General features: G+C 47.4%; 3 protein-coding genes across 19 annotated transcripts; 1 reads left to right on the top strand and 2 right to left on the bottom strand.

The window, feature by feature from the left end:
- The first annotated feature begins 3,864 nt into the window (after positions 1–3,864).
- ABHD12B (abhydrolase domain containing 12B) lies at positions 3,865–39,379 on the top strand. Its single transcript, XM_073350180.1, has 13 exons — positions 3,865–3,989; positions 18,024–18,145; positions 21,689–21,788; positions 22,745–22,864; positions 25,275–25,305; positions 25,687–25,732; positions 25,827–25,956; positions 27,664–27,704; positions 28,424–28,503; positions 30,327–30,409; positions 32,668–32,746; positions 35,489–35,613; positions 38,311–39,379. Exons 1-13 carry the CDS (start codon positions 3,865–3,867, stop codon positions 38,333–38,335), a joined length of 1,107 nt encoding a protein of 368 aa, XP_073206281.1. The 3' UTR covers positions 38,336–39,379.
- Positions 34,407–74,538, bottom strand: PYGL (glycogen phosphorylase L). Of its 2 annotated transcripts, none has more exons than XM_073350178.1 (21): positions 74,294–74,538; positions 73,227–73,485; positions 70,068–70,169; positions 67,623–67,701; positions 66,446–66,549; positions 56,504–56,635; positions 54,503–54,614; positions 54,014–54,096; positions 52,577–52,720; positions 52,200–52,292; positions 49,600–49,746; positions 46,986–47,149; positions 46,340–46,454; positions 44,534–44,635; positions 44,299–44,446; positions 44,109–44,167; positions 43,539–43,680; positions 42,309–42,516; positions 41,568–41,702; positions 40,441–40,507; positions 34,407–39,656 (listed from the first exon to the last, which is right to left on the bottom strand). In XM_073350178.1, the coding sequence occupies exons 2-21, from the start codon at positions 73,467–73,469 to the stop codon at positions 39,459–39,461; spliced, it is 2,577 nt and encodes an 858-aa protein (XP_073206279.1). In that variant the 5' UTR covers positions 73,470–73,485; positions 74,294–74,538; the 3' UTR covers positions 34,407–39,458. The 2 variants fall into 2 exon arrangements, with proteins under 2 accessions (XP_073206279.1, XP_073206280.1); XM_073350179.1 differs by lacking the exon at positions 74,294–74,538 and adding an exon at positions 73,961–74,247.
- Positions 74,539–122,224: 47,686 nt separating this feature from the next.
- On the bottom strand, positions 122,225–250,859 carry TRIM9 (tripartite motif containing 9). Of its 16 annotated transcripts, none has more exons than XM_073350161.1 (13): positions 250,043–250,859; positions 182,620–182,754; positions 179,288–179,410; positions 162,051–162,161; positions 160,341–160,494; positions 153,332–153,489; positions 146,049–146,187; positions 136,411–136,599; positions 133,209–133,250; positions 132,403–132,426; positions 130,592–130,895; positions 128,572–128,734; positions 122,225–124,404 (listed from the first exon to the last, which is right to left on the bottom strand). In XM_073350161.1, exons 1-13 carry the CDS (start codon positions 250,841–250,843, stop codon positions 124,342–124,344), a joined length of 2,406 nt encoding a protein of 801 aa, XP_073206262.1. In that variant the 5' UTR covers positions 250,844–250,859; the 3' UTR covers positions 122,225–124,341. The 16 variants fall into 16 exon arrangements, 15 of the variants coding, with proteins under 15 accessions (XP_073206262.1, XP_073206263.1, XP_073206264.1 ...); XM_073350162.1 differs by having other exon boundaries at positions 153,332–153,477; XM_073350163.1 differs by having other exon boundaries at positions 182,659–182,754.
- Positions 250,860–288,358: the final 37,499 nt, after the last annotated feature.

Genomic DNA, 288,358 nt, shown 5'->3' with positions numbered 1-288,358 from the left:
GCGTGCTTGAATGCTGGCTGGGTGCGTCCAGACAGGGAGCGACAGCAGGAGAGCATTTTAAGGCACTTGGTTACAGGACAAGTGGTGAGACAACCCCTTACTAGTCAGAATTGCACCCCAAAACAAGACAGATGGTCTAGGTGTACCTGGTCCTGCCTCAGCGCAGGGGACTGGACTTGATTATCTCTCTTCTAGCCCTACAGTTCTATGATCCTATGAACTGAGCACACCAGTATTAACAAAATCTTATTCACAGCCTTTATTTCTTACCATTAAAAGATCCATTTGTGCTTTGTCAACTTTTTATCTTTATTGGTGTATTTAATTTGCTCTAATTCCAAAACCTGTAACCATGTGTTGTACCAGAGTCAAGTAGATTTTTACAATTTCAAGTGATTTCAGTGGCTTTTACATTCTGTTTCCTGTATTTATTGCATATTTCACAGTTGGATATCCTATCTTCACCTGACCAGAATAGAATTCATGGGCTCTGATCTTACAATTCTCCATATTCAGATTACGATTTCTGACCTCATACTATTAATATACCATTACTATTGATTTTACATGAAAGTTATTCAGATCCTTCTGGACAACTGTGTTATATCCTCAAATAATAGATGCTGATTGGTATTATAACTAGAGTTGGTCACAACTATTTGTATTTGAAAGCATGTGCACGATAAGAATTTCCACTTGATCAGACCTCTGCTACTTTATGATCACTTTCTAAAGTCCAGAAGTGCTTTGCCCTGTGGTTTCTGTGATATTGCTTGAAAAGGTCTGTGGTTTCTTTCCCATCTCCATTGACTTCTACCCAAAAACTTACTTATGACACTGCTTACAACTGAAGACGTTAGCTTTTCTTTTGCCATCTGAGCATAGTTCTTCTGAGTTTTAGCTAGTGCCACTAACTAATCATCTTCCTGGAGGCCTGCCCCAAACACATGTGAAGCTGTATTGACTGAGATATTAGGCTCTTTTATGAATCCCAAAATATTTCAGTACAGACACTTCCATGGCAGCTTTTAAACTACTCAAAGCTTTTCTTCTGTCATCCCAGTACCATTATGTACTGTCCTCTAATTCTCTTTCGAGAGACTAGAGATGTTAACAGGCCCAGGAATCATTGTAAGGCCTCAATACTGGGCATGGGCAGCATGTGAATCCCCCGCCCCTTTGGGGAGACTAGCCCCTGGTTCCGGAGGCCCTGCCCCTACCCCACCCCTTCCACCCCCCCCTCGCCCGCCAGAACCCCAAGCCCCACCGTGGCTTGGCCAAAACACCCCAAGCACTGGCCCATCTGTTCCAGCTACCCTGAGCCATGGGCTGCCAGCCAGCCCATCCCAGCCACACTGGCCGCCTTGATCCCTGAACCTCCACCTGGCCCTGAGCACCGGCCTAACCCCTGGGCCACCAGCCGGCTCCGAGCACCAGCCCAACCCCTGGGCCAGCCTGAGCTGCCCCTGGCTGGCTGGCTCAAGCTGCCTCTGGCCGAGCTGCCCTGGGCTGCCCCTGGCTGCTGGCCAACTGAGCCCTGGCCCAGGCTGAGCCCCTGCCGATTTCAGGGGACAGGAGAAGTGAGGGCAGGGTCTCAGGGCAGAGTGTGGGTGGGGCCAAGGCCTGGGTTAGGAGAGGCTTAGCTTCCTCTGGCCTATGATACCCGCCGCCCATGGTATTGGGGTTTTTAATTTATTTGTCTAGTTGACTCTACTCTCTTGGTTAGGTCTGATTTGATACCTAAAATGCAAAACTCTGCACCTTCAATTCCCCTTGTATCTAGCCAGATCAGCTCAAATCCTTGGTTTCTATCAAAAACTAAAACGATTTCTCCATTGTAAAGTCTAGACATTATCTCCTCAGCTATTCAAGTGACCATTCACATATGCACGTCTTATTAAAAATCTTTTGGATTCTTAGCTTGTTTGGTTTTATTACAGTGATAGTACTGTTAAGTGACTCAGGGTATGTTGACACTGCAAGCCTGAGCTGGCTTTCATCTAGCTCAGTGGTTCTCAACCTATTTACTATTGTGGGTCGTGTATGTGTTATGTGGGCTGCATCCAATACTACCTGTATGGCCCTGAGGATGTCACAAGGGCCACAGCACTGTGCTGATTGGGCAGCAAGTGACCCATGGGCCGCAGGTTGAGGACCACTGGTCTAGCTACAGCAAAGCTAGCTCACTTCAGGTATGTCTGCCTCTGCTGCAATCACACCTCCTGATAGCTGCGTAGATGTACCCTCAGCGTCTTTACCTAGTGCATGTATTTTGGCAACATACAGGGATTTAGCTCAAGGTGATAGATTATATCTGTAATGAATCCCAGGTAATTAAACATGGTATCAAGCTGTTATAATTGCACAATGTTTGCTAGCCAAGTTATACTCCTTAGTTTCCCCACATTTCCAGAGTGCTCTTTAGCCCAAGCACACATTCAGACTGGCAGTGCCATATTTTTCATTTTGTGACTCCAGTGAAAAATCAAGCTTAATTTTTATTTTTAACCATGCTGGTCGCCCATCTATTTATAGATGCTGGTTGTGTTTACACTACCCTCTGCTCCAGTTTTGGTTGTGACACTAAAAACGAGTGATCCAAATGTCCATTACACAACCCAATCTGTTGTAAAACGTTGTGTAGCAAATGTAGCTAGAGACCCAGCTCCTTTCCCAATTGTATCATTAGCGGAGGAGCTCGGTGTGCATAAATTTTGCTTTTGCGTTTCTGTGTAACTGGCTGACTCACGCGCTTTGACGAAATACTGCTTGGGCAGACATGTCGGCCACAGGGGCACCATTTTAGATTTTGGTGGGGGAGGGGGCAACTTTAACCAGGATTCCAGGGGCTACTTAGGCATCTGAAAACTCGAGGGTTTTTTTCCCAGACAATAACTTAGAAATTAGCTGATAGAGCACTGTATCTAATTCCTATATAAAAAAAGAGGATTACATAAATATTAGACCCACTCAGCTCTAATCCTTACATGTTCTCACATCTAGTGTCAAGTCACTTGAGGGACACTGGTTAGGTTTACAATTTTAATGTATATTCTTTGTTACTAGCTCTTGAATACAACAACTGCCCTCCCCTGTCCCCCGAGGTGAAAGTAATATTAAACACTTACCGGGACGGGAGCCTGGCTCCGGGCCCCTGGAAGGGGTGGGCCTGGGGGTCAGCCTCCCTCAGCCAGTCCATCCGCGCTGCCTGGCTCACGCCGCCCGGGGCTCCTGCGGTGATTTGAAGGGCCCAGGACTCTGGCCACTGCAGCAGTGGCCAGGAGCCCTGGGCCCTCTTAAATTGTTGGCCCTGGGGTAGCTGCCCCTTTGCCCCCCTCCATCGGCCTCCTTACGGGCAGGGCCGCTGATGTGGCGAGGGGGGGGCCGGCGACGTTAGCAGCAGCGCTGTAAGGAGGGCCCTTTGCTGCGGCAGCTGGGTACGGACCGGAACCGGCTTCTTACCAGTTCGCCGCACCGGCCCACTTTCACCCCTGCCTGCCCCCCAGCTGGCGCCCCTGGTGGGGCCATTTCTCGTGACTGACCCTGCTCCCCCAGCCCGTGCTGCAGAGCGGGGGCACACAGCCCCCAGCTCGCTGCCCCAGCCGATGCAGCGGAGAGAGGACAGGGAAGGCCAGGGAGCCAGAGCCGCCCTGGCCCCGCAGCGGGGGCCCCAACCCTGCTACTCCTACACCCCCGCCCTGAGCGGCAGCCGGGGGGCGGGGCACAGGGAGGGGCGGGGCTAAGCGGGGTTTAGCCCCGCCTTCCTGGCCGGTGCTGGGGCGGAGGGGGCGGGTCCGAGCCGGCCTGGCCCCGCCCCCCCCGCAGATAAGGCAGCCGGCGCCGCTGCCCGGCGCAGAGCCGAGGATGAAGCGGCGCAGCGAGCGGGGGGTCGCGCCGCCGGCGCCGCCGCCCTTGGGGGAGGGTCCCGCGGCCCAGGCTTCGCCGGGCGGGGCTGGAGACCCCCCTGGGGGCTCCCCGCGGCCCAGGCGGTAAGTCCCGTTCCGCTGGGGGAGGGGGCGGCTCTTCTCTCCCCCCCCCCGCCGCCGCCACGTGCCCCCCTGTGGGGGTGTCTCCCTCGCGCTCCAGGGCAGGCCCCCCCCCCCGTCTGCACTGCCCCTCCCCCCCCGGGGGGTCTCCTCTGCTCCCAGCCCCGCTCCAGGTGAAGCGATGCAAGGCGGGTCGTGTCACGCTGCTCCCCGCTGGCAGGGGGGTGCCGCTTGGGGGTGCCCAGGTGCCGCCCTGCCCCCTCCCAGAGGGGGAATGGGGGGGAGCGGTGGTGTGCAGCCCCGGCTTGGGCCCCCCACTGGGGGGCTGCGAGCGGGGCAGCGAAGAGCAGCTCCGGGCGCAGCCGGGTCACTGTGCCCGGCTGGGCTGCCGAGCATCCGGAGCCGCTGCTCTCCGGTCTCCCCTTACCCTGCCCCCGTGGGGACATGAGCTGGACGCAGCGAGCCCTGATGTGGTTCCTCGCTCCCCAAGCCCGGCCTCCTTGGGGGTGTGGAGGAGCCGCGTTGGTGCGGGGGAGCCAGCAAGTCAGTTGCCTCTTGTGGGCGCAGGAGCTGAGTGTTGGGGGCTAAGAGGTCCTGATTTTATAGGGACAGTCCTGATAGTCAGGGCTTTGTTTTATTCCTCGTCCTGATTTTTCACACTTGCTATCTAGTCACCGTCTTGGGGGAGCAGGAGGGGTGAGGTGCCCCCAGGGGCAATGGAAGAGGTGCCTTGCCCATGGGGATCAGGGGTGCAAAAATACAAATTCACCCAGGGTGCTATTTCCCCTAAGCCTGGCCCTGGGTAGCTGCACCTGCTGGTGTACATGGGGGTTGCTTTATGCACAGGTATCCGCCCTTTTTAAAAGCTTGGCTCCCAGTGTATTGCGTGCTGCCCCCTCCACCCCATGCCAAGTTCAGTTTTGCTTAATAAAACACAAGCGTGCTCTCTCTCTCTACATATTTAAAAACTTTACAATGGGTACAAATTGCTCAGAGGAGCATTGCAGATTTGAAAGGCGGGTTAGAGCTTGTTGTCTGACCCCAAATAATAACCAATTGCTGATGATGTTTGCTTAAATTATGAACATAGACTATACTAGATACTTCTACTGGGAACCCTAAAGAAGGAATTAAAATTACCACTTTCTTCTGAATCCTTGGGTTAACAGATGTGAAAGAGCTTTTGCTTCTGCTTTCACAATCCTCCTTAGCATTCATCCATTTGGAGCTCAATTGGCTCTTCTCCCATCTACTACAAATTCCATCCTGTTTTTTTTTTCTAGCCTTTCTGCATAAATTAATCACCTCCCACCCTACCTTTAATTATTGTCTCATCTCTGTAGAGATCAGAATAGGTTGATAAACTCTTATCCAAAATCTAGCCACAGTAGCGCAATTGATCTCATCTAAGATAACTCTTCATAGCGTCTGTGTTGAGCAATTCTCATGACTGTTCTGAGCTCCAAGTGCATCCAATATTCTGCTTGTTTTTCTGATGTATGTTGTGCAGACCTTATTATTTTTGATTAGTAGTTGCCAAGATGTGCTTGGCACTGAAGAAACACAGTATGGTTTATGCTCCAGGGGCCCAGTCTAAGGACTGGGTCAACATAGACCAGGGAAAGGGAACGACAAGAGACATTTTCCTGCTCTGTCTTCTAGAGAACTTACTAAAACGCATTCTCACTTTCGATTTCAATGTAAATAAGTCCCCAGTTAGTCATTTTCCTGCCAGTGGTTCTACCGTCTAGATTGAATTGCCTTGGGAGTCTCTTATGTTGTAGACTTTTCAGGACAGGAATTGTCTTGGTTGTGTGGCACCAGCATGTGGAGAGCTAGGCCGTCCAATTCAGCATTCTGTGTAAAGTCTCATCGTATGACAGTACCTTCTTCAGAGTTGTTTATCTGAGAGTCTACATGGATGTCTAGGATCATAAAACCTTAAAATAGACTGAATTGCTATGATTTTGCTTGGATCAAATGCAGTGGCTTGTAATTTCTTGCCTCCTTGGTATCTAGTGCTTGTGAAAAGTGGCAAATGACAGTAAAGGAGACTTGAAGTCCCCTTGCCCAGTCACACACCAAATACCGCACAAATAGTGGTAGCATATGGGCTCCCTTGAAGTACTGAGGGTCACGACAGACCCTTTATCCCAGTACAGATCTGCTGAATAATTCAATTTTTATTAAACTCTGTGGCACATGTTTCTTTTTTCTATAAAAAGAAAAGCATTCTCAGGCTAAAACAAAGCATCATCCATATAATGCATTAAAATGTTAAAATTCAGTTCCCATCCAGCTACTTTCTTAAGCAAGTTTTCCCCCATTCCTATCTGAGAGCCATTCCTGCTCTAGATGATAAACTCCTTGGTGCCTGGTTGAATTCTGCTCTCGCACCTCTGACTTCGCAGGGAGGCTGCACAAAGTGAAGGATGGGATAAAAAGAACTTGGCTTTAATATTGTGACCCAAAATGTCATAAATGCGTTTGTAGGTTCAGACCCTAGCCAAGCATCAGCAATTACCTAATAACGACTAATACCCTCATTAGGTTAGAAATAACTGGCATCATTCAGCCTACCATGAAGCTGGTCAGAACATTTGGTCAAAAGCGTCTGTCTTGTTCAAGGGTGGTTATTGTTTCAATTTCTTCTGTAAAAACTCTTCTTCCATCCACAGCATTTACCCCACTTCTGATATCTTTCCTGCCATATTACTTTCCCAGCACTATCCCCTTCTTCCTTGGCTTTCTTCCTCTGTGTCTCCTCTTATGCACTGACACAAGCTTATGCTGTCTTGCTTTCTGGAAAATCTGCCCTGTTTTTTAGATGTACAGTGAAATTGTACCCCTTTTAACTCAACTGTCTTCTACTCTGAGCCATACCCTAGGCTGGTGTAACTGCAATGACTCCAGCTGAGCGTCTCTAGCTTACGTAAACTGAAGATGCTGGCCCTTTATACTCAAACATCTAGCTCTCTTCCTCCTTTTCCGTAGCACTCCACATCAGTGTCCTTCCTCCAACAGAGCTCTGGTTTGAAGTTAAAAACTTCCTGTGGCCTCTGAGATATTCATGCTCTGGCAATCTCAATGGACAGCAGCAACAGAGCTAGACTCACACTGGCAAATAGCTAGCTTGCTTTCTGATGAGTATCCTGTCATGTTGCTGGGGTGTCTGAACATGTTTGGACAGTGCCCTCAAAGGCTAGAGCCACATCCCAACAAGAACAGCATCTTCTGGGAAAGTTTTGCATAATTCCTGTTAGTGTATGACTGGGTGTGTGTGGGAAGTCCTTTTCCCTGACTCAACAGTTGCATCATGATCCAGCATCATTAGCTTGCAGGACTCCTCATTTCCCCAGAGATTGTGTGAACTTTCTCTCCCAGCCTGGGACTAACTCTGGAAAATCTCCTGTCGTTCTTGGTGTTTTCATCCTCTTTTGGGCATTAATACATTTCAGAGGTAGGTTAGTGCAACACAAAGCTACAACTGACAAAGCTGAAGCAATTACTAGGTGCTTCCAGGCTCTCTTCAGTGTCTGGGTGTTGCATGCATAGAGTGACTGCAGTTGCAATGGCTTGAGCAGTAATCCATGTTTTCTCACAGCATACTCAAATTCTTTCTAAAGAAGAGTGCTGCTTTTCAAATGGGACCCGCATCTCACTGTGTACTGCATAGGTGCCATTTTTGAGTAGCATGGAAGTAGTTGACCCCTGCTCCACCCCACTATTTTTCCTCCGGTGCCTATGCAAGACAGGCTGTGTTTATCCCCTTCTGAGAGATGGGGGGTGGGGCCGGGGGAAATTGAAGCATAGAGAGGGTGCATCAGCTTGGGCAAATCACTGTCTGTGCATTCCTTCTCTAGCGCATCAAACATAAGGTTTTTTTCTCTACTTCCAAGGCCCTCTGCCCAGTCTCCACCCTTCCTATAATCTGTCATTCGCTATTAAGAGGTCAGTGCTTGGCTCCGATTGGCCCATGTTGTCAGTCTGTGCTGCCCACTCATTAAGCTTTCAAGTAAGTCCCTTCCTGGTTTCTCCTTGGCTGCCCCTCAAATGTGGGAGGAGCTCCCCATGAACATCCACAAAGCTACCTCCCTAACTCCTTCAAATCCCTCTCCAAAACTCTCCTATGCTGTGAGGCCTGCAAACAACTTGACTATTAGGCTACTGGTATGTTGTGACTGCTACCTATTGCCAATGTTGTCTCACTGTTTCCTTGTACTCCCCTGTTGGTCTGTACCCATCTTCTTTTTGTCTCGTAGAATTGTAGGGCTGGAGGGGACTTAAAGAGGGCATCTAATCCAGCTCTCTGCTGTGAGGCAGGACCAGGTATACATAGACCCGTGGTTCTCTACCAGGGGTACATGTGCCCCTGGGGATACTCGGAGGACTTCCAGGGGGTACATCAACTCATCTAGATATTTGCCTAGTTTTAAACAGGCTACATAAAAAGCACTAGCGAAGTAGGTACAAACTAAAATTTTGTACAGACAATGACTTCGTTATACTGTTCTATATACTGAAATGGAAGTACACTATTTATATTCCAATTGATCTATAATTCTATGATAAAAATGCATATGTAAGCAATTTTTCAGTAATACTGTGCTGTACAACTTTTGTATTTTTTTTTGTAAGCAAGTAGTTTTTAAGTGAAGTGAAACTTGGGGGTACACAAGACCAATTAAACTCCTGAAAGGGGTACAGTAGTCTGGAAAGGTTGAAAGCCATGAACATAGACCATCCCTGACAGTTTGTCTAACCTGTTCTTCATAGCCTCCAATGATGGGGATTCCAAAACTTCCCTTGGAAGCCTGTTCAGTCCTTAACTATCCCTACAGTTAAGCCATGTCTTACATAAAGTCAACTTAACTTTATAGCGTAGTTGACATTGAGCCTCCGATTGAAGCAAATCAATCTTGTGTGTCCACGCTACACTCATTGTGTCAGAGGAGTGCATCCTCACTAGCAGGGCTTGCATCGCCGCACAGACCACTGCACTGTGGGTAGCTATCCCACAGTTCATGTAGCCAAGTGGAATTTTGGGTTGGGCTTGCAATGCTTTATGGGACCAAAACATTTGCGGGTGTGGTTATGGGAACATGGCATTAGCCTCCCATGATGCACTTCCCTCCTTCTTTCCCTCCAATCAACAGCAAACAAACAAAGCCTTTTTTTTGCACCTTTTTTTCATAAGCCCGGGTTACCCATGCAGCTGCTATAGCATGAACCCAGCTCAGCTCTACACTGTTGTTGTGAGCATTACAAACACCTCACGCCTTATCCTGCAGTATTTACACAGCCAATAAAGGAGCTGCCGTGTGGAATGATGTCACACAAGCAGCCCTGCTGGAAGACCCAGAACAGAGTAATTGGCAGTTGCTGGCAACAGTCATGCATCACCTTGACATGGTTGACTGCTACGTCTGGGCCTGGGAAACAAACACTAACTGGTGGGACTGCATCGTTATGCAGCTGTGGGATGACTAGCAGTGGTTGCAGAACTTTCGAATGCATAAGGCCACTTTCCAGGAACTGTATGACAAGCTTTCCACAGCCCTGAAGCGCAGCAATACCAAAATGAGAGCTGCTCCGACAGTTGAGAAGCGAGTGGCGTTAGCTCTGTAGAAGCTTGCAACACCAGACTGCTACCGGTCAGTGGGGCATCAATTTGGAATAGATAAATCTACCATGGGATCTGTTGTAATCCAAGTTGCCAGGGCCATTAGCAGACTTCTCCGAAGAAGGGTAGTGACTCTGGGCAATGTGCAGGACATAGTGGATGGTTTTGCTGCCGTGGGGTTTCCTAACTGCGGTAGGGCGATAGATGGAACGCATATCCATATCTTGGCACCAGACCACCTTGCCAAAGAGTACATAAACCGAAAGCGGTGCGTCTCCATGGTATTGCAAGCGCTGGTGGATCATGGGCCATTTCACCGACATCAACATGGGATGGTCAGGAAAGGTGCATGACATGTACATCTTTAGGAACACAGGTCTATTCTGAAAACTGCAAGCAGGGACTTTCTTTCCAGACTGCAAAATAACCATTAGTGATGTTGAAATGCCTGGGAGTCCCAGCCTACCCCTTGCTCCCATGGCTCATGAAGCTGTTCACAGGCAGCTTGGACAGCAGTAAGGACCGGTTCAACCATCAGCTGAGCAAGTGCAGACTGGTGGTGAAATATGCCTTTGGATGTTTAAAAGGTAGTTGGTGGTGTTTGCTTACTTGGTTAGACCTTAGTGAAAGCAATATCCCCATTGTTTATTGCTGTATGCTCCATAATATCTGTGAAACAAGGGGAGAAAAGTTTCCAGTGGTGTGGGGGGTTGAGGCAGATTGCCTGGCAACCAACTTTGAGCAGCCAGAAACTAGGGCAATGAGAAAAGCACATCAAGGGTCTCTGTCTCCATGAGGCTTTGAAAACCAGTTTCAGCAATGAGTCAGAATAATGTGACACTTATCTGTATTCCTTGCCAAACTTCCCCTCCATTGCATTTTCTCCTCTGTAAACTCCACCCCCACCAATCACCGTGTGTTGAATGAATAAAGACCTTTTCTCCTCAATCCAGTTACATTGTGTTCTATGCACACAAACAGCAAAGAAAAGTAAGATAACACTGTGAGGGGAGAAACAAGGAAAGCTTGCGTACAGCTGCACTGAAATAACAATCAAAAGGTGCAGGAATGGGTGCCTTCTGGTCCTTGTACCCTCCCCTGGTGTTGGGTGAAAGGGATACTGACACCCCCCCCCCACACACACACACACCCCACACACACCTCCCCTGGCCTCATAGGACATCTGGGAGAGGAGGATGTGGAACTTGGCAACAATGGCAGCAGGTTCAGCATAGGCTGCAGAGGGTCTCTAGCGTTCAGCTGCCTTTCTTGAACCTCAACCAGATGCCTCAACATGTCTGATTGTTCCTTCATAATCTGCAGCATCTCTTCCTGCGCGGCATGCTCTTGTTCCCTGCATGGTCTCCTGTCCTCCCGGTCCATATCCTCGGACAGCGTAATCCTCCATTTTCTGAGCTCTGTCTTCTCACTGTCGGAGGTGCGCATTAACTCATTGAACATGTCCTCCTGACTCATCTTTCCTCCTTCTAATCTGGGAAAGTCTCTGGTGTGGAAGAGGCACTGACAGACAATGTTTCAGCTCCAAGGAATACAAAGCACAAGGGTAGCATTGGTATATTTATGCTTGATCTGTAATTTTCACTCCATGCATCTGAAGTGGTTTTTTTTTTTTTTACTGACAAAAGCTTATGCCCCAATAAATGTGTTAGCCTTTAAGGTGCCACCAGACTCCTCATTGTTTTTAAGGGGGGCCTTGACTGTGCATGCAGTGTTTCTGGTGCAAGGTTAATTCTTTTTATAAAAAACACACCCCTCAATGCACTTCATTGCAAGCCACCACATAATCACAACCGCTGGCTACTGGAAGAGTTGGTTTGCTGCTCCAGCCATGGTGAGTAAAGCTACAAGGCATGGACGAGAGGTTTTGTGCTGCTGCTTTTGTGAAGACATCCTTAGGATCACTGGTTGGAACTTAAGGAAAAAACCCCTTTCCCCTCATCAGCCTGGATGGAGATTGAAGACAAGCACCAGCATAAAGTCCCCCAAATTTTTTTTACAAAAGCAGCACGGGGGAGGGAGACATAGGAAGCTGCCCCCCTTTTTTAAAATGCTGGTTGCAATACACAGTGATCCTTTCCAACCATAGCACGTTTGGGACAGCGTGGTTGTGATCCAGATTTTACCTAACGGGTAGATTACTCGTTGAATTGTTTGCAGTTTAAGGGCTAGCATTGAAAACTTCCCCCGTTTCCCCTAGGTAACCATATGCGATACCCTCAGAAAAGGGTTAACAGACGGCAAGGCAGAAGATGCTGCAAGCATCTGGGTACAGACCTGGTCCTTGTGCTGCAATGCCAGCAGAGTTAATACTGGAGTGGCGAGGGAAAGTATCCGTCCTGTGGTGGACAAAATAAGGCAGCCCTTCCCAGAAACTTTCTGCCAAGGATTGCGGAGTACCTCCATGAAAGCTTCCTGGAGCTCTCCATGGAGGATTCCTAGGCCATCACTATGCACATAAACAGTCTTTTCCAGAGAGCACCTTCTGCATAACTGGAGTGGCCATGGATACCCACTACACCTACTTTTTTGTTCAGATTAAACATAAAAAATAATAGCATGTAACCCCTACAGTTTGACCAGAAAGGTGGGCTCACCAGAGGTGCCTTCCCCGGCATAATGCTCTCCCACCAACTGGTCCTCTGAAGGGATAGGCTCCAGGGTTAAAAACCGTTCTTGGCTGTCAGGGAGAATGGATCCGCCACTTGCCTGCTTCACCACCTCCTTGTCAACAATGTCCTCCTCATTGTTGCTTGAGGTCACCCAAGGCTCCTGGGAGGTCTCCACGGAGCGTTTTGGGGTAGTGGTGGGGTCGCCAGCAAAAATATCATGCAGCTCCTCATAGAAGTGGCACATTTGTGGGGCAGAACCAGAATGACTGTTCGCCTCCCTTGTCTTCTGGTACGCTTGCCAAAGCTCCTTTATTTTCATGCAGCATTGCTGCATGTCCCCGGTATAGCCCTTCTCCCCCGTACAATCTTGGCACAGATGGCGGTGTTTCTTCTGCAGGATTGCAGCTCTGCCTCCACAGATTCTTCTCCCCACACAACCATAAGATCCACCACCTCCCTGTGTACTCCATGCTGGAGCGCGTGTGCAGCCTTGAGTCTCCATAATCGGTTGTGCTGGCGAGCTCCTCACACTGATCAAACAGGAAATGAAAATTCTAAAGCTCCCATGTTAAAGCCCAGGAAACCTCTTTTTCCTGTGTACCTGGCTGATGTGCAGTAGAGTTGAAAGTGCTCTCCAGAGTGGTGACAGCAGAGCACTGTGGGACACCTCCTGGAGGGCAAGTCAGTCAAATGACACAACGCAGTGTCTACGCTATCCCCGTGTCGACCCATGGATGTCCGATCAAGTGCTACACCTCTTGTGGAGGTGGAGTACAGAAGTCTACAGGCCATTTAGGACAGTGGAAGGGACGCGGTAGTGTAGACACATTATTAAATAGACCTAACACGGCTTATGTTGCCCGAACTTTGACGTGTAGATCAGGCCGTGGAAAATTTTTCCTGATATCTAACCTAAATCTCCCTTGCTGCAGATTAATGTGATTACTACTTGCCCTACATTCAGGGGACATAGAGAACAGCTGATCACCATCCTCTCATAAGGCCCTTAACATAGTCTTCAAATATCCGCTGCCCTCTCCTCCTCCCTCCCCCCCCCCCAGTTTTCATTTCTCAAGACTAACCATGCCCCTTTCTTAACCTTTCCTCATAGGTTGGATTTTCTAAACCTTTTATCATGTTCGTTGCTCTCCTCTTGACTCTCTCAGAACCGGACACAGCACTTCACCTGAGGCCTCACCAGTGCCACGTAGAGTGGGACAAATGACCTCCCATGCCTTACTACACTCCTTTTGTTACAGCCCAGAATTTTAGCTTTTTCACAACTGCATCAGATCCACTGTAACCTCCCACCCCATTCTCTTCAGCATACTACCGCCTAGCCACTTAGTCCCTGTGGTGTAGTTGTGCGTTTGGTCTTTCCTTCCTAAGTGTAGTACTCTGCATTTACCTTAGTCTGAAATCAACAAGGGTAAAGTCAATACTCTGACATGTCAAGGTCACTTCGAATTCTCTTCCTGTCCTCCAGAGTGCTAGCAACCCCTCCCAGCTTAGTGTCCTCCACAGATATAAGTGTCGTTTCCACTCCATTATCCAAGTCAATAATGAAAAGACTGACCACTGCAGGACCCCACTAGATATGTCCTCCCAGTTTCACAGCAAACCATTGTCACTCTTTCATATAGTCCTTTCATCTAGACCACATTTTCCTAGTCTGCTTTTGAGAATGTCATGTGGGACTGTGAAAAGCCTTCCTAAAATCCAGATTTATCCCATTCACAGCTTTCTCCTTCTTTGAAAGGATTATTTGCCTAGTGGGGGGGAGGGGGAAATTCTGATCTCAAAAGATCCGCCACATAGCCAGGTCAATATATAACTCAGGTCTTACCCAATAATCATGCTGCTGCCAATCCTTCAGTGTCTAATCTTCTCTTACCAAAAAAAAGTCAAAATGGTCAAAGAAATCCTATACATACAAACATTGCAAAGTTCTTGTATCACGTTTGAAGCAGTGGTGGAATAAATTGCTGGCTTGTAAAGTCTCTGGTAACATTCAAAAGATTGGAAGGTCCTCAGTGCATTGATTGGAAGGCTACTTTTAGGGTAGATCCACAGATCAGAGCAGGAAAGAGGCAAAATGCAGATGCCTCTAAGGTCTTTTCTACTTTCTCCCAAGCTGGAGGGAAAGCTCGCAGTCTTAGGGTATGTCTACACTACAGAATAAGGTCGAATTTATAGAAGTTGTTTTTTTAGAAATCCGTTTTATATATTCAAGTGCGTGTGTCCCCACAGAAAATGCTTTAAGTGCATTAACTCGGTGGAGTGCTTCCACAGTACCGAGGCTAGAGTCGACTTCCGGAGCGTTGCACTGTGGGTAGCTATCCCACAGTTCCCGCAGTCTCCGCTGCCCATTGGAATTCTGGGTTGAGATCCCAATGCCTGATGGGTCTAAAACATTGTCGCGGGTGGTTCTGGGTACATATTGTCAGGCCCCTCTTCCTTCCCTCCCCTCCGTGAAAGCAAGGGCAGACAATCGTTTCGCGCCTTTTTTCCTGAGTTACCTGTGCAGATGCCATACCACGGCAAGCATGGAGCCTGCTCAGGTAACCGTCACCGTATGTCTCCTGGGTGCTGGCAGACTCGGTACAGCATTGCTACACAGTAGCAGCAACCCATTGCCTTGTGGCAGCAGACGGTGCAATATGACTGGTAGCCGTCCCTCGTCGTGTCCGAGGTGATCCTGGCCATGTCGGCTGGGAGCGCCTGGGCAGACATGGGCGCAGGGACTAAATTTGGAGTGACTTGATCAGGTCATTCTCTTTAGTCCTGCAGTCAGTCCTATTGAACTGTCTTATGGTGAGCAGGCAGGCGATACAGATTGCTAGCAGTCCTATTGCATCATCTTCTACCGGGCAGCCATGAGATGAGGATGGCATGCAGTCCTTCTGCACCATCTGCTGCCAGCCAAAGATCTAAAAGATAGATGAAGTGGATCAAAACAAGAAATAGACCAGATTTGTTTTGTACTCATTTGCCTCCTCCCTTGTCTAGGGGACTCATTCCTCTAGGTCACACTGCAGTCACTCACAGAGAAGGTGCAGCGAGGTAAATCTAGCCATGTATCAATCAGAGGCCAGGCTAACCTCCTTGTTCCAATAAGAACGATAACTTAGGTGCACCATTTCTTATTGGAACCCTCTGAAGTCCTGCCTGAAATAATCCTTGATGTAAAGCCACCCCCTTTGTTGATTTTTAGCTCCCTGTAAGCCGTGTCGTCAGTCGCCCCTCCCTCCGTCAGAGCAACAGCAGACAATTGTTCCGCGCCTTTTTTTCTATGCAGATGCCATACCAAGGCAAGCATGGAGGCCACTCAGCTCACTTTGGCAATTAGGAGCACATTAACCACCACACGCATTATCCAGCAGTATATGCAGCACCAGAACCTGGCAAAGCGATACCGGGCGAGGAGGCGATGTCAGCGCGGTCCCGTGAGTGATCAGGACATGGACACAGATTTCTCTGAAAGCGTGGGCCCTGCCAATGCATGCATCATGGTGCTAATGGGGCAGGTTCATGCTGTGGAACACCAATTCTGGGCTCGGGAAACAAGCACAGACTGGTGGGACCGCATAGTGTTGCAGGTCTGGGACGATTCCCAGTGGCTGCAAAACTTTCGCATGCGTAAGGGCACTTTCATGGAACTTTGTGACTTGCTTTCCCCTGCCCTGAGGCGCATGAATACCAAGATGAGAGCAGCCCTCACAGTTGAGAAGTGAGTGGTGATAGCCCTGTGGAAGCTTGCAACGCCAGACAGCTATCGGTCAGTCGGGAATCAATTTGGAGTGGGCAAATCTCCTGTGGGGGCTGCTGTGATGCAAGTAGCCCACGCAATCAAAGATCTGCTGATATCAAGGGTAGTGACCCTGGGAGATGTGCAGGTCATAGTGGATGGCTTTGCTGCAATGGGATTCCCTAACTGTGGTGGGGCCGTAGACGGAACCCATATCCCTATCTTGGCACCGGAGCACCAAGCTGCCGAGTACATAAACCACAAGGGGTATTTTTCAATAGTGCTGCAAGCTCTGGTGGATCACAAGGGACGTTTCACCAACATCAACGTGGGATGGCCGGGAAAGGTGCATGATGCTCGCATCTTCAGGAACTCTGGTCTGTTTCAAAAGCTGCAGGAAGGGACTTTATTCCCAGACCAGAAAATAACCTTTGGGGATGTTTGAAATGCCTATATGTATCCTTGGGGACCCAGCCTACCCCTTAATGCCATGGCTCATGAAGCCGTACACAGGCAGCCTGGACAGTAATCAGGAACTGTTCAACTACAGGCTGAGCAAGTGCAGAAAGGTGGTAGAATGTGCATTTGGACGTTTAAAAGCATGCTGGTGCAGTTTACTGACTCGCTTAGACCTCAGCGAAACCAATATTCCCACTGTTATTACTGCTTGCTGTGTGCTCCATGATATCTGTGAGAGTAAGGGGAAGACGTTTATGGCGGGGTGGGAGGTTGAGGCAAATCGCCTGGCTGCTCGTAACGCGCAGCCAGACACCAGGGCGGTTAGAAAAGCACAGGAGGGTGCGGTACGCATCAGAGAAGCTTTGAAAACCAGTTTCATGACTGGCCAGGCTACGGTGTGAAAGTTCTGTTTGTTTCTCCTTGATGAAACCCCCTGCCCGTTGGTTCACTCTACTTCCCTGTAAGCTAACCACCTTCCCCTCCTCCCTTGGATCACCGCTTGCAGAGGCAATAAAGTCATTGTTGCTTCACATTCATGCATTCTTTATTCATTCATCACACAAATAAGGGGATGACTACCAAGGTAGCCCAGGAGGGGTGGTGGAGGAGGGAAGGAAAATGCCACACAGCACTTCAGAAGTTTACAACTTTAAAATTTATTGAATGCCAGCCTTCTTTTTTTTTTTGGGCAGGGGAGAGATCTGGCTAAAGTTCTTAAAGTGCTCTCATTCAATCCTGAGGCTCGCTGGAAAGAATTCTGGGATAATGTGAATTTCCCACACACCTGATTGCCAATCTCACAAAGGAACTTCCGTGCTTCAATGTACCCTGGAGACAGTCCTCTGCACTGGACCATTTTAGAACATTGCGTGGCAGCTGCTGTCCCCACTCTCCTCTCTTGGAAGAGGAGACAACACAGTATGACTGTAGACACCCCCTGGCAAACGGTGGACCATGCTGAAAGTCAGTGTCTGCTTTGATCACTTGCCAGTGGCATCTCCCATTTACATCAAGCCACTCCTGAAGCTACCCGCTGGCGCACTAATCTGGACTTGCCTATTTGCCTCTCTTGCCTCACGAAAGAAGGCTTTAGAAAGATTGAACAGGCTGTTGAGCATCAGTGATGGGAATAGGGAAATCCCTTTGCACATGCTGCCTTCTGCACACCAAAGAAGTGCTCCAGCTTGTTCGTGCTCCTCTTGAAGTACCTGAGGATCATTTTCCAGACTTTGCATAGAATACAAAAGACAGAGTTAACTCGAGTCTCTGCAGGCAGCAGCACTGCTGAGCACGACTACAGCAAATCTAGCAATTGGTGGTGGTCTTAGGCCTCTAGTGCCTGACAGGGAAGTGACTTCTTTTAAAATAGCTTTTTGCAAGAATCTTAACTTTCCTGCTGCTGCGGAAGAAAACCACCCCTGCAAAACTCTAGGTCCTTGTTTTAATCATGTCCATAAGCTAGAGACTTGACCCAACCCCTCCCCCCACAAGTCCTATGTAAAGACTCATAAAGCTAAACTAACGCTAAATATTGTTTTCTTAAAGTAATGTATATCAATGGGATTTATGTCTTACAGGAGTTGGCCATCCTGGTTATTCAGAACACTAATTCTGCATCTCTTCATTATTTATGTTTCCATACCATTCCTTATACGTCTCTTTCCTGCGCTGTTGGCCAAGTTGGTCTTTCTCAATATTGGTAAGTATTCCTCCCACTTACTTGTGGGGACAAGAAATTATGTGGAACTCATTGCATTTCTTTCTCTATTGATTTATCAAAGAGCAAAAGGGGGCAGCGGGTGAGCAAAAGTGTACATATTGCTTTACTAGTACCAAGCTACACATGAAAGTGTATCAAAGGGCTAAGAATGATCTATTTGGGGGATTCTGGCTAATTTCATGAGATTTCTGGGATGTGAAATAAAACCTCTATGTAAATCTGAAGCAGTGTGGTGGTGTGAGGGGTAGATTGACTACCTTTCTGTGGTGCAGCTGGTTTGGTGGGATGAGAAATGCAGTGGGGTTGCTGAGTGAGAATAACCTCTTCGGATGATGAAGGCAAGGGACAAAGGGAGATCCTTAATTGGCCTGACCTTCCTGGTGGCAATATATTTGTTACTCCTGGGGGAATTCTGCGCTAAAATATTAAAATCTGTACACTCTTTTTTTTTAAAATTCTACATATTTTATTTGTCAAAATAACGCCATATAATCACATCAGTTTCAGTTATTTTTGGTAATTTATTTCAAAATACCAGTCAGCAAGTTTTGTAACAATACAGACAACAAAACATGTTTTTGACAGATCCTTACTAGACATATGAATACAGAACTTTGAGTAATTCCTTTAAACTACAATGCAGAACTGTATTTGCTGCACAGAAGCAGTGCAAAGGCTGGGGGGCGGGGGAATCAGGGGTAACGGAGAAGCTGAGGGAGGGGGAAGTAATTGCTGGGAAGGAGCCTGGGAGTGAACCTGGAGAGTGGCTGGGTATGAGTGGGAGACCTATGGAACTGTTTGTTTGTTTGTTGTTTTTTAATTTTCTGAGGGGGAGGAAGGATTGTTGGGGAGCCCCCCCCATGCAGACCCTGGCTGCCTCTAGCCTCTCCCATTCAGTCAGGCACCCCCATTCCCATCCTTCTGAACCCCAGTCTGTGCCCCATTCTGTCTTCTCTTCTCTCTTCCCTCCCCCCCCCCCCCAAATATGTCTCTTCACCTGGTCCCCCCGCCCCGGGTAGGGCACTGTAAGGAATGCCGCCTCTTCTCCTCTCCATTGGCTGCTACGGGGAAGCTATCCGCTGTCATGGTGCCACAGCAGCTCCTGGTGGCCAAAAGGCATAACTGCAGTGCCTCTCTGACAAAGTATTTTCTGTGGCAGGGGGGAAATCTGCAGACGACTTGAATTCTGAGCGTGTGCCATGGTACAGAATTCCCCCAGGTGTAAGTGTGTACGGAAGAATCCCATGCACTGCTACAGGCTGGGGACCAACTGGCTAAGCGGCAATCCTGCAGGAAAGGACCTGGGGATTACAGTGGACAAGAAGCTGGATATGAGTCAGCAGTGTGCCCTTGTTGCCAAGAAGGCTCAGAGCATATTGGGCTGCATTAGTAGGAGCATGGCCAGCAGATGGAGGGAAGTGATTATTCCCCTCTATTTGGCACTGGTGAGGCCACAGCTGGAGTATTGCATCCAGTTTTGGGCCCCCACTACAGAAAGAATGTGGACAAATTGGAGAGAGTCCAGCCAAGAGCAATGAAAAGGATTAGGGGACTAGAACACATGACTTACGAGGAGAGGCTGAGGGAACTGGGCTTCTTTAGTCTGCAGAAGAGAAGAGTGAGGGGGGATTTGATAGCTGCCTTCAATTACCTGAAGTGGGGGTTGGCTGTTCTCCGTAGTGGCAGATGACCAAACAAGGAGCAATGGTCTCAAGTTGCAGTGGGGGAGGTCTAGATTGGATATTAGGAAACGCTATTTCACTAGGAGGGTGGTGAAGCACTGGAATGGGTTACCTAGGGAGGTGGTGGAATCTCTTTCTTTAAAGGTTTTTAAGGCCTGGCTTGACAAAGCCCTGGTTGGGATGATTTAGTTGGTCCTGCTTTGAGCAGGGGGTTGGACTAGATACCTCCTGAGGTCCCTTCCAACCCTAATCTTCTATGATTCTAATAGCACAAATAAACAATGTACCATCACTTTGCAATTATTTTGCATTAATATGCTGTCATGTAGCAAGAGGAACAGCAAGGCCCGGTGAAGAATTCGATTTCTTTACAGTAAAGTCCTCACTGTTTTTGGTGTAATAGAAGCCCAGAAATCAATGAGAATATGCAAAGAACAATATTAACCCCCTGAGATGATAATGTACTCCAGTACCTGCTGTATGTGGGTTCAATTCCACTGATGTAAGGGGAGTTTTACCCATTTGCATGAGATCTGAATTTGGCCTTACACCTTCAAAGGCATAAGTGCTGACTTCCCCTCTTTCCTGTGGGTGCTCGACCCCCACCTCTGCTCTTGGCCCCGCCCCACTCCACCCCTTCCATGAGACCCTGCCCCTTCCAACTCCTTTTCCAAAGTTCTCACCCCAACTTCAACCCCCCTCCCTGCTCCTATTCAAACTCCTTCCCCAAATTCCTGCCTTTTGCCTGCCTCCTCCCCTGAGTGCACCACGTTCCCGCTCCTCCCCCTCCCTCCTGGAGCTTGCTAATGCTGCCAAACAGCTGTTTGGCAGCAGCCAGGCAGCAGGTGCTGGGAGGTAGGTGGAGGAGTGGGGATGCGGCATGCTCTGGGGAGGAGGCGGCGAAGTGGGGGCAGGGGGAGCTTGGCTGCCAGTGGGTGCAGAGCACCCACTAACTTTTTTTCCCTGTGGGTGCTCCAGCGCCTATGTTCAAAGTGGCTTACAAACATTCTCTAATCTTCAAATATCCCCATGAAGGTAGGTAGGTATTTATACCCATCTTAGATTTGGGGAAACTGAGGCACATGTGAGGCAAGTGGTCTAGGACCACACAAAGAATCGATGGCAGAACTGGAACCACATGCTGAATCTCCTGGGGCCTGGTCCAGGTCCCATAAAGTCAATAGAAAGATTTGGCTGGGAGGAGAATCAGGACTCCAGTGTTGAGATCAGCTTGTGATGCCAGGATGCCTATTAAGGGACTCTGTTCCAGTCACTTTCCTCCTGTCGTTGTCTTTTGCATGAAGGATTCATCATCCTGTACCTATCTGGCTAGTTAATGGTCAGTTTCATGTTGGCTTGGGGATTGGGATGGCTGGTACTTTCGGTCCATTACTGTGAGGTGACAATAAGACACTTTTCTGCCAAGGATCTTGTTCATGGCAGTTCTCGTTCTGAGAAGGTGGGTAGGCTGGGTAGCAGAGGTAGTATAAATATGTACAATCACTTCTCTATGTGGAAGTGCTATGTATAATATACACTTGAAGGGGAAAGATTTCAGAACTGCTTGACACAGGTCTGCCTAGGCTCTCATTGAAGCCAAAGGTGAAAAGCCCTTTGACATCAGGGGGAGGAGTTAGCTGAGTGCAGAAGATTCCACCCATGATAGGTCAGGAATTAGGTTTTCTCGCAATAACATGAAACCTCTTCCTCGGAATCTGGTGAGACTCTGCTCAGTTTGTGACTCTGGAGGTGAACTAATCCTCCTAGCTATCAATAGGATGATTACTGCACTGTACGGGGAGAACTTGCCACTTAGCATTTTGTGACTTGTCTTTCTCAGTGGCATTTCCCTTTGTGGACTTTGGGAAGCCTGAATTGCTGCTGAACCATACTGTAAACTTCTATCTCACAACCGAACCAGAGGTCACCATCGGTGTCTGGTGAGTAGACAACCAGATCCATTCAGATTCTCATGGACTGGCAAAAGGAAAGTGTTTGTTTGAACTCTAATGTACCCAGCTGAGGTCTAATGTCTAAGAATTTCAAACGTCAAACTATATTAGTAGTTGACACCTGGATACCATGTGGCATGCAATGTAAAACTTTTTTACACTCACTACTTAAACTTTTTAGATTCTCCAGCTAAAACTTATTCTTATGTTCTGCATAAAGCTGTACGTTTTAGTGACGAAGCAAAGTAAGAGCTTGCATGTCTCCAGAACTTCCTTTGTAGTAGTGAACAATAAAAACAGCAGCTGTATCTGGATGCAAAGGGCTTGACCCTTCTTTGACCAGATCTGTGTAGGTGCACACAGCCTGCTATTTGTACCTGCACTGCTGCACCTTGGTGTACATGGGCAGGTGGTGAAAGTCCATGGGCATAGTAGTGAAAATCTGCCTTGAATGTCAAGCTGGGTCAGCTAGCAATGGTGTGCCGCAGAGCATCATGTGCATTGCTCCCTCCATTGGATGTTCTGTATTTTCCTCATTATTTCTGTATGCTGTCTACCAGCAGTTGTGTCCAAAGCCCTTCATCTGTCACAGTGGATCTGTTCCTGGCTACTGGACTGTGATGAGAATATGTAGCTATTTTTAAAAATAGAGAAATGATGCTGCATTATATTCTGCTGAATTAAAAACAGTATTTGGTCTCTCAATTGTTTGTTTTTCCTTTTGTGAAGGGTATTCCATATAGATCAGTGGACAGAGAAATGGCTGGACTCTACCTAACGAAAGAGGCTGTGCCTGTCTGGTTTTTGAAGACCATTAACTAAATGCAGTTATTCATCTTCCCAGTGTCTGATCCATGAAACAGTAGCATGTCTCCTCTGATCAGTAATGGCATATCCAGATGCACTTGAGCAGGCTTGTTAATTACACACTCTTGGTTCTTTAGGCATGTTTTGCCTGGCAGCAGGGGGATAGAAGCTCAAGGGAAGGACCACAGCTGGTATGAAGAAAGTCTTGCAGACAATAATCCCGTTATAATTTATCTCCATGGCAATGGAGGTAACAGGTGATTAACATGAATAATGCTATATTTGTAGGTTGTTCTATATTATGTTGGGTACATTGTGTTGCTTGTGTCAGTCACATCTGTTGTCACCAGCTGGAGACAGAAATAGTTTGGCTGTAAACTCTGGAAGTTGTCCTCCCCCCTACCCCCCAAGCTCCGCTGAAAGTGACCTTTCTTATGGAGAGACGGCAGACTTGTTCCTGGTTTTTTATGATGTGGCTTATAATACTGTTTGGTACCCACTCCTCCCCAGCATGTGTCTCAGCCACTTCTTATGCCTACTAGGTTGTAAGCCCTTGGGGGCAGGAGCTGTTTGTAGAATATCTAGCCCAGTGCAGCTTCCACAATAGAAAGGCTTAGGAACAGTTCTCTTTTTCCTATAAAGAGAATCCTGTCAATTCAGCATGTCCTACTGAAGCGTCTGCCTGTCCTTTTGCCATTACTATGCACAACTCCTTCATCCTCCCTCTTTGACTCATCTCTGCATCTACTCCCCACATCACACGCTCAAGCCTGCCAGTTCTGTCTGCGTGGCCTCTCCTGTTTCCACTGCAAAGCTCTATTCCAGGCCTTGATTCTCTCTTGCCTTGACTCCTGTCCACGTCTCCTTCTGGCCTTCCTGCCAAGCTTTCCAAAATACTACTGTGGTGATCCTTTGCCTGGCCTGATGCATGACCAAGTCCAGCCTTTCCTAAAATCCCTTCACTTGACTCCCTGGTCCTTCTATTTCTGTCAGGCTCCCCATTCTCCCCTTCACAGCCTGCTGCAACTTAGCTCCTTCCTGTCTCTTTGCTCCTGTCTCCTTTTGTTCCCCCCTTTGCTCAGTCCAGATTGCTCATTCAGTCCTTCACCTACGTCCGCCTTGTGCCTTCTCCTTTCATGCCTCCCTCTATGCCTGGAGCCTCCTTCCCGATCGAGTCCTGCCCTGACTGGACCTGCAGAACCTACTGATCTCATGGAGAGAGTCAGGTCAGGATATGCCCCACCTTGTGTATTGCTGTCATACCCTGAACTGCTGCCTAAATGTTCTGTTAGCCCCATCATAGCCAGCCTTGAGGAGCAGTCCTCCTAGCCCCTTGGAATGGCTGTAAAATGAATGCTGCGGGGTGGCCAACCTGTGTCTCCAGAGCCACATGCGGCTCTTCAGAAGTTACTAGGCGGCTCCTTGTCTAGGCACCGACTCCGGGGCTGGAGCGACAGGCGCCAACTTTCCAATGTGCCGGGGGCGCTCGCTGCTCCACCCCTGGCTCTGCCACAGGCCCTGCCCCCACTCCACCCCTTCCTGCCCTCCTCCTCTCAGCCTGCCCTGCCCTCGCTCCTCCCCCGCTCCCCCAGAGCCTCCTGCACACCACAAAATGGCTGATCAGGAGGGAGGGGGAGGCGCTGATTGGCGGGACTGCTGGTGGGCAGGAGGTGCTGGGAGCTGGTGGGGGCTGATGGGGGGGCTGCTGATGTATTACTGGGGCTCTTTGGCCATGTACATCGGTAAATTCTGGCTCCTTCTCAGGCTCAGGTTGGCCACCCCTGGCGCACTGTGTTGGATTTCTTTTAAAGGATGCTCTTTATCTGGCTGAGTCTGAAAATAAGTTCTTGATCTAAATTGCCTCTCCCTTGAGGCAGACTGGTTTTAAACAGGAAATAGCCAGAGCCTCCTTTTTGTTTCTTTCTGGTATTTCAGCAACTGTGGACTTTGGCCATACGTCTGTGTGCTCCAAAGCTGGTGCTCGCGCACTGAAATAGCGTGCCACGACTTCCATCTCGCTGGCTCTCGCTTTAAGTCTTTAGTGATGATCAATTTTTATAGCATCTTGGGTGCTAAAATATTAGGCCGTTTATTAGCTTCCTGGTGCTTGGTAAAGCTATGTCATTACTCCCAAATCTTGTAGTGGCTGTCTCAACACCCTCCCCCCTCCTCCCCCCCCCCCCCCAAAAAAAACAAAACAAAACAACCCAAACCCTTGACTGCTAATCAATATGAAAACATTCTGCTATAAAATAACTTGCACTTGAAATATTGGAGAAATGTGAAGTTTGTTCTAAACTCCTCTGTTAAGGTTGCACGTGTCGTACTCTAGAGGCCAGTACACCCATTCTGGGCCTAATTGAAGGTGAATAAAACATCCTGGGGCTGAGGCAATGAAAGTCGAGGCTAACTGATCTGTTGAAGGGGCCAGCTGCAAACTGTTGGTTCCTATATGGTGCTCCGATTTAAAACTGTCCTCTAGTGCAGGGCCACAGTGCACAGACTAATCCATTTTTAAAATGGATTAAAGAGCACTTTAGCTTCCTGTTATCTTTAAAGAATCTTCATTTCTTCCTTTTGCCTATCATCTGGCTGCCCCTGGTAAAGAGGACTTGTTCTTTGAATCAATGAATCCTTGTTAAAGCTTTTTTTTTAACTCTCCTACAGGGCTTCAGGGCACAGAGTTTCCTTGATGAAGGTAGGTCAGACTGATACGAGTGGGTATTGAGACTCCCACAGTCCAGTGTGTGGGGTGTACTCGCTCAGATGGTATCCCAGAACACTGCTTGTTATCTCGCTTCCCAGGTAGTGTATGTCACCAACAAAGATTTGGTAGGGCCAAATCTTGCTTGGTTTTTGTTTTTTACACAAGCAAGCCAACTGCACACATCTGAGTGATGGCTAGGAGTAGGGCAAGTAGAATCTAATGGGTACCAATCCTTTCTTTCCATGGATTGGGGCTGCACCACTGTAGGATGGTTCTTCAAGCCCGTACACTAGCTCTGAGTTTTGAACAATAAATACATTGGCTGCCCTAGTCTGTCATTTGGAGTGTAACATTGCTTGATTTTTTGAACAGGTGATGAGTGGTGCAGGCTTCCATATATTGGCTCTTGACTACAGAGGTAAACTTAACAAAAAACACCAAACAAAGCTGTCTCTCCATTTATTAAAAATTTTTTTCTTCATGTTTTAACCCCCTAATCTGCTGCTTCCCAGGGTATGGGGACTCTAGCGGCTATCCAAGTGAGACTGGATTTACTACAGACGTCATGTACCTCTATGACTGGGTAAAAGCCCGGAGTGGAAATAGCAGAGTGCTCTTCTGGGGACACTCCTTGGGTAGTGGGTAAGTGTGGTACCAGAGACTGGCCAAAGGATGTGGAGTCTAGGGATTGTAGTGAAGCATCCCTTGTGTTGCTGGACAAATGTGTAGTTGCTGTATAACCTAAAATACCAGGGTGGGTTTTAATTGCAAACATATAATGCCCATGTAATCCTATCTCTCCTCTGATCTCTGCTACTGCTAAAACTTCCTTTTTAATAAAGGAAAATCCTGTTCAATCCCCTATTTCTCCTATTAGGCCTTGTTTATAGTAGGAAAATGTCACATTTCAGTGACTTCTAACAGAGGAGTAATGTCCTGGCCCAGAGGACTGGAAGAATGCTAAAGTTGTGCCAACATTTTAAGGAGTAAACCGGATGATCTGGGTAACAATAGGCCTGTCAGCTTGACATCAGTCCTGGGCAAAACGTGTGGAATGGCTCATATGGGATTCTGTTGTTAATGAATTAAAAGAAGGTAAAATAATTAATGCCAGTCAACATGGGTTTAGGGCAAATAGATTTCTGCAAACTATTTCTCGTAACTGTAGTTGTCAAAGGTAATGATGCTGGGATACTTAGACTTTTGTGAGGCATTTGATTTGGTACCATATGACATCATCTTTAAGAAACTAGAAAGGTACAAAATCAACATGGCACATACAAAATGGATTAAACTGGCTAGCTGGTACATGTCAATGTAATTGCAAATGGGGAATTATTTTTGAGCGGGTATTTTTTTTAAGTGGGATTCTGCAGAGATTGGTTCCTGGCCCTACTTATTTCTATCAATGACCTGGAAGAAAATAAAATGACAAAGCTTGCTAGTGTCCCAAAGACTGGGGGAGTGGTAAATACTGAAGAGTATAGGTCACCGATACAGAGCGATCGGGATCACCTGGTAAACTGGGCAGCCATAAGCAAACATGTTACAGTACAACCAAACATGAAGTCCTACCATCTAGGAACAAAGAATGTAGGCCATAGTTATAGGCGGGGAGACTCTATCCTGGAAAGCAGAGACTCAGAAAGGCTGTGGGGAGAAGGGTCATGGTGGATATGCAAGTTGAACATGAGCTCCCAGTACAATGCAGTGGCCAAAAATGCTAATGTATAAACAGGGGAATCTCGAATAGGAGCAGAGGTTATTTTACTTCTGTATCTCGCACTGCTGTGACCGCTGCTGGAATATAGTGTCCAGCTCTGGTGTCAACAATTAAAGAAGGATGTTGAGAAAAACTGGAGAGTGTTCAGAGAAGAGCCACAAGAATGATTAAAGGATTGGGGAAAACCTGCCTGATAGCTATAGTCTCAAGGAGCTCAATTTATTTAACTTAACAAAGAAAAGGTCTTGATTAGTCTAAAAGTAGCTACATGGGGAACAGAAATCTGATCACAGAGGTTCTCCAGTCGATCAGAGAAAGAGAAATTTAGACTAGAAATAAGGAGCAAATCCTTAACAACAAGGGTAATTAACCATTGGAACAATTTACCAAGGGTTGTGATGGATTCTCCATCCCTGGAAATACTTAAGTCAAGATTGGATCTTTCTGAAAGAAATCCCATTTCAACCACAGCTGTTGGACTTGAAGCAGGAATTGGACTCCATTGGGCTGTGTTATACGGGGGATCAAGTGAGATGAACCCAATGGTCTGTTCTGGCCTTAATCGATGCATCTCCTTTAAAATGCACTGCCCTCATAATCACTGACTCATCGCTCCTTTCTTACAGAGTAGCAACAAATGTTGCAAGGAAACTGCTTGAAGAAAAAGGTAATTCTGAAATGTTTATAACCCGGGGCTGGCCCATCAGCTGGGTGGAGCTGAGAGGAGCAAGAGTCAGTCACAGCTCGCTGTGGCCACGGCCAAATTTAGCGCAACCTAAGGGCTTGTCTACACCACATCAGCTAGGTTCAGCTCCAAAGGGCTGTCAGCTGGGGACTGCTGAAGTGCACTATGCTTCCGGCATTTTTGGGGTGTTGCGGGATGCAGGGTGGGTGGCCTAGGGAGCTGGCTCTGCACCTGTTGGGAACTCCCCTCCATAGGAGGGGAGTTGGACAGTGCCAAGGAAGCAGAGAGCAGCTGCCAAGTGCCATGCAGGGCAGACCTAGAAATTGCAGTAACTTGAAGTTGCTGTCCAGCCTCTTTAATTTTCCAAATATCCAGCTGATTGAGCCTGATCCAGAGCTCATTGCAGTCACTGGAAAGACTCCACAACCTTTGGATCAGTCATTAGGCACAGTCTCGGAATAGTGGCAGAACAAGGGACTGTTTCTAATCTCCTAATTTTGCACTGTGTGTGTGAGGGGGAGAGTAATACAGATGCTCAGCACATGAGAACACCTGGCTTTCATATACTGGACTTGCTAATTCATGCATGGTTTTCGGGTGGGGTGGGGAGGAACGCAGGTGAGAGGCATGGAGGCAGCAAGAAGGATGTCAAATGGTCCAAAGCCTAACTGATCATTTCGTACCTCCTTACGCTTTCCAAGGCATCCAGGTGGACTTGATCATTCTGGAATCCTCATTCACCAACATTCGGGAGGCAGCAGCTCATATCCCCATTACCAGAGTAAGGCCATAAACTCTCTGTATCCTAGCATAGCTGCACGTGGAAAGCAAGTGCACGTTGCCAGTGAGATTCTTCTAAGTAGCCTGGCTACGTCTCCCTTGCAGGACTGGGGAGGGAGCATTATTTAGATGTCTGACACCTGGTGTAGCTCCTGGCTATCAACCAGCGTTCAGCAGTGGGAAACGCAATGGCAGTCTTATCTGGGAAGGTCCTTGGTAACAGGCTATCTCTGGGATGAAATCCATCTCTGGACACCATGAACTCATGTGGGCACTAAACCTGCTGTCCTATTGGAGATGATACCATATTCCACAGCCTCCAAACACCATATCTCTTGGCCTGCAAATCAACAAGGGACAAAAGATTAAGAGTTAGACCCTCCCCCTGCTCTGGCCCCACACTGTAAAATGCCTGGAGTGGTGTAAAGGGGCTGGGGAGGCATTCAGATGATGCAGTGACCATGGAAGAAAGCCCATAAGGCTGCCTTGCAAGCCCTGGCCTTGGGTGCATGCTGGGGGTGGGGGCGTGTTGGTGGGTGGAGCATGTCAGGGGTAGGACTACAATCCACAGTGCTGCAGAGATTCTCGGCAGTGCTGGGGCCCATAGGGCAACCTGGGGAGGCTGCTGTAACGGAGATGGGCTCCCAGAGCTGTCCAAGTTATCTGGTGTCCTCTCCAGTTACCAGAGCAGCCTGGGATTAGAGTGCAGAGGTGGGTCAGTCTTTAAGGAACTCCTCCCCTTCCTGGGCTGCAAGCTCACTCCAGAATGCAAGCCAGCCTCACTCTTGGTACACACGACACGGTAACCCCACTTCCAGGCCTTTGGCGCCGCTCAGGGAGGCGGACACTAATTTGTGTCTTTCTGGTCCTGAACAGTTGTCTTATAAACGTTCTCCATGCAGAGTAGGTAAGGGAGGGGGAGTTAATCAAAGCTGGTGATAATGCATGTGAAGGGGGGGACCTTTGACTGGTCAGGCCGCTTTACACATTCTGTTGATGGAAATTCTGCCTTTCCTTAGCATGAAGGATTGTTGCATCTCGGTGGAACAGGCACAAGTTGACCTGGGTTCTGGTCCCACTGCCATGCTGTGTAACTACAGGCAAATCACTTAATCTGTGCCTGTCCGTAACATGGCAATAACACATTCCTAACTTTGGGAAGTGCTCTGAGATGTGTCAAACCCCTGCATGCTGCCCTAGAACTTCAGCTCTGCACAGGATTTATACTAATCCTGGATGATTTCTTAGCCTTAATTGTTCTGTGTGTACAGGACCTGGCACAACTGGGTCCCGCTAGAATCTCATTTACTATTAATGAATTAGTGTGGTGATTTGGGAGGGGTAAATGTTAATGTCATTTGGTCAAGAGATCTACAGCACCAGGATACACCATGCCTGGTCTCCTGTTTTAGGCGTAACTTGGAACGGAGATGTTCTGTTCCCAGAGAGTGGGCTTTAAAACCAGCGACCTTCTCAGTTGTGGTGGGGAGGGGGAAGCCCTTGTTGACAGAGCTGTCAGCAGTGCTGAAGAAACAGCACATGTCAAATGCTGGTCAGTGCTACATAGCGATGGCAGGGTAAATACTTGGGTGAGTTTGTTCATGTTCAGTTTTACTCTAATGAAAAAGCTGTATGTATGTGAAGTATGGACCCATTCCTTGGGTGGGAGTATGCAGGGGGACAAACTGAATGCCCTGCAAAACTAGGGACAGTTAAGAGGTACAACAGGGTCCCTAATGTTAGAACATAAGAACGGCCATACGGGTCAGACCAAAGGTCCATCTAGCCCAGTATTGCATTGAATTCTCCCTCTTTCTTTGATAGATCTACCGTAAATTCCCAGGATTTGAGTACTTAATCCTTGACTCAATGGCGTTGGGTGACATATTTTTCCGTAATGATGAGAAGTGAGTAATGTTTCTGGACCTACTGTTCTGCTTGAAGCATGAATACTTGTCATCTTGCTGGACTGGCTAGCTGCTATGAACAAAGTCCTGTTTCTGGTTACATTACAACCCATTTTCTGTACAGTGGAGGAATCACTGAGACTGGCGGCACTGAGAGGCTCAGCCTCTTGGAAGCTAGATTTTCATACAACACTCTTTTCCCATCAAAATTAGCCCGTGTCAGTAACTAGCTTTCTGAGAGACTTCTGCCCCCTAAAACGTGTGCTTTTGTCACCTACAAAATGACTGCAGATGTCACTGTTTAGACAAGTTCAGTCCTATTGTCCCTCATCTGAGTTCCCCCCCCACCGCGCCCGCCCGCCCAAACAGCAGGGCGGCAGATAGCGCGGGGTGGGTGTAAGACAGGTAGGCCTTCTGTTGCTTTGCTGTATTGCTCAGCTGTACGCAGAAGAGGCTCTGTTCTTTCACGCTCCGACAATGGCTGCAGTAGGAAGTGAGACCAGGAGGGCAGTTCTCTTCCACCCTCTCTAGCTATTTACCATTTCCCTGCTGTTCCTCCCTTGCTGTCTTTCTCCTTAAGTCTTTGGTTTGGGACCGCTGGCAATAGCAGGACATACCCTCTTTTACAAAACATTCTGTGGCCTTGGTGTAACTCACCTTTGCCACCTTCTGCCCGCAACTCATTCTGGGATCTGACTCTCTGCAGTCATGCCCCACCTGATGCTAGAGTCTTCTCTGCAGCCAGGAGCCACCTTCCTTTATGTCTCTCCCTCTGACTTAAATGTATCTCCTCTCCCTTGCCTTCTTTCTGCTGCGGCTTAACTCATGAGTATTGCATAGAGGGACCCTAACTGGTTTAGGGATATAGTGCACATGAAAGATGCTGCATAAAATAAGGCACCGGGGCTTTTGTTCTGCAGTTGCATGCCCCTGAGGGTCATCCCCTTGCCCTGGAATCTCCATTCCCACTACAAAAATTGTCCAGTCCTCCCGCATGTGAAGGAAATCTTGAAAATTATAAATAGGGAGACAACACTGTCTTGGTTGACACTAAGGCCTTGTCTACATCCACACTTAGTTTGTGGCAAGTGGGGGTGTAAAATGCACACACCATTCCCTGGTGCGCTTTGAAGCAGGCGTAGCTGCTGGGTAGTAGGCAGCCTGAAGCCTTAGCTTAGAGCATCGTCCCTGTTCACCTGTGTGTGCATTCTGAAACCTGACGTACTTCAAATGGATGGTCCCACTAGTAGTGATGGCCAGTTAAAGCTCTTACCCTACAACTGAAAACTGATTTCCCCTGAGCCAGAAACAGCTGTGTGTCATCTGGGCACCTGCCCTGAACTTACGTTACACTTGGAATAGAAATCTTGAAAGCAGAAGCTTTTGTGAGAAACTCCCATCTATGGGAGTTGGGCAGGATTCACAAATGAGACAAACGGAGCCACAGGTGTGTCGAAAGCCTTGCGCGTTCAGAGATTCTCCACTCAAGTGTTTGGGTGAGTAGGGAAGCTACAAGCATGACATCTGTCCCAGTCAAGCAGAATAAACCAATTTAGGCCAGGCATATTTTCAGCCTTGCTTCCATAGTCAAGTGTTTGGTGGAGACAGAGGACTGATCTACTGAGAAATATTTCACACTAGGACTAGTGACTATATATTAAGGCTTTCTTCCTCCCATGGAGTCCCTGTCATAAGTACGCTACAAAGCGTGAACTGGCCATCTCGAGACTGGCACACCCTACATATCATAGGGGGAGCTCAGCTATCCAGCCCCTGGACCTCCACTATCTTGAGAAGAGGAAGGAACTCACTCCTCCACCAAACTGCTGCAGAGCTGTCACTTTGACTTTTGCTGCAAGCAGCATCACCAGTGATTTGAGTGTAAAGTTCATTATTCCAAGTGATTACAAAGAGGGGATAGTATTTAGGACTTCTAGTCTTCAGCATTTGTCAAATGTGTGTAGGGGGGGAGGGTATTTCTGGTATCTGCAGTGTCCTGAAATTCAGATGTTTCTACACTCTCTTTGTACACATAATGTTCTGCTCCTGTCTGCCTTTAAGATTTAAGAGGAGAGAGCACTGAGTTTTTAAAGGTACAAACTGTAGCTAAACAGCAGAGCACTTTGGGCTGGGAGAGACCCCTCGAACCAATATTACTAACAAAACTTTGATCCTAACACTGGCCCTTGTTAGTAAGCACTAGGTTAAATAACCAGACGCTGTGTGTTTCTTTAACAGGCTCTATTTTTTCCCCTTAGTGTTAAAGTGCTGTCCAGTCCCCTTTTGATTTTGCATTCGGAAGATGACCCTGTCTTGCCCATGCACCTGGGTAGAAAGGTAACTTTTCTCATGATTAAAGCCAACTCTACCTCTCTATGCGGTTAGGTTACTGGGGGAAAGGTGAGGCCAAAGGAAGTCTGAGACTGTTCTCTTTTACAAACGGGCCCTGTTACCAGCAGTGGCATCACGTATAATTGTAGATTCCTTTGTATACCGCTCACTGAGAAGAATCTATATTGACTTCGTATGTGCTGTGTTTAACACCATGCATAAAAATTCCATGCAACACAGAGAGGTTTTTATGTGGGGGGTGGGAAGGGGGGGGGAGTGCAGCCCTTTCAGCACAACAGAGCAGTATCTCCCATGGGTGTAAGTAGTGTTCCCATAGATTTTTTTCCCACCCATGTGCAGAACGAATTTTGTTATAGTAAGACACATCGCCTTCATATTGGTGCACATAACAAAACTCATGTGGTGGGGCCAAGGGGTTTAGAGTGTGGGAGGGGGCTCAGGGCTGGGAGGGCTCTGTCTGGAGGTGTGGGGCTGGGGATGAGGGGTTCAGGGGTTGTGGGCTGGGGATGAGGGGCTCAGTGTTGGGTGCAGGGGTGAGGGCTCCAGCTGGGGATGCAGGCTCTGGGGTGGGGCTAGGGATGAGGGGATGCTCAGGGGCTACAGTGGGGAAGAGACTACTTCCCCTCCCAGCTCTCTCTCCCTGCAGCAGCACCTGGGCTGGGGAGGCACCTCTGGGGCTGCAGGAGGGGTGCCCCTCCCTGAGCCCCCATGGCTGGGGGAGGGGCACCCCTCCTGCAGCAGGTCCCTGGGCAGGTTCCCTGAGCGCCTGCATGGTGCTAAGTAGGCTGCAGCGTGACCACGCAGCTTGCAGGGAACTTGAGTAAGTGCCCTGTGTGTATGATACTGCTAACAGCCCCCACTACTAGGCTATATCCACCACTTCCCCTTCAACATCCCTTAATTCCCCTCATGACGAGTACCCTGGAGGCGGGTCTTGCTGCTTCCCTGTACTACTGAAGGTTCCCATGATCCAGCTGACTCCAGCCTAGAAACAACTGCCATGGCCTGAACAGTTGTGCGTAGACCTGGACCCTTAGGCAGGCAGACTAGTTCAGAGAGATCCTGCCTCAGAGTGAGCAGGTCAGCTCTAGGATCGAGTCATAAGGCAGGGCTGGAGCACCGTTAATCAGACTCCGTGTAAAGAAGGGCATCCAGGCTGCCGCAGCAGTGAGTAACTGTCTGGGCCTTTCTCTTGTCTCTACTGGGAGTTCTGAAAGACCTTTCATTCATTTCATGGCTCTAGAGGAACCTTTTTATCTGCTTGGTTTGTCTTTAACCTTGATATTCACCCCAATAGAATGTTAGGGTGCTAGTCTTCATGGAGGTGGGTACATTTTTTCTTGAAGTACCTTGCAGAAAGGAACCGGATTGTTGCACGATGGTTGGGAAAATGGAAAGGAATGCTAGTAGGGCTAGCAACGGCAGTGAACGCAAGTGATTAACTGCAAACAAATTAACTAGATTACTTGCAGTTTTAATTGTACTGTTAACTTTAAATTTATATATTGGATGTGGTTCTACACTTTCAAATACATGGATTTCAGTTACACCACACTAGGACACGTACAGGTCTCACTTCATATTTTTAATTGCAAATATTTGTACTGTGCAAAATAGTATTTTTCAATTCACCTCACACAAGTGCTATAATGCAATTTTTATTGTGAAAGTGCAATTTATGCACGGCTTTCTTTTTTTACACAACTGCACTCAAAACAATGCAAAACTTTAGAGCCTCCAAGTCCACTCAGTCCTGCTTCAGCCAATTGCTAAGACAGACAAGTTTGTTTACGTTTATGGGAGACGCTGCTAACTTCTTATTTACAATATCACCTGAAAGCAAGAAGCATCATTCACATGGCATTGTAGTAGCTGGGGTTGCAAGATACTTGTGCCTCTTCATGCTGCAGCCACCGTTCCGGAGGATGTACGTCTCTGCTGAGTTTAAATTGGTATTCTATTTAACAGTGCAGTTAATAGCAACTACATTTAATCTTGATTAATTGCCATTCTTAATTGTTTGACAGCCTTAGTCTAAAGCAATCAAGTTCATGAACTTAAACCTGATGTGACAGGAGTGTTCAAAAAGCCAGCATGCCAAGTGTTCTGTGAGCTGAGTAATCACTGCTGCAGTACAAGGAAGTGTATGAATTGATTGGTTCAATGGGAAGGAATTATGGCGTGCCTATCAAAGAAATCACCCTGATATTCCAGCTCAATGACCATATCCAAACCTTTGTAGGTCAAGTAAAACTAACAAGGCTTCTGCCTGCTAAAGAATTCTTGTTGGGGCCGTCAATGCTGTTTTCCCCTTAATATGAGCTACTTTTGGGGAGAAGTGAGTGTACCTCTTATGTGCATGAAACTGGATCAGCAGGGGACTAGGTGGTGGTTAAGGAAGAGAAGCAGGTCTAGTGGATAAAGCACTGGATTTATTCAAGTGACCTAGCCTCAATACCCAAGACCACCACCGCCTGACCTTGGGCAAGTGAGCTGCCTGATCCCATCCTTCTGCCCATTGGAGAGATGTGGTTAACAGCACTACCCTAGGTTACAGGTGCGTTAATGAAGCCATTAAGTGCTCATACTGTGGTGAAGAAGGCCATGTAAACTACCTACAGAGAGAAGCCATTAGAATTCACTTAACTGTACTCAAAGTCTAAATGACATGTAGAAGATTCTCTCTCTCTCTCTCTCTCTCTCTTCTCCTCCCCCCCACCATCCTAGCTTGCTGAGATTGCTCTCCATTCCTATGAGAACAAAGACAAGGTCAAGTTTGTTGCCTTTCCAGAGAAGCTGGGCTTAGCCCATGAAAACATCTGTTCAGATCCAGAACTGCCAGACATTGTGAAGTAAGTAATGCCAGCAGGTGACTCAGCTGTCAAATTAGCTTGTTTATAAAGTAGCTTGTTCTGTGGGGTGGGTAAGGGCAAGTGTCCCTCTCAGCTGAAAAGCCTGCCCAGGTCTGTACTCAACTAGTTAGCATCTGCTGTCTAGCTGTGGACGTAGAAGGGGGTTTGCAGCCTTGGACCACAACTGGCACCCTTAACAGGTGAGCAAAGCAGTGACATGGCCAGGGCTTTGACCTTAGCCCTAGAGCTGGATAGGCTAGTTCACAGGGCTGTGCGATTAACTTCCTATTCAGCCACAGAGCTAGTCTCCAAGCACTAATTCAACTGATGGAGACTTGGATGTCTGCATGAGTGACTATTGGGAAGCAAGCGTCTGTAGCACCTGCTAGCAGCTCTGCCTGCCATGGTAACTCAAACTCTTCCCAGCCTTAGCAGCATCAATTCTTGTTGCTGAGGGGGAAGCATGGGGCAATTCAGGAGGAGACTGGTGGTCTGTTCCAGGCTCTGGGAGGTGCGCTGCTGCTTGCAAGATACTTTTACCCCTTTGCTTCTGTTTTTTTTAAACAAGTGGGGATAATGCTGCTGCCTCTCCCCAGTCAAATCTATTGTAAAAGATGCTCTGAAAATTTACCTTTGGTCAAGGGCTTATGCTAGTCAAGGGGCCTGTTGCTTTTCGTCGCCCTCGGTGTAGATCCTGGTCACTCTGCTGGGAAGAGTCCTCTGGTTTCCCTGGGAAAGCACAGCAATCATGTTCTTCCCTGTGACATACCACAACTGCGCTACTGGACAGCTAAACTAGTCTATTATATATCCCTTATCCTTCTCATTGCTGTGTTAACATGAGCTGCTCTTTGCATCTGTCCATATTTCACTTACTACTTATAGGGCAATTCTGTACAATGTAGAAGTTGTACAGCAATGAAGTTGTGTGCACACAATCCCAGTAGGCTGTAGAGCTGAGGGCTACCACTAGAGGCTGCTGGACCTGGCAGAGTCCATCTTGCAAATACAGTAACTCCTCACTTAACGTTGTGCAGGTTAATGTTGTTTTGTAGCTGATTATTTAGGGAATGTGCTCATTTAAAGTTACACAATGCTCCCTTAGGATGTTTGGCATCTGCCTGCTTTGTCCACTGGATTAGATAGGGTGACCAGTGGGAGGGGTGTAACAGGAACCTATATAGGACACCCCAAAATTGGGACAGCTGGTCACCCTAGGATTAGAACGGGGGGGTGGGCTCCCCCAACTTCCCTGTAAGCCAAGGTATGTGGCTCAGCAGCTGCCCAGTAGCAGTTCTGCTGTGCTGCTCCTGCCCTGCCCTCTCCTGGGAGCTTCCTGCAGAGGAGAGGGGGGCTGATATCAAGATGTCCCGCCTGCTCTATACCCTCTCTCCACAAAGCAGAGGAGGGGACAGGGCAGCTTGCTAGAAGCTGTTGCTTCCTGTCTGAGCTGCTTAAAGGGGCAATGCCTGCCTGCCTCATATGCATGCACCCTTACAGCTAAAGGTGCTGACTTTCCAAAGTGCTGCACATGTGCTCCAGCTGGATAGTGGGGGCTCAACATCATGTTCCATTTTTGCAGGGAAGTGTTTGCAGATACTGCCCTGTATCTATTGTTTCCTCTCTGCTGCCTTGTAGAGTGTGAGGCTACATTAAGTGTATTAACCCTTGAGGGCTCAGCCAAGTGCTAGTTCATCATTTAGCAGCAAGACATTCCCTAGGAAATATCCCACCCTCTGACTCCTCCACCTCAACCAAGCTTCACAATCATTCAAAACTTAGTGTAGATGTGTCTTGTCTGGTGAGTTTGTCTGGAACCTAACCGCCCCCTGATTTACATTAATTCTTATGGGGAAATTGGATTTGCTTTATTTCACATATGTTCCTGAAAAATGCATCTTAACTATGTTAAGTGAGTCACCACACACACACTCCCTTCTACAGTATATTCTGGGCATCTGTAGTTCTCTGCCTGCCCTGAAGGAAGGAGGGGGTGTGTGCAGGAAACTCCTAATCAGCTTGGGACCCAGCATCAGGCTGTTTCTCCCTCTGCTGGGGGGGAGGGCAGGCAGAGAACTGGGTTGTCAAAGGTGGTTTTTTTTAATCTCTACTCCTGTATTGTTAAAATACCAGTCAGCAAGTATATTTGAAAAATTTCCAAAATTGAAATGCATGATTATATAGTCTTATGTTGACAATGTGCAGAATGCCCCTAGGAGTATTTTAGAGTGCAGTATCTGTGTTCACATGGGTACATGTTGAAGTAAGTATTGGTGTTTAACATTCAGTTTTAAAGCTTCAGCTGGAAGACCTAGTCTGAAAATGCAATGAATCTTTCTCCCCCGTATCCTGCATCTGAGATCTCTGGGGACTGTATGTACCAGTGTGGGAATCCCTAGTATAGTGAGTACCTAGCTCTTGCACCACTCTGTCAGGAGCCCTCAGCCTTTCACAGGTTAGTATTCCAGAGGCACTGGCTGCTGCTTCCTTTGGAGGGTCAATTCAATAATTAGTTACTGGAGTACTCAGCCCAGCATCTGTAATGATCACAGTCCTTAAGGGGCCTCCAGAACAAGTCCTGTATTAGTATACCACAGGGTCAAGTTTATCTAGTCTAACTTACCTTTCAGGGGAAGATACATATTAAACATTTAGCCATTAGAATAGGATAGTTTAACGTTACTTGTTTTGTTGCAGAGACTTCGTGAAGAACATCAAGTGATACCAGCTACTGCAATGTATGTTAATCACCATGGGCGCACTTAACAGCTGCAGCCACATCATGGCAGAGACTTTCAACAAAACTACAATAGAAAGTTGATTTGATTTTAATCAGCAAATGGACTAAATACATTTGTGTAGACAGACCTGCTACTGGCAAAATAGCTTCCCCCTGCCCTAAGCTGTACCCAGGTAGGGCAAAGTTTACTTTACACTAAACTTTGTTTTCTTCTTAAGAGCTTAAAACTAAGGGCTGCACTAAATGTAAGCAGTTTTTGAAGTGATAAATAAGCCCCTCTATGGCTATTTTTACAGACATCACATCTGTGAAACTCCAAATTGTGTAGTCAAGTTACTAGTCAGCACAGAATTGGACTTTATCTTAACACCTTAGTAGGAACAGGGTGCTTAATATCTGGAGTATGACTATGGGGTAGTGATGAGGCCAGTGTTCGTAGAGGGCTGTCCAGTGGAGGGCTGGAAAGGCTCTGAGTGTTAAGGTGGGGAGGTAATTATCTTGCTCTCAATACTCCTGCTGAGGTTGCCTCAGTGCTAAGTCCAGTTCTTTAGGAAATTAGAACCCATGGGAGAACAGAAAGTGATCAAAGGTAACAGTTAAGGGCAGTGTTCTGTGCCCCCTGCAATTACAACACTTAGTTTACAGCAAGGGAGGTTTTGGTCAGTTTTTCCTTCTGCTGAAACAAAGCCTATTACTATCACCCTTGCTCCTGAGGAAACCTATTACTACTTGTGTGTGTCTAGTTAGACTAGTTGGGCCTATTTTCCTTCCTTCCTTCCCCCTACTTCCCTTGTGACATTTTATGTAACATCTGACTTGAGGACAGGTACAATAAAATCGCCTGGCTGAGTCTACACAAGCAATCCCAGGTTCTGACTTTAGGCTTAAGTAAACCACAGTGAGTGCAGTGGATATTTCAATTGGCACTTTTATTCCAGCACCAAAAGCAAGCAGTTGTATTTGAACATTCCTAACACCTTGACTCAGAGAAACCTGAAAGACAATAAAAAGATATCCACTAAACCATTATGGGAATGTATGTATGTAACAATGCTTACACCACATCTTTACTACAGGCAGCTTGCACAGCAGAGTCTTCTCAGAACTACATCTTCAGCTTTTCAGTTGTACAACTGGAATTCTTATCAACCACATCCCTTGGTTCATTAGGCGGAGGAATCTTTGTGTCAGAAGGCTCCACATTCCAGATATCCCGGGCGTATTCCTTAATGGTCCTGTCACTGGAGAACTTCCCAGAGGCAGCTATGTTTCTAATAACCAGTTTGGTCCACTCCTTAGCGTTCTGTGGATAGACCAGATCACATCACGTAAATGCTGACAGTCCTTGCAGGAATTGTATCTGTTCTACCACGTGCCTGAAAGGACTGGTAAACTCCTATCTAGGACTATGGTTAGACACCAGCCTTGAAGGGAACAGCAGCATTACTATAGTACCCAACAGGGACAGTGTCTAAAGTTTGAGTGAGGGCAATTTTAGAAAAACTTGTGCTGTGCTAACCAAACCTCTCCAAGTTGCTGGCCTACATGATCCTGTTCCAGTGAAGACATGCCTGAAGGTCACTTTCATATTTAAGTATTTGGACACAAAGCTTTGCACACTGCTCAGGATCAGCTGCTCTGCTTGAGTGCATAGTGAACAATGCCAGCTTTCTGAAGAGCCAATTGGCTCAAATACATTTTTGCTAATGGAGATCCTAGTGAGCAATTTGAAGAGCAGGGCCCCCAAGCAGGCTATAGCCTCCAGCAGATTGCAAGTTTCTTGCTCCCTCAGCCACCCAGCTGATGGAGACAGGTAGAAGTCGGTCACTATCCTCAGTTAAGCTCTAAAATAATCAGTGCTCAATCTGCCATTATATTCAGTAACTGGTAAGTCTCTACAGGTAGATGCAGTGGGCTAGATCTACCTCACCCAAACCAGTAGATACAGTGGGTTATAGCAGGGGATTTACCAGATTAACCCAGTATGCCCTGGAACAAGTTAAGAGCAGCTTTCAAGATGTTCTAACTTGCAGTAGGGATCCAATCCCATTCCAGCCCACCCTGGATTGTTCTTGTCCCATTCTTACCATATACAGCTGGCTGACTTTGTCTTGGCATTTGACATATGCCTCATAATCTGCTAATACTTTAAACCTATTAGAGCAAAGAAAAAAGTGCAAGTCACTCACCCTGCTCCTACAGACATTTTATATACCTGGGTGACAGCTAATATTAAATAAACTAAAATGCTCAGTGGTCTGCCCTGTTTAGAGTTGAGAATTGACACAAATGGGGAAATACTTCACGAAACATGTATTCCTGACTTGTTTGAAAGTCTTCAACCTGTTTGCCTAGAACTCACCCCCATCCTGGCCTGTATCGAGTTCTCAATGGAAAGAGGGATAGTACAGACCAGCTGAGACAATGGTACACCAGACATTCAAGAAAGACCAGATGTCATGGGAGCTAACATTATGTATTCCCATAGTGCCTACAATTTCAAAGCAGCTGCCCACATAATAGGTACAACATCCTCTGTCACAGAGCTTTTAGTCCAAGCACTGCAAGACACAAAACACCCTCCTCCTGGCCTGAAATAGGGAAAGAGCAGCAAGTGACATCCTGGTTACTGTTCATATTCTCTGAGAAATACAGGCTGTACCATTCAAAAAGGCTATTAAGAAGCCTCACGGCACAGGAACATCATCTGCGTACGCTTGTGACAAAGGCATGTGCCCAAATGTACCAGTTTTATGTTCCCAAGAGGAATATTAAAAAAAACTGCTAAAAATCAATTCTACATCAGTTCTAAAATGTTAGAATTGTAGAGAGAGCCTTTCACCCCCAAAGGATCCTAAATTGCTTTTTCATCAGTATAGCACTCTGAAATACAGTCACCTCAGGGGGAGAGCGTGACAGTGAGGAAGATAAGTGGCAGCCAGTACATTGCAAATCTGTGCTCCAAAGAGTTTTGGCTAAATATACTGCAGCAAACTGATAAGTGCCATGGACTGAATGGAGGAGACTGGACTTCAGCTCCTCAAGCCACATCTGAAAAACACCTCCCCCACCCCCGCCTTGGAAGGATGAAGACCTAAATGGACCCTGCTGGGGTCTCTACTTGGTGCCAGGGAACACAGGTATTTTGAACTGAATGCTGATACCACTAAGCCATCTCCTGCCCCAGAGTTAGTATTTCAGAGGTGGTTCCTACCTGTCATGGTGGAACAGCATGTTGGTCACTTCATTGAAAAGGTCAGGTTGCGTCGGAGAGAAGAAGCCACTCTTGATCTGATCAATGGCCTGCTTCAATTCAGGAAGCTTGTCATAGTATTCCTGAGCATTGTACCTGAGGTGCAGAGCGGGAAGATGTTTAACAAGCCATTTTAAACATCTGTTTGTTCTAACAATTTAACAGTGATGAATCCGGAAGCTAATTTTACCTACTGCCACGGTTAATTCACTAGTCCGGTGCTCTGGTGCCCTCTACTGCTGTGGTCCTTTTGATGCAACAGACCTTTAAGGGCAGCTCTTTCCACCTGCATGGTATTCAGAAGTTGCACCACTTCCTAATGGCTTTGTTCCTTGCCAAGGTAAACCCATGCCTATGCAGCCTCCAAGGCTGGATTACAGCAATGCCCCTTCTTTGAGCAAAGCTACCCTCCAAGGCTGGGCTTCCAAGCCAAGCGGCAGTCTGAATGCACAAAGGCTGAAGTTCAGAGTGATTGTAGTCATGTTGGATCAGGATATGAGACACACAAGGTGGGTGAGGTAATACCTATTATTGGATCAACTGCTGCTGATGCGAGAGACAAGTTTTGGAGTCGTTGGCCAGCAGTGTGATTCAAAGCTTCATTGGTATAAAGGCCCAGCCCAGGAGACTGGCTTGTTTGTTTTTTTTTTTCCCCCCCTCCCTCAAAGCTCTCCTTCATATAATGCTATACAAGAACCTCACCCTTTCTTGTCCAGCTCTGCGACATCCTGGATCCTCATGCCGAAGATGAACAAGTTCTCTTCTCCAGCCTCCTCGGCCATTTCAACGTTTGCTCCATCCATGGTCCCAATGGTCAGGGCTCCGTTCAGCATGAATTTCATGTTTCCTGTACCGGACGCTTCAGTGCCTGCCGTGGAAATCTGTTCAGACAGGTCGGTCGCTGGAATCACTGCCAATAAAATGCATTCAGAGGGTCAGAATTACTGGCTTCGTTCCTAATGCCATGAGAGTCCATTTTAAAGTCTAAACAGGAATCCATCCTTGGCGTCGCTGCCCAGTTTAAGAGCAGCATCCATTAGCATCCTTGGATTGGTGTTGTGTTGGCTCCTAGTTCTAGGGATTTATACGGATTGAAAAGTTGGCTGCAGCTTGGGACCTGGCTTTAAAAAGACACTGGCAGGACATACCAGCCTACTGCAGCTTCCTAATCAATATGGACACTTTTTAAATCCATCCTTCAGAATACATGTTTTCAAACTTAGGCTCCTGATCCTACAACTGGCTTTGTGTAGATGGAATGCTGAATCCATACAGAGGTCTGCATAGATCCTCTTGCAGGATCAGGGCCTTAGAATTCTGGCCATAGCTTCATTCCTAAATCATCATCATCAAAAACTTATACTAGGTAAGATTGCACACTGCTTGGAGAACTTTAGATCAGAGATCATTCTCCTCTGCAGTTCTTAGGCAGTGTTCGTGTTTAGGAGACTTATTCTTGATGTTTGAATTGCTGGTTTATTTTACCACCACAGCGTGCACAGAGATGGAATTTTCAAGACAACCCAACTCTAGAAGATCCAACTCTCTCTCAAGAGCTCTTGCAGTGTTGACACAGCTATGAGAGAAAACTACAGTTGTAAGCTCCACAGGAGAACCTTGTTTTGGTTTAAAGCGCACACGCACAGAAAAAGCGGTGAAGAAGTAGCTTGTCAATCCAGGTATCAAAGTGGAAGAACATACCCACACTCTCGCTCACTCTGAAAGGGAAACTGCTGTTAACCCTTCCAGCCGTGCTTCGGCTCGTGGGTCTACATATAAGCAGCAGAGCGTACAAGCTCTAGGTAGGGAAGAAAAATCTTAACTCTGCACCCAATTAGACAGGCTGATCTAAAATTACTTGGCAGCTTTATTGTAATCCTCCTCCAAACCATACTGCGCATGCAGCCTCTCCCACGGCTCTGAGCACTTTACCTTTTTCAGCCAGGGACACTCGGTAGTTCTCCAGAAAGATGACTTTCAACTTGTTTCCAACCACAGGGTCATTGTTCACCACATGACCCACAGCTGTAATGAGTTTGATGATCATTTTAGCCATGTGGTATCCAGGAGCAGCCTAGAAAAGAGCCACAGGCTGAAGATTAGCAAGGCTGTTAATAATTGTACACCCACATTCTTTGACTGCCGTTTTGCTCACACAGCTAGTTTGTTGGAACACCCTTGTTACCTTGTCTTTTTCCCCTCCATACCCCAGCCCGCTTGTTTCTTGCGTCCACCAGTTATCTTGTCATTTTGACTGTAAACTCTCTGGGGCAGGGACTGTCAATTATTCTAGGTTTGTGCTTTGCCAAGTTCAGTGGGGTACTGACTTGGCTGAAACCTTTCAGATGCTACCATAAGAGGTAGATTTTTCCAAAGGTGAAAATCCCATTAAAAGGGAGTGGGACTTTTATGCTCCTAAATCCCTTAAGTGCTTTTGAAAGTCTCCCCCATGAAGTGTCATACCACCCCCCCCTTACACAAAGCCCGGTGGGATTAACTTACTTTGCCTCCAATAACAACTGTCCTAGGCACAAATGGCTTCATAGGATCTCTCTTTATGCCTAAAAGAAAAAGGAAATGTGAAATTACCTAACATTTTCAGAACAAGTGTTGCAGACTTTCAGTACCTATCCACGCTTGCCCAGGTCAGATTGTCTCCTTCAGAAAGACAGACAGCGGGTGAGTGACTTACGGTTGTACAGGGTGATAACGTGCAGGCAGTTCATGAGCTGACGCTTGTATTCGTGGATTCTCTTCACATGCACATCAAACATGGAGGAAGGGTTAATCTTCACTTTGTATTCCTTCTCCAAGAACTGGGCAAACTTGACTTTATTCTCCTGCGGAGCAGTTAAAAAAGGGCATTATTGCACACAACGGAGTTCACACCATCCCATGGCTTGTCCAGAGATTCCCTAATCCCTTACCTGTTTCACTTTGGAAACCTCCCGAATGAAGATATCGTCATTAACAAACTTATGCAGCTTTATCAGCTGACTTAGATCTTTCACATAGTCCTCTCCTATTTTCTGTAATAAAAATAAAATTAAGTAATTCAATATGTTCATCTCTAGAGTTACTGAATAGCCTTTTTACACAGATGGTGCAAATTTAGCTCAGTCCAGGCAGACGGATACAGAATCCAGGGTGTTCTAACTTCAGGGAGGGATCAATATTTTCTAATATTATATCAGCACTTTTGTTCAAGAAATTTTAACTCAACAGGCTGAAAACTAAAATGACAAACAAGGTTTGGAAAAGGTTGGCCAGTTTTAAATTGAAAGAGTTAGAGGTCAGAGGTCCAAAGTCAAGCCCCCCGCAATCCCTCTCCCGTGGAGAGTTTCAGAACATATTTGCCAACTTGGCTTCACTAGCCATGTGGTCAAGAGCCTAGGATCTGGGCTTGAGTGGCTTGGGATTTTGGACTCTCCTAACTAGGGTTTATTCCAATAGGTCCCTGCTCCAAATGGGAGTTAAAAGGCAGACCCTCAGACATTTTTGAATGCTGGGCTTGTCAATCTGTAGCAGTATTTTGAAAGGCACAGCTCTTTCCCTTTGGGGAAAGTGTACCGGGGCCCAAGTCCTGTGCACGTCTTTGTACCACCCACAAAGAGACAAGGAGTAAGAAACTCAAGGTAGTTTTCAATTCTCCAAAGCTTGAAAATAATAATAAAAAAAAATCTTAAGGATTCTTTTAAAAGAGACTTTCACTGCTCCCTCTGGCTGCAGCATTAGTGAACAAGGTGGGAGCACCCTGCACTCACTCACTCTCTGGCTCACGGGGACGCTACTGTACAGGGCAGAGTGGGGGCAGGAATACTCTCAAAGAGACACACAGGAAGTCCCTTGATAGCTTCTCATGAGATGGGGGACCAGTATTTTAAGCAGGCTTTTGAAGGCAGTCTGGGTAGTTTTCCCACCCAGGAACGCTGAGAGATATTCCAGGCCAGGAGAAAACAGTCTGAATAAAGCAGTTTCCAATACAAATTCTCTCCCGCAAATGCCAGCCTTGAAAGACCCTCAGCCTTTGCTTCACTGTCTGGGGCTGGAAGACGAGGGGGGACAGGGTGACCAGTGGGTGGAACTGGAGGGGAGCAGCTGCTTTTTCCTTTATTCCCAGCCATAGGCACCGAGTCCGTGGGTGCTGCGGGGCAGGAGCACCCACGGGGAAAAATTAGCAGATGCTCCGCCCCCTCCGGCAGCCAAGCTCCCCCGCCCCCACCTGGCCTCCTCCTCCCCTAAGCATGCCATGTCCCCGCTCCTCCCCCTCCCAGCACTTCCCGCCTGCCACCTAACAGATGTTTGGCGGCGCTTAGGACTTTCTGGGACGGAGGGGGAGGAGGGAGGACACAGCACGCTCAGGGGAGGAGGCGGTAAAGAGGCGGGGCAGGGGCTGGAGGTGGAATTGGGGCAGGGCAACAGTGGTCCGGGGGCAGGATGGAGGAGAGGGGGTCGAGCACCCACAGGGCAGAGGGGAAGTCAGTGCCTAGGTTTCCAGCTCTTGAATCTAGTGCTGCCCCCATGGGGAGACCAACCCCCCCCAGAGAGACATGCATCTGAGCAGCCATCACTGATGCAGAGGCATCCAGCTGCTGTGTTCAGTGAGGGTGCAGAGGGCACTCCCAAAGCCGTGCCTCACTTGGAGAAAAAGCTGGTTACCATTTTAACATCGTGCCCAAGCCCTCTTTCCCACATGCTCCCAGGACATGTACATACAGAGGTGCTGTAGTTACCTCTGCTATGAGCTCTGCTAGTCCTGGGTTGCAAAGCAAGAGCCAGCGCCTGGGGGTGATTCCATTGGTCTTATTCTGAAACTTCTCTGGTTCCAGGTCAGCAAAGTCCTTGAATCTAGGACAAGGACAAGGTAATGGTCTTATTCTGAGAGGCTATTCTTCCATGCTCAGTGCGAAGCTGTTATCTGAGTGGGCATCCATGCATACAGGCAGTGTTGTCTAGAGCACAGGATTGCAAATTCTACTCCCAGCTTGGACAATGGTTGACTCGCTGCATGGCTCTGGGCTAGTTGCTTACTGTCAGAATCTCCCTTCCTGCACCATTACAAGTGGGAGTTGCAATGGTGGGGAATTAAGGGGGAAAAAGGCTAATTTTACGGCCCATTTCTATTACATTAACATTCATTCATAAATAAATGAATGTAACAATTGCTAATCCTGGCTTGCTCTCGGCATCAGTCACAAATGCTCTGCACTGTGCTGATTTGATCCTGACTCAGACAATGCCGGTTTTCCATTTTATAAGAATTTTACTTAGTTGTACTCCAGTCTTGATTTCAGACGTCTTACTGAACAGGGTCAGGCACTGCTGTACTTTGCAATTCATCCATTGCCATCAGCCACATTTATAGTTTTTCTAACTTACACCTGAGTCTTCACGATATCAGAGTGGATCTTTGCTACGCCATTAACAGCATGCGAGCCAATGATGCAGAGATGGGCCATGTTGATTCTCTTGACTCCTCCTTCTTCAATCAGGGACATTCTTCTCAGACGGTCAAGATCATTAGGAAACAGGGCTGCAACTTTCTGTGAGATGGGATAAATGCCAGTCATAAATTTGATATCTATAATTGGGCATTAAGATCAGCTGCTCTCTTAGCCAGCAGAAGGAAAGCACACCCTCTGCCCTAATAGCATCTGGGGTCTGATCAATGCAAGGACTGCTGTATGGTAAAACCCAATCCTATGTAGGTCTCTGGGGCCATCTGAAGCCTTTGTAAAATTCAGGTTATAAAGAACAGCTTCAGTTTTGATATGGGAATAGATCGAAATTTTGGAAAACAGATTTGGGATTCAAGTATCGTCCAAATGACAAATTCAAAAATGTGCTGTAATGATTTTTAAGAAAAAAGATCCACAGCAACTAGATCGTGGATACGTTCGAGCATCAATAAGGTCAGTCACTCTACAACTCAATCAATCCCAAAATAACCAGAACAAAAAAAGCCATCCCTGTCCACAAATAAGAACAGCCACCTGTATGGGCCAGTATAAAACAGGATTAAGTATACCTGACCTGATGAGTTCTGTGTAAGCTCGAAAGCTTCTCCCTTTCACGAAGAGAAGCTCGTCCAATAAAAGCTATTACCTCGTCCACCTTGTCTCTCTAAGGTTAGCTACAGCCAGCCAGCGGCGGTGCTGCTGTGAATCATGAGTCACTGAGCGTGGGCCAGGCCTAAGAGGCATCAGAGAAATGGACAATGGGACCAACAGCATCAGAAGTCCCAGAACAGAACAATAAGGAGTTCTATAGGGCCGATCCACTCCGCAGTGTGCGCTGCACATCCCAGACGAAGCAGTGTAATGGGCCTTGTTAGGAACAACCGCACTGGTTCATCCTCTACATGAGTTATAACAGCACCGTGTTCCAGGCAGCCCGGATGGCGGCACAACTGAATTCTGCTTTGAGCTCTGTTGCTGCCTGTAGCAGGGTAGCTGCCCCACTCTGGCATGAAAGGGGTTAAAGCAAGCCAGAGAGGCTGTGCAGAGTGCCAGCCAATCAAGTGGAGGCTTGAAAGCAGCCTATCAGGGCCAGGCTGGGCCCTATAAGAAGGCTGCAGGGCAGAGAGGAGTGCAGTCTCTCCCTGGTGGGTGAAGGGAGAAGCACCCAAGACAAGGACAAGACAGAGGCTGGGGGAGCTCTAGGCGGACAACTGCCGCACTGGGGCCCTGACACAAAGGGGCAGAGAAGGTGCTGTGGCTACAGGAAGTGGCCCAGGGAAGCAGGCAGTAGAGGAGAGTTTGAGGGGGGCAGTAAGTGGATGCTGCTAGAGGGTCCCTGGGTCAGGGCCCAGAGTAGCAGACGGGCCTGGGTCTCCCCTTCCCCCTCATTTGCCAGTTATGAGAGTGGCTAAGCCAGACTGCAGTTTGCCCTTGGAGAAAGGGGCTAGCCACTGAGGCAAGTGGTAGAATCTGAAGCTACCAGTCCCCCAGAAGGGGTGGGAAGAGAGCCAGCGGAGCGGGCGCAGTCAGAGGGCAGTGTCCAGAAGCGGATGCCGCGGTCCAGGAGTGACATGGGTTCGACTGTGAGGATGATGGAGACCGAGAAAGTAACTGAGAGCGAGACACCACAAGAGAAGGTGCACCACTGAAAGAGCTAATTCCTAAATCAACCAGCCCTGTTACACTGCCATTCTAGCAGTTTTGTTCCTCTCTCCTCTCCTCCCCATCATTTGCTGCATTTGAAGCCTTGTGAAGAGTTTGGATCATTGACATCTGCAAGTACTTGTTTCTGCCCTCTCTGGAAAATCCAATGCTCCACAAAATCAGCATTATCCGGTCTCCCCTGCTCCCATAAATAAATATTGTGTGTGTCTGGGCAAAGCATCTTTACCCACTGGCAGAGCGGTTTGATTCACCAGTTTCTCCTTTAGGAACGAATTTAGTGTTTGATTTCCCCCCCCTACTCTGAGCTTTCTTATAGGGCCACTGATACAGCAGTAGGGGGGGAAAGGCAGGAGTAGAGAGAGAAATTTTACTAATTCTGCATCCTGGCTTGGTTTCACATTTACACTAAGGCCCCTTTGTGCTGCCAGAGTGCAAAGAGACCTTAATGTCCTTGAGATTTAAGCCCTCCCTTGTTTATTTTACACTCCTGAGTCAGCCCCATCTTCTCTAGAGTGAGCTTAATATTTCAGGAGGAAAACAACTTTGTTTCTCAGAGGGACTTCTTGTTAAAAATCGATAGATCAGACAGCCAGTAATGGTATAAAGAGGAAACGCAAAAAAGGATTGCCTGTGGTTTAGCCCAATCCTTATGTCAAGGACCCCCTTCTTTTCCCTACCCTCTGTTGAAAAAGAAATTCAGCACAGATCCTCACAGCCACACATGCAGATTCCATGTCAGAGAGAAGCCAGCCCATTACCACCACCACGCCCTGGCACATCACAGAAAGATACCGGATGCTTCCTTTCCCCTCCCACAGCGGGATGTGTTCGGCACTGAGCGAGTGTCCCTTTCATTTCAAGTTACTTACGTCCAGATGCCTCTGGTTTATTTCGTAAATTATTTGCAGATGTCTCGGGAGCAGCTTCTCCACAAGATCGACCGGCCAGCGCTCTAGAGCTTCAGGGAGCACCGTGTGGTTTGTGTAGGCAAAGGTCTGCTTGGTGATATCCCAGGCCTGGCGTTCAATAGAGGGGGTTAACGGTTAAAAGAGTAAAGCCAAGGACGCCCCAAACCTGTACAACACCCACATACTACCCACTCTGACAAAACTTTACTCAGACCCAGTCCTGGGATACAAATTGTCCTCTCACGAGGCGGGGGTAGGGGTGTATGTGCCTGGGGGCTGGGTCTGCTGCAGACTCCCTGAAGCTTAGCCGGAAAGTAATTTAATCTCTGCAGCCTGGCCTACACTAAATCAGTTTAACTACATCACTTGGGGAGGGGGGGAGGGGTGTGTGAAAAATCCACACCTATGAGTGGTAGAGTTAAGCTGACCTAAACCCCCTCACCTGCCATGTAGACAGACCCCTCTCAGGGAGGCGGATTAAATACAGCGACAGGAGAACCGCATCCCCCCATTGGCGTGGGTAGTGCCTACAGTGGTGTGGCTGCAGCAGTAACATTTCAAGTGTAGACAAGCCCTGAATCTGCATTCGCCATCTGTAAAGTGGGGATGATGCCACCTCCTGTGTCTCCTCTATGTAAACGGACAGCTCTTACTAGGTAAATGTACAGCACCTGGCACAACAGGGCTATGTTCTCGTTTGGGGCCTCTTGGATGACTTTAATACCAACAACCAACTTGTCAATCTATGCTGGTCACTCCAATTGTCTCCTTCATAAAACTATGATGAAACAGGCCTTTCTGACAAACAAGAACATTGTTGAACAAAGGGAAATTTCATTCCTTGCAATAGATGCTTCCAGCAAGCAGACTCAGATTTTGCAGATCCTTAATGCTCTGCTTGTTTCTTTCAAATCAGAAGAAACAGGCTTTTTAAACAAACTCCCATGGATTCTCATATGGAATGGTGAACTTTTTTTATGCTGGAATTTTATTAAACTCCTATATAAGAGTTCCAGATTGTAATGTTCTGTTTGACCAGTACAGTCTGTGGCTGCTAGTTATTGGTTCCATAAATCCTAGCTTAGTTACTGCTCTAAAGATGCAGATTATTGATGAAGTTGTTACAGGCAGCTGCTGTTCCATATCCTGCATGAGAAAGGTAGTGTATCCTGATAACTACTTTTAGCTAGCTATTTTTAATCTAAGAAGTTTTAGCACGTTTACAAATCCTTGCCACATAAATGTCAGACAATCATCATTACGACAGTGAGCCTTTGTTTAGAGAAGCACACAGGACTATCATCTCTATTTAACAGGCTGTGCCCATATTATGGAATGAGCATCTCTGCATCGATGGCTTTGTGCTGCACAGGAAAAGATTCAGTTTCCAAATGGTTGGTAGTCAGTTAGCTTACAAGTGCAACAAGAGTACGTATAAAGAATAGATACAGATCAGTGAACATCTGACTGGCATGTGTGCAAACCCACTGAGCAAGCACTGTGTGAGGATTTGTGTATGCACTTTGTATATGCAACCCAACTTGGGCATATTTATTTTTATATTATATATAAAATAATAATAAAGGTGTATATATATCTGATGTTGACACATGCAAAAGTGTTAGCAGACTTTTGAAAATGTAGGGCTATGCATGGAGCAGATTGACCTCTTCAGTAGTACACCTCTACCCCGATAGAACGCGAATTGGGATAGGACGTGATAAAGCAGCGCTCTGGGGGGCAGGGCTGCGTGCTCCGGCGGATCACTGCTTTAGCGTGTCTGGCTCCGACACGCTGAGGGTGCCGGGCCGAGGGTCTCGGGGGGCAGACAGGGAGAAGTGGGGGGTTGGATGCTTTGGAGGTTCTGGGGGAGGGGCAGTCAGGGATGGGGGCGTTGGATAGGGCGTAGGAGTCCCGGGGGGCCTGTCAGGGGGCGGGGCTGTGGATAAGCATCGGGGCAGTCAGGGGACAGGGTTGGATAGGGCATGGGAGTCCCGGGGGGCCTGTCACAGGGTGGGGGTGTGGATAGGGGTCGGGGCAGTCAGGGGACGGGGCGGGGGGGGGGGGGTTGAATGGGTCGGGGGTTCCGAGGGGTCAGTCAGGGGGCAGGAAGTGACTATTAATAACGGAAATGTTCGAGGCCAATGCAAGTTCGATATAAAGCAATAAGATTTTTTGGCCCCCGAGGACCGCGTTATATCGGGGTAGAGGTGTAATTTGTTTTATTGATTTCTGAACAGATCCATTTTTGAACAACAGAAACCTCACAAAAGGTTTTACAACTTAAAGATATAACTGTGCGTATCACAAGTTTAAAATTGGCCTCCATAAGTCCCTAAAGCTGTCCTGACAAGGCCTGCTACCTATCACTTTCTTCAACTTTGTGGTCTTGATCACAGTGTAGTTAGATTACAGGGGTAAATCCAAGAGTCTTGTCAATATTCTGTCATATGCCGTGAGAAAGGTAAGGGATTATCTAGGCAGCTGCTCTTTAGCAAGACTACACTTGCAACGTTTGGTATTCTCGATCACAGAAAAAGCACAGAGATGATTTTCCAAACCTTAGTCCATGGCAGTTTTTCAATGTCCACAAAAACCCTCATCAATTCGGGAATGGCCAGTGCAGGATGAGTGTCATTCAGCTGAATCGCTACCTATAAAAATAATACAAAATTCAAGCAACCAAACCTGTAATCCTTCATTTTGCCCCACAGCGAGCTGCTTCGAGACATGTCAAATATGCTACCTTTCCATTGATTTATTCCCTCCTTTGAAGCTGGGTGGGTTTGAAAGTGAGTTCTTAGTCTAGGAAATACCATATCAGATCCTGAGAGAATCACTTGGTCTTCACAGCCAAAACATTTATGAGGAAGCGGAAAGCATGCTTTCAAACTCAATCATTACAGACTTCACTTGGCCATTATCCCATAACGTTTACCTGATCTGGAAAAGAATCAAATATAGTTCGAACACTTTCTGTGCTTCCAAATTTGGATGCTTTGAAACGTCGGATGATATCCTGGAGGGTGGCAGCCACGACGAAGTACTCCTGCTTCAGACGCAACTCTTTGCCTTCGAAAAACTACAAACAAGAACAGACAGGAATGCTACATAACCTGAACAGTTAAGGGACAGGTGCAATACAAGAAGGGTTTAATTCTCAGTTGGTTTGAGCTTAAATTGATCTGGGTTGCTCTAACCTTACAGCAGTGTGTTACTTTTTGGTTTTGGTATTTCCCCAGCAGCATTTGCAAATTCAACATTGCAGCATTGTGCCAATGCATGAGAATGAAAAACCGAACCTGACTAGAAAGAAGGAAGCTGTCCAGTTTGTTTTCCCTTGCCTTCAGTGAGTGAAATTGCTGAAGGAAAAAGGCAGAAAAAGACGAGAAGAAAGTTCATTTGTAAGGATTCTTTTCAGTGTTATAATCCCTGTGATTGGTTTAACCTGTAGCTACTGACTCCTTGTGCTGAACTGAGGCGGGAAGTAACTCTTCACACTCCTAGGCATACATGAGCAGGGCACCCAGCATGCCTTGCTTGGATGACAGGTCAAATCCCATCCCTGCTGGAGCCAGTTCTCTGCTTTGTTGAGGCAGCTGAAGGGAGTTCTGGCAACGAAGGAAGCCACATAGGAAGCCAAACATATCTTACACCAACATTTTCAAAATCCAGGGCCTAATGTTAGGCTTCCAAACAAAAGTGACCCGATGCCCACGAATATTAGAGGAACAATGAATTTAACCTCATGCCATTTTTTGACCTTGCGTGAGTTCAGCTGGAGCATCAGCCTGACTGGTTTTGGATTTAAGAAGTCTTCCTTAAACCGGATTTGTTGATTTCTCTCTTTAAAAGGGCCTTGTCAGATCAAATTAGTCACACAATTCAGGGTTTATGAAAGACCGCCTTTTACAACACGCATAACTTCATTTCTCTCTTTAAAATTTCGGGTGGTATTTTCGAGTGCCCACATGGATTGAGGAGCACAAGTCACAGCTTTCAGTAGAACTTGTGCTCCTAAATTTCGTAGATGCTTTTGAAACACGCCCCGGCCGCGCTCCCCCCGGCAATGAATATTTTAAAATACTCCTCTGCAGTGTGTGAAACCCCAGCTTCATGTCAGGCTAACTTAAGAAAACCATGAAGTAATGCTGATTGAAACGGCTCAGTGTTTGCTTCCCACAATGCATGGAGGCTCACTGTTCTTTTGTTGGTGTTTTTCTGATATGCCCTCTGCTCCAGTAGTCTGACACGGAGAGCAGGATTAACCCGTTTCCCTGTCTGGGCACGAGGAGGTTTTGATTCAGCTAATTAATCAAACGAACGAGCAACAGGCTCTAGCAGTGAAACCTTTAGCAATTTTTGGATGACTTACATTATCGTTCGGATAGAGGACACGTGATATGTTCTCAGCCAAATTTCTGTCCAAGACGGCTTGAATGTAATCTCCAACGTTAACTACAAGGGAAGGGTTGAGTCAATGCAAGCGCACGTTGCACAAGAGGCTTGATGGGTTGCACGCAGGACAGTTAACAGTCAGAGGAATGACAGAAAGCTGGGGAATCGGACAATAAAGCAACACAAGCTTGACTGTCAAAGTAACGGGCGAGTCAGGAGCAGGCCCAGTTACTGGGCTATTCAAACTGGATCCTTCATCCTTGACTACCTCCCCCCCGTAATTTCCCTTTACTGTTGGTTAAATAGCAAGTTCCAGTCCTTGTCCCAGCAGCATTCTATCATCCATGTTATTTCACTGCTCTCCCTGGCAGCCCTCCTCCTCCCCGCTCACTCCAAAGCATGCGATCGGCCTCAGATGTGGGGAGATTCAGGACAGAAGTGAATATGTCACAGAAGAGGTACTCACAGTCTCGGAGGTTGAAGTCATTAGGTGCCCGAGCAGACCACAGCCGCATGGTGTTGACAGTGTTATTCATGTATCCAGGCACAGGGGTATCGTAGGGCAAGGCAAGGACCACCTATTACACAGGGGTTACAGTATGACCTGTAGTGAGCCAGATTTGGAGGTCTTTTTTAGAGAAGAAGCTGGAATTAAAGCGTGACTTTGTGCGATATTCCGACTATTCCCAGAAACACAGCACGCCCCTAGATGTGTCAGTCAAGGCTACACACGGGGCCTGACCAAAACCACCTGAAGTGAATAGAAGGATTCCCACTGACTTCAAAGAGCAATGGAACAGGCCCACAGAAAGCATATGTTGAAACGACATGGAATTCAAAGCCCAATGGTGTCAGTAAGCGTCTTTCCACTGACTTCAACAGGCTGTGGATCGGGCCCTTAATAGTCAGTTTGGCACTGCTAATTATACAAAATTATCTGTTGCTCAGAACATTGTTGGGATTCTTTGCTAACTTAAAAAAACCTGAAAAGGTGGCCATAAAAATATGCTTGAAATGTACAAAACTGTTAGAAATAGAATTAGAAAAGCAAGTTGTGGCTAATCAAGTTGAATACTGACTTCTCCTTAAAAAGGGAGAATTTGCAACTAGGTCTCCAACTCCAGCAATAGGAACCACTCATTTACACCTTAAAGGGGGGGGGGCGTAGAATATATTCTAGAAACATGCTCAGGAACATTGCTCCCAGCCCTTATACACCCATTGCAACCATCTAGATTTTGGAAAGTGCTATAATTCAGGACACGGGGTTGGGAGGAAGAGGGGGAGTGTTAGTGTTATGGAAAAACTAATCAGCACTCATCCCCTCCAGCCTGCAAAGAGAAGTTGCTCAGACTTTGATCTGAAGATGGGGTGTCTGGGGAACCCCCAATTTCCCTGCCAGCTCCACACAGACAGATGGCACTGTCAGCACGGGACACTCCATATGGTATCTGCAGGCTGAGCAGTTACCAGCACAGAGGCCTGGTCAGAGGTTTGCCCGTCAGTAGCTGGCTATATATTATGCCAGGGTTGTTTGTGCTCAGGGGTGAAAGTGAAGTTTTCATTCCTACTCCCAGTACTGGGATCAGCCCAGGCTGCAAAGCAAGGGCTAGGAGGCACTTTGAAACGTTTGGTTAAAAGCAGTATTTCTTTGCAAGGCCAGCCTTCGCTCAGCTGTGGTCTCTTAGATGATTATGGTTCGTTTCCTGTCAGCAGCACAAATGTGCTGCATCTCGCAGACTTCTTTTCTGACTACAGTACAGAGAGTCAGTTCATTTCCGTGGACATAAACAGCTGAACAAATGTACAGAAGGATGCTACGATAATACAAATAAACAGACAAGTAATAAAAGAATGCTACTTTACAACCTGCTGAATCTTACTAACTTCGTCCACTTCTACTAATTTCATTAAGTAATAAGATTATTTCTTTTAAGCTTCATGTAGAGTAGTTTCTAAAGAAATATCCTTCTCCACCTCCCCCCAGATGTTTACAGCTTCTTCATCTGGTGGCAGACAGCCACCATAGGACTGCCCCACTTTAAACTGGCCATTAAATGCAGGTGGGACGTTCAAAGCTCTGTAGCAGTTTCCACAGACTTTGTATTTAACTCAAAAGAGGATCCCAGGTTAAGGGGGGGCCAAGAAGAGCTGCAATAGAATTCAGGAGTAATCACAGATTGTCATGTTGAGCCTCCTTGAAGTTTATGGAAGGAATAAATGACCAAGACGTGGGCGCCACCTCAGATTTATCCCCTTTTATACCCTTCCTAAACAGACCACGCTGCTGGCAAGCCACAGTGTCCCTTACACAACAGCAAAGGAACAACAGACATCGGTTTTCGTGCACTGGAACTGCGAGAAGTTTTCTTTCAGGATAAAATACTCAGTTTCTAGCTGTTTGGAAAAAAAAAAAATGCATTTCCTCCTTCAACAGGCCTGTGCATGACCCAGCTCACGTCAGTACCTGCGTATCGACCCACTTCTGTCCACTCTTGGTGTGTTCCACTCTTCCATAAAAGTGGACAGGCAGCATGTACTCGGGACGGGCTTTCTCCCAGGGGTTGCCATGTCTAAGCCAGTCGTCGGCTTCTTCCACCTAGAAGGGGGATAGTTAAACAGAACCATTTTTTACCCCCACCTCATGCAAGGTGAAGCAAACAAGCTAAATGCCACCGTTTGAGCTAATGCAACAAAAACATTTGGGATCAAAGAGGTTATATTTTTAGGGCCTGGAATAGAGAGAGTACATCCAAGTGTTTGGATTGAGTTGTATGGCCCTTCAGGTATGTCTACACTGCAAAGAAAAACTCACGGAGGGGAGTTTCAGAGCCTGGGTCAATGACACTGGCTTGCGAGCCTCAGGCTTTAGGGCTAAATCTAGCAGCGTAGAAGTTTGGGCTCAGGCTGGAGCCTGTACTCAAACCCAGTGCGTGTGTGTGGGGGTGGGTGGGGTGTCTTGGGGCCCAGGCACCAGCTGCTGTTTTTAGCCCTGCAGATCCAGCCCCACGAGCTGGAACCAGCTGACCTGGGCTCTCACTCTGCCGCAGGTTTCTCTCTGCAGCGTAGATGTACCCTACGAAGCCAGGCCCATTAACATAAAAGTAACTTATTCATACGCTTCCCGTTCAGAGAGATCTAATAAGTGGACTCAGGGCAATGATGGGTCAAAGACAATCAGAGAAAAATGCCTCAGTTCTTGCTTCTGATTTAGATACTGGGATGAGGCCTAAACAGCGCAGAAAATTGCAAGGAAGTTACTGACCCCTTGAGAGAATAGGGCTGCTTTTTTGTTCAATGATGATTTTTTCAATATTGAGCACAGTCCTAAGAAAATCTGGGGGGAGGGGATGGGGATTTTTAAAGACATTTGTCCTTCAGATTATTCCTTGGAGCGGTGTGTTTCTCTCAGCATTTGATTCATTTCAGAATGGAACCAAAAACAAAAAAAAAAGAAAAAAGTGGTTTATTTCCCAGTGTTAACAGTGGAAGACAACTCTGCATAGCGCTGGCATGATGCTGAAAACTTAAAATCAAGGATAAGTAGACTCAATATATGCGGACAAGTGGAACTCACTCATCTTTTAGAGAAATGGGACAATTTGCCACTGTGAAAGGGACATGGCAGTTGGGACTCAAAGAATTGGAAGACTGAGTTATGCCAGTTTAGCCTCTACACTGTGTCTTTGTACCGCTCTTACTTGGGACATGGGAGAAGAGGAAGGGAAGTAACAGCTATTTTTACATTTTATTTTGGTAAAAAAAATATATATTTTTTTTTATAGGGGAGGACTTTTACCCCCCCACTGTCTCTTAATTGAAGCAAACTCTGGGCAATACAATAGCAGCTCACCTTAAGTGATCACTCTCTCGTTACAGGGTGTATGGTAACACCAATCGTTTCATGTTCTGTGTGTATATAAGTCTCCCCACTGTATTTTCCACTAAATGCATCCGATGAAGAGGGCTGTAGCTCACGAAAGCTTATGCTCAAATAAATTGGTTAATCTCTAAGGTGCCACAAGTCCTCCTTTTCTTGTTGGTTTAACTGTGTCACTCAGGGGTGTGCATTTTTCACACCCGCGCAATCTAGTTATACTGACCCAATTTCCTAGGTGCAGACCTTAGACATCCATCTTTCATCGAAAGCCAGTGGAAAGAGGACCCCTATCTCCCATTCATGCCTTTGATAAGCTCCTAAAAAGTTAGGACTAAGCAGATCCTCAGCACACACCCTGCCTCTTGGCCCTCTCATGGGTCATACTTCAAAGGAAGCCCTCCCAAGAGGTCCCCATCTTGGGAAGCCCTAAACTGAAAGGGTGCTGCAGCCATGGAAGGTAAGGGACGGTCTAGTGCCACTGGTATCATGTTTCAGTACCAGATATGGACTAGTCACAGAGCTTGCTTATACACACCAGATGGGATCAGCATAAGACCCTTTAGTGCTCAGCCAGGTACAGCTGAGCTATGTTTAAATAAGGTATTTTACACACAGCACCACCCAGTAGCCGAACAGTTTCATACACTTTATCATTCCATTCCTTCTCCTCTAAATTCTACATTCCCACCATTTAACCTCAAAGACAGCAAGATAGTCTGTTCAATGTATCAGTTCATTAACTGTCTCTAAATCATACTGGTTTTCTAATCACATGACCTGAATGTGTAACATGGTCATCTGGCTGTCCATTAGTTGCAACGACTGACTGCGGTTCACTTGGAATCCTTTTTATTCTGCATCGGCCATCTGTAGAGTTTGTTCCTCAACAATCAACAGAGCAAACTGTAGAAGTTGACAGTTTCTGTTGAACTCTTCATTGTTGCTCTCAATCACATGATCTGGGCACAAAATTCTTTTTCTTTACAACAGCTGGAGTTGTCCATCCATTTTCTCCATTCAATTAGACATGAACACAGTCACCAGATTCTAGACCTGGCAGTTCTCAGAGGAATGTCTATTGTAGAAGTGTTCATAAACACCTTTAGCCTTTTTATTCAACTTTGCTACTCTCTTCATGTCTGTCCACTTTGGAGATGGATTCTTTTCCAAAGTTGGAACAGTAGTTCTAACTTTGGAAAAGAATCCGAGTTGCCTTCCCCTCAGGAGTTGTGCTGGACTATATCCAGTGGCTCTGTTGGTGTCTCTCTGTAACTCAGAAGACCAAGGAATGGATCTTCCTTCTGTAGGATTTTCTTGGCTGCCTGTACAGCTCTCTCAGCCTCTCCTTTCACTTGTGCCTAATGTAGGCTGCTACAAAATCATATCTTGTTCAGAAGGACTTGCATTCTGCTGTAGCAAATTGTGGTCTGTTGTCCATCACAGTTGTTCTGGAATACCGAAGTGAGCAAAAGTTCACTTCAGCTTCTCAATAACTATGTCATTCAAGAATATTCCACACTGACCAGGTAATAAGGTCCTCTGAATTTGCATAAATGTGCAGCTCTCTCTTCCAACGTCTCTCTAGTAAGGGTGTTTGTACACTGTATGGTTCAGCATGGTCTCAATTTGATTTGTACTGGATCTTCTCTCAAAAGTCCAATATCAAACTCCCCACTGAGTTCTTCCATCTTTCTCACTAGGCCCATCATGGTTGCCTCGCTGTCTTTGATCACTCACACACAGAATGCAAAGCTTTTATCTTGGTAAGTTTTTCTGTGCAGAACTGGCCCTTGCAGTTCAGAATACCTCCAGGGCAAGCCAGAGAGGCGCCAGATGGGGTTGAAGTTGATTGTAAGTCCCTTCTGAGATGACTGTGATGTCAGTTCCTGAGTCAATTTTGAAGTCAATAATCTTGCTATGAACATTCAGTTTCACTCTCCAGGCAGGCTCTATGTCAGCACAAGCGATAGATCCCAGAAACAATGGCTCTTGATTGTCTGTAATGTGAGCCAACTCCCTGACTGCTTTGGTGCACGAAACAGTTGCATGGAATATGGACATTTAGCATGTATTACACGGTGTGCCTCCGGCTGGACATGCATAATCTCTTGGGATATGACTTTTCCCAGAGCTCGTAGAATTTGTCCCTCTTAGCCTGGGAGTTCTCTCCCCTTGCCTCAGAGGTTTTATGACAACTTAACACTGAAGTGTCTGTTTACAGTTTCTAAGCTCCTTTTCAGTTGCTCTAAGAAGTTTTGCTATCTGCGCAGGTCAGACTGCTTTGCTTTCTGTACTCTCCTTTCAACCGTCACTGCTGTGAGAGGTTTTTCCTTTCTGTTAACCCAATAACCAGCCTCCATCTGATTGTTTTCATGTTTTGCATTCCCCAAAATCAGTTGTGAGCCAATGTACGCAGAGCTCTTATGAAACATTCAACATTTCCCCTGGTTCTTGAATTCTCCGATGAAAACATGCTCTTCCATAAAGTATGCATCAAACATAGCCAGAAGCCTTTCATGGTCATCTGTACTGAAAGGTTTCAGAGTAACAGCCGTGTTAGTCTGTATTCGCAAAAAGAAAAGGAGTACTTGTGGCACCTTAGAGACTAACCAATTTATTTGAGCATGAGCTTTCGTGAGCTACAGCTCACTTCATCGGATCCGATGAAGTGAGCTGTAGCTCACGAAAGCTCATGCTCAAATAAATTGGTTAGTCTCTAAGGTGCCACAAGTACTCCTTTTCTATCTGTACTGAAGTCAGTCACAAAGTCAAAGGATTTAAAGCTCTGCTCTGCTTGCTTCCCCATAGCCCAAATTAAAGATAATACCTCTACATCTCCAGGTTCATTGTGGAGGTTGTGTGCAGTTCAGACTCTTGTGAAATACTGCTTAATCTATCCATTGTGACAGCTTGCTAAAGCTCTCTTGGGCATTGAAGAGTGACAACCTGGCAACCTTTGTTGCGGTTTTCCTTCTATTTCTGTTGTCAATTTACTCCTGACACCATGTCACGTTCCTGTACCAGATATGGCCTGGCTACAGAGCTTGCTTATACACACCAGGTGAGTTCATCATAAGATGATTTAAAATACATAGGAGTAGAGGACAAGACCATGTTAAGACAAAGCAACCAAAGAGTGAGGAACGAATGTCACTATCCTGCTGTTTAACTAAACAGCTCTTTTAATAGGAAAGAAGTTATAAACTGTGCATGCTGAGGAAGGCAGGTTGGGGTGAGGTTCGTTTAAATAAGGCATTTTACACACTGTGCCACCGAGTGGCTGAACATTCCATTACCATTAGTGAAATCATTTGTTCACATGGCTCTTGGATGAGGCTTTTTGGCAGCTGATCTGTAGATGCACAAAGAGCTCCCAAGTTCATTAGCTGGAGAGCCTGATTTCTTTGAGAGAATCCATGCACAGGAGAGTTGGAGAGCCACATTGTTCAGAGCTTTGGGGACAGATTGTCAGAACAGAGGTCTGAAGATTTTCATTAAAAATGCACACTCTGTGAGCTGATGTGCAAACTGGGCATCTAGAATTCTGTGCATTCTCCGGCACAAAGCCTGACTTGCATTTGCAGTTATGGTAACTGCACATGAAAATTCAAACAAACACTTATACCCACACCAGGCACCTATAATCTGACCTTTTCTGTTCACTTTAATTAAAACTAAAAGACTATAATAAGAAACACTTAGGAAATCTTTACATGGTTGTATGTTTAATTTCATGCAACACCAACCAGTAAAAGACTTTATTTCAAGTTTAACATCCCAGTAACTGCTCATGTTGACAATCATGGGTTAGCCTGGGCATCTCTGTTTTGTAATCTCTACATTGAACCCTGGTTATCATTTGCAAGATCTTCAGTTAATGATTTCCCCAATTTCAACAACTCAGTTGCTTAAAAAAAGATGTTGAAAGCCAGGTCCTCCACAACAATGCAAGACCTTATAGCTCCAAATATATCAGAGTATTTTTAGAGCTATAAGAGCACCGGAGCTCCATGAGAGGCAGATGACCATTGACGGAGAAGCGTTCCTTCTAATATGCTTTTTTCCAGACAAAGATGATTACAATAGTCTAAGACCAGATCTGTTTACAAGGTAATTGGTTCCCTGTCCGCTCACTAACTCAACTGGATCTTGTGAGTGTGATGAGACAGGAATAGATTTAATAAGAATTTAAACCTCATCCTGGAGACCTGCTAATGAAGCAGGTTGGCACCTCAGTGAAGAAGTGCTGCTAAACGGAAGACTATAGATTAGACACTGCCTTAATACTGCTGAATGAGAGCTATAGAGGAGACAGCCATTATGTACAGGTCATAGGAGTAGAGGACAGGACCATGTTAAGACAAAGCAACCAAAGAGTGAGGAAGAAAAATCATTGCCCTGCTGTTTAACTAGCAGATCTTTAATAGGAAAGCAGTTAAAAACTGCACGCTGAGGAAGGCTGGCTGTTCATAGGATTAGTCACTGTTCCCTTTCCATGAGTCAGATGGAATTCTGTATAATCAACTGCAGGGCGGATAAGAGCCCAGGCCAAACATGCAATGTTGGCTACACTTTAAAATAAATATATATTTACACACACACGCGCGCGCGCACCCTCCAGGACCATTAGAAGAGTTGGATACCACAGATTTGTGCTAATAAAGGAGAGTTTCAGATTACAGCTCCAGATGAAAGCTTATTGACAACACAAAAGAAATAAAAGATTGGAGCACTGCAGATGGAAGAGAACAGCTAGGCCTGTCACAAAGAAAGAGGACTTTCCCAGTTTGTGAAGAGCCAGAAACCTGGGCCCATAACCCAAAGGTCTGAAACTGTCCCCTGCTAAGAATGGGCACCTTTGAGCTCAGAAGCCAGGAAAGAACGTCCTTTCTTGGGGGATGGGTGGGACTGGCCTAGGTCTTTCCATCTCAAACCTACATGACCTCTTTTCCACTCAGGCCAGTGTGCGCTGATATTTTGCCCCTGCAAGTGCATCTACCTTTCTCCCCGCCACAGCTTTCTCCTTTATGGGGAGAAAGAGGGGGGCTTCTCTGTCTGCCAGAGCCCCAAGGATCTTCTCCTTTCCCTCCTTGTGGTCCTGGGTCACAACAATTCTTCTGTTGGGGGGGGTATCAGTCAGTCAATGTTGCTCCTCAGCCATGTAAAAGTAACTCTTCCCCTGCCCCAGGAAGAGGTGCACTGCCATTATCACTCTTCCAATTCTACCCCAAAGAGCATGAGACCCCAAATTCAATCCCTGCATGGGTGGGTGCAGCTTCCAGTGAGGTCAATGAGATTTATGCCTTTTTATATGAGGGCTCAATTTGGCCCCAGGACTACAAATGGCTTCTCTGGCATGACAGTGCCACAACTAGGCACCTTCCTTTGGTGCCATTCCTCCACAGCACACTCCTAACCAAACCCCACAGTTTACAGCTACACATGGGCATCTAGCTGCACTTTCACTGCAGTGGGCGCACAGGTTTCAAATACGGGCAAAATCAACGAGCCATTTATCATTCAAATGCTGCAAAGTTCAACAAGGAAACGTCTTTTGACGGCCTGGAATATAATTTCAGAGCAGCGAGGCAGGAACACCTCAGCCTGGTCAGTCGCTGCTGAACAAACTATTAGTCTGGGTGAACTCAAAGGGCCCATTGTTTCTCCGTGCAACGCAGCTATGCCAAGATATGCTGTAAACAGATTAGTATTCTGCAAGCACCAACAAGTCAATGTTACCAACCTACAATACTGGCATCCAATCAGAACTGCATTTTTCATTTACTAAGGCGTTTCGTGCTTTTAGGGCCGACCCTGCGTAACAGAGAGAAGGCGGGTTTTGTGGTTAAGGTACTGGACGGGACTCGGGAGACCTGGCTCCATGTCCTGGCTTTGCCATGAACTTCTTGTGACCTTAAACAAGTCATTCAATCTCTCTGTGCTGCAGCTCCCCATCTGTAAAACAGAGATGGTACTTCCTTTCTGCCACCCTTTACAGCTTTAGATATACAAGGCAGACAGACTCTTCAGGGCAGGGACTGTCTCTTACGGGATGTGTCTCCATACAGTGCCTGTTACAATGGGGCCTGTTATGACTGGGCCTACAAATTTACCCTGACTGTGAGCTCAACTGCTAAGAGTGAGTGAAAGTTCAAAATTGTCACAATGACTTCTTATATAAAATTGTTTAAAAGAAGGATGCAAAAAGGAGAGAAAAACAGATGTAATTTAGAAAGGGTTTTACGAATGCCACTCAAGGACTGTGTTAAAATTGTAACTGGTAAGGTTAAAAATATCCCAAAACTGGTGCGTCCAAAATTAGGCCTATTTGGTGAACAAAGTAATGAGAAGATGGAGTATTCCATCCACCACTCTGTTTCAGGGTTCTCACAAAGAGAAGACTATTGGGGAAAGTTAGTAAAAGCAGCAGCTATCTGCCAACAAACACTGCAGCAAGCCTTATCATGGCTGCCACCCACACCATCCCCTGGGACCTTGGACCTTCTTTGTCCTAATCCTGAGAGATGTCCTGATCAGACCAGGCGACAGAGAAGGACCCAGATGACATTGTCACAGGCTAAATTCCAACCACCACCTGGGAAGTGAGACTTTGTCCCCTTTCCCCTTCAGTGTGTCCTTCTTCTCTCTCCTCTTGCCTTCTGTTTAATAAGAGTCTCGCTTAGCCAGCCAAGACTGCGTATTTTACAACATTGCTGTAAGCATTTGACCAGAGTTGCAACTAAAAGCAATGCCATAAACATATTTGCCCATTCTTGGAGGGGCTGATAAGTCTTCTGGGCCTGTGTTTTTCCAGCAGGGAGATTGCAAGCGAAAGTCAACGTCAGAGACAGAATCTGCATTTTCTATCTTGGCTGTTCTTTGCTTTTCCCTTTTATGGTTGTTTTGCCTCATCTTCCAGGAGGCTGGATTGGGGTTTAAACAGCAAGGACAGCTCCAGCCCATCTCAACAAACTTGTGTTTCTTCACCAAAAAGGACAGTTATTACTATCTAAGACATTGTCGAACAAAAGTGGGAGGGGTTTATTTCTTTTAAAAAAAAACCTCTCTAGCTAAAGGAAACAAGGGATGTTGTTAAAATGAAAGCCTTATTTAATACTTGACATTTCAAGTGATTAATCTTCAGTAAAAGGTTATAAGGATTTTTAATAGCATGTTTGCCATGGTACTAAGCAGGCTAAGGTCCCCGAATACCAAACCCTGAACCTAGTTTCAAACTTGTTCATGTTGGACAATGACTGGATTATGTTAATACCTTTGACCCTGGCTCAAATATTTCATCTGAATCAATGCAACAGGCCCCGATTTCAGTCAGGATCCCTAGATATGACTGGAATACCAACCACACGCTCCCCAGCAAGCTAGATTTAAAAGCTGCCACACGCTCCCTGCGTTCTATAACATTTTGGTGGGGCAGGCTGGAATCTAAGGTAGCTTCATTTAGGCGTTAAATAGTGACTGAATGACTCCGGTATTAAAAAAAAGAAGCCAGAAGCCTGGGTGGTGTTTATTTGGATATTAAATTTCATGTTCGCCCCAGTGGTCAGCGAGCAGCTGATATCTGTATTGACACCATGGCTTCAACATTGTACTACTGTCAGGGGGAAGCCAGGGGAGGCACTTTGAAATCATGGGAGGAGCAAGTTGGTTAGATGATTCTGAAAAAAAAAAAAGTGTGTATTGTGTATTTGATTTTGATAGGCTGAATTCCAAGCATCCCAGCCTGTCCCCTGGCTATCGTTAAATACATCCTGAAAACTCACCTTCTTACGCAGCTGAAACTTTAATAATTCTAAATTAAGCACATGTTTTTGCAACCGTAGAAACTTCAAATTTAGCATTTTTTTCCTCAAGGCTTAAGATCCCATACACTAGCCATTTAATGTAACAGCATGGAGTGCGGCCTGTCAATGCATCGGGTTAAATACAAACACAAGGGCAGGTACACTTTGGTTTTGGTCCACTGAGTTATTAAGTGGGTGGCTGCAGAAGGGTGGGTAGAAAGGATTCTCTCTCTGTATTGACAGACATGGAAGAAAGAGGCAACATAATCCCCACTTAACCATCACAAATAGTTTTGGTTTTTGTTTTGCTGGAGGAATGACCTCTCTTTCCCCATGTTACAAGCAGGAGAGTAACTCATATTTTAGGATTTGAGGCATACTTATCCATAAGTCAACTGCAAGGGGAGGGATTTCGAAGAGCTTTTACATTTTCCCTGGGGGACTGGGAACACCCTCCTCCCCCAAATAAAATTCAAATTTCAGACTTTCAGGGCATGTTTCTCCAGTTAACAGAACACTGCATCTTGTATTGGCTCCCCTAAATGCAGCTTCACTGCCTAAATTAATCTAAACCAAGAGATCTAAAGTACTCAAACTTGGACAACATGTGATAAATGGGACAAAACATCTGAAGTGACCCATGACCCCAGTGTCGGTGTTTAAAGGAAGCACATTCTTTGCTTCCACAAGGTGGGGAGGGAAACAGCAGGGTTTGGCTTAGGTGTACCTGCCATCCATCTCGGATCTTCTGGTTGAAGATTCCATATTCATATCTGATGCCATACCCGTATGCAGCAAGCCCAAGTGTTGCCATTGAGTCAAGAAAGCAGGCTGTTAAGGATAGACAATTTAGGGACATATTTAGTGAAATTTCCCATTATGGTTTCATCAGCCCCTGAAAGTGACAAGCTTACAAAGCAGCCCAAATATAAAAAAACAGAGCTCCCTACTTCGCGCTAAGTTGAATGGTACATTTACGCAGCATGCATATGCAGGCATGGCTTAGAGACCGTCAGTTAATCTCTTTTCCATTCCACATCTTCCTATTGCTCCAACTCCTTGTCTGCATAACACACAACACCACATGCTGCCTCCCCCTTTGTGTATGTGGCTCCAACCCCATGCCTGGCACACCACACGTGCCACCTCCCATGCTAGGGAAACAAGTACTCTGAGGACTAAAGAAACACCAGTTGAAAGCAGGTGTGGATGGGAGTCAAGATACAGTTGGCCTTGGAGAGCATTCTGAGTAGACAATGAAGCCCAAGGTTAATCTGATGCTCAAGCAACTGGGGGATCATCACTGGGGTCTGGAAGTCAGTCCTGCTTTCTTTTCCATCAGACCCATATGCAGCCCTGCACTAATATAAGCCAAGAGTATCAAAGTCCGTCCCTCCCTCCCGCGACACGCACCTTCCTCCTAAATAGTCCTGTACTATAAACAGCATTTGCAGGGCCACTGGTTCAAAAATAGCAAAGTTATATCTGCATGGTTGTTATCCTATTATTCAGCCAGCGTGTCTATTTTCTGGAGTCAACATTTTGCAAGTTACAGCCAGGCACTAATAGAAAAGGGGAGATAGCTTCTGTGCAGAAGAGGCCAGACTGAAGAGGACAGGTGGAGTCCAAGAGCGAAACAGACTATATTTAAACTATTTGGCAGACAGCTTAGTGAATGAAAGGAAATCATCATTTTTATTAGGGGAGGGGTGTGAGGGAAAGGCAGGGAGATCACATAGATGGGACAAATTAGTGCCCTGCATATTAAACTCATTTCCCTACCACCAGCATTGTCCACAGTGTTCATACTACAAGAAGGCATGACCATTTAATTTACACTTATAATTAGGTACTACCACAATGCAGGCAGACAAGTGCTCCTTGCGTTCATGGGACTCACTTACCAGCCAGTCTTCCAAGACCTCCGTTGCCAAGGCCAGCATCCTCTTCAATGTCCTCCAGCTCTTCTATATCCAGCCCTAGCTAAATACAGACAGAAGAGAGACGAGCTCTGTGCTCTTGAAACCAAGTGGCAGAATGAACATTTACAATACCACTCTGCCACGAGGGAGAAACACAGGAGTTAAGATGCAAACAGAGCTATTGGAAAGAACCCATTTACAAGGAGCTCTGAACACAATTAATTCAGCACTGCACCGTCATCCCTTGTTACTATCCTGGCAGGCAGGTGCTCAAGAAGGAACTTGTTTATTGGATTCCAAGCTTAACCAGACTCATCTCTGCAGCTGCGACAGTGAATTTCCCCCAAAGCACCTTTGGTCCTCTACCCTTTCCAGGCACTGTGGACAATAGCAACATAAGCCCCTCAACCCCAGCCCACTTGCACTTTTTGTTCTTGAAACAAAGAGCTGATTTATATAGCACCTTTCACCTGAAGGTGCCAACATGCTCATCAAAACTTCACAATATAGAAGAGAAACATTTCGCCCACCAGTGAAACACAGCTACCTTTGGAGGATGGTAACCACCTATAACAAGAGCACTACACAAGAGATCAGGATGTTAAATGAAGAATAGCTGATCCACCTGAAACTACTAGAGTAGCTAAGTATGAAAAGCATCAAGACTTTATTGGTTGTTAGCCAGGATACCAGGCTAACACCTATTCTTCCAAAGAGTGCCAGGGAATTTTAATGGTCTTAAGCTGTCAGGACATTGGTCTTAGATCTCACTCAAAAGACAGTGCCCCCAGAAGCACAGTGCCCCCTCATACCTGGCTGTGGCATTGCTTTATTTCTGGCAGTATGTGTCACATATACTATACCACTTTACAATTTTTGTGAAGGTTTCCCATCCAAATACAGACTAAATCTGATCCTGCATTGCTTATACCCAACAAGGTAACAGCTCAACTCATGGTACATACCACGAAGAAGTTTTGGGACACTGGAAATGAATTCTAACACTGAATTTTGCTAGGCATTTTTGGGTAGATAAGTTGCTGTGCCTACGTATAGAAAATTTTTGAAAATGCTGTACTCTGTATGAAAACTCTGAAAGACGTTTATGCCACATGAAACTAGGCCTACCAATATATGGGGCAGGGACCTAGCATTTGCACTAGAGTACAGTTATATTTCAGCATTACATTTTACAAAGAGACTTCTTTAGATACTACAGAAAATCCATGTAAGTTAGCACCTACTGCTAGTTAAATTATTAATTTTTAGGTATTGAAAAAACCCAAAGAATATTTTATAAAATCATTATTACTCAGTTCATACCAACAATCATCAAATACCACAGCTGAAAATTTCTCAGAATAAAACCTTACAGGTCCTACCATCCATGTAACAAAAAACACATTTAAATAATATCTTCTCCAATCAACCAGAACAGTACATGCCAGTAACTCCAGAGGTATATTAGCATAAGCTGTATTTGAACAAAGAATCTAAACACATTCCTCTCCGAAAACAAGGCCCTCACCTTACTGCTATTCTCTTTGCATTGTGAAAGAGTGCAGTATAAGTGAAAAATTCAGAAATAAACGCGTTTCAAAAGGAGAGCCGTTTGTCTGAAGAATATCCCTCCTGCTGTGTAACTGCTTAAAAATGCTATGCACTAGAGAGCATACTGTTAACAAGAGTACAAGGGCAGCAAAGGGCAGAATGGAATAAAGCCACTTTCAAAACTTTGGAACAACAGTAGCGGTTGTTCAACGACGAATGGTGGAGCAAAGCCAAGCCATGAGTGACCAAGATAACCTTGGTCCACTGGTGCGGATGGAGTTACGCCTCGTTACACGAGGGAGGAACTTGGCCCAAAGTCTTGGAATATTATGCTCAAAACACGGACTAATTTAATGTTAAGGTTTGGAGCTCTGCTAGTGAGCAATCAATGTACAGCATGCCTCCATTTTACTGAACAATCATGAGTCACTCTGGATTTAGAGAGCACTTAACAGTTTACATATATGCTCGTTAGCTAAAAAGTAACTATTATACACCACTGACTCTGCGACCAGCCCACAAGCCTCAAACAGCAGTGACAAGTAACGTTTCTGTTCCTGTGAAAAGGGGAAGTCGAATTTTACACCAAGAGGTTTATTCTAATGCTGAAATTTTGTAAATTCAGTAACATCCTGTCAACCGATAGTGCCAAAAGCATAGGAATTTCCTTATGTAGCCAACACCCACTGAACACCCAGTCAGTTAACATTCTTCCAAGACCTTTACGTTGGCCATTTAGGACTGTGTCTATCAATTGACTTCTTGGTCTACAATATTCTCTCCCTCCACCCCCCACCCACCCCGGTGCCAAAAACAAAACAAAAACCCCTAATGACTAAATATTACTCCGCTAAACCACAATATAGACACACTTACCTGATAAATTGCCTCATCACAAGCATTCTGCAATCCAAGGTTTATCATGGTGTTCTGTAAGGTGCGGCCCATATAAAATTCCAGAGAGAGATAGTAAACTCTCTGAAACAAAGAAAAATGAAAGCAAATCTTACTGAAACATGTAGAAACAGTCTCCTCAAAAACGTTCAAGATCTGGAAACATTATTTTGGCATCTTCTAAATCCAAGAGTAATAAAACCAGCTTACATCATCAAAAGGACTCAAGTCTTTGTTAAGGTAACACCTTGAGTAGAAAATCCTGATTATTAGCTGATGCCTTGATTTAAAATAAGCACGGCTTTAAAAATTCATAAGCCACTTTGGGCAGGGGGTGAGGGATCCTAACCCACTGATTTCACTTTTTAAAAAAAGGTGTTTTCAGCCTTTAGGATTGTAGCGATAACCCCATGCAGCACTCTCTTCCTGAGTCTGCAGACAGACTGCTTCAGGCCTTATGTGCTGTACATGTAACCAAAGGAAAGGCTGGAAATAGGGCGGATGCTGGGAAAAAAAATTATAAAGTATGCCATGCAACAAGATGGAGGAAAGGCCTAACTACCTCCAACCCTGTGTTCTACACCCTCACTGCTAGTTTTAAACAATTAATGCTCACACAGGGAGAAGAGAGGGGCATGGTAGGTCCAGGGTGGAAGAGGTTGAGTTTTGTTTGAACAAGTGATCAGAACTCCTCCAAGAGCCTTAACCTGTGACCGACAGTTTCATTGCATCAATGGGAGAGGTGCATGTTCAGATCAGGGGCAGCATGTGGCCCTATGTCTATTTATGAAACCGAGTTAAAATGTAAACGAAGCAGACATTTCAAATTAAACCAGGCTTTAGAAACGCCAAACAACTGACCTGACTCTGATGCACAGAGTGCTTTCAAGAGCTACTCCTGCTTCCTGAACAAAACATCTAGATAGAATCTCCCTTGATGCAAATATTCTAAATAATAGAAGTCTTTGTTCCCTGAAATTTAATTTCCTCCAAGGATTATTGTGTTTATTGCAGTAGTGCTAAGAGACTCTAGTCAGGGATCATGGCTCTACTGCGCTAGGTGCCGCACAAATGACTCAAAGAAAGACTTGTTGCCCTGCCCCAGAGAGCTCACAATCTAGGACTGTAACAATATGTAACAGATGGGAGGGAAGGTAACAGTAAAGACAAGTACATTTGCATAAATGGTCACAGTGGTCACAGCTACATGCCACTCGAGCCAATGGCTGCTAGTGATCTGTGGGCATCACAGCAGAGGTTGGGTTTAAGGAGGGATTTAGAAGAGGAGAAGGTGGCAGCTTTGTGAATGTTGACGGGGGGGGGGGGGTCCCTTCCACATGTAAGCCACAGTGTGGGAAAGAGCGCAAAGGTACCTGTCGAAAAGCAGACATATGAGAAATCATCATTGGCTGAGAAAGGTGGGGTCAGCCTTGTGATAAGTAATTAGACTTGATAGATTGGGAGGGGCTTTCAAATGATGTCACAAACAGGATTACTGTTTAATCCACTAGCAAGCACTGTTCTGTGTTCAATATAAACCAAAGCGGACAAGCAATGACCCTAGAGGAATGTTAAGCCAATTCACTTGAGACTGCTTGAGCTTTTTACTTCAGTCCCACTTCCTTCTCAGAGGAGCCTGAGGGTTCAGAGGATGGACATTTCACACCTGGTCATGCGATACATGAGTTCTCAACCTCCTCCACTACAGTGCTCCTAGTTCCCACAAGTACCTAAAGTCCCTGGGTCTCCATGAAGTACATGTATCTACTCTAGAAAATTTTGAATTACAGGGCCTGGGTTTTCCTAGAAAAAATGCAGTCTGTATGAGCAATGCTGCAGACCACAGGAAGCACTACACAAGTCTCTTGGGATATGACAGTTGTCGATTACCTTTTAAATTTTGATTACACATGTTCTGCACTTTTTGGTTTCTTATTGCCACATTATAAGGATCAGAGTTAAGAAATACAGCCAGGGAGTAAGAAAGGTGTACTTTGGCTTGACTGTCTTCTTCAGTTGAAGTTCAGAGCAATAGAAGAAAGTGAGAGTTATATATAAACAATTGTGAAGGACAGCTAACATGGCACTTTCACAGAGTCATAAAAAGAGGCTCCTTATACTTTTGCAATGGCTCATGTAAAGTATTCCTAAAAGGCTCAAAGGAAGTTTTAAACTCTAGTAGTAAAGCACGTACAGCTTTGAAGTTCTGTCACTGCCAATTAATTTTGCTTTTATTTTGAGCTGACTCTGACCTTTTTGATCCCTTAAACTAATTTACCCTAAAAGGGTTTCCGGATATTTGTTGGTCAGCCAGACCCACTGGACAATACAAAAGGGGGGCAGGAATACACAGGAAGAAACGCTGCAATACAATACAGCAAACACTTTCTTTCCAAGCACTGGATATTGGTGTTTGCAGCCAAGTTTTGTTCAACTAGCAAAACAAGTTAAAGTGGCCTAGTTTGTTTAAACCCAGTTCCTGGAATCAGGGACAAATGAGGAAGCAGACACGTCTCCCCCTAAAAACACCTAGTTCCAGCTGAATGCAAAGCAGGAGCAAGGGGAGATTTAGCAAGGTTTGCTCATGAGGAGTTTAAGATGGGAAAGTAATGTCTCCTCCCAATCTCCAGCATCTAGTCAGGGCTTCCCCATGCCAGACATGAAGTAGCCTCCCCACTCCTGAACCTTGGGAGGGTCTTGAGCATAGGTACGGGACCAAGAGGCGTGGCAGCACCCCCGGCCTAAAGTGGTTGCCGTCCTATACAGGTTGTGCAGTTTGGTTCGATGGCTCTCAGCACCCCCACTATACAAGTTACTCCTGGTCTTGAGTCAGAAGCTACTCACCCTTCCCATAACTTGAGGGATTTATACAGCTATGTCCCCGCTTGGGGACCTGCCCAAGGAAGCGGTCCCAAACTCACAGTGCCTTCCCCCTCCCCACTGTGCCTTGCACACCACTATGCTCCCCTTGGCCCTTAGCTTCCCACCTACTGAGCAGCCCTCCCTGGTGCACATCTGGGGCTTGTGTACCCCTGGTGATCCTGGACTGGGTTCCCTGTACCTGGGGGACCTACCCGCCAGCTGCCAGCAGCCCCAGTGCAGCCCCACCCCCCGCCCTGACATGGGGCCTCCCCAGCTCACCTTGGGGTCCTTCTCGTAGTAATACTGCTGGGTGCGGATCCACCTGCCCACCAGGTGGTCGCGCACAGTATGCGCCAGGGCGAAGTAGTAGTCGCGGGGGGTGGCCACATTGCGGTCCTTGACCAGGGTGAAGTGCAGGTGCCGGTTGAAGCCCTTCTTCAGCTCGGCCACGTTCTCCACGCCCACGATCCCGCGGATGCTGATCTGCTTCCTCTTCTCCTGGTCGGTCAGTGGGCGCGACATCTCCCTGGGCCCGGGGCTGCGGGGGCAGGATGCACGCTCAACACGGGCTCCTCCCCTCCCTGGGGTGCACACAGCCGGCAGGGAAAGGGGGCCCAGGGTGCTTCTCCCCCACCCCACAGGGGCTGGAGACAGGACCCCTCGCCACCCCACTGGGGAAGGGAGGGTGATCCAGGGAGGGGACCCCCCCCGCCTATAAATGGGGGAGCACCCAGGTATAGAAAAGGGTCGCATGCACAGGGCAGGGCTGGATGGTGAGTGGGGACCCTCAGCCCCCTCCAAGGGGTGCACGCAGGGTGGTTTTGGGGGGGCGACCCCCTGCGCCCCTATCCATAAGCGGGGTGGGGGCTGTGGGGCGCGCAGGGGGGCAGGGAGGGGAACCCCTTTCCCGCCCGGGGGGGGAGGCGGGCGGGCCCCAGCGCTCCCCGCAGGACGGGGCGCAGGGGGGCGCCCCCCGGGGAGGGATGCTCAGCGCGGGGCCGGCGGCCACCTACCCGCTCTCGGGGCGGCTGCTCGCGCGTCTGCCGGGGCCCGGGGAGCGGCGCCCGCCGGTATTTATAGCCCGCGGTTGGCTGCGGCCAGCGCCGCTCGCAGCCACTCCCGGCCGGGGCTGGCGGGTTCCTCTCCCGGGGGCGGGGGCCGGCGGCCGGCCCCGCGCTCTGCAAACAGCCTCCTCCCGGGGCCGGCGGCAGCGAAACCCGCCCAGCCGGTGCCTGCAGGGCGCAGCCGCCTGCACAGACCCACCCTGGGCTCTGGGGCGTGTTGGCTGAAGGCCCCCGGGGCTGCAAACGGGGCAGGGCGGCCTGTTTGCAAGGACTTAGCCTCACCTGGGAGCCTGATCTGTGGCTTTGGGGGCTGGATTTGAAGGGGGAAGGCAAAAATAGGGTTTGCAGCCAGCTCAGCTGCAGCAGCCTCGGCTATGGACTTTTGTCTCCCTGTGACATTAACAAACAACTTGCGGCTTTATGAGGCCCTCCCTTCCAGGCGCTCTTTGCAAACGGGTCAGTGCACCGCCTCCCTGGCGCACAGGAAAGTGAATCAGCCCGACGCTGTGGAGGAGCGGAGTGTTTCTTCCAAAACAAGAACTGCCGGCTGGATTATTGCTGACCTGGGCTTCTTGCCAGCGTAGCCAAGCAGGAGAGGAAGGAACAGAGGGGTATAGTTCTGAAGAAGAGCCCGGTGTAGCTGGAAAGTTTGTCTCGCCACCAGAAGCGCTGCAGCAATAAAAGATATTCGCTCACCCACCCTGTCTCTGTAAGAGCCTTGGAAGGGATTTATCTCCATGTTCTGAAATATTAAAAATCAAATCTTCGCCCAGAGCTACAATATAAGGAAAGAAACATCAACGCTCCCTCTTAGCAAAAAGAAAAGGAGTACTTGTGGCACCTTAGAGACTAACCAATTTATTTGAGCGTGAGCTACAGCTCACTTCATCAGATGTTTACCGTGGAAACTGCAGCAGACTTTATATACACACAGATGCATTCCGATGAAGTGAGCTGTAGCTTGCGAAAGCTTATGCTCAAATAAATTGGTTAGTCTCTAAGGTGCCACTGGGCCTCCCTTTTCTTTTTATAATTGATCTGCGTCTTTAACTCCCATTTAAATTGATGTGAAAACACTACAAGGCCTGGTTCTTCTTGGTTTATAGATGAACAACATACCCCCATATCTCAGTGTCTGTCCTTGGACCCGTTAACCTTTTACCCCCAGATTATGTATTCCTTACGCCACCCGTTCCTAAACTGAATTTCGTACCTCTTGATAATCTGTACTTTATTGCCTGATAACCAGAAACTTCTATGCTTAAACTCTGTACCGTTTTCTTTTTACTTCAACATCATCTTAAATAAAATTATTATACACCACTCCAGAAATTAGATCTTATCTTGCTTCCAAATATTTGTTGTCTACCTCCATCTTGCCTTGAGGGCAAGTTTCTTGACAAAGAATGAAATTCTACTTCTGCTTTTCTGTTAACCTACAGCTATGTTTGTATTGATTCTCCAGTCCTGTGTATTATTGTAGCCCATCTCAGTAAAGCCAACAAAATCAAAGAAACGAGTGAGAAAAGCAGATGGCTTTCCTCTTCCAGCCAGCCCAAACTGTGGCAGGGTGTGGAGTAAGTTGTCCGTTTCAAGTGCCATACCAAGAACACAGATTTTACATCCTCCATAAAATAAATGCTTTAAGAACAGCTACAAAAATGGTATATAGAAAATGTGAATGAACACATAGTTGCTACACAGTTCGGAGATGTGAAGGCCATTAGTAAAACTAAGCCTGTGTTAATGGTCACCTGCTAACTGCAGTCCCATGTGCTAATTGCCACTAAACTCTTTGGCCCAGTGAGAGTTCCTCCATATTAATCAGAATGTAATGCACCCACCTGGTAAGATGACTGGAAAAATAACTGTGTCCATGGTGTCCATCATGAAGAAGTTTCATGGTTGTCATCTCCCCACACACACACATTTAGCAGGCTAATTTTTCAAATGTTAACCTCTGATTTGGGGTATCTACATTTTTGGGCTCTGTGATGGGGTATTACATGTTACCAGTCTGGGTTCTAGGAAGTGCCACCCTGGTAGAAGGAGAATCCGCACCCCTGCTTTCCATGCTGGATAGGCCAGAATCTGACCAGGACAAATTAAGTGACCATGGAATAGATGCAGCTGGGCTTATTACACTACATTAAAATAATAGGCAGGAAAGAAAAGGGTGGGAGTGTGTCATAAGCAGGAAAGGGAGGATTTTTATTTGGGACTCTGCTAAAGTTTGCAAATGGTAGGCAAACCTTGTTTTATTTGCGGACCTTTCTCACAGCTGGAAGGGAGAGCCCACCCTTTGATAGGCCCCAACTTTAGCTGTTTAAATCTCAGGGGGAATGGCATTTATATTGACATGTTAAGTGGTTAGATGTTTAACTGATGGTCTGAATGCACACATGCAATTTATACATATAGATCAGAGGTTCAATCAGAGGCCGAGCTGAGAGCTATTTGGAAACTTAGCCCAACACATATGGGAATTACATTATGAGATGCTCATTAGGAAAGAAAGAGGTTGCATTCATATTGATTTTTTTAGTTTAAGTCATAAAGTGAAGAAGGAAGGAAGGCTAATGTTTGCAATCAAGCATGCTTATGCTGTCAAATTAATGAAATACACCAGTGCTGAAAGAGGCACTAAATAAAAATAATTGAAACCTAATAGTGTATTTATAGGGACACTTGACCACAGAGTGGAATAATCAGAAATGTAACTGTTTGGTAATGCACGGACTCCGTTCAGCCATTAGTCATACATACCAAGGTCCTACCTTTGTTGTTAAAACAGGGAGAACCAAAAACGAAGATTTACACAACTGTTCCGACCTGCTGGAAAACCACAGGTCTTCAAGTGACTTTCTATTTTATAATGGACTACTAGAACAAGTTTAAAAAGCATCAACGAATATGGAGAGGACTTTGTATAAATCATAAGAACGGCCATACTGGGTCAGACCAAAGGTCCATCTAGTCCACTATCCTGTCTTCTGACAGTGGCCAATGCTAGGGGTCCCAGAGGGAATGAACAGAACAGGTAATCATCAAGTGATCCATCCTCTGTTGCCCATTCCCAGCTTCTGGCAAATCATATGAACTTTAAACTGTCCAGTTAAGCAGCTAACAGAGAAGGAGAAACTGCAACTTGAGCAAGCATAACTGCAAAACTGGCCAAGGGATGCACCACAAAGGGGCCCATAGAAAGTGACCTGTGGAAGTTAGTTGCTGACTGGATCAAGCCAGCTTGTGTTCAAGGTATGTAGCATAAATGCGGTACCAACAGTTATGGCCTAAGTTGTCTGACACAAGCTGGTGTGACAAGATGTGTTGCACAAAGAGACTAGAAAATTCCAGTCCCAGTTGCAAGAACTCAAACCTGAAGTTGGTTCTTCCCTGATTGGATGGTGAGAAAGGATGACTCTCCTTGTGGTTGGACATTTTGAATCTTCAGAAGAAGTATGACTCACCATCTGATTGCTTCATGCCAGCACCTCCAAAAAGAGGAATCAAGTTGTACTGCCCAACAGAAACAGGATAAAATGGCCTGTGTTCATCAGCATGTTGCTTCCTGAAAGCCAAGGATAGCTGGAAGGGACAAGATTCATAGTCCTGCCTGTCCTTTGTTCCGCTTCTGTTTGGCAGAGTCATCTCTTGCTGTGAATGATCACTGAGCTGAAGATGGACAGGCTTATTAAAGATCTGGTGATAAATAACACCCACAGGCTTTTTCCTGGATGATGACCCAAATCAGTTAATTTACAACTTCCTAAAACTGAGTAGTTTAACTCAGTTATTAAGGAAGTGTATGTGCTTGTGTATGTGTTTTAAAGCATCTCACGGAGTTACAATATGTGACTTTGTTTTGTAACAAGTTCCAATCAAGACTGATATAAAGTAGCTTTAAAACTGAATAAGTTACTACAGTTAACTAGGTTTATAGAACACTGGTTCTATAATGGTTAATGGTTTCACACTGCCTTTCAAGTTCTAGATGTAGATAGACATGAAAGAAGACCAAGTGTGCAAGCTTTTTGACCTACACTTGGAGTATGTCTACACTATGAAATTAGGTTGAATTTATAGAAGTCGGTTTTGTAGAAAGTGTTTTTATACAGTCGATTGTGTGTCCCCACACACAAATGCTCTAAGTGCATGTAGTCGATGGAGTGTGTCCACAGTACCGAGGCAACCATCAACTTCCGGAGTGTTGCACTGTGGGTAGCTATCCCATAGTTCCCACAGTCTCCACCGCCCATTTGAATTCTGGGTAGAAATCCCAGTGCCTGATGGGGCTAAAACATTGTTGCAGGTGGTTCTGGGTACATATCGTCAGGCCCCCATTCCCTCCCTCCCTCCGTGAAAGCAAGGGCAGACAATCGTTTTGCGCCTTTTTTCTTGAGTTACCTGTGCAGATGCCATACCACGGCAAGCATGGAGCCCGCTCAGCTAACAGTCACCGTATGTCTCCTGGGTGCTGGCAGACGCGGTACGGCATTGCTACACAGCAGCAGCTCATTGCCTTTTGGCAGCAGACAGTGCAGTGTGACTGGTAGCCTTCATGGATGTAGTCCTGGGTGCTCTTTTAACCGACCTCAGTGAGGTCAGGGGCACCTGGGCAAACATGGGAGTGACTCAGCCAGGTCATTTCCCTTTTAAGTTTCGTCTCATGGCGATTCAGTCCTACCGGCAGTGCACTGTCTTTTAATCTGCAGCCAGCAGAAGACAATGGCCAGCAGTCATACTGCACCGTCTTCTGCCGAGCACCCAGGAGATGACGATGGCTAGCGGCTGTACTGCACAGTCTGCTGCCAGCAAGATGTATAAAGATAGATGAAGTGGATCAAAACAAGAAATAGACCAGATTTGTTTTGTATTCAGTTTCTCCTCCCTCCCTGCATGAAATCAACGGCCTGCTAAACCCAGTTTTGAGTTCTATCCTTGAGGTTTTGAGTTCTGTCCTTGAGGGGGCCATTCTGTTTCTCGCAAAGCCACCCCCTTTGTTGATTTTAATTCCCTGTAAACCAACCCTGTAAGCCGTGTCGTCATTCGCCCCTCCCCCCATCAGGGCAATGGCAGACAATTGTTCCACACCTTTTTTCTGTGCAGACGCCATACCACGGCAAGCATGGAGCCCGCTCAGATCACTTTGGCAATTAGGAGCACATTAAACACCACACGCATTATCCAGCAGTATATGCAGCACCAGAACCTGCCAAAGTGAAACCGGGCGAGTAGGCAACGTCAGCGCGATGACGAGAGTGATGAGGACATGGACACAGACTTCTCTCAAAGCACGGGCCCTGGCAATGTGGGCATCATGGGGCTAATGGGGAAGGTTCATGTGGTGGAATGCCAATTCTGAGCTCAGGAAACAAGCACAGACTGGTGGGACCGCATAGTGTTGCAGGTCTGGGACGATTCCCAGTGGCTGCGAAACTTTCACATGCGTAGGGGCACTTTCATGGAACTTTGTGACTTGCTTTCCCCTGCCCTGAGGTGCAAGAATACCAAGATGAGAGCAGCCCTCACAGCTGAGAAGCAAATGGCAATAGCCCCGTGGAAGCTTGCAATGCCAGACAGCTACTGGTCAGTCGGGAATCAATTTGAAGTGGGCAAATCTCCTGTGGGGGCTGCTGTGATGCAAGCAGCCAATGCAATCAAAGATCTGCTGATATCAAGGGTAGTGACCCTGGGAAATGTGCAGGTCATAGTGGATGGCTTTGCTGCAATAGGATTCCCTAACTGTGGTGGGGCCACAGATGGACCCTATATCCCTATCTTGGCACCGGAGCACCAAGCTGGCAAGTAGATAAACCGCAAGGGGTACTTTTCAGTAGTGCTGCAAGCACTCGTGGATCACAAGGGACGTTTCACCAACATCAACGTGGGATGGCCAGGAAAGGTACATGACGCTCACATCTTCAGGAACTCTGGTCTGTTTCAAAAGCTGCAGGAAGGGACTTTATTCCCAGACCAGAAAATAACCTTTGGGGATGTTGAAATGCCTGTAGTTATCCTTGGGGACCCAGCCTACCCCTTAATGCCATGGCTCATGAAGCCGTACACAGGCAGCCTGGACAGTAGTCAGGAGCTGTTCAACTACAGGCTGAGCAAGTGCAGAATGGTGGTAGAATGTGCATTTGGACGTTTAAAAGCGTGCTGGCGCAGTTTACTGACTCGCTTAGACCTCAGCGAAACCAATATTCCCACTGTTATTACTGCTTGCTGAGTGCTCCACAATATCTGTGAGAGTAAGGGGGAGACGTTTATGGCGGGGTGGGAAGTTAAGGCAAATCACCTGGCTGCTGGTTACGCACAGCCAGACACCAGGATGGTTAGAAGAGCACAGGAGGGCGCAGTGCTCATCAGAGAAGCTTTGAAAATCAGTTTCATGACTGGTCAGGCCACGGTGTGAAAGTTCTGTTTGTTTTTCCTTGATGAAACCCTCCGCCCCTTGGTTCATTCTACTTCCCTGTAAGCTAACCACTCTCCCCTCCTCCCTTTGATCACCACTTGCAGAGGCAATAAAGTCATTGTTGCTTCACATTCATGCATTCTTTATTAATTCATCACACAAATAGGGGGATGACTACCAAGGTAGCCCGGGAGGGGTGGTGGAGGAGAGAAGCACCAGGAGGGGTGGTGGAGGAGGGAAGGACAAGGCCACACAGCACTTTAAAAGTTTAAAACTTTAAAAATTATTGAATGCCAGCCTTCTGTTGCTTGGGCAATCCTCTAGAGTGGAGTGGCCGGGTGGCCAGAGGCCCCCCCAAAGTGTTCTTGGGCATCTGGGTGAGGAGGCTATGGAACTTGGGGAGGAGGGCAGTTGGTTACACAGGGGCTGTAGTGGCGGTCTGTGCTCCAGCTGCCTTTCCTGCAGCTCAACTATACGCTGGAGCATATTCGTTTGATCCTCCAGCAGCCTCAGCATTGAATCCTGCCTCCTCTCATCACGCTGCCACCTTTCAGCTTCAGACCTCTCTTCAGCCCGCCACTTACTCTCTTCAGCCCGCCACCTCTCCTCCCGGTCATTTTGTGCTTTCCTGCACTCTGACATTTTCTGCCTCCATGCATTCATCTGTGCTCTGTCAGTGTGGGAGGACAGCATGAGCTCAGAGAACATTTCATCACGAGTGCGTTTTTTTCACCTTCTAATCTTTGCTAGCCTCTGGGAAGGAGAAGATCCTGTGATCCTTGAAACACATGCAGCTGGTGGAGAAGAAAAAGGGACAGTGGTATTTAAAAAGACACATTTTACAGAACAGTGGGTACACTCTTTTCCCTGTAAACCTTGCTGTTAACATTACTTACATAGCACATGTGCTTTCATTCCAAGGTCACATTTTGCCTCGCCCCAGGGCGTGGCTAGCCCCTGCCCCCTCCACCTCCCAGTGGCTAACAGCAGGGAACATTTCTGTTCAGCCACAGGCAAACAGCCCAGCAGGAACGGGCACCTCTGAATGTCCCCTTAAGAAAAGCACCCTATTTCAACCAGGTGACCATGAATGATATCACTCTCCTGAGGATAACACAGAGAGATAAAGAACGGATATTGTTTGAATGCCAGCAAACATACACTGCAATGCTTTGTTCTACAATGATTCCCGAGTACATGCTACTGGCCTGGAGTGGTAAAGTGTCCTACCATGGTGGATGGAATAAGGCTGCCCTCCCTAGAAACCTTTTGCAAAGGCTTTGGGAGTACATCCAGGAGAGCCGCGAATGCCAGGTCAAATTAATCATTAAACATGCTTGCTTTTAAACCATGTATTGTATTTTAAAAGATACACTCACCAGAGGACCCTTCTCTGCCTGGCGGGTCCGGGAGGCAGCCTTGGGTGGGTTCAGGGGGTACTGTCTCCAGGTCCAGGGTGAGAAACAGTTCCTGGCTGTCGGGAAAACCGGTTTCTCCGCTTGCTTGCTGTGAGCTATCTACAACCTCATCATCATCATCTTCCTTGTCCCCACGACCTGCTTCCTTGTTGCCTCCATCTCCATTGAAGGAATCAAACAACATGGCTGGGGTAGTGGTGGCTGAACCCCCTAAAATGGCATGCAGCTCATCATAGAAGCGGCATGTTTAGGGCTCTGACCCGAAGGGTCGTTCGCCTCTCTGGTTTTCTGGTAGGCTTGCCTCAGCTCCTTAAGTTTCACGCCACACTGCTTTGGGTCTCTGTTATGGGCTGTGTTCTTCATGCCCTGGGAGATTTTGACAAATGTTTTGGCATTTCGAAAACAGGAACGTAGTTCTGATAGCACGGATTCCTCTCCCCATACAGCGATTAGATCCCGTACCTCCCGTTTGGTCCATGCTGGAGCTCTTTTGCAATTCTGGGACTCCATCATGGTCACCTCTGCTGATGAGCTCTGCATGGTTACCTCTGCTGATGAGCTCTGCATGGTCACCTGCAGCTTGCCACGCTGGCCAAACAGGAAACTGAAATTCAAAAGTTCGCGGGCCTTTTCCTGTCTACCTGGCCAGTGTATCTGAGTTGAGAGCGCTGTCCAGAGCGGTCACAATGGAGTAGTCTGGGATAGCTCATGGAGGCCAATACCATCTAATTGTGTCCACAGAACCCCAAATTCGACCTGGCAAGGCCGATTTCAGCGCTAATCCCCTTTTCGGGGTGGAGTAAGGAAATCGATTTTAAGAGCCCTTTAAGTCAAAAAAAAAAAGGGCTTTGTCGTGTGGACGAGTGCAGGGTTAAATCGATTTAATGCTGCTAAATTCGACCTCAACTCCTAGTGTAGACCAGGGCTCAGTCTATATGGAGACAAGGTGTGTGAGGTACTATCTTTTGTTGTATCTTTTCTGCTGGTGAGAGAGACAAGCTTTTGAGCCACACAGAGCTCTTCTCCAGGTCTGGGAAAGGAACTCCCAGCATCACAGAAAAATGCAAGTTGAAACAGATTGTTTAGCATAAGTAGTTAGCACATTGTAAGGGACCATTCAAGGTAGAGTGGCCCATTAACAGCTCTGTAGTCATGGAACAAAAAGAGGGGGTCAGTGGGTTACAGATTGTTGTGAGAAGCCATACATCCAGTGTCTCTGTTCAGCCTATGATTTTTGATGTCTAGCAGAGTAATGAATTTAAGCTCCCAGGCTTGTCTTTTGAAAGTGCTGTGCGGATTTCCTTTGAGATTGAGGGCTGATAGGTAAGATATAGAGTCTATCTAGTGTGTCATAAATGTCAGAGTTTATTTTAGGTAGTTAGGCAGAGCCTCGGGTAAATATTCATTGGGAAATAGGTTAAAAAGGATTGACTACAATAGATCCACTAGGAAGGAGACCTTGGTGAATTGGCATGTAGGTAAACTGGCATGACCCCACTGGCATGTAATCTAGTTTTGGATTGTTTTTCCTCTGTTGTGTTAGCAATACCAGAGATGGAGTTGATAACCAACTGGCACAAATGAGGCCCTATTCTGAATCAAAAATCTATAAAAAAAAGTCCCCTCCCCAAGATTGTAATTGAGAATGTGTTATTTTCTATTGTGATTATGTGATTTGATTCTGAAAACGTGAATGGTTATACCAACCAAATTTCTAGTTTGTTTCAGAGTAACAGCCATGTTAGTCTGTATTCGCAAAAAGAAAAGGAGTACTTGTGGCACCTTAGAGACTAACCAATTTATTAGAGCATAAGCTTTCGTGAGCTACAGCTCACTTCATCAGATGCATATCATGGAAACTGCAGCAGACTTTATATATACACAGAGAATATGAAACAATACCTCCTCCCACCCCACTGTCCTGCTGGTAATAGCTTATCTAAAGTGATCATCAGGTGGGCCATTTCCAGCACAAATCCAGGTTTTCTCACCCTCCACCCCCCCACACAAATTCACTCTCCTGCTGGTGATAGCCCATCCAAAGTGACAATTCTTTACACAATGTGCATGACAATCAAGTTGGGCTATTTCCTGCACAAATCCAGGTTTTCTCATATCCCCCCCACCCCCATACACACACAAACTCACTCTCCTGCTGGTAATAGCTCATCCAAACTGACCACTCTTCAAGTTTAAATCTAAGTTAAACCAGAACATCTGGGGGGGGGGGGTAGGAAAAAACAAGAGGAAACAGGCTACCTTGCATAATGACTTAGCCACTCCCAGTCTCTATTTAAGCCTAAATTAATAGTATCCAATTTGCAAATGAATTCCAATTCAGCAGTTTCTCGCTGGAGTCTGGATTTGAAGTTTTTTTGTTGTAATATTGCAACCTTCATGTCTGTGATTGCGTGACCAGAGAGATTGAAGTGTTCTCCGACTGGTTTATGAATGTTATAATTCTTGACATCTGATTTGTGTCCATTTATTCTTTTATGTAGACACTGTCCAGTTTGACCAATGTACATGGCAGAGGGGCATTGCTGGCACATGATGGCATATATCACATTGGTGGATGTGCAGGTGAATGAGCCTCTGATAGTGTGGCTGATGTTATTAGGCCCTGTGATGGTGTCCCCTGAATAGATATGTGGGCACAATTGGCAACGGGCTTTGTTGCAAGGATAAGTTCCTGGGTTAGTGGTTCTGTTGTGTGGTATGTGGTTGTTGGTGAGTATTTGCTTCAGGTTGCGGGGCTGTCTGTAGGCAAGGACTGGCCTGTCTCCCAAGATTTGTGAGAGTGTTGGGTCGTCCTTCAGGATAGATTGTAGATCCTTAATAATGCGTTGGAGGGGTTTTAGTTGGGGGCTGAAGGTGACGGCTAGTGGCGTTCTGTTATTATCTTTGTTGGGCCTGTCCTGTAGTAGGTGACTTCTGGGTACTCTTCTGGCTCTGTCAATCTGTTTCTTCACTTCCGCAGGTGGGTATTGTAGTTGTAAGAATGCTTGATAGAGATCTTGTAGGTGTTTGTCTCTGTCTGAGGGGTTGGAGCAAATGCGGTTGTATCGCAGAGCTTGGCTGTAGACGATGGATCGTGTGGTGTGGTCAGGGTGAAAGCTGGAGGCATGCAGGTAGGAATAGCGGTCAGTAGGTTTCCGGTATAGGGTGGTGTTTATGTGACCATTGTTTATTAGCACTGTAGTGTCCAGGAAGTGGATCTCTTGTGTGGACTGGACCAGGCTGAGGTTGGTGGTGGGATGGAAATTGTTGAAATCATGGTGGAATTCCTCAAGGGCTTCTTTTCCATGGGTCCAGATGATGAAGATGTCATCAATATAGCGCAGGTAGAGTAGGGGCTTTAGGGGACGAGAGCTGAGGAAGCGTTGTTCTAAATCAGCCATAAAAATGTTGGCATACTGTGGGGCCATGCGGGTACCCATAGCAGTGCCGCTGATCTGAAGGTATACATTGTCCCCAAATGTGAAATAGTTATGGGTAAGGACAAAGTCACAAAGTTCATAAACCAGTCGGAGAACACTTCAATCTCTCTGGTCACGCAATCACATACATGAAGGTCGCTATCTTAAAACAAAAAAACTTCAAATCCAGACTCCAGCGAGAAACTGCTGAATTGGAATTCATTTGCAAATTGCATACTATTAATTTAGGCTTAAATAGAGACTGGGAGTGGCTAAGTCATTATGCAAGGTAGCCTGTTTCCTCTTGTTTTTTCCTACCCCCCCCCCCCCAGATGTTCTGGTTTAACTTGGATTTAAACTTGAAGAGTGGTCAGTTTGGATGAGCTATTACCAGCAGGAGAGTGAGTTTGTGTGTGTATGGGGGTGGGGGGGATGTGAGAAAACCTGGATTTGTGCAGGAAATAGCCCAACTTGATTGTCATGCACATTGTGTAAAGAGTTGTCACTTTGGATGGGCTATCACCAGCAGGAGAGTGAATTTGTGTGGGGGGGTGGAGGGTGAGAAAACCTGGATTTGTGCTGGAAATGGCCCACCTGATGATCACTTTAGATAAGCTATTACCAGCAGGACAGTGGGGTGGGAGGAGGTATTGTTTCATATTCTCTGTGTATATATAAAGTCTGCTGCAGTTTCCATGATATGAAGTTTCCATGAAGTTTTGGGCCCCACACTTCAAGAAGGATGTGGATAAATTGGAGAGAGTCCAGCGAAGGGCAACAAAAATGATTAGGGGTCTGGAACACATGAGTTATGAGGAGAGGCTGAGGGAGCTGGGATTGTTTAGCCTGCAGAAGAGAAGAATGAGGGGGGATTTGATAGCTGCTTTCAACTACCTGAAAGGGGGTTCCAAAGAGGATGGCTCTAGACTGTTCTCAATGGTAGCAGATGACAGAACGAGGAGTAATGGTCTCAAGTTGCAGTGGGGGAGGTTTAGATTGGATATTAGGAAAAACTTTTTCACTAAGAGGGTGGTGAAACACTGGAATGCGTTACCTAGGGAGGTGGTAGAATCTCCTTCCTTAGAGGTTTTTAAGGTCAGGCTTGACAAAGCCCTGGCTGGGATGATTTAACTGGGAATTGGTCCTGCTTCGAGCAGGGGGTTGGACTAGATGACCTTCTGGGGTCCCTTCCAACCCTGATATTCTATGATTCTATGATTCTATATGCATCTGATGAAGTGAGCTGTAGCTCACGAAAGCTTATGCTCTAATAAATTGGTTAGTCTCTAAGGTGCCACAAGTACTCCTTTTCTTTCTAGTTTGTGTTAGCCAAGTCATAGTCCAATACCGTTTTTGCCTTCTGATGTCCTTCGCTATTAGTTAGTATTGTTAAGGCTAGTTAATAAAACATTATACAAGTAAACTCAGCTCTTGGGTCCTTTTCTTTAGTTATGCAATATACATTAAAATAACTTTAAGAAAGGTGGGATGGTCAATCAGTTAAGCAGTTGCTTAGCCCAGGTTTGCTTTATACCCTATCTTTTTTACATAGGGAAATAGGAATCCAGGAGGGTATGTTCTCTGTGTGTTTAGTGAACAATGTGAAAACTGCACACACCTGAGTAGGAACGAGACGGACATGTCTAAAACTAACCCTTCTCATTTAAAAAAGAGCAAATTAAAGGATTATTTTGTAAAGGGAAGCTTAGGCACTATTTGTTCATCAGTAGATGCTAACTCCAGACAGAAGAGAGGCTCACTGATTATAAATGGTATTTAGATGTCAAGGAGAGTGTGCCCTTTAGTTTGCAACATTATCTTAAATCCATAGTAAGCAATTATGCACTAAGGTCTGACCGTCAGTTGCAATGTTACTTTTGGTCAGAAAGGAAGTAAGTAGCTTTTATTTACATATGTTGAATGAGGAAGTTGAAATTAAGTACATGGATGTTTAAAATGGTCTTAAAAGAGCAATAGGTTGGAGGTAGAATCTGTCATTCTGGTGAGTGGATGGTTATAATTTATTACATCAGTGATTCTGTACGTAGATTTTTCCTGCTGCGTAAAGTAATGAAGCTACTCCAGCAAGAAGGACCAAACAGATCTAATTTGCTCCATGCTATTCACACTCAGAGGCTACCACTGCCAAAATGCTAAGAAAATTAAGCAAGCAGCCTGCTTAGAGACAAATCAGTCTTAGTCCTTCTGGAATCCTTGCATGCTCAGATTGCTGATGAAGGCTTCCATTACATCTGTTGAGGAAAAGCTAGAAACTGGTGAAACAAGTGGCATCTGTAGCAGGTTTGGGGACCCGATCCTGTGCTGAAAGATTTGAACACTCTGAGCTCTAATTGCAGTGCCCACTGAGGGAGCTGAGCACTTCATGGAGTCACGTCCACCTGTGATAAAGTTATGGATGGATGCAGCAGAATTAAAATTGTAGGTGTACAAGGAACACACACTAAAGAGCTCTAAGAACTATAAAGGCTGAAGAAAGGACACAGGCCCAAAGTGAGGTTACACAGGTTACTGGAAACTCCTCACACCTCTCCTACCAAAATGCAGAATGTCTGACTACTTAGAGATTTCAAAGAGCGGTGAATCTATGGATCCTACTATTTTAACTGCTTGAAGTCTGGATCTTATCCTCAACTTCTGCAAGATGCTGCTGTATTTATAAACATGCACCCATTGTACTCAAGCCTCTGGGTATTTTAAAATTCTTAAGTATGATTAGATTCACAATCAATCTGTGAGAGCATACCACTTCCTTTCACAAGGAAATAAACATACCATCTGAAAGAGGGGAAGATGTGTAAACAAAGACACAAAATGGCCACAGTAGAGTCTCAGCAGCTTGCCTCTGCCAAATGTAAAGGACCAGCCCACAGAAAGCCATGCTGGGAAAAGTTCTTATAAGAGGGCAGGGCAACCCTACACTGAGTGATGAGAATTGGTAGAGACTTGGGAGTCAGAAAACAAGATGCTCATGAGGAATGGGATATTTCTGTGTGTTTAATTTCCCCACTATATCTCATGATGCTGGCCACAAGGCAATAATATGGGCAGAGCTGGTGAGAAACTGAAATTTCTGTTCTACAAGACATTCTGAATTCCCACACACACACCCCCCCCAATTGGAATGAAAAGCTGAAATTTCAAAATGTCCCATGGAATGGGAATTCTGAAAAATTTAGATGCAGAACTATCAAAATGTTTTATTTCAATAACATTGAACCATAATATAAAATATTGAAGGGAACATATTACACATCATGCACTATATAGAAATATTAAAATTCCAAACAAGCTGAATCAAAATGATAGTGAAGACAAAATGTTTCAACATTAACAGACCAAGAAAGTTGAAAACAATTTGTTTCAACTTTTTCCCACTGAAAATTTCATTGACATTGACGCGTTCCCACGAAATGTTTCAGTTTCAACTAAACTGCATTTCCCGATGGAAAGCTGTTCCATTGAAAAGTGCTCAACAGCTCTAAATATGAGAGATCAATCTGTTGTACTTAACAAATCTGAGTTCGGTCACTGAGGGTGTAATTTATACACACACTGATTGATCTGCTGGCAATCTGACTGAGCCCTGCACTACACCCAGTTAACTGCCATTGCCTTTCTGTAGGAGCACTGTAACAGACCTGGAAAGGCTCGGTTTAACATTGCTTTAGTGGTATCTTTATAAGCAGCCCCTTCACTGAGGTAAAAAAAAAAAAAATTTTAGGTCTGTTCCCAAGAACAGGAGACGATTGGCCATGAGAGAATGAAGTTCCTAAGTGGAAGAATCACTCAGTTTGCTTTCTTTTTTGGAACAGTATGAATTTTTGAAATACGTGATTGTCTTGTCCCCCGCACTGAAACAACTAGCTATAACAGTCACACCATATACTGTCAATAAACAATCCAGGTATGGATGGAAACGTGTTTCAAACTTCCAGGGAGACTGAGGAAGACAGAGAACTAACGGCATGGATCAGTTACAGCCAGAGAAGCTTATAAAGTCTGAGACAAAGGGATGCCCAAGTCTATATCTGACAGGGAAATGAGTGTGGTGGGGCTTGCACCCTCCTGCAGAAACAGGGATGGGTCTGTGGGGTGGAAACGTGTGGCGTTCCCCTTGTGGAGCGTCCCCTTCTGGGATTCCATCAGGGGGCTGGTGGGGTTTGATGACTGCAGACGAAACAGAGGCTTCATCCTCCAAACCGGGCAGACTGTCTCACCACTGGGGCTTGGGCAGTCATGTCTAGTGGTCAGAGCTGGAGTCAGCGCCGTAGGTCAAAGCCAGGGTCAGGCTTCCAAGAGTGAGCCGAGAGGCAGATCTGTCACTACGGCAGACCGGGAAGTCCGCCTTGTTACACAAACACTTCCTGGAACATCTCCTGGGCTTCAAGCAGGGACCGTGAGGGAAGCTGTCAGTCTGGCCTTGTGATGAGGCAGTACTCCCTGTGGTAATTATTTCCACAGGGTCTATGTAGTAATGCACACAGGCCTTCCACAGCTGCCAGCTAGCGGCCCAGAAGCGTTGGGTGTCCTGCAGGCCCAAGTTCCAGTCCCATCCCTGCACAACCTCAAACAGATTCCACCTCAAATCTAGGCCAGAACCACTGGCATGGAGGCTTCTGCAATAGTCCCTGCCTGGTACGTTCCCACCCCACAACACTCAGATCCCTGGGAGGGCTGTGGAGAAGTTAACATTCCTTGCCATGGTGATGGTGCAGGGGGGTGGGAATTATCTGCGTAGAACAACTAGCCCACCTCATATACAGATTCCTGGGCTTGAGAAGCATCCTTCAGTGGGTCAGAAATGGGAGAGGGAGGGATAATGCCCTGGAGGTAGCCATGTAGGAGGGGACAGAATTGCCTATAGAGTCTGGGGGAATGATTACCTACCCCCCTCCCCCCCGTTAGAACCTGTTTAACAAGAGCCACACTCAGATGCCATGAATGGTTTTTCCAAGTATTTGTTGCCAAACCCAGAGCACACATATAAATAATATCCTTAGCCAGTGTGATGCTGGCAAACCAGGTGCCAGCTCATGCCAAGGCCCCTAGGTCTCAACTGAACATGGAAAAATACTTAGCTGAACCCAGTCTGACTCACCTGTTTTAGAATGAGAAGACTGTGTTTTAGACTTTTTGAAATTCTTGTAAGGCGCTGCATGCATTAATCTCGTAATATCTGTATCCCATATTGTAAGATAATATTTAAGTGTTTGCATTGTAATCCTCTGTAACCGTGTAAATCACCAAACATGAGAAAGACATTGACGAGTGTGAAATTCTGCCCAACAGAGAAGTCCCATCAACACTAGATGAACTATTATGGAACACAAAAGAGGACAAATGACTGCTGATTATTCTTCCCTTCCCCTTGGAGATGGGAGGACTTCACTTGCAAGATTCATCAGCTGAGAAGCACCAGGAGGGAATGGGATAAAAACCCCTAACAAGAAGAAACACTATCTCTATGCTGCTTGGCTGCTTGAAGGCAAAGTTTTGTAGACATAAGTAAGAGAACTTTGTAGGCAACTTTGTAACCTGGGTTAGCCCTAAGGTACAGATAGAGCTTGCTTATTCTAGAAGCTTTTATTACATTTTGAAACGTAAGATTGTAACTCATTTGTGTATGTATGTTACCTGCTGTCACCTTGTAAAAAACTCTCCATTTCCTTTTTCTAGTTAATAAATCTTTAGCTTGTTTATTATAGGATTGGCTACAAGTGTTGTCTTTGGTGTGAGATCTAAGGTGCAATTGACCTGGGGTAAGTGTCTGGTCCTTTGGGACCAGGAGTAACCTAAATATTGTGTATGGGACCATCTATCACAAAGGTAGGCTTATCTGGGTGATGAGATGGGTGTGCTGATCTAAGGGGACTGTCTGTGACTCCATGGTTAGGCTGTTATAGTGCATGAGGAGGTTACACTTAACAAATTGTTGGTGAAAACAAAGGCCAGGTCTACACTACAGACTTAGATCAGTATAACTCAAGGATATGAGAAATCCAAACCTCTGCTCGGTGTCTAACCCCCAGTGTAGACAGCACTGTGTCAATGGGAGAGCTTCTCCTGTCAACATAGCTACTGCCTCTCATGGAGGTGGATTAACTATGCTGAGGGGCGAAACTCTCCTGTTGGTGTAGGCGTGTCTTCACTTAAGCGCTCCAGGCGTGCAGCTGCTCTGATGCAGCATTTTAAGTGTAGACCTGCCCTGAGTACAGAACTCACAACCAGGCCGGGGTTTGTGCCCTGCTTCTGAACAGTCTGTCCTGAGGCTGGTGCACATAGTCCTCAGTCACCGCAGGGCAACTTGACAGCCAGGTAAATCAACTGAATTATTTCTAAATCTAACCCCAGCTAAGAAAAGAGAGTTGCCAGCCAAGAAACTGACACCTGATCCTCCACTCCCCTGTAGACTGTGCTGCAGATTGAGAGAGAATTTAAACCAGTCATTATACTTTGACATGGCTGCTTCATAGTTTACTCACGTGATTTCAACTCCAAGGTTTGCACATTGCATTGATTGTTGTACTGAAAAATAATTAGAATTGCTATACTGTTGCCTGTAGGACAAAAATCTGTGAAAAGTAACATTCGTGTTTTCAAGCCAATGAATTAAATCATTAGTGATTGGCTTAGATTTGCTTTCTGATTGTCTCACTGGCAGTAAGAAGGTTAAACAGATATCTTGAGTCCTGGTAAGTTTTCCCTTTTGAAAGGATAAACATAATTCAGAGACGTTAATGCAATTAATACAGCCCCTTTCTGTGATAGCTGTTTTCTTTAGTGCTGGACTCTGATCCCATAATGTGCTCAGATATTAAAATTAACTTTAAATGTAATTTAAATGTTCTAACATTAAATTTAAACTTGCATTATAAACTTTAAAAACATCATATATATCACAGACTCCTCTTACACTTTACCATCAATGTAATGGGAGTCCTATCTCTAGTCATATCCTCCTGACATAGTTTGGCATATATCCTTTATTGCACTCACATAAGAAATCTTCTTTCCTGTTTAACTTTAAGCTTTTAACTTTGCTATTACAGTATTTAAACTTGAGTGGTTATCTGTCAACTGTCAACACTGTGTTTGTACAGCGCTTTTCACAATGGGCCCCTGACTTTTGATCAGGTTTCCTAGGCACTACCATAATATAAACAATTAATTATTAGAATAATAAATCCGATGTTAGCACAGCCAGTGCAATTAGATAGCACTGTCTAGCAGTGTGTCCAGCGCAATCTGCCAGTCACTCTTAAAAATATGGAGCCTCAGAGTATTAAAGGTTGTACATGGAGTATACCTACTGCTGCTGACACCCAAGGCATTACTAAGAGAGCAAAAGGGACTTGCTGTGGTGAACTAGGGCTTTTTGGGGTGCCGTATAATGGAGGCAGCTTTCTACTCAGCCAAGCTGAGAATCACTTGAGTCTAAGCTGCATAAGTCAGGAGAAAAGCTTCTTCTGTTCTTGCAGTTTTGGACAAAGTAAAAGTAACTAACTACACAGAGGAGACGTGAACTCAGACTATGAGCTGCATTCCGACTTTGCATTCTCAGACTGGGGGGCTTCCAGCTTGGCCTGGCATGGCCATGGTCCATGTTCGGGCAGCACTGAGAGCTGACCTAAGATATGCTACTGCAGTGACACAGAATCACCAGCAATGCTGTTGCTAGCCCCTTGGGGACCCTAAGCAGGAATATTTCCCCTCCCCCCCACAACACATACTGATTAATAGAGGGGCCCCTTGGAGCTGCTCAGGGCCCCTAAGCAATTGCTTACTCGGCTTATGCCTAGCGCCAGCTCTGATCACCAGGGCATAATAACGGCTTGGTTATTTTTCCTCCTACCTGCAGTAGAACCCACAGGGGGCGCATCAATGGGGGCTCCCAACGTAGAGGGGAGGGAGGTGCATAGAAGCAGGGCAGGATTGAATTTCCCCTTATGAGCCCAGTCCTTGCAGTCCCTCCCCACTGAGGCAAAGCTTCCGCTGAAATCAAGGAGAGTTTGCCCGAGGAAAGTATGATATAGCATCTGACTAGCCACAGAGGAGAAGTTTTCATTTGAACCAAGTGTTTCAGAAATGAGCGGCCACTGATTTTGGTGCCCAACGTGAGAAGTTGGAGCTTGATTTTTAGAGGCACTGGGCACCCAGAACTCCAGATGACATCAGTCGGAGCTGCATATGGCCAGCATCTCTGAAAGTGAGACGCATAATGACTCAACTTGGACACCCAAAGACTGAGGAACCCAAAATCACGGTCCTCTGCTGAAAACCTGGCAGCTGATGTTTGTGTTGCTTGTGTGAGAATTAAAATCCAGAGGCCTGGGAACACACTGGCCTAAAAACCTGTTATGAATACACTTTAAATACATAATAATTTGCTCTTGGTAATGCTAGGTGTTATTTGGTTGGGTTTTTTTTGTTCTTTAGCCTCTTTTCTTACATAAATAGTGATGGGTAAGTGGGTTCCTTCCATTCAAACAGATGGTTTATTTATGAGCATAATTATTACTTAGTGAAAAGCCCGATTTGACATGTGTTCTGCAATCCAGGACACTGGTTTTCTCCTTTATTCTTCCTCCTCTAACAAACAGGCTCATTCTGATTATTAAGCGCTTTTGTACAGGTTCTCTCTTGCTATACCTCAGCTTGGATTTGTTTATTTTGGGTGGGACCGCTGCCTTTTGACCTAGTTCTGATAACTGTAGCCTGCAGTTGTTCTAAAGCTGGAAGCGGGACACATAGGACCCAAATCTGAACAGGAGGAAGCAGGGTTGGACTGCCACAATTTAGTGATGATCTGAGTTTGTGATCTTGTGTCACTTAAAAAAAAAAAAAAAAAAAAAAGCTCTTAAGCAATGTAGGTGAGCTGCTTGGATTTGGGTGTGACTGTCGCTGCCGGGAATCACCTGCTGCACTGATCTTAGATTTTGTCGTTTGTTAGTCAGCCTTCAGGGGAGTTTGCTGAGTAAGAGCTCTGAACAGCTGGCAGATTACTCCATCCAACTCTGTACTTTAAGCCCCAGGCATCTAGGCTGTCTCAGCAGGCCACCAGGTTTATCATAGGTAGTGCAGTAGCAACACCCATTGTTAAGATCAATTAGCACTTTCTAGTTTAAAAGAAAAAAGAACAGGAGGACTTGTGGCACCTTAGAGACTAACCAATTTATTTGAGCATCAGCTTTTGTGAGCTACAGCTCACTTCATCGGATTAGTCACTAAGGCGCCAGAAGTCCTCCTTTTCTTTTTGCGAATACAGACTAACACGGCTGCTATTCTGAAACCTTTCTAGTTTAGTCGCTGTGACATATATGAGACCCCCGGAAGCACGGATCTTCCACAGACTGTTCTACTGAGATGTGCCACACGCGATCAGCCCATGGGATATTCATAGTCTTTGGTGGTTAGAGTCCTACTGTGCTCTGTGAAAGCTGGCTGGCCACTGATAAGCCTGTCCTAGCCCATACCACAGGACAGAATGGCAGGTACTAGACACAAGTCAAACCTGCTGGGATCAGGGCAGTGAATTGCAGGATGACTGCAAGGCTAGATCTGAAGAGGTCTGAAGCGGGAGGGCAGGTATATTACCCCTGTGTCTGGCCATCTTCTCAGTGTTCCACCAAGGGGGTCATGTGGGGGTCTCTGCCGAAAGCTAAGAACTAGCTCAGGAGTGGCCAACCTGAGCCTGAGAAGGAGCCAGAATTTACCAATGTACATTGCCAAAGAGCCACAGTAACACATCAGCAGCCCCTCATCAGCTCCCCTCCACCCCCGCTCCCAGCAGCGCCTCCCACTCCCTCCCCACACCTCCCGATCAGCTGTTTCGTGGCGTGTAGGAGTCTCGGGGATGGGGGGAGGGAGAGGAGCTAGGGCACGGCAGGCTCAGGGGAGGGGGCAGGAAGGGGTGGAGTGGGGGCAGAGCCAGGGGTGGAGCAGTGAGCGCCCCCCCCAGCACATTGGAAAGCTGGCCCCTGTAGCTCCAGCCCCGGAGTCGGTGCCTAGACAAGGAGCCGCCTAGTAACTTCTGAAGAGCCGCACGTGGCTCCGGAGACACAGGTTGGCCACCCCTGAACTAGCTGATCATCATGGTTATTGTGAGATGTTTGTATGGGAAACAATTTTAGAGTGAGGTAACATATAGACTGGGTTTCAGAGGGGCAGCCATGTTAGTCCATATCAGCAAAAACAACGAGGAGTCCTTGTGGCACCTTAGAGACTAACGAATTTATTTGGGCATAAGCTTTCGTGGGCTAAACCCCACTTCATCGGATGCATGGAGTGGAAAATACAGAGGCAGGTATAAATACACAGCACATGAAAAGACGGGAGTTGCCTTACCAAGTGGAGGGTCAGTGCTAACGAGCCAATTCAATTAAGGTGGAAGTGGGCTAGTGTGCTCCCAAACTGTTGGGCGTAAAACCTGCTGCCACCTGGTGAGCGGGAGTCTAAGAGCCGACCCAAGCGACAGGAGGACAATAGACAGCAATGGAGTCGGCCTGTGCTTACTGTCTGCACTAGATGCAGGCTGGAGATTTACAAAGTGCCACACTGTGGGGTGTGTGAATTGCAGAGGGCTAGGGCATGGCTCACGGAGCACCGGAGCGGAGTGCCTGTGTTTGCCAGCAGCCGGTGGCAGTGGGGCACGGTTCCCCTGGTGGGCACAGAGAGGGCTCCCTCTTGCTGTGAACGTGTGATAGAGACTCATCCCGGACGCCTTTGATCCCTGACTGATCTTGAAATTCCTTTCTGTATTGTCGTATCTATGTTACGATAAGCCAAGCTGCTTAAGGAAACGCTATCATGCAAAAAAAGGGAGAAACTTGCTCTAAAACACTTTTTAAAATAGTCCTGGCAGTTGTTGTAAGTTAGCGTGAGTGTTTGACCTAGGTTCTAGGGGCTCTTTGTAATATGTATCTTGCGGCAAACAAGAAAACCGCAAAAGAACAAAACCAAGCTTGAAATAACAGATTCTTAGGGGATTTTCGGTACACATAATCATCAGATTATCCATATTAATGTGGGGGAGATGTTGGGAAATGTATTGACACAAATAGCTTATGTCAACAATTGGAACCCCAGCTCTGGACAGCCACACATAGACATGAGACTAAGAGACAACCTCAGTATCATCACTGGACATGTGCAGGAAAAGGTATAAATTAAGGTGTAAGTCCAACCTCTAATGGGCATATCTGGGTGACAGGCTGGTGGAAGCCTGGATCGTTACATCTCACTTGTGACCTTCTCTGCTTACTCTTCTTTCCATCCTCTCCCTCTCTGATAGATCTAATGGTCTCCAGGAGGTTCTGAGTATGCACAACGCAGGGGATTGTTTTGCTTAACTTATTTTGCTTTTCTATGATTGCTATTATACATGCATGTATTTAAGTACTAAAGAAGTCCTCATGTCTTTTGTGATCAATCTCATCTCCTGTAATAAACTTATGTAGCCACCTGAGTAAAATAACCGGTTATTAGTGACCTGTGAATTTTGCACTCCAAATTAATCAAAGGCTACAAGTGGTATCATGAACAGGATTGGTGAGACATGCAGTAGGGATTGTCATGGTTTCAAAGGTCACAACTTTGACCAGGGATGAGGAAGATTTTCCAGGCAAAAAATATCTGGTTTGTCTCCTCAGCCCGTGTAATAATTGGAAAATAATTTGCAGAACTGCAGTGCAGTGAAAAGGAAGTACAGACACTTCCTCTTTTTGCATTCCTCTCTCTAATGTGAGACGACAGGAAGAGTAAAACTCCTCTATGTTGTTCTGGTCTAAACATGGCTGATGGCATGAAAAGACAGCAAAGGTAGAATTCCTCCCTGTGGTTCCAGTTTAAGACGGCTGATGCCCCATGTGTAAAGTGGGAAGGTGGGAGAAAATCCAGAAACTGGATGCTCCCTGCTGTCAGCCGGGAGACAAAAAAATTCCCCTGGATCTGTGCTGACCACAAGGGGCCATAAACAGGAAAGGAAAACAGTGTTTGGGCACTTTCTCTGTTATAAGCACAGAGATGCAAAATTCCTCTGGTTCTGTTCCAGCTGCAGACTGCTGAAGGCCTCGTGGGCACACCCAGGTATTTCACTTAAGGCAGAAGGAAAACAGCAGCGGGATACTCCGTGCTTGGTTAAATTGCAGTGAGTAAGGTGGGGATGCCCTCAGCTGCTGTTGCTGTTGTGGTATGTTCAGAATGGCTGACACTCAGCTAGATGACCTTAAAGCTTTGGAAACATATTATATTTCTACCCAAGAGGTTGGGCTTCCTACCTTGGAGGATGTAGTTAACTGCTCCGAATGCTGGATATTTGTGTGTTTTGTTTACCACAGAGGTGAAGAAAAAGAACAAAGCCAGGAACTTAAAAAAGGGAATTAAATGGGCTTTTAAAGATTCCACTAAACAAAGGCGGATTAAGATCTCCTGGGTCCCTGGGCCACAGCAGGTGGGGACGCCCCGGCGCTGGAACCATGGCCCTGCCCCACCCCTTCCACCTGCAGCCCTGCCCACGGCCCCACCCTGGTCTGCCTCCTACACCCTTGTTGCACCCACGGCCCTGCCCCCATTCCACTCCTTTCCACTGTGGTCCTGCCCCCATTTTACCCACAGTCCCACCCCATTCTGCCCCCCCATTTGCTCCTTTCTCCCCCGCACACTGTGGCCCCAAGACCAGAGAAGCTCTGTCCCTCCGCCATGGCCCCAGGGCCCCAGTGGGGAGTGAGAGCTCCTCCAGCCCTGAGGCTATGGCAGGGAGCGAGAACTCCTGCAGTCCCAGGGCTGCAGCTGGGGTCCGGGCACTGGGGATTCCCCCGGCCCACCCACCTGTGGATTCTGCTGAGCGCTGGGGTCCGGGTGCTGGGGCTTCCCCTGCCCACCCCGTGGCTTCTGCTGGGGTCCAGGCACTGGGGCTTCCCCGACCCCATGATTCCGCTGGGGACCGGGATCGGGGTGCTGGGGCTTCCCCTGTCAACCCTGTGGCTTCTGCCAGGGCTCTGGGCTTCCGCTGCCCGTGGCAGATTTCTGCTGGGGGGCCCATTTTTCCAGCCCCACCCCCCAATTAGCTGGAGCCCCTGGGCATGGGCCCCATGGGCCTATTGGCTAATCCACCGCTGCACTCATGCCACTGTACCGCCGCAGCTGTGCCGCTGTAAGGTCTCCCGTGTAGCTGCTCTGCCAGAAGGACGGCACTCTCCTGCTGGCAGAATTAACCCCCCCCCATGACTTTGAGCGGCGTTCGCTGTGTCAGCAGGTGCTGGAATTAGGGGTGCTGCTGTGCCCCCTGGCACCTTGACGTGGTTTCCATCATATCCGGGGTTTACCGTTTGGTTCCATGGCTCTCAGCACCCCCGCTAGACAAATTGTTCCAGCCTCCCTGTGAGCAGGCGAGCCTCTCCTGCTGACATAGGGCTGTCCACACCAGCCCTTTTGCTGGTGAAACTTATGTCGGTCGGGGGGGGGGTGTTTTTTTTCAAAAGTGGTCATGCAGACAAAGCCTAAGAACCTGTTTGCCCTAATAATTAAAGTGTGAGATAATTGTAAAGGTGAGATTAATTTATCTTGTTAAAATGAAGATATTATTCAAGTAATTCTCAGAATAATTTAAAGTTAAAGGTATTAAGTCCTCAATTACAAAGCAATCATCAGAATTCCTGTGTGATCCGCAGGTCCACTGGAAGATAAATATGAAATTAAAGAATTAGAGTTATCTTATGTTTGGTTGAGGAAATATGTAGGTGGTGTAAATGTAGCTGTTCTGCCAGGTGGAGTCAGCAGCCACAGGGGCCGGGTTCAATATTCAGGGGTCCCTCTTAACAATATAACACAGAACCGGCTCAAGCCCCTACCCCGTAGCTGGGAAAATTAAACCCCACTCTTGGGCACCTTTAAGGCTTGCTCTACATTAGCACTTTTGTTGGTAAAACTTTTGTCGCTTAGGGGTGTGAAAAAACCACCCCCCTGAGCGACATCAGTTTCACTGACAAAAGTGCCGGCCTGGCCAGCGTTGTGTTGGCGGGAGACGTTCTCCCGACGACAAGCTACCGCCGCTCATGGGGGGGTGGTGGTTTAATTATGCTGGTGAGAGAGCTCTTGCCCGTCGGCATAGAGCGGCTACACAGGAAACCTTACAGCAGTGTCACTCTAGTTGTACCGCTGTGAGGTTTGTAGTGTAGACATAGCTTAAGAGGCAACCCAGCTCTGTGTGCTGGAAACCGAGGCAGAGGAAGTGTGTTCGTGTAAATACAGTCCGGTCCTGAAGCCTCTTTCCCCCGCAGTTCATTGCTAGCTGTCAGGGGAGAGCTCCTTCAGACCTTGTGGCACCTTAGAGACTAACCAATTTATCTGAGCATACTAACACGGCCGTTACTCTGAAACCTTCAGACCTTGCTTCCACAAAGAAAGGCCGTGACAAGGAAGGAGAAGAAAAGCCTTGAAAATAATAAGTAACAAGCCCGGAAGGAATGAAGTAGGGAGGATGTCTGGTTCACAGAATAACTAATGAGATCGGGAGAAATTTCTACAGAGGCGGCCTCTGGCGGATAGGGATGATTGCAGATAATTTGAAATAAAACTAGGCACTTCCCAACCCCCACCCCCATGTTAAAGCCGATCAGCAGTTCTCAAACTTCATGCACTGCAACCCCCCTGTGGCAACAAAAATTACTACAGGACCTCATGCCACAGGGGGCCCCCAGGAAGCTAACTTGCTCCGGCTTCAGTTTCAGCCCCCCGCGGCAGGGCTCAGGCTTTGGCAGGGCTGACATTAGACTCACTGGGGCCCAGGGCAGAAAGCCACATGCCGGGGCTCGGGGTTCGGCTTTCTGCCCTGGGCCCCTGTAAGGTCTGAGGCCATATTAGGAGAGCAGCAGCCATGAGCCAAGAAGCAGAAAGTCGCATCCTCTGTGCAATATCGGGCTGTTCAGAAGGAGATCCTGTCCTAATAGTACCCACCATCACCAGATAAAGAAACAGATCTTAAGATGTTTAAACAAAACTCTGTCTGATAGCATTCTGTCTGGCAAGGAATCACTTATCAACAGTTGTGGGTGTGGAATCTATTCATTTTTATTGTTTTGTCTTTATGGTCCCTACTTCTCTAGTCATCTGGATCCCCCACTGAGCCACCCACACCCAGATTGCCCCACACAGAAGCCTCTCAACCCACACCTGGACCCCTCTCCCCCCACTAAGCCCCTCCACACTTGGATCCTGCCGGGCTGAGCCTGCCTGCCCACACCTGGTGCACCTGGCACAGAGGGGCAGGGCCCTGGGGTGTTTCTGGGGCAGGCCCGGTCCTTGCGCTGTGTCAGGGTTGGGTGCAGCCCCACCGCTGAGTCCATGTCCTGGGGGGGAGCTGCACAGTGATCCCCCACCTCTGTGCAGCCAGTGGCCTGTGTTCCTCAACCATGGAGGGCGGGTGAACCCCCACTTTGGGGAGGCTAGCCCGTTGGCTGCGCCCCTTCCGCCCGAGGCCCTGCCCCCTGCATGCTGGTGCCCTAAACCTCCTTCTCCCACAGAAGAGGAAGAGCCCTGAGCATCCCATCCCCCGTGGCCTGCCCACCCCAGCCATGCTGGGCTGCCCCCCTCTTCAAGTGCCAGTCTGGTCCCAGTCATGCTGGACTGAGCTGCCAGCCCCCCTGGATGGGCCGAGCGCTGGGCCGAGCCACCCCCTAGACAGGCCAAGTGTCAGGCCAAGCCGCTCCGCGGCTGAGCAGCCAGCACCCGCCCCGAGCACCGGGCCCAGCTGCCAGCCCCCCTGAGCCAGGATGTCAGGTCAAACCGCCCCCTGGACGGACCAAGCGCCGGGCCAAGCTGCTGGCCATGGCCCGGTGGCCATGGCCCTGATGAGCGCCAGGCCAGCCCCAGCCACACCAGGCCGAGCTGCCGGCCCCCCCCACTCCCAGCCAGCCATGCCCGGCCAGCCTCCCACCTGTGCCCTGCCAGCCCAGCGCCTGGCCAAGCGAGCTGCCTCACTCTCCCGCCCACTGCTGCCTTGCTATGTTCCCTCCTCACTCCCCAGGGCCCAAGAAGGAGGGACAAGGTGAGCAGCGGCAGGCAGGCAGCAGCAGACAGTGGGGGCTCAGGGAAGGGGAAGGGACTGGGCCACCACGGCCCACGTGTCCAGTGGCGGGTAGGTGGCAGCTGTGCCAGGGAAGGCTTAGCCTTCCCTGGCCTATTGTAGCTGCCGCCCGTGTCCCCAGTGCCATGCCGGAGCCTCCATGTTTATTTAGCAAATAACATTTGGAGAATTTTGCAGAATTTTAAAATATTGTGTGGAGAATTTTTAGTTTTTGGCACGGAATTTTTTGGCGCAGAATGCCGTCAGGAGTAAATGGTGGGTCCCAGAACACTGAACTGAACAAGTGCTAGAATGAACCAGTGGATAAGAAAAACCTTATTATACTGGAAAGTAACCGGTTGATGAGTATAGGCTAGTGTCAAGGTTACTCCCCCACTCTGAACTCTAGGGTACAGATGTGGGGACCTGCATGAAAACCTCCTAAGCTTACTTTTACCAGCTTAGGTTAAAACTTCCCCAAGGTACAAATTAATTTTATCCTTTGCCCTTGGAATATCCACTGCCACCACCAAACTCTAACTGGGTTTACTGGGAAACGTAGTTTGGACACGTCTTTCCCCCCAAAATCCTCCCAACCCTTGCACCCCACTTCCTGGGAAAGGTTTGGTAAAAATCCTCACCAATTTGCATAGGTGACCACAGACCCAAACCCTTGGATCTGAGAACAATGAAAAAGCATTCAGTTTTCTTACAAGAAGACTTTTAATAGAAATAGAAGTAAATAGAAGTAAAGGAATCACCTCTGTAAAATCAGAATGGCAGATACCTTACAGGGTAATTAGATTCAAAACATAAAGAATCCCTCTAGGCAAAACCTTAAGTTACAAAAAAGACACACAGACAGGAATAGTCATTGTATTCAGCACAGTTCTTTTCTCAGCCATTTAAAGAAATCGTAATCTAACACATACCTAGCTAGATTACTTACTAAAAGTTCTAAGACTCCATTCCTGTTCTATCCCCGGCAAAAGCAGCATACCGACAGACACAGACCCTTTGTGTTTCCCCCTCCGCCCCCTCCAGCTTTGAAAGTATTTTGTCTCCTCATTGGTCATTTTGGTCAGGTGCCAGCGAGGTTACCTTTAGCTTCTTAACCCTTTACAGGTGAGAGGATTTTTCCTCTGGCCAGGAGGGATTTTAAAGGGGTTTACCCTTCCCTTTATATTTATGACAGCTAGAGATTACAGTTTATGTTTTTCTTTTACCTGTAACCTTAGGTTTCCACATGCTTATACTCACTTTCTTTTGAAATCTATCTCAAGCTCTGTTAAATAAACTTCAGGTTTTTTTTACTATAAACTTGTCTCAGGGTATGTCTGCACTGCAATAAAACCCTGCAGCTGGCCCATGCCTGCTGACCCAGGCTTGGGCTAAGGGGTTGTTTAATTGCAGAGCTCTGGGACCTTCCCACCTTGCAGGGTCCTAGAGCCCAGACTCCAGCCAAGCCCGAATGTCTACGCCACAATTAAACAGCCCCTACGCCTGAGCCCGTCAGCAAGGACTTTAATTGCAGTGTAGAGCTGCCCTAAGTGCCTTGTGCTACGGAGACTATTGCACCGAGGTGAAACCGGTGAACTGGAGATGCACTGCTTTCATGGAGGCACTGTGCATTGTGGGTGACCAAAACATAAGGGACTGGGCACTCAAGTGTAACCAAGTGGGGTGTGTACATTGCTAGCCTGCAATGGCAGCACCTGCATTGCCAGCAGCCAGTGGGTGGCGAGTGTTTCCACTGGCGGGCACGGAGAGGGCACCCTCCGGCCATGAGCAGGCAGTAATGATTCACCCCAGACTCCTTGGCTAAGGAAAAGTCTCACAGTCCCCCCCCATAGAGAAGAGATGGCTGGACTTAGGGTGACCTAACCAGGTGTCCTGACTTTATCAGGACTGTCCTGACATTAGGGGCTTGGTCTTACGTAGGACCCTATTGCCCCCCCACCCCTATTCTGATTTTTCACACTTGCTGTCTGGTCACTCAAGCTGGAGTCCTGAGACCTAAAGGGATGCCCTGGAGGAGACCACGGAGCGGGGAGAGGCGCAGTTAACTCTGGAACTGTCACAGTCCCTATCTACAACGTTGACAGCTCTTAATGCCAGCGTTTCCTGCCTTTTGAGTGCTTTGCATTCTTCCCGAGACTCTTCCCATGTGGAATTCGTTCATAGACCCTCAAGGAACAGGTAATGCAAGCAGAGCAGGAGATCTGGCTATCCACTAGTCTCAGAGCAACAGACACAGTTTCCTCACAAAACCAATCTCCTCACCTGCAGAGGTGCTCTGGGCTGTATCTGTCGGGACGAACAGATCTTGCGCATGTGAGCACTTCTGTGATTTGGTCTCTGGTCTCTCTCCCTTGTGCCTACACTGACTCCTGGGTTCAGCTCACCAAATCCTCTCTAGGTGGACATGGCTTCTGTTTGGCGAGGCTCCCAAATTAACAGAATCCTTCTCTTGCTGGGGTCAGTCATACACCGTCACACTAGATAATTATGACACGCCCTAGATAATTATTACTTGCCTTCTCAAATCCTTTGAGTTTCCTGTGTTAATGACAAGTTGAGTCCTTCCTACGGGAAAGCCAAGAAGTCAAGAAAAGTCAGTGCAGTGGAAGAACCAGCTGAAAAAAACTGCACGTTCTATTCCCTTGTGTGACATAATACCTAGTACGGGTAGAGTGTGTTGCATATTCGAAGTGCTATACATCAACTAATTAATCCTAGCGTAATTAGTAAAAAACGCCATGTTTTGGAATGGTACAGTGAATGTGGGAGAGATGTAAAAACCCCTTGAGAACAGCAGGTGGGGTACTTGAACTTTCAACATGCTGCATTGGGATGGGCCTGTGTTTCTGATGAATAAGAAACATGGAATGACTCTTGCCTGATTGCAATTTAAGTTAATTTAGAGATGGTGATTTAATTTCCCCCCTTTTGTTCATATGTACTCAGGGAGTAAACACATGCAGGAAAAAAAGAGCTTTATATGAAGAATATGAATGATTTAAAAAATGAAATCACTGTTTCTCATGTGCATTAATAAAGTATGTAGTATTTTTTTGTCAAAACCTCCTGGAAATACCATCAGGTAGATCTGGGGAGCTTTTTCTAATAGCAAAATGGTCTGTCCATGATACATATTTTAATCAGTAGTGGTATCAAACATTTCTATTTGTTTGTGTGTGTGTAAGAGTCTAAAAGTTCCAACCCTGCTGATGACCCATGTGGGGCTCAATATGATCCAATAGGATTTAATTTCTTTTCCCTCCCCCATGTACGTTAAAAGAACATTATTAAGGTTGCAAAGTCAAGCACTCAGAAGTTCGGAAATACCAGAATTAAGGCTGCCTGTTCAGACTGTGTTGCTGGTTTTTTGACTCACTCTTAGACCTGTTCACTAAGTCAGTGAGTAAAACCAGGCTAAAAAGCAGCACGATGAATAGGAGTTATTTTTAAATTAAATTGCTGCTTCTCATGGCCATAAATACAACACATTGTTTTTGTCTAAACCTTTTGGAAATATTTGTCTGGTAAAGCTGATTTTTCTAATAGTGAATTCTCCCTGTGTGATACACATTTTAATTTGTAGCAGTAAAAAACATTTCTATTTGTAAAAAGAACAGGAGGGCTTGTGGCACCTTAGAGACTAACCAATTCATTTGAGCATGAGCTTTCGTGAGCTACAGCTCACTTCATCGGATGCATACCGTGGGTAACAAAACACAGTTAAGTTTATTAACACAGACCGGCTATGTGAGTGACACCACACAGAAGGAACTGGGATAGAGATGGTTGCCACCAAACAGTAAACATACACTTATCAGACTAAAACCTCACTGAAGCTAGAGCATTTTGTTCAGAGGTTTTCTCACCACAGTCGTTCTTCCTGGCTGGCCAGGATCCAACACAGAGCTCAAATTGCTGGGTTTATCTCCTCAAGTGACAGATGCCAAAATGGCTCTCAGCCTGCTGATAGCCTCAAAGTTTATTTTTGCTTTCGAAGTCAGGAAGCCCTCCCAGTAGGGTTCCCAGGTGTCCCGGTTTTATAGGGACAATTCCGATAGTCGGGATTTTTTCTTATATAGGCACCTTTTACACCCCCTCCCTTTATAGCCTCAGGTGCAGCCCTGTCCTCTTGATTGGTCAAACTGGGAGCACCTGGAGTGCACAGGGGAACCCGCTTCATTTAAAGGGGCCTGCCACCCTGTGACCACAAGGAGCCATAGTTTGACGTTGGTCCCACAATCGCCCACCCAGAGTTGTACGGAATGACAAAAAGAGTCGCCTTCGCAACTAGACGGCTTTATCATCACTTGAGGAATTGTACCACACCATGCTGAATTTGTTTTAAATATTGTAAACGCTATCTGCTAGCCACATTTATTTTGCTTTCTGTCATTTCTTATTTGCTTTAAATCTTACTTTGGCTAGTAAAGCCCATACCTTTACAGTAACGCTCTAGTCTCTACTTTAGCTAAGGAATAGAGATCCAAAGATACAGTGAGAAACTTAGCAGAGGTAGCTGATTAATTACAGTTATTTAGCCAAGGTGTGTTTTATAATGAATCTTTCTCACAGCTGTGTATCATCACTGGCATTGTGTGAATACCCCATGAGTTAACAGCAGTGACTGGTTTCAGAGTAGCAGCCGTGTTAGTCTGTTTTCGCAAAAAGAAAAGGAAGACTAGTGGCACCTTAGAGACTAACCAATTTATTGGAGCATAAGCTTTCGTGAGCTACAGCTCACTTCATCGGATGCATGACAGCAGTGACTGTAAACCTCCATGCACCTTTCCCCATAGCCCTACTTATTTTAATACCAGACACTAGGGTGACCAGATGTCCCGATTTTATAGGGACAGTCCCGATTTTTGGGTCTTTTTCTTATATAGGCTCCTATTACCCCCCACCCCCGTCCTCATTTTTCACATTTGCTGTCTGGTCACCCTACCAGAAACCCACATCTCAGTATGGTTAAAATATAATAGAACAAGACTGACTTTAATATTAACTATGACAAAGGTGTATGAAGTACCTGTTGAGTCAGATAATGTATGTTTGTAAAAAACAATTAACGACCTACTTTTGGAATCGGTATTATTACAGGTTTCCATTTACCTATTAACATAGATTAAATCGGTTGTGGCCCCCCCTTAACCCTGTCCAGACACTCCCACCCTCCTCTGGAACTACGCTATGGTTGAGGCTGCAGCTGGGGGTGGGTCTGGGGCTGGGATGGGGGATGGAGCTGCAGCCAGGGGCTGAGGCTGGGAGCCGGAACAGAGCTGCAGCCCGGCCATGATGGGGGCCGGCAGCCAGGCTCGTGGCCATGTGTCTCCATTCGCGGCTCTGCCTCTGTCCCCAGCCTCCCCCTCTTCCCGGACTGGGAATGGAGCCGCAGCCAGGGGCCAAGGCTGGGAGTGGAGTCATTGCTGGGCCGTGGTGGGGGCCGGCAGCTGGGCCCCCGGCCACATGCGGAGCCGTGCCAAGGCTGGGAGCCGGCACAGAGCTGGGGGCAGGGAGGGGCTAGGAGGAGCTCCCTCCTTCCCCTGTGGGGGCTGGCGCAGGCCCGCTGAACATTCCTCTGTACCCCCTTAGGGGGGTGTGCCCCACAGTTTGGGGACCTCTGGATTAAACACAGGACGCTTAAGACTTAGCCCCCTAGTCCTGCAAATGCTTACTCACATGCTTGATTTTAAGCATACAAGTAATCCTACAACCTTCAGTGGGATTCCTCATGTGTTTAAAATTAAGCACGTCTGTCTTTACGTAACCCACTGTTGAGTGTATTAAGTCACCCCTCTCTGATCCCCAGAGGGCATGAGTTGTTACAGCTACTGAGGTTTGGCTCTTGGTCTCAAGCTGTAGCCATTCATGCTTTGAGGGCCCAGCTTCAGTCCCCGCTGTGCCCGCCAAAAGGGGGCCAGGATTGGGGCTACAATGATAGACCAAAACAAGAGGAATGAAATCCTGGCTCCATCAAAGTGGATGGGAGTTTTATCTCAGCTCTTTAAATGTGAACGATTTCCAGGCTCTTCCCAAAGATACTAGATAAAATTGTAACATAATGATTAACAGTTACCATTTACATATTAATAAATCTAGAATGTATGAGTAATAAAACAGTGCATTTAAGCTTCATCAAGTTTTCTATCTGTATATTAGTTTTATTTGTCCCATGTCTGACCTGTTCTGTCCTTTTGGAGCTTGTACAGGACATTGACAAGAAAACTCATATATACACACACACATTTGCAAATCCATAATTTTCATTTGTCAGCTTTTCAAGAGTAAATCCTTAGCACAGGACTGGTTTTTGGTTTGCTTGTTGTTGTTTTTTGGCCTGTGTGATTATGGAATGACAATCAGAGGGGGCAAAATGCTTAACACAACTTCCCATAGAAAATAGTCACCAAAAATTGTTAACCTAACCACTCCCAAAAGCCCCTTTAAGCTATCCCAGCTCTGCTGGTGCTGGCTACAAAGATCATGCTACGGGCTTTGTCACATGGAAAAAGAGGCCATTGCAATTGCTATGATGTCCTCCAGGCCAAGATCAGCCCCATGGCAAACGAGAGCAACTATACGGCATTCAGTGTGCATCTTCCCTCATTTCATTTTTTTGAGGGTGGATTAGAGTTTCTCTCTCACCCTCTCTCTCTTTCCTTCGTGGTAGTATCTCTTGTTTCTTTCTCCCCTCGGTTCCCTAATATTTTTGTCCCCGAGGACAGCCTCATGCCGAGGAGGCCTTTACTCTCCGTGAAGTCCCATTGGTTCCACCAGGACTACTTGGGGAGTAAGGGCCTCCTCATTGTCTCCCTCGGTTTCCCTCTCTCTTGCTCAGTGTTGCAGGCGCTAGCTGGTGACTGCTTTATGCACACATGGATCATGCCAGGGAAAGAACCAGAAGTTTCACTAGCCAATGTGCTAACAGAAACTTTCTGAACGGCTAAATTAATAGTCCATTCTTATCAGCTCCACTGTTTCCCAGCCTGCCTGGTGTTTAATGATGGCTATTTATCTCCTTGTGCTTCAGCCACGTGATCCACCAGCCAGTGAAGAGATTATATTGTATCATTCAGCTAAACTGCAAACACCACACTTGGCAATCAGCATCCTGCAAAAATAATTAGGAATCTCATTTCCAAACGATGACTCATTCATTATGGTCTCGTTAACTGCATGTTTGAGGGGGGTGCTACAACCACAGAGTCTGAAATAGATCGGACACTAGCAGCAGCTTTTCCATTCAAACAGCTCCTTTTAAATAGCGTTTGGGTCCAAGGCTGTCATTAATTCCTTCCGGCGTCGCACTCTGAGAATTTCAATATATCTCAGTCAAGGACTCTAAGGGCCAGATCCCCAGCTAGTGTAACATGGCTCAGTCCCCTGACTGGACCAGAACTCACTGATCTACACAAGCTCAGGATCTGGCTCTGTGTTTTGGGACTTACACTACAGTAGGGTTGCCAACTTTCTAATTGCACAAAACCGAACACCCTTGCCCCGCCCCTTCGCCGAGGCCCCACCCCCATCACTCCAGCCCCCCTCCCTCAATTGCTCTCTCTCCTTCCCCCTCACTGACTTTCACTGGGCTGGGGCAGGTGGTTGGAATCAGGGCGGGGGGAGGGCTGAGGGCTCCCGCTGGGGGTACAGGGTCCGGAGTGGGGCCAGAAATGAGGGATTCAGGGTGTGGGAGGGGATCCTGGGTTGGGGCAGGGGTGTGGGGGCAGGTGAGGGCTCCGGCTGTGGGTGCGGGTTCTGGGATGGGGATGGAGATGGAGATGAGGGGTTCTGGGTGCAGGCTCCAGTAGGGAGTTTGGGTGCCGGAGGGGGCTCTGGGATCTGGCCCCTAACTCCTGCTCCAGCCACAGGGCATGAGGATTCACATCCCAGTCTGTGACAGAGACACTAGTATCATAGAATCATAGAATCATAGAATATCAGGGTTGGAAGGGACCCCAGAAGGTCATCTAGTCCAACCCCCTGCTCGAAGCAGGACCAATTCCCAGTTAAATCATCTCAGCCAGGGCTTTGTCAAGCCTGACCTTAAAAACCTCTAAGGAAGGAGATTCTACCACCTCCCTAGGTAACGCATTCCAGTGTTTCACCACCCTCTTAGTGAAAAAGTTTTTCCTAATATCCAATCTAAACCTCCCGCACTGCAACTTGAGACCATTACTCCTCGTTCTGTCATCTGCTACCATTGAGAACAGTCTAGAGCCATCCTCTTTGGAACCCCCTTTCAGGTAGTTGAAAGCAGCTATCAAATCCCCCCTCATTCTTCTCTTCTGCAGGCTAAACAATCCCAGCTCCCTCAGCCTCTCCTCATAACTCATGTGTTCCAGTCCCCTAATCATTTTTGTTGCCCTTCGCTGGACTCTCTCCAATTTATCCACATCCTTCTTGAAGTGTGGGGCCCAAAACTGGACACAGTACTCCAGATGAGGCCTCACCAATGTCGAATAGAGGGGAACGATCACGTCCCTCGATCTGCTCGCTATGCCCCTACTTATACATCCCAAAATGCCATTGGCCTTCTTGGCAACAAGGGCACACTGCTGACTCATATCCAGCTTCTCGTCCACTGTCACCCCTAGGTCCTTTTCCGCAGAACTGTTGCCTAGCCATTCGGTCCCTAGTCTGTAGCTGTGCATTGGGTTCTTCCGTCCTAAGTGCAGGACCCTGCACTTATCCTTATTGAACCTCATCAGATTCCTTTTGGCCCAATCTTCCAATTGGTCTAGGTCCTTCTGTATCCTATCCCTCCCCTCCAGCGTATCTACCACTCCTCCCAGTTTAGTATCATCCGCAAATTTGCTGAGAGTGCAATCCACACCATCCTCCAGATCATTTATGAAGATATTGAATAAAACCGGCCCCAGGACCGACCCTTGGGGCACTCCACTTGATACCGGCTGCCAACTAGACATGGAGCCATTGATCACTACCCGTTGAGCCCGACAATTTAGCCAGCTTTCTACCCACCTTATAGTGCATTCATCCAGCCCATACTTCCTTAACTTGCTGACAAGAATACTATGGGAGACCGTGTCAAAAGCTTTGCTAAAGTCAAGAAACAATACATCCACTGCTTTCCCTTCATCCACAGAACCAGTAATCTCATCATAAAAGGCGATTAGATTAGTCAGGCATGACCTTCCCTTGGTGAATCCATGCTGGCTGTTCCTGATCACTTTCCTCTCATGCAAGTGCTTCAGGATTGATTCTTTGAGGACCTGCTCCATGATTTTTCCAGGGACTGAGGTGAGGCTGACTGGCCTGTAGTTCCCAGGATCTTCCTTCTTCCCTTTTTTAAAGATTGGCACTACATTAGCCTTTTTCCAGTCATCCGGGACTTCCCCGGTTCGCCACGAGTTTTCAAAGATAATGGCCAGTGGCTCTGCAATCACAGCCGCCAATTCCTTCAGCACTCTCGGATGCAACTCGTCCGGCCCCATGGACTTGTGCACGTCCAGCTTTTCTAAATAGTCCCTAATCGCCTCTATCTCCACAGAGGGCTGGCCATCTCTTCCGCATTTTGTGATGCCCAGCGCAGCAGTCTGGGAGCTGACCTTGTTCGTGAAAACAGAGGCAAAAAAAGCATTGAGTACATTAGCTTTTTCCACATCCTCTGTCACTAGGTTGCCTCCCTCATTCAGTAAGGGGCCCACACATTCCTTGGCTTTCTTCTTGTTGCCAACATACCTGAAGAAACCCTTCTTGTTACTCTTGACATCTCTGGCTAGCTGCAGCTCCAGGTGCGATTTGGCCCTCCTGATAACATTCCTACATGCCCGAGCAATATTTTTATACTCTTCCCTGGTCATATGTCCAACCTTCCACGTCTTGTAAGCTTCTTTTTTATGTTTAAGATCCGCTAGGATTTCACCATTAAGCCAAGCTGGTCGCCTGCCATATTTACTATTTTTTCGACTCATCGGGATGGTTTGTCCCTGTAACCTCAACAGGGATTCCTTGAAATACAGCCAGCTCTCCTGGACTCCTTTCCCCTTCAAGTTAGTCCCCCAGGGGATCCTGGCCATCCGTTCCCTGAGGGAGTCGAAGTCTGCTTTCCTGAAGTCCAGGGTCCGTATCCTGCTGCTTACCTTTGTTCCCTGCGTCAGGATCCTGAACTCAACCAACTCATGGTCACTGCCTCCCAGATTCCCATCCACTTTTGCTTCCCCCACTAATTCTACCCGGTTTGTGAGCAGCACGTCAAGAAAAGCGCCCCCCCTAGTTGGCTCCTCTAGCACTTGCGCCAGGAAATTGTCCCCTACGCTTTCCAAAAACTTCCTGGATTGTCTATGCACCGCTGTATTGCTCTCCCAGCAGATATCAGGAAAATTAAAGTCACCCATGAGAATCAGGGCATGCGATCTAGTAGCTTCCGTGAGCTGCCGGAAGAAAGCCTCATCCACCTCATCCCCCTGGTCCGGTGGTCTATAGCAGACTCCCACCACTACATCACTCTTGTTGCACACACTTCTAAACTTAATCCAGAGACACTCAGGTTTTTCTGCAGTTTCGTACCGGAGCTCTGAGCAGTCATACTGCTCCCTTACATACAGTGCTACTCCCCCACCTTTTCTGCCGTGCCTGTCCTTCCTGAACAGTTTATAACCATCCATGACAGTACTCCAGTCATATGAGTTATCCCACCAAGTCTCTGTTATTCCGATCACGTCATAGTTCCTTGACATCACCAGGACCTCCAGTTCTCCCTGCTTGTTTCCAAGGCTTTGTGCATTTGTATATAAGCACTTGAGATAACCTGTTGATCGCCCCTCATTGCCAGTATGAGGCAGGAGCCCTCCCCTCACAGACATTCCTGCCTGTGCTTCCTCCCGGTATCCCGCTTTCCCACTTACCTCAGGGCTTTGGTCTCCTTCCCCCGGTGAACCTAGTTTAAAGCGCTCCTCACTAGGTTAGCCAGCCTGCTGGCAAAGATGCTCTTCCCTCTCTTCGTAAGATGGAGCCCGTCTCTGCCCAGCACTCCTCCGTCATGGAACACCATCCCATGGTCAAAGAAACCAAAGCCTTCTCTCCGACACCACCTGCGTAGCCATTCGTTGACTTCCACAATTCGACGCTCCCTACCTAGGCCTTTTCCTTCCACGGGGAGGATGGACGAGAACACCACTTGCGCCTCCAACTCCTTTATTCTTCTTCCTAGAGCCACATAGTCCGCAGTGATCCGCTCAAGGTCATTCTTGGCAGTATCATTGGTGCCCACGTGGAGAAGCAGGAAGGGGTAGTGATCCGAGGGCTTGATGAGTCTCGGCAGTCTCTCCGTCACATCACGAATCTTAGCCCCTGGCAAGCAGCAGACTTCTCGGTTTTCCCGGTCAGGGCGGCAGATAGATGACTCAGTCCCCCGGAGGAGAGAGTCCCCGACCACCACCACCCGCCTTCTCCTCTTGGGGGTGGTGGTCGTGGAACCCCCAACCTCAGGACAGCGCATCTCATGCCTTCCAACCTGCGGAGTCTCCTTCTGCTTTCTCGCCCCAGACATATCATCTGGTCCACTCTCCGCAACGATACCTGTGGAGAGAACATGAAAGCGGTTAGTTACCTGTGTCTGTGTTACTGGAACCCGGACATTCCGCTTACCTCTTCTGGAGGTCACATGTTGCCAAGCTTCTTCACTGGCCTCTTGGCTCCTCTGTGCAACCTGCTCTGTATCTGTAGAGCTTTGTGCCCCTAGAAGCCTATCCTGAGTTTCGTCCAGGAAATCCTCAGTTTCCCGTATGCAACGCAGGGTTGTTATCTGTTGCTCCAGACCTTCAATCTTCTCTTCCAATATGGAGACCAGCTTGCACTTTGTACAGACAAAGTCGCTTCTGTCCTGTGGAAGAAAGACAAACATGGCACATCCAGTGCAGGTCACAACAGCTGAACCCCCCCCTTCCATATCACCTTCCTACTACGAGCTTCCTCAGAGCAGTTTGCAAGAGGTAAGCCTCACTGGGCTCCCTCCAGGCGAACTCCCAGGCAAACTCCTGCTGTGTGCTGCTCTGCTGTCCCCGCTGCTCAGCTGGTTCTCCGCCGCTCAGCTGGTTCGCGAAGCTCTGGCTATTTTTAAACAGCCAGGCCTCCCTGTCGCAAACAAACAGACACCCTACTGCCCGCCCCCTGCAGGCTAGCAGCCAATCAGACACTCAGACACTAGTAGTTTTAAGCACTAGCAGTTGCAACTGAGCACATTTCATAGCCTTCAGAGAAGAGACTGGGGTGTTGGTTCATTCATTGGGCCCATCAAGTCAATGCTTTTCCCTGCTATTGTAGCATCAAGTTTGGTACCGTTATATTATACAACTTATTTTATTCTGCAAAGAGTTTAAATATTTGCTCAATCACACAAGAAGGAAAGCTCAAATAACGCAAAACTAGGGCCTGGATTTGTCACCTAACTGCTTTCCAAATGAAACTCATTTACTTACAATGAGTTCCTTTTTTCTTTTTAGCAAAAACTTTTTAGCAGAATGGAAAGGTCCGTCTATTCCAGGACTCACATCATTAAAACAATAACCAGATAGCAGCCGCCATTACACCCAGTAGCCCCACCTGCATGCTGTAGAAGAATGGCATATTATCTGTAAGCTGAAGGGCTTTCCCTCCCCTTCTCTGCCCCCCCACTTTGGTATCTCAGGGCCAAATGAACTGTTAATGAATTGATGAAACGAAATAAGTTATCCTCTGTTTCTACCTTCCGGGATGCTAAGTACCTGGAATTTTGTTGGACTACTTCTAAATATACTGGGCTAATTCTTCCCCCAGCTAAACCCTTGCAAACCAATTAAAGTAATAAGGTTACTCCAGTGCTGGACTGTGGAGGCAAGGATCTACAAGGAAAGATGGCAGTAGGGGTTCACCATAACCACAGGAACATATCTTCTCCTCTCAGAGAATGGTTTTGGAATCACTGCTTCATGTTGTGGTTCTTTGGAAGCTGTATGATTAAAGATGACCATTTATATCGTTGATATTACCGCTGTTATACAATTGCAACACATCTTGCACAAAGTGTATCATGTAAGGTGTCAATGGAAAACTTACAATCTATGGAGTATGATTATCCTGATTAAATCCATGTATCATCTTTATATCTGAAGCTATGAATATTGGATTTGTACTTGTATCTTAAACATGTTTTGTTCCTGGGTGACATCCTCCAGATAGATTTACATCAGGACTAGACAGCTATGTACTGACGGCCCTTTAAGGACACTCAGCTCACAATGGGCCATTGAAGAAATTCATCCCGCCCAGTAAGCCTTTCCTGTGGACATCTCAGAAAGAATATGGGCAATGGCTGCCTCTGTGAGCTGGCAAAGCATGTAAGCACATGTGATACAGACATGTGACCCTGGACTCCATCTTGGTCCAGTAACTCTCCATGCACTAGGTCTGTGGGCTTTGTTTGGGACAGTAAATTTTCATGCACATGGCAAAGGATATAAAGGACCCCTGAGCCACCTCGCCTTTGCTCTTTCCTGCTCTAAGTCTCTGAAGTGTGGATTTTCAACTAACAGAAGCATCTTGAACTATGGGCTGAGGACCTTCCAGAGAGACTTTACAAGCCATCAGTCTGTTTCATCCCAGCTACAAACCCAATATAAGAACTTTGCAATAATTTGTATGTATATGGTCTATTAACTGTTTACAACTCTTCTTAATAAATCTTCAGTTAGTTTACTAAGGATTGGCTGACAGCGTGATATTTGTGTAAGATCTGAGATTCATATTGGCCTAGAGATAAGCGTCTGATCCTTTGGGATTAGTAGAACCTCTCATATGGTGAAAATGGGTTTTCAATAACCCCTCACTATATTAGACTTGGTTGTCTGGATGGGAGCCAATGGCTAGAATGCCTAAAGGGGACTGAGTTTGTTTCCTGGTTAACCAGTTTGGTAGTGCAGAAGCTCTTTTGTTACTAGCTTGGTAAATCTAACTATAGAGTAAACCACCAGCCTTGGGGATTGCCTGCCCGGAGTGTGGCATTCCCAGTGTGGCCCATCCCAAGCACCTGATAACAGGTGGGCTCAGCTGCCTAAGTTCTTGCTTTGTTACATGCACCTGCCTCCTGCCTTTTACTGCCTTGCGTTTGAACTTAGCATGGCATTTGTGTGTGTTGGAGATGATATACAATGCATAACATTGTACATTTAAACACAGAAGGCAACAGAGGATTGGCAGAGCCAACCTCCATCCTCACACTAGTCCCCAGCTTCTGTACCACCTGGGTCACACTCTGCCAGAAGATGGGCCCCTTTTGTGGGGCCAGTACACCCCATCCCCCTGGGGTAGGGCCAGGGCATGGTAGCCCCATGGTCAAGTCCGAATGGCTGTCTGCAACCTCTGGGCTGTGGGGCCCAATGGCTGGCACCAACAAAACTCCCCTTGGCTACAGGGAGACACGGCCTCGGGGCCAGAGTCAGTAGGAGGGAGTTCAGTGGGCCGCCCTGCAAAGGGGGTGGCCGGGTAGGGGGACTCAGGCCCTCCCTGCTCCACTGGGTCCCAGCTCAGGGCCTGGTAGTGGCAAATGGGTTCACCACTAAGTCAGTGGGGAATCCATCCGCAACATGCCAGCTCCCTCTGGGACACTGGCTAGTCCCTTCTTGGGCTGCTCCCTACCATGACTGCTCCAGTGTGGGGCTAGTATACCCTGTCACTGCCCCACAGCTGGATCTGTGGATCTCAGGTCTCTTGGGCCCTGAGCACCCCGGCAGCCAGGATGTGAATCCACAAACCAATGTGCTTAATCTGCCCCTGCTTGAAAGGGTCCAAGTCTTTGGGTCTCTTCAGAATTTCCCCTGCAGACATTCAGTCAGTACGTACCTGGGACACTGGCCTGTAGGATCTTGAATCAGAATAACTTTTGCTGATGATGCTGTGTTACCAGACAATGGATTCCTTAGCAAATACCATGGCTTACCAATGTCCCAGCAATTGTTTAGCAGAACTCCCTATTAATTTTGTTGAAGAGCTCTGCTTAAAAACCAGTCCGCACAATGCAGCCCCCTGTAATTACGTTGTAAGTAATTACATGTTTCTGTATTTGGCTTGGTAATTAATTAGGCTCACTGAGTCCAAAGAGCAATTACTATGTAATGCAGGCTGTGATTTAGAAAGTGGAAATAATAATTACTGAGTAATTACATGATACTGTATGAGAAAGTTGGTCATCTCTGTAGAATTAATACCTGCATAAGCCAGGGCTGAATTTGGCCACTGAAATATATTGTTATAATTAAGTGGTCTCCAGTTAATATGTGAGTAAAATAACATTATAATCAACCAATGCTATGTCTTTGTCTACTCCAGAATCTAGGGATCAGACATTCTTATGAGCTAGACAGGCCCATAAGCAGTAACATAGATAACCCGTCTTGCATTGCAAACATCAGCGTTGGTTGTCTGTATTCTAATGAACTGGGCCTGCCTTCCAATCTTTTTATGCTATGCAAGAGATGCTAACAGAAGTGACAGAAACAGCTGTATTACATCTCCTAACATTAGGCAGTTACTGATGGCTTCTTCAACATAACCCCACCTTCCCGCCAGGTTCCAGTAGGAACAGCTCTATTCAACTTCCCCTCCCATCCCCCCCAGACCATTTGATTCACTTCACAAGTGCAGATGTTCTCTTTAATAATTGATACCAAACTTGGGGGGTGGGGGGTTAATAAAAAAAATTCCTCCTTGATCCCCTAGCTTGCAGAATGCCTCTTTTCACGGTGCTCATTTGTAATTCAAATGTAATATTGGCTGATGTTTTATTAATGAAGGCGCACGGCCGTTGCAGTGGAAATGGCGAAATCTCAGAGGAGTTCAGCCAGTCCCCAGGAAAGGAGGCAAGAAGGCAAAAGGACCTTCTGGGGTTTCTTACTGAAATCTTGCCCCTGGGCCCACAGGGGTGATGAATAAAAGATGATCCCAATGTGGCCTCGAAGACTGTGTGGGTCACATCAAGGAACTTAGCCAGAAGCTTTTATTGAGACAAAAATCCCACAGATTTCAACTTAAACCTACTTTTTGATTACACAGAACTACGACTGTGTGTCCTTTATCATCTTGTGCCAATTTTTACCTTGCCGTTTCCTAGCTTGTGACCATAGCCGTAGCAAAGGGTCGTGTGCGAGTTGCCCCCCGCCCCCGAAAGCGGCAGCCCCAGCAGGCATTGGGCCTCAGAGACAGCCCTTTCACCCCTCTCCCGCCCCATCCTTGCGCCGGAGGTGCTAGAAATTCACGGCTGGCTTATAGCAACAGTAAATTACTCCCTCACTACTACGGCACTGGCTCAGCTGCCAGAAGGTCCGCCACAGAGAAACGCAGCCAGCTGCCCAATGCTCTATACTTGCCATGAAAAGCACTAGGTGGGAGGCTTAGGGAAACCCAGATGTCTGACAAGTGGACCGCATTATTGAGACACAAGTTCAGGCGCTCTCCCAAAATGTATACCCCAGATGCTGCAGGTGACCGGCAGCCTGAAGATGGAAGATTTCATGAGTGCTGAATAAGAGCTGGCTCAGATAGGACCTCCCTCAGAGAAATGATCCTCAGCCCTCCTAGGCCATATCACCCTTCAGACCCTGAGGGTTGTGTTCCTTCTGGAAAGTTGCACCCTAAGGGCGGGTCTGAGGGACCAGGGTGCTTCTAAACTGGACAGAACTTGAGCAACAGGAAGCTAACACATAAGTGAACCTGGACAACCTGTTCTCTTGAAGGCTGATGCAGCAGTCAGTCAATCTCACAGTAGGAGGCGTTCTCTATGCAGGAGGAAGCCAGCCTACAGCTGGGTCTGAACAATCAGTTTTCTTGAAAGCTTGTGCAATTAGCTGGCCGTGAAGGACATTAGTTAAGGGCGTGTGACGCAATAAGGAAAGCAGTAGAAAGCTGAGAGGCATGTCTTGGCTGGCTGGCCAGTAGGAGCCCAGCAGAGATCCCTCTCCTGGGCCAGGGAGAATGCAGCCCCAAGCGAATTAGAGGGAAAACTGCCAGAGAAAAGCATGGCAGAGAGACATGAACCCTTGCTCAGAGGCCTGAGAAAACAACCATGTTTCTGTTTTACTGAGAGACATTTGGGGTCCCTGGGGCAAAGCAGAAAATGGAGGGAAAACCTGCTCCTGAAAACGAGGGCAGCAGAGATGATCCTTTCCCTGTGATTGAGAGATACATAGAAGCGCGGGTTCCTGCATGCCAACCTTGGAGCCCTCACTCTAGGGCCTGGCTTGGGAGGGGGGCCCTAGGAGAAGGGATGTGCAGCTTGCCCCTTTATGGTACGTCTACACTGCAGCTGGCAGGGAGCCCCTCAGCCTTAGTAGACAGATTCGTGCTCGTGCTCGTGGGGCATGAGCTAGTGTTGAAAATGGAAGGGTGGATACTGCTGCACCAGTGGAGGCTGGGGCTAGCCACCCGAGCTCGGACCAACCTGACCCCGGGTGGGTGTGAGCTCAGGTGGCTAGCCCCAGCCTCCGCCAGTGCAGCAGCCTCCACACAGCTATTTTTAGCACAGTAGCTGGAGCAGAGCTAGCTCATGTCGGTCTACTAAGGCTGGGGGGCTCGGTCCCAGCCGCAGGGAAGACATACCCTGGAAGGCCAGAAGGCCTTGGGCCAGTTAAGGGCGTGGAACTTAAAAAGGAGAAAAGCCCAGCAGATGAGAGCTTGCTGGGAGGAGACTGAAGGGGCTGATCCGGGATAAGCAGCTAGGCTTCAGCTAGCCTGAAAGAGGCTGGAAGGCCTGAAAAACTGAGGCTGCTCTAATATGAAGCAAGAAGCTGGTCTCGCACTCGGAACTGGCTGAGGGCTTTGAGCTGAGAGGCTCTTGGTAGGCAGCTAGGCCTGGCGTGGATAGTTGGGTGATTGGTGCTCAGGAGCCAGCGGTTAGGTTGCAAGATGGGCTGTGGCTGCTGGCAGCCTGCCCGTAAGGGAGGGGGCGTGGAGGGTGGAAGGCTGAGCCCAGAAGGGCTGAAGACTCTTGTTTTCAGACTTGAGCACTCTGATTCCTGGAAGGCCTTGAACACTTTAAAGTGGCTTGGCTAGGGGGCCATGCCACCTCGACAGTGAAGTAGGCCGAATATTATTGTGGGGAAACTGAGGCAGAAGTGCTGCAATACCAAGTTTTGCCATGAGGGGGTGCTCTCGGGGGTGAGTCTTGTAACAGGGGCTTAACCAGCATGTATATAAAAACAGGGCCTCAGTTCACATAGCATTTGAAAGATTCTTCCCCTTTCCCCAGCCAAAAGCAGGGTGCTCGCTTTGTTTCCTGGGCTGAGGTTTGAACATCGGGGTGCAGTGATTTCAAACCTCCATCTTAACCCTGACACGCCAGGTCCAGAGGTGAGCTAGCTGTACTGAGTGGGCCTGGAGGAGCTTGGCAGTCAGCACAAGGCTTTGCAGTGGCATTAGAGGAAAGGGAAACCACCCAGAAAAGCACAAGGAAGACAGAGAAGCCTTAGGCCTAGGCACCCATGGGTCCTGGAGTGGGTGGGGAGGCTGCTACTGAGGGGCTGGACAGCATCAGATCCCTTAGACGAGAAATTGCATTGTTTATATGGGGCTGGGCTAGTGGGGGGAAGCAGAGTCTGAGGAAGGGGTGGGGGGGTCTGGAAAGGTAGACGGAGGGGCTGGAGAGTTACCCACCGAAGCAGAACTTATCAGAGTGAGGGCTGGCTGGGACACCTCGGGGCCCGGACATTGTGGAGGTCGAGAAGTTGCTATGGAGCACAGCCGCAAGCTGAAGCAGGGTGCCGGATACCAGGCAAGCCAGTTGCTAGGACCATGCGTGTCCCTGCTGCGGACAGTCACTCCTTTCTTCCAGAGGTTTGAGGAAAACCAGACACATGGGCACCTCTGAGGTGGGCACACTATGTTCATATCCCCCCACTGGGGGCGCCCGCTCTGTTCAGAGGTTTGGGGAAGGCCAGACAGACTGGCATCCCACTGAGAGGGGGAATTCATGATCTCCAAGCGACTCGCCGGCCTCGGTGGATACCCCTTTTGGGGGCTGTGCTCAGGGGCAAACTGCCTGACACACTCCCCTTGGTCTATAACAGAACACGCAGGCTCCGTTTCTTTCCCTTCCTTTCTTCTGGGGGGAGAGCGAGAGCAGGCAAAGCCCCCATGCTTCCCTGCGGAGGAGGCAACAAAAAGGGAGGGAGCATGCTGTGGCCTTGGATTAGATAATCAGGGGTGGGGACTGTTGGGGGTTCGGAGCTGTCTCCCTCTTACTGCCTTGCACGGGCACACATGCATCGCAGGCCCTGGGGCTGCTCCAGAGAACACAGCTGGGTTTGGATGCGCAGAGGGGGGTCAGCCTGTCGGGGCAGCCAGAACGTTATTTGTGTATGTGATTATGAGCATGCTGTTCCTAACAACCTCACTGTTCTGACGGCCTCTCGTACCACCGCAGGGATCCCCTCAGCGCTACCGGGACACGCCGCAGGGTTAACCCAACTGTCTGCGGTGTATCACTGTAACCTGCTCACAGCAGGAGGGAGCCCTGTCTGTGCCCACCAGGGGAAAAACACCTCAGCCATCATCTGCTGACAACACAGGCGCTCCGCTCCGGGCTCCAGGAGCCCTGCTCTTTCCTAGTTCAGGCTAGTAATTTACACACCCACTTTGTTACACTCAAATGCCCAGTCCCTTGTCTTCTGGAAACCCGCAATGCATGCCAATCCGCTGCCTCTGTAGAGGCCGTGCATCCCCAGTTCACCGGTGTCACCTCAGTTTAACACTCTCCTTAGCACAAGGCACTTAGATGTGTCTACAGTAAAAGTAAATGGAAGTTTATTTAACAGCGTTGGAGGTAGATCAAATAAAAGTAAGTACAGGGGTTTGGAAACATAAGGTTACAGGTAAAAGAAGAACATACAAGGCTATCTTTAGCCTATGCTTATTAACAAGTTCCTTTCCTGTCTAATACGGTATTTCTCACCCAATGGTCAGTCCTTACTGTGCTTGTCCAGCCGAGAAAGTTGGGACCCCCCTCACAGGAGACCCTCCCGCGGGTAGAGTGTCTCCTCCCTAATGGATAATATCTCGTGCCGTCTTCTTCTCCGATACAGCTACAGACTACTGGCGCGTAGCCCAGTGTGTGTGTCTGTGTGTCCCCTCTGTTCAGAGACTTTCTTGGGGTATTTTGTCTTTGCAAATGCTCAAGCCTGCATCTTGGCCAGGGGCTTGCGCTGGCCCCATGGATATTGAGTGAACTCAGTGCTGACTGCGTCAGTTCTGTGACCTCCCCTGCCTCAGGTGACAAGTTTCACTTCCAGCAGTTTTGGAGCGCAATAGCCTACGTGACATCACTCTGAAATGGTTTCCCGTACGAACATCTCGCAACAGCCACGACGATCAGCTAGTTCTTAGTTTTCGGCAGGGACGCCACAAGACATCCTGCAATGAAACACTGAAAAGACGGTCGGCCACAGGGTAATATATCTGCCCGGGCATGTCTGCACTGTTGCCACTGCGGGCTTCCCAGGGGCAGTTTCTGGAAAGGAGGAAGTGGAGAAGTGAGTCCTGCCGGCTCCTGCTCTCTTCCCTCTCCCGTGTGGAGCCCACACACCAGGCCCAGCTCCATTTGCTCCCTGTGCTCTGTGTACGGGGGGATCCTCCCCAGCCCCTCGCCCTGGCTCCTGATCACACCTGCTTACACCTGCTTACCGACACACTCGTCCCTGTGTCAATGACACTGATACGCAGGCCTCCTTCCTGGGGTCACAGAGAGCGTAGGAGGTGGCCAGCTGGCCTCTAAGTATCTCCTGCTCCGAACACAGGAAATTCTGTCACTACGGTAAATACCCCCAGTGACTGCACAAGGAAAACCGAAAGACACTCGGGGGACCCATGCAGTTCTCTCATAAAAGTCATTTATTAGAACAGCAAACACTTTTCTTTAGTACAGCAGCTGTACGCAGCTAGGATTGCAGTACAGCGTCAGCTATGTGTTACAAGTCACTAGAAATCTAATAAGCATCACGAACATCATAAAGAACTGGGAATATAACGACTATGAAAAACGAGTCCACAGTGGCCCGGCAACTGAGTCTCATAAGAAATTAAACAAATAACAGATCAGCGTTGTCCCGCAACACAGCTCTTCTGTAGCTGAGATAAACTAATAGGTTTAAATGAACAAGATAGCACCCATTCAATAAATTAGGTAAACTTAATACTAGAACAACAATATAACAAATAAGAACATTCTAAATAGAATGGTAAGCACTAAAAGGAAATGATTATCTATTTACATATGTCTTTTTGCTGGAATATTATTCCATTAGCTTCCCCTCCCACCCCATCCCCAGTTCAACTAACTATGTTTTTTCAACAAACCCAATTGCTTGGCAAGTTGGCAAATGGTTGGGCAACAAAATGGAATCTTTCTCCAGCCCCTGAAACTAATCTAGAGAGTATCATCAACCAAAGGAAAGCGTAATAACATGCGGCATGCAGTTTCTTCACTACAGAAACGGTAAAAGTTAACGTTCTGGCATTTAAACACAGTGGTAATCATCTGTCGTTTTTACATGTGACATTTGTCTGAATTACCAGAAAGTTAAGTTTGTGAATGGAAGCAGAATGTAACTCGAGTTGATGTTAGGCACAGGTAGGCATGGCAACAAGCATATTTATTCCTGAGAATGTGAATGCCATGGACTGTGATTCCAACTCTCTCTTTCCTCTTCTTGCTCTGTTCTCTCCTGATCCCCAAGTGATGCTAACCTCAGAACAGAATGAATCCTCTCTACGAAAAAAAGGACACTGTCGGGTGGTTTTTTAAGGCTAGGTTTTCGCTGTAGCTATAAAAAAATAAATGCTAATATCAAAAGGGCCAACTGCAGGCCCTGTGAGATATGGCAGCATTGTGTCAGCTGGCACCGTTATGTAGAGTGCAGATTATAAAGCCACTAAGTGGGTGCAAATGCTTGTATCAAGTCCTCTCGCAAATCCACACTGCCTTGCAGTGCTTGGGAACAGGAGGATGGTAAACAGCCCGGTCCACCTACTGAGCTAAACAGAAAAGCCTTTGGAAATGATAAATTATAGAACCAGAGCTGTTCAATTAACATCTAATTATTCTACTGAAACCAAGTGATCATCACATCAGAAATGTAATTATCTTCTCAGGCTACCTATCCATCTTAATTACAGTGGTCTGATGAAGCCCTGGCAAATCTCTTGGTATTTAAAAGTAATATCTTTGGGCCAAATCCTGCCCAGGGATGCATTGACTTCAGTGTGAGCCACATCCACGTGTGAGGGAAGAATTTGGCCCTATCTGCTATAATAGATATGATGGTCTCCCAATACTTGATGCATTCCACCTGGCTCTGTATAGACTAACTGGTAATCCAAGACCAATGTCTACAAATATGCTTGAGGGTGCTCTACAAGAAAGGCCACAGGGAAAGTAACATCACCGGAGGTAATTTGACTGGCATCAGAAAATGCTTGCCCACCAAGGGTCCTCCCCCTGCTCCCAAGTCTCTCCTTGGTTTCTTTAGACAGCATCTTTTGTCTGATGTATAACTCAGTCGAAAGTAATTGGAAGGGTTTCACTTGCGACGGCAGCAGCTAAACTGGTCAACAGCAACCACACTGTTATGAGGAAATGAAAAGCCCACATTTAAAAATAATAGCAAATCAAACCAATGACCCAAACCGAAAAGCTGACACAGAATAACATCTCAGGCTAGCTAGGTACTTTATCAGCCAAAAGATCTAAACAGCAAAGCAAACACGCACAGTACAGTGCCAGAGAGTCGCCAAGCGGGTTTGCCGTGCGGTCGTGGAGTACAAAGACTGGAGAAGGCCAGTTTCTTCTCTTCTCGTTTTTGTTTCTTTTTTTGGTTTTCCAGTTACCAGCTGACCAAAGATTCCCCGGCTCCTAGGAGGTCTCTTCTTCACAAAGTAAAGCAGCTCTCTTGACTCATCCTGAGAAAAGGCAGCTGGCTTCAGTAGTCTCATCACTGCATGGATGCCCTGGACGTATAGAATTCAGGGACCGGCAAACCAGTGTGGAGAGTCACCTGCAACGACAGCCCGGTTACCAGAGAGCAATCGGCATTCTTACGCACCTGGGGCTAAATCCCAACTTTGCTTACGTGAGTAAGGGGTCTAAACACCCCGTGCAAGCAGCACCGTGTGCAGCTGGTGTTCTGCTCTGGCATACAAGCGTGCCCTGGCTGCTCTGCTCGACCAGTGAAACAGGCTGCAGGCCACGGCGCATCAGGGCTGTGGCGGACCCGCAGTCCCTGGAGCATGCGTACGGCCATCAGCAGCGCATGTAGCGGCAGCAGGAGCAGTGTGAGAGGAGCAGCACAGAGCGCTCGGCAGGACACGCCTCTGGTGTCATTGTGGAGGCGCACGGGCTCCCTGCCTGGACCTGGCTGATAGTGCACAGCTTGCACCATTCTCATCCCGCGAGGATTCAAGCTCTGGTTCCCATCTTTAAAAACCACCAGTCTTCCAAAACGCCCAGAGGAATCTGCAGCGAGGAAAGGTCCTCGCTGGGATAGAGGGCAGCCAAGTGTATCACTGGGAGCCCTGGGCCCCTGGCCATGCATCCTTCCCCTGTAATATTCATCGTCTCCATGCTTCTCCTCCTCGTCCCCTCGTTTGGTATTCCCTGCTGCTGCCTCATGCCCAGTGGCGTGTTCGCTGCCTGCTCCCCCTTGTACCCGTGGCGCCGAGAACACCAGAGATGCTCTCCTGACATCTCTGGCAGGCCTGTCCTGACACGGTGCCTTTAATTCCCACTCATCTTTCCATCCCCGTGCAGAACCAAGAGCAGGACGCAAGGCAAAGGCCACAGAGCAGGAAAGGCTGGGTGGCACCAGAAGAGCATCACCCACATGTGGTCGGTAATCAGAGGAGCAGGGATCACATGACTGGGTGCACTGAGCTCCAGGAGGAAGGCTCTGGGGGGATGCTGGGTCCCTAGAACAACTGTGGGCTCCAGAAATTCTGCCTGCTTCCCTGCCCTTAGCGCCTCTGCTGTGTTCCAAGGCATCACTGGTCACCGCTGGTCTCCGGCAGCAGCAGGTCCCCTGGTACCATTTTCTCTGGGCGGGAATACAGACATGGGAAGGGGCTGTCCCCTCATTGATAACTGAGCATATACAGATGCAGCAATTGCGTCAGAACAAGGAGTATGCAATGGAGAGGATTTCAAAGGCACAAAAAGGAATCAGGCGCCCAACTCCCTCACTCCCCTTTGTGTCTGTGACAATCTCTGCAAATACACGGGAGAGAACTTTCTATGCACAGATTTCACTACAGATCCAGGGAATACAGAAGAGCACTTCTCTTTCATCTGTTAGGACATACGTATTAGAGAAACCGATATTTGCTTTTCTCTGGAAAATGACTGACAAAGAGAAGACTTCATCAGTCAACCAGAGAGATGGCCAAACCACTGCTGGATTTCTGTTTAGGGAAAATAACCCATCTGGTTGTTTGAAGGGTTAAAATCCATTGCTGATGTAATAACCTGGTATATGGATTTGTGTACAGGCCCGAAGTCCAGAGTTTGGTCAAGAGGTCAGAGGCGTAGCAATAGCTAAGAGAAAGCAGAATAACCAAAGATAACCTTGCTTTTGCAAAGATATGCCTGGTCAGCAAATGCCAGATGTTGGGGTCAATAATTGTGTCTTATTCAAAGTTGCAAATAGAATAAAGAAGCCCTGTTTCTGTTGTGTTAGTTTCTTCTGTAGGGAGATGTTCTTCCCACACATCCAACCTTGAGTTTATAAAAGGTTCAAACATGCCAGTATAAGATATGGCCTCCTCCCACCTCCCTTTCCCAGGAACCAATGCCTGCCTTAAAACACAAATAAGCAACTTGAAAGACAATCTTTATTGCCATATACTTTCACTGTTTCTTTGTTTTTAACCCTAGATGTGTATCTGTTGGACAATCAAAGGAGCTACTTCATTCCTATGGACCCCAAATTGAATTCAATATATATTCTGTACAAATACATTTATTAAAGTACTAATTAAATGCTAAATGTTAATTTGTTAACTTGAGATCATGGGCGGAGACATTAGGTAACCTTTTGACCATTGGCTACTGTGCTATCATGTCTTGCAGCTAAACCTATCTGGGGGTGTGGAACTGCCTACCCTGTCACTTTCCCCGCCCATGGAAAATCCATATATTCCATTGTAATCAATTGATTGACAGTGTCTCTGAACCTAATAAGCGAGGTGACACTCCGTCAGCGCTGTACGTAAAAAACTCCTATGCTTGATCTCTACTCGGTGTGGATTTATGTCCTTCTTTGTTCTTGTAATTGGCTGACTTACACTCTCAAAACCTATAAGGATTGCCAGTTTTTGTGAGCAGTGTAACAGAGTTTGTAGCTTGCTTTATTGTCTAGATCACTGATATGCATACAACTGTGTAGAGTTGTCCCTTCTCAGATTTATTCTCCTTTCTGCACAGTTTAATTCTCACATTCATCATGGGAAGGAAGCATAACTCATTTCTTTACTTTCAAAATAACGTAGAGGTTTTAGAGTCAAATTTATAAATGAGTTTATCCAAAATAAAGTCTTCTGAATCCTAACAAAGCCATTTGAGTTACTCACACACCTTTGGGGGAAAAGGATAATGAATGTCTTGAGTTTATGAGCAGTACTTTTATCAGCATGTCCTTGGGCTTCTCTATTATTTGGGGATTTTAAACGTTACCTCTTCTATTGATCTGTCAGGAAGCAATGGGGTTTGATAAATATTCTCTTCTCTTGGGACAAAGTAAAGGATGCAGAGATGGGAATTAAACTCATATATATATTGTATATTTATATCACACCCATGTACACATACGAGTACCACAGAGTGTTGAACACACGGTCACGGCTCAATATAAAATCATAATGTTACTGAGGACTGTGTTGCTTAGCAATTTAATAATGGTATTCAGAATAATCACCAGAGTCTCAGATCTCCATAAAATCAGGTTAACGCTGGATCAACTGTGAAGAAAGGGCCAGGCTACGGTTCTTAGAGCCTGTGGGGCACAGAGATGGGGGATGCCCTTTATTCAGGCATAATGCTACCCCAGTAGATGGGAAAAATTCAATCACCAGCTGCATTCGCTCCGCCCCTAGAAAACGGGACGCAAAGGCTCCTCCCAGGGCTGCTCTCCTGCCACTACAGGTATGTTCCTGGGCAGGCTATGCCTACAACCTGCCCAAACAGCATGGTGCAGTAATGTTTGCACTTCTAGCCAATTCCCCCTTTATGCTCAAGGGCCTGATCCAAATCCCACTGAAGTCAATGGGACTCTGATTCATGGGTGCTGGATAGAGCTCATGGCTGCATTGTGTCTCTCTCTCCTGCCGAGGGAAGGTTACCTTTGATGTCCATAATATAGTCCCAAATAAATAACGGAACCTACCACGTGGGCACCTCATCAAACTGCCTGAAAGGTCCTGACTTAACCGATTCAAGCTTATTTCTTCCTGGCATCTTCTAGGAAGATTTTAACAAGCCTTTGGCAATGGTGCAGCGCTCAGAGAAGCAAAGGGTGATAAAGTGGGCTGACCAAAACCAGGCTCAGTGAGTGTCTGCCGAGTGAATGAAACCAATAACGCTCTGAAGAGGACAACAAGGGGGATGGAAGCAAATAAAAATTGAGACTAAAAATACCAGAGTAGCTCAGAGCAAGACAAATATTAAACAGTCTTCCAGTCTTCATTGCAGAGATAGAGTTCGTGAATGGTCAAGAACTCAAAGGAGAGCCTGTGTTTGAAACTGCTGTGTGCGGAACAGGAAGCAGAACATCCTTGGTATCACACAAGTGCATTTTAATAACTAGTGCGATTCCTGGAGGATGCTGATAAACTGAGTGGCCAAGCTCCTCTGAGCCAAAGGCAGCGGCACTCCTGTTCTCCTGCCATCCATGGGAGAGAAGAAGTATAAGGAACAAGCTATGCGCTGTCCAAAGGCACATCTTGACGTCAGTGGCTCACCAGTGAGCTGGGTCATTACATTTAATCTTCCAAACTGCCCTGTTCCACAAAGGCTCTCACCCCTTCTAGCAGCTGCTGAGGTTTTTCTTACATTGCTGAGAACGCTCTAGCGGATAAGAATGGTGCTAAATGTACAGAAAGGCGGGAGGAGTTCGCCATCAAGTTCAGATCTTTCATACGCTGCTGTTGTGAAACCGCTTTGACAAAGCACATACCTGCACATTCCTGTTCAGACTGACGGCAGGGAAGAACAGGCCCTCCATGTTCTCAAAAGCCACAGGACCTTGCTGATCTTCGTTGATGGAAAACGTTAGGGTCCTCCTGGTTAAGTCAAGGAGCACTCCAACCGTGGCACCTTTTGTTATTCCCCCTTCGGTCCTGTTGGGGAAAGAGGAAGTCAGATGATGTGCATCACTTAATGCCATCACAGTCCTTGCTACAGAGTTTGTACAGAATGGCTTCCCTGAAATGCACAAAACAACACCCCTGATCAGAGCCGGATTTACACCTTACGCATCGCTAGGCACAGCATCTTCAGCGCCCCCACGCCTACAGCTGGCCTTTGTGTTCCACAGTTTTAGAGAGGTATGGCGCCCCTAGAATGCCGGCGCCCCTAATTTGAAATCCAGCCCCGTCCCTGATTCCTGGCAGTCTTCAGTGAAACAGTGTAGTCTAAAAACACTTCAAGGGACAAATACACGTGTACACACTAACTGCACAATACTGTAGCCTAGTGATGATGGGCCAGATTCTGCCCCTTAGATACAAACACGGGGCTCCCATTATCTTCAACGGAAGCGTCTGCAGGGAGGTGTGTCTCAGGGCGGAATTGCGCCTCAGAGGACAATCACATAGTTTGCAGAGACTTGGGAAAAAACTGGCTTCTCTGAACTTTTAAAACAGCGGCTCAGCCATTCATAAGGAGTCACCTGGGAAGTCAGTGGGCGTTTGCCAGGCTGAGGAATGAGTATGGATCCCCGAATTTGGCCCAAACTGTGGATTACTGAACCCAGGATAAAAGAAGTAAGGCAACCATTACACAATCAGAGCATCTCCGGGAATCGTACACACTAGTGCCGTAAGACTGTGCCACACGCCAAAGTCTGGTGTTCCACAACACATAACGAACATCACAGTCTATCACCACTTTTAAAATTCTAGTCTGTATTACTACGGAGTCTCACTTTTCACTTAGCAGCTGAGGCCCTGATCCAGCTCCCATTGCAGTCAATGCAAAGACTCCCAAACCCGATGGGTGAATCCCAAGGGCCATAAAATAGCTTTGCACTGTACAGGGAACTCTTGTTCCCATGTTAAGATTGAGAGTAACAATGGATAGCCTAATGGACCCAACTTAATACCATTACACGTTCCTCCACCGTATGGTGCCCGCAGACACTGTCCCTTGTCCCTTTCCCTCCAGGTAAGGAAGGGTCATAGGGAATTATGTGGAGGGAACATGTAGGAGACACAAAAGGGTAACATGCTGTCACTTTAAAAGTACGACAGAGCCACAGGAGCTATGAGACCCCCTCCAGAGTGTATTCTAAGATGGTTGCACATGCCAGTCTCATCTCAAACACAAACACAACCAGAATAATTCTCTGAGCTCAATGCTAATGGCATCCAGGTGGGTCTCACCCACCTACAACCCCCTAGGTTGAGCAGGGCACGTCCATCTACTCATCTGGTCTAGTGGTGGCCAACTGCACTCAATTGTTAACCATACGCTACCAGTGACAGGGCAGAAGAGCCTGTGGGAAGAATGCACTGCTTACAAAATAAGCGTACAATCCTGACACACTGGCCTGCACGGATAAATGGAGACAGAATTTCTACACCTCAGCACAGCACTCTGGATGGTATAAAAGTGATACAGGTTTATTGGCAGGAGTGTGGGATGAGTGCATTACTCACGGGTGGTGAAATGTTCTGCAAGGATAGACGGATGAATGTTCAGAGGACTAGGAAGCAGAGATAGACCAGGATCATTTCATTCTTAGTACAGTAGGTGAAGAGTTCTTGTAGCAGGTACAATACCAAAGATGCCTAAACTGCCCCTAGTTTACGCTAAGCATAAGGACTTCACTTTAGGCTCTAGGGAGCAAATCCATTCCCAGTGTACATGTGTGCAGCTGCCATTGAAGAGTGGCTTACATCAGGGTTGAGTTTGGGCCTTGATCTCTGAGAGAAAGACAGTCTAGAGAAGACCTGATTCCAGGGTTTGTGGCATACCTGTTAGTGTGTGAATTGTTGTGCATGAACCAGCTCCGGTTATTGTCCACATACATTGCCCAGGCTTTGTCGTCCTTTCCTAGCATGACATCCTTGAGGACATCAACACGAGCCACGCCAAAGGCCGGGTCTGGGTGGTTATCGTAACGATCGATCGACAGCTCCCAATAATGGAGCCCTTTGGAAAAGCCAGTTTTCCCCAGCACAACCCTGTCATCATAGCTGTTACAGGTGACAGTCAGGTTGTCATTGGAAAAGAGGATGTCAGAGTGTGCAGAGCCGGGATCGAACGAAAACCAGGCCACTGGAAATACACAAAGGATAGTGGTTTAGTATGGCTGAAACAACCCATTCCAGCAACAAAGCCACACAGATGGGATGAGAAGCACCATGCATCACCTTGCAGGAAGGAAGCTCAACCAGCAGTGGGCTTAGGCTGTGCTTATCACTGTTCTCAATGGTAGCAGATGACAGAACGAGGAGTAATGGTCTCAAGTTGCAGTGGGGGAGGTTTAGATTGGATATTAGGAAAAACTTTTTCACTAAGAGGGTGGTGAAACACTGGAATGCGTTACCTAGGGAGGTGGTAGAATCTCCTTCCTTAGAGGTTTTTAAGGTCAGGCTTGACAAAGCCCTGGCTGGGATAATTTAACTGGGAATTGGTCCTGCTTCGAGCAGGGGGTTGGACTAGATGACCTTCAGGGGTCCCTTCCAACCCTGATATTCTATGATTCTATGATTAAGTACAGCAGGGAACTGGCTCTCTATAAACTCAGAGGAAAGTAGAGAGAGACTGGACTGGCTCAGTAGAATTTACCCATGGGAAAAGGTCTCCTTGCTCACAAATGATCCCTGCGGGCATGGAATCACTGATGGAGGCTATTGATACCTGGGCCTGGCAACTGGCAAACCAGCGACACTAGAGTCATGGAGCCTGATCGTGCAAACTTTTACACAAAGGTTGGGGGGGTGTTCTGGTCTAGTGGGTAGGGCACAGGCCTGGGATGCTGCAGAGCCCATTTCTATTCCTGGCTCTGCCACTGACTTGCTGTGTGACCTTGGGTGAGATACACTGCTTCCCTATGTTCCTTCCCACCTGTTGCTGGTCCTATCTATTTAGCCTGTAAGCTCTTTGGGGCAGGGACTGCCTTTCGCTACATGTTTCTACAGCACCTAGCACAATGGGGACCTGACTTTGGTTGGGCCTCTAGGTAGCAGTGTAATACAAATATCAGTAATAGTTACTCTTACGACTAAAGATTACTCATGTGAGTAATGCTTTGAGGTTGAGTGTGGGAAGGAGGATTAAAGATTAGCAGACACTCTGTGTGAGTGTGCGTGAGGGGGGGAGTGCTTGCAGGTCTAGTAATCAACAGCACACACAAAAATCTACATGGACAGACAGATTGAACGACACCGAGTAACTTCCCTAGTGAGCCCTCAACCTTATTTTTATAAAATCTAGTTCATGTGAGCTCTGAAAAATGTTGAGAACCTCTAAATACACTGCGACTTGGATACAGTAAACCAGACAGATGGAACATCACTTTTTTGACAATACACAGAGTAACAGAATTTCATAAACCACTAGCCACGTTTCATAGGTGATTTGTTCTCTCCTGCGGCCTGTGCATTTACTGTAGTTCAAATGTGAACTGACATATCCACAACACAGTCTCACACCTGGGCCCATATTCTCACCCAAGGAAACACTGCTTGAAAATAAAACAGATTTATTCATTGCTTTGCTGAGTCTTTTCACAGGCTAGCTTGCTTACTGGTTTTATAGCTCAATATAAAGGGTTCCATACCTGCCACCAGTTTTTTAATGTCAACTGTTGTCATTCCAAATGAAAGGCATGCAGGAAAGAAACAGGAAGTAAAATTGGCATTTATTAAAATAAAGAATTCAGAAATATATTTTTGATCACATACTTTTCCATGTACTGCAGGAATCATGTCCTGAAATTTGTTTATACACAGACTCACCATGGGCCTCCACTGTAAATGAAGTGCACTTTAAACTACACTGTGCATGAATCAGTTGGTGAATTTAGCTGAGGTGGGTCATCTGAAAAGGGTTTGCTTTTTCCAAAAAGAATTAAGGGGCCTGATTTTGCAAGCTGCAGAGCGCTTGCGACTCCAACAGAAATCGCCAAGAAATGCAGATTTTCAGCACCTGTAAAAATCAGACCCAAATTCCTGATTCAGCCAAGTCAATGTCTAACTTTGAGTGCATGAATAATCCAATTAGCTTCAATGGGACTAATCATGTACTTAAAGTCTGACACATGCTTAAGCACCTTAGTGAGGTACAGTCCAAATGTATTTTATTTTAAGGATAAAAGTTTGATGGGGAGTCCATTTCCACAGCCCAGTTTCAGGTTTCTCTTTAAAACCAACAAGTGGAAGAACTTAAAATTCCTTTAATACCAAACCAAAATGACTGTTCCTCATTCAAATCACTAGGATGGCATTTGAGAAACAGGGTGTAAAGTAGGAAACAGTCTTTGATTATAGTGAGCTGTTTATTTACTTTGTCAAAAAAAGGCTTAATGTAAAAATAAAAAAATGACCAACAAAGTATGAACCACTTAATTGTAATAAATATACTTGCCTAATTGAGAGTAAGGCGCTGACTGTGTCTCAAAATTGCACCCTATAAAGAGATACTATATTTCACACATCAAAGCTAAGACGTAACAACCAGTCTCACAAAAAATACTTGTAAACACTTACAAAATTATCCATTCGATCCGATCACTTGAGGCCTGATTCATTAAAAGCCAAAGACCATGTTCAAGATTTTCAGAAGTGACTAGTGATTTTGGAAAAAGAACAGGAGGACTTGTGGCACCTTAGAGACTAACAAATTTATTTGAGCGTAAGCTTTCGTGAGCTACAGCTCACTTCATCGTGAGATGTAGCTCATGAAAGCTTATGCTCAAATAAATTGGTTAGTCTAAGGTGCCACAAGTCCTCCTTTTCTTTTTGCAGATACAGACTAACATGGCTGCTACTCTGAAACTAGTGATTTTGGGTACCCAATTTAGAGACTCCTGGAAGGGGTCTGATTTTCAGAAAGAGCTGAACACTTGCTCGCTGACAATCAGGACCCTTTAAAGTGTCACTGGGTGAGAACCTAAAAACCAAAAGTACCCAAAAATCGGTGGACGCTTTTGAAGATCCTGGTCTCTATTTTCATAAGAGTCCAATGGATTGTACTGGCCTCTGAAAAAGAGCCTCTAGCAGCAAAAAGAAAACTTTTTCCCCATTCAGTAAATCTCCTTACGCACGGCACGTTCAAAAATACTGTCCACAACTTCCTCTGGGGAAAGAAATCAGAACAAGATGGGTAGACAGCATCTGACGTAGAGAGAACTTTCTCCAGCGAGAATATCTAGTTATTCTGCAAAAATAATTTGAAATCTACCCCCCCCGCACAAAAAAGAGCACGTGGATTAAGGTTGACCGAGCATTTGATCACTTTTCATGTTAACGTAGGTGAGTTTTATGTAGCTACATAACTCTAGTTTAGCTATTGCCATATTTTAAGAATAATTATGCTACAGGTCCTCTCAGAGAGAGCTAAGCATCATTATACGACATTACACTGAACATTTACTGATGGCATTTGGTACTCATGAAAATTAGAGGCTGATCACTGAGCAGAGCCAGAGTGAGTGTGCACAGGTGCCATGCAACCTCCTTCCATGGTTCCTGTGACATATCCTGGAGCTCCCATGTTCAGCCAGGAGACTGCTCTAACTACTAGCTGCAGACAGCTCCAAAGGGCTGAAACAGGGGATTGCATAGTGTAGGAGTCCACCCCCATCTCCTCTTTTCCCCAGCTTCACTGATGGCCGGGGAGGACGTGGTGTAAAATCCTCCATATTGTCTGCGTGCGAAGGAAGGGTTCTCCTTGCACTGGGGTAATCTGACTAGGGTCATTTACGTCAACTCTACAGCCAGATTCTGCCAGCATCACAGGGCAAAGTGGCTGCACCGCACCAGAGAATTGGGCCCAAATGTATCTATTTTGATAAAGACGCTATTGTAGCTTCATACAAACTGTTCTTCCCATATTAATCCTTAGTGATTTGTCGAGACAAGGGGATATCTTTGCCCCGGGGGGAAAGAAGAACCAGCATGGGAGTGATGCGATCCCATTTTGTCAGACTATGTTAGGGCTGGACTGCTCCGGATGGGCCTGTGACTGGTTTCTATTTGCATGTAAAAAATGGAGGTGTTTTCTCTGTGCCAATGTTTTCCTCTAGCACATTCACACCGGTCCCTCCAGTCAGGGTACATCTTGTGTATTTCTCATTGAACCTCACGCAGCACTTAACTCCTGCTGTGTAAAATGGTGCAATGGTAGCTGAGGCAGTTTTAATGAATCATGCCTTGTGTCCCCTTCCGAAAGGGTTGTTTTTTTCCCCCAAGGTTTCTGGGGTCGACTGTAATACAAATTACCCATCAGCAGGACAAATAAGAACAAAGTGGTCAGATGTGTTTGTAAAAATCCAACTCCTGTCCCCCGTTCCCACCCGCTTCCCAGACCTCAGCCCGTGATCCCGAAGATACACGCTCCACATACAGGTATTAATCAAAGCCGTTACAATAGATCTCAGTACATTGGACACAAAGTCAAAACGTCCAATAACAAAGCATAGTTCAAGCCAGCAGCAGTACAATGAACAACAGAAAAGCACAAAGGAAGAAAGGTTGCTGACAGGGGGTAGGGGCCCCTGTATGTTCTGGCAACGGTCATGCTGCAGCATTCCTCAATCCGAGTTGTGAGATGGAAACAAAATAAAAGGGACCCCACTCTCCCCTTGCTTAACCAGAGTAAGTGGGGGGTCACACCACTGGAGTGACACTGGTTTAAACCTGGCACGATGGGAGAATGAGGCCCTGGGATCTTAGAAATAAGAAATGTGCAAAAAATTGTTCTCCATGATTACGAAACAGCTATGCCTGCCGCTCCTTGTGCTAGTCGCTGTTCACCGCAAGGCAAAGGAGACTATGGCTGCACTTTGCACAGTGAATCAGCCTAAACTTTTGTCACAATCCACTAAAGCAAGGAATATGGAGGCAGGCAGGGTACCTGGTGGGCTGTGCTTGTAACCAACTGTCCTGCACGCTACTCAGAATTTTATTCATGTTCTTATTTCCTCCCCCCTGCAGAAAAAGAGGCTTTAAATATCAGAGGGCCTGATTTTGCCAGGTGTTGAGCACCCACCACTCAAAGTTAAGTCAGAGGGAGCGGTAGATACTCAGCAGCTTTTAAAAAGGGACTGTACCGTCTTCAGATGAGAAGAGTTGTGGCTATGACCCACTCAATGCCCTGCTTGCTTTTGTGTTTGTTAACATATCTTTTTAAAAAGGTCTGTTGGGTCGAGTCTTAAAAAGAGTTGCAATGAACAAATCTTACAGCAGCAGCTGGCTTTCCTGGAACCTTCCCGTATCTCCCCAGCATTCCCTCAGAGGCTTGTGCTAGGCCTATTCCCGTAATTCCAGCCCGGCTCCTCCCTTGGTCATAACAGCTATCACATAAGGAATTCTGCACTGCACCGGGGCTTGCTAATCAATGCCGTTAAATGACAGCGACAATGGTATTGTTGTTACATAGAAATATACACCACAAAGCTACATCATCCAAATTCCCTTCACTTCGGGAGCAGGCCACTGACAAACAGAATAACGTGTCCCCCTGGCATATGAATGTCATGGGAAAAAAACAAAACAAAACAAAACAAATACTTCAGAGCTGCCCAAAAGCACAGATCAAGAGGAAATGCCAGACGTGCTCGGCTCACCGGCTGAATTCAGAGACTGCAAAGAAGAATGCAAGCTCAGCGGGTGGGACGAGGATCTTAGCTCAAAGTAGGATCTCCCCGAGAAGCTGGGTTGTAGATTAAGTGTGGAGGAGAAAGGACTCATTCTACGGAGCTGAAATCTTTCCAAAGGCACTGGAAAAGGGAGGGTCTGTTCTTCTGACTCTGTGTCTAAACGTAAGATCAATGCAAACCCCACATCAGAAATCTGCGGGCTGACTTCAAACCATTACCGGAGCCGAGCCCCCGGTGCAAAACACAGACACTTTAGCATGCATAGGCTCAACATGTGTGCTGGGCAGGAGGTCACAGGAAGTTCTGGAGCACAGATATCACTCAGTAATACCGTATCATTGACACTGTGACCAGTAAACATATCTGGATCTTCAAAAACATCCTTGTGGAGCTGAAGACAAATCTGATCAGCGTTTCTTAGGCTAAATCCTCTTTGTAGCAAATCCTGGAAGGTGTCACAGTAACGTATCCCACCGCAGGAGATGCACATCTTACCATACTTAAGGCCCAGCAGATGTATTTTAAATGCTATCACATACTCTCTTGTTCATTGTACTCCTCATAGGAAAGGGCATGCTGCGCAGGGTTTGTGTTGGGCTGGTAACCTGTCAATGCAGTTCTGCAAGGCTGATCTAAACTGTGTTACTAAAAGTGCCCTCAAAAACCCACCTTACCCAAAGGTGGTACAGGATGGTGTGTTCAACAACATCAAAAGAGCCATACTGGGTCAGACCAATGGTCCATCTAGCCCAGTATCTGGTCGTCCGACAGGGGCCAATGCCAGGTGCTTCAGAGGGAATGAACAGAACAGGTAATCATCGAGTGAACCATCCCCCGTTGTCCACTCCCAGCTTCCCATCTTGGCTAACAGCCATTGTTGGACCTATCCTCTATGAACGTATCTAGTTCTTTTGTGAACCCCACTATAGTTTTGGTTTTCACAACATCCCCTGGCAATGAGTTCCACAGGTTAAGAGTTTCTGGATAACTCTTTGTATCTATCAACACTGACACCTGATCCTTCCAATAGGAGTTTTGTTAGGAGTTAACCCTGTGATCTGAAGGCCTGATCCAATGGCCACTGGAGCTTCTGGGAGTCCTCCCATTCACTTCAATGGGCAGCGGATCTGTCTCACAGTGACTGCAGGCTACCACGCTGTGTAGGTGAGATTTCATTGTCACACCATGGCAATCCAGGTCTTTTGTGACCACCCTATTCTCAAAGTGCACTGTCATTATCCTCAAAAAGAAAAGGAGTACTTGTGGCACCTTAGAGACTAACCAATTTATTTGAGCATAAGCTTTCGTGAGCTACAGATCACTTCATCGGATGCATACTGTGGAAACTGCAGAAGACATTATATACACAGAGACCATGAAACAATACCTCCTCCCACCCCACTCTCCTGCTGGTAATAGCTTATCTAAAGTGATCACTCTCCTTACAATGTGTATGATAATCAAGTTGCGCCATTTCCAGCACAAATCCAGGTTTTCTCACCCTCTGCCCCCACCCCCACAAACTCACTCTCCTGCTGGTAATAGCCCATCCAAAGTGACCACTCTCTTTACAATGTGTATGATAATCAAGGTGAGCCATTTCCAGCACAAATCTATCAACTGCATGAAAAAACTTGTACAGATACAGACAGACATCATCTTCCTTTCCAAATGCAAACAGATGGACATCGTACCAAAAGGACTGAAGGTAAAAAATCCATTACAATCTACATACCACACAGACTATGCTGACAGCTTGTGCCACACGCTCTCAAAGAAACTGCGGAATCACCTGATCAACATCCCCTACAGCAAACAGGGAAAGATAAAGAATGAGCTCTCAAAAATGGATACTCTCAGAAAAAACCAACCTTCCACACAAACTTCCTCGTGGCTGGACTTTACTAAAAATAGACAAGCCATTTACACCACACACTGCTTCTCTACAAAAGAAAAAGGACACTAAACTTTCTAAACTACTACATGCTACAAGGGGCCACAGCAATGGTTCCCTCAACCCACCCAGCAATATTGTTAACCTATCCAACTATACTCTCAGCCCAGCAGAAGCAGCTGTCCTATCTCGGGGCCTCTCCTTCTGCCCCTCCACCCCCACGAACATGATACAGTTCTGTGGTGACCTAGAATCCTATTTTCGATGTCTCCGACTCAAGGAATATTTCCAAAATACCTCTGAACAACATACTAATCCACAGAGGCCTCCCTACCAACATTACAAAAACAAGGATTCTAGGTGGACTCCTCCTGAAGGTCGAAACAGCAGACTGGACTTCTACATAGAGTGCTTCCGCCGACGTGCACGGGCTGAAATTGTGGAAAAGCAGCATCACTTGCCCCACAACCTCAGCCATGCGGAACGCAATGCCATCCACAACCTCAGAAACAACTCTGACATCATAATCAAAAAGGTTGACAAAGGAGGTGCTGTTGTCATCATGAATAGGTCGGAATATGAACAAGAGGCTGTTCGGCAGCTCTCCAACACCACTTTCTACAAGCCATGACCCTCTGATCCCACTGAGAGTTACCAAAAGCAACTACAGCATTTGCTCAAGAAACTTCCTGAAAAAGCACAAGATCAAATCCGCACAGACACACCCCTGGAACCCCGACCTGGGATATTCTATCTACTACCCAAGATCCATAAACCTGGAAATCCTGGGTGCCCCATCATCTCAGGCATTGGCACCCTGACAGCAGGATTGTCTGGCTATGTAGACTCCCTCCTCAGGCCCTACGCTACCAGCACTCCCAGCTACCTTCGAGACACCACTGACTTCCTGAGGAAACTTCAATCCATCGGTGATCTTCCTGATAACACCATCCTGGCCACTATGGATGTAGAAGCCCTCTACACCAACATTCCACACAAAGATGGACTACAAGCCGTCAGGAACACTACCCCCGATAATGTCACGGCTAACCTGGTGGCTGAACTTTGTGACTTTGTCCTTACCCATAACTATTTTACATTTGGGGACAATGTATATCTTCAGATCAGCGGCACTGCTATGGGTACCTGCATGGCCCCACAGTATGCCAACATTTTTATGGCTGATTTAGAACAACGCTTCCTCAGCTCTCGTCCCCTAACGCCCCTACTCTACTTGCGCTATATTGATGACATCTTCATCATCTGGACCCATGGAACAGAAGCCCTTGAGGAATTCCACCATGATTTCAACAATTTCCATCGCCCCATCAACCTCAGCCTGGTCCAGTCCACACAAGAGATCCACTTCCTGGACACTACAGTGCTAATAAACAATGGTCACATAAACACCACCCTATACCGGAAACCTACTGACCGCTATTCCTACCTACATGCCTCCAGCTTTCACCCTGACCACACCACACGATCCATCGTCTACAGCCAAGCTCTGCGATACAACCGCATTTGCTCCAACCCCTCAGACAGAGACTAACACCTACAAGATCTCTATCAAGCATTCTTACAACTACAATACCCACCTGTGGAAGTGAAGAAACAGATTGATAGAGCCAGAAGAGTTCCCAGAAGTCATCTACTACAGGACAGGCCTAACAAAGAAAACAACAGAACGCCACTAGCCGTCACCTTCAGCCCCCAACTAAAACCCCTCCAACGCATTATTAAGGATCTACAACCTATCCTAAAGGATGACCCAACACTTTCACAAATCTTGGAGACAGGCCAGTCCTTGCCTACAGACAGCCCCCCAACCTGAAGCAAATACTCACCAGCAACCACATACCACACAACAGAACCACTAACCCAGGAACCTATCCTTGCAACAAAGCCCGTTGCCAACTGTGCCCACATATCTATTCAGGGGACAACATCACAGGGCCTAATAACATCAGCCACACTATCAGAGGCTCGTTCACCTGCACATAAACCAATGTGATATATGCCATCATGTGCCAGCAATGCCCCTCTGCCATGTACATTGGTCAAACTGGACAGTGTCTACATAAAAGAATAAATGGACACAAATCAGATGTCAAGAATTATAACATTCATAAACCAGTCGGAGAACACTTCAAACTCTCTGGTCACGCAATTACAGACATGAAGGTCGCTATCTTAAAACAAAAAAACTTCAAATCCAGACTCCAGAGAGAAACTGCTGAATTGGAATTTATTTGCAAATTGGATACTATTAATTTAGGCTTAAATAGAGACTGGGAGTGGCTAAGTCATTATGCAAGGTAGCCTATTTCCCCTTGTTTTTTCCTAACCCCCCCCCCCCCCCCCCAGACGTTCTGGTTAAACTTGGATTTATGCTGGAATGGCCCACCTTGATTTTCATACACATTGTAAGGAGAGTGGTCACTTTGGATAAGCTATTACCAGCAGGAGAGTGGGGTGGGAGGAGGTATTGTTTCATGGTCTCTGTGTATATAATGTCTTCTAGCAGTTTCCACAGTATGCATCCGATGAAGTGATCTGTAGCTCACGAAAGCTTATGCTCAAATAAATTGGTTAGTCTCTAAGGTGCCACAAGTACTTTTCTTTTTGCGAATACAGACTAACACAGCTGTTACTCTGAAACCTGTCATTATCCTGATGCCTGCCCCGACAACCTTTCCGTACGTCATAGGCAGGCAGCTGTGAGCAGAAGCTCTCGATGAAGCTGAGAGCATCCCTTGCCTGGTGATTCTGAAAGCTTGTGATAGCCATGGGAAACCTAAGCTCCAACCCTTATTCTAGTTTGCTTACCTTTCAGAGGACTTCATGGTAACCTGCTCCACCAGAATGGGCTCCAAGTCATTCAGAGCCAGCATGCAGCAGCCCATCCTAGCACAAAGCCTTACATGATAATTGGGTCTTACGATGGGGCCTGGATGCAGCTTGGTCGAATGAGAATATCGAGCTGACAGAAAAGGCAGAGGGACGCTGGGCGATAGCGGAAGGGAAGGAGGAGATGAGATCTGAGCATAAGGGTCTGCAACATGTACACCTGCCTTGATCTTTTGTGTCTGCCAACCCTCCGACAGGGTAACAGCTTTGGAGAAGCCCGCTGTGCTGTCAGACTGCTCCGGCACTCAGTGTCTGGATTAAATTCTGCCCTCACACAGAGTCATGCTGTCACACTTCCGTTAAACCAGATCTAAGGTCTCCATCCCCAGCAATACTGCTCCCTACTGCGGAAGGCAGGTTGCCAGTCTGTCCTGTTGTGTTCTAATCCTCACCTTCTGCACTGCTCAGTGACTCCGAGTTACCTCTTGCCTGGCCTGTCCTTTGCCCTCAGGAAAACCGGCTGTTCGTGTGAGGGTCTGCTTGTGTCCTAATCAGATCTGAGCCGTGCACTGGAACCAGGCCATTCTCTAAGGCCTCTCTTGGAAGCCGGTTTCACTGGAGCTCTAAAACTTCTATGAAATCACCTACTCTGGGCACCACAAAGATAAGAAAAGACAGACCGAAAAATAAACCGGGGGCGGAACCTCATCCAAGGATCTCATCAGCAACCAACGATAGAAAATTAAGTCTGGCTAGTCCACATTTACAGTACCAATGCCCTGTAAACCTGCTAAGGGAGGGTGACATAAATTGTTATCCGAGAACAGACAGGAGACATGTCTGCTTGAATACCTCTTTCTAGGGCTACCCATACAATAACCTGCCACCAACTTGGGGAGATGAAACGATCTCAAGCTATCATGCAGCCGCAACTGCGCTCAGTTCCTTGCTAACAACAGCAGACAAATAGCTGCCATTTTTAGGTCGGATGGTTAAATACAGAGTATGTGGCTCTTCCTGTCTGGGAAACAAAAAGGCGACTTGGAGAATGTTTTTGCTCATCTTGTGGGACTGTCTGCCTAAAATGGCTCTGAGCAATTAACATCCTCATAGCTAGGAGTCCATCCGGCCCTGCTGCAGGCATCTAGCATGACCCTTAAAAGAGCAAATTGTAATCTCTTAAAACGGACAGCAAAATTGCCCTTTCAGACAACCGAGAGCATGTTTATGAGGATTGCCTGTCTGTCAGATTTATGAGGTCCCTACCACCTTAGGAATCTATTGCCTGGGAACAGTCCCATTGGCTTCGAGGAGCACTCTCACGCGTGTGCTTACAGCTAAGCAGGGGCTGAAGTACGGAGCTGGATCGAGGCCTACGTCTACAGATGCTGTGACACTTGAGCTTATTACCCTTGCCCTGTTCATAGATACTCGAATCCCCATGGAACCTGCCTTGAAACTCAACATTTTTACTTTACAAAACGCGCCCTACCAATCTCCTGCAGCTTGGACCGTCCTATTCTTCATGCAGGGTGAAAGTGCCCAGAGAGATGCTAACACACCACTACCTCCTCCCCCCGGTGAGGTTTCCCCAGATCGTCCCCTCTGAGCTGCCTGCCCCACTTGCTCCTCACACTGTCTCCCTGGTTAAGGGAGAAAACTTATTTCACTGCTCCTGCGGCTGTACGACAGGTCGTGGTGGGGGCGTGGCACGGCACATGGTTCCCTAGGTCTATTTCAGCGTGCACTGACGTCAACAGAAAGACTCACCTTGACTTCAGTGGATTTTGAATCAGTCCTTTTATGCCAGAGCTGGAAATCAGTAATTAAACAAATGAACCAGACCTCCAAGTGCCTTCAGCCGAGCAGTTAGTAACGAGTTACTAACGAGATTAACAACGGTAACAGCACGGCCTTGTTCCCAACCATCTTCTTCTCTTTGCGCCTTCCTCTTCTTTTCTTCTCACTTCCCCTCCTACTAAAATGCTCCAGCAGTTTGCGGAGCAGAGCAGAAGGGAAAAGCACTCTGCCAAACCCATGCTCATGCAAATCTGCACTCAGCAGCCCAATTCTGCGGAATAGGCCAGAAATTAAACCCCAAACCACTTGTCAGTGCAGCAGGGGTCTGTTCAATGATTCACTCAGATACACTTAAGCTGAATACAGGCACAATTTGTTTCTCTGTTTTGGGCCCAAAGAGCTCTGAGTGCTTCTGAGAGGAGAAAATGCTTTGGGACACATTTAGCTCTTTTTCTTTTTCATTGGAGTAACAAAAAAGGAGCCATTCAAGTAAAAAGACTCCAGTGAACAAAAGATCGGTTTCTGAAAGCCTGTCTCCTGACAAATGCTGGAAAGAAGGCTCCAAGCACAACGCCATTGTGCTGGGATCATCAACAGAATCCTTCTGATGGGCTCCTTTATCTGGGGCCTGCGCCATGTGGACAGGCTTGGACCTTGGATACCAAAACGCAAATATCCACCCAGAGGAAACCTGAGTCATAGGGACTGAGCAGGGGCTCCTGCACATTCCTGACCTGGGCTAGTTAAAGCAGTTAACCCTGGCCACCCCAGTTGTTTTGGTAGACAAATTCCATTCCCCAGGTTTGACTGATTCATGTAACAAGGGTTTTCCCTTTGCCATTGCTTTGGGCAGGAAGCTGAATATCAAAAGCTGCTTATGGGATAAAAATTGGAGAGGAATGGGAGGCCCTGTTGTGTGTTGTAAAGGCCCAATCCAGCTCCCGGTGCTGTCACTGAGAGTCTCTCTCTCGATGGTAATAGGGGGCCTTGACGATCCTTGGTATGTTCTGCACTATTTTCTCTTTGCAAAGTAACAACTACGGGTAGAAACTTCCAAAAGTGGCTAACTGAGTTAGGATCACAAATCCCACTGACTTTCACTGGGAGTGCAAGAGGTTATGGTACTCGGGCCACACCCTTGCCTGTCCCTGTGCTGGGGAGGGTTGGGACTGGTTGGTGTTAAGCTGCCACAGCGCTCTAAGCCAGCTGGGGGTCCCTCCACGCTTGAAAATCTCTGCTTAGGGCAGCTGTCCAGCTTTCTCTTTGGCAGCAGGAGTGGTGCAGAAGAGCCTCGTCGAGGGCCCTAAATGTTCCAACTCTTTTGGAAATGGTTTGTCGTTCTGCACATCCTGTGAGCTCTAGGGGGAATACGGCACTTTTCATGGGCCCCACATTGGTCTGCGCCAACACACAGAGAACTCATGCGGACGCCAGCGGGGGACGCATGGATGGGTCGGAGGCCAAGATATGGCCCATGATTTGTAATGAAAAGGCTTGCTTCTCCAGCCGCTCAGATAAGGAGGAAGAGCAGTCCTTGCTCCAGCTTCTCTCTGCTCTGTCTTCTGAGACATGTCATTACACTTCATCCATCTGTACTGCCGACATACTCAAAAACAGAGGGAAGCATTATGGCTTCCTTCTGAACAATAGGCATCATCTCCTGACGCACGACAAGTCACAGACGTGAAAATGGCTACATCCGAATCTGATCCTATGCGTCTGTGCTGATGTTTCTGATCACAACACCTTTTTCCTCGGCAACACTCAAAAACCGCAGCTCCTGCGTACGGACAGGCTGTGTTTAAACTGCCTTATGCACCATCAGCAGAACGACTAGTTACAGTGGTTTGATCATTGGCCTGCTAAATCCAGGGTTGTGAGTTCAATCCTTGAGGGGGCCATTTAGGGATCTGGGGCAAAAATTGGGGATTGGTCCTGCTTTGAGCAGGGGGTTGGACTAGATGCCCTCCTGAGGTCCCTTCCGACCCTGAGATTCTCTGATTCTGGTTCCAGTACCTCTAGCGCTAATGATAACTGCATGAAGCGGAAGGCGAATGGCTTGGTTTTCTCGAGCCAGGCTAAGCTTGCAGTGCTGGCCGTTAGAGACACCTGGATTTGGCTTGAAAAATGGAGCGACGTGGGTCTGGAAATTATGGAAAGGGAATACCGGTAGGTGTGGAGAACTACAAAGAAAGGGTCACTTTTCTGCTAATAAGTATACTTTAAAGGACTGCAGATGGGCTGGCACGGAGATGACAGCCCTTATCATGAGATTATTACCTGCTGTTTCTAACTCCCAAGTCATTTGTCTAAACTAGCCGTCTGACTCCTGACCTGAATGTCAGAATCAAGCCTATCTTCCAAGATGGATAAATTGCCTGGTGTGACAGATGTATTTAAAGGCAGGAAGAGAAAGGTTTCCCTCTGGTTATGCTTAACAGCAGCATTTAATATTCTAACCAAGGCAGCTGAAGGAGGTGGCTGTAATCAGCTTTGTACATGGAACCGGTGCGGCTTTGCTGTTGTATAGAAAGAACCCCAGACGGTCCCACAGTCTCTCTCATCCTTACAGTACACCACAGAGTGCGTCACTAAACACCATACATGACAATCATAGCGCAGCCAAGCACAGTCCTTGGTTTCTCAGCAATTTTTTTTTAATTTAAAGGGAATTAAAGACATTTGAGCTTCATTTTAAAATAATATAACTCCATCCAAGGTGCGAACCTGTCATCATTCAAATCCTAAATGCTCTTTCTCTGAGTCAGTGCCTGTCATTACATCACCAGCTTTCCTCCCACGAGAGCGCTGTACTTCACTAAATATATTCAGCGAAGGAAAGGCCTGGAAGACAATTGCTGACATTGCTCTGGCCTGCTGACATAACCTTTACTCTTCCTGTCACAGTCACTTGTTTTGCAGTGTTTGGCTTTTTAAATCTGGAGCCATGGAATTACTCCTTGCATTGCAATGCTAAGCGATGTGGATTTTACGGACGCTATGTGCGGGCAGCACTGTCTCTGGTGTATCATTTCACAGTGACATTGCTCAAGCCTCTTACCCTCGGACGTCTGTAGGACCAGGGTCTTGCTGTATTGGCTGACTCCTGTTTTGTTGAAGGCTTTGACGCGAGCACTGTACATGCTGTTGAAGTGCAGACCATCCACAGTGCACATCGTCTCTTTCCCGACGTACACCTCCTAGTTAGCAAACAGAGAGCTGCGTTAGGGTCGGACGCACAGGCTCTGCAGTGCAGACTTCCTAAGAAGATTTGCTGGACAGTGTTTTCACAGCTTGCTCAAACACAGACATGCAAGTAATGCACTTTTTGGTCATGCTACGCTGTCTGCCACAAGGCAAGAGATGGAGGAGATTCACCAGCGCGGGATAGCACAACACGATAAGATTGGGTCTAGATAAAATGATCCTATGGGTTGCCACTGGAGCTCTGACAAACCTACCAGGTAAAACCAGTTGCTGTACTGTAAGGCCATTGCTGTTCATGTTGGACCAAATCCTGAAATCCTTCCTCAAGCAAAACTCCCAGAGAAGTCCAGGGGAGTTTTGCCTGAGTGAAGAGAGATTATAAACTCAATGAAGTTCTGTAATCGGAAACTTGCACCTAGACGCTACTTCCTTGTAAACTCAGGTGGCAGGACGAATGCTTTACTGAACATACGTAAGAACGGCCACATTGGGTCAGAACAAAGGTCCATCTGACCCAGTGTCCTGTCTTCCGACAGCGGTCAATGCCAGGAGCCCCAGAGGGAATGAACAGAAGAGGTCATCATCAAGTGATCCATCCCCTGTCGCCCATTCCCAGCTTCTGGCAAACAGAGGCTACTGAAAGATAGGATTATGCCACAGATCCATGGCCAATTCACCAATGTGTTATTTTGATGCCAGTGTAACTCGGTTCAGATGAACAGAATCACAATGCCCTAATGCTGGAGTGACCAGCAATGTATCAAGCCCACAGACTACTAAATCCTCGCACACGTCAGTTACAGTATTTGCTTTTAATCACAGGGGATGTGATTTAAGCTCCTGCCTGCTTTCGTTTGTGTTGCTGGGGAAGGGTTATTCTTGGTTTCCTTGGGAAATATCCTCCACTCTCTCCTTTCTTCCAGGAATCCTTTGTGTATCTCTGCTGGGAGTAACAGACTGGAGTAGCGTGCGTCTGTTTAGTCTCTGCTTAAATATGGACGTCTTGTTTTCAAGGTACTGCACATTTCACCAGGACTTTTGGGCCTAACTGACCCATGAGACTCCTTTGGGAAAAGTCCCATGGACAAAGAACACAAAATTCTGCTCTATATCTTTTCCCTCAGTCTTGAGCAGATTAATTAAATTAGGCACCATTGCTGGTAGTTACGTAAATTGCAGCTCTGCTCAGGTACCGTGTTACCTGTAAGCACTCAGTAGTTAGCAGTGCAATTTGAGCTGTGAACTCACTTTACTGAGCAAAGGTAATAAAAAGTGAAATACACCTGGCACTGGGTTACAGAAAATGCTTCAGAGCTGTGTTCTAATGCTCTTACAGAAACGCGGGGTTTATTACTGCCTCACTTAACATACTGGGTTCCCACTTTATCCTCTTATCACTGTCCAACAGGACACTCATTTGATGTGATTATTAGAAAACGAACTGCCACTGAACAGCTTAATCACTTTGAGTGCCCTGGCATGTGGGTCAACCCCGACCATAAACACTTCAGCTCACTTTTACATCAATTTGTTCTCAGTCTTTAATGATTTCACAGAATCTGGCTGTTTGGATTTAACGCACCGTCTAACCTAATGATTGGTAAATTAGAGAAAAGCCAAACCCAGAACTTCCAGGGGCGGGGGGCCAAATCCCTGGATTCAAACTCTTCCCTTCTGGCTTGGGGTCCAACTCAGAACAACTCCGGAGGTGCATACCTTTTGGTTTCAGTTTGGATAAGACCAATCTCATCCATTGTACTGGAGCCAAAATCTCTAAACTCACCATTCCCATCTTCCCCTGGCCCCCCCAAAATAACCCCAGCTAGTGATGCTCTCCCACACCACGGAGATGTTCATGAGAGTTAACTCTTTAGTGAGTGTCAAGTGCTTCGAAATCCCCAGATAGAAAAGCAAAATATTATTCGCTGCAGCACATAAACAGGGCAGATCTGTTTTTGGCAGACTCTGACACGCCTCACGGACAGAGTGCTTGGCTATACATTGATTTGCACTTCTGCATACGTGGTAATGGCTGAGATGCTGGCGTGAGGAGAAACAGCAGCTGCATCTCCGAGCACAAGCGGATAACACAACAGACCTGGTCGGCCATGTCAGGAGCAAAGCTTTAAGGACTCAGGCAAACCCATTATTCTTTACTGTTGCAACTGCGATTGAAAACCCAGAATTGCTCTGATCGGGAGTAATAATGCTTGAGACAGTCCAGATTGCCAAGTCATCTGTCAAATAAACTATGTGATAAGATTTGAATTTTGTATCGTAAATGGCTTCTGAAGATGTGACCCCAGGGTTTGGAATCCACTTAGTGATTTGATTGGCCGGTGATGCTTTTCTTCTGGATAATCTCCACTGTTATCTGAAAGATCCTACGGCTTAATGAACAGCTGTGCCATAGGGAAGGCAAAGCCGATTCTAAACCGCCTTTTGCCTTCCACTATCCTAAGCCACCTTTTGCCTCCCACTATCAAACGAACCCCCATCACAAGTTAGAGCAGCCTCAGGAGTGCTCTAATCTGTCAGCTGGAGCAGTCTTTCATGACGACACCAAGCTGGGAGGGGTTGCAAGCACTTTGGAGGATAGGTTCAAAATTCAAAATGACCTTGACAGATTGGAGAACTGGTCTGAATTCAACAAGATGGAATTCAACAGAGACAAGTGCAAAGTACTTCACGTAGGAAGGAAAAATCAAACGCACAACTACAAAATGGGGAACAACTGGCTTGGAGGTAGTACTGCTGGAAAGGACCTGGGGGTTACAGTGGATCACAAGTTGAATACGAGTCAACAGTGTGATGCAGTTGCAAAAAAGGCTAGTATCATTCTGGGGTGTATTAACAGGAGTGTTGTATGTAAGACAGAGGAGGTAACGGTCTCAAGCTGCTTGGTACTGGTGAGGACCCAGCTGCAGTACTGTGTTCAATTCTGGGCACCACCACTGAGGAAGGATGTGGACAAATAGGAGAGAGTCCAGAAAAGAGCCACAAAAATGATAAAGGTTTAGAAAACCTAACCTGTGAAGAAAGGTTAAAAAAACAGGGCCTGTTTAGTCCTGAGAAAAGACGACGGGGGGGGGACAGGGGACACCTGATAACAGTCTTCCAATATGCTGACCATTATAAAGAGGATGGTGATCAGTTGTTCTCCATGTCCGCTGAAGGTAGGACAAGAAATCATGGGCTTAATCTGCAGCAAGGGAGATTCAGATAAGATATTAGGAAATATGTTCTAACTGTAAGGGCCGTTAAACTCTGGAATAGGCTTCCAAGGGAGGTCATGGAGAAAGGCCTCAGTGGGGGACCTGTAGCTAAGCACCCCCTTAGCACGACTGGGATCACGACTAGTGATCATCCAGTCTTCATCCTTCATCACCTTGTGCAATGGTGAGCAAGGGCACGGCCCCATGAGGGATGTGACTTCACCCACGCTTGAGCCCTGCAGCCCCTTGCAAGGACCTGCAGGCTCCAGCCCTATCGGAATACATGAGCTGGTCTTAAAGCACTAGGTCACTATGCGGCTGGTGGTGCGGGACTCCTGGGATCAGGGTCACTTTATGGAGGCAGCCCTCTCAGCACTGGGAGAAAGGAGGTGGAGAACTTGGTGTGGCTCGGCATGCAGAGACCCTGTCTGATTCTGGAGTGGCAGGGACTCGAGGCAGCCATGCCCAGTCTTGCTTGATTGGAAGGAACAGGAGGCTTTGACAGTGAGGCAGCTAAAGTAAAAAACTCGGTGGTCTTGAGGCTTTGAGAGTCCTCTAGAGAGGACACTGAATAGCTGAGTTTAATTGTCCTCCAGTCACATTGTGAATACGTTTACTCCTGAGGGCATTCTGGGCAAAAAAATTAAAAAATTCTGAGCCAAAAAATTAAAAATTCTGTGCACAATATTTTAAAATTCTGCAAGTTTTATTTGTTAATAAATAAATGCAGAGGCTCCAGCATGGCAGTGGGGAACACAGGCCACTGGCTGCACTGCGGTAGGAGATCGCCTTGCAGCCTGCCTGCCCACCCCCAGGACACGGACTCAGCAGTGAGGCTGCACCCGACCCTGACACAGCAGGGCCTGGGCCTGCCCCAGAAATACCCTGGGGCTCTGCCCCTCTGCACCAGGTGTGGGGCAAGCAGGCTCAACCAGGCAGGATCCAAGTGTGGAGGGGCTCAGTGTGGGGGGATCCAGGTGTAGGGTGAGAGGATTCTGTGTGGGACAACCTGGGTGCTGGCAGCTCAGTGCAGGGGTCTAGGTGTGAGGGGGATCTGGATGCGCAGAGGCTCATTTTGGGGGGCGGGGTTCCAGGTGCAGGGGTAATGGGACTCTGCAGGGGCTTCCAGGTGAAGGTGGCTGGGGTTCAGTGGAAGGGTCTGGGGGTCTCAGTTGGGGGTTCAGGTGCTGGGGAAGTGGGGCTTGGTGGAGTCGGGATCTGGGTGCAGCTAGTTGGGGGTTAGTGGTGTGGGGGCTCAGGATGGTGCAGGGGATGGGGGGTTAAGTGCTGGGAGCTCAGTGAGGGGTGGTCTGGGTGCATGGGTAGAGGTCCAGAGGCAGGAGATCTGGATGCAAGGGGGCTCCAGATGTAGGGGCTGAGGTTCAGTGGGGTGGGGTTCAGGTACAGAGGGCTAGGGTGGTTCTGGATGTAGTGGGTGAGGCTTGGCAGGGGTGTCTGGCTATGGAAGATCCAGATGCACGGGGTTGGGTGGATGGGGGAGCATCTCATCTACAGTGACCCCTCCCCCCCACAGCTGAGGAGCAATGGGGGCAGGAAGCAGGGGAGGATGCTGAGCTCCTTGCAGCTGGGGGAGGTTTCTTGGGGTGGGTCTGACACAGCCCCAGCCACTCCTTGCAGGAGAAGAGGAAGTCCCATCCTGTCCTGCCTCCAGCCCTGCTGAAACTAGTACCTGATCCCAGCTCAGGATAGGAGCCACTGGCTGGGCTGTCCCCAGCCCCTTGGTGATTTACCGCTCTGCCAGCTGCCTGAAACAATGTCCCTGCTCTGCTAGGGAGTGGTGCGGAACTGCTCTTGCAGCTTCCCTTTGCTTCCCTGTCAGAAAGACATTTTTCTGCAGGAAAACAAAGAAATCTGCAGGGAACATGAACTCTGCACACACACAGTGGTGCAGAATTCCCCCAAAAGTAATACATCTGTGGGATTCTGAAACAAAAGGCGATTTCCTTTTACTTCCTGGCCCCAGCTAGAAAGCTTTATTCCCTGCACCTTTCTCTCATTAAACTCAATACATCCCCTCTGTCAACTGCCCAGTTTCTGCTCTGGATCTCGCCTGGCTGTGTCATGTGCAGCTGGAGTTCAGGAAACACGGTGGGCTGCTCTCTCCTGCCTGCTTTGAATGGTGATGAATATGCTAGAGAATAATTATGAGCATGTCGGATCAGAGAAAAATCACATTTTAATTGTATAATTACAGCAATTTAAAAGTCCCCAAGCCTTAAACGCCTCTGATTGCCTGTAGTATAGCAAACCGCAATCCTCCATGGGAATTAGCAGCCTTTGCAAGAGATGTTTGGCAGCCTACTTTAAGCTGTTCAAAAATTGCTTTAAAATGAGTTCTTCTCATTTCCAAAGCATGCTGATCATCAAGGCAGATATTATCCAACAACAACAAAATACTCTGCCCTGCAGCCTCAGTTCACCTGACCTCCCAAATACCATTATTTGACGTTAGTGGGACGGAAGGATGAAGAGTTTGGAGAAGTTCTCAATCACTCATTATAAGGGTTAGGCATAAGCATCACCTGATTCTGCAGCCATTATGCGAGTAATCTTCCTGCTCATGTGAGTAGGAGCTGCAGGCTTCAGCCTTAAGTGAACTTCCACTCTCCGATCTACCCCCAGTAAACAAACTACACACACCTGGGGCCAAATTCTGCACTCGACGACAATGGGAAATAAAGTGAGTCAGACTGAACAGCGTAACCAGGGGCAGAATTCTGTGAGTATTTGCAGTGCAAATGCGTTTGGAAGTGGATTTGAAAACAAGAAAAAAATCCACCGGCAGTTTGGAAATATTTTCGCATAGATAAAAAAGGCAGGAATGCAAACTGATTAAAAAAAAATTGAAGACCAATCCTTAGGTTCAGCCACCTCTGTGCTCCCCTGATCCCACGATTGGCTATTGGGATATTGCCCCTATGTGTAACTTGAATTTTTCAGCCACAGGAGGGCTCCTTCCAAGTGAAGGAGAGAATCAGATACAATGTCTGAAATGAAAAGTGGAAAGAGAGAGAGAGAGAGAGAGAGAGAGAGAAAAGGAGTACTTGTGGCACCTTAGAGACTAACCAATTTATTTGAGAGAGTGTTTCTCCAAGAGGGAACCTGATGGATGTGGTCATGGCTAAAGACTAACCGCTTAACTGTCTAACAATGAAAGTTACCGGGGAAGCCATTTCCCTGCAGGGTCCTGCTATCACTACTGTATCTTTGCAGGAGTGACTCTCATGTAGAATTGGTAGGCCCTGTGTAATAATCTATCCTGAGCCACTGCTACAGAACAACTGTGCGGTGTCTTCCATCATGGCAAGCACTCCTTGGCCGATAGTTTCAACTATCTCTGAACTGGTGTCTACAGTCGACTGTTGTGAGACTACTTCACTTCCCCCTGCAAGGTTAGCAGCTGGGTTTTCAATCCACAGCCTTTTAAGGCCAGAAAGGACCATTCTGGCTATCTGGTCTGATCTCCTGGGTCACACAGGCCACAGACTATCACCTGCATCAAGTCCCTCACAATAAGAATATTCACTGGAATAAAAACCAGACTGAAGCTGTTGACAAAAAGTGAAAGATTCAGTTCACATCCGGGAGAAGCTTTTACTGTATAGAAATAAACAACATACGAACTCTTCTAAAAAACAATACAAAACTGGCCTGATGCCCCACTGCCGTGCGCCTCGTGGGATCATTTACACCTGTGTAACCTGAGTGAAAACAGTACATGAGACTTAAGATTTCTGTGATTCTACAAGGCAGTGGCAGGCTCTCCAGCCCAGTGCATCTCTGCAGAATAGAAGCCTGCTTCTTGTCTATCCGCAATGCTCCTGTGTGGCTCACTCATCACTGGCATGGTCTTCCACGTAAGGCACGTTTTATCAGTGGAACAGGTGCTCTCAATACCTACCCTGAACTGACCACCGTTCCCATCATCCAGCTCTAGAATATATCCTTCCACCTGCACGGTCGACAAAGGGGGCTGTTTCCAGGACAACGTGGCGCTGTTGTTGTGGGTGCAACACTCTTCTAGCTGTAGGATTGGGGGTGCCGGCACTGGAGAGGAAGCTAAACAAAAATTAGTGTAACCCTGGCTTCTACGACCACAGTGGACATCCGGCGTAGCAAGCGCATTCAAATAGCATGTAAAGTCATGCACACTTTCGCCAGTATATGGAGGCCACGTTTACAAGCTTGTTACCTAGTCTGCATTTCTCAATGGATTTAAGGTAAAATCTCATGGGACTGAGGCACAGAGGAACAAGAAGGGACTGGGTTTTCTCACTTCCCGTGAGAAGCTTTGCAGAATTTGGGTTTTCATCAGCTTGTCAATGTGAAATTTTACTGGGGCTACTTCATTTTCTCTTACATTTGCTTTCGAATAAATTTTGCATGAGTGTGAAAACATAGCACCACACCCCCAGGTGTGAGAGCGAGGCTCCCATACATAAGCCTCCCATCACAACGGCATAATCAAGGACCAGGAAGGTCATAGGAGCACCTTCCCGATGTACTGTGAGAGTCTGGCTTCAGAGGGACAGGCATTATCATTCCCGGATGAGAACACGGCCACTGGTTGCAGCATCAGGGGAAAGAGTGGGTCTAATTCACCTCTTTGTTACCCCAGGTTTCCACCATGCAAGTTCATTGCAATCAAAAGAGTTACAGCAGTGTATCAATAGAATAGCAGATGGGTGAGTCGGGATCACGGCCTTTGCGATGACTTGTGGCTCGAGGTGCACCTGATCTTCCTCACGGTGGGTCATGAAGGAGCAGTAATTCGGGGGCTGGGGGGAGGGGGTCGCTGTGATAGGTACGGTGAGCCACATATAACAAGAGATAAATATGTTTTCAATAGTGCTAATTCAGTGCAAGTAAATGTTCTGGGTGGACATCGCTGTTGACCAAAGTTGGCCAAGGATCTTCAAAAGAGGTACAGTGAATTTCACCACAAAATCTTGCGACTGTACCTCAGCCAACCCACAGTCACCATTCCAGAAGTGAACATAGTATGGACTCCATAAGTACGTCTACACAGCAGCTAAACACCCACAGGTGGCCCAGGTCAGCTGACTCGGGCGCACAGGGCTTTGGCTGTAAAATTACTGTGTAGATGTTCGGGCTTGGGCTGTAGCTCGAGCTCTAGGGCCCTGCAAGGGGGAAGGTCCCAGAGCCCGGGCTCCAGCCCAAATCCCAACATCAACACTGCCGTTTTACAACCCCGCAGCCCGAGTCAGCTGACCCCGGCCAGCCGCGGCTGTGCTGCAGGTCTATTGTTCCAGTGTAGACGTACCCCAGGGGGCATTCATGGCTGGGCTTCTTTGCCGACTCACTCAAGCAAATTGCCAGAGTCAGTTGTAGGGGTGGGTTTTGTCAGTGCTCATGTCCATTAGGAAGTGTACTGAAACCACAGCAACAAATTCATTTCACGGAGGCCGCCAAACAGGGACCAGCCGGTAACTACTTTCAGTCTCCAGTCTTTGTTGGGTTAGAACCAGTGATGGAGAGGAAAAAGGCTGAATAGTCCATAGCCAAGCCTCCATGTGTGCTCCTGCCCAAGACAAAAAGTCATTTCATGGTATTTTCTGCTCCAGCAGGAGCATTAGCTCATCTGCAATAAACAAAAAGTAAAAGAAGGAGGTCTGCTCCTGCTCTACAAAAGACTTGGAGGAGACTCCACAGGGAAAGGGGACCCGCTTCTCCCAGCCCATAGCTGACCCCACAGTGATACTTAACCTCTCTACTGAAACATTTACTACCAAGGGGGAAAAACCCTACCCATTTCCTTAGTCCAGACTTAATCATAGAATCATAGAATATCAGGGTTGGAAGGGACCCCAGAAGGTCATCTAGTCCAACCCCCTGCTCGAAGCAGGACCAATTCCCAGTTAAATCATCCCAGCCAGGGCTTCGTCAAGCCTGACCTTAAAAACCTCTAAGGAAGGAGATTCTACCACCTCCCTCTCGTAACTTCACATATTCCAGCCCCGTTCCCTATCTATATAGCACTTGCCAGCTTGCACGACAGGAGAGAAATGATATGTATTACAATCCAGTCTGCTAGGGGAAGAAGAGACGGAATTACTTTTAATGATTCGACACATATAGCTGAGCTGCATCAAAACTTCTTGAGCAGAAGTCGCAGAGGGTCACCTGGGGAATTAGTGCCAGACGGGAGTGATGTGTGGGCATCACGGCACCGGCAGGTTTTAAGGAGGGACAAGTGCCTTGTTTGGTATAATTCAGTGGGTAGGTCAGACACCTGTAACATGTAAACTGTGGCTATGCCAGCACTGGGAGCGGGGACTGCCTGCTCTGCTGAGGGTGAAGGGAGGCTTTGCGTATGGGGCAATCCTGGTGCCAGGGGTTTGAGAGATTCTTGGCAAGTTTTGTCCAAACTGGGCCCACAGGGCCTGGGTGGCTGAATTCCCTCAACAGCAGAACGAATCTCGTTCTCCGACAGCCTGGAGGCAGACCAGATCTCCAGCTTCCGACACACCTAAAACGCACGGCCCTGTGCTTCCCCGTCTCACAAGGTCCCCAGAGCCACAGGCCGACAACAGTGCTGCGAGCCGGCACCATTTAAAGGCACATCCCAGCAAAGCAGCAACTTGGCTGCCTTTCTGGAGGGGTCTCTCTGCTTCACGGCTTCCCCCTGTCCCCAGATTTTCTCGTCTTTTCAGTCTTAAAAGAAGGGAACAGGAAAAGCACAACACAGGCGTAAAGGGGAGGAGAATGGGAGGTGGCAGGTGGGGAAGGGAGAGGGGGCAGTGTGCAAAGGAAAAGGTATGAACACCGGAAGAGAAAAGCCACATGCTGATACACTGGAGGAACCCTCAGCTGCCCTGCTAATGGCCCCACACGAGCAGCACCAGGAGGCCAGATCACAAGCCACGGACCATATCTGGGAGACCTAAGCCATGTGGCTCATGTCTGGGGCAGCCTCCCCGGGGTTATCACGATTTGTCTCGGGGGGTTTCCCCGGTGCACTGTGCAAACAGGCTTTTCTCCAGTAGCTGTGAGACGTTGTCCTTTCCCAGCAGTGTGCTCCCTATGGCTCCAGTGTGACAGCTGTCCTGCGTGTTCCCTTCCATTCCTCAAGTCTGATCTGCCCCCCCCCCCCATACCCAGTATCTCAGCTCAAGACCTTCCCCCACACCGGTGCCTTTAGGGCAGGAGCTGCTCTCTGGGCTGCGAGCAGCTGGCGCTGGTTCGTCACCTCCTGGCTCAGCAGGTTTGTGATCTGAAGAACTGAAATGGCACTTCCTCCCCCCGGGTGGGCAATGCGCCCCCGGTCCCACTGCCGCAGAGGGTGCAACTGCGCTGTCAGCAGGCTACGTGGCGGAGCATGTACGCCAGCCGTTACGGCTGCATCATCATCATCAGATTGGAAATCAGCCTGTTTACGTCCATATCCTATGTGCCTCTGGGGGGGTCTTTCTACGCGGCAGGCTGAGCGCTAGGTCATGTATTCCACCCACCTACGAGCTTGTCTATACAGTAATGCCTCACTTAACGCCCTCCCGCGCAACGTTGTTTTGATGTTACGTCCCTGCTCCATTAGGGAACAGGCTCGTTTAAAGTTGTCCAACGCTCCCTTATAACGTCGTTTGGCTGCCTGCTCTGTCCACTGCTTGCAGGATTCTGTGGAAGAGCAGCGACTTTAGAAGGGAGCATTGCACAACGTCCTCTTCTCCGCCTCCTCCCCCTCCCTCCCAGCGCTTCCCCCGCTGCCAAACTGCTGTTTGGCGGCGCTTAGGACTTTCTGGGAGGGAGGGGGAGGAGCGGGGAAGCGTCGCACTCGGGGAAGGAGGCAGCGAGGAGGGGGTGGGGGGAGCTTTGCTGCCGGTGGGTGCAGAGCACCTGTTAATTTTTCACCGTCAACCAGCACCGAACTCTGCCAGCATTCAGGAGGTTGGAGGGGAGGGGGGAAGAGCTCCACAAACATCATTGATGAGTATAGTATTAAATGGTTTGTTTAAAACTTGTACCTGTATTAAATTGCTTGTTTAAAATTGTTTAAAACTTATACTGTTTATGTATATAATGCCTTTTGTCTGGCAAAAACAATTTCCTTGGAACTTAACCCCACCATTTACATGAAATCTTATGGGAAAATTGGATTCGTTTAACATTGTTTTGCTTAAAGTTGCATTTTTCAGGAACATAACTGCAATGTTAAGTGAGGAATTACTGTACAGGAGACTCTGCTGTACCCTCCCCGGGACGAAGCGCACTCCCACTCACTCGCCTCATTCCTTCTGTGCCCTTTCTTGGCCTGTCCCTCCCTCTCCAAGCTTGCTGGGTAGGGTCCCAGCATGTGCCGCCATTTCCTTCCATTACTTAGCTCCGAAAGGAAGGGGAGGGGCTCAATCATCTTACACCCAATATCAGAGCTCCAGAATACGGCCATGCGGGGCTACATCGAACACGTCTGCAAAGGGAGAAGAATAAGGCCCTGCCCCTCCAAACCGAGTATTGGGGGGAGGGATAGCTCAGTGGTTTGAGCATTGGCCTGCTAAACCCAGAGTTGTGAGTTCAATCCTTGAGGGGGCCATTTAGGGATCTGAGGCAAAAAAAAAATAAAAAAATAAAAAAAATTGGGGATTGGCCCTGCTTTGAGCAGGGGGTTGGACTAGGTGACCTCCTGAGGTCCCTTCCAAACCTGATATTCTGTTCTATTCTAAGTCGTGGGAACAGGGCAGCAGGTGTGCACCCGCTGCTCGTAGTGCTCGGGTGGGGCAGAGCTGTACCCCTTACCCCCCCATGCCAGCCAGCCGAGCAGGAGCATGCCGCATGCTTCTAAAGACGCAAGCAATTTACTCCTGCCCAGCACAATCCTGGGGCAGCAGCGGGATTGTAGCTCTGAGGGGAACCTCTGAGGCCCAGGGCCTCCCCACAGGTTGGTGCAGTTTGTGCAGCACCTATTGCTCAGGCCCACGTCGGGAAATGGTCTTCATTGAGTGGTTGCCCAGTTATGTGATTCTGGTGAATTCCGTGTATTCTTAATGCAAAGGGAAAGGGAAAGGCAGCTAAGCCAGCGGCAGACTTGCTTTTGCTAATTAAAAACAAAACCCCTTAGGCTAAATTATTAATACAAGGGAGGAAGGAGACTTCCCACGGCCTGCACGATTTGTGCGCAAGCTGCAGAGAAAGTTCAGCCCTGACTGGGTTTGACCAGACTTTCAGTCTTCACCACTCTATTAAAAATGCAGCTGGTGCTTTAAAACAATGGTCCAATTAACTAACGGTGAGTCATGGGTGCGCTAATTGTCAAGGTGTTGGTCATGTATCAACTAATTGCATATCAGAACATCCAGCTGAGACAGCAATGAATGCTCAGGGCCAGATCCTGAGCCGGTGACCTTGAAGTCACTAGAGCTACCCCAATGGGCACCACAGGCAGTCAAGAGGTGTAAGCTTGGCTCCACCCCATCACAGTTTGCTGTGTCACAGCCAATCAGCATCTTCTTTCAACTGCCAGGGACTTCACAAGTCGGGAATTGCTCCCAGGTTGCGACGGATCCCTGCAGCTCTGTGAATTAATGAGACTTCGCAGAGGTAGACCACCGCGGAACCAGTTGCCCACGAGGAGAGAATATAATCAGGAGGAAATTAAAATTAAGATGAAGTGCTTAAAAAAACGAACAACAAAGAAAAACAAAACAAAAAACAAACAAAAAAAAACAAACCCCAAGGAAAAAGCCAAATGATCTGGATGTTGTGGTTCTTTGCTACAATGTAGCGTGCAGAATGTTTCTGGCATGTCTGAGATGATAACGCTCTTGGGCTCAGGCAAATTTGCATTCTTGTTTGAGAGCTGTGCTTTCAAGTCAAGTCATTCAGACTGGAGACAGACAGCACGTTATCTAGGCAATGCAAACCACCATTCAGCAGCGTGTGTGAGAGCTGTGGGCATGTGAGAGGGATGTAGGCATTTCTTTATACTGCTTCAAAACCCTCCCCCCTTCACACGCGTGAGAATTCCCACTGAAGCCAAAGGGACAGCGCGCATCAGTCAGTCAAGCAGGATTTGGCTCCGAGTGTGAAAAACTTCATCTCCTTTGAGATCTGCACAATTGGGGAACAGGTGGCCTCAGCATCATGGGTTCGGGACTGTTTCCAAAGCACGGCCAGGTGCAGCTGTGCTCTCCCTGACTCTCGTTTAGAAGAGAACATCCTGGGCAGCCAGAGATGCAGGGACAGCAGGTTGTTCCTCCAGTTAAGACAAAATTGAGCCAGGAGGCAATGAAAAAAAAGAAAACAAAGGCTGGTTCTGATTTCCTGAGCGATCTCATACGAGTCATTCAGCCTCTTTGTGCCGTGGCTTAATAATGCTGATACCTATGGGTGTTGTGAGGAGAAAGCAATTACAACTTGTGAAGTGCACTGGCCTTTTTGGAGGGAAGGTACTATATCAGATCCCAGTGCTGGGCACCTCCTGCAAAACACGGGCGGCCCCGCCATTGTCAATTGTTTGTACATGGTGCATGCGCACACATGCACTGAGCAAGAGACAGTCCTTCCCCCAAAAACTTCTCCTCTAGACACAAACGGTGGCAGAAAGGAAAGATTACTTTACTACCCCTATTGTACAGCTGGGAAACTGAGGCACAGAGCGACTGAGTGACTTAACCAAGGCCCTGGAGGGAGCCTGTGGCAGAGCTGAGTATTGAATCTGGAACTCCAGAACAGTTGCTTAACCATAGGACCTTCTCTGAGGTTTTAAACCCACCTTCTTAATTTTTATTTGTAAGGCAACAAATATCTTAAAAAACCAAAGTCCCTAGTAGATAAAATTAGCTCCAACGTGTTGCCCCTTTATATCCAGTGATTTTTCATTAAACCCAGAGATTGTGGTGCGCACAAGCCAATGATAGGTGAGTGTTATTTGTTAAATGTACTGAAGATAGGCTTACCTTTCATCTGCACAAAATCGAGCTGGTGGATGGATTGCAGCAAAGGCGCACTGTCCAGGTTTAAATCAAAGTCTGTGGTCATCCTTGGGGTTAGCGTCCCTTTTCCCCACTGGTCCTCGGTCAAGTGCACTCTCCTGATCAGAGCATCGGAAATCTGATTGCAAGAAAGACTTCAGTTATTACACGCCACTCCAGCAAGTGCTTTGTGCCCTAGAAAGAGCTGGTTCTTTATGACAGTAAAAGTCAACAGGGCTTGAAATCAAAGGCTTGCCCACGTTGAGTTTTGGCGTCACTAAAGTTTCATGGTGACTTGAGTTTTGCCATTAACTTCAATGGGGCCAGGGTGTCACCCAAGGGCTCTACCAAGGCCATTCATTTTAGGTTTAGATTTTGTACAGTACTTCAAGCAGAACCAAATTATGTATCTGGAGCTACTGAGCATCTTAGTTAGGCCAAACGAATCAATGCCATCTTATAGGGGTGACCCAATGCCCAGAGACATCAATGCAAGGGCTTTCACTGGCTGCAGTGAAAAGCCCTTCTTATGAACTATTATTGTTCTTGTGAGCCACGTATTGAGTCTGTCTCCCATTAGGGTCCTGGAGGGCTGCGTGTTGTAATATTTATTCTGGAGATACAATAAGAATCTTCCTCCAAACTCTTCTCCCAGTGTCTGTGTTCCAGTGTTCTCACAGGATGAATTCATTCCTGTTTTGCTTCCTACCTTACATGCAGCCTTCTCCAGCCTGTTCAGTCTCTGACATCCATGTAAGATATTTTTTTCTCCTTACAGAGGGCCAGTTTCTGATGTCCTTGCTCACAATGAGTAGTAATTTCGCACAGTGCCATTGAAATCATGCAGAGAAAGGTGCTACTCACGTGGGTTAAGGGTATCAGGACCTGCCTCATAGCTAGTGCCGCTGCGTTTCTTGTGACGAACCAGCGGTACTCACTCTTAGAGCACAGGGATACGTCTCCCTTGTTCGGTCTTCATTGACAGGTAAAATCTCTAGAAATACACAGCTAACACAGGGTCTGATCCTCCTCATGCTACAGCGGATGGGAGTTTAGCTGCTGAGTTCCAGTGGAACAGGACTGGGCCCCAAAATACTAAGGAATCTTCTTAAGATCATGCCTATGCTAGACTGAAATTGGCAGGAAGAAAATCTCCCTAGATGACTGGGCCCAATCCAATATGCCACCTTGGAGCCCTCTTCCACGCCCCACAAATCCCTAGGATTGCATCAGCAACCTTACACTAGAAAGCAGAAGCACCCTGCTGCTGGCCATGTCTCCTCTCCTTGGCCAGGCCCCTGACATGGCTCCTATGCTGGTGGCAGGAAGGGGATGGGGATGGGGTAGAGCTTTAATAATCCTTTACAAAGTATTTTTAGACCATTATATATATATATATATACACAGAGAGAGAGAGCGAGCGCTATTATTAAGTATCACTAAGTATATATTATTAAGTATTACTAAGTATTATCTAGTGCCTAAATACTCCTGATGGGATTGGCACGTTCTTCTAATGACAACGAATATGGACCAATCAACCTGGGGCTGTATTCCTCTGTGGTGTAGCTCCACTGACTCCATCCTAGTTACACAGGGGATGAATGTGGCCTCTGGACCTGCACTCGCTCGCCCTCGCAGTCAGCCCAGCTCTTCTGTCCAAAGGCACCTGGAAGTGAACAGCCACACACCCACCTGTAAAAACCCACTGGGGTCGTTCTCTTTGATGACCTCCAAACAGTACTCCATCAGGCCTGTGGTCTGGCGCAGCTTGACTGTGCAGTGAGAGATCTGGTCTCGTACCACCTGCAACGGGATGAGGAGAGGAGTTTCCAAGTGCAGGTGGAAGCAGTGAGGGTTGAAGGGCATGCGCCCGCCCCCAAAAGGTTAACAGGGGCTTTGCCATTGGGAACAGGATCAGACCATGAAAGGATCAGACTGAAGAACTCTGTCAAAGGACGGAAGCAAAAGACTAAAGAGAACATCAAAGACAGGAGTTAAATAATTGGCCTCCAGAGCCCTGAATCCATGAAGAGCACACAACTGGATTGGATTAATTATTCAGACTAGTGGATTAGATGTATCTCTGCTCACAGCACACCATTAATACGAGGACACAACACAGAAACAGCTGAGTTACAAATAACTGTTTACTCACTATACACAACATACATGGCCCAGCTACAGATAGACACAGTCACTCTAGTAGGGATCTAGTGGCTTCTGCAGCAGAAGACAGGGAGACCCACTAGAGGGTTTCCAAAGTATTCTAAAAGGGGGCTACCTAATTCCTATCATCCTCAGCTGGTGTCGATCAGCGAAGTGACTCTGTTTCCAAGGAAGACATGCCTGTTTATCAGCTGAGGGTCTGGCCCTGTATTTTTAAACTAAACACATATAAACTTCAACATTATCGATTACTATTAGCAGTAATAACACCTAGTCCTTATCTAGCACATTTCATCAGCAGTTCTCAAAGCGCTTTTCAAAAGAGGTCAGTATCACAATCCCCAATGGGGAAACTGAGGCACAGATTGGTGAAGTGGCTTGCCTAAGGGCAACCAGGAGCAGAGCTGGGACTAGACCCAAGGTCTCCTAAGTCCCAGTCTACTGCCCTTATTTACTTACAAGGCTACACTGCCTCCTTCCCCTAGTGGTGGGCTGTAGTGAAAGTAACTTCTTCCCAAATGCCAGGGTTGTCAGTAAAAATAGGGTCCTCAGACCCCCCCCTTCCTTTATTTTAGGGCTACATCTTTCTCCATGAACTCTTTCCACCTCGGCAGAGCTCAGCCCTCCCTCTGCTTTGAGAGCTGCAGGTGGGAAGTGCTAGATAAGAACGAGGTGGCATTACAGATAGTAGCTGATAATGCTGCAGTTTATATTTTTTGATCAACATATAATCATGTCTTCAGTCTTGCACGGTGCTGAGTCAGCAACACAGGGCACATCAGAGCAGGCCCTATGTTTGCAGGATGCAACCACTGGTGTCACTGGGTAAGGAGAACCGTGGAAACACATGCAAATTAATCCACAGATCTGGAGGACAGGTCAAGGTGAATTACTTAGCGCTACCCACGAATGACCAGCAAGAATCCGTCAGCAAGAACGCCTGGCACTCCACAGATACAGTCACTACCTCTCTCTTTACAGTCCCCGTAAAATCACTGCTTCTTTATGTAATTTACTCTGTGGCTCTCCAGACCATGTTCTCTATGAAGACGCATCAGTTCAACTGTAGGGGGTCCCTAGAAAGGGAAGTGCTGCATGACCCTAGTAGCAGAATACACATGGGTGCACTGACCCTGATCTGCTGAGAAAAATAGCAACAATTTATACCAGATGCCTATACAGGCAGGAAATCACAGAACATCACCATGCTGAATCCTAGAAACAGAAACATTAACATGCCCATCTTTGACCCTTCCCCATGGTCCTTTTTCACGGTGAGTCACTGGAAAGAGTCAATCTTTCTCAGCTCTGGCCCTTGGGTCTCCTGACAGTGAGTTCTGGGAGATGGCGTCAGTGCTTACGACCGACTGGCACTTCAGGGCAAAATTCTCCCCTCTGACCTTTACTGCCAATCTCTTACCTGCCGCAACGGATTTTTGCTGCATACTCTGCACTTATTCAGCATACAGGACTTCAGCTGATGTCGATGGAAGTTTTGTGCACAGGGTACGCAAGAGAGATGTTTCGCGGAGGATAAGAGATCTGTAGCACAGGTCAGTGAGAGTAATTTTATCCTTTTGGCTGAATGCTCCAATGGAAGGTCTGAGACGTTTTAAAAAAAGAGCCCAAAGCTTTGTAAAGTTCTCCTTTAGGCCTCAATCAAGCTAACCGATTCAGTAGATCCTATTTGTTTAATGTGGACAATACAATGTGAACAATGTTTAATACAGACAAAGCACAGAATCATAGAAGATTAGGAAGGGACCTCAGGAGGTCATCTAGGCCAACCCCCTGCTCAAAGCAGGACCAACCCCAACTAAATCATCCCAGCCAGGGCTTTGATGGGATGTTCCATCACCATATGCAGCAACAAACCATTTGAAAAGCCTGCAGTAAACGGAAATGGAGGTCACAGTTTCGCATTCATTGCTACAGTAGTTACACCACAGTGTCTATGCACCAGCCAGGTATGTGGATAGACAGCACTATTGGCAAGGTAGCTTCATCTGATGACAAGTGAAATGTATCACCCGAGCATCCTCATTGCTCAGATACCGTAAGGTGAAATGAAGCATGCGCTAAACTTCTGCCCATGTGACTGGCTGTTAAGAGTGCAATTACTCCTTCACGCCAATCAAGGAAATCTTGTGTTTCTCAGGTATAATTTAACCACCTATACAGAATTACATACCACACTGAAAACTGTCCAGAGCTCCATGTAACTCAGGCTGATATGCCCACATATGCAGCAATGCATTAGTTAAAGGATTGCCAACAAATAATTTTCTATATAGCTCCTGATTTGTATTGACTCTCCACAAAAACCCTTTTGCTGGTTTTATCCCTCTTTCTAGGAAAACATTATATTCAATTTGATTGCTGTGAAACTGAAGCCAGAGTAATCCCCTTTGGTTTAATTCTCTGGGTCTGAATTTGCTTTCACTTACATGGATGCAAACCAGGTCCAAGTTCACTGAAGTCAGGAATTGCACCAATGTACTGAAAAGACAACTCTAGTCTGTCCATGCACCAGCAACCCTAACCATATCAACCCAAGAGGATTCACAACTCCAGAAACAGTGTTAACTAGTGCACTGTTGAGGTAAAACCAGCAGGGGGAGCTCACACATTGTTTTTTGGTATGTTCCACTATACCAAAGTGAAAAGAACAGGAGGACTTGTGGCACCTTAGAGACTAACCAATGTATTTGAGCATGAGCTTTCGTGAGCTACAGCTCACTTCATCGGATGCTTATGCTCAAATACATTGGTTAGTCTCTAAGGTGCCACAAGTCCTCCTTTTCTTTTTGCGAATACAGACTAACACGGCTGCTAATTTGAAACCTGTCATTATACCAAAGTGGTGAATGCTAAAGTTTGCTTTTAATTTTGTGACAGCATACAGTAGTGATGGGTTATCTTTCAAGGCCAGGACATAATGCAGAGAGGCTGCCCTCACCAAGGTATGGCAATTAGAAGAGCACATCAGAGTTTTGCCCTAGACATATTAAAGATTTCCCTATAATTTGGAGGAAGATGTAATTCAATGCTAATTTGACACCCAAGTGAGCTGAAACAATTACCCTGAGAAGGAGGAGCACGGCCTACCGGCCAGGCCAGTAAACTAGAGCCCTGGGTTCTACTCCTGGCTCCGCCATTGACAAGCTGTGTGACCGTGCCCAAATCACATCCCTTCTCTGTGCCTCAGTTTCCCTCCTTTGTCTATTTAGATTGTGAGCTCTTTGGGGCAGGGACGTCTCTCACTATAGGTTTGATCCGTGCCTAGCATAGAACCTCTTAGCAAAAGTGTAATATAAATGATAATATATTGCCTATCTTCATAAAATACACTGTCTTCTAACACCAACCAGCCCCTCACACCTCTTCTATTCCTTCTGCCAGCCATTTCTCAAGAAGCTCCTCTGTATCCAGCCTTATGAACTGGGGTTTGGCTCTTGTTGTCAAAAAGCTGGTGTCTCATGGGGAGTGATGTTCCTGGCTCAGCCGCTGTTCTTTCCACAGCACGCTGCAGCGAGTGAAGGTCACGGCTTCCACTCACTTTGGTCGCTTGATATAGTTTGACATTTTAAATTAGCCAGTTTTAACGATAGCCCCATGCACAGCAGCTGTTTGCAGCAAGATGTGTGGCCCTAAACTCAGGGGGCTAAAGTCTGCTTTACCTTTTGGGGGAACAGTGTGTGAACAGATTTCCTGCCAGCCAAGGCGTCAGGCTGGTTTCCCTAGTCGCCGCAGACATGGCCTGCCTCTGCTCTGCAGTCCAGCTTTTTAAACCACTTCAGAGCATAGTTAGGGCTAGTTTACAATGGCCAGGGGAATCAAGCTCCTGCCTTGCCTGCACTGTAAAGGGGAAACAGAAGTAGGACTGGGACCCGAGAGTTTCATCGCCTGAATAAGCGGAGAGTAACTTGTTCACGGGCCAATAAAAATCTAACCCCGTCTATACCTTTAACACTGCTCCTCTGGGACTTGGCATCTCACTCCAAAGCCATCTCTGCGGCTCTCACCATTGTGTCGAGCATATTCACTTCATGTAAAGTCCTGAGACCCCGCATGGATTATCGTTAGCCCTTAGTTTCTTGGTTCTTTGGGGCTGATTCCCTGTTGCCTTGTAACCTGGTCTAGTCATTTACGTTGGGCAAAGTGGGTGTAAAAGACTTCTTCGGCCAGATTCTTGTCTCAGGTGCTTCGGTTCTAAACCCCTGTAATCTGACCGTCTTCAGTGGCGGTACACTAGGGTAAGTAAGGGGATGTCTACACTGCAATAAACAACTCATGGCTAGCCCGGGTCAGCTGATTCAGGCTCGCAGGGCTGAGGCTGCTGAGCTGCCAAATTGCAGTGTAGACATTTGGGCTTGGACTGGAACCTGGGCTTTGGGACCCTGCAAGAACAGAGGGTCCCAGAGCTTGAGCTCTGGCCCAAGCCCAAACGTCTACACTGCAGATTTGTAACTGTGCAGCTCGAGCCCCATGAACCTGAGTCAGCTTACCTGGACCAGCCGCGGCCACATCTTTTATCACAATGTAGACCCCGTGGCTTTCTCAGATTCTCTCCTCATTGGCAACCTTTCAGACGACCTGCTTCTGGCCATACAGCTGCTCTGCAGGATAAGAAGTCGCTGCCCAGTCATGGAACCTGCTCTGGTTCCTAAAGTGCACGTTGCCCACAAACACCAACACCCAGTGAACGCCACCTGAAGAGACTGTGTGTTTCTCTGTCGGTCGGACCACTGATGAGCTGTGTAATCGCCGGGCCAAATGCACATAAAAGCAGCAGCCTTCCCTTCATCCCATCCCGCTGTGAAAACGCTCCCTTGGGAAATGCATATACTGCTAGGGAGGCAACAAATATGGGATTGGAAAAACAATCTTTATCTCCTAATCTTCTTTGCGACTTAAATCTTGGTTCAGTTCTTGCTGGATAATGAATTCATGGGCTTCTCCCTACAAAGCCAATGCTTTAATAATATCATCAGTGGAACCACCATCTGCTATACCTGGCAATGCATGTAAATCTCAGATGGTTTTGTTTCGGCTAAGTGTTAAATTAAGAAAATGGTTGCAAGGAGAGACTAAGGTCAGTGGCAAGCCAGTCTAACCCAGGAGCCTACTACAGATCAGATGCCCAATGCCGGTTCACGTCAGGCTTTGTACTCTTCCTGCACTGCCTGTGTTACTCGCTGCAAAGTGGAGCACACTGAAGCGTACGTGCAACAGACAATGCGAGTGACTGTACGGGGTTGCCCTGCAGAGCGCAGGCCCTGGATGTGTGCCGATGAAGCACAAGACTGAACATGGGAATTTTAAACCTACAACATTATGCAAAGTCAAAACATTTACGGTGGTCATCAGCAGTGTGATTAGCTGGGTCTGGACCGGGTCCAACACGTTTATGAAGCAGGATTAATGAAATTCCTGCCTATGTCAATAGACACTGAGCGTTCAGCTGTGAGCATAATCGTCCTGTAACTTGGGCCCACTGCTCACACCCACAAAGCTGGACTCATCTGTGCAGGGCAGGGGAGACTGCACCAGTTTGCAACTGCAGGGCCTCCCTGTAATTCATCTGCTTGAGCAGGATGGAGCGCTGGAGCTTGCATCCCCATGGAAGGGGCTGGGGGGCTCCACCACTTCAAACCTGCAGATCCCGCCAGATTATATAAGGGCCTGATCCAAACCCCTCTACGGTCAATAGAAAGATTCTCATGGACTCCAGGGGGATTTGGAAAAGCCCAGAAGAGTCCAGCAACTCTGCTGCACGCATTACTTTGGAACGATACAAACCAAGGATACAAACCAAGCCTTGCTTAATTATGGAACATGCTGGGAAGAGGCTAATAGGATGTAACTGACTGGGTAAGTCATGTTGGGGAGTTTGGCAGTGCTGGGCTGGTTGGGAAAGAGTTCAGAGCAGCTGCTTATGATTTGGTGGTGATCTCTTTGACAACGCAAAGGGATTTTTTTTCTTTACATGCTAAAGGGGGGCACCAACCAGAACCCTCTGTTGCTAATTACTGCCTGTCATGGAGCATTTTTGTCAGCCCCTGCAGCTCACTGCAACCTTAAAATAGGCAATTTATTCCAAAAGTTTTTCTTCCCGGTAAGATAACATTAGCTGTAATTTACATTTTAATACAGCCCCTAAAAGACAATAACATCTGCACTCATCTCTGCACAAGGGTCTGCTTTCCTTTTCAGTATTCGACACTAGGTTACTGGATTTTGCAACCTTCACTACCAAACCTTGGCCCCTCAGAGGTCCAAAGGATGAGCTAGGCCGGAGCTACCACGCAGGAGGACTCCAGTTTAGGACACCCTGTGAGACTCCAACTCCTGCATGTCACCTGTGATCACTCTCAGGGCTGGTCTCCATGGTGCATTGGTCTGCACCAAAGGTGTGTAAATCTTAGTCTGCACTACTGTGTTATGAGCTAACTGGCTCATGCAGATCCTGCTGGTGTGCATGAAAAGTTCCCTAGTGCGGGTTAACATAGTACGGTTTGAAACAGAACTACATTAATGCACATTAAGAAACTTTTAGCGCATGTCAGCAGTGTCCACATAGGTCAGTTAGTGTGTGATATGCTTATGACTAAAGCATCATGTAGGCAAGCCCTCGATCTCCTGAGATGATTATTGCAACATTCAGGAAGGAATCACCCTATACAGCATTAGCCAGCAGCATTATGCTTTTTCCACTAGTGGAGGCCCATCGCCAAAGACAGCCCTCAGTTTGATGGACCAATGATTTGATCTGGCATGGAAAATCTTATGTCCCTATTAGATCTGGCTGAAAAATGGCGGTGGGGTGGGGTGGGGATGTTGATTTTTGATTTTTGGCTGAAATTCAATACTGAAAAATTGTGGTCAAAACGAGGAAAAAGTCAATGTGGAATTTCTGCTCTGGTGCCTCGTACTCCTGTTCTCCTTTATAGACTGGGTTGTCTGGTCGGACTACATCTCCCACGATGCACCATGGTCTACTCTCTTGGAGGCAGACCCTGTGCATCATGGGAGTCCTTGGCCATTGAGCAGCATGGAAGATGTAAGCCGGTGTAGGAGCCCGGCCCATAGAGGAGAATCATAGAATCACAGAACATTAAGGTTGGAAGAGACCTCAGTAGGTCATCTAGTCCAACCCCCTGCTCAAAGCAGGACCAATCCCAACTAAATCATCCCAGCCAGGGCTTTGTCAAGCCGGGCTTAAAAACCTCTAAGGATGGAGATTCCACCACCTCCCTAGGTAACCCATTCCAGGGCTTCACCACGCTCCTAGAGAAATAGTTTTTCCTAATAGCCAACCTAGACCTCCCCACTGCAATTTGAGACCATTGCTCCTTGTTCTGTCATCTGCCACCAGTGAGAACAACCTAGCCCCATCCTCTTTGGAACCCCCCTTCAGGCAGTTGAAGGCTGCTATCAAATCCCCCCTCACTCTTCTCTTCTGCAGACTAAATAAGCCCAATTCCCTCAGCCTCTCCTAGTAGTCATGTGCTCCAGCCCCCTAATCATTTCTGTTGCCCTCCGCTGGACTCTCTCCAATTTGTCCACATCCTTTCTGTAGTGGGGGGGAGACCAAAACTGGATGCAATACTCCAGATGTGGCCACACCACGGCTGAATAGATGGGAATAATCATTTCCCTTGATCTGCTGGCAATGCTTCTACTAATGCAGCCCAATATGCCGTTAGCCTTCTTGGCAACAAGGGGACACTGTTGACTCATATCCAGCTTCTCATCCACTGTAATCCCTACGTCCATTTCTGCAGAACTGCTGCTTAGCCAGTTGGTCCCAAGCCTGTAGCGGTGCATGGGATTCTTCCGTTCTAAGTGCAGGACTCTGCACTTGTCCTTGTTGAACCTTGTCAGATTTCTTTTGGACCAATCCTCCAATTTGTCTAGGTCACTCTGGACCCTATCCCTACCCTCCAGCATATCTACCACTCCTCCCAGTTTAGTGTCATCAGCAAACTTGCTGAGGGTGCAGTTCATGCCATCTTCCAGAACGTTAATGAAGATATTGAACAAGACCAGCCCCAAGACCAACCCTTGGGGCACTCCGCTCGATACCGACTGCTAACTGGACACTGAGCCGTTGATCACTACCTGTTAAGCCCAACGATCTAGCCAGCTTTCTATCCACCTTATGGTCCATACATCCAATCCATACTTTTTTAACTTGCTGGCAAGAATACTGTGGGAGACCATGTCAAAAGAATGGGAACATGCGGTACCTAAACTAAATCTCCCATAGTGCACTGCAGCGGCATTCCAAATCAAAGTATTTTGGTTTTCAGGCATTCATTTTTTGATGAAAAATTGAGAGTTTCCACAGAAAGTGGAGACTACTTGTGAAAAAATTTTCTTTACAAAATCCAATTTTCTGTCAAAACCCAATTTTGACAGAACATTTTCGAGCTGCCTTAGACTCTGAGTTAATAAGGTGATGTTCTTGGTGCCCTGAGAGAAGAGTGCCTAAATTGTTCCCTGCTCTTAAGAGCCCCTTCTCCTTTCACTGAACATCGTCCCACATACTGAGTTGAGGAAATTCCCATATCCCACCCTTCCAGAGGGAAGAACATAGCGTCAATGGCAAAGGTTGGTCCTACAGAAAAGGGGGAGGTGGGTCTGACAGTCAGCCTTACCTACTAGCCAGAAGAGCTACACCAAAATCTTGTGTCAAATCAAAAAGGGGTATGACGCACGAGCAAAGACAATACACTGCCCCCCTCTGTCTGCTGTTGGTAGTAACAGGGCCTGTGTCCTGGAGTGGAGAAGCTGAGCTCAGACATCACTGACTCATTATTATGGCCTGATGATGCTCCCAAGAGAGGCTGTTCCATAGTGCACTGTGATGACGGTAGGGGTTTCACTTATCCAATGAGATTATTTTCAAAATCCAATAGCCCAACTGGAACTTTTCACAAGAAACCCTATAAATCGAAAGCAATGGGCCCATAGGGCATCACAAGGCATTTTAATAGCCAGCCAGACTGAAAGCTAAGGCCGGTTAAATTTATTGACATTTGCCTTGTCTCTCTCTCTTGTTTAAAGCTGCTGTTCATTTCTGGCTGATATAAAAATCAAATACCTAGTGCCCCCATTAACCATTAGACCAGGGGTCGGCAACCTTTCAGAAGCGGTGTGCCGAGTCTTCATTTAGTCACTCTAATTTAAGGTTTCGCGTGTCAGTCATACATTTTAACGTTTTTAGAAGGTCTCTTTCAATAAGTCTGTAATATATAACTAAACTATGGTTGTATGCAAAGTAAATAAGGTTTTTAAAATGTTTAAGAAGCTTCATTTAAAATTAAATTAAAATGCAGAGCCCCCCGGCCCGGTGGCCAGGACCCGGGCAGTGTGAGTGCCCCTGAAAATCAGCTCGCATGCTGCCTTTGGCATGCTTGCCATAGGTTGCCTACCCTTGCATTAGAACAAATAAACAAGAGGTGGGGTAAATTCTCTATCACCTGGAGTCTTTGAACCAGCCTGGGGTGTCTCTTTCTACAAGATGTGCTCTAGGTTCCCCACAAGTTGGGCCAGATGTGTAGGGTGAAGTTTCTGGCCTGTATTATGAAGGAAGTGAAAACAGATCATCATAATGGTCCCTTCTGGTCTTAAAATCTACAGCTGAAACTAAAGAGGGGTTGTTTTCTGAAATGCAGACAGAGAAAAGGGTTATCAGTCGGGGAGGAGGGGCGCAATGCACCTTTCATGGTACAGAACTAATGAGAGCAGTGGTTAAAATGCAGGTGGAAAGAACAACTGGAAAGATTCTGACATTCAGGCCTAACTTACAATGCCTATGTGTAATTTGTACCAAGTATTTCCAGTTGGACACGTTTCAGTGGAGATCAGAGGGGGTTTGTAACTGGAATTGCAGTGGCATTAATAGTCATCACGATGCCGGAGGTACCATATGTAGGAAACTTGAATGATCTCATTTGAGATGAGATGAGATTGAGATGACCTCTCGAGGTCCCTTCCAATCCTATGATTCTACGATTTCCATCTAAGGATTTGTAAGGTGCAGTTCCGAGCCCAGATTCCAGTGCAAAATACACAAATGGAGAACAAACCAAAAAGCCCCAGAGAAGTTAGTGCTAATAAAACAACTTAGTAAAACCAGCAGAAAGCAAAGTGGTATGAGAAGGCTAGAGGCGTAAAACCTCATTACTAAAGGGACAACTCAGGGTAAAAATAAATGTTGATAGAAAGTCCATTTACATTTGACTTCTTGAACAGGTTCCCAAGCTCATTCATTTTGCAATGTCATCTCTTTCTTCTGCAATCCTTGCTGCCTCTCCGGATCAATGAGCCAGCTCTCTGCTCTAAGAAGAATGAGTCAGATGGCTTCTGAGTCAGGAGCCTTCAAGTTCAACTGCCTCTTACTACTGATCCCAGGCCTTACTCTAGAGTCTCTGCAGGATGGTCTCCTGCACTTGGTGTTAGTGCCATCTCTCCATGTGCAGGCAGAATGCCAAAATACTGTGTCCAAGACACTTGAAACCTTTTACAATCAATCCTCCCTCAGGCAGCAGAAAAATGAACTGTCCAGCCTTTAACCTCTCTTCATAGCTTTTCCCTCTCCCTTGTCCACTCTCCAGTACAGATCACCTCCACAAGGTGCTCAGATACCTCCCATGGGCACGAGCAAGATATAAAAGACTGAGAGATAATGTGGGGACTGGAGAGTTTTTGTAAAAGAAAGCACAGGAAGGTCTCATGTTAGCTGCTCAAAGGGGGGCCTGGTCTACGTCAACCTAATTATGTCAGTATCCACACTTCAGCCTTGCTCCCACCAGTGTAAGTGCCGTGCTACACCGACATCATAACTCCAGCTCCACGAGAGGCGTGGGGCTTCTGTCGGTGTAGTTAGGGCGATGCCGTGCCCATGCAGACACTGCGGGTTATTACGCTGGCGGTTGGCTGTCATCCTTGTCACTTTCACGGCTCCCTGCCCGGGCTGTGACATTGACAAGAAAGCCGCTCACAGCTGGGGCCGTCACACTGGAGTGGGAGGTGAGCTCCAGCTAGAGCCCTGCTGCCCTGCAGGGCTCTGCTGGGCTGCCACCTGGGCTCCCCACTCCTCGCTGGGTGCCCTGCTGCCCCTCCCGGGTCCCGGCTCCCCACTCCCCCTTCCAAGCTGGGCTGCTGCCTGGGTTCCGAGCTCCCTGTTCCCCGCTGGGAGCCTGGCTGCACCCGAACTCCGAGCTCCCTGCTGGGCAGCCAGGCTCCTGGCGGGGAGCTGCGTGGAGCTGAGAGTTCAGGCTCTCAGCCCCCCACATGTCAGTGGAAGCGCTGCTGGTGAGGACGTGCACCCCCGACAGAAAGGGCAACGTGGACATGAATCACCACAGTAATTACTGTAAGTCAGTAATCGGCTGTAAGTCGATCCAACATAGGTCGACTTAAGTTTGTAGTGCAGCCCAGAGTAAAGAGGCTCATTTTAATCGTGTGAGGCTCTTTGTGGTAACTTCAAGCAGAAAAAAATACTCCACGAATTCCCACCCCCACCCCAACTCCCAAAACTCTAACATTTCAGCTTGGATTTTCAAAGAACCTAAAGGAATTAGGTGCCTCATGGGAGTTAGGTAGCTAATTGCCTTAAACTTTTTTTTGGAAAAATCTCAGCTCTAATTTCTGAAGCCAGCTCCTCTGGATCCAGAAGCATTACATGAGTACAGGACGTGAACGTATTAGCCTTTCACCTCTGGAGATCTAAGGTCATACACTGGCTAAGGTCAGGAGTGGTACAAGTTTTGTGACCACAGCATAGCCCTTAACACACATCTGTCCACGTAATCAGTCTCTCCAGGGAATCTGACAATTGGGGTTCAGGGGTGAGGACTCCAGCAGCGAGGTTAGTGTAGTTACAGGTTAAAATGCATTGAGGGCAAAAGTCATCCATCCATCCAAAGGTCAGAATGGTCCACTTAAGCCTTATTATTGAGAGCGTAAGTGAGGTAGGGTTATGCTTTGGGTTGCCCCTACATGAATTTCACCCTTGGAGAACTGTGCAGAGAAGCCTGTATGTCACTCGCCCAAACTACTGGGCTTTGGACCATATTGGTCTCTTGCTTTCAGACAGCATCACATTCTGCAGCATCTTGAATTTAGAAATAAAACCAAAAGTGAGCATTAGAAAAATACAGCTGGGGGCGGGGGGGGGGGGGTTATTACAGCTAAGGATGAAGGGGGATTCTTGGGTGGTGATTTAAAATGATGCCCACCACTGCTTCTCACAAGGACAGCACTTTTTGTTTCTAAAAACTAAGTCTTTAACATGGAGCACGAATAAGGAAGGGTTTGCTCTGGAAGTTCTGATCTCCACATGCATTTTGCAATATCAGGAAAAAGGAGAGGAGCGGGGGGAAGAAGAGTGAAAAATTGTCCCATTTTAGGTAATTTTACAAATATTTCCACCCAGGGGACAAATGTGAGCTGGCTCTTTGGGCAAACGTGGCGATGTGCCGCTTTGTCAGTGAAACTGTGTGTCAGATAAATGCGGTCAGCTCGGAAGCCCTGTTAACACACATTCCGGAATGCTGCATGGGAACAGAAATTTTGGCTACATGGACAAATCGACCCAGCATACAGAGCAAAGCTCTGCTCTCTCGCCCCTTCCGCACTTATAAACAGAGCCATGGCACCTCTGCAAGCAGGTGGGTCTACCAGAAAGATCCTTTCAAGAGCTGCTGCTCGTGGCAGTGCAAACTGAGTGCCAGGTGCAGAATGCAAGTGCGAGCGGTCTGACTGAGCAATGTCTTATGCCCACTTAGTGCCCGTATAAATGACTGCAAGGGAAGGAGGAATCACGTCCTAAGCTGCACTGCCGAATGCTGGATATCTTCCCTCTTGACAGATTCCGTAACATTTCCGCCCTCTGTACAGCAATTCCAATGCTCCACCGTCTCCGTGCAAATGCTGTTGGCTTTGTTACATTTCACAGCCCATGCCAATCACAATGCTCCCTCAGGTTCAGCGGCAGCTGCGGTCCTGTCCCCTTTGGAATGACGGCTGCTCTGTAGTTTCAAGCGCAACCCTGCTTACGTTTTGCGTTCCCTTTCCATGGCGGCGGAGTTCCTGTTTGACCCTGACAGCAGTGTCAGCCCAACCGCCATTCCTGTGTCGGCACAGCGATAGCAGAGGGCAGGCTTTGGGTCCTTTGTGTTGGGGTTAGGGTTAGGGTTAAGTGATGCTCTCTGTGGCTGGACAGCGGGTGTTGCTGTCCACTCATGCCCCCGGAACGGTGACCCACTTTCCGTCTTTCCCAAGGCAGCAGCGGCTGATCCCTCAATCGGTCACTGCTAAAAATGTAGGTCCTATTCCAGTCTGAATTTGTCTAGCTTCAACTTCCAGCCATTTGCTCATGTTCAAATTTTCTCTGCTAGACTGAAGAGCCCATTCTTAAATATTTGTTCCCCATGCAGGTACTTGCAGACTGTGATCAAGTCACCCCTTAACCTTCTCTTTCTTACGGTACGTAGATTGAGATTCTTGAGTCTATCACTAGAAGGGATGCTTTCTAATCCTTTAATCCTTCTTGTGTGGCTCTTCTCTGAACCCTCTCCAGTTTATCAACATCCTTCTTGAATTGTGGGCACCAGAACTGGACACACTATTCCAGCAGTGGTCGCATCAGTGCCAAATAAAGCGCCCAATGACAATTCCTCAGCCCAACGGAGCAGCCCATTGGAGCAGGGGCATTTACGTGCGTGGGCTAGGGGAGTGGCAGGGGCGTGGCTGGTGGGTCTGTGAACTGCATAGCCCCATTGCCCAATACGCAGCTCTTGGGCTGGCGGTAGCAGCCATGGCACAACTGAAGAGGTGCCCCATGCATGCCCCATCTCTGGCCTCCAGGGGAAGGATGCTACCAGACCGCCATGCTGTGTTTATTTATCCAGGCTTTATGCAAAGGGTGAGCATACCAACTTAACAATGCAAAAGCCCCATGACACGTGTATACACACGCGTTGCATAGGACTCTGTCGCACAATTAAGACAAAACCATATTATGTAACACTCCCAGATCATCTTCAAAGTACCAGTTCTGCTACCTTTATTACTTATTCCCTAGCATGTGAACTAAAAGGAACAGTCTAGTCGTTTAGTCTAAAAATGTGACCTACATTGAAACTGCTACTGATCCGCGGAGGATGGCCGCTGGATTTGAAAGACCAATTGCTTTGGAGAGTCCACCCCACAGCAGTAAGAAATTAAAACCAGCGTTCAATTGTCACTGGTACTGGGGGACCTGGAATATGGCATGAGCCCTTCTTGCCGGCTCTTTGAACCCAGTCGCATCGGGCAACCTTCCCTCTTCCCAGGAGCCTTTGCTGCAGCTGCATTCACAGACCAGCCCTGGCCAACATTTTCACATGTGGCTGCCCGCAGTAAGGCCCCTAAATAGAAGTGGCCGGTGGGAAGTTGCTGGGAGTTGTGGGGACGCAGCACGTCAGAAAGGGAGAGCGCTTTTAGATGGGTGCCTAAGTAGGAATGTAAGTGCCTGGCTTTAGGGAGCCAAGTCTGAAAATTCAGGCTGTGTTTAGAGTTTAAAAGAGTCCCATTTGTGGCTGGGTATTTTTCTCTGTGACGGAGCACCGGCACTGGGTTCAGGGCTCTAAAACACTGGCAGGAAAACAGTTTCTGCACCCCTCAGAATTTACTGCCCACCAGCCCTGTCCCACTCTTGCTGATGTAGCCGGGCCAAGCTAGACAGCTGGCTGGCTTTGATCAGACTCATCACGTTACCCCGTAAGGAATGCCCAGCTACACAGCAGAGCGGCTTTGTTTTTAAACTCTGACTTCTGTCAGCGCTGCAGGGCAAAGCAGAGGCCCTGACTTTGGAGGTGTGAATTCAACTGGTGGCCAAACAAGGACAAGAAAGAAAGGTGTCAGGGACAAGGCTGTTATGCCTTCATGAACAAGAGGGGAGGTGATCTGTGCACTTGTGAAATGGGGAGGTGGGGCGCTGGTCCACACGGCAGCTTCCTTGCTAAGATGTGGCTCATGCGATGAAAACGTTTGAGAAGCCCTAAGCTAGAGCATCCGGTTTCTTCATTGTGAGGGTGAACATGAGATTAACAACAATGCCCTTCAGGCTCCCTCAGCTCTTCGGATGGGAAAACCTGGTTAGGTCCATCCTGGCAAAGGTCTACAAAATGAGTCAAAGCCATTCAGATGGCCCAACGCCGTGCTATGTGCCAAACGTATGAGGAGAGAGAGAGAGGAGACGTGAAAACTCCGCAAGCAGGTTTCAGCCGAATAACTGAAACACACTCAGATAACAGCCCCGGAAAGCTCAGCGTGAGATGGTTGTGTCTTCTCAATACCTCAGGCTCTGGGTGACCCACTTCAGTGTGATTGCCCTGGGCCTGCGTGGCTGGCTTGCTGATGTACAGTTACACCAGCCAATGGATACCATGCTAACACCAACCCGTCAACTCACGCCCACCTGACAGTCTCTGTTTAGCCCAAGCCCCAGAGTCCCCTTGGCAGCCACAAGCCAGCTGAAGAGAGCAGGTACTGTTCCTCAGGGAACCGCAGAGTGACGAACTGAAGGGTAATGCTGCCTTCCCTTCTCCTTCATGTCCCACTTTCAGCTTCACTTCTTGCACCTCCTCTCCTGGGCTATCTGTCTGGGGGTTTCCTGTGGCACCCCTGGAGTACCCGACTGTCATGTCTGACCTGATCCCCCAACATAAAGGTGCGTGACATGCAGAGCAAACACAATCACTGTCCTCTTCCTGTTGCATTCCTGTATTGCCCCCTTTGCACCTGGCTAATTTAGGGGCTGATCTTACAAGATGCTGGGGGTCCTCACCTTAGGGTGACCATATTTCCTAAAGTAAAAACGGGATGGCTGGGGCTTGCCTGAGCTCAAGGAACCCCAGCTCCCCACCACCCGGAGCTAGCTCCCCCGTGACCCGGGCTCCATACCCCATGACATCCATGGCTGGGGCGGGCCCCCAAACTCCCTGTTGCCCACGGCTGGGGATGACCTCCCCAAGCTCCGCGCTGCCTGCGGCTGGGGCTGAACGCCTGAGCCCCCACTGCCTGTGGCCAGCTCCGTGCCCCATGCAGCCTGCGGCTGGGGCTGACCCCCGCACTGAGCTCCGCACTGCCCAGGGCTGGGGCTCACTCCCCCCCAAGCTCTATGCCCCATGCCGCCTGTAGCTGGGGTTGAGCACCCGAGCCCTATGCCTCCCGCGGCTGGGGCTGCCCCCGAGACCCACTGCCTGGCACCTCATGTCGCCACACCCCCAACGTTCCTCTGCCCCGCCCCTTGGGGGGCACACCCAACCTTTTTGGTAAACTGGGCATTTGTTCATTTGCTCTTCCCAACTAATCAGGACAAAAGCGGGACAAATGCTCATTTTTGTAAAAAGAAGTCAGGATGGCCGGGACACCGCCTACAAACGGGACTGTCCCGGCCAGAAAGGGACATACGGTCACCCTACCTCCCTCATCTCCCACTGAAGTCAACAGAGCTGAGGGCTGTTGTCATAACTGCGGCCGAGCAGGGCCTACTTTAACGGTAAGCCTACCTGCTGAGCAGTGGGTGAAGGTTCGTGAATTGTCACAACGATCTGTGACAGAACACGGATTAAGAAAAAGATGCGAGGACGACTGAATCACTTCAGTCAGAAAGGCTCCGCTGATTTCACTCAAGGGCTGGGTTAAAATTACGACCGGTAACCAAGAGGCGCAGAGGCTCAGAAATCAGAAAGCTTTGAACTGACCTTCAGCTTATGCTCGTGCTCCTTGTTGACTCGGGACAGCAGCTGGGCTTTCCTCCTGTTGAGCGCGTCAATGAGGGCATCACACTGTGCCACCAGGCAAGCTTCGAACTCCACGCTGTTCTCCTGTGTTAACAAAGCACAGCTCACAGCCCCGGGGATTTCCCTGCACCTGCTGCAGCCCCTCCAGCAGGGAGGAGGGCTCGTCTGGAGTGGTCCCCCCCACATGTTAACTGCTCTGACTCTGGAAGCTCCCATTGGCCCCTTGCCCCTCTAGACATGTCCCTTCAGCCTCTCACTGGCCAGTCAACTGGGATCGGAAATAGCTCTCGGGAGGTGGGTTGGAGTGGAGTCCACATCTGGGTAAGGGTGGGAGGTTTTCCAGCAGCGGACTGGCTGGTCAGGGAGGGCGTGTGGGGTGGGGTGAGGTGAGGGAACTGGGAGTGGGGGGAGCCTGAAGGGGCTGTGCAAGGTTGTCTTGGGGAGGGATAACAGGAGGCTGGAATGCGTTTGGGAGCTTAGATTAGATGCTGTGAGCAAATATAGAAGGAACTGGAATAGCAGAAACCAGGAGTTCACTGAGGGTAAATATATGTGTCCCAGTGTTTTAAGGGTTAAACAACTTAGTTCTTCCTGCCTTCACCTAGTGAAAGAGTTACTTTGTGCGACATACTAACCCTTAACTGCAGGAACCCTGGGTAACAGCTCCGGACCCCTGTGATTGCTCTCTATCTAGCTGTGTTTATTCAGATCCCAATCCTGCAAGGCCCTACTCAGGGATGTAATTTTACTCACATAATCAGGCCCATTGAAGGCAATGGGACTAGTGGCATGAATGAGAAATACTTAGGGAGTAAGGGTGGCAGGAGCAAGGAGATAATGCGGGATTGTGAAGGCATGAATAGCCACCTGTGAACTTCTCTGAGTCCCCTAAGAGCTGGAGGGCAGGCTACATGGAAGGTAAGTTCCTTTAAGTAATTAACCATACACATCTATGCAGTGCTGTAAATGGCTTTATTGCCTTAGGGCTAATGTGTCTCATCCTCAAAAGATTTCAGTTTTCATCTGTACGTTATCAATGTTATGCTCATTTGGGCCTTTAATAATTCCTGAATTCTGAAGAATTCCCTGAGCTGTCGGAATTTATATTCGTTTGGGGGTGTTCGTTGGGATGGGGAAATCCTGATGTTTTGAGGCTATTACATTCATTTGGTCATTTCACGGGGTTGTGAGCCTTGATTCCGGGGGTTATCAAACCAAACAGTCACTGCACACAACACCGAGCAGTACCTCTGTACCCGGCGAAGGCACAATCTCGTTCCTACATCCAGCAGAGCTCTCTCAAAAGGCTGTGTAAAATGGGGCCAAGTTGTTAGCAATTGGCCCAGCCTATAACATGAAATCTTGTCAATAACACATTGGTTTTAAATCAATCACAAGTATCAGTGCTATGGTGACGGTTTTGAGTCATCAGGTCAGAGGTTCCAGTTTACCTTTTGCAGGGTCTGATTCTGCAGCCCTTACTCAGGTGAGACATCTCACTAAATTCAACGGGCTAGGTTACCATGATCATTATTTATTATGTATATTGCCATAGCACCCAGGAGCCCCAGTCCTGGACCAGGACTACATTGCGCTAGGTGCTGTACAAACACAGAACAAAAAGATGGCCCCTGCCCCAGAGCGTAGCCCTGTAATCTTCACTGGGAGTGCTCATGTGCTTAGAGTTGAGGACACGTTGTTTAAGTGCTTCGCTTAGCTGGGGCCTCCCTGAATCGAACATGGCTACTCGTGTGAGCAAGTGAAGCCAGTGGGACAATGCGTGTGGGGAAGTGCTCACCAGGAATGGCGAGGGCTGCACTATCTCACCCAGTGGGCCTACTTGCATGAGGAAGAACTACAGGCTGGCTAGACTTTGCCACTCACACTGAATATTACCTTACTCTGAGTAGCCCCACTGGGTGAGATGTGGCTGCTCACAGAGTGAGCTACACCTCTCAGTGTGATTACATGTGGCTGAATCAAGCCCTGAATAAGCAAGTGCTGGAGATCAGGATCATAATGGGGAGGACACGGCTAATTCAGTAACTGCCTACATGAAAAAGTTCCTGGACATCTAGGCTTTGGAACTACCAAGTGCTTCCATCCACACTGCTCCCCCGGAGATAGGTTCACATCAGCCACATACACACAGGGGCAGGAAATCCTGCTGGAAATGGCATCTGAACTAAACCCACCACATTGGGAGGAAGAAGCAAGGCACAGGGGAAGGCTGCACTTTGGCTGGGAGGGGGGCGGGGAAGTGGGTATTTGAATTTGGCAGCAGCAGAGACCGATTGAGGAATTTGGCTGCTGCCTTGGGAAAGAGAGAAAGTGGGTCACCATTCCGGAGGCCTGAGTGGACAGCACCACGCGCTGTCCAGCAACAGAGAGCAGCACTTGACACAGTCAGATTTTAAGCCACTTCTGTCTGAAGGTTTGTTAAACATTAACCTTGAAAGCATGTTTTACTGTGGTGCCATGCTCATTCCACTCATGTGGAAGGCTTCGGTTAGGAATCCACATTTATGCCATCCCCAGATCTCCAGGGACAGGGCAGCTGGCATTTAGCCTCCACTGAAAAACCATATGCAGCTCTGTCTCCAGCTGGGGATCAGAAAGGGCCAGACTGTGGCCTGCGTCCTGCTCCTGATACCCTTCTCCCACTGAATCACACTCTGCTGTATGGAAGATCCTGTTGATTTCAGTGCAGTAAGGTACTGCTCAGTGAGGGCTCAGAATCTGGCCCCAAATGGCCTGATTTTACACACACATAACAGCGTGACTCCAATATTCCCAAAGAATAGCTAAAGAATTGAAGCAAAAGAAACTTCAAACAAATTCCCTTAAAAATCGGACCAACATGTTTAAGTTCCCACATGTTGTGGGCTGGGCTAGGAAGACGAGCCTTTTACATTGCTTCTCCTACAACTGGCTCACTGACAGCCCTGCTGATTGCAAGTTAGAAGCAGAACTGGTATCTGCTGCTAGAGATCCACATTCCTTTGTCAAAGCCAGGACAGGCTGAGAGTCAGTGTTGCTCTGTGGGCAAGGAGGTGGAAGACTGGCTATGATAACTGTCTAGTAACAGCTGCTCCTTGCAGATACACAAGGAGGCATTAGTGACAATCCCAGAGAGAAGGGGAGCGAGGGGAGCTAGCCCAGCAGTGCAGGAGTCTGGAGGAGAGATGCAAAGGGGTCCCTTGGTGTGGGGCCAGCAGTGTACGCGGTAGGGAGGTCACCAGGCAAAGACAAGACACAGAGGTGATGCATGAAGTCACAAATGGCGTATTAACCTGTTGGGGGTTTGTTTCTCTAGCGGGTTGGTATGGTACCTGGATTTGCTGAACCATGTTTCGTAGCTGCACCAGGAACTCTTTGGCTTCCTTGGCTCTGTCTGACAATCCATTCAGTGCCTGGGAGAGCTGGCTCTGCATGCAGAAAGAAATACAAAGCAGGTTAGCAATAAACAGGGCATACAGGAGCAGGCAGTCAAGGGATGGCATTAATTCACACCAAGGAACATGTATTCTGGCCTCAGACCTTAAGTGGAAGAGGCATTGTCTAGTGATTGCCCTGGAGTTCAGGGTCCAAACCCAGACCCCCTTCAACTGTGTGACCTTGGGCAAATCACTGGAGTTAACCCTGCACTTCAGTTTCCCCAAATGTAAACAGTGAGAGGAAGGATGGTCCAGTGGTTAGGATACTACCATGGGACTTGGGAGCCTTGGATTCAGCTCCCCTCGAGACTTTCCTGTGTGACCTTGGCCCAGTCACTTAGGGCTTGTCTACACAAATATTTAGTTTGCGGCAAACTAGGATGTGAATCTAACCTACACTAGCCTTTCACTGCAGGGCAGCTCAAAGATGAATGGGTGGGTTTGACGAGCCTTTAGTTGAATAATAAATAGACACAAAGGCTGAAAGTTTCAAACTCAGGATCCTAAAGCTAGGCAACTAAATCCACATGCAGGCACCTATGCAAGTGGCCTGAGTTTTAGGAGATGAGCACTTTAGTCCCATTGTGCTCGGCACCTTTATCTAAATACTTATGGTAGTTTATCAGCCTGGTACACAAAATGGAACAAATTAGTGGCACTCCTGGCTCAAAAGGTGACTTTTTGGATGTCAAAGTGAATCTCTTTTAAACTACCTTTCAGTGGTTTCTATGTCCCCATGGCAGATAATGACACCTAACTGCATTGTTATTTTGATTTTCCTAGATTTATAGAGCCCCCTTTGCCGCAGTACCCGAGCACCCTCAATTGGAGCTATTAAAATAACTTTCGACTGAACGGGTTTCCATAAGAAAATGCTATTTTCCCAAAATTGAAATGTTTTTGCAGGAATGTGGCGATTTTGATGAAATTTTTGATGAAAACATTTAGAAATTATTTGAAATTGAAATGGACTTTTATTTCATGTTGACTACTAAATATAGTATAGTATAGTAACAAGTCACTTCACTTCTTGACTCCTTTTCCTATTTACATAGGGTTGGAGGTGCCAACGATTCTTTGTCACTCCTTACGGTCCATGGCATGAGTCTGTAGGTCTTGAAGTTCCGGTCCTTTTCTCTTCAAATTTGTCTAGCCAGAGTCTTCCCATCACATCCTCAGTCTTCCACGTCCTTTCTTGCTGTCCTCTTCTTCCCACGCTTTCTTTCTGCTCCCATTTTTATCATACGTCCCGCCCACCTCATATGTGCACTCTCCAGACTATCTACCATTAAGAGTCCCAAGTTCATCTTCCCCCTAATTTCTTCTACACACACTGTGACTATTCCTCCACTTGCCGGCCATTAATTAATTAAATTAAATTATATTTGTTAATGCTTCAACATTATCTAAACTAAACCTTTCAATAAGGTTGTTTCAATGTTTCTGAATAAGTTATTTTTGGAACTTCGGTCCTGTGAGAAATTTTGAAATTGGAACTTTTCATCCTGAGTTGGGGGAAAACATATTTCAAAAGGTTGGAATTTCCCACGAGCTGGAAATTCCATTCTGCAACCAGCTCCACCCAGAATCTTTATATATTTATCCTCATAACTCCCCTGACAGGCAGGGTAGTGCTATTACATCCATTTGACAGAGGGACACTGAAGCACAGAGAGGCTAAGTGACTTGTCCACGGTCATACAGAAAATCTGTGGCGCAGCAAGAAATTGAACACAGCTCTCTTGGGTCCCAGGTTAGCAACCTGTCCCTTTCAACACTAACAGTGCAGCAACCTCCCACCTGGTGTACTCCAGCAGGACCTGATAGAGCTGAGTAGCAAAACACAATACTGTTGCTACTACTAAATATCCGGCAGTTTTCATTTTCATAGGGCTTTCCAAACTTTAACTAAGGGATCCTCCCAACTCCCCCGTGATTTTGATAAGTGTTATCTCCAGATCTAGGCAACTAATCAACAGCCAACAACTTACTCAAAGGATTTAGCCTCTTTTGTCGGTTGCAAATTGTCAACAAACACACTGCAATTTTTTGTTTGAAAACACACACTGGTTGAACAATTCCTGCAAACAGTGCTTGAGAGCAGGTTCCTGCAAGTTGCACGTTATTTAAATTAGAAGGATTCTGACTGGACGCAGAGATGATATGCTATGTTTCTGTTCACGGATTGGATGGGCACAGCTCGTTGAATCAGGTCTCCAGTGCGAATGCTCATGAATACAAATGCAACATTCGCTTTCTGGAATACACCATCACGTTGGCTACAATGCTGCTGTTTCTATAAACATCCCTGCAGGCGAAGGTATTTGCTAGAATATTTGTGGAAAGTGATTTCATTGGCTGTGTTTGTGTCCCTCTGGCAAATTCATTTCGACATCTCAACCATTGTCTTATCAACCCATTTCTGATCACTTCCATCCAACCCCCGGGATAATGAGGCAGAGCAGCCTGGAGGGGGATCAGTGTCTGAGCTGGAATTAGAAGTCAGTCCCAGGTTCAGACAGCTACACCAGGACTCATGCTCAATGCACACAACCCCATCCACGGCACCATTCTCCTAAGTGCACTTTGGGTGCCCCTCTGGAGACACCACATTGACTCTGGTAGCTGCGGGGTGCTCCTCACCCCTGAAAATCAGGCCGTACGTGTCTCAAGACAGGCACTCAAAATCAGCAGCCCCTTTCAGGCCTGGGATAGGTAGTTGAGCCCCAGATTTCAGCATTCCTTCCACCCCCGCCCATAGTTCTGGGGGTCCCGTTTTAGGGCTTTTGCTGTGGGCTTGTCTCCGAAAGTTTTGCAGAATGTAATTAGCAGAAAAACGATTTCAGGGGTAAAACATATTTCTCCTTCACGTTATGGAAGGGCCTAGAAGCCCCAGCATGCAGGGTGCTGTATTAGGGTGGGCAACTTTCTCATTTGTGAAAATTGGACACTGAGTGCCAGAACATCCTCCGTCTCCTGCTCCACCTCTTTCCCTTCAGGCCCTGCCCCCGCTGCTCCTCTTCCCCCCGCCCCCTCCGTCGCTTTCTGCTTTCTCCACTGCCCTCCCCCTGCCAGCTGAGGGTGGTGGAGGGGTGACTGGAGCAGGATGTTGGAGAGAGGCTGGGCTCTGGGAGTGGGGGGTGAGGAGGGCAGGGCGGGGGAGGGAGAGCCACGCTCTGGGGGTGAGAGTGGGTGACACAGGCAAGGTGGGGGAGCTGTGTTCCAGGGGTGGGTGGGGGAGTGGGGCAGGATGGGGGAGGGGCAGCCCTGCTCGGGGCAGGATGGGGGAGCCGCTGGCACCTCTCTCTGCCAGAGCCTTCCTGAGTGCTCCACCAGGCTCCAGCAGCAGCTGCTGCTCTTCCCGCCCTCCAGTGGTGGAGGCTGGTTACTGCAGGTAATGAGACTTCTCGTGTCCAGTCAGCAGTGCTGACCGGACATTGCCAGATTCCCTTTTTGACCGGATTTTCAGGCAACCCAATGCTGTCCATGCATACGTGTACAGTCCCAATCTCCAGCTCCAAGAGTTTACAGTCTGAACAGACAAGGGGAGACATGGTGGATGGACTTGCCCAGGGTCTTCCTGCAAGCCAGCAGCAGAACTGGGAACAGAGCCTAGGTCTCTAGAATCCAAGTTCCAAGCTGCAGCTATTGTCCCACCTTATTAACATGAAAGCGCCCCCCACCCCCACCCCACACACTGTAGAAGTCCCAACCGTCTGACAAGTGGAGCTGTTTTAAAGGGGTCGGTGGTGACAATGACTGCACAGCAGGTGTGCAATGCGACTGCTCCTTCCTTCCTTTTAGCCCTCATTATTGTCAGTGTGGCTGGAGGTCTGCGGCTTGATTACTGGCAAGGCTGGCTCTCAGCAAAATGGAGTTCCAGCTGCAAAACTGCTCACTCCCGTGACTACATCCTTGCAGTCAATCGCTGCTATATTATGCAAACAGGGAGCTGACATGATGATGCACAGCAATGCTGAATGTTGCTCAATGGCAGCAAATGAGGAAGGGATACCAGGGAATTATAGGCAACTGGACAGCAGCAGAGCAGAGGGAGCCGTAGGTATAGGAAATCCATCGGCCGGAGCTTTTTTTCCTCTCTCAGGCCCCAAGAGCTGTCTCTGTTTATCTAATTCAATGATTCCAAAGAGATCTGCAGAGCCGGGGCTGGAGGTGGGAAACAGGGCAGGGTGCCATCTTATTTGTGGAGATTCAGCTGGAAGGCAGGAAAAACCCTGGGAACCACATTTTGTCACACACACAAAAAAAGAGCTGTACAAATCGGTCCCAGTAGTTCCGTTTCCATTTGCTCCTAACTAGCAGCTTCTCCCCTGCACAGAAAGGCAGCCCAGTGATTATTGCTTGTTGCTTTAGTTTTGCAACACACTTAATTCTTGCCTTTGAACGGTAATGGAGATTTTCTGCATCCGGGCACCACGTCACTCCCCCCCGGTAAAACCATGAGCAGACTGCTGGAGCCAGGGAGATGGAATGCCTTTCTCTCCACCATAGTGGATTAGCCTGTGCTCTGCACATATGTTATGTATAAGAGGGCAGAGGTATAATTCAAACAGCTGTCTCTTTAATTTCTGGACAGGAATGAGTGTAGTTTCTTTGCTGTTTACTTTGCAATTCACTTCAAGTAATTTGCTGGCCGTTTTTAGGTTTGCGTTCTTTTTTTTGGGGCAGTCCCTCGAGATGCAAAGTCAAATGCTGCAGCTACTGAGTCAGTGACATGCACCGAGCTCAATTTGTCCTCTGCATGCCGCGTGTTCTGTGCGCTGCCAGTTTCAGCCTCCTGTGCTTTTTGCACAATGCTCTTGCAGGCTTCTCTCCATTGGTCCTGATTTCAAGACACTATTTTTCCACTTTGGTGGTACTCTAAATCTCTGCTCAACACGGGCATGCAAGGAAACAGGATGAAGAGCTACTGACTGACAGCGCAGGAAGGGACAGGAGATCATAGCGTGCAGTGCCTGGCAACATTGTGCGAGGCTAAAATTAAAAAAAAAAAAATTTGTATCAAAGAGATTAGACTGTAAACGAGTGGCAACAGTTTAATGGTCCAGAAAATCACCTTAGTGCTGCTTTCACAGGAAGCTTTAATACAACCTCCATGATTTCTGCATTTCCTGTGTAATTTATTGTGGCAGAGTCATTAGGACAGGGAGCTAATTGGTAAAGGTGTCTCTAATAAGAACAGCCTCGCTCAGTCAGCCCCGCACCCCTCCCCCAACTGCATCACCGTGGGATAAAGGGATGCTGCTGAGACCCATTTCCCAGAGAGCAGCAGGGCCTGATTTGGATCTCCCTTACCCTGGTGTAAATCAGGAGAGCGCAGCAGAGAAACACTGGTGTAAAAGAGGCGTGGGATCAGAACCTGGCCCTACAGAGTTGACCCCAGCTAGATCAGCGTAACTGGGCACGGTGGTGGGCCAAATTCTTTGCTGGTGCGAACTTGTGCGGCTCCAGTGAAGGCACTGATGCTGCACGTATTTACACCTGGAGAGAATCTGACCCATTCGTTTTTAGTATCTGGGTCTGAGAATTCCATCATCCAATTACTGTGGATAAAAGCAGCCTAGGAAATAAACCGACGGTTCCATTTGCTTCGCTGTTCACCTGTAACGGTCCAGATCCTTTGCCACTGCAGTGACTTTCACCCAGCCACAAAGCCTTGTCTTCAGCACCGTCGTCTTGCTTCCACACTTAGTCCTCACATCAGCGCCGAAATGAAACACGCAGCGGCTTCAGGGTGGCAATACAAGACTTGGCTTTCGCCTCCCGTCAGCCCGTGAACGTTATCTCAGTGCCAGGTGGCCCCCTTCCCTGCAGGATTCTGCTCTGCCAGCCCCCATTACTCCCTTAGCTTTCAGAGGTGGGCGAGAGTCATTTCCATAATCAAAGCCAAGCCACTTTAATGAAGCGATCTGCACTGCAGAGGCCAGGGGGCTCTGCATCGCCTGGCAATAGCCTGTCTTCGGTCACTTATTCTTCCCACTGTAGCCCAATGCCAATGCTTGTGTTTGTCTTTACACAGCTAGCCCTACCTGACTGTCAGGAGCAGATGCTAAAGAACCTGCTGACCCACTACTGGGCACCTTTCCCCTACCCAGGCTGCGGTGGCGGGCAAGGACCCAGCCAGTGGAGGGTGCTTTGTCACCCATTTCAATGCCCTGTCAGTAGAGGGCTCCATAATCCTCAGCGGGTGTGTGCAGGGTGGGAGAGGTTGCAGAGGCAGGAGCCTGGCAGCTTGCTGTAGAGAGAAGCGTGGATCGCAGGCAGCCTGAGAGGTGGGACTGGACGCAGGGCTTGGCAGCACAGGATACAAAGCAGCAGCCCACAAGCAGGAGGCGTGGGGACAACCCTACACAGGACGGCAAAAAAGTGGCGGGCCCGGACCCTGCACTGAGACTCTGTTACCTTTATAGCTCCCTACTGCACTCCCCCAGGGGCTGCTGGGCTGGGGTTTTGATGAAGTCTTGGAGCCTACAGAATTGTGAGAGCCTGGGCAAAGCCTCATCTGTGATCCCTGTCGATGTGTGAGTGCCAGGGCCTGCAGAGCCCAGTGCCCGGACAACTTGCAGCACTGGCCTCCAAAACCGCTGCGCATGGGCACTCTGCCAGACTCTACAGGGTCCTGGTGGATACCAGCGCTCTGCAGCGGGGTGGCCTACAATACACTCCCAGCTGTGGCCATGCAATCTGAGCGCGCACCTCCAGCCCAGCAGGCTTGAAGGATCAGCTGAGTGAGGATGACAGAGTACAAAGGTGATACTGAAAACCCCTTTCCAGCAGGGCTGGAGACACGTTCAGCACGAAGACCTCCAGCAGATATCTGTACAACCCACAACAATTAGCTACCAACTGTCTGCTTGCTATCCCGGTATACCCAGCTGTGAATGCCCTTTGCACTGCACCCACGAAGACAATGTCTGACTAGGCCACCTGCTATTGCAAAGAAACGTAGCGAGACCATCTAAAAGCTCCAAGTCATCATGTTTGGTCCATTAAGCAACGTTAATTCATGCTAAAGGACAATGCAGCACCTGTGGAAATGCATGCGGGGGATTTGCATGAATGCAAAACATACTCATTAAGGTTAGTGCAACAACATGGAATACAATCTGCATTCACAATGACAGGGCACAGAGAAACAATGGCTTACTGGTTTTTTAATGTGCAGCAGTAGCTGTTAATTGGTCTGTCGGGTCTGTAAAGCCTAGCCTGCTAGTACATTTCCTAAGAGCCTCTGCCCTTGGAAGAGACCCTAACTCTAAGACAGGCTTTTGCGTCTGAGGATTTAATCAGTCAGGTGCATTAAACAGACACACAGATTTTACATGAGAAAATAAATCAGCAAGCCACACTTGTGTGGACGTATTTAGTGCAGGCGAAAGACACCACCAGCGCTGCAGCATCCACAGAACGCGGCCAGTATGGGTATGAACTGGGGGAGGGTGTTGTGATGGGGTTTGTACCCCAGACCGGCACAGAATGAGTTTTCTGGTGCCAGACAGCAATTAGCGCTCCTGCTTGCACCTGAAGGGTGGGCCAGGCCCAGTTTAGGAGTAGGCCCAGCAGCGAGGAGCAGGGCGACTAACAAAGGTAGGACTTCAGGGCAGTAGAAGAGAGGCAGGAGGCCCTGGGAGAGGGTCAGCCTTGAGGTCCTTGCCTGAGAAGGGAGCTCTGGGAAGCTATAGGAGAGGAGCAAGCTCTTGTAGTGAGCCTGGCCAAAACCAAGGTGGGACGTTTCTCTGAAAGCTCTGGTCTAGGAGTTATCTGGGGGAAGGTCTCTGGTCTGCGCGATACAGGTCAGGCCAGATGATCACAATAGTCCTGTGTGGCCTATGACAAGGGCCAGACCCCGGTGAGGTAGCCCCGGAGTTGGGGTTCTGGAGGAAGGAGGCAGGAGACACAAAGATCCTTAGGGGAGGCAAACAGCAGCTGGGTGTCTAGGGAGAAAGTCCTGGGAGGTGTTCAGTACAAGAGCCAAGCAGAACTCAGCTGAGCCTGGGAAGGGGTGAAGGATCTGCTGAGAAGTGAGCCCAGGCGGGATTGAGGAAAAGGGCCTAGAGACAGGGCAAGAGAGGAAGCAAGGAGTCTGACGGAACAGGCCTTAGCTGCTCATTACAGGGTCCCGGGACTGGAACCCAGGGTACGGAATGGCCTGGGTTCCCCGATCAGCCCCCGAGAACCACGGTGGAAAAGGCCCCCGATACAAAGAATCATCGACCCTAGAGTCGGGCCGAAGTCCGGATGTGAGGCTGTTGGAATGTTTGCTGGGACTTTTGCTTGCCCCGGAAGGTAGGACTCTTAGTGACTTGGCCGCAGCGAAGAGTCATGAGAAGAAGCAGACCACTAGAGGGCACCAGTGGCTGCCGGCCAAGGGTGCCAGAGGAAGACAGCCTGCAATGCCACGCCCAGCCACAAGCGGATGCGCCAACTGGTGAGTCACAGGTCTGTGCGTGTGTGGGGGGAGGATCCCAGAGGAAACAGAACAAGTGACAAAGATTTAGAAGGACCGAGTGAGGGTGGGTAGGGAGGCGTGAATTGGAGGGAGGCCGCATGACTGAGGTGGGGAGGCATGAACGAGGCAGACGCCGAAGACGTGGGAGCATTGCTTCGCTCTCAGGCTGGTAGAAAAGACGTTTTGACAGTCACTAGATTCATGAGGCAGAGTTAAGGTGAAGTTCGGTCTAACGTCCTGTGTGATGAGCTTGGTTTCCAGCTGATTTCGCTCCACGGCCCAGCTCCTCAGTTGGCGTCGATCGGCATAGTTCCACGGGCGCCCGCGGGACTGCTCAGGCACTTAAGTACAGGCTTAACTTTAAGTGCTTTGCAGTGCGCTCAGCCCCTCGGAGGCTCCGACATGGGACATAAGTGGTGCATGGTCACTTGTACGGACTGTTTGCACGGGGTGAGCTCGGAGCGTTCTCTGCCGTGGGCACTGGTCCTTTCGAAGCAGTGGGATTTCAGTTAGGCTCTGTAACTATGGGCCACTCCTGCCCAGGAACAGGCCGTGAACAGCAGCAGAGGTTGCAATCCAGAGCTAAGGCGAGCAGGTGAATGAGCACAATTAAAATGCAGGAACGCTCTGCTCGTTTTGGTCTTCAAACCAAAGGCGGTGGCTCCTTTTTGCAAGCCAGCCCCTGCTTGTCCTGACACGCTCCCCTCAATGTGCTAGAAGAGGCGTGCATAGCACGCATTAGCGTTAATGGGAGTTATGCGTTGAAATCCCCATTCCCACAGTACCGAAATAGGAACACAGCCCCGTTCAGTGCCCTTTGTAATAGCTCTGTATCCCTCCTTTTCAGGGAGGGCTTACCAGGGGATTTTTATCATTCTCGGATTTTCTGCCATCCCAGAGCTGGAATGAATGCACTCCAGTACCAAGACAGCGAAAGCTTGTGTTATACGGATTGACTGACATGCTGTGACTCCGGGAGAGCAGCAGGGCAGGGCTGTGGGTTTCCAGGCAGGACAATGTGTGTTTTCTCCTTTTTCAGCAGAAATCCAGGTTCCCCTCCCTCTTCTTCAGTTTCACACTGGGGGAGCCCAGTGGACATGGATGGAGTTACTCCAGATTTAGGCTGGAATAAGGTCTATTATTTTTAAATCCATTCAGTCTCACTAGACTTTGAATGATAAAACATGACTGAGGGTCTCATTTCTATCTCCTTCCTTAGACGTTTTTAAGGTCAGGCTTGACAAAGCCCTGGCTGGGATGATTTAATTGGGTATGGGTCCTGCTTTTGAGCAGGGGGTTGGACTAGATGACCTCCTGAGGTCCCTTCCAACCCTGATATTCTTTGATTCTATGAGGAGTTGTGGTAGCCTGATCGGTAATGTTTCCAGCCGGAGCCAGGGGAAGGGCTGAGAACTGATAAGAGCTGGCACTGCAGTGACAGGAGCAAGATGGAGCTATTTGGGGTACTTACTGCGCCAGAAATTCCTTCTTAGGTTCCTGAGCCGGACAACACAAACAGACCTGGCAGTGATCTCAGCTGCTGCTCAAGCTACCCTATCAGCTAGCTACGGGTAAGTGACCAGGAGAGTGGAGAGGACAGTAAGAGGATTCCTTTCTTGGAAAACTCAGAGAACGCAGTATGCGCAAGAGCCTGTTGTATAATAACATGAGCCCAGGTCATCACGAACTACTGTGTGAATCTGCATGGAGCCATAGCCCCATGTGGCAGAGAGCCTGGAATACGTCTTGTTCATTTGGACTTTCCTTTGTTGTTGTAACAGAAATTACCTGGGCAACATGCCAGATATTATAAAAGAAAAATAACTGCTTCTCTGGTCTATAGCAGCCTTTCTTGAGGCCTTGTTCACACACCTGAATTGTGCTGGTTTAACAAATCAGTTTTTAAACCGACCTAAATAAACGGGCACAATCGTCCTCTGTGTGGACACTCTTAAATTGGTTTCCAACTAGTTTATATCGGTTCATCTTAATTCAGATTAAAGAACAGTTTCAGTTAAATGGGTGCAACTTTCACATGCCCTGGAAGTTACTTGTGTCCCAGTCCTTACTGGGGTACGGCTGCCACTTCCCGGGCACCAGGCCTCTATGGCAATGGCTGCAGCACCCTGTCAGAGAACGTGGAATGAGCAAAAGTTTGGGAAAGACACCTGGCATGGTGCTCAGTAGAAAAAGCAAGCTGGTAAGAATCATCTGGACCCACAGACAAAAAGACAGGAGGCCCCTAGTCTCACAGCACAAGAACAACGGGACATGCCTTGGAAATGAAAGGTGGCAAATTCAAAACAGATAAAAGGAAATGCGTTTTCACTCAACGCACCCCGAGACTGAGGAACTCACTGCCACAGGTTAATTGTTGAGGTCAAGAATGTAGCAAGATTCAAAAAAGGGATCAGGCATTTATGTGACTATCCAGAGTTACAACACCTAATGTTAACATACATTTTGGAAGAGGTATTAAACCTCATGCACCAGGATTTGCCAATCTCTAACTACTAGGGATTATGGGAGATCCAAAATGGAGGGTCTGGTACTGGCTATTGTTGGAAATAGGACCCTGGACTAGAAGGATCTCGGGCATGATAGTCTGGTTTCCTAACAAGCAGGTCTGATGAGAATTACCTCGCTTTAGGCTTTATTGGCTTTCAGTAGCACATCGGGAGATTAAAATCTCAATGTATTGGCGACTGCAGACGTGAAAAAGGTCCGACTGGGTGAAAAGCCCACTTAATGAGCCAGCAGGAAGATGTGCCAAGTAAACTGTTGACAATGCTCACTGAACCGTCAAGAGAATGCACAGTGAAATCGGGCAGTGTGCCCCTTTTGACTAAGGGCATCCAAAGTATCTCTTGACACATGTGATGAGACATATTTGGATCAACATATTGTTGTAATGTTCTCTTCTTAGCAATGTAGATGCCACAGTAACCCTTTAAATCTGGACAGTTAATCAGAGCATTACACCAAAAGCACAGACTAATATTCTGCAAGCAAGCTCATCCTCTGTGTTAGTGACGGTAATACTGGCCTTTTGATTGTGAGTTTAGCCAATGACATTTTTAAATTAAATGTATCGATCACTATTGTAATGAAGGCAACAATAGAAAAACTGTATTGTAATGCATATTGCAATGTTTTCACTCTCCCTGATGGATAGTTTTGAACCTGGTGGTTCCCAGGAGAATTTTAACTTCCACTCCCCCCTCATTACTCAATATCTCTAAGAAGCTATTGAGAGAACTGGCAAGACAACACAAGCCGACGTGCTAGGAGTACACAAAACACCCCTCCTGCACCATCCCCCAGCTCCTTCAATATCAGCACCTAGATGAAGAGCAGGAGGGATGCTGTCTCCTCTCTAACATCCCTCACTTCTGCAGGCATCTGTCCTCAACTTGTTAAACTGGGGTCCTTTTAGACCCCTGTGCTTCTGGATGACCCAATAAACAGCAGCCAAAATCATCCACTCATGACTGTGATTGTAGAGAAGATTGTGCCCCATCCTAGTGGATTCAGGTCTGGCTAAGCATCCAGGGTCACTAGGGCTGAGTCCTGCAAACTCTGTTACCTAGGAACGGAGCCGTACACCCTGAAAAAGCACCAGCAGGTACAAAATGCAGCAGCTCATCTGTTTGTCAACACTAAACAGATCACCCAGGTGCTCTGCACTGGCTCTCCATTGAATAAGCAATCCAAGGTCTCTATTCTGATATTCAAAGCATTGGGACTGGCTCCAGCTACCCTTTCCTCTGCAACCATGACAACCCAGGGCAGCTGCCTTCCACTAGAACAATGATGGGTGAGACTTCTGAGTGCAGGAGCCACCACAGACATACAAGCTAGATCCTGGAGCTCATTGTCAGGGCTCCCCTGCCCTCCCTTGGCTCTTGTCATGCAGACAAGCGGAAGGCCAGAGTCCAAAGTGCAGGCAATGCAATGTTTATTGGGGTTAACAAGCAAGCATAACCACCGCTCTGTACACCAGCAGAGCTTCCTTCCCCGTTCCTCCTTCTCAACAGGCTTAATTATACCGGTAGTGCTCGCCCCTGGTACCATCCCTTACAATTGAAGGTCATATTCAGTTTTGGAGGGTCTTGAGTCCGGGGGCTTTGGTCCCACCTCATGGGAGGGGTAGGGAGTGAGGTTGTGCACCAGCCAAGGCCACCTCTCCTTTGGCTTTTAGTGTTTCTTATATCTCCCCCCCGGCCATCCTCTTTGCCCCTCCCAACTGGATGCTTGAGGTCGTCTTGAGATAGGAGTCGAGGCAGTCATATATTAAACTCCCACCAAAATCAGCAACCCTTTAGCTCTATTTCTTGTCTTTTCTCATTATGCTAACAAACCCCACCTGGCTGGGCAGAAGCAACCCCCAGTGTCTTTGTTCCTTGTTCACACATGTTAGCAAGGATATAAGAATACAAAAAATCAAAGGGGCAAACAAACCCAACTTTCTATCTCAGGCAAATATACAGGCCTAAATACTATCGTGCCATCCCTAACACTCATGAGCTGGGACCGCTCCATATGGAGAACTAAAGGGCGAGCTCATTTCTTCAGCATAGCTTCATCAATAAGTTCTGCACGTGGGCCTCCCCTGACTGCCCCCCTGTAACTACCCGGGCTGTTTTCTCTACAGGGTGGGAAGGAGAAAGGGAAAAGAGAGTGGTAAATTATTAATATTTCTAAATACTTGACAGGCATTCAGGTATTACAGTGATGCGGCCCACAAAAGTATCTCCCTTGGTAGGTAGACAGAGTGGTTACATTGGGGCGTGTGACATAAATGAGTTCATACAAAAAGAGGAGCAAAAAAGTAATCTTTGACCAGCTCTGCTAGTAACCTTGAATGTCTGAAGAACTATAATGGAGGTTGGGGCTGATGTCATGAGCGGCTTTCTTTTTAACGCAGGAGAGCTACGTCCTTCCGCTCTTGCTGCAAGGTTACTGTGTGTGACGCCTGGCTAATTAGAATTGGGTGTTTCATTAAAAAATAAGCAGAAGTTGATGAAGCTAAACGGCTGTTAATTGGCTTTCTGTTCTGAGAGGGAGGGTTTGAGTTTAGGACTAAAAGCGTCCCAGCCAGCTCCACCTTAGTGCACCCTTTCAGTAACTTGACTTGCTTAGGCTGACAGGGGATTTGCACTCAGGACCTTCAAGTGCTAAAGACACGAGCCTCTGCCACTTGAGCTAAAACCAAAGGCTCTGTAACTGTGAGTGTGTCCAGCCATGAGAGTGGGACAGAGACCCACATTCTCTTAGTGAGGGTTAGAGTCATTTCTTGTACGAGACAGCCATCGTACAGTCCCTTATAGCTCAGCCAACCTTTTGGTGCAATTGAAACTAATCTTCAGGCAATTGCATTCTCAGGTGAAAACTATTTGAAAAATCAGAGGTTTCCCAGGGTCCTTACCGGGGACGGGTAAAAACTTAGCAGTTTCCACTGAGTTTTTATCCTGCGATTTTTGGATTAATTCAAACCTGAAATGCAGGTTGTGTCTGCGCACCTAGAGTAATGGAACAGCAACAAAAAAGGACTCCCAAACACTCCCCTGTGAGCGGAGAACAGGACGTTTTCACATCTCCACCAGCCAAGCAGTGCTCAGCAATCCCTGAAGCCCTTACACTCCCGTATTATGCTGAGAGCCGTCTAACGCAGCCCTCTGAATGTTATGGAATGAAGGCTGGTGAGGCGGCAAGTAATAAGCAAAGAAGCACAGAGATCATAGCAGCTTCAATAGGGAAAGGACTGGTTTAATTCGTCTGTCAATGGATCATGGATGGCCTTGCTTAGGGTGCCATAACTGTGCAGCTTCACTTCATGGCGGACAAGAAGGATGGCCTGGTGGTTCAGTCACTGCACTGGGACTTGAGCAAGCTGTGTTCATCTCTGCTACAGACTTGCTGTGTGACCTTGGGCAAGTTACTTAATCTTTCTGCTCCTCATCTGTAAACAAGGAGCATAAAATGCCCTTTGTCTTGTTTAGAGTGTGAATTATTTGGGGACAGGGACTGTCGTGTGTGTGTACACAGAACCTAGCACAATGGGCCCAGATCGGACCTTTCAGTGCTACTGCAGTACACAGTACTAATACTCTCTTCTTGCCCTGCAAGATCCCCGAAAGATATATTCCCTTACACTAGCCTGGGGAGCAGTACCTGGTGGCGACTGCCTTGATTTCTGAGCAGGTGTCAGGAACAGGGAAGACAGTCCAGTCTCTGCGATGTTCTGCACTGAGATACTGACCAGGAGAAGCTCCATTCATGAGGCTGGAAAAATGCAAGATATGTCCCCACTCATCCACTCGGATGGCTGGAGATAGCCCCAAACACATAACAGGGACTTTAAAACATTCCTGCTCTTCCTCTATGCACAGGGCTAGAACCGGAGCTGGTGTAAATCGGCATAGCTCCATTGACTGCCACAATGCCACTTCAAATTACGCCCTCTCAGGATCTGGCCCATTGTAAAGCGGTGAGTAACTCACGCCAGATAGCTAGGACCTGGTATAGTTTCCCGTACTGTGCCTCCCTGCCCCTTGCAGTTGGCTAGCCTGACGGGTCAAGGCCACACCAGCAGAACCTCTGATTATACATTCCCCTTTAATTTCAGATTGGACGCTGGGAGCCTTCCCCGTCGCTGCTTCTGACTCATCCCCCAGCCTCTCTCATTCCCCCTGCCCCCAGCTGCTCTGCTCTGTTAATCCTGGTCCCCCAAAGCAGCATTTGCAACCCAGTCACAAGGCAGCTAGCTAATTACATTCAGCACACCAACGACGACAGGCTATTAATTCCAAAGACTTGTTTCGTAAAGGTCACGGAAGAGAGGGGCTTTCACGGCCGCTGACGAAGAAGAAGAGTATTGGAATGCCTTCGCGCTCTGGAAGCCTCGTGGGTGGATGCAGAATACCCCGCTGTGAAACCCAGCGAGCCACTTTGTGTCCCTGGACAGCTGCCCTCGTTGTCAGGCCCACCCCGCCCTCCGCGCGGCTGTCTGCAAATCTCTGTAATGCCTCAGGCTGGGAGCCTGATCAAAAGCCACATGAAGTCAATAGAAAGGCTGCCATTGATTCTGAGCTGTGGATCAGGCCCCATGTGCTTATGTGAGAAGCAAACTTGGGTGAATGATGCTTTCTATTGCCTGTGGGTCTGATACAGCCCCACTGTCCCTGTGCTAGTCCCATGTCCTTCCCTCTTTGCACGGCCGATGGGCCCACACATCAGACCTCTCTCCAAATCTGGGGATATTCGGGTCGCAGGTATTTGGCTCAAGCCCACCTTCGCTTTACACAGCTCGCTGTTAGGACGCTCTCCGCCTGAGGTAAAGCTCCCGAGAGAGCAGCGAAGAGCCAGTAGCAGAGGGGAGGGTGTGCATTTCTCAGCTGATATATGGGCTGGGACTCTGGCTGCAGGATAGGTGCCCCTCCTCCGGCCCGAGCAGGTCCAGGACCGGGCCGCTGTGGCCGTGCTTGGGGCCAGCCTGGGCCGCGACGCAGCAGAGTTGGGGCTTGGGGAGGGGTGCCCTTTGCCCCAGCTGCAGCAGGTTGGGGGCCGGGCTAGGTGGGGGCTGGGGGAGGAATGTCCCCAGGCAGGTTCCCTGAGTGCCTGCAAGGTGCTAAATAGGGTGCTGCGCGAGCTTACAGGGAATTTAGCTCTCAACCTTTCCAGACTACTGTACCCCTTTCAGGAGTCTGATTTGTCTTGTGTACCCCCAAAGTTTCACCTCACTTAAAAACTACTGGTTTACAAAATCAGACATAAAAATACAGAAGTATCACAGCCCCATATTACTGAACAATGGCTGACTTTCTCAGTTTTACCATATAAATTATAAAAATCAGTCAATTGGAATAGACCTAGCGTACTTACATTTCAGGGTATAGTCTACAGAGCAGTATAAACAAGTATATACCTGTACCCCTGGTTGAGAAGCCCTGTACTAGACCAGCCGGCCCCAGGGCCAGCATTGCTACCGAAATCAGGCCGCGCATGGACTAGAGCTGCTGCAGCCAGTGCCGTTGCTTCATTAAGGTCCTTAGGTACACTTGCAAGAGCTGCTCTTCCTGCAGCTTCACATCCGAGACACAGCTGCATGCCAGCACAGGGCAGGGAAGGGGTAAGAAACTTAGCTTCCGTCTCTCTCAAAGTGGCCTGTACTAAATGCCACAAGGTCTTTTTCAGTTCCGTGCCAGCTGTTTCATCATGACAGTGCACTGAAGTGTGGCTATGATCCTTGCTGAGCGCTTGGTCATAACTGCTGGGACCAGGGAGGAGCTGTCACGGAGAAATACAGATTACCAAGGATAAACCGTAGCGGCAGAGAGCACTGAAAGCTATGGAATTAGGCTGTGTGCCATGCCTGTGATGCTGTGCCCAAAGTGACCCCAGGTGTGCAGATATGCTGCTGCAGACATGGAGACATTGATGGGCGAATAGACTGGCTGCTGGGTGAATTGATACTGTGTCCACAGATACGAGGACAGATGAATGGATGCGTGGCTATGCACAGATTTGATAGGTCCATGCTTATGACATGCTGCAGGGTTTGAGGGTGGCATTAAGAATGCAGTAGACACTTCTATTAGCAAAGAGGAAGGGGACTAATAGTTATTTACTATTTGCTATTTAGTTATTAGTTATTTACTATTTGCGGATGATACTAAACTGGGAGGAGTGGTAGATACACTGGAGGGGAGGGATAGGATACAGAACGACCTAGACAAATTGGAGGATTGGGCCAAAAGAAATCTGATGAGGTTCAATAAGGATAAGTGCAGGGTCCTGCACTTAGGATGGAAGAATCCAATGCACCGCTACAGACTAGGGACCGAATGGCTAGGCAACAGTTCTGCGGAAAAGGACCTAGGGGTGACAGTGGACGAGAAGCTGGATACGAGTCAGCAGTGTGCCCTTGTTGCCAAGAAGGCCAATGGCATTTTGGGATGTATAAGTAGGGGCATAGCGAGCAGATCGAGGGACGTGATCGTTCCCCTCTATTCGACATTGGTGAGGCCTCATCTGGAGTACTGTGTCCAGTTTTGGGCCCCACACTACAAGAAGGATGTGGATAAATTGGAGAGAGTCCAGCGAAGGGCAACAAAAATGATTAGGGGTCTAGAACACATGACTTATGAGGAGAGGCTGAGGGAGCTGGGATTGTTTAGCCTGTAGAAGAGAAGAATGAGGGGGGATTTGATAGCTGCTTTCAATTACCTGAAAGGGGGTTCCAAAGAGGATGGCTCTAGACTGTTCTCAATGGTAGCAGATGACAGAACGAGGAGTAATGGTCTCAAGTTGCAGTGGGGGAGGTTTAGATTGGATATTAGGAAAAACTTTTTCACTAAGAGGGTGGTGAAACACTGGAATGCGTTACCTAGGGAGGTGGTAGAATCTCCTTCCTTAGAGGTTTTTAAGGTCAGGCTTGACAAAGCCCTGGCTGGGATGATTTAACTGGGAATTGGTCCTGCTTCGAGCAGGGGGTTGGACTAGATGACCTTCTGGGGTCCCTTCCAACCCTGATATTCTATGATTCTATGATTTACCTTCACTGTCCATAGAAGGTATCATGCAGAATTCCTGACGTTGCACCGTTTTGGTGCCCATCAGTGGCAGAGACAGACACACAGTAGTTCTGGGGCACCTCTTGCCTCTAGTCTTGGATGCTGTAACGTACAAGGGCAGCTCCGTACTGCATGGAGTGCTTGCTAAAAATACGTTTGGCTATTTAGGACAGGATCTTTGCATCTGCTAAATGGGGAACATCAGGTTTTATTCAGCTGGGTTTGAAGATTCTCTAGAGTCTGAGAAAGCTTTCACCCCGCGGCAAGCTGTGTTAATACAAAGCGCTGGATACACAGGAGGCTGACAGGCTGAGTTCCTGTATTTCTGTTTTAGTGCAAGAGCTGCGGGGTGGCTGGGGCTCTCGGTTGCCAATATACTTTATGTACTATGGTGATGGACAGCAGTGCAAAACCCTAACATGGATTTTTTTTCTGGGATGTCGGAACCCTGTGATGTTGTCACCTTACAGCGCATGCAGCGGGAAAGATGGGTGAGTGAAAGGACTTAAAATCCACATCAGCACCAACCCCCCGTACCTCCCATCCTTGTTTCAGCTTGTCTCCTTATTCCATGGGGGAAAGGATAGCAACTCCCCAGCACTTTCCAGGAAAGAGACTTCAGAAAACAGCCTGGAGAGGGGGGTAGTTGCCAAAATCACCACTGGATTTGTATTACCCCATTGACAGGAGCGGCGAGCCAAAATTGGGGTCTAATAGTTTGTTCTGGTTAGAAGGAGAAACTGGTGACAGTCGGGTATTTCTCTGAATCAGTTTTATTTATAAAGAATGAACAAAGTCCCGTGTCTCTGAACAACAGAAGGAATCAAAGAATAGGAAAGAGCTTCTTTTGCTCACAACCCCAAGAATACTCTTTTCAGCCTGCACCTCTGACCCAAAAGCCTTTCCTCTGGCTTTTTCCAGGGTCAGACACTGTGCATTCAGCTGCTCCTTCTGCCTGGCTCACTCTCCCATTATCAGTGGAGAAGCAAAACACACACACAAAATACTCAGCAAAGCTGGTCACCCACACAGGCCTGGTCATCCTGGGCAGGTTCAGATTCCCCTTTTGTCTTAAGCGGGGCCTTGTGATTAACTTATCCCTACGTCATGTGAAAAGAAAGGCACATTCACACCCCTCTGTCTCAATGAGGTTTGTGAGCAATCCAGTCTCCAGTCTCTCAGCATAACAGTATGAAATATTTTCACTTATGCAATATTTTATTACAAAAATAAACTCAACATTCTCGTGATCTGCTGTGATGTTTAGAACAATACGGAAGATGGCTTCTCTGTTAGCCAAAGAGTTCTTGTGATATTTCTCATCAGACTTGTCGGGATGAACACCTGGTCATGGATCCACAAGAGCTGCGCTATGCCCAGCTTCAAAACAGTCCCTGGGAGGAACCCCTTCTGCGTGCCAGACCCTCAGGGGTCCCACTCTGCCTTAAGGGTAGGCCACGTGGCCTCTGGGCTCCAACACTCCTGTTTCACACCACGAGTTCTGCCCCAAAAAACGAGGAGTCCGGTGGCACCTTAAAGACTAACAGGTTTATTTACTCTGCCCAGTGATTCCCATTAAGGCAGACTCCTGGGTCAGAGACTTTTACACTCCGCAACGACCCAGGGCCCTGACCAAGTCTTTGCAGTGACGCCAGGCAGCGCTTTCAAAACAGGCGGGTTTATTAGTCAACTGGAACAGAGCCTTGGGAAGGCCTTAACCTTTGCTTCTCTGTGCTAACCTAAGACACCGTCCACATTGCCCAAGCCTGTGCAGTCAGCCAGCCAAGCTGCCGAGGAATCTTCTCCCGAACCCTGGAATTTTCTCAATTGCCTATTGAGCTCTAGAGAGGAAAAACTCCTGGCTCTGTCCCCATACAAAACCCATGCAGCAGGCCCCCCTCAACCCTAAGCACTCCAGACACAATTCTGTCACATCTGTGATTCACCCCGGTTCGCCTGATAACCAGGGAACACTCTGCATTGTACAGCTGTAAGGTCCTCCTGCCACCTGGCACCTCACACAGTGACAAGACAAAGTACGTGGGTTACGAGGGGGGAAATCTGGACAATTCTGAGCAGCTTTACTTTCCCTCCTCGATGATACAGGCTTTTCTGAGAACGGCCACCATCTCTTGACCTCTCATTAGCCCTCTGGGCGTGCCTTGAATGTTCAAAGATCTAGGGCTGGACCCTCAACAAGTGTAAATCAGCACAGCTCCATTGATTTCAGTGGCGCGCCATGGATCTACACCAGCCGAGGATCTGACCCATAAAGTACCCGTCCTAATTACAAGCAGAACTGCTGGCTTCTAATATGTATTCCGCTCGGTCAGCTTCCATTGAGGATGCTCTGCTCTTCACAAGAGGAAGCATATATACTGCACAAAGCGCTCGTGTCCTTCCTCCAGCATCCAAAAGCAAAGCCTGGACTTCTGTCTCCCAGCTGATGTCATTTCTGTTTGCCCTGGAGTGCCAGGCAGGAGCTCCGTGATGTTACCAAGTCACAGGTGCAGTGATGGCCAATGTCAGAACGGAGCCGGCAGCCAGAATAAAACCCTGGGCGAGGGAGGTTATCTGCCTGCAGCCCTGCCTCCAGCAGCGTGCAGCGTAACAAGCTTTATTTGGCTGGCTTGAGCCAATGTAAAGGCGGCGCTAAACGACGAGCGCTTGTTTTTGGCAGCGGACACCTGCCGGTGGCACGGCAGCTAATCTTCTTCTCCCGCTCCCATCTCACACCCACCACTATCTCCAGCCCACAAATTCGGCGTGACCGCCATGTAAACGGTGGCTGTCACGGCTGTCTAGACAGGAGCCATCAGGACTCCGGCTGCAGCACTCACAGAGGCGGAGGCTGCCGGCCAATCCCAAGGCTCCAGTCAGTAACAGCGAGGAACACAAGCCATCTCAGAGGTAGGTGGCACGGGGCCATTCAAGTTCACACAGCCTGGTGCTGCTGGCCAGCTCCTATGTGCAACTGTGAGACAAAACGCACATCTCAACCAAAACCACCATGTCCCCTTATTGCCCCCATCCCTAGAAATATACCAGTCCTGTCTGTGCTGAGCATTTCCCCCTTCCCATGGGAGCTGCCCAAGAGTTTGTCAATGCGTCGTTAAAGCCACAGTATCGTTTACTGCGATGCCTTTCTAAGCACCTTAGCAAGGGCCAGGGTCGTCTATCAAGTGTTGGGGTGACCGAGGTTGGCTGTTATCCATTCAGGCCAGGCTAGATTTGTGTAACCCAGGGTCTATTAAAAATGCTCATGCGAACACAAAGGCTATGCTCAGTAATCAAGAGAGATAGAGATGGGGAATTGTGTGTATAAACCCTGGGAAAGCAGCAGGGATAGGCAGACAGAGCTGTAGTAGGACAGAGCATGCTCACAGGAGACAAGAAAGGAGACATTAAAGGTATGTCTATACTGTAATTCTTTTTACACACAAACATGCCCGCCCCACTGGCCCTGCACGCACAGAGAAAAGAACAGTGCATCTCCTTTAGCAGGCAGAATACATTCAAATGCCCGGGGCTGTAAATAAGATGGGGATCGATCCTTTTCAGCCCTTTCAGAAATCCTTTCATCCCCTCTTGTGCATCTCAGAGATTTCCCTTTCCCTGGGAGCTCAGCTTGGCCCCTGGGAGAGACAGGTCGGCCTTCTGTCTGGCCTCTTACACTGTTGCTGTTAGCAACTCATAAGTTACGTTTAAGCCCTGGCATGTTTAATTTCGCACAGTCTTGGTAACGTTCTAATCTTCAGTAGCAGCAATGGGTATGTTCTCCAGCAGCCCGTCCTTACTGGGGCCTGATTCTCATTTACACCGACGCTCCCTGCCACTGCTCTGATACGGACGCTTGCTGTAAGCCCCTTTGCACTGCTCAGGGGCTGTAAAGGGATCGTAGCGCAAATGCCAATCAGGCCCTAGGTTCTCTAAAGGTTCTTTCTAAAGGTGGAGTTTTGAAAATCGCCTGCTGCAACTTTATCACCATCTGCTGTAAGCATAAAGTCAGCTAGGAACCAGGAAAACAATTCAAAGTGACTAAGGCCTTGTCTATACTACAGCGTTTTGACGACAAAAGTTATGCCGCTTTAATTAAACTGCTGATGCACATCCACACGATGCTCCTTATGTTGGCAGAACGCATCCACACTAGCAGCTCCTGCGTCGACACAGAGAGCAGTGCACTGTGGGTAGCTATCCCACTGTGCAACTGGCTGCAGGGTGCTGTGGGAAGGGTTTGCAATGCCTCTTGGGGCACATGATGCAGGTTTCTCAATCCCATCCTTCCATGGGCATCCTAGTAGACTACCTGCCGCTTTTCAACCTTTGTTTGAAGACACTTACAGATCTGACAAAAGCAGGTATCTCGGCAATTGGCGTCAGACCAATAAGCATCAGTGCATACAGCAGATAATGTGCTGATACCAGGAAGCTAGGAGAGGAATAAAAGAAATAAGCTATTTGAGAAATTAGTGCCTCTCTCGGATGCAGTGCAAATTGCTGCAGATAAATCACTGCAAAAGGCAGGCACACACGTAACAACCGTAAACGTGTCATTTTCTGTAATGACTTACTGAGTCACGCCTCGAGGAATGTCGGCATAATGACTGCTGATTACGGCCGTTTGCTCTCTGGCATAGGGTGTGCGGATATATGGCTGCGAATGTGCATTTGGTGGCATTTCCAAATTGTCTGGGAAATGGGGGGTTCATTTGTCATTGCTTTTACATCCTTTGCGATGAATGTGATTGCAGCCGCGGGAAAGGCAGAGAACAGTGCGTGCAACTAACAGTGATTTAGCTCAGCGAGCTGCAGGCAGCTTCCCTCTGGGACTCAGTCTACGAGTAATGGGACAGATCCTCAGCTGGTGGAGATCTGCGTTGCACCACTGAAGTCAATGGAGCGCTGCTGATTCATCCCCGCTGAGGACTTGGCCCATTAAGGACCGATCTTACAGGAAGAAAGAGTACATAACAAAACAGTCTAAATTCCTCTCTGGAAAAGCTGAAAAAAATTCCCCTCCCAAAGACAGTGACCCCCCATGTATGCAAGTGTTGCCAGAGAAAAGGAAAGGATAGTGGGCTAGACTCACCAGTTCAGCTGAGCTGTGCTCAGTGCAAGGCAGTATGTGTGTGCAAGGGAAAGGTGGCTTTACACCCCCTCTGCAGCCGTCCAATCCTCCCAACGGCCAAGCACTGGGACGTTACGCCAGTGTAGATTATAACAGCCTCAAGGCCGCTCTAAATAATGGTCACGAGGGGCCACAGTGGCTGACAGATTGCTGGGGCAATTGGTCGTCATGGCCAGGCCCCCTTTTCCCTGGCCACGACCCTGCGCTGGCAGGATTGGAGATGTTGATCAATCATCTTGCCTTGCAGCCCGTTAGTTTTTAATTCTGCCCCCTCTCCACTTTTTCATTTTCCTGCTGGCCCCGATTTTCCTGGCTTGGATGGGGGAGAAAAGTTTCTCTGACAAAACAAGACCCTTTTTTCTCTCAGGTCTGTTTTCTCTGAGGGTTTGGAGCCTACGGGCAGACAGGCACCACGCAGAGGAACTTTACCACGCATGAGTCTCTCCAATAGGCACCTCCATCCACTGCGCTGTCGGAACATTTACCCGATACGTGCCTCGACCAGGAACGCAATCAGCTGCCAGTCTCAGCACACAAGGTAACCTGTGTCAGGAGGCGTGATGTGGTCACATGGACAGGAAACCGTCCGAGTACAGACACAGTTACAGACTAGTCCCTCAGCCAGTGTCGTGTCCGTGACCGGTGTCATCACTGAGCTATGCCAATCTGCACCAGCCTGCAGGAGCTGGCCCTGGGAGCAACATGTCTAAAAGGCAGCTTCTCATTTACTCTGCCCGGTGATATGCCCACTAAGTGCTAATTCTGGTTTGACAATGGGGTCACACTTCTTTTGTACGTCAGCTGCTATTAGAACAGGGGCTAGGAAATTCAAACTAGCAGAATAGAACCCCATTAAAAAGACTGAAAAAACCCCCAATGAGACAGGACTGTTTCAAGGCTGATGGAGCCCCCATGAGCCCTGAAAGGACAGAACATCCCCTTTCCAATGAAGCAAGTGTTTGTGAATGGGAGTTAATATGATAATTTTTTACTTTCAGTTTCCTGGGTCATGGAGTAGCCCAGGCTCATTTGTGACTGATGCTTGAGTCAGGAGGATTTGGAGTTCGCTCGGATGGCAAACTCCTACTTAGGTTATAGATAATTTTGGGGCAGAGGGAAATTTTTGTTGTGTGCGCGGAATGGGGCCTTGAGCAGGTTCTGAAGGCACCACTGCAATACAGGTGACATAGAAGAAGAAGAATCCCTCTGCCATCCTTATGGCTCACCTCCTTGGACTTGGCTCTGGAAGATATTTCTGACTTTTTCCGTAATTGGTGAGGCATGGCTCTTTTAATTTTCTAAACGAATCAAATGGAAATAATTTCACACATTTATTTTGTTCATTCTTGTGACATTAAAAATCCCATACACCTTTCTCTTGGGACTCAGACCATATTTGCCCAATTATTCTCTCTTAAGACAAGGTATCGTTCCTTACCCTTTCAGATGCTCCACACAGGTTCTGAGCATCATGATAGACTCATTGCTTAGTATGGAGCTGTACACAGGGGAGGCTGCATATGTGGTATCCTGGCTTGCTGAGCTACTGCAATTCTTGTAGGTTCTGATGGGACCTACTGAGGTATAGTTTGGTTCATCGGACTCTTCTCAAAGAGCTCCTTGTAGTATTCACCACCATCTGGAACATACTCTATCCTGTGTCACAACTGTGACCCTACCAAAGGTACTGGTGTAAAGGAGGGAAGACTCTGGCCCTGCCAACAGATCTATCCCCCCAATCCTTGATAAAGGACAGATGTTACAGACACAGCTGATCTTAGAAAAAGTATCAATAAAATACATCTGTTGCTTATATTAACATGGAAGCTTCAGAAAGTTGGGTTCAGATATGGATTGAAAAGTGGGGTATTTATTATTCACATGTATGCAAATTTTCTGTGGTTTTGTTTAGTTTAGGGCCCAATCTCGGCTCCAAGAGCCTAATCATGCAAACAGATCCATATGTGTGGATGCTACTCCCCTGGTAGTGTCCTGGTATGGCAAATGGGACTTCCTGAGTAAGCAAGATTCCAGACATACTGGTCTGTTTGCAATCAGATGGATAAAATAAACAACGCTAAAGATGTCTGTAGAAACAAAGAATTAGCACCAAATTAACCTCCAGTAAAGACTGGCAAAGGTATCAGTTCACGCAAAATGCAGATATTGTCAATTCCAGCATGGGATAAATAAATCATAGAATCTCAGGGTTGGAAGGGACCTCAGGAGGTCATCTAGACCAACCCCCTGCTCAAAGCAGGACCAATCCCCAACTAAATCATCCCAGCCAGGGCTTTGTCAAACCTGACCTTAAAAATATCTAAGGAAGGAGATTCCACCACCTCCCTAGGTAACGCATTCCAGAGTTTCACCACTCTCCTAGTGAAAAAGTTTTTCCTAATATCCAACCTAAACCTCCCCCACTGCAACTTGAGACCATTACTCCTTGTTCTGTCATCAGCTACCACTGAGAATAGTAATAAGGAAAGAGTAATAAGATTCATCATTATAAACTCAACAGGAGCACCAGATTTAATTATAATCTATATTGGATAGCACCTAAATTGGCTTCTTAGGGAATGTTCTGCAGGTCAGAATGCAGAGGCTTCGAAAGCACAATCATCCAAGTCTATAACAGCAACTTAAATTTAATTATGATTGTTTTAAAAGGTAATAAATTCACTGAATTGTATTAATTAGAGTGGCCAGCAGTTGATAAAACTGAACTTCATTTATTAAAAATTACATTTAATAGATAACTTTTATTAGCGCTGAACTTTCATTATATCACTGCTATAGATAACACCTTTCCCTTAGGGTTAATAAATCTACACTCCCAAACTCACCACATCTCCCATATAAAGGAGCAGCTACAAGCATCTTATTGGTATACTGGTTCTCCGCCATATCTGAACACAACCATTGTCAGCTGACAGGCGTAGTGCATTAATTTCAAACCACAAAGAAGTTGCTGAGGGCCAGGTTTATAAAGGTATTTAGGCATCCCTGGTTGCAGATTAGATGCTTTTGAAAATCCCACTAGCATCTAGGCACCCAACTCCCATTGATTTCTAACACTCCTTCAACTATGGCAAAGAAAGGATTTTAGCTGATCACAATTCCGAACAAGTGAGCCGCTGGTCTGCCCACAAACATGGAAATCCTTTCTGGCTTTTTGGGCCAAACTGTCAAAATCCAAGGCTTAAGGTCTGCATGCAAAAATGGATGTGCAACTGCACAGCGACACTCCTGGGAACCGTCAGTTAAACGTGGCAATCAGGAGATTGTTCCTGCACATGGCCCTATGGCCTCCCAAATAGTCACATATACATCCAATCACATGCAGAGAATGGTAGGTGTGCAACTGGGTGTCATGGGTGTGCATTTTTGCATTGGCAGATCTCAAGCTTCCTGTCTTTAAATTTTGTCCCTGTCCATATTCAGCCTAATCACTTCTCTTCCACTCAGGGTATGTCTACACTACGAAATTAGGTTGAATTTATAGAAGTCTGTTTTTTAGAAATTGGTTTTATATATTCGAGTGTGTGTGTCCCCACAGAAAATGCTCTAAGTGCATTAACCCGGCGGAGTGCTTCCACCGTACCGAGGCTAGAGTCGACTTCTGGAGCGTTGCACTGTGGGTAGCTATCCCACAGTTCCCACAGTCTCCGCTGCCCATTGGAATTCTGGGTTGAGATCCCAATGCCTGATGGGGCTAAAACATTGTCGCGGGTGGTTCTGGGTACATATCGTCAGGCCCCCCTTCCCTCCCTCCCTCCGTGAAAGAAAGGGCAGACAATCGTTTTGCACCTTTTTTCTTGAGTTACCTGTGCAGACGCCATACCACAGTAAGCATGGAGCCCACTCAGGTAACCGTCACCGTATGTCTCCTGGGTGCTGGCAGACGTGGTACTGCATTGCTACACAGCGGCAGCAACGCCTTGCCTTGTGGCAGCAGACGGTGCAATAGGACTGGTAGCCGTCATCGTCATGTCCGAGGTGCTCCTGGTCGCCTCTGTGAGGTCGATCAGGAGCGCCTGGGCAGACATGGGCACAGGGACTAAATCTGGAGTGACTTGATCAGTTCATTCTCTTTAGTCCTGCAGTCAGTCCTATTGAACCATCTTATGGTGAGCAGGCAGGTGATATGGATTGCTAGCCGTCCTATTGCATCATCTTCTGCCGGGCAGGCAAGAGATGAGGATGGCTAGCAGTCCTATTGTACCATCTTCTGCCAAGCAGCCATGAGATGTGGATGGCATGTAGTCCTTCTGCACCGTCTGCTGCCAGTCAAAGATGTAAAAGATAGATGGAGTGTATCAAAACAAGAAATAGACCAGATTTGTTTTGTACTCATTTGCAAACCCCCTTCCCCCCCGCCCGTCTAGGAGACTCATCCCTCTAGGTCACACTGCAGTCACTCTCACAGAAGGTGCAGCGAGGTAAATCTAGCCATGTATCAATCAGAGGCCAGACCAACCTGCTTGTTCCAATAAGAACAATAACTTAGGTGCACCATTTCTTATTGGAACCCTCCGTGAAGTCCTGCCTGAAATACTCCTTGATGTAAAGCCACCCCCTTTGTTGATTTTAGCTCCCTGTAAGCCAAGTCGTCAGTTGCCCCTCCCTGTGTCAGAGCAACGGCAGACAATCGTGCATCTGAGTTGAGAGTGCTGTCCAGAGCAGTCACAATGGTGCACTCTGGGATAGTTCCCGGAGGCCAATACCGTTGAATTGTGTCCACAGTACCCTAAATTCGACCCGGCAAGGCCGATTTAAGCACTAATCCACTTGTCGGGGTGGAGTAAGGAAATCGATTTTAAGAGCCCTTTAATTCGAAATAAAGGGCTTCATTGTGTGGACGGGTGCAGGTTTACATCAACTTAACGCTGCTAAATTCGACCTAAAGTCCTAGTGTAGACCAGGGCTCAGGCACTTCCTCAGTTACTTCCTTTGTAGCTCTGCCCTTCCACTGTTTAAACCTGTTTACACTGATCTGAATTGTGTTTAAGCCCAATGAACTGTTTAAATAAAGATTTACCAGTCCTGGCCCAAGCCCTGAAATATCCAAGAAAGCAGCAGTGTAGCAGGTCCAAAGACTCATAGGGCAATTTTTCATTCTATACCGTGTCATACCGGTGCGCCTTTCGTCATGTCCTATAAAGGTCTAGGTGTTGTGCACCAGTCTACTCAGAAACAGCCATGACAGTTAACAGAGGTCTCCGCTTTGCCATTGAATCGCCTGCAAAAGCTGTGTGTTGTCTCGCAGGCTCCTCAGCCTTGAACAATCTCCCCCGATTTATGAAATTTGAAGGCTCACGTCTCAGTGGATTCAGTACACATTCTCTGGGCCTGATTCTGGTCTGCCTCACCCCTATATCAATCAGGAGCGACACCACTGAAGCCAGTGGAATTCCACAGATGTTTGACCAATGGGAGAGGAAACGTGGGCCTACAAGGTGAGCAGTTAGAAGAACCTCTCGTCCAGTGGTTAAAGTACTGATCTGGCATTCAGGAGACCCTGATTCTGCCACCGACTCCCTGGGTGACCCTGGGCAAATTTCTTAATCTCTCCTGTGCTTCAGTTCCCATCTTATCTGTTTAGACTGTAAAATCCTCGAGGCAGGGGCCTGTGGCTATGCAGTGCCCATGATGCATGGACAGCTTCCTGTGCTTGTGCTGGGCTTATATAGAGCAGTGTACCAGTCAGGGCCCCCATCATTCTGCCAACTGGATTCCAGGACTGGAGTCCTTTGTCAGAGTCCAGCTCCTATTCTGACACTAGCTGGTCGCTGGGTGGCAGGTTGATGCTTACTAGGGACAACGAGCCCTGTAGAGCAAAGATCAAGACCTGCGGTCCCTGTTACCCAGGACATCCGTAGCAGAGCTAGGAACAGAATTCAGGTCTCTTGGGTCACAGGGGCCTTAAAGACAAGAAAACCTCCTGTCTCTTCTTGCAACCATCTGCCTCTTGCACTGTCCATTCTGGAACTCAACTGAGTCAAGGGCTCCTGAAGAGCAAATAGCAAAGTGTTCCTGGAATTAGCGACTTCGGAGAGATATTCAGATGACAGCTCAGTGTCTAATTCCCATTGAGAGTCAACGGTTGGGACTTTCAAAGAGAATATGACACCCCCTCCCTTCTGTGCCTTTGAAAATCTCCCTGTGAAACCTACACAAGGGGGGGTGGTGTCACATGAACATTGTGATCTGACTTCTGGTATTTCCTGATTTTCCTGCAAGATCAGAGCCTGTTACCAAATGGAGAGCGTGAGGTGAGAATCTGGGCCAGGCTGGGCCAGGATCTTTCACTGGGGTCAGCAGTGGTCTTAAGCTGAAGACAGTAAACTTGAGATCAGGGTCAGGAGCTGACCCTAGGCTGAGCCAGGAGTCTGGGATCAAGGCAAGTCACAGTAAGGAACAGCAAGGCAGAAGCACACCAAAGATCTGGGTTGCTCACATACCTCCCAGAAATGGTTTCATGGTTTATGTGGGGAGTGTCAGCCAATCAGGGAATCACACAGGGCAGTCACTCATGCCCCTTAGGGAGGGACTTCCTGCAGGACTCAGCCTCTCAGGACCTCTTAGTGGCAGCTGTGGCTGGGCCCCTGGTGGCAATGAAGAAGCAGCACCTGCCTCGAACCCCACAGACCCCAAGTCTCGGCCTATGGGCTCTTAGGCCTGATCTACACTACGGGGTAAGGTCGAATTTAGCTGCGTTAGGTCGATTTAAAAAATGACTGCATCCACGCAACCAACCCCATTCCGTTGACCTAAAGGGCACTTAAAATTGACTTCTGTACTCCTCCCCGATGAGGGGAATAGCGCTAAAATCGACTTTGCTGGGTCGAATTTGGGGTAGTGTGGATGCAAATAGATGGTATTGGCCTCCAGGAGCTATCCCAGAGTGCTCCATTGTGACCGCTCTGGACAGCACTTTGAACTTCGATGCACTAGCCAGGTACACAGGAAAAGCCCCAGGAACTTTTGAATTTCGTTTCCTGTTTGGTTAGCGTGGTGAACTCAGCAGCACAGGTGACCATGCAGTCCCCCCAGAATTGTAGAGTGTAGAATGTTTCTATGCTCCCCGTATCATCTCCATCCCTGAGGTTATCGCAGGTTGGAAGGCGAAAAAAACCACACTCGCGATGACATGTTTTCCGAGCTCATGCAGTCCTCCCGCACTGACAGGGCACAGCTTAACGCATGGAGGCATTCAGTGGCAGAGGCCAGGAAAGAATTAAGTGAGCATGAAGAACGGAGGCAGGACATGATGCTGAGGCTAATGGGGGAGCAAATGGACATGATGAAGTGTCTCTTGGAGCTGCAGGAAAGCCAGCAAGAGCACAGACCCCCCGCTGCATCCACTGTATAACTGCCTACCCTCCTCCCCATGTGCCATAGCCGCCTCCCTCAGATGCCCAAGAATGGGGGAACAGGGGGGGCGAGGCCACGGAGAGAAGAGAGGCTCCGGGCACCCAGCCACTCCACTCCAGAGGACGGCCCAAGCAACAGAAGATTGTCATTCAAACAGTTTGATTTTTAGTGTGGCTACAATAAACAATGTGGCCTTGTCCTTCCCTCCTCCCCCATCCCACCCGGGCTACCTTGTCCATTATCTCTTTTTTTAAAAAATTAAGAAAGAAAGAATGCATGGTTTCAAAACAATAGTTACTTTATTTCGAAGGGGGGAGGGTGGTTGGCTTACAGGGAATTAAAATCAACAAAGGGGGTGGGTTTGCATCAAGGAGAAACACACACAATTGTCACACCGAAGCCTGGCCAGTTATGAAACTGGTTTTCAAAGCCTCTCTGATGCGCAGTGCGCCTTGCTGTGCTCTTCTAATCGCCCTGGTTTCTGGATGCTCAAAATTGTATGCCAGGCAATTTGCCTCAACCTCCCACCCCGCCATAAACGTCTCCCCCTTACTCTCACAGATATTATGGAGCACGCAGCAAGCAGCAATAACAATGGGAATGTTGGTTGCACTGAGGTCTGACCTAGTCAACAAACAGCACCAGCGAGCTTTTAAACGTCCAAAGGCACATTCTACCACCAGTCTGCACTTGCTCAACCTATAGTTGAACTGCATCTTATTACTGCCCAGGCTTTATAAGCCATGGGAGCAAGGGGTAGGCTGGGGTAAGTGTGACCGCATGGTGCTACCAGCTGGGAGAGCAGCCTGAGGCAGAAGCCTCCAGCTTGCATGATATTCCAGGCAGGACTGAACCTCCATGAGATGAAACTTAAAGAAGAGAATGACCTGCAGTCTCTGGCTCCCATTCAGTGCTCTAAGAGGAGAATAGCCATGTCTGTCCATGTGCCCCTGATCGACCTCACCAAGGTCTACCAGGAGCACCCAGGAGATGTATGATGGCTATCAGTCCTACTGCACCATCTGCTGCGAAGGCAAGGAGCTGCTGCTGTGTAGCAATGCAGTTCCGCGTCTGCCAGCAGCACCCAGGAGACGTATCATGACGGTGAGCTGAGCGGGCTCCATGCTTGCTGTGGTATGGCATCTGCATGGGTAACCCAGGAAAAAAGGCACAAAACGATTGTCTGCCGTTGCCTTCACGGAGGGAGTGGGGCCTGACGACATGTACCCAAAACCACCCGCGACAATGTTTTTGCCCCATCAGGCATTGGGAGCTTAACCCAGAATTAAAATGGGCAGCGGAGACTGTGCACCGCTCTGTAAGTCTATGCTAGCCACAGTAGTGAGGATGCACTCTGCTGACTTAATGCGCTTAGTGGGGACATATGCAATCGACTGTATAAAATCGGTTTCTAAAAATCAACTTCTATAAAATCGACCTAATTTCATAGTGTAGACAAGGCCTTACCATGAGTAATCTGCAAGGCACTAGAGTGAAGCAACCTTGTTACCGAAGACTCGGCACCCAAAATGACACTCAGTCCCTTGTATTGTGTTACATGAGAGGAAAGGGCTGTTGGTTCATTCACTACTAATCAGAAGCTTTTCAACAGCAACAAGAAACAGCCTTACTTATTGTGTTGGAGGGGGAAAGGAAGACATCTCATTCAGTGACAAATGCCTGTCTGTTGACGAGATCTATGGTTCTGCCACCAATCTCTTCAAAGTGGAGTCATGACAGTTAAAGAATAACTGCCGATTGAGGTAGTTCTGTCCCACCCCCAACTGTAGGTGGTTGGCTTATGTGTAGAAACAGAAAAGTTTATCTCTCTACTTTTATCCTGTGTAACTGCAGATGTTCCAAATTATCCAAACTAAATATGTGGTGTCCAACAATACCCTGTAAGAACTCCACAGCCACTACTCCAGCACTAAAGTATTGTTGCCTTCTTTCTTTTACCCTGTAGCACAACTTTCAGTGAAGACAGTGGCCAGTCAAGAAAAATCTCTTCCCACAATGCACAATTAGTCTGTGGAACTCACTGCCACTAGATATCATTGTGGTCAAGAGTTCAGTGGGATCTTAAAACAGGTCTGGGCATTTATATGGATAAAAAGAGCATCCAGAGTTACAGTAGTGAGGACTGAAGAGAAAACAGGAATTCTGGAGGTAATGGAAGCCCTCATGCTTCAGGGCATAGGCTGGGTTTGAGGAGACTTTTCCCCCATGGGCAGGTTAATCCACAGTTGCTTTCTGCAGGGTTTCTTGCACCTTCCTCTGAAGAATCTGGTACTGGCCAGTGTTAGAGATAGGACATTGGACCACATGTCTGATCTAGTCTGGCAACTCCCATGATCCTAAATTGTATGAAATTGTACACTACACAACACAGTCCTTATCCGTCTGTTTTACTGACGGGCCTTTAACAGGACGCGAGTTCTTTGTTCTTGGCTTTTTGATGTTGCTGTTGGTTAGCTCTTTAAAGTTCACATGTAATGGGTAAGGTATGACAAGTAGAAAACGGTGATGTTCATTCCCTAAAGACATTCTTGGCTGCTTTTGGTAGTTTTCAAGGAAACGTGTGTTGGAGTTTGAAGGGCTGTTCAGCTGCTGTCATGGAAATGGAATAATAGAGCTACAAGACAGAAAATAGTTACAAACTGAAGCATCAAACCCACTGTGATGGAACTGCGGCTGCTCTTTAAGGATTTATGAATCCTGTATATTGGTGATTGGGATATTGGCTGTTTGGATATATTGATCTAGTTTAATAAGGCGCTGCAAGAAAAAAAATCTGGAAGGAAAATTATTCAGGATAAGCCACTTTTCTGGAAACACTTGAGTGTTGTTAAGAGACAATGCCAGGACAGGAAAAGGCCCACGAACACGGGAGATCAAAAGGAGGATAGTAGTTTAAGGGGGTCTGGAGGAGTAGGGGGCAGTTGTTCAGAGGACCCAAGTTGAGACACAAAGACCCTGCTGGGTTGTCTGAAGAAATCAGGCCTGCCTAGGTTACCACAAGGGGATGGTTAGCCTGTAGGTAAGGTAGACATGCATGCAGGCTGCTTGTTGTTTTAAAACAAACAATACTTTGACGTAAGAAGGCTGGTTGGTCCCAGGCTCCCAAAAGGAAGAATGACATGTGCCAGAACTCTGTTGGACCCCCTGGGTAAGCAGGGTTGATCCACAGGGACAGCAGCCCAGGCCCAGTCTAGAAATGGGAGAATTGAAGACTACCACCCCAGGCTAAGTAGACACCTGTAAGGGTGCACTCAAAGAACCCAGGAAGGGGACAGAGGTGATGCTGTTAGCCTTGTAATGGGGACACTCGTTACAAAAAATTAAGGGTCAGCTCCTTGGATGGTGTAGCTCTAAACCAGTGTACCTGCCTTGTCCACAATGGACCTCCGTTGATGTACCCAAGCTGGAGATCTGGCATTCAGCGTGGAAGGAAGGTGTTTAACATTGCTCACGGAGTACAAAAAAGTGAAATTCAGTCCGACTCAGTTCCGTTCTAAGGGTGATCTGTTGCCCGTAAGCCAAGGTGAAACACTTGTTGGAGTCAATGAGCCAGACTCAGCTTTGGCGCGCCACTGACTCGCCTAGGAGCTGCAACTGCTTGCTCCTGGCCTGGCGTTGGTCTGCAGTGAATGTGCATGGGGAGCAAGGACAATGTACGGGGCCCTACAGACTTTTTTCTTTCTGGACTGTTCAATAATTTTCAAGCAATGTGAAGATACTGATTTAAATATATAATAAAATGGGAGGGCCCATGTCACGTGCTGCAGATCCTCTGTCACCCTGGGCAACTCAAGTGTCTCCGTGCCAGTTCCCCATCTGTAAAACAGGGTGAACATACCAGCTTTCTCCCACCAACCCGTCTGCCTGGCCCATGTCGTTTGTCAGCTCTCTGGGGCAAAGGCAGTCTCTTTCGCCTCTGGGTGTGGATGCTGCCCGATGGAGTGCAAGGCTGGTCCATCAGTTTGGGCTCTAGCCGCAGGAGACCCACACTCAGTTCCATGCTCTGCCACAGGTCACAGTGGCTAAGTCACGTAATCTCTCTGATCCTCATGGGGACAATGATGGTAGCACTGCCCTACCTTGCTGGGGTGTTGTGAGGACAAGCACAGTAAGGACGGTGAAGTGCTTGGATTTGATGGTTATGGGGGGGACTTAAGTGTCAGAGACAGCCCCGAACTTGGCTGGGGGGTGGGGGTGGGGTTTTGCATTCTGCCATAATACAAACAGATAATCACACTAGTGTCACTGGGAGAAGTGAATGGTGCTGTCAAGCTAGAGCTCTGTAGCAGCTGGGCTAGTTTCCAAATATACTGTCTTGTTTTTCAACAACATACCACCTTTTTTATTGCTAGTTCCTATGTTTAACAGGACACATCTGTGTCAAACAGTAAAGGGTAAAACTCAAACAAGACGCATCGTCTGGATCTCTTACTCTTCTTGCTTTGTTCCTTCCTTGCTCTGCATAAGAGAATGAAAGACTTGTCACATGGGAGTCAATGCTCCAGAAGAGCACTTGCTTCCAACTGACCACAAGTCTCCTGTAGATTCTTATCATCCAGCTGGGGTTTCTAGAAAGAGTTTCTATCACCAAGGAGCTGTCAATGGTGCTGAAAATGTCTTAACTTGTTTGAAAAGCACAACAGGACCTTAACTGCTTTTGCCTCAAGTCAGAGTGACTAATTTCCTAGAAATCCTTCACTTCTAGAAGGGCTGGGCACAATCCAAAGGATTTGGGATTGAACCTACTTGAAAACCTGTATCTTTCAATTGTAAACGTGCTTCTTGTTCTAGTTTATTGTATACAAGCGAAGAGAGGAAAGCAGAGGTTTAAAAGTCAGCCTTTCCACAGCCTGTGTTTCTAGACTGTCTTTCAGAGCTCTGTCCCAAGGCTCTGTGCAATTAACCAGAACAAATTATCAGCACATGTGAACAGTTAAAGCTATAGAGACCACACATTTCTTTAGCTTTGCTTTGAACGATGAGACAGTCTGGATATCCCTAAGTGCCAAAGGCAGTGAACAGCAAAGTTGAGATTAATTATTAACTTCTAATTATGTAGCTAATGAATTCTGCTCTTTTTCGGTTTGCGAGTTTTCTAGTAACGGTTTTTTATTTTTCTGACCTTGTCTGTTGTTCACAATTGTTTGCCAAATAATTTGGGCAGACAGAGTGCAACCTAGGGTTTGTTCCTGGATTGGCTGCTGTGTTTGCTATTAGTTATTTGTACCATATAATTGGTCAGCTAAATCACATGGGAGGGATTGTGCCTGTTCTCTGACTGGACAATTGGTAATAAAATAGGGCAAAGTTTTCTTGCTCCATATTACTTAAGGCTGCTTTTACTTTGTATAACAGGTATTCCCCACAGGCTACACATGTTGTTATTATTGGAATACACTGATTCATTTGATATACTTTTAAAAGTAATTATGAGTTTGAGAGTGATTGTGAATGAGAGAGCACGGCTGAGCCAGACATGGGAGTGGAGCCACGTCAACCTAGCAGGGAGCAAACAAGAGGAGAGTAAACAGGTGAGTTTCTCAAACGGGAAGAGAGTGCATGATGCAGCCATTAGAGGAACCAACAGGATAGCTCTCTTCCATATAAAGACCAAGCTACCAACCCATTAATTTACTGAAAGTTTCTTTCCATTCCGAAGGGCCAAGTGGAGGGACTTGGAAAACCGCTGAATTTAGACACCACAATGGTGGGGATTGTCTAAGTGTGTAGGATATATAGTAAGAAATATTTACAAAACCAGGGGGACACAATTTGAGAACAAAGAAAGTAGCCACAAACTGCTTTAAGTAACAATATAAAACTAAAAAGCAAGAAAATGTAGTCATCATCCACTAAAACCCCTCCATACTCCCTACACTGTGCCCAAAGAACTAGTTCTAGCTTCTGGACTACATTTGAGGAGCTTGAAACCAAAGAATGTTGGACTCACCAAAGACTTTAGCTATCCATGCATCTGTTGGGTTATTAAAGTTACACAGAGGACAACTTAAAGCAAAGAATTCAATCAGAGGTGAAACCATCCGGGATATATTTCTCACCTAAGAGGACAACATGATTAAGAACCAGATGGTATGGGAAGGCTGGACGTAGTGACTGTGAGCTATCTGAATGCCATATAGTCTGGGATGAGTTCATAGCACATGACAATGCAAAGCTATTAAATGTCAAGGAAGCATCTTCAAGGTAATTAAGAAACACACTCAGTGTGGTGCAACCAGAGGACTTACTGAAGTCCTGATGGGGTTTTGGTTTCAAGCTCATGTGGGCTGTAAAACTTTGGTCTTGTGCTGGTTGTTGGGCTTAGAGTGCGGGTGCTGGGTTGGGGGCCTGTACTATACAGGAGGTCAGAGGAGATGATCTAGTGGTCCCTTCTGGCTTTAATCTTTGTGACATTCTGACTCCTTACACTCAGTCCAGAAGCTAGTTCTTTGGCCACAGTGTAGGACATTTTGGGTGTCTTCAGTGGCTGATGACTACTTCTCACCCTCTGGCTTATTTTTATATTGTTACTTAGTTTGCTGGTACTTTCTTCAGTATCAAATTGTGTCCTGCTGGTTTTGTAAATTGTCCTGTCTGTGGAAGAAAGTTGGGCCACGCTAAAAGATCCTATACCCTAGATGAAATCATTTTCAAAATAACATAGGCACTTCGGAACCCAAATCGCATTTGAATATGGGACTTAGTCACTTTTGAAAGTGTTCCCCACCATAATTAAGGCACAGTGGGCCACAGCTGCACTGCAAAAGACATGCCCTTTATGGCCCCATGAGAATCTTCATGAAGATTTCATGGGAACATAAATTGCACTGGGGAAAGAGGAGGAGGCGGCAAAACCACGCAGCAATATAGTCAGGGAAAGATACGTGCAGTTAATGGTAATGCTAAGAAATTGATTAAGAAGAGATGGTCATTCCATTGAGAAATAAGGAAGGCACCTGCATCAACAATAATTGCAAATGGCTGCGCAAATGAACGCCATTTTTAAAAATCGCTCTTTAATAAGAAAAATAATAGACACGATATGGACAATTAGGAAGTAACGAAGATACTGTCAACACATCTATTAAGAACTAACAGACAAGTGAACTTGGTACCTGAATATATCCATGTCAGCACATCTGGATTATACGCATTCAGGGGTTTTCAGGGAAGTAGTTAATGAACTCACTGAACCATAGGCAATTACTTATGAAAAGGCAGAGAGAACCAGGGAAGTACCAAGGGACTGGAAAAAATCCAATGCAATACAGTAAGAGTCTTTCAAAAAGAAAAAGACGAAAGGCTACCAGTTACCCTCCAGTCAGGGCAACTTAAATCTTAATAAAATAATGGACCCAACAGTAAGTGAATAAATCTGAAAGCATCTAGATGACGGAAGCAGGAACAATAAACAGCGTGGTTTTATAAATAACTATGTATGCTCGATCAGGGGACACAATATGTTAAGACTTTATTAAAGCACTCATTCATATTGGCTTGGCTATGATCTGAGCATTGCAAATAAATGGAAAGCCAGCAGAAGGACCAGCCACAACAGGTAATATGCAAAGCAATGCACCATGCTGTACGCAGGAGGGGGTCTAGTGGAATGCCTCAGACTTTGCAGATGATACTAAATTGTGAGGTTCTGCAAATGTCAGTACAGGTGGAGAAATAACCCAAAGGGACCGTCTGGGACTAGAAATATGGACAGGAAACAATAAAAATGAAACTCGGCCTGAAAAAATACAGCATGTAATAATCTCAATCAGATACATTCAATGGGAGCAAGACACTTAGGAAATAGTAACGCAAGGAAAAACCTAGGGGTGACTGTGAAGAGCAAATAAGCGGTCTTTGCAGTAGGTAGGATGGGAGGGTGGGCAAAAAGGTGGCAGAAAGAAAGCTGTCCCCTGAGGATCCAGCCTCGTGTCTTTAGGCCTTGATTCGGGAAAGCATTTAAGCATGTGCTTCACTTAAAACACAGTAGTCCAACTGAAGTCGCAATGGTGAGGTACCTGTAACATTTTTAGACACTCGACAAATTATGAATAAACAATAATAATGGGGCTTTATTTTTTTAGGCCTGGAGGCCAGGGCCCCCATTGTGCTAGGTGCCATACAAACATATAAGAAAGAGGCAGTCCCCACCCTGGATACCTTACCGTCTTCGAGTCAGACCAGAGACAACAGGTGGATACAACAAACAGACAGAGGGAGCACAAGGAACAATGAGATGGTCAGCATGCAAAGTGCAGTGGCCACCGCACACCGGGTGTATTCCCACAGTCAAGTTTTTTGTAGCTGTCACCACAACGGAGAGTTTTAAGGAGGGCTTTGAAGGAGGACAATGAGGTGGGTTCGTGGGTGTTTCCAGGGAGCTACTGAATGTTTTAAAACATGGACAATCAAGATTGGCATTACTTGTGGAATAAAGGCAAGAGATTCATACTCTACTGAGACGCCAGATAATAGGTAAGGTGTGGCTAGGTTGGGAAGGGCCTTGGAAGTGATGACAAGCAGTTTGTGTTTGATACAACAGAGAAAGCCCAGCGGTGGAGGGTTGCAAAGAGAGGGGTGACATGGTCAAAGCAGTGGGCTAGGATTTGTCAAGAGCAGAGAGTAGGATGCTGCAGTAGCTGAGACACAGGATGAGATCCTGGATGAAAGATGTAGCTGTGGGGCTGGAGAAGAAAGGTCCAATCTTGGAGCTGTTATACCGAAAGAATCAGCCAGATTCAGGCACAACCTGGAGGTGAGGATCTAGCGCAGAGGTGGGCAAACTATGGCCCGTGGGACCCTCCTGCCCGGCCCCTGAGCTCCTGGCCCGGGAGGCTCACCCCCAGCCCCTCCCCTCCCCCATTCCTCCTCCCCTGCAGCCTCAGCGCAGCAGGCTGTAGTGTATTAAACTGCTCCACGTAGGAATGTGCTACTGGTAGCAGCTACGGGGAGCAATTTATTACACTACACTGGCGCAAAGCTCTGGGCGGCACGGCTGCAGTGCCGCCAGCCGCCGGTGCTCTGTGCTGCGTGGTAAGGGGGCGTTGGATAGAGGGCAGGGGAGTTTGGGGTGGTGATCGGGGGAGGGGCAGTCAGGAAGGGGGGGGTTGGATGGGGCGGTGGGGGGCCGTCAGGGGACAGGGAGCGGGGGTGTGTGTGGATGGGGCAGGGGTCCGGGCGGGGGCAGTCAGGGAACAGGGGGGTTGGATGGGGCAGGAGTTCCGGGGGGAGGGGGACCATCAGGGTGTGAGAAGCAAGGGGGGGCAGATAGGGGATGGGGGCACAGCCTGGCACAGCCTCCCCTAACCGGCCCTTCCTACAATTTCCAAAACCCGATGTGGCCCTCAGGCCAAAAAATTTGCCCGCCCCATATCTAGCGAGCGGGCCGAGACAAAGATGACAGCCAAGTTATGGGTCTGAATGATAGGGGAGATGCTGATGGTGTTTACAGTGATGGAGATGTATAGACCTAAATGTCCATTTGAGCAGCCAAACGTGGTTTTGGACATTTGGTTTGGTTGCCCGGGTTGGAAAACAGGACTCAGTCCCCAAGGTGAAGGTATGGAAAGCAATGTTACTGCAAGGTCATAGTAATACAAGATCCAGAGCCTCAGTCCTTGAGTTGCTCATGCTGCCAACTATTAAAAGGTAATATAAAACTAAAGGCAATGGAACATTACTTTTACCTTCTCCCATGTGGCTGCAGCAGTCGCTCCCCCTTCAAATGGGGGGGAAAGGGGTGAGGGTAGGCTTAGCCATGAAGATGACACAATGTATCTTCCTTTGAATTTTACACTTCCTTGTAAAGAGCTCTGCACTGCAGTAGCAGATGGCATCTCAACACCCAAGCAAGTCTTGGAGGCTTTTAGCTTTCCACACAATACATGAAGAAAAGGCCACTTAAGCCAAAGTGAGTACAAAACCATCCCGAAATGACATCTCCGATATCTTTTTTAAAGGAAACCTGAAAATAGGGGAACAGAGTCGTTGGAGGCCGGGCCTGATCCTCATTCAGAAGGACACCAGAGGATCCTTTGCATCAGCAAAAGTTCAGCTTCCCAGCTTTTTTCTTAGATTTTTTTTTAAACCACTGCTTTACCTTAAGGAAAATGAGAAGTCTCTTGGAATCCGCCCTTTGAGGATTTTCAAACCTTGTTGAGAGAGGTGGTTTTGTAACATTCATAAGTTCAACATCAAACATAACGCTACCCGGGCGAATCTGCAGCGTAATACACAGTGTACAAAGGCGGTGTGCGCCAGAAAACCCTGAATTCCAATCTGCAGCTACGCCACAAAGCAAACAAACTTGAAAGAGAATGGGACAGACTCTGTCTGGCACAGAAAGCAAACAAACCAGTGATGTGCTGGAAGGGACTCATGGGAGACGCATGTTAAAATGCTCTATATTCTCCTTGCTATGCTTCATGGGCAAACAGCAGGGGAAGTGAAACTAACGGAGATTGGTTTCACTCTCCCCGTCACTTGCACATGGACAAATGCAGCAGGGAGATCAGTGGAGGGGAGAGAGGAACTGGTCAGGGTGAGGAGTAGCTGTTGACCAGATTGGGTGTAGGTTAAAGGTATCTGACTGGGCACAGGACAGGATGCTCTAACTAAAGGCCACAGTGAACATGTCTCCCACATAGCACAACCTGGGGGACCTGACCTTATTCCTAATGCAGATTCTCCCAGTGGCCTCTTCGTCTGCTTGGTAAATGGTGGCCATTAAAAATTGTGCCCTGCCATGCAAAAATACAACCCATTTTCCAGACAGACTTTCAACATCCCAAGCATTCTGGGCTGATCCATACTTGAATAAAGAGATGCTGGTTGCTGGATTGTGTCAAAGGCTAAAGAGATTATCTATCTATATACAATCCAAATTTCCCCCTTATCGGGGCTTGACCTTTTTGGTAATTCGAATCATGGAATATCAGGAACGGAAGGGACCTCAGGAGGTCATTTAGTCCAAGCCCCTGCTCAAAGCAGGACCAATCCCCAACTAAATCATCCCAGCCAGGGCTTTGTCAAGCCTGACCTTAAAAACCTCAAATGAAGGAGTTTCCACCACCTCCCCTAGGTAACACATTCCAGTGTTTCACCACGCTCCTAGTGAAAAAGTTTTTCCTAATATCCAACCTAAACCTCCCCCACTGCAACTTGAGACCATTACTCCTTGTTCTGTCATCTGCTACCACTGAGAACAGTCTAGAGCCATCCTCTTTGGAACCCCCTTTCAGGTAGTTGAAAGCAGCTATCAAATCCCACCTCATTCTTCTCTTCTGCAGACTAAACAATCCCAGTTCCCTCAGCCTCTCCTCATAAGTCATGTGTTCCAGTCCCCTAATCATTTTTGTTGCCCTCCACTGGACTCTCTCCAATTTTTCCACATCCTTCTTGTAGTGTGGGGCCCAAAACTGGACACAGTACTCCAGATGAGGCCTCACCAATGTCGAATAGAGGGGAACGATCACGTCCCTCGATCTGCTGGCAATGCCCCTACTTATACAGCCCAAAATGCCATTAGCCTTCTTGGCAACAAGGGCACACTATTGACTCATATCCAGCTTCTCGTCCACTGTAACCCCTAGGTCCTTTTCTGCAGAACTGCTGCCTAGCCATTCAATCCCTAGTCTGTAGCGGTGCATGGGATTCTTCCGTCCTAAGTGCAAAGACTTATTCATGTGCTTAACTCTACGCATGAGTGGTCCCACTGACTTCAGCGAGTCCTTTGAAATGTCCACTGAAACATATATGTAAAGCCAGGCACAATGTATCTTTAAGATCTAGGCTTCTCCTCTCCATCCACACAGCTAAACCTCTTGTCCAGATTCTCATGTCACTTCCTGTCTACTGCCGTGTTGCCCAATTCTATCCAGTCACACTACCGCTGTAAAGCTCACTTTCCCAGCTGGTCACTTTGACCATCTCTCCCCTCTCTCTGTGTCCTTCCACTGGCTCCCTCTTTTCCACTGCATCAGACATACACGGCTTGTCTTTGGTTTCCTGGCCTAGCCCAACCCTACCTACCGTCTCTCCTATGCTATTGCAATGTCAACTCCCACCTCAGCTCTTTGATGCCATCCTCCATGGCCTGCTTGTTAAACTGTTCAAGCAAGCACCTTCATGCTTTCTCCTGGGTTGCCCCTCACGCTTGGGAGGAACTCCCCGTCACTGTCTGCAAAGCTACCCCATTATCTTCTTTCAAATCCCTCCTTAAACTTCTCCTTTGCCCTGATGCCTACTAAAAACTTGACAATGGTTAGGCTATTGGTGTGCTGAGGTCACTGCTTCTCATGTTGATCAACACTGTCTCATTGTTTCCCGGTATTCCCCCATCCGACTTCATCCATCTGTTGTCTCTTGTCTTATACTTAGATTGTGAGCTCCTTGGGGCAGGTGCCATCTTTTTTCCCCCCATGTGTGTTCAGTGCCTAGCACAATGGGGGGCTTGGGTCCGTGACTGGGGGCTCTGAGATGCTCTCACAATGTTATGGCTACTCGTGGCAATAAAAAGGTATCATCAAAAGGAATAAAAACAAGGATTCCAAAGCCAAACAAATATCCACCAAGCATAACAATGACTTTGGAAGTAATAATATATTCACGTGTTTGCTCCCAAAGAGCATGGAGCAAAGTCAGAAGATAAATCAGAGGAAAAACTGAAGGGTTCCTCCTTAAAATTCTGGGGGCCTGGGAAAGGCATCTCTGATGCTAATGTGCTGATGAAAAGGTGCTGGGCAAAGCTGCAGCCATTCTCAAACACCCACAGACTCTGAAAATGAAGAGCCTTATAAATCACCAGATGGGGCTGACAGGGGGTTTCTGACATTAACATGCCTCACAAAGCTCCAAAGCTTCCAAAGTCATAAAAGAAATCCCAAAGCATGCAATTAGTTAGGAGCTTTGATCCTTGAAGATTTTGACCGTGTCTTAATTATGCCTTCATTAAACTTATTGTCAATATCGAACACATAAGGGAAAAAACCATTAACTAATTAACAGAGCTTACCCATGTGCGTCCTTTCACTTTGAAACCACATTGTTTATCTCATCAGGGTGGTGGAGTTAAGGCTCTAAATAAAGAGCAGCAAAATGTACCTACTGAAAATGTGGGAATTCCAGGAGCAACACCACGGCAGGCACTGAGCGATCACAGGCAGTTTTGCTGTGGAATATCACTGAAAAAGCATTTGCATCCAGTTGAGCTCAAAGGCCAAACGGTTGTTTAAAAATGTATTTACCTTGTTTGATCCTAACTCCAAGACAAAAAACTAGGGCTGCGAATTCAGCAAAACACTTAAAAACACAGCCTCTGCACAAAGCCCTTCAGTCAATAAGACAGGGAACACTGTGGAGAGTAGGCAAAGCAGGAAGTACCGCCCAAGAAACCTAGAGTGACAGTACCCTGCAGCCCTCTGATTGGCCAAATGCCCCTACTTAACCCCAGAGATTGGCCCAGGAAGTTGTCTGGCCAACCACACAGACCTCAGCCTGCTGTAATGCCAGACTTTGTCTTGTCTTTTGCCTCTGACTCCAGCTTGACTTTGACCTTGCTCCTGCCTCCCGATTTTAACCTGGCACTGCCTCTGATCTCCGGTCTTCAACCCCAGCCTGGCTCTGACCCTGACTCTTGTTTATGGGACCTGGCCTTGCGATTCCTCCAACTCCTGCCTGGTGACTCCGGTCCCTAGTGGGCAGACCTCAGGGCAGATGTGATGCCTACGCCCCAGTCCCTGACACTGATGTGTTTCTCCCTGCTCCACTCAAACAGCTAAAACTGAAAGTAAAAACAAACCCTTTGTCTCCGAGTTCTGGCTTAAGACTGGTTCTTACAGTAGCTTCCAGCCTGTTCTTTCTTCGCCCTGGACTCTAGGCAACCTGGGAAATGGAGTCCCGAGCCTCTGTTGCCCCTAATACTGTAGTCTAGGGGCAAGTCCTCTAGAGACTCAGCATGGAGCACCCCGGCCAAAGGGGTTATAAGAAGTTAAATTGTGGGTCCAAAATAATGTAAAGTATTCATTTTTTAAAACTGTGACTGCAATAAAACAATATTGATTTTCCAAATATTTAACAGAGGTTTAAAAACTCTGCACAGCCTTTAGATACCTGACTATTTCTGCTCAGAGTCCTTGGTAATCAACTTTCTGAATAAGCTGCTTGCTACAGGCCAGATTCTCAGCTCATGTGAATCAACGCAGCTCCACTGAAGTCAATGGAAGTATGCGGATTTGCACCAGCTGAAGATCGGATCCTGTACATTTCCTTACACTTAGACTAAGGCAAATGTATCTTAGGGTGCATTAAATTGTTACCATACTTTCTTGAGTTTGTAGGCGAAACTTTAGAGTGAAGGCATTGGTAACGGTAAAGTGAAGTATAACATACCACGTGTATAATAGCTCAGCACGCAGTAATTGAGTAAATATACACTGTACTCCTCATGTGTCTTCTTTTCGGATTATACCTGTCTTACTGCTGCTATTAAATATAAAGCCACCTTATTTATTTTTATGCTCAGCCCCTCTTCCCTTCGTATGACAGAGTAATTACTATCTACAGGCAGGGGATTTCTATGTTCAATTAAAGGGAAAAGCTGACGTGCCTTGGTGGGACTGATAAAATGTCTAGATATGTGCTGTATAAGGCCAAACACAAATATCCACTAAGCATAACTGGGATTTTGTGTTTGATAGCGATTACCTATTTATAGCCTCGATGCTATAGATTAAGGACAAAATTCTCAAACGCGAATGGTGCTTTTGAGTGCCTCTGATTTTTGGATGTCCACCTGGAGGTGCTTTAGATTTACAGAAGGCAGGCGCCTTTCTGAAATTCAGGTCACTTTGAGGTGTCTCAGGTTTGGCACCCAAAAATCACTAGTCAGTTTTGTCAGGTTTCAGAGTAACAGCCGTGTTAGTCTGTATTCGCAAAAAGAAAAGGAGGACTTGTGGCACCTTAGAGACTAACCAATTTATTTGAGCATAAGCTTTCGTGAGCTACAGCTCACTTCATCGGATCTCAACCCGGAGTCTTTTTTACACATTCACATTTCTATACACAGGTGAAATGAGTTACTTTGAGATATATAATACACAGGAATGCTCAGAGAATTGCCTTTGCCATTGTATATAAATTAATGTTTAAGGAGTTCATTTAGATCATGGGCTTTGCTTCTGTCTACATTAGTGATGTGTTCTGAATAGCTCTAGGATCAGTAACTGAAGTCAGTGGCATTATAAAGGTGCAAAACCTGCATGAGATTTTAATCACGCCTTCTCATCAAGACTCATGTCTCTATATATTGTACACAACTGTTTGCCTGCACATTTACCCACCACTTAGAATCAAAAGGTTTGAAAGACTGGATGACCCTTGCAGTCCTAACCCACTGCCGAGATTCAGGATTGGGTACTTACAGATCCATTTGTCCACTCACTCACACATGGGCTCACTCATACCTCCCAACCTACCGGCCCACCCAATTGCCCAGCCACTGGCATGCAAAAGTCCTAATGGGGCAAAAGTCATAGATGCTTTTTCAAAACCAAGAATATCATGACAACCATGAGTCTGATGACAGTTGTAGCAATCTTACTGATGGCAAGTACTTGGCATACAGCCCCAGTCTCCTTTCCTCTGCTAGGAGCAGACTGCTACAGTGGGCACACACTATTTTCCCAGGTTCCTCATGACACATTACAAGATGTCAGATGCTGACTGCACTTGCTACTGCGGAAAGACTCTTGGATGCGGACTGCCACAAATTACCTTGCGTGGTCTCATTCTCCTGAGGTGAACTCCATATAGCTACAAAGGGACCTAACAATTAAAACAGCAGCCCCATAACGCTGCTGTACACTTCCTACCCCAAAACAGCACAGCGAAAGAAACCTGGCTGAGGTGCAACGCATGAAACGAACGGCTTCGAAGCGCGGCGTACAGCCTTCGTTTCTCGGATCTCATTGTAACTCACGGAAACAGAACGGCGAAGCTCATGGAACTGCCCCAACTTACCCGAAAGGAAGATGTGTCTTTGCAGAAATTCTACCCGATTTATTTTCAGAGCCTCAGACGATGATGTACATTGGGGTGAAATTAATGGCGCTGTACCAATTTACACCATCTGTGGATCTGGCCCATACGCTACACAAGCGGCACCTGCATCTAAATACACATCTACTACCTTGTCTTTTTTCAGAGCCTCCTGCCTTATAAATATTGTTCCCCTGTATTGCAGATACTGTAAGTACGTATTTACTGAATACAGTAATTGTAGTACTTGGACAGATACCAAATAACTGGAAATTGTGATCAGCAGAAGCAGAAGCTAAATAGTAGCGAGAGCGATAAAGACGAGTCACATTTAATATCTACCATCATTTACTGCAGTAGGTTACAAGAAAAAACCCTCAATTATTGACAATCTCAGAACCTCACAAAACAGTACACGTTGCTTCGATATTCCTTTGCTAGTCGTGGAATGCATTATGAAGGAGTACCGCAGACAAAGCATCTGCTTTTGGCTGAGCACCTTTATGGGAGTTTCAGTCCACTCCGAAGCAGAACCATTCCCTTGTCCATTTTCTGGAACGACACAATGAAACTTTTCTCTCTTTGGGGGGGGGGGGGGGGGAATATTTTTTTCTATTCTAAAATTATTCTTTTCATGCATCCGAAACCAGAGGCCATTTTTGAAAACTTGGGGCCAGCAGTTTGGCCTTAAACTCAAAGAGAGCCATTGGCCACGAACAAAACCTAAGCCTCCCGACTCAGCCTCCATCCGCTGGACTACACTGCCTCAAACGCTAGCTCTGAGATGGTCTGACATGAGTTGGCCATAAGGTAGAGAGGGAAGGAAGCAGCCAGTGCTGTAGGAAGGGACAGAAGGGAATAAACCTCTTCATAATCCCCCCTCTTCACAACCCCTGACTTGTCTTGGGCCTGCAGAAGAGGAGAGAAAAATTGGATGACCCAGCCCGTCCACACAGCTACCACAGGGAGAGGGAGGCCGTGTCTTTTAGCATCTTGCAAAGACAGAGTCCATCACCATCTGAGAACGTGACATGGTGCACAGAAACCGACAGAGTCTAGCCAGCAATCTGTGTCTCAGATTTATCGACCAGTCAGTCATTGGTTAGTAGCTTCAGAAACGCAGCATAATAAGCAGCAGCCACTGCACAATCAATGCAATAAAAACCTTCTTGCCGTTCACACTCAATCTACATCAGGGGTGGGCAAACTACGGCCCGTGGGACCGTCCTACCTGGCCCCTGAGCTCCTGGCCGGGGAGGCTCACCCCCGGCCCCTCCCCCACCGTCCCCCCTTCCCCACAGCAACGCCACCACACGGGCAACACGGCTTGCGCCTGCCCACCTCCCAGGGTTTCAAATAAGCCTGTCCTGCAGCTCCAAGTGGCATGGTAAGGGTAAGGGGAGAGGAGCGGTTGGATAAGGGGCAGGAGGCCCCGGGGGGCAGTCAGGGGACAGGGGGCGGTTGGATGGGGCGGAGGTTTGGGGAGGAGGGGGTGGTCAGGAGACAGGGAACGGGGGGGGGGGTTGGATAGGGGGTGGGGTCCCGGAGGGTTAGGGGGGACAGGGAGCGGGGGGGGGGTTGTATAGGAGGTGTGGTCCTGGGGGGGGGGCAGTTAGGGATGAGGGTCCCGGGGAGCAGTCGGGGACAGGGAGCGGGGGGGGGGGGGTTGGATAGGCTTGGGAGTCCAGGGAGGCCTGTCAGGAGGTGGGGGTGTGGATAGGGGTCGGGGCAGTCAGGGGACAGGAGAGATTGGATAGGGTGTGGGGTCCCGGGGGAGGGTGGTGATTAGGGGCAGGTGGTCCCGGGAGGGGGTGGTCAGGGGACAAGAAGCAGGGGAGGTTGGATGGGCTGGGGGTTCTGAGGGGGGCAGTCGGGGGCAGGAAGTGGGAGGAGGCAGATGGGGGGTGGGGGCCAGGCTGTTTGTGGAGGCCCAGCCTTCCCTACCCAGCCCTCCGTACCATTTCGCAACCCCGATGTGGCCCTCGGGCCAAAAAGTTTGCCCACCCCGATCTACATTATCATCTGCCATTAGCAAACTGAAGGGGAAAGGATTTGGGGCTTATTTCTCCTCTACTTTATTATTTAGCTAAAGGCTGAAACGCAAGATAACACTGGGTATAAACCCTTCCCTTATTACAGGATTTTCCAGCTGATTACAATATCTAAACATTGCACCATGGGGAAAAAAAAAACAATCTAAGAAAACCGGCGATGAGAAAGGTCACCTGCGTGTTAGCGTAGGAGTTCTGGCTGATGCATGGCATATAAATCTATCTCAAGCTCCAATCTGTTTGCATTCCCAGAGAATTCAGCATATCAACCAGATCACGAGGGAAACAACAAAAGCTTCCACAGGAAGCTTCCACAGTTCCATAGGAACGCTAACCTTGGATATCTTGAAGTCCATGTGGCCGAGCGCTGCCTGCTTTGGAGAGTTTTGAGTTCATTTCCTACAAGGGGGCAAACTTAAACCTTTCCCTCACCGGAAAAAAGAAACTGGCACCTTTACACAGAGATGCCTGTAAATTAAGAAAAGAATAAGAGGGAGCCGGATAAATGACAGGCAAGCAGTAAAACACTGCTCTGGGACAATGGAGTGGCATTTCAACGGCTTTCTCAGAATGTAAAATTAGGGAAAGAGGACTACGTGCAGAGGAGGGACAGTGAAATACCTGCCATTTTGGACTACATAGCATTTCGGATTTTTTATTATTAGTCATTCTTAGACTTGCACCAAGCCCAAGATGGTTTCCACTTCCATAAACCTGACCAACTTCTCTCTTCTGATCCCTAAATTCAGAACAACATTTCAGCCTGTGCCTAAGTGCCAGTGACTTCACCTTACAGGTAAGCTCATGCGCTTTCCTGGATGGACATGGTTTAGATTCTCCAGCTAAAGCCCTTGGTATGTTCTGAGAGAGGATTCCAAATAGCACCTTGGATTAACAAAGTCCTTGCCCAGTCCCATGGAAGCTTTCAGCATACCTTAATGTTTCAGAAAATGTACAGCAGAAGTATGTTAGGTGCATTACCATAATTATTATATTAATTTACATTACACTAACTCTTAGAGACCCCAGATAAAATCCGGGTCCATTGCACTAGGTGCTGAAGGTATGCACAGCAGGAGACAGCCTCTGCTCTTAAGTGTTTGCAAGCAGAACAGACAAGGGGGAGTATTACACCCACATTACACAGATGGGAGCTGAGGCACAGAGAATAAGCGACTTGCCAAAGGTCATACAGGAAATCTGTGGCGGAGTAGGAAATTGAACCCACATCTTGTCAATCCCACTCTAGTTCCTGAATCACAAACCCACCCTTGATCTTTCAAGTATCCTCAGAAGGGTGTCAAAGAAATGGTAACAGTTCCCATTCTTGTTGCATTATAAATCTTCACACATTAACGCAGGTACAGATGTTGAGAGCCAGATTCACCAGTGTTCTCCAGCTGCTTTGTGCCACTCTGGTTAGATCTAAGTCATGGCTACTTTGAGACAACACAGCAGCACAAAAAGTGTATTGGTGAATCTGGTCCCAGATCAATACCTCTAGCTCTCAAGATCGATATCCTGATATACCAGCATAGAACATTTGCAATTTCAAGGCCTGATTCACCACCAGCTTTTCATTCCAGTGGCGTGACGGCTGTATGAAACCAGAGTCATGCAGTGATGACCCAGTCTTATTTTCAACAATCAGCACGCAATCCAAATCTGCGTTCTCGGGCCTCTTCTGCGGGTCCATAAAAACTGCTCCCAAAGCGCAGGGCTGACTGGCTCAGAGGAACTGATGTCAACAGCAACTCGTAGACTAAGCCAGAACTGCCTAACACAGACTGCTTGGAGTGAGGGCGTGGGCGGAAAGCAGTATCTTCTCATTAGCCTACAGCTGATGCGTGTGAGCAGCGTGCAAAGGTCAAGAGGTAAGGGGGAGAAGGAAATTGGAGAAGTCGGAAGAATGCCTTGGCCCAGCTGATCTCCTAGCATATGTTGCCAGGACAGCAGAATGGCAGGCAGAATATTCACTGGCCATCTGCTCAGGTTTATGGATTAGTTCGTTTGGCTCCGACTATGGACAATATTATCGTAAAGGAGATGTACAAACGTCCTCGCAGCGCTTTCAAATGCTACATCCATCCTCAAAGAGAGAAACCCCTGAAACACACGCAGTGTTCACTTCATCTAATGTCTTATTTAAATTCCTATTAATTCTCTTTGAACCACAACAAAAGATCATATTAGCGTAATACCAGGGGTACAGAGGGATTCCATCACAGAAGAATGCAGGCTCTAAGCGTGGGGTGGAATACAAAAGTAGCTACAAACCGAGAGCTATGGCTTAAATGATGCCACAAATGCATTATTCAGCCTCTAATTGTCAAAACAACCTTAAGCTTTCATTCATTTGCACACCCCTATACAATCCTGCCGCAGAGAACTGTGACAAGAGGGGGGAAATTGACAGGCTAACGCCCCAAGGTCGGCATGTCAAAAAGGGAATCATGGAACTGAATGCGAAGCTTTCGATCATAGGGACAGAGCGTCAGCTGTGCAAACAGCATGGTTCCGCTGCTGTTTGTGGAGTTCCAGCTATTTACGCCATCTGCAGATCTGGCCCGTCATTTCTGAGGACTGCTCAAACCAGATTTCAATAGGTGATTATTCTGTTTCTAAAATGCAAGTGCCAGCCACAGATACAGCACTTAAGAATCAGACTGGGAACTCCACAGCAGGCATTCAAAAGCTTGAGCCAGATTCTACACCCAAGAACATCCGTGTTGCTCTGTTTGCTTCAATGGAGCTATGCCACTGTACACCAGGGGAAGATCTGAGCCCCTCATCTTTGGGCGATGGCTAACACCGTGCACCCCGGGGAGCCTGCAATATTCACACCATGTTAATGTTCACGTCTGCTCCACTTTTTCAGATAATAAAAGGCTAGTCATAGGAAAGACGTAATTAGGGCAGGTCTATCGGGGATCGATTCATCGCATCTTATCTAGATGCGATCAATCAATCCCCGAACGCGCTCCCCTTCGACTCCGGAACTCCAGCTCCCAAGAGACAGAAGCAGAGTCGACAGGGGAGCGGCAGCAGTCGACTCGCCGCCGTCCTCACGGCCAGGTAAGTCGACCTAAGATATACCGACTTCAGCTACGCTATTCGCGTTGCTGAAGTTGCGTATCTTAGGTCGATCCCACCCCCAGTGTAGATCTGGGCTGAGCTTAAAAACCTTTATCTACTGAATACCCTATTAGGAAACAGAGCACTGATCTATTAGCATTTCTATATTCTTGTAACACAGTCAATTTGATGGCTAATCAGATGCAAAAATGTATCTTTGAAATTAGATGTATTTATTGTGTTTACTGTGTTTTTCGTTGAAACAACAGACTGGACTTCTACATAGAGTGTTTCCGCCGACATGCACGGGCTGAAATTGTGGAAAAGCAGCATCACTTGCCCCATAACCTCAGCCGTGCAAAACACAATGCCATCCACAGCCTCAGGAACTACTCTGACATCATAATCAAAAAGGCTGACAAAGGAGATGCTGTTGTCATCATGAATAGTTCGGAATATGAACAAGAGGCTGCTAGGCAGCTCTCCAACACCACTTTCTACAAGCCATTACCCTCTGATCCCACTGAGGGTTACCAAAAGAAACTAGGTTTCAGAGTAACAGCCATGTTAGTCTGTATTAGCAAAAAGAAAAGGTGTACTTGTGGCACCTTAGAGACTAGCTCACGAAAGCTCATGCTCAAATAAATTGGTTAGTCTCTAAGGTGCCACAAGTACTCCTTTTCTTTTTGCTAATACATTTGGGGACTACGTATACCTTCAAATCAGCGGCACTGCTATGGGTATCCACGTGGCCCCGCAGTATGCCAACATTTTTATGGCTGACTTAGAACAACACTTCCTCAGCTCTCATCCCCTAATGCCCCTACTCTACTTGTCCTACATTGATGACATCTTCATCATCTGGACCCATAGAACAGAAGCCCTTGAGGAATTCCACCATGATTTCAACAATTTCCATCCCACCATCAACCTCAGCCTGGACCAGTCCACACAAGAGATCCACTTCCTGGACACTAAGGTGCTAATAAGCAATGATCACATAAACACCACCCTATACCGGAAGCCTACTGACCGCTATTCCTACCTACGTGCCTCCAGCTTTCATCCAGACCACACCACACGATCCATCGTCTACAGCCAAGCTCTACGATACAACCGCATTTGCTCCAACCCCTCAGACAGAGACACACCTACAAGATCTCTATCAAACATTCTTACAACTACAATACTCACTTGTAGAAGTGAAGAAACAGATTGACAGAGCCATACCCAGAAGTCACCTACTACAGGACAGGCCTAACAAAGAAAATAACAGAACGCCCCTAGCCATCACCTTCAGCCCCCAACTAAAACCTCTCCAAGGCATCATCAGCGATCTACAACCTATCCTGAAGGACGACCCATCACTCTCACAGATCTTGGGAGACAGGCCAGTCCTTGCTTACAGACAGCCCCCCAACTTGAAGCAAATACTCACCAGCAACCACACACCACAACAAAAACACTAACCCAGGAACCTATCCTTGCAACAAAGCCCGTTGCCAACTGTGTCCACTTATCTATTCAGGGGACACCATCATAGGGACTAATCACATCAGCCACACTATCAGAGGCTTGTTCACCTGCACATCGACCAATGTGATATATGCCATCATGTGCCAGCAATGCCCCTCTGCCATGTACACTGGTCAAACTGGACAGTCTCTACGTAAAAAAATAAATGGACACAAATCAGATGTCAAGAATTAGAACATTCATAAACCAGTCGGAGAACACTTCAGTCTCTCTGGTCACTCGATTACAGACCTAAAAGTTGCAATATTACAACAAAAAGACTTCAAAAACAGACTCCAACGAGAGACTGCTGAACGGGAATTCATTTGCAAACTGGATACAATTAACTTAGGCTTGAATAGAGACTGGGAGTGGATGGGTCATTACACAAAGTAAAACTATTTCCCCATGTTTATTCCCCCCCTCTTCCTCAGACATTCTTGTCAACTGCTGGAAATGGCCCACCTTGATTAAAAGGCTATCCCCTCCTCCCCCCCGCTCTCCTGCTGGTAATAGCTCACCTTAAGTGATCACTCATTACAGTGTGTATGGTAACTCCCATTGTTTCATGTTCTCTATGTATATAAATCTCCCCACTGTATTGTCCACTGAATGCATCCAATGAAGTGAGCTGTAGCTCACAAAAGCTTATGCTCAAATAGATTTATTAGTCTCTAAGGTGCCACAAGTCCTCCTGTTCTTTTTGCAATACAGACTAACACGGCTGCTACTCTGAAACCTGTGTTTTTGGGTAGTTCAACAAGACATCTTGCAGCCTCAAGTCTTGACTATCTAATTTGTTGTTAGGGCAACTGCTGGCTTAAGAGAATGTTCAAAACAAACGTTCACTTTCTTTTTCTAGCTACAAGTTCTGCCCCCTTGTTTAAGATATTATAATACTACATTTCTCCATCCACCTGCCAGGATTATCAATCAATCCCAGAATATTGTGTATTGTAAAACGTAAGGGCCAGCTCCTGCCCTCGGTTGCACCTGGGTCACACTCAGTTACACACCAACAGAATGATGTGGCCCCAAATGTGCAAAATAAAGATATGTTGCAACTCGAGCTATGAGAATTACAGATTTTTCAGTGTGGTGGTTGAACTTAAAGAAAAAAAAAAATTGGTTCGTATCAACCCGAAACAGATTTTTTTTTTCCAGTTTCTTTGGTAAACTGGAAAAGTAACACACACAAATCATTTGAGATCACATGAAACGTTTTGTTCAAACCAAAACGCTTCATTTCATCTTTGTGGGTTTCATAACATACTTAAAACAGAATAAAATTGAGTAACATTCCAAAATGAAAAAAGTCTTTCTGAAACAAAAAAGTGAAAACATTTTGTTTTGACTTCTCTTTTTTCAAAAAAATTTATTCGACCGAAACAATTAGCAGAAATCGACAAAGATCTATCAATTGTTTCGGTCCACCTGCATTGGAATTTTTCAGTGTAAAAAATAATTTGCATGAAAAATTTTACTCAGCTCTAATTGTAACCAATTCCCGCATGAGCTTTGCTTGAGATCTAAACAACTGGGAATTCTATGATCAAACAACAATTATTTAAGGACAGCAGATGTTGAATTTCAAAAAATTACAGCTTTATAACCATTAACACACAAATTGTCAACATCATGTCAAAATATACAACATAAATATCCTTAAATCAAACTCCAATAAATTCTCAAACAGCACCTTTTTGGTACTTTGCCTTTCTGTAAATTTCAATTATTATGGGCGGAAATACTTTTTCACTAGTTTGTGAAATCGATGTTTACCAACATTTATGAATAAAAATTGAATTCTTCCAAGCTTAACTATATTTTCCATTGTCCAGGAAGCTTAGTATTTTTCCCTCATGAGGTCAACATAATAGGAATCATTTAGATCCTTTACGATAACTGGAATTCAGATAGGTCAGCCTCAGTGTTACCTGCATGGTGTTTGTCAGGGATTCATTCTATTAGTCCGGTTTGGTTAACTACTTCACATACTCCAACAATTCTTCCACTTGGAATGAGTGGGGATACCTTGCATGAGCGTAAGGATGAGCTGGACTGTTTGTCAGGCAATCTACCACCCCGAATAGAGCAAAGAAAATCCTAAATACAGAGGAAGGCTTAGCCATGATCAAATTGGAACAAAAAACTGCTGCCCATGTAATGTTTAAAAGAAAAACATCACAATGTATAGCTTTGCGGCAGTGTAATGACACGGGGTTGAGCCTCATTTTTAAATGATTCTCTTTGAGGAAAAAAGGCGTTTTTTTAAAGAAAAAGCCCTTTCTGCAAAGGCAGCTGTTAGCCAGTTTGAAAATGACTGTTTTAAACAACAACTTGGATGGAAATGCCACCATGTGATGTCAAATGAGGTCAGAAGTTTCTTTACATTCTAAGAAAGAATGTTTCATATTTCAAAATGATTTGTTCTTATGTCTAGAAAGCATATGCCCTATAAGAAGGTTCACAGCCTCTAAAAGACTAGCCCTTTTCTTTTGTTTCTTGAACAACCCTCTTATTTGGTTAAAAGATTAACCACAAGTGGTTATTGTCATGGAAATACAGTACAATTTCTCAGTTATGCACAGCCAAGATTTCTAATAGAGTGATGGAAAGGGCAGGAGCTTCACAGAATGGGGGAATATAAATGAATAAACGAGACGATCTATTTAAGATATGACCCCTCTGACCGTGGGGGATTGTTTTTTTATTGAGGAGTGAGAAGAAACAGCACGGATGAACAGAAGCATAATCTCCTTGGGACAGTATTCCTGGCTGAACTCTGCGAACGTACTCTTTGTTTGTTCTCACTGTGCACCTTGTGAAGCTTAAATATAAACAATTTTTTTTCCACTCTTAACATCTTTTACTTAATACCCTGTGCAATGTTTACACTGCATGTTAAATCGTCTGCTTTCTCATCCTTGGAATACAAAGAATCAAAGGACACATTGCTACCAGCTGCAGCTTCCAATAGAAATACAGGACGTCTCATTCACCTCCCAATGACGCTGGTTTTAAACCAGTCTATCTCCACTGACTTCAACTGAGTTACTCCTGATTTACACCAGTGTAAGTGTGAGGCAAATCAGGACTAGAAGATCCTCATTTATGGAAATGGCTGAAATTAATTTTCCATTAAAAAACAAAGAATTTGGACCAGGTTTTTAAAGGTATCTAGGTGCCTAAAGATGCAGACAGGCATCTAGTGGGATTTTCCAGACCACGTAGGCACCTAACTCCCATTGGCCACTAGGCACCTATCTGCATCTTTAAGCACCTGAAGACCTTTAGAAATCTGGTCCTAGATACTCATCTGGTGTAACTCAACATAACTTCACTGAAATCAACTCATTTTAGGAATCACCACTCAGGTCAGTGGAGCTGTACTGATTTACACCATCTGAAGATATGGCCCAGAGTCCATTTTCATTTGCAAGTGTTTGAAAGGGCTTTTACTAGCATCCAGTGCAGCACAAAATCCTCCAGAATGTGCTATAAAACTGGATGTATTAAATTAGCTTTGATTAATTAGCTATTCTGGATTGCATATTATTCTGTTAACTGCAGCATAGCTTGAAAAAAAAAATTGACAGAAAGCCATACGAAATACACATTTATGGAAAGCAAGACTAAAGACCATCAGGGGCCGGATCCTCAGCTGATGTAAACTGATGTAACTCTATTGACCTCAATGAAACTTTGACCTCACTTTGATTTCAAAGGATCTGCGCTCATTTCCATCAGCTGAGCATCTGCCTCCAGGAATCAGAAAGAAAAATGAAGGGGTCGGGAATGAAGTTAGCCATTGGGAAGCAAGAATGAAGAGGCTGTGGGAAAAAAAAACACAACAACACCGGGATTCTAGTAAAACGCTGAGGCTTGGGAAAGTGCAGATTCTAGCCTCTCTTGTTTTAATAGCGAATGCTTTACTTCGCAAATGCAAATACAGCTTTGTCTGCAAAGCGACTCCTCGGATCTTTCCCATGAGCATCATGTGTTAAGGGAATCCCTCTAGAGCCCGTGACTGTGTGTCACAAGACAGCAGTTACCTACAAAAGCTTCTTTCTCCAGCAGATGACATAAAGCTGGGCCAGGCAAGTAAGTTAATTAATAACGCTGTCTTCCATTCAGTACCTTGACTCTGCCGCCTGCTCTGACTCTTACTGTCCCTAAGGCAGATACTAGTGTGTAGGAAGCATTATTCACTTTCTATTTGTGCAGATGAGCAGAGCAGCAGGCAGAAAATTAAGTTCACAAGAACTTTCATTTCATGACTCATAAAAGATTAGCTCTTCTTTGCATCACTTGCCTCATCTGTTCCATCATCATCCTGGATCAACAGATATCCAGATCACACATTAGTCAATTAGCCTCTCCCTACTGACAGCCTATAAAAGATTGGAGTGTCACTTGTGAAGCCCTTGTTTTGTTACTGTGAGCCATTAAAATTGCCATAACCTGAGACTCCCCAGATGATGCAGGGGCAAAGATCCACCATCAGACAAGAGGGCTACCATGGACTTGTTTTGGGAGGTGAAATTCTCTCCTGGGCAGATCAACCAGTACAAGGCCCATCACCACTTAAAATCCCACTTGAAACCTATGATCTAGGGCCCAATCCAACTTCCAGTGAAATCAGTGGGAGTCTTTTCACTGAGTGCACTGGGAATTGGATCCGTCTCCTAATCTGCTCCGTTTTCAGAGTCATGGGTGGACACTGGTCCCGTTCAAGATCTATTGGCTAAAAACGCAAAAGCAATTTTAAAGAGATAGATGTGGAAAAAATGACAGCCCATCATTCCTGTTGCTTCGCTCCCCACCCTTAGGGGAAGAAGGGTGTTACCTCTTGTTCATTAAAATTGAGCCTGGATCTAAACTCAGAGCTCTTGCTTAGTTTTCTAGGGAAAATTGTTCAAAACAGCTACATAGAGAAAATGCAATTCTAAAAGCCCATTGCAGAACTCTGAGGGTAGGTTAGAAATGCCAGCTCTCAACACTGGCTCAAACTCAGCGGCACTGCTCACAGAGCACTGTGGCGCTCAGCACCAGTAAGGGTGGAAACGTTTGGTTCACCCGGGTGGTGGGGGCTCCCATCAGCAGGTCTCTCTCACTTGTGAGCGATGTTACACTGAACGCCTGAATGATGCGGTCGTCAGAATACATCAGGGAGGGAGAAGAGCTGTTTCAGTAAAGAACAATGTTGGCAGAAGAACAAATGGGGATGAATGGACCCTGAGTAAATTAGGCTGGAAATCAGAAGAAGGTTTCTAACGGGCAGAGGAGTGAGGTTTTGGGACGGCCTCCCCATAAGAGGAGCGGGGGCAGGAAACCCTAACTGGTTTTAAGACAGAGCTTGATAAATTTATGAACAGGATGGTACGCCGAGGTTGCCCATGATAGCTGGGACTGGACTGCATGACCAGGAGGTCCCTTCCCATTCTACACTCTTATGGTCTTACAGGGATGATCCTCTGATGCCAAGTCACATCAGGAAGAAAGAGATGATGGAGGAGAAGAAGATAAGACCACGTTGATGTGCCTGAATGGCTGGGGAAGTTGCATGGCGTATTCAGGTACCCAACTCATAGCATACATTGGCTGTTTGTTGAGCTGCTTAGCTTGCACTATTAAAAACAAACAAATAAAAAAAAAAAAAAAAGGGTGTGGAATCCGAAGGAGGGGATGTGACATCTAATTTGATCTCTGCTGTACCTCTGTCTTAGTTCCTTTCTGCTCTTCTTGATACCCCAGCAACACACTAGACTCCAAAAGGGCCTCCTGCTAAGTCCAAGTGTGTCGACTGAAATTTCAGCCCAGCCGACCCCAAAAGATCACTGCTGCAAGTCAGCAGTGAGATTTCTAATTCCAGCAGCAGGAACAGAACTGTGCCAAGCCATGCAGCAAGGGTCTGCCACAAAAGCCCCCTTTTTTCTTCCAATTCCCTTCCTGTATCTTTCTTTCTGCCAGTCGTGTGTATCCTGATTTGTTGCAAATGGTTGTGTTTGTGAATAAGCCATAAAATTTGATCCGGATGCCAGTGTATTTGCACTGCAAGTGAGTCATCAAATATTTCAGTGATCTCCTGTGGCAGTTTCCTGCATGCTATGTCAGGGCAGCTGAATCCCTTAATTGTATAAAGGATGAAAAACAAATCTCTGGGTTGCACTAATGTGGGTTGTGACGGGGCATTTGGGACTAGGGCTAACATATAACAGATCTTTCCGCCACACAAATTAGACTCCCGACAATGACATTCCTACCCAATAAACCCCAAGCAACCCGAATAACGCCCCCAAACAACACTCAAACAAATCAACACAAAACAAGTCCATCTAAAAAGACAAAAACAAAAACACAACCCCAAGGAGAGTTTTTATCTCAAAGAGGAAGAAGTGCCAGTGACCTCATTGAGTCCACTAGGGATTTTGCTATTGCTGTTGATACTATAGTGAGGGGCAGCAGGCTAAAACCCTTAGAGAGACAGAAATAACCATGCCAAGGCCTTTTCAGTGACTAACTCAGGAAACCTGTAAACATATTTAATCCTTGGCAAAAGTCTGTGTTGGCATTCTTGTGGTATAGCCTTTATACTGTGGTTCTGTCTTGTCTATTTAGACTGTAAGGTCTTCAGGGCAGGGACCGCCTACTACGCCATCTGTACAGCACTTTGCACAATGGGCCCTGTAGTGGGGCAGCAGCCCCACTCCTGAAGAACAGGGATTAAAAAGCAGCCCTGAAGAGAGCTGCAGCTGTGAAAGGCTAGGCTGACTGGGGGAAGCAGTCACAGCTGGCCCTAGAAAAGGGCTGTGAGCCAGGAGCTGAGCGAGTCTCTCTAGCTCTGGAGGGAGAAGGACCTGGCTGCCTGAGAGAGAAGGGTACCCGAGGCAGAACAGTGCTGGGGAATAGGGCAAGGGAGCTGGGGAGCTCCAGCCTGGTAAAACCCCAGGCTGAGGCCTTGGTAAAGGCCCAAAAGGTACTGGGGCTGCAGAGGGGCAGCCCAGGGATAGGCAAAGGCAGCAGGTCCTAACCCCTTGCCAATGACGAGTGGCCATTACAGACTGCAGTCTGCCCCAGTGAGCGGGGGCTACATGATGGGCAGTAGCCACTGAGGCAAGGTGGGTTTAGAGGGTTGGGGGTTTCCCTGGGAGGGGAGACCCACAGTGTGGGGGTACTGCGAGGGCAGAACCCAGGATAAGGGGCACCCGGGTCTGGGAGGGACACTGGGCCAGTGGCAGGTGAGACACTGGCCGGGAGGAGGCGCTCCATATGCTGGAGAGCTAATTCCCAAGATGACCAGCAGGAGGTGCTGCGCCGGGTCACCAACTTTGCTACAGGCCCCCATGCTTGGATGGCCCTTACGCACTGCTGTAATAAACACGATTAATAATAAATAAAATAATAAATAATAATAATGAATAACAAACATTATACTCTCAGATTTCCCACGGAGATCAAGAGGAGCTTGGGAGGTGCAAGGATTAGTACTTAGACCCATGTTGTGGTTTTCCCTTTGACAGAACAAGTCCAGAGAGCAGCATTTTTTGTATATTTTTAAAATGAGGATGTTTCAGACTGTAAAGCCATTTTCCTCTATGTTCGCATGAAGGCGTTTTCAACAGCTGCCGTGGAAAACAGAACAGCTAAGAAAAGGATTTTCTCTCTTTATCTGTGTGCACTTTCAAAGTCACTGCTCTCTGAAATATGTATGGTTAAATGTGCCCCAATGCAGCTAGTGTTTTGAAATAATCATCTGAGAGAACGATGCATTCAGCCCGCTTTCACGGGATGGTGAAAAACTGGGTCACTCATTAAAGAACTGTATAGAGGGAGCTGGTTGATCTCATTCCTAAGTAAAGCATACTGTATTTAACAGCAATTGCATGGGCGTATCGATATATAAATATTGCTTTCAAGGCATTCTTCGTTCATCATAGATTTAACCAATGATCATGTTAATCTTTTATTAAAATTAATGATAATGTAGTGCAAAGTATATTTTGCATGTATTATAATTATGCAGGTGGTTCACAATGTATAGGCAATCTTTGTCATTCCTTTTTGCAAGCTTCAGAGCGGCATTTGAGCCAATAATCCATCTCTGTCACAGCAAAATGACTAAGCAAATAGGAACAATATTTCTTAGTCTTTGAAAGTAGCTCTTTTAGCCAGGCTTGGTTGCGTTTAAGGGTCTGATCCTGTGAGGGTCCCCTAGAAGGGGCCGCTGGAGGTCTCTTGGTACCTTCCCCGAGGCACACAGCCCCCCTGCATGATCAGACCTATGGCTATACTGCAGCTGGGAGGTGTAATTCTCAGCTCGGGAAGCGTACGCATGCTAACTCTAGTGCACTGAAAATAGCTACAGGGGCGTTGGCAGGCTACAGGGGCGTTGGCAGCAGCTCGGGTACAAGCCCAGCTGAAATCCTAGGTACATACTCAGGGAGCTACCCCCAGCTGCCATGCTGCTATTTTTAGCATGCTAGCTGGAGCAGAGCTAGAGCATGTATGTCTAGCCATGCTGGGAATGACACCTCCCAGCTGCAGCACAGGTGTGCCCTATGCGTAAATAGTTGATGTTATTGATTTATTGTGATGTATGAGATCTCAAAGGCACTGACCCATGCTCTGGCTTCTCTGTCATAAATTCAATTACACAACCATACCCCCACTCAAATGCCAGCTAACAGACGATCCCCTCCTGCCCTAACACATCCCCAGAGGAAAACAACACTAAACCCCTCTCGGTCACGGCAGGCAGCTCAGCAAGCCCTTCAAATACCTGCAGACACTTCAGATGACTCAGGAGAAAGCACGATTTAACATTCTGATTCAATTCTCCAGGAGAAGAGGAAATGTGAATGAGAAATGATAACTTCAAACAGCATTAAAATCCAATTGTGTGCGCTCGTGTGGCACCGAAGACAAGACTTTACAGAGCAAGAATTCTCCACTAGAGTTTTATTTTAAAAGGACATTAAAAATGAAGACACACTAGAAAAGCCAAGCCTAATCAAGAGAACAAAAGCCCCAAAGACTGTATGTGTATGCTTAAACTTTAAAGTCACCATGACTGCGCATTTGCTTAAACTTAAGCACATAATTCAGCGCTTTGCTGCATCAGAGCTAAAGAGCACCAGAAGATAAGGGGTTAACTGGGATAGGCTCAGAGCCAAACCATAATGAAAAAACCTCTTACGCATGATGCTCTATTGTTTTGCAGACATTTACATGCATGATTTGGGGGGGTAAGGTCCTCCACTCCTGTGTATCAGCAAAGCTCCATTGACTTCAAAGGAGATGTATTGATTTACCCCAGCTGAAGATCTGGCCCCAAAGGGTCCTCCATGTGAAAACAGGATGCTCTTGATAAATTAATAGACAATTCTCCTCAATGGGAAAGAGCTGTTTCTCTCACCCACTGTAAAACCTAGCACAACACTCACAGTAGTTGAGGGCTCACGGCATATTAACACACTGATGGACCACAACATGCAGAAGAGTTTCATTAGTAGATCTATATGTTAGTCAGGCTGTAAGATGCAGCAGCAGGATGATACAGACATCAAAAGATCAGTGTGAAAACTACTAGCTGCTATCAATAATATTACATTCTTATTTAATTTTTATTTTTCTATAATTGTGAAGGATAATATCGATGTTTACTTAAGCATTTTTTTCCTATTTTTGTAGATTTAAATGTCCACAATTGCAGGAAATTATGGGGAGGGACAGAACATCAGCCAAGGAAGTGGTCAGACAATAACGATTTAATGACAGTAGATGTTGAAAATTCAACAAGTTAAAGCTTTATAACCATTGAAATATACACACAACATCATATGTCCAAATATACAATGCAAGTACCCTTAAACCAAACTCTAATAAATTCTCAGGCAGCAGGTTTCTTACTCTGCCTATCTGTAAATTTTGATTATCGATGGAAATATTTGTTGTCGGTGTGTGTGTGTGGTGAAATCGATGTGTACTGACATTTACCAGTCAAAATCTAATCCTTCCAAGCCTAATAATATTGTACTTAAAATGCAGCCATTGCATCCCAGCCGTAGTAACACTGCAGCTCTTTGAATGCCGGAAGAACAATCCTCCTTCCAACACACGTACACTATTGCCTAGTGTAGCACAAGCCTTTAATTCCTTTTCCATTCGGAACAGCACAGCTGTCAAGCGAAGTGACAGCCTGTCAGCAAGGAGAACGCCCCCCACCCCCATGCCCAATTTACAGAGAACTGAATTACAGCACAGCAGTCCTGGTGTATTCTCCACAGGGCTGTTTGCCTCCATATGTTGTGTCAAAACACAACATGAATAAATGAAGATGTTCCTGGAAAGTATTTCATTAGGGGTTGGGAGAGATGGGCACACATGTCAATATCTCTTACATCACACCTACTCCTTCCAACGTGCCCCACCCTCTAGTTCCTGTTTATTACAGAGGGACAATTATTTCAACCTTAGCCCGAGTAACGAGGCTGTGCTTTCATGGTTCATCAGAATACACATTTCACTGAGCTCTGTCTGCCTACATCCAAGTCACTTCTGCCCTAGTTACCTTAAACGGGAGGTCACCAACATACATCTGAGCAGGCATGGTATGGTATTTACCAGCAGTGGATTTACCAGGTCAAATAATGTTTTGGGTTTGTTTTTTTTTAATCGCTCCAGGAAAACCTAGTTAGTCTCCATTTACGGCATTTTCTATTTTAAGAACTGTTTTGTTAATGCACACCCCATTACACTTCGTTTTAGGTACCTATTCCAATTGTGGTTACATATGGCTGCGGATCAATTTAGGGTTGTGCAAAGAAAAAAGTTAAACTGCAGTAGACATATTTAATATATATGATTATAAACCTGAGCATCAGAATGTCTGTGTACATTTCGGTTTGGTATTTTCTTAAGGAGGTTATAGGTGTCATGACTCAGATGTCAGTTTTCAATATTTTATCAACAATAATCAAAAACATGGAATTGACAATAATGCAGAGCAGCCATCAGAAACATGCAGAGTTGCAGATTACCACTCCAGGTCCTTTTGGCCACGCAGCATCCTGTAGCAGAAGACCAACTTTGATGTAGCGGACAGACCAAGCCTATTCCTCAGTTTTGAATGGATGTATCCAACGTTTGAAAAGATTCGTTCTATGCCCACTGAATTTGCTGGACCACCAGTTCTATGAATTTGCTGGACCACCAGTTCTATGAAGTCAGATGGAATATCAGCATTCTTCAAATACTTCCATCATGTTACAGGGGAAACTTTTTCCTTGATAGTGGATGAAAACATTGATTTTGGATATGGAGTTTCTTCTACTTTAAATGCAAGTAAATATGGCAGAAAGTCGGGATTTTTGCTGAGCAACCACTGCCTGGCAATTTCTTCTTGTTCAGCTGACAATTTCTTCATCCAAAATATGCAGGAGTTTGGTCAACATGTGTACAGGAGTAATGGCCTCATGAAATCGCTTTTGTACTTTTGCTTTGTGTGCTGCAAGATCTTCATTTATCAGTAGATCCAACCATATTTCGCATGCAACAGCAACTGCTGATGTGTCCCTTTGGAGTGTGTCAAATGCCCCGGCAATTGGTTTCAACTGATTGATCAAGTTCTTTGCTTCTTGGTAAATACCTTGATTAATTATACTGACCACTCTCTCCAAGTTCTGCCTCATGATCACTCACAATCCTGAGATAATGTGGCTGATTTTTAACGTATGTTTCCAGACATGTTATTTGACTGTTCCATTGTGCATCACCAGGGATTTGGGGTTGTACAGATCCTTGGCATTCTTTTAACCAGGCTGCAGGCTGATGGTGATTAAGAAAATACTTTTGTAAATCTACAACACGTGTCACCAAAGCACTTGGGGTAAGGTCTTGTCCAAGTAGATTGAGTCAATGTGATGCACATCCATACGTAACTAATGTGTCGTCATCTAGTTCCAAATCACTTCTGATACTTTGCATCGTTCTCTCATTGTCTGTCAGGCAGCTCTTAACACCACAACCATACAGTTCATTGGCTAAATCCTTGGCTTCTCTTGCCAGTGTAGCATAGTACTTTCCAGTCTTCTTATTACTTCCAGTATCAACTGCGGATACATAAACCACAGTTTTCCCTGTCTGCACCCAGTTCGCTATCACTGGGTCACTGTGCACATTACTCCAGCCATCTTGTATTAACATAACTGCTTTTCCATGTAATTCATGGCATGCTTCCACCCTCAAACCATCAGTAACGGTGTCTAATAGTTCACCTGCCACCTGCTTTCAACTGGGTGCTTTGTAGCCTGGCCTTAGGCAGCAGATCATTGCTTCAAACGTTGGATGCTCAATAACAGAAAAGGGAACATTACAGCCATAAAAAAATTCTGCAATTTTCAAATCTTTCGTTTCAGTTCTGGAGTTGGTTTTGTCACCAACAAATGCCTTCATGGTTGAAAAACCGTGGCACTTCCTTCTCGTTGTCTTTGGCCAACCTGGATCTGGCTTTCTTTCCATGTGCTTGGCAATGGCAGTGCGGTTTTGTCAATACCCTTTGTCCTTAGCAGCTGATTCTAATACTCGCACATGTTTAGCCAAAGTCAGTGGTTCCGGTATCTCATTGTTCTTTTCGCTGCATTTTGCAAAATGTTTCCTCATACGGTCCGCCTTCCCACTCACTTTTTCTTTGCAATTTCGGCATCTAAGACTCTCTGTGCCACCTTCCTGAACTCTCTCAAAATAACCATGAATCGGGTCAAGCGGTCTTCCACCTTTGCGCATCTTGAAATATTTCAACGTGAGTCACGGTACTCACATTGTTCAGCTCCAACACTTGCATTCCAGCCAGCCAGGTCGAGAGAGAGTACTGGACTGGGCAGTACCTTTGGCAGTTTACCTCAGAGAGAAACTTCTCAATCTGGGAATCCCCCTTCTTTGTTTACTAAACAAACAGCTAATTTGCACTGCTGAACACAGAAGGGGAACTCCCAGATTGAGAAGGTTCTCTTTGAGGTAGCCAAGACAACAGCACTCAGCTTTAAGTAGAGGCTCTTTGGGGTTTTATTTTATTCCCTTTCATTAGAACTAAACAGACCAGATTACTGCAAATCCAGTATCAGATTGTTAACTATTTTTCAGTCATTTTCATTCATGTATTCTAATAAAATCCCAGGTTCTGGGTTTAAACTTTATTCACCAGCTCCCCGGCCAACTCTGCATCCCAGTCCTGGATTAAAAATGAATTTCTCAGCATGGGGGGAGGAGTGGGAATCGCAGCCCCCTCTCAATATTCTGCTTCATTACAGGAGTCTCCTAACCCGCCCTTTGCCAAAGAAGGTGCATTATGAAGTGGGAGAGCACAAGAAAGCAGCTGATCCGTATACAGTAAAGCATGTAGCCAGGGAGCTGCCTACCCTTTCCCAACCTTCCTCCTCATCTCCCCCCAACTCCAGATGACTGAGGGTACACAGAGATGCACAGCCCACACATAGCCCTTTGCGTCAAGCCTTGGCACTCTGCGCCCCAGGAGGCCTGCACACTTGCCCTTTGCAAACCTTCATGCCCTGTTACCTACCTGGCCGGTACTCTGAGCAGATGCATCTGCCCACCCTAGGCCAGCCCCTGCTGTGCTTACCCCTTCCTTAGCCAAAAACCCTCTCTGAAGTCCAGGGGAGCCTGGGGAAGGATGAATGCCTGCAGGCAGCACCAGCCCGGCTGCTTATGGATAAGGCGCAAGAATTACATTGGGGTGCACTCTCCCCCCCCCCCATCTTCTGCCCATTTCAGAAAGAAAAAGGCCCCGGTTCACAGCGCTGGGGCTAGCAAGGGCAGAGGGGACACCAAGCACGCCGGTGCCTAGACACCACGGAGACGGGCGCCACAGAACAGCCCCGGGGGGAGGTGGACAGACAGACCGGCTCCATAGACCGACCGACCCCCCCCCCCAGGGCTGGCTCCCAGCTGCAGGTCTGAGCCCTGCCCCCCCCCCGAGCAGCCCTTGGCCACCTCCGGCGGCAGCCCTCACCTTGTGCAGCTTCCACATGGCGCCCAGGGCCTTGACCTCGTGGCTGGAGTGCTTGCCCTCCTCCAGGCACTGGTAGCACACGGGCATCTTGCACGGCACGCAGTACATGCTGTGGTTCTCCAGCTCGTGGTCCGTGCAGGTGGAGATCTTGCGGGGGCTGAGCCGGCGGCTCACCCGGCCCTGGGCCGGCGGCACCAGGCGGTGCTTGGCCAGCGGGCCGCGGGGCGGGTGGCAGCGCAGCCGGCAGGGCTCGCAGTAGAAGACGTCGCACTGCTCGCACATCGCCGTGGCCTCCCTGGGCGCCTTCTCGCACAGCTGGCAGCGCAGCGCGGCCGCCTTGCTCTGCTGGTAGCGGTCGATCACCCCCTCCAGCACGCGGTTCTTGGGGAAGCCGCGCAGCCCCCGCTCGTCCAGGATCAGGCTGCGGTGGCACTGCGGGCAGGTGAGGCAGGCGTTGCGGGGCGCGGGGGCCAGGGCGGCCGGCGGCGGCGCGGCCGGCGGGAAGACCCGCACCCCGTTGGGCGACTTCTGGCAGGGGGTGGTGGGCGCGCTGGCGAAGCCGCCGTAGGAGCCGTAGCCGCTGTCCGCCTCGCTGTACAGGCTCATCTTGTCCAGGTCCAGGTAGTCGTAGTCGGAGACGCCCGAGGCCCGGCGGCTCTGCGGGGACTCGGCCTCGGGCGTCTGCACCAGGATGTTGCGGGCGCAGGCCTGGCACAGGCTGTGCGAGCAGGGCAGGATGAGGGGCTCCCGGTAGAAGGAGCCGCACACGGGGCATTTCAGCTCCTCTTCCATCTCTTCCATCGGCGGCGGCGGCGGCGGCGGGGAAGGGCGCGGAGCGGAGCCGGCGCGGGCGCGGGGAGAGTCTTTGCGCAGCGCCCTGGCCAGCGAGCGCCCGCTCCGCCCGCTCCGCCGCCGCTCCACTGCCGGCCCCGGCCGCGCCGCGCGCCGGCTCCGCTCCGCGGGGCCCGCCCCATTGGCCGCCGCCGGCCCCGCCCCCCGGCGCCATTGGCTCGGCCCGCCCGCCAGGCTCCGCCCCTGCAGACTGCGGGGTGAGAGGGGGGCGCTGCGGGAGAAGGGGCGGCGGCGGCGGGAGCCAGCGGCCCCCGCGCGGGACTCTCTCCGGGCCTCAGTGTCCCAATGGGCCCCTCCGGTTGGGCTGCGCCGGTCTGGCTCTGGCTGTGCAGCGCCGCGCACAGTTGGGCCACTGGCTCAGCTGCGGCCCCGAGGTGCCCTTGTCCTATGCATAAGGGCCCCCACCTTCAGCCTGCCCCTTCCTCCCTCCCGTCTGCTCCTGAGCCCCCCCCCCGGGCCCAGGCCCCTGCGCCTTCTGCGACCTAAAGTTGGCAGCCAGCCCCACTGTGCTCTGCAGCAGCCTAGGGCCATCCCTTCCTTGGACAATTGGGCAGGGGGAAAAGTGGTCATCTGGTACATAGCCAAGACAACAAAATCCACTCTTCATAAGCCTCTTTATGAGCAAGGCATAACAATCCCCTCTGGTCGGGATGCTACAGCACCCTCCAGAGAAGGTGACATACTCCACCGGGGCAGGATTGTCTCTCTTCATTATTCCCCCTTGTTTTCAGACACTGGAGCTGAGACAAGCTTAGTACAAGTCTTAAAGTCTCTGGGAGAGAGGTCTCCTGGGCTCCCCTGTTAGAAGTAGACATAGGGACTACAAAGGTCCCTGAACCTAAGCTGGAAGCACACCCAGAGCAAGTCTAGCACTGTACGTGTGTATGTGTGAATCTCTCCTTATTGGGTAGCTGTAGTCTGGTGTTAGACACAACAGAACACTTCACTGGAGTTTCTCAGGAAAGCTCCCTCGGTGAGCATTTGCAAAATAATGTTAACAGTTTTGCTTCTATCTTATTGCTGAGCTGTGTTAATTTCCTCTAGATATTATTGCAAAACATGCACCTTGAAATGCTTCTCTAGTAAGATTCCCTATAAATAGCTGTGTACAGCATTGATTTACTGGGTGAAGAAATCTATAGGGTCTGGAGTAGGGAGGAAACTAATGGTTTCAAAATGCAGAGAACAAAAGTGGAATTTCATTTAAAAAGTGTCTTGCAACCTTTGCATGCTCTGACTTTTATAACTTAAAGCACTTACCGATTGGGGCACTGCCAATGTGTTTGATAAAAAAGGTAAGATATATGGAGAGTTCTACATTCTTGCAATGAATATGTTTTTCTTTAGACTCCCCCCCCCCATATGGTATTTACTGTAGGTCCTATACAAGAATTATATAGTGATACAAAATGTACTAGTCCAGCGGATAATCACAGAATCATAGCAATGTAGGTCTTGAAGAGATGTTGAGAAATCACCAAGTCCAGCCCTCTGTGCCGAGGCAGAACCAAATAAACCTAGATTGTCCCTGATAGGAGTTTGTCCAACACGTTGTTAAAAATCCCCAATGATGGATATTCTACAGCCTGCCTTTGGAAGCCTGTTCCAGAGCTTAACTATCCATAGAGGTAGAAAATTTTTCCTATCTAACCTAAATCTCCTTTGCAGCAGATTAAGTCTATTACTTCTTGTCCTACCTACTGTGGACATGGAGAACAATTGATCACTGTCCTCTTTATAACAGCCCTTCAAGTATTTAAACTTTTAAGCCCTTAACTGTTATCAGGTCCCTCCTCAGTCTTCTTTTCTCAAGACTAAGCATGCCCAGTGTTTTTAACTTTTCCTCATAGGTCAGGTTTTCAAAACCTTTCATCATTGTTGTTGCTCTCCTCTGGACTCTCTCCAATTTGTTCACATCTTTCATAAATTGTGGCACCCAGAACTGGACACAGTCCTCCAGCTGAGGCCTCACAAGTGCCCAACAGAGTGGGACAATTACCTCCCATACCTTATCATAGAATCATAGAATATCAGGGTTGGAAGGGACCTCAGGAGGTCATCTAGTCCAACCCCCTGCTCAAAGCAGGACCAACCCCCAGCTAAATCATCCCAGCCAGGGAGTATTTTCCCCGGGGGCGTGTTGGTGCATCTCCTTGCACAGATTGTACCCTTTGAGCTGATGGAATGTTTTCTTTTTCCATCTTCCCATTTTATGTATTCTCTGCACAATTTCTCTGGACAACTCTAGGAAGAGTATAATTGGGAAACATAACATGAGGTGATCAGAGGATGTTCAGTCTGAAAGAACATCTGGTGCAGCCTCAACTTTCACTAAAGCGCTGGTAATCAGACTCCCATTCAGACCAGACGTATAGTTTGGCTGGTGGGAGGTAACATGCCCCCTGGACTGCCCGTCCATCACAGCACTGGCTAAACAGTGATTCTGAATTTCCATCTGATCTGGGGAAACCTGTTCTTCTTCCTCAGTGATCTTTCCCTGCAAATGTTTAAGGGATTGCACTGGTCAAAACAGGAGCAGTCTAAGCCATTTTACTGTGCAGGGCAGAAATAGGTTTTGGCACCTCCCACCCGAACGACCAAGCCAAAAAAAAAGAGAAGAAAAGGAAAGAAAACCACCACAATTGACCCATGAGCGGAATAAAAATGTCTGGCCAATCAGAGTGGAGCAAAAATAAATAAAAAAGCTAGTCTGGCGTTCCCTGGAAGTCGCCTCCCAGGGTGACTACCTGGCTTTCCTGTCCCTAGAACCGGCCTTGGGTCAAAATCAAACTCATGATATCATGGCAGGGCCTTGTCAGTGCTGGAGCATCCTCGAGGGAGCTGGAAGTGGCAGGTTGCAGGGAACTGCTTTCGTTAAGCTCTTTCCTCGTGAATAAAATGAATGCACGGGGGTTTGTCTCAGAGTCCCCGAACTCTCTGTCTCCACTTCTCTGTCTCCATGGCGGAAACAGGCCTGGGTGTAAATGAGAATCTGTCTCTCTGTAGCCTCTGGGCCCTGTTATCATTATAGAGAAGTTCCCTACACTCCCCCTTGTGCTTTGTCCTCCTTGTTATGTCATGTTTGTGAGCTTGTGGGGCAGAGACTGTGGGCCACGTCTTCAGGTCTGTCAAAGCTGGAGACAGAGGTGGTCTCACCATCTTCAGGGCTCTTGGGAACAGGTCGGGAACCTGGCACAACTTCAATCAGCCTCAGGACTGGCTCTGTAACTGGCACCAGCTGGTATAGGCTCCTAGAAGCTTTATCCTGGTGGGAGTCACTGGAGAACTGTGCATTCCAGCCATCCTTGTCCCTTCCTGCAGCATGCCCCCTATGCTGGAGGTTGGAGACAGGAGGTGATGGTATAGCTAGCTGGCTATGCCAACTGGGCATTTCTTCAACCCGGGGGCATCTCCAGCTGCCCATTTCAGAAATCTTTAAGTTGTCCAGCAAGCGCAGAGCAAAGGGGATTTAACACCTTTTGCATGATATAAAATAATAACAAGGCACTGAGGGTTGTGTATAGCAGAATTACACACAGTGGATTGAGAGATTCCGCCTGTAAAATTTCCTGGACAAAGGGAAGGAGAGGAAAGTGATTGCCTCTATTGCCCACAGGTACACTCTTTCGAATGATTTCTGAGCTAATGATCTTGCTTTCCAAGCTAAGTGTGAAAGAGGCAGGGCATGTGGTGGGGTGGGGAGTGGCAGCCCTTAGGAAATCGGTAAGATACTCCCATCGGATACTGGAGCAAAAAGCAGCGTGAAGCTGAAGGCTGTCTGTCGCCAATTAATCTGCCATCTCCATCTGCAGTAAGACGATCAGTCTCTGCCCGTCTGTGAAGAGATGCAGCCCATTAAAAGTCTCCCGGCAGGTAAAACTCAGAGCCTGGGTGAGCCGCCCCCAGGATTTTATGAAGTTGATAGATCAGCTGATGGCAATGTTGCTGGTCGTGTTTGAAATCAGAATGGGGCATCTCTCCCTCACCCAGTGATGGAAGCTATTTAACAGCCAGCTCTTTAGCACCCATTCCCTTCTTAAGGAGTGAGATGAAAATCTTGCTTAAATGCCCAGATATTTGTTTTTAAAAATGAACCTCCTGGTGTGTGTATTTAAAAATCAGGGAGAAATTCCATAAAGGGAGAATCACATCCAAAATATAATGTGGGGTTTTGCAAGGCTTAACGGCGATCAACTAGCATCAAGAGGCTGCATTGCTTTTCAGGGAGCAAGCCTTTATCATGACTGAAGGGGAAAGCATGTGTCCTTGCGTAAGCTCTAAGACACTGTATAGGGACGCCAGGCTCCTCTGGGGACTCACAAGCCGGTTACAGTCTTTCAAAGTTGGCCATTTTGAATTTCAAAAATGTGAGTGTCCAAAGTTGAGAGAGAAAAAATGTCATCCCTTTGCCCTGCTCCTCCCGCTCTCTTCTCCAACGACTCCAGCCAAGTCATTCTGGTGGCAGATACTTCAATGCTCATGTCGGGCAGTGACTGTGGAGTCAGAGGCCATGTCTACACTCCAAAGTTACGTCAACTGAAGTCGATGTAATTAAACTGCTGTTGCGTGACCACACAACACTCCTTCTGTCGGTGGAGCGTGTCCACAGTAGGTGCTCTTGCATTGACAGAGAGAGCAGTGTCCCATGGGTAGCTATCTCACTGTGCAACTCACCACCATCTGCCGCTGGGAGTTCTGGGAAGGGATCACAGTGCCTAATGGGGCGGGCTCACCATCCCGTGATGCAGTTTTCTGCGTCCCATCATTCTATGGGCTTCTGACTACCTTTCGTATTGCTTTTCAACAGCTCCTGTAAACTGTGTGCCTGCCGTCTCTGCCTGGAAGCACGGATCCTGCACTGCTCTCCAGTCTTGTGATGAGTGTTATGAACACAACATGACTGATCCTACAGTATTTCATGAGCTGCAAATCTGATGATGACACCGTGGTGTTTGCCCTGCTGTGCACCATGAAAAGGAACAATTCCAGACTGCTGTTGGCATTCATGGAGCAGCCACACAGGGTGGACCATCATTACTGGGCTCAGGAAACAAGCACTGAGTGGTGGGATCACATTGTGATGCAGGTAAGGGATGATGAGCAGTGACTGCAGAACTTTCAGATGCGCAAAGCCACCTTCCTGGAACTGTGTGCAGAGCTTGCCCCCCTCTTCTGGCGCAGGGACACCAAATTGAGAGCTGCCTTCCCAGTGGAGAAGCGAGTGGCGATCGCTGTGTGGAAGCTGGCAACTCCAGACTGCTACAGATCAATCGCAAATCAGTCTGGAGGTGGGAAGTCCACCGTGGGGGTTGCAGTCATGTAAGTGTGCAGCGCCATTAATCACCTCCTGCTACGGAGGACGGTGACTCTGGACAATGTGCAGGAAATAATGGGTGGCTTTGTGGCAATGGAATTTCCTAACTGCAGTGGGGTGATAGGTGGAATGCATATCCCCATTTTGGCCCTAGATCACCTTGTGATGGAGTACAGTAACTCCTCATTTAAAAGTCTTCTTGGTTAATGTTGTTTTGTTGTTACGTTGCTGATCAATTAGGGAACATGCTCGTTTAAAGTTGTGCAATGCTCCCTTCTAACATTGTTTGGCAGCCGCCTGCTTTGTCCACTGCTTGCAGGAAGAGCAGTCCGGTGGAGCGAGCTTGTGGGGGCTCGGAACCAGGGTGGGCCGGCAGCCCCCCATCAGCTCCCTGCTCCCCTAAGTTCCCTGTGCAGCAGCTGCCCAGCAGGCTATCAATTGCCGGCAGTTCAGCTGTCCCTCCCCCCACTGCCATGTGCTGCTCCTGCCCTCTGCCTTGGAGCTGCTCCCAGGTGTCTCCTGCTTGCTGTGCAAGTCGGGGTAAGAGGGATGGTAATGTGAGGGTGTTCCCCTAGCCCCCGCTCCTGCCCCCCGTTCCTTTACCCCATCTCCACAGAGCGGAGGGGACGGGACAGAGCTCAGGACCGAGCTGGCAGCAGCTGCTGTCTCAACTTGCTGATCTACTTAAGAAAGCAGTGTATTTAGAGTGGGGTCAGAGTACTTAAAGGGGCAATGCACGTCTCTCTCTCACACACACAGGGTGTGTGTGTCTCTGTCTCTCTCTGCCATGCTTTCTCCCCTCCCTCCATTCATGCTGCCTTGTAGAGTGTGAGGCTACATTAATAACAACGTGTTAACCCTTGGGGGCTCAACCGAGTGCTAATTCATCATTTAGCAGTAAGGCATTCCCTGGGAAGTGTCCCACCCTCTTCCACCCTCTGACTTCACCACCTCAATCAAGCTTCACAATCATCATTGCTGTGTAAAATATTAAATTGTTTGTTTAAAACTTATACCGTGTGTGTATACATATAGTCTTTTGTCTGGCAAAAAGAATTTCCCTAACCCCCTGCCATTTACATTGATTCTTATGGGGAAATTGGATTCACTTATCCCCATGGTCAGAGCAGCCTGCTGTGCTCTACATAACATTTGTGAAGCTAAAGGGGAAAAGTTTCCGCAGGGATGCAGCATTGAGGTGGATTGGCTGGTGGCTGCTTTTGAGCAGCCACATACCAGCGCTGTTCAATGGGCTCAAAAGGGTGCTGTTCGAATTAGGGGACTGCGGCTGATAATGAGCCCCAGTAATGTGCCTTTCTATAATACTGTGAGCCAGGCATTGCTTCCTTGTACTGTAGTCTGACCCTTGTAATGATTGCTGTGTGTTCATTCACTGTTTCTGCAAATCCACTGATTGGCACTGTGTATAAATTTCAGCAGCAACCACTGTGATTTGTAGACAAATAAAAATTCATTTTCTTTCTATAAGTACATTTTTAATCATCAGCAATACAAAAAATTTCTATTTTCTAAAAGGGACATGACACTTGAGCACTTTTTGAAGTGAGGCTCTCACAGCTGGGTGTATGTCCACCTGTCATTGTGAAACGTGTTCCTAGGGGTGGAGTGCTTGGGGTACTGGGACAGCCTGGGAAGATGAGAGGAATGTGTGTGGGGAGTTTGGGGAAGGAATGGAAGGCAGTTCTGTATGAGCTGCAGAGGGAGGTAAGCATGCATGTGTTCCACCTGCAGCACAATCAGGGAGCTCAGCATGTCTGTTTGGTCCTCCAGAAGCTGTATCATCTGCTCCTGCCCCTGTTTCCTCTCCTGGCTATCCATGCTCAGTCTTTCATTTATAGTCTCTCTCCCTGCTCTCTGCTCGCGAACAGCTGCATCAGACAAACGTAACACCTCCCTGAACATGTCTTCCTTACTTTTCCTGGTTTGTCTCCTTATCACTCGGAGCCACTCAGCGGGTGTTCAGGAGGAAACCCTCAAGGGCACATCTGGAGAAGCTAAAGAAACAATAGACAGAGGCACTATTATGAGTGCACTCATAGCCTTGATTCAGAAAAGTTAGAGAGATCACTTTCTCGCTCTCCCTTGGCAGACACACAGTGCAGCGAGAGCCCTAACCATGGTGAGTTTGGCCTAGGGGGGAAGGGCAAGATAAGAACATAAGAACGGTAATACTGGGTCAGACCAATGGTCCATCTAGCCCAGTATCCTGCTTCCTACAATGGCCCAGGGTGCTTCAGAGGGAATGAACAGAACAGCCAATCATCAAGTGATCCATCCCCTGTTGCCCATTCTTGGCTTCTGGCAAACAGAAGCTAGGGACACTTCAGAGCATGGCTTTGCATGAGAGATGAGAGAAAGGGTGGTGGTGGTGAGTTTCACAGGGATATCAATAGAAGTGCTCAGGGTCACTATTGTGAATACTGACACTGTTTTCCACAGGCGGGGGAGGGGTGTAATAGTAGCTGATATCATGCTCCTTAGGGTAACCAAGGATGCAAGGGTGTAACTCCTGCATGTGTGTGGCTACAGATTGGGTCCATATGCCGCTTGCCTGTGTGCCACTATGATGTTTGCAGAGGTGATTGCTGATTGGCCTGGGGGAAGAAACAAGAAGGAGCCTTCAGCAGAGAATTGCAGAGTACCTACAGGAAAGTTTCCTAGAGATCTCTATCAAAGCACAATGAGTACTTACTGTGGTCAAGCGTGCCAGAGCTGGAGTGTTGGGACTGGCTAGAGCCCTCTGGACTTAAAAAAAAGGCCCTGGCTCGCCATACCGTAGGCGTTGACTCCGTTGGTGCTCCGGGGTTGGAGCACCCACTGGAAAAAATTAGTGGGTGCTCTGCACCCACTGGCAGCCAAGCTCCTCCCGCCCCTGAGCATGCCCCGTCCCCGCTCCTCCCCCTCCCTCCCTCCCAGCACTTCCTGCCTGGCTGCCACCAAACAGCTGTTTGATGGTGTGTTGGGAGGGAGGGAGAGGAGCGGAAACATGGCACGCTCAGGGAAGGAGGCTGGGAAGAGGTGGGGCTGAGGCAGGAATTTAGGGAAGGAGTTGGAATAGGGGCAGGGAGGGGTGGAGTTGGGGGGGGCAGGGCTTCATGGAAGGGGTAGAGTGGCGGCAGGGCTGGGGACAGAGGGGGGTCGAGCACCCACTGGTGGAAGCAGAAGTCGGCGCCTATGCACCATGTTACTGGATGTCCCTGCCTCCTGTCCCCCATCCTTCTCCAGCTCCACTTCCGCATCCACCACTTTGTCTGTGTGGTTCACCCCACTGGCTGCTGCCTCCAGTCCCCCCTTAGTATCCATGGGGCTCTTGGCGGTGGAGGTGGGGTCACCACTGAGGACGGCATGCAGCCTCTTGTAGAAGCGGCATGTCTGTGGCAACACACCAGACCGACAATTGGCCTCCATTACCTTCTGGTACGTCTGCCTCAGCTCCTTGATCTTAGCACGGCACTGCTGTGTGTCCCTTTTGTGCCCCTTCTCCTGCATGACACGAGCAATCTGCTCACAAGGTATCAAAGTTCCTACAGCTGGAGCAGAGCTGTGACTGATCCGCCTCTTCTCCCCACCGACCCGGCAGATCCAACAATTTCATCGTACTCCAGGCAGGAGCGTGTTTGCTGCGGGGAGCCACCGTGGTCAGCTGGGAAGATGCTAGGTGAGCTCTCCACACCAAGCAAACAGGAAGAGCAATTTTAAAAATGGCAGATGATACAAAACGACTCAAGGTAAGTCCCAGGCAGACTGTGAAGAGCTACAAAAGGATCTCTCAAAACTGGGTGACTGGGCAACAAAATGGCAGATGAAATTCAATGTTGAAAAATGCAAAGTGATGCACATTGGAAAACATAATCCCAACTATACATATAAAATGATGGGTCTAAATTAGCTGTTACCACTGAAGAAAGAGACCTTGGGGTCACTGTGGATACTTCTCTGAACACATCCACTCAATGTGCAGCAGCCATCAAAAAAGTGAACAGAATGTTGGGAATCATTAAGAAAGGGATAGATAATAGGACAGAAAACATCATCTTGCCTCTCTATAAATCCATGGTACACCCACATCTTGAATACTGAGTGCAGATGTGTCACCACATCTCGAAAAATATATATTGGAATTGGAAAAGGTTTAGAAAAGGGCAACAAAAATGATTAGGGGTATGGAACGGCTGCCATATGAGGAGAGATTGATAAGACTGGGACTTTTCAGCTTGGAAGAGATGACTAAGGGGGGATATGATAGAGGTCTATAAAGTCATGACTGGTGCGGAGAAAGTAAATAAGGAAGTGTTATTTACTCTCTCATAATACAAGAACCAGGGGTCACCCAATGAAATTACAGGTTTAAAACAAACAAAAGGAAGTATTTCTTCACACAACGCACAGACAACCTGTGGAACTCTTTGCCAGAGGATGTTGTGAAGGCCAAGACTATAACAGGGTTAAAAAAAGAACTAGATAAATTCATGGCTGTTAGGTCCCTCAATGGCTATTAGCCAGGATGGACAGGGATGGTGTCCCTAGCCTCTGTTTGCCAGAAACCAGGAATGAGCTACAGGGGATGGATCACTGGATCTGTTCTGTTTATTCTCTCTGGGGCACCTGGCATTGGTCACTGTTAGAAAACAGGATACTCTGGGCTAGATGGACCTTTGGTGACCGGGGATGGCCGTTCTTATGTTTAAAGGAGGAGGGGCGCATGCTTGTGTACCTGGCTGCAGGGCAGCGGATTTTAAACTGGTAACCAGAGCGGTCACGATGGGTGTTTTGAGACACCTCCTAGAGGCCTCTTAGGGCAACATAAGCAACATGGTGTCTACACTGACGTTACGTCGCTCTAACTTCATCGCAAAAAGTTCTCTGCCTCTCATCCAGGTCGTTTCAATATGTCGGCATAGCAGAAGCATTAAATCGGCAGAAGGAGCATCGCAGTATGTCACCTCCACTGTTTTGTCGACGAAAGCTGACTTTTGCTGACAAAACTGTGTACGGTGGACGTGGCCAGAGTGGCAGGCACACCTTGCTAACTCCAGCCAGGCTAAAAGGGCCCACAGTGGCTCTCTCTTGCACACTTTCATTTGCGGGCGGAGGAACAAGGCAAAGCGGTCTTTCAGGGAAATGCAAGGAACAGTAAAGTTTGGAGAGGAAGCATAGGCTGAGGTGTGTCTTCTGTTCTTATTTGAGATACCCGTTTGTGGGTACGTTTGGATTTTTGAATGGGCCTGTTTCTCTTCTCACGTATGCTGGGATTTATACGGATTTAATGCCAGTGACTTCACTGGAGTTACTCCTAGATGTGAGGGCTAGCTGGACCCATTGCAGTGTGTGCATATTCTATTGAGTGAGGGGGGAAAAGGGACAATCTTGCCTGCTTTACACCACATTATGACAGTTAAGACTTCATAATTCCATACCCCAGCGTTGGGCACCAACGTCAGTATCTCTGCCTTGCTATTCAGTTACATTCCTACTACAGGTTTCAGAGTAGCAGCCGTGTCAGTCTGTATGCGCAAAAAGAAAAGCCATAAGTACTCCTTTTCTTTATTCCTACTACAGCTCTTCAAAATCTTTCATGTCCCAACATTCCTTGTCAATTTTGGTCTTCATCTCTCTGTGCTTGAGGAGCCTGGTCTGTGAGGGCCGGATAACCCCACCTGCCTCTCAGGGAGTGGGGAGGCTCATTGTGAGTCACGGAGCTTACGACATTACGACAGCTTCGAAAATGCAATTAGACATTCCCTCGCCTTGCGCAAAAGCTGATTAAAGGTGGTGGGAGATATAACACGGGCGGTGGTGTGGGATGTACAGCTGGGCAGATTGAATTAAACACTCCTGTTCTAGTATTAAGGATTATCTAGAAAGAGATTTCCATTAGCAGGGTCACAGATTCAATGATCACAGATTCAACTGAGCCTTGCTTCAAGCAATGCTAGACCCAGCACATAGGTGACCCAGACCTCTGGCTCGGTATCAAGACACTGAATACAGAACAGGAGACACCTCTGGGTGTTACGTTTCAGGCCGCAGCGACTCCTGGAGATGGTGTCCGCAATTAGGACTTGCAGCTGCCCCGCCCAATCTCCAGGCAGCCCGTGGGCACAGCTGAGCCCCAGCCTGGCTCCTGATTGGCCAGCCGGATGGGCCAAGGCACTCAGCAAGCCTGCTCTCAAGCCCAACAGCAATAACTGATCTCTGGCTTCTCTGCTGTTGCTGTCGGTCCTGGGCCTGCCTTGTCCCCAACCCTGCCCCTTCTCCAGCCCTACCGGCTGTGGTGCCAGACCCTTGGCTTCCTGGTCCCCGTTCATGACAGGTGGTGTACCTACGGCTGTAGAGCCATATGAGAGGACCGGCAGAGGTGTCATTTAGCTCGTACCCTTTTAAGTAGATGATAAGATTTGCAAATGTGAAAGGTGAAAACAGGGGCCTGCTCCGAAGCCCACCCAAGTTAGGAGGCATCTCGCCGCGGACCTCAGTGGGCTTTGGATCAGGCCCTACTTGAATTCTGAAATAAATAGGTGCCAAGATGTTCCCTCTTCCTTCTCAGCCTCAGTCCCAGCGATGAGCCTCGTGGCTTTCCGACTGACTGGCAATCTTGCTATATTTATGCATTTAATATACAGGGAGCGCGGCTGGCTGGCTCACACAGCGTTTGTCCAGCACCACTGCACTGAGATTGTCAGTGGAGACTTCGAGGGTTCTGGTTCCCAACTAGGAACCGCACCCGCGCAATCCACAAAGCAAGCAGAGGAAGAATGTCGGCTAAGGTGTGCGACAGCAGTACGAGAGGGGGTGCTCAGCAACAGCTGCAGCTGACGGGCAGCAAGTCCTCTGGCAAACAGCCTCAGGGTGCTCTCAGCATGAGGCGTCACTTATGCGGGGGCTGGAGGTGGTGCATTTTGGGGCACTGTGTGTCAGGCAGGCACGATATGCTACACCTGCCCTGTGCACTTGCAGGAATAACCTCAAGGCAAAGGACTCCCCTGCTTTGCATCCCAGAGCTCCCAGTGCAGGGGGGATTCAGGGACACAGTGGGGCAAGCAGGGAGCATTTGGGGTCAGGAGAGGAGAGGAGTTGGTTCTTCTCCCAGGCATGAAGGGGTGTAGCTAAGCTGGTCTGCTTCGTTACCAAGGCTACTTCTCAGCAGGGACCTTTGGCTTGATTTCTGCAAATTCTATTCCGGGCTCTGCCCTTGGCCAGCTGGGTAACCTAGGGCAAGGTACAGGCCTACTCCCTGCCTCAGTTTCCCCACCTGTAAACCGGACATGATGATGGTCAAAGTGCTTTGAGATTTGCTGATGAACAGTGCTTTATAAGAGCTTGGGATTACTATTCATTTTACAGAGACGTAGTCTTTATGCCTGGAGTGTACCACTGACAATTCTCACACATGAAGTGACCCATGTATGAATTTTGGCAGGCCCGGTGCCTGAGACTGTAAACTCTGGGGCGGTAGCTTTTGGGCCAGATTTTTAAAGGTACTTAGGTGCCTAAAGATGCAAGTAGATGCCTGGTAGGATTTTCCAGAACCCTACATGCCTAGCTCCAATCACTTTCAGTAGGAGTTAGGTCCTAGGTGCCGGTCTCCATTTGTAGGTGCCTAAAACCCTTAAAAAATTTGGCCCGACGTCTCTTTCCATCTATGAAGCATGTACAGGAGCACAGTTTGGGTGCCACATCCATACAATAAAATAATAATTATTAATAATCATCAACGTCCATGCGATCACACCAACGGAAATGGACAGGGGCCCAGGAGTGCAAGTGCGGTCAGTCTTTGCCCTTTTGTGCTATTCGGTGGAGACGACTCTTTTCTTTCTTAGGAGTCTGGTTCCGTAGCAGAAGGAAACCACCCCTGCCATCCAAATCCCAATGAACAGATTATTACTAGAAGGATTTGAAATATTTAGTGATTTTTTAACAGTCTGTAATTAAAAACACAACACACACATGCTTTCTGTATTCAAATCATCAGTTGTGCGCCTGTAGTGAAATATAATGGTTAAAAAAAGCAAACACTTAATAACTATAATGCTGCCTTAGGAGGCAGCATGCTCTTGTTAAAAACTCACCGCTCCGTTGTCATGAAGCATTTGTTATAGTATTAAATAATCTCCATTTCTTGCTGTTGGAAGCGGAAGAAAACACTGGAATATTAACAGGGAGAATTTTCGCCTATAGGATTTAATCGAGCGGCAGCCTGCTGTGTATTAAAACCCTGGAGAAGAAGTCTACTACTGCCCGCTCTGTCTGAAGCCATTCAAGCCCCTGAGTATGGTCCCCGGAAGGGTGTGTAATTTGCTGAGTGAGGACGGAGGAATAATGTGTATGTGTTTGCTGGGGCGGGGGAGCGGAATTGTGGGTAATCTCTTTGAAATGCCTTTGAAAATATGTGCCATTTAGTGCACTCTAAAAGTAGACAGCAAACTTGCTCTTCAGGAGATTGCCAGGAGCTGGGACTGGACGACGGGGGGATGGATCTCTTGATAATTGCCCTGTTTTCTTCATTCCCTCTGAAGCACCTGGCTTCTACCTGAAGTCAGGGTACTGGCCTAGATGGACCATTGGTCTGACCCAGTATGGCCCTTCCTATGAGACTCTTGTGAGACTCATAAGTTGGCCTGGCTAGTATAACAGTACCCAGGGAAGTCCTTCCCTCCAGGCTGAATGCTGGTCGCAGGCATCCCACAGAAAATCCAGACACTTACATTATGCTTCCGAGCTAGGATTACTCAACAGTCAACAACTCTGTTAACTAGAAATTAACAAGAAATTGATGGTGCTTGTGAAATTATTTTCTTACTCTCAAGTGGTTTTGAATGACTCCTACTTTTAATCAAGAGAGAATTAAATCTGACCCCCAGTTTGCTACTGAAACTGAGGAGTTAAACTAAGAGTTTCATGCTCCTTTGGCTGTTTCACCTGTACTCTGCCCACTTTGTCTCATAGATTCCAAGGCCAGAAGGGACCACTGTGATCATCTAACCTGACCTCTTGTATAACACAGGCCACAGGCTGTCCCAGAATAAATGATTTTTTTTTTAATTCGGTTATATCTTTTACAAAAACATCCAGTCCTGATTTAAACCTTGCTAGTGGTGGAGAACCTACCACAACCCTTGATAGGCTGTTCCAGTTGTGATCTCCGCTGAGATCCACTGTGATCTCCACTTCAAACAGCCCCCATTTTTAAGTGATCGCGTGATCATGATCTAAATTGATTTGTGATGTGCAAAAAGGATATAGTCAGACCAGTAATATTTATATGCTTGAGGCTTTAAGCAAGCCAGTTTCTCAAAGGTGAAAACAAACAAAACAAACAAACCCCTCCTGGTTCAGGAAGGAGGTGAAAGTGTGACAGAGTGTACGAGGCTCAGAGGCCCCTTGCTGGAGGCCTCAGGGTTCTGCCATACCCATCCCAGCAGTAGAGGAGTCCTCCAAACAGGGGACTGCAGGGAAGCAGCCAATCAGAGAGGCTGGAGGGAACAGCCAATCAGGGCCCAGGAGGGCCATATAAAAGGAGCTGCAGAACCAGAGACACTCAGTTCTTTGCTGGAATTAGAGTAGGGTAGGTAATGCTCCTGGCTGGCCCAAGGGAACTGCAGCACCATGGACAGCTCGGTGCTGACAGGAACCTGGGCAGCAAGGAAGAGCCCCTGGCTGAATGCGGGGCCTGAACTTAGGTGAGCCCTGAGGTAAGGGTGAAGCTTTGATCAGGGCTGGGGCCATGGGGATGTGGCCCAGGAAACTGAAAGCAGTGTAGTTAAAGGGCCATGGTGGCTGCTATTCTTAGGATCCCTGGGCTGGGACTCCCCCTACAGGCCACTGGGGAACTGGCCTACAGTCAGACAGTGATAAACCCCTAGAAGAGGGACTAAACTGCTAAGAGGTCCAGCTGGAACAGACCAAGAAGGCAAAACTACTGCCTCCAGGGTGGAAGATCTGGGGGTATGGCCCAATAGCAGAGCTGGGACTGTCTAAAGAATGCAGACACCTGAACAGAAGAGAGGTGTGCTTGTGAGAGGTTGGTGTGACACTGTTACAGAAAGCTCAGTTAAAATAACAGCAAATGAGGAAGCTGATAGTGATGAGTACAAATCTGCAGCTAGGAAATGCGGGCAATTGACAATGGAAGCTAAAGGTATCAGTGTAAAATCTATGGCCAGCAGATTTAAAGACAACAAGAAAGAAGTCTTTAATTATATCAGAAGCAAACAAAATCCTAGCAATGATATAGGCCTGACACTAGACAATGATGGCAAAATTGTCAATCATGATGTAGAAAGGGCAGAAGTATTCAACAAATAATTCTGTTCTGTATTTGAAAAGAAATTAGATTATGTATTCATTAATGATAATACTTTCTATTCCATCTGTAACTAGGGAGGATGTTAAACAGCAACTATTAAATATTTTAAAGTCTGCAGTATTGGATAACTTGCACCAAAGAGTATTAAGAGAATTGGCTGAGAGCTCTCTGAACCACGAGAGCCCAACACTATTCAATATCTTTATCAATGACCGGGAAGAAAAATATAAAAGCATTGCTTGTAAAACTTGCAGATGATCCACAAACTAGTGGATTGATGAATAATGGTGGGACAGGTGAGGAATCGAGGCTGACCAGGATCACTTGGTTAAGCAGGGGAAGGGGTGCTCGTTTGAACAAAGTCATGCATCTAGGAACAGAACATAGGTGCTGGAGCTGATGGGGAATCCTGGAATGCAGTGACCCTGAAAAGGACTGGGGGGGGGGAGGGGAGTGTGGTAATGGTGGATAACCAAGTGAACACTATCTCCCAGTGCTGTAACTAAGAGGGTAAACCCAATCCTCAGATGTACAAGCAGGGGAATAGCTAGTAACAAGAGAAGGTGGTGTTACCTCTGAATCCAGCATTAATGAAACCATTACTGGAATACTGTGTCCAGTTCTGGTGACAGCACTTCAAAAAGGGTGTTGGAAAAGGCTGAGAAAAGATCTACAAGAATGATTCAAGATTACATGCTCTGACAGGTTGGTCACAGAGACCCCTTGGGACTGCCACCTGATGTGCTGAGACTACCTCTGAGCCCGTTTTCCCTGCCAGCCTGGGACTTCAGTGCCCTGCCTTGTTGTGCCAGACAAGCTAGCCTGCTACAAACACAGACCAGGTCTGAACCATGTTCCCCAAAAGCCGCAGACTTAACTGAAAATGGCTTGGAAAGTGTTCCTGTCTCTAGCACCCAGCTCCCAAGGGGATTCAAACCCCAAATAAATCTGTTTTACTCTGTATAAAGCTTTTACAGGGTAAACTCATAAATTGTTCGCCCTCTATAATACTGATAGAGAGAGATGCACAGCTATTTGCTCCCCCAGGTATTAACTACGTGCTCTGGGTTAATAAGCAAAAAGTGATTTTATTAAATATAAAAAGTAGGATTTAAGTGGTTCCAAGTAATAAGAGACAGAACGAAGTAAGTTACCAAGGAAAATAAAATAAAACACTCAAGTCTAAGCCTAATACGGTATGAAACTAAATGCAGGCAAACCTCACCCTCAGATGTTCCAATAAGCTTCCTTGAGAGACCAGACTTCCTCATAATCTAGGTCTCACACCCCAGTAGTTACTGTCCTTTCTTTCAGGCATCCCTCTGAGGGGGAGAGGCTATCTTTTGAGCCAGCTGAAGACAAAATGGATGGGCTTCCAGGGCCTCTCTTGTGGATGGAAACCCCTTTGTTCTCCTGTGTAAAATCCCCTCAACAAGATGGAGTTTGCAGTCACCTGGGCAAGTCACATGTCTATGAATGATTCAGCTTTTTGCAAGCTGATGCCATTGTTTACATGTTAGTTTGAACATTCCCAGGAGAGCTCAGATGTGGACTGACGTGTCCCAAAGTCCATTGTCAGTTAAGTGTTTCTTCATACGACTATTCTCAGTAAGTGCCCATTCTCAAGAAGCTGACCAAATGCTTCGCTGAGGCTACTTAGAATCAAACAAATACATAGCCAATATTCATAACTTCAAATATAAAGATGATACACACACACAAACAGCATAATCATAGAATATCAGGGTTGGAAGGGACCTCAGGAGGTCATCTAGTCCAACCCCCTGCTCAAAGCAGGATCAATCCCCAATTTTTGCCCCAGATCCCTAAATGGCCCCCTCAAGGATTGAACTCACAACCCTGGGTTTAGCAGGCCAATGCTCAAACCACTGAGCTATCCCTCCCCCCAAATTAAAAAATCATAACCAGCAAACTACAACCTTCCCATAGACACCCCACTTGGCCTCCTCTGTATAAGAACTGGTGCAACCATAGGACCCTGGTTGCAACAATGATCTATACTGTCACGGTTTATGTCAATAACATCACTCATGCCTTATAATGAGATTTAAGGAACTCAATCTATTTAGTTTTATTAGAGAAAGTTAACAGGTGACTTAGTCACAATCTGACAGGTACCTTCATGGGAAAGACTTCTGGCCATAGATGGCTCTTCCATCTAGCAGAACAAGGCATCACATGAGCCAAGGCATGGAAGAGAATACAAAGGTGTTTGAGGGAGAATAAGACTGATGATTAATAAAGGCTGGCATTGCTAGGTAGCCATCCATGGCCTGTTACCCAATACGTCATGATAGGTATGGGCCTTAAAAGTGAAGACAAGGAGCCAATGAAGGGATGCAAAAATGGGGGTGACGTGGTTGGAGCAATGAGGCAGGAAGAGTTTTGCAGCAGCGTTTTGAATGGATGTAAGAGGGATGCGATGGGATTCTCAAGGCGAGAGAGGAGGAAATGAGAAGTTGAGGGCTTGGATGTGCTGCCAGGAGGAAAAGCCAGCCTACCTTGGAGATGTTATACAGGAAGAAGTAGCGAGATTTGGACATTGCCTGTTGACTAGGGCAGAGTCCAAGGGAAGGTTACAGGCCTGAGTGACCGGGAGAGCAGTGTTGTCCAGAGTGATGAGGAAAGGAGGGCAGACGGGCAAGGCATGGGAGGAAACATGAAGAGATCTGTTTTGGCCTTGCTAGGCTTAGGTTGGTGGCTTGACACGGGATGAGGAGATGTTAGAAAACTTAGCTGGGATGGAAGGAGACAGACTACAGCATTCTCCTTCACATAGCCTAAAGCTGCTACGTAGTATTGCTGGCCACATTCTATTGGTTGCCGCATCCTACCCCAGAGATGGCTGCATTGCAGCTATGGGTGAACTTTGTTCTAAATAGTTTGTCATCCTGTGAAACACCTAGAGGCTGGCAAAGCATACAGCATATGTGCCATGCAGCTGAGTGACAGTTGCTGTAGGAACCATGACTAAATTTTCAGATCAGAGAATTGCTAGAAACATTGTTGTGCGCTTTGAAGTCGAAACAAGACACCTGAACAAACGGAGTACATTTGTGGTACAGAGTCTAGCTCCAGATATGGCTCTAATGATTGGTTGAGCACGAGCCATGTAATTCTGAGGCAGTTTTGCAAATTCTTTCCCAAGCCAAAACCACGCATTACCAATATGCTGTTCTGATATGGAAGATTTCTGGAAATTAATGCATCCCTGCCTGGGCAGAGAGAAAGCAGCTGGAATCTGGGATTTAGGTGTAAGAATCTTCCCAGACAGTTACAGTCTGCCCATAATATTTACGACTTAAATAATGGGCTGGATCCTCAGCTGATGTACATTGGCTTGGCTTTACGGGAAATAATGGAATTATGGCCATTGCCACCTGATGAGAATCTGGCTCAGTGCCTGAGTTAGGGTCAGGCATGTGCTAAACCAGGCTGGACAGGTCATTCAGCAAAGACATACCTCTAATACAAAAGCCTTGTTCCCCTCTCTGATATCTTGCTGGCAATTCCAGTTTGTTTGATGCTGGAATGTCTTCAACCTCTCTATCTGTCCTAGGCATGTAGAAGGCACCTATGGTCTTGGGATTCAAGTGCCAAAGCATGATCAGTAATACAGCATTCTGTGACATCCCAGATAGCAGGAGTCTCTTAGCAACCCTTGATATCTTGTGATGTCAAAGCAGGATGAATTCTGGGATAATTTCAGTGTACCTGTGATGTGTCAGGGAAAATAACTTTGAATGCTCAAAAGGAGAAATATTTATTAAAGGTAAGGACAATGTATTTCTGTACTACAGTCCAGTAAATAGAGAAATTCAGCGCATAAATGGGCATAGGGCAATATTCATTTAATCTTTGCATTTCAACCCTAAATGCATCATTGTGAGAAGAACAAATATGATTCTTAACTCCTGGTTCTGTTCTCACCCAAGTCTGTGCTCACAGCTGCAGAAGATACCAGGATTTGTTTAGGTCATTTGGGTAGGGAAGTGAGTGTTTCTTTCATTCATTATTCTAGTAATGGGAGGGTAATTATCCATTCACCCTTTAAGAAGGGAAACAACCTATCTGTGGGAGTGGATGGGGCACTTCACTGATACAATCTCGGCATCTCTAAGCAAAACTGCAGCCAAATAATCCATGTCATTACCATACCCTCTGCCTACATGCCGCTGAGATGAACCGCGTGTCACGCCTTTGGCTGAAACCGTCTGTAGAAGAAAGGGCCGAAAGTGAATGAGAGGCCTCTAGAGATATTGCATTTCCTTGAGAATGGCTGGTGTGTCTGATAAAAGTTGGTCATTCTGAAGTCCAAGCATTTCTGACATAATGCACCTGCTGGCAAAGGCAAAATTAGAAGAGATCCTGCTTGAGGCAGCATCTAAGCCAATCCATTTCAACAAGAAACCACTGATCCTGGCTGCCACTCTCTCCCTTGGAAGAACCGGATCCAACTCCCACTAAAATCAATGGGGGTCTAATCAGACCCTTACTGAGTTGGCTGAGGATTCACTTTTTGCACAGGAACGCCTGGGTGGTGTAAAGGTGGTGTAGCTGACTCTGTACCGCCTCCCCCAGCGTAGGGAGCATATCAGAGGTGGACCACTGATGGTGCTGCAAACCTGGCCTTCTAGAACAGCTTGTTGGGGCTGCTCCAGCCAGTGCTAGTGGGAGCAGCTCTGATGTCACTTATTCCCACCCCACCAGATGCACTGAGCACAGCTCTGGATCTGGCTCAGGGACGTTACTGGCAAAGTATTTATCCATTCACGTATAGGTACTGCTCATTGCTAGCAAAACTTACATCATGCATTGCGATAGCATGGTTTTAGGAGTCTATCTGCGTGAACTGTGCAATGGAAGAGTTCTTGGTTTTTAAAAGGAGAATAACAGGTTTGTTTTCAGAAATGAATTAATAAAAGTGTATATGAAAATGAATGCCTACAGGTAACCTTCCATAACAAACAGCATTAGCTAGAGGTTTCAAGGGTAGATAATGAATAAAGAAAAATGGACCAACTAGTTTATTCTAAGGTGGAAATTATATAGAGCAGTTCATAGCTAAAGACTTCTTTTTGGAAATCTGTTTCAAAGCTTATGGATAAACTGAGTAAAAGGCAAAAATCCCCAAACCCACCACTTATCTGACTTCTTCTTCGAGTCTAGTGCAAATATTTGTTGCTACCATAGTAACCAAATTAGCTAAAAATAAAAAGCTTTCCCATACATGTCAAACCACAACCAGCTTTCGCTGCCATACAACATAACTGACCTAAAATCTATAATTATTGAACAATGTTCAGTGTCACAGTAATTGCTTGGGGAACATTGTCTCTAGGCTAGAGGTCCTGAACAACTTTAATAGTCAATCCACTTGCCTTTATTCTTTTGATATTAATGTCATTAACATGATAATTAGGTACTTAATGTGGCTGTTTAACATCTGCTTCAATGAGTTATGTTGTTGAATGCAGACTTTTTTTCCAGGAAATCTTATTTCCCATTATTTCAGAATAATACATTGCTAGTCCTAGACCCTGCCTGGTGAGTTATTTTAATGAAGTTTTGGCTGTGCCATGAACATCTCCCTCCTCCCCGCCCCCCAGATCTGGCAGTGTGCCTCAGTCTTGCTTTTGCACACTCAGTCTCACTTGAGCAGAAGCTGATAATCGTATCAGGTCACATATTGGCTGTGAGGTGATCAAAGGCTTAAATGCCGTTTCCTGATGTGAGAGGGTTGCTGGCCCCTTTAAGGGAAGTCCGGACCCAGGCTAGACAACCACAGTCCCTGAAGATAGGGCTGTGCAACCCGCAAGCCCAACGGAAGAGACTTTATTGCAAGTTTACTTGTATTTAATAATGTGGAACCCCAGCAGGGGAATTTTGTTTTAAACACTTTTGGACCGTGTGGAGTTTTTAAGGGGCCCTGAGAGAAGAGAAACTGAGGCAGGGAGTGCTTGCCTCATCACAGTAGGTCAGCGTGCAACATCCACTCAGTTGTAACAACATGTATCCATGCTGTGTGTGCACTGATGGAAACAACTGCATGTTACCAGTGTGAGGTTCTCCGTGTGCTTGACATGGAGTGTCTCCATTTAGGGTGAATGGCGGGGGCAGAGGTGTTCCCTAGTTGCGGGAAGTGAAATCCAAGTCTAGTACCAAACTTCCAGTGGCATCTTCACACATGCTGTCATTTGACACATTAGCTGGAGCGCTGAGTTACTGCCAGCTATCTTGGAGCATTTCCTAATGGTGCATGGGAACGTGGCAAAGTGACAGGTGGCCTATTCAGGGAGGCCCAATGTGCAATTCAGTGTTTTGCTGATGGAGATAGCAGGCTTGGTTGATTTAACAGTCCATAAGCATATGGGCTTGTTTATTGGGTCAACAGCTTCCTAACTGAAGAAACAGGAATGGTGGACCTGGTCCAGTAGTATTGAACAGGCCTTGATTTCTCTTGGCAGCTGTCTGTTTGAGGGAAAAGTGAAGAGTTCTGCGATAGGCCAGTACTGGGGCGGAATCAGTACTGTCGAGCACAGGGTCGAAGTCCCAGAATTGGAATCACTAGCTTCAATACTCAGCAAACCCCGATGCAAATAGTATATTTTGGAGCGTGAGGACGGGCAAGCCCATTGGTATGCAGTGACACCCGCAGGGGAATCAATGAGGCAGTGAAAGTGAGGAGACTATAGCTTACCTTTCTTGCACACATTTTTCCAGTGCTGACAGCCTGCTTCTAATTAAGGCTCTCCCCTTTGGCTGACAAAGCCCCATTTTTCATCCTGCTTGATAGAAGACCACTGCCAAATTGGAAAAGGGTGTTGAGAGGAACCAATCTCCTTTTCAGATTAATAGCTGGAAGATAGAATAGAAGAAGCCAGCCTGGACTTCTGGCTACGCAGTGTCGGTGGGAAGATGGGGCCCAAAGACAGGAGGTGACCTATGTTATCAACGTGAGTGGGTGGGAGCTGAGCAATTTGTATTTGAAACACTAGCTATTTCCTGGTATTTCAATAAAAGGCCTTTTCAAAGGAAGTGGGAAGAATTCTCTGGCATCGTCCCTTGCAGAGTGGAGTTAAAGACTGTAAACCTAGTGAGATGCCAGCCCAGCCTAGCCCTCGCAAGCCTGGTCAATTCAGACATTCGGATAGCAGGTGCTGAAGCAGACAAGCAGCCTGCACAGTGAGAGGCAGATAGCAAATGCCTTCAGGGAGTCCAGGTCTGACCATCTGAAGCATCTTCCTGGTGGTTCAAGAATGAATTAAGCTACCAGCGCCTGGGACATGTTCTCCCAGAAGGTTCACTTGGCCAGCCCTGAGACCAGCATAATCCATGCAGGAAGAGGAGGTGAAGGCCAGTGCCAGAGCAAAAAGAAGCAGGTTAAGGTCTACCATTAGTGCAGATGGCAATGGGTTTGTTACAAGTGATGCATTGAGCCTCTATTCTTTCTCCTCAGAGCAAGAAAAGCTGATTGCAGGGAGGACCTGTGTGGAAAAGTCACAGGTGGCTTATCTTCCCCCAGCAAGGAATAGGAAGTAGTGGAGTAGACTAGAAATCACCTTTGAATTATGCGAAATAGGGAAGTTTTACTACTGGCAGGGCCTAGTTCCATGGTCTCTACTGAGGCAAAACTCCTCTGGACACTGGAGGGTTACGGCCAGAGCTGTGCCAGAAAGGAGGAGGAGGAGTGCCTCCCTAGGTCTCTCAATACCCATGGAGTGCCCCATTGGCTTCAGTCCACCCATGTGCAGCTCACTATGGGATTGGGACTTAACCGTGAGAGCACATCTCTAATAGGAGATCACGCATGCGTATCCCCCCAGATTTTCCTGCTGCCGTTGGCTCTGGAAGCTATGGCAACGTTTCCTGATGACACTCAGGACACAGAGATCTGCATCAGAGGGTACCAATCCGGATGATCAGTCAGAGCACACCAAGAGGGAAGGGAACAAATATCAGAGCGACGATCCATCCAACGTGGGCTCAGATGCTATCGTTCGTACATTCTCAGAACTGTCCAGTGACTAATCGTGGCAGCCTCCAGCATGTCTGGCTTAGTAATAATATGGAGAGAAACCAAGTCTTGTCCATTAGGCAATTTGTGATTTATCCTTTAGCTTGACTTTGTGGCTTCTAAACAGGGAGACGCTTTCTCTTCTGCACCAGGACTAATGAAGTTCTTTGCTATACGTTACCCAAAATGCTAAGCGGAGGCACTTGCTGAAGCAGGGAGGACAGCACCTTTGGCTCCGTGTAGCTAGGTAAAAATCTTGACTCCTTTGCTTCGTCAAAGGAAATGTGACAGAAGGGGAGCAAGTGTCGCCTCGCTCTGGGCTGCTATTCGTCAGCATGGGTGCGGGTGTGGGCAGAGTACATTTTGTACAGAGGAAGCTGGAGCAAAATGCATGAATGATCAAGATACAGCAGCCAAAAGGAGACAAAATAATGGTGGGGCCTAATTTCCATAAAGCACAGGGCACATCCAAACTGTGGGCCTGTCAGAGGTGCTGAGTGTCCACCAGCTCCCACTGACTTTAGAGTTGAGGGTGTGGAGCACTTCTTAAAACTAGGCCTTCTCTAGCTTGAGTGTGGATCTATTATTTCTGCTACTGGTCTCTGAGCTCCAGCCTGCTGTTGCCTTGGAACCCCGGCTTGATCATCTGCTGCGAGGCTCACTTACATTCGGCACAATACGCCTGCTTTTGTGCCAGGGGACTGCTCATTGCCACGCCTCTGATGCCTTCGATTAGCCACAGTTAGGAGGCTGCCAGTGGCAGACGGCTGCCAGGAAATAGCTTGGACTCTCTAGGACTCGAGCTGGAGATGAAACGGCTGTTGTTCCTACCCACCTCCTCTCCCCCAGGAGAAGGTTACTTGAAAAAGGAGACTCAAACTTGCCTGCATGTCATGCCCTCTCAGTAGGAGCTTCTGCCACACAGCTCCATTCAGTGGCTGGGTAACACTCCATGTAGGAACGTAAAGAACTGGAGTGTCCCTTCCATGCTGGGGACATTGCAAAGATTTGGAGGAAAAGAGATGCTTACATCTCCTTCTCAGCATTGCTCGTATTCACTCACCACTAAAGGGCCTCCCATAACACTCCACTTCCCCTGCCTGCGTGCGCATCCACCAGATTCTGGTGAGGGGAAAGAATGCTACTTCTATTAGAGCTCAGGTCACAGCCATGGAAATGGCCCAACCTTGTGCTCTTTGCAATGAGAGTCCTGGAGGTTCCTTCTTTCCCAGATGAAAGAGGGACAAACAAAGCAAGGACCCTGATTCTCATAATCTGGCCCTAAAGGAAAACAAGGTTGGATAATGTCACTGACTTTATTCACATTGAGTGCTTGAGATGAATCAAAGAAACAGAAGACGGCATTACGATGAATGGAAAATGAGTGAACAGCAGATGAATCAGTCCTGTTGGCTGATTTCAGAAGAAGGTCTGATGAAGTTAGTGGAGATCATGTATGAATATGACCCAGAGTTGAATGTGGTCAAAACAAAAAAATATGGTGTGCAGTAAATCTGACAGCCATACACGAAGTGAAAAATTATTGCTACCTAGGAAGCCTGATGCCAGAAGATGGAAGATCAGATGCTGAAGTCGGCACCAGAGTGGCAAGAGCAATAAATGATCTGGAAAAAGGGGTAAACAGTGAGGTGGCAAAATGTGCAGATGAGAGTCTCAATTATCTTTAGTAATTTTGTATCTGTTCATAGGTATGAAAGTTCCTACAGCTGGAGCAGAGCTGTGACTGATCCGCCTCTTCTCCCCACCGACCCGGCAGATCCAACAACTTCGTTGTACTCCAGGCACGAGCGTGTTTGCTGCCGGGAGCTGCCGTGGTCAGCTGGGAAGATGCTAGGTGAGCTCTCCACACCAAGCAAACAGGAAGAGCAATTTTAAAAATGGCAGATGATACAAAACGACTCAAGGTAAGTCCCAGGCAGACTGCGAAGAGCTACAAAAGGATCTCTCAGAACTGGGTGACTGGGCAACAAAATGGCAGATGAAATTCAGTGTTGATAAATGCAAAGTGATGCACATTGGAAAACATAATCCCAACTATACATGTAAAATGATGGGGTCTAAATTAGCTGTTACGACCCAAGAAAGAGACCTTGGGGTCATTGTGGGTAGTTCTCTAAACACATCCACTCATTGTGCAGCGGCCTTCAAAAAAGTGAACAGAATGTTGGGAATCATTAAGAAAGGGATAGATAATAAGACAGAAAATGTCATCTTGCCTCTATATAAATCCATGGTACACCCACACCTTGAATACTGTGTGCAGATGTGGTCACCACATCTCAAAAAATATATATTGGAAAAGGTTCAGAAAAGGGCAACAAAAAGATAGCATATGATTGTACAAAATGGATGACCAGAGTTGCAAGCCTCTAGTCGTAGAGATGCCACATAAGAAAAAAGGGGAGCGGCTGGCAAGGCGGCAGGGATAAACTGGTCGAAGAAATGGATTGTGGGCCTGAGTCTGTTACACAAAGAACCTTTTTATGCCTGCCTGGCAATATAAAGGCGCTGTAAAAACTATCCCTGTCCATCTATCTATGGAACTGACATGGCTTCCATTACCATAGTATCTGAGCACCTCACAATCTTTGTATTTACTGTATTTACTTTGTATTTACCACCCCTGTGAGGTAGGGCAGGGTTATTTGCCCCATGTTACAGAGAGAACTGACTCAGAGTGAGTTGCCCAAGGTCACACTGGAAGTCTGTGGCAGATGAGGGGATTCAACTCAGCTCTCCAGCATCCCAGGCTTGGGCCCTAACCCCTGGGCCATCTTTCCTCCTTGCTATATTACAGGTCTGCTTGGCAGGAGCATCAACCTTCCCAACACTCCAGTGCTTAGGGTTCCTAAGCCCTTGCCAATGCATTTAATGTCCTAGAATGCCTTTATTTAACCCCCTCAGTGCCTTTTAATGCCCCCCAGTGATCCTGAAACATGTGCCAGCAAGCAGCTCATCAGCTGTGTTTGTAACTCCACTGTTTTACTATAGGTCATAGGCCCTGGCTTACCGTGGGCATCCACTGGGCTATTTTCAGGGACCATCCTAAGCCAGCAGATTTCCTGACAACCCCAGGAAGTGTATTAGAAAGAGCCTTTATAAGTGAGACATGAGCTAGCTGTGTGTCTCCTGTGAGGCCTCTGGCCAGTTCCCCGGGGAACGTCTGTCAGGCAGTGTTGCTGCTAGCTGCATGCTTAGCTTGCATTAATTAGTGAAGGAATGTTGTTAAGAGCACTGTTGAAGTGCGTTGCACAGGCTGAGCATCTCGCTGGGTTTGGGGGTGAGTTATGCTAGCTACATGGCAAAGGATAAAAGGAGTGTGCTAATGGAAATCTGACACATTTACGGCAGGGAGAAACCAGCCCTTTAAAATGTATTCGCCCCATGTTACAAAATCTGCATTTCAGCTGCCTTGCTAGACCCATTAGGTCAAGAGCACAGGTTAGTATCTGAGGTTGCAGCATTTTGGGTTTGGCTCAGAGTGAGCACAAATCCTCTAGCCCTAGTTTTAGCGGGTAATTTTTTTGTTTTGTTTTTTATGAGCCCTCAGGCCAGCCTGTTTTCACTCCTTCTCAATACATATCCGGCTGCTTTAGGCTGCATGGTTGTAGCCAGCAGGGCACCTCTTTCAAGAGCTACCACCAGAAGTACTGCCCGGAAGAAAATCGCCTCTCTTTGAGGTCCACCTTCTCTCTGACCGCAGAGAAGAAGCAAGTGCCTAAAATGCAATACGGTGACATTGACTGGGATTACCACATGGGCCGACAGCAAGTCTCAGAGCCTGTCTGTCCAGACTCAGGCTACGGTGCTAAAAACATCCAGGCTCTGAAACCTCGTTCAGGCTCAGACTGAAACCTATCCCCGCTCCCGGGTTTCAGAGCCCAAGCGGCTCCATGGCTATTCTTCAGCGCCATCGCGCAAGCCTGGCTTGTAGCCTAGTTTGCTTTTATGATATTTACTGCTTTGCATTATATTTTGCTTTGTATTATATTCAGCAGTAATGCAAGAAACCTACAGGCCTGTATCCAGGGCTGAAAGTGAGCCGGTCAGGGCCGGTACGGCGTACTGGTAAGAACCCGCACCGGCCCATACTCAGCCCACATTAAAGCGTTGCCGCGGCAATGTCCCTGCCCCTTTTGCCTCCCCTGTTGGCGGCCCTGCTGGTAGGATCCGTACCGGCAGGGCTGCCGGGGGCGGGGGGGGGGAAGGGGCAGCAACGGTAAAGCGCTGCCATGGCAAAGGACCCTGCAGCGCTTTAACGTTCCTGCCCCTTTTGTCCCCCCCCGGCCGCCGATGGGCGGGGGGGGGGGGGTAAAGGGAGCAGCTGCCCTGGGGCCGGCAATTTAAAAGGGCCCAGGACTCCGGACGCAGCAGCGGCGTCCGGAGCCCCGAGCCCTTTAAATCAACACGGGAGCCCTGGGCGGCGTGGGCCAGCTGGACTGGAAGGGCTGGTTAGGGGATGCTGATCCCCCCCCATCCCTGCCCCTTCCACCCGAGGCCCCGCCCCTTCCACCCGAGGCCGGAGCCGCCCCGCCCCATAGTGGTAAGTGGCCTCAGTTACTTTCACCCCTGCCTGTATCTTGTAAGACATTAGCTTCAAGTTAGCATAAGGTTTAAGGCCTATGATCTTTGAACAGATAAACGGCCCAGTGGAAAAACCCCAAGTATTTGGGGAGCTGAAAATAGAGTTTGAGGGGAAGTTCTGACCACAGGTAAATAATTCAACCACAGAAGTGTCCCTGGCAGTGAACTAGCATACATAACAGGTACATGAGCTACATTTAAGGCTAGCCTGCTTGCTTGCCTATATACATATCTTTTCTTATAAATTTCTTATTTTCTGAATAGGTTTAATTATATATTTTATTAGAAAAGGTTTATGTTAGGGTATATTTTGGCTGTAACACAAGGGACCTGCAGGCCACGTTCTGTACTGTGAGCTATGGGAAAGTTAGCATACATATGTCTGGGACCTTTCACCTAGAGCAGTGCTTCTCAAGCTGTCTGATGTGGGGGACAGACAGTTTTTTTTTCCAATGTGCGTGCAGACCCGCGGACCACCACTTTGAGTAGCACTGACCTAGATAAATGGAGCTAAAGCATACGGTCCATGTATGACAGCAACCTTTAACATAGAGGATGCGTTAAAGCAGGTTGGCATAAGGGCTTTCCTCAGTTAATACCCTTTTAAACTTAACAGGTACACCACAACTTAAAACTTGGAGAAAAATAACAAATGTAATATGTAACCACAAAAGGGCCAGGGTAATGAACTGACTTATATAATAAGTTAAAATCATTTATATTCTAACCCATAGAAAAAAGACACCCCAATATTAGTGAGGTGAGGAAATACAAATAAGAAGGAAAAAATCCCCTACTGAATATGCATCGAACATAACTGCGTCAGTGTAACACAGTATAAAAGTGGCATCCCAGCCTAGGGGCAGTGGAAAGAGAGATGTAGTCCTTCGGAGGTGCCAGAATGATGGCCACTAGTGATGATGGGGAAGGTGATGGTGATAAGAAAAATGATGGCTAATACTTCAGGTTGTTCTACAAGGAATGGTGTAAGTATATGGGTGTGTAAATGTACATTCTATAGTATCTCTATCTTACTAAGTTGGGGTGTTTGTAACTGTGCTAAATGTATTAATAAACTACATTTGTAAATATAAAAAAGTTCCTATAGTGTAAGTGATGCAGCTGTGCACACCAGGGCTCCCAATTATAGAATAATTTAAATAATACTGGACCTGATCTTGGGGCAAAATTTACCTGTCAACCCTCAAAGTGATTACTTAAGAATTCCCAATTATCAATATAATTAATACATAATCTAAAATCAGACTACAGGCTGTAGACCTGGGCTCTGAGACTCGCTTCCACGGGTCTCTTTTTGCTGTAGACAAACCCTGAATGCTTCGGCTAGTGCCTTAACCACTGACGTGAGACACTTCTGCAGCCTCACACTCCAGTCCTGTTTTTAGAATAAAATCGATGAATAGAAGGCCCGTAATACTTGAGCTGTTTTCCCATTGCTGGGAGAAGAACTATTCTTAGCCTTATCTTGAGGACAAACAGCTGATGAGCCATCCTGTGGCTCGAGCTCCTTGATTCTCTGCACAGCCCATGTTAGAGCACCCTTGGCACCATCAACCAGCTGGAGATAACTGGCATGCACCATGCTGTGCCCACTTCTCCTCCCCATCTCTGGTGCATGCTGTGTGCCAGGGGCTGTGGGGATGGGGGCATAGGAACCAGCTACCCCAGCCTGCTGGGGCAGTGGCTTGGAACAGAGTCTCTGCCCTGAGGGTGTCTATAGTGTAATCACCAGGCGTGAGTGCAGCTTGTGTAGACAGACCTGATCTAGCTCTAATTTCGCACGCACAGGTACTGGAGCAACGAAGCTGGGGCCTCATGCATTTCAGTGCGGGTTGCACAAGCCTGCCTAGAAACGTGGGTAATTACTCACAGGGCTGGCCTGTACAGAAGTGCAGGCTGCCGCAGTGTCCCTGCACTCGTACTGGAGCTAGCTAGATTACAGCTGCTTGAGCTGTGAGTGATTGCGATGTAGATGTGCCCTTAGACTCCCATTGAAAAGCGCACCACTCCTGTTCACTGAAGGCAGCAGTTCTGCAGTGCATAGATGTTACCATTGCTGGAAACCTACTGAACTACCAACATTGGGGCCAGACTGGGAAAAACAAATCCAGACCCCGGAATGTTCTGCGACGCGTGGGGAGGATGATTGGGTCAAGGCCCGGAATCTGCTTCTGCGGTTTAACTCCTAGTTTGGGATCTGACCTGAAGGGTCCCACTTTCTGCATCCAGTTTGGTTGTGGCCCAAGGTGGCAGAAACCTCTTGTAAGACCTCAGTGCTGTCTAATTCTTAACCAGAATCTAAATCCTAATTCTGGGTTAGCCTCAAGCCTGAACCCCAGACTGTAGCATAAATCCAAACACTGCTTCCCAGGCCCAGCCTACAGGGGAAAAACCAGTGACAGACACAGATGCTGCTGTCTCCCCTGAATCCTGTAACGTTTTAAAAGTCTGCTTTACCCGAGAAAATAATATACTTACAATTTGACTCCCTGCTTCACTCATCTGACACTTGTATAGAGGCTCCTTGTCTAAGACAATTAATTTGTAACTGGATTTGCCTATAAGTAGCACTTTGCAATAATGACAGGTTTCAGAGTAACAGCCGTGTTAGTCTGTATTCGCAAAAAGAAAAGGAGTACTTGTGGCACCTTAGAGACTAACCAATTTATTTGAGCATGAGCTTTCGTGAGCTACAGCTCACTGCATCGGATGCATACCGTGGAAACTGCAGAAGACATTATATACACAGAGAGACCATGAAACAATACCTCCTCCCACCCCACTGTCCTGCTGGTAATAGCTTATCTAAAGTGATCATCAAGTTGGGCCATTTCCAGCACAAATCCAGGTTTCTCCGGGGGGGTGAGAAAGCCTGGATTTGTGCTGGAAATGGCCCACCTTGATTACCATGCACATTGTAGGGAGAGTGGTCACTTTGGATGAGCTATTACCAGCAGGAGAGTGAGTTTGTGTGTGCGGTTTTTGGAGTGGGGTGAGGGGGTGAGAGAACCTGGATTTGTGCAGGAAATGGCCCAACTTGATGATCACTTTAGATAAGCTATTACCAGCAGGAGAGTGAGTTTGTGTGTGTATGGGGGTGGGGGGGTGAGAAAGCCTGGATTTGTGCTGGAAATGGCCCACCCTGATTATCATTGGTTCATATTCTCTGTGTATATATAAAGTCTGCTGCAGTTTCCACGATATGCATCTGATGAAGTGAGCTGTAGCTCACGAAAGCTTATGCTCTAATAAATTGGTTAGTCTTGAAAGTGCCACAAGTACTCCTTTTCTTATTGTGAAGAGAGTGATCACTTTGGATGGGCTATTACCAGCAGGAGAGTGAGTTGGGGGGGGGGGCGGAGGGTGAGAAAACCTGGATTTGTGCTGGAAATGGCCCAACTTGATGATCACTTTAGATAAGCTATTACCAGCAGGACAGTGGGGTGGGAGGAGGTATTGTTTCATGGTCTCTGTGTGTATATAATGTCTTCTGCAGTTTCCACAGTATGCATCTGATGAAGTGGGCTGTAGCTCACGAAAGCTCATGCTCAAATAAATTGGTTAGTCTCTAAGGTGCCACAAGTCCTCCTTTTCACTTTGCAATAAGTGGCAATTTATCACTAGTTCCTCTGTTTGCTGCACGAATGTTAACGAGGCGCTCTTTTGCTATTCCTGGGGGTGGGGGTGGGGTGTAATGATGCTGGTTTTGGTGGGACCCAACTGAGAGCGTCAATTCAGGACAAATTACTTCAAGCAGGGCAGTTACAGCCCCAGGCTGGGGTTTTTCCACCTCTAAGGCAAATCAAACCAGCCAGACAGAGAGGACTCTGGTTTTACCTCACTAGCTAACCACAAGTCACACAAGCAATTCCCTCAGACACTCCAGTTTCCCAGCATCACCACCAGTGCCACTCGCTATGGGGACAGATAGTTATGAAAACCAATACCCCAGTAAAAGATAAAAGGTTCTCTCGATTCCCAAAGGACCAAGCCCCAGATCCAGGTCAATATACAAATCAGATCTTACCCGCCATCAACGCTGTTGCCAATCCTTTAGAATCTAAAATCTAAAGGTTTATTCATGAAAGGAAAAAGATACAGATGAGAGCTAGAACTGGTTAAATGGAATCAGTTACATACAGTCATGGCAAAGTTCTTGGTTCAGGCTTGCAGCAGTGATAGAATAAACTGCAGGTTCAAATCAAGTCTCTGGAGAACATCCACAGCTGGGATGGGTCTTTCAGTCCTTGGTTCAAAGCTTCAGTGTAGCAAAGTCCCTCCAGAGATATGAAGCAGGATTGAAGACAAGATGGAGGAGCTGCAGCAGCTTTTTATAGTCTCTTGCCATTTGGTCTTTCTTTTCTTTGTTTCAAAGACAAGCTGTCCATCCCATGGCCTGGAAACACCTCAGAGTTCTGTCCACAGGCAGGTCCCTGCATGCCTTGCTGAGTCACAAGGTGTGTCTGCCTTCTCTCAATGGGTCAGTTGTATAGCAGATGGTTCTTAATGGGTCATCAAGCAGGCTAGGCAGAGCTGACACCAACTTGTCTGGGGTGTCCCCCAGAAGCATAGCATAAGTTTGAAATACAGACAGTATAGAGCCAATATTCATAACTTTAACTACAAAAATGATACACACATATAGATAGCATAATCATAACCAGCAAAGCATAACCTTGTCTGAGATACCTTACGTGACCCCCTTTATACAAGATTTGGTGCCACTACAGGGCCTTGGTTGCAACCATGTTCTATACGGTCCCAGTTCAAGTCAATAACGTGACAGGGGGGTAATAGGTAACTTTACTGTACCAAGTCACTGCTGTCACTGCTGTCAGCTGATTGCATTGCAAGATGGGTGCCTCCGATTTACTGTTGCGCTTTTAAAACCCTTTTCTGAAGCCATGTAATCATGGAACTACAGTGAAGCCTTTAAAAAGTGAGCTTTGTAAATCAACTGAATTGTGATTGGCTGCCACAGAATAGGTCATTTCCTTCCTTTAGCCAATCAGAACTGTTAATGCCGTTATTGACCCTGCCATTGCAGCGGCTCAAGTGGATCGTCACACGCTGAAGTCAGTGAGGCCCGGGGGCCTGCCCAATTGCAAGATGGGGGATGTAGGGGTTCCACTGTAACACCATGCATCCACCTGGCAAAATAACGGCCTTTCTCCCAGGCAGTTAGTTTAAAGGGAACAGAGTCAAGGCTGCAGCGTGGTGTTGCTCTGTGGGCTGTCTTTCGAAGGTGCCTGTGGTGATGTGTGCAAAATTGTGACTGCAGCTGAAGCATTCAATGTTTGGGTTAATGGGTCAGTTCAGTGTAAAATTTTACGCCCAAATCATGCAGACCGGGCCTGTCTCATAATCACTTTGTGCCCCCCACCATCTGTCTATATGCTCCTATTTTCTCTTGTCATACTTAGCCCTAAAGAGCTTACAGACTGTCTTTTTTTTATTTCATTTTCGTACAGCACCTAACACAATGAGGCCCGGGTCTTTACCTGCAATACGATAGTAACTATAAGAAGACCTATTAGTATATGTGTGCAAAGGACACACTATCTATTAGGTCAATATTTAACCCTTACTGACTGTTAAAGCAACGGCTGTATAATGTGCCTTTTATTTGCAGTGTAGGGCTAACGTTTTCAAAGGGACTTAGGCACATGAGTCAAGATTAGTTTTCAATGGCAATTAAGAGCCTAAATACCTTTGAGGTGCTGGGGCCATAGGTTCCTAAATCCCATTGGCTCTAAGGGATATTTAGGAGCCAGAATCACTTGTGAAAATGGGACTTGGGTGTTTTTGAAAAGATTATCCTGGAGCTTAATGGCTTTCTGGGGGAGCCATTCTATTATTGTAATGCCTAGGACCCCTAGTCACAGACCAGGACCCCAGGGTGCACAGAACAAAGGTCAGTCTCAGCCCAAGGAGCTTACAATCCCAGTGCAAGCTAAGAGACAATAGCTGGATACAGGCAGCCAGGGGTACAAGGAAACAAAGAGACAATACTGGTCAGCATTGATCGGCTGTGAGCTCTGTGCACAGCAGCCTGTCATCCAGGTTCATGCAGGCATCGCAGCAAAGGGGAGGTTTGAGGAGGGATTTGAAGGAGGACAAGGAGCGAGTTTGGTGGATGTTTACAGGGAGCTCTTCCCAAGTGTGAGAAGCAGCCCGGGAGAAAGCACAAAGGGGCTGATTTGAAAATGTAACAAAGTGGGTGCTGGAGGCTGGGATAATGGGCTGAGTGGGGGCAGGAGCTGACATATCGATGGTGAATGAGAGAGGGGAGGTAGAGTGGGGTTCGGCCGTGAAGGTCCTTGAAAGTGAAGACAAGTAGCTTATGGTTGACATGTTAGAGAACAGGGAGTCAGAGGAGGGATACAAAGGGTGTGTGTGACATGGTCAAAGCATGGGCTAGGTGAATTATCTTTGCAACAGCCTTCTGAAGGGAAATCCGAGGGCAAGACTGCATTTGTCCAGGCCAGAGAGAAGGAGGTTTCAGTAATCAAGACGTGAGAAGATGGGAGTTGTGGCTGAATGACACACAAATGTATTCGGTTTCAGAGTAACACCCATGTTAGTCTGTATTCACAAAAAGAAAAGGAGTACTTGTGGCACCTTAGAGACTAACCAATTTATTTGAGCATGAGCTTTTGTGAACTACAGGTCACTTCATCGGATGCATACTGTGGAAACTGCAGAAGACATTATATACACAGAGACCATGAAACAATACCTCCTCCCACCCCACTGTCCTGCTGGTAATAGCTTATCTAAAGTGATCATCAAGTTGGGCCATTTCCAGCACAAATCCAGGTTTTCTCACCCTCCGCCCCCCCACACACACACAAACTCACTCTCCTGCTGGTAATAGCCCATCCAAAATGACCACTCTCTTTAAAATGTGTATGATAATCAAGGTGGGCCATTTCCAGCACAAATCCAGGTTTTCTCACTCCCCCACCCCCCTCCAAAAACCACACACACAAACTCACTCTCCTGCTGGTAATAGCTTATCCAATGTATTCATATACTTAAGATTAAAAACTGGACAGTTAATTCACCCATGTACACAGCCTAGCAAAGCTATTAATGCTTGGTAGCTCACCTCAAGCCTTTCTCTGTCAATGAGAATCTGCTGTGGGGGGGAGGAGGTGTGAACTCCTATCACTGATTCCTTTTTATGATCTGTCATGTATATCCTGTCTTCTCCATTGCTGCTGAAACCTGCTCCAGGCTCGGGAGTATAGAGAGGCAGTTGCCCAATGCTCTCAAAGGGGGAAAAACTCAGCCGTGTTCGGCAAGCTTGCAGCAAAGAGCAGTCCTAGCTTTCTGTCTCTGTCCATATGTGCCCGTTTTATTGCTCTGTACAAACCTATTACAGAGCAAACAGGGACATAAAACAGGTATGGATGCAAGTGATCGCCATTCTGTATGTTTTGCATTGGTAGCTTGAATGCTTTAGAGGCTTCTGAGAGCTGTTTGCGAAGGCTGATTGCATTTTTCTGCTGTCATGGCAACCTCTATAGATTCTGGTCACGACTTCGGCCTTCCCTGCTGCAGCTGACCATAGAAACGCTACCTAAAGCAATGTAAATCAACAAAGCAATGGGAGATACCCAGCCAGAGGTCAGTCGGGGTCTCAGGGAGATCCCACGGGATTTATAAAGCCAAGAACATGCTCTGTGAACAGGGATCTCTCTGCATTGCTAATGAAGGACAGAATCCTCCCACTATGGCTTGGCCTGAATTTTTTTTACCTTTTTGGATCTAAAGCAAAGCTGTGGGTGGGTGCAGCATACTCACTGCTGGAAAGAATACTTACATAAGTCTTAGCTGACGCAGAGCCTGCTGTGAGCTCCACTGTGTGAAGCCTACACGCCCAGAGATAATTACATAGTCCTGTACCACCAGCATAAAATAACATGAAGGCTTTAGACACATTTGATCTGAAATGCTGCTCCCTGGGGCAGTCTCATGAGACACATTTCCTCCTAGGCAGGATCCTGGGGGTGGTGGTGGCGGGCCACCTCTCTCTAGCCTGCACCGTGTGTTACGGGAGAACTTTCGGTCTAAGGGAGAGCTGGTGGCGACTTTGCACTGAGAATTTCTGGTTTAAGCCAGCAGGGCAAAAATATTCCATCAGTCTGTGCCTTATGTGGCTCCAGCTAAGATGCTCCCTGGACTGCCTCTCTGTTTGCTATGCCCACCAGTGGGTTCCTCCTGTTTGAGGTCTCCAAGACTAAGTGCAGTCTGTCCTTCCTTCCCTAGATCTCTGAGGTCAAGGCTCCACCCTATGGAGTGGCCTTGGTGATACTTCAGAGACACTGAGTGGCACTGGGCTGGCCCCAGTTAGCCCACGTGGTATCTCCTCAGCGTGAGCTTGCTGCCAGGATGAACTAGTTCCTCATGCATTGGTTATGAGACCTAGGGCATGTGTGAGCATGGGGTTCTAATTGCCCAATGTCATTCTGAGCTTTGCACATTGGGCCTGATCTTAAAGCCGTGGGAGTCTTTCCACTAACTTCAATAGGCTTTGCTGAGGGCCTTTAATGTGGGGAAGGCTCAGATGAAGCCCATCTCCAGTTTTTCATTTCACCATTTTGAGAAATGGGCAAATTAAAAAGAAAAGAAAAGTTGAAAATTGAATGAGGAATTTAAATGATTGAACAGATGGAAATGATTTGACTTCCACTTTGTTCTGTGAGCAAGAGACTGATGAGCTTGGTGATGGCTTTTCTGTTGCTGATTTGGTCCATGAATGCAATATGGCATTGAATGGAAGCGTCACTGCAACGCAGACGGATGAGTAGATACTGTTACCCCTTTGTGACCCAAGCAGCTAGCCAAAATTTGGGGTCCTGTGGGTTGCCTCCATTAGAAGGAGAAATTGATGAGGGAATCAGGTGTTTCTTTGATGCAGGCTTGTTTATTTACAGAGAATGTACACAGTCATTTCCTTGAACATGGTAAGAATTGAACAGGAGATGATTTCTTTGCTCACAGTTCCAAGCCATTTCAACTCAGTGCTCAGAGCCAAATGCTCTCTTTACTTTTTTTTTTTTTTTGGGCGGGGGGGGGCTGTGTTCCCAGAACATCTCCAGTCTCTGCCCTGGGCTTTCTGCCCCTTCTCTGAATCTGTTTCTGTGGTGG

Source organism: Lepidochelys kempii, chromosome 6 (assembly GCF_965140265.1).
Source record: "Lepidochelys kempii isolate rLepKem1 chromosome 6, rLepKem1.hap2, whole genome shotgun sequence".
NCBI lineage: Eukaryota > Metazoa > Chordata > Testudines > Cheloniidae > Lepidochelys > Lepidochelys kempii.
Note: the sequence above shows the minus strand (reverse complement) of the source record. Positions and strands in the feature narration are given on the sequence as shown.

Bases quoted from the DNA above. Each gene is read 5' to 3' on its own strand.
- TRIM9 (XM_073350161.1), bottom strand. From the start codon at position 250,843: ATGGAAGAGATGGAAGAGGAGCTGAAATGCCCCGTGTGCGGCTCCTTC. The intron at 146,188-153,331 runs GTAGGTATTGAG...TTTGCTAACTAG, and splicing joins GGAACGGTGGTCAGTTCAGG to GAGGTGTACGTCGGGAAAGA. The intron at 133,251-136,410 runs GTGAGCCGAGCA...ATCTCTTTATAG, and splicing joins GCAGTCTCTGAATTCAGCCG to GGTGCAATTTTGAGACACAG.
- ABHD12B (XM_073350180.1), top strand. From the start codon at position 3,865: ATGAAGCGGCGCAGCGAGCGGGGGGTCGCGCCGCCGGCGCCGCCGCCC. The intron at 3,990-18,023 runs GTAAGTCCCGTT...TATGTCTTACAG, and splicing joins GGCTCCCCGCGGCCCAGGCG to GAGTTGGCCATCCTGGTTAT. The intron at 22,865-25,274 runs GTGATTAACATG...ACTCTCCTACAG, and splicing joins CATGGCAATGGAGGTAACAG to GGCTTCAGGGCACAGAGTTT.
- PYGL (XM_073350178.1), bottom strand. From the start codon at position 73,469: ATGTCGCGCCCACTGACCGACCAGGAGAAGAGGAAGCAGATCAGCATC. The intron at 67,702-70,067 runs GTAAGTGTGTCT...GTCTGTATTTAG, and splicing joins GTGATGAGGCAATTTATCAG to CTAGGGCTGGATATAGAAGA. The intron at 41,703-42,308 runs GTGAGGTTCTTG...TCTGCACCTCAG, and splicing joins GCAGAGCTGGACAAGAAAGG to GTACAATGCTCAGGAATACT.